Raw genomic sequence first — 288,358 nt, 5'->3', positions numbered from 1 at the left:
GTCAGTTATCGACAAGTGACTAATTAGCTATTTCCCTGTAAAATGTTCCTTCAGTTCCAGTGGGAAGATTGTTAAACATGCATGATCAATACCATGTCTACAGTAATGCCCAGATATAGTCTGTTGGTATTTGTTAAAACTTTTGGACAAGTCACTCAATCATATACTGATAACAAAATGTGTATCTTTATAACTGACTGCACTGTGGTTATAAGCATTTATGTAGGGCTGTGCTAAAAAGATTGTTCAGCAATAGGGCCCCACAAAATCTGTACATGTACATGCAATATCATGCAATGACATTGTTAAATATTTCTATGACGATATCAGTTGTGATAATCAAACAAATGCTCAAATATACAGTGTTAATGTCTTTTCTGATTTGGGTTGAACATTGACGCCAGGCAGTAAATAGCCAATGCATATTATTAACCCTAAGCCAGGCGTAACAAAGCATATCAGTTTCGTCGGACCCAGCTTTTAAGTTTGGATGCCTTCACAACGTTGGCTTCGCAGAGGGCAGGAGCATGGTGTGGAACGTCACAGCTAATATCAAATACATCAATATTGTAAGGATAAACACTATGAGACAGTACAAGGTCAAGGGTGGGACCCTTAAGTGTGTTGCAACCATAACATGTAGTTCCCGTTCAGTCGATTCGGTACAACACATTAGTATGGGATATCACGCCCTCGCGTGGCTGATTGAAGACACATCTATTCACGCCTTAAAAGGCAAATTACCTGTGTCACTGTACCACAGTCATTTCTCAGTTCTTACGCTCTTCACCTCACTAGGAACTAGGGGTGTGCACGTGTACACGTGTAACCGTTTAGTAAATCATAACCGTTTAGGAAAAATCAATAAACGAAAACCGTTTAAAAAAAAATCTTCAAATTTAAAATTTTCTTTTTTTCAAAGTTTTTAAATATGTTCTGGAGATACACATTTATTGATTTTACATCACTAGTAGGCCTAAACTAATTGGGGATGATAAAAGCTAGTCTGCCGAATCGGTCTGTCCCTCGGCGAGTGTGTGAGTGTGTGTATCGGCGCACACACACACACACACACACACACACACACACGGGGAGTCGCCGTGCCGGTGCTCGACTCACAGCCACGGAAGAGTGATGAAAGATAACCTAAAGATTAAAGTTACTCGGTTGACGTGAACTAAGCTCGTAAGTAGCCCGAACTTTATAACACCTGTTCAACCTGCATGAACGTGGACATGTAGAAAGCGATAGGCTATATTAATCAGGAAATGAATGAAGCGCGATAATGACGGCGCACATGTCAGGCGAACGTGTGTGTGTTTGTGTTTGTGCCATGGACCTATTATGCCTCGTTTCCACCGAGTAGAGCGGGTCGGATCGGAGCGGTTCGGTCCGGGTAGTTTGGCTTTTCATTTGCCAAAAGTTGGGTAGGGTACGGTTTAAGCGCACCTAACCGCTCTGAGCCGCTCCCGATCTCAGTACTCCTCCGTAGGGGTACTGGCCGCCTGAAAGCGGGCCGAAACGGCGGAGCCGTCATTTGATTGGTCGAAATAATCATTTCCGCCATGTGTAGTCATCTCGGCAAGAGTGAAGAGAGTCTTGTGTATTGGCGAAAATGTGAGCACAGCAATGTTTATTGTGTGGTGTTTTTCCTCGTCAATAAATTAATCAGTTGGTTACACTGTGTCCCACTAGTCACGTAGCTGCCGCAGCCAGCGCTGTTCTCTCACTGTCTCTATCAGTTGCAACTTGCACCGAGCCGTCTCTGTGTGTTTTCGCCATAGATAGTAAGCTAGTAAATACACGCTCACAACAACACGGGGGGAATAAATAAAGAAACGGCTGGTTTGACCAAGCAAAAACGAGAGATCGCTGGCTTGTGAGCGCGGCACTGTTTATTGTGTGGTGTTTTTCCTCGTCATTAAATGAATCAGTTGGCTACACTGTGTCCCACTGCTACGATGTCACGTAGCTGCCGCAGCCAGCGCTGTTCTCTCACTGTCTCTATCAGTTGCAACTTGCACCGAGCCGTCTCTGTGCTCACAACAACACGGGGGGAATAAATAAAGAAGCGGCTGGTTTGACCAAGCAAAAACGAGAGACCGCTGGCTTGACCACAGTTGTTCCACAGCCCGATAGTTTAACCCACATTCTGGTGGCGGCTATCGCAGTCCAGCCTAAACCCCGCCCCACTAGTAAGGGTAGGGTCCGCGGTGGAAACAACACCGAGATTCTTAAAAGTGAGCTGTCCCGCTCTGAGCCGCTCCGATCCGACCCGCTCTACTCGGTGGAAATGAGGCATTATAAGAGGTGTGTAAACGAGCGTAGTTCATTTCAACTGTGTGTTTACAGGCGAACAAACACGCGCGTGTGTGTGTGTGTGTGTGTGCGCGCGCCTACAGGACGGCGGGCGTGCGAAGACAATGACGTCACGGTTAACCGTGTACACGAAAAAAATTCCGTCGTGTACACGGTTAGACATTTTTGTAAACGTTCACACCCCTACTAGGAACACCTCCTTACTCTACAGAGTCATTCTCAGGCTAGCTAGCTGCTGCTAGTTAGCTCTGTTGTCCTTTAGCACCTTTGAACTAGCTTAACTGCTCCAGTTGGTGTAGCGTTTTGCTGCCCGCGGAGTGCTTGTTTCGGGATGAACACACAACCTAAACCTGCGAGGAAGAAGTCTTATGTTCGCCCCTGTCCTCAGGGGTGCGGCTTCACCTTGCACGACAAGGACCAGCACGAACTGTCTGTCTGGGTATTGTCCACGCCAGGAGAGCGTTGACGGAGCCCGAAGCTTGTGTCTTTTGCCAACTGCTTCGGCACTCAACCCTTGAGAGGCGCGTTTCTTTCGTAGAACGAGTGCTGGGCCAGGCTACTGTCGCTCGGCAAGACCCACTCCTCTCCGAGTTGAGGGACCCAGCTTCGTCTGCGTCCGACTGGGATAAGCCTTTGGCCCACTTCCCTACCGGAGACTGGGCTGAACATATGGAATTTGTCGACGGACTAGCCGAACTTGAACCGGAGCCCTCCGTGAGCGCTAGCCAGTTACCGCTGGAGCTAGCTGCTCCCCATGACGAAGATGACGTACTGGACATCGGCCTAGACGTGCATGGTTTATCGGAGGATGAGTAAGACGCACTTGCGTCGGGTCAATATACCACCGACACTGCGCCGGTTGGCTATGGCGATATTTCTTTCTTTTCCCTGTATCGGCGTGCAGCGGAAAAGTTGGAGGTCGACTGGCCCTCTGCCGCACCGGCTCAGAAACAATCCCGCTTCGCGGGATTCTTCCTTCCCCAGGAACCGACTGCGACCAAAAACCGACTACCAATGTTTCCGGATTTTGTTTCAGAGCGACTTGGCTTGCTGCAAGTCGGCTTGGAGCAAGCCACTTTCTACCCGCGTCACAGTGCCGGGCTATGGGCAATATTTGGACCTGGACGGTGCTGACAAGGCTGGGTTAGTCAACCCCCCACCCATGGAACCATCTCTGGCGGCGTATCTTGCTCCATCGCAGAACCACAACGCTGCCATCCAAGCACTGCAGGTTCTCTGCCGAGCACAGGCAAGTACCGCTTGTGCGCTGAGCTCGGTTTCAGTGCTCCAGACATATCAGGCCATGTGCTTGGCGAAGCTCGCGTCGCTGATGCCCGCCGACAGTCCAACGGTGCCCCATTTAAACAAAGTCCGAATTGCCACGGACTACATTCTTCGTGTTTCCCGCTGTGCAGCGCTCTCCCTCGGCAGAGGAAAGGCTTCAACGGTGGTGGCACCTGTGGCTCACTCTCTCGGACGTGCCGGAGAGGGACAGGGCTGTGTACTTGGATGAACCAGTGTCTGCTGAGGGTTTGTTTGGACATACACTCGACGCCATTCAGGCGAAGTTTGAGACGAGGAAGAAGCAAACAGAGGCTCTGCGCAGCATCATCCCCAGACGTGACGCGAAGCCCAGGCCATCAGGCAGTGTTCGTAGGCCTGCAGCGCCACAGCCGCCTCCCCCCAAGAATCCGGCGCCGCCTGCGAGCTCAAGCTTCCATTCCGTGAAGCAGCATCAGCCTCCGGGTCAAACTCCACGCCAGTCGGCTTGGAACAAAGGGCCGCCGCCGAGCTTCCGTAAAGACTCAGCGATGCGAAGGAGAAAGCCACAAGACTCCTAGCTTTGGGAGTAAACAGGGCAGAGCAGCATGAAGACACTGCCAGCCCTCATCTGTTGCCGCCAAAGAGGCGCCCTTCAAGTTACGTTCAAGGGCCCAGCCCCAAAAGGTGTTGTTCTCCCTTAACACAGTCTCCCAAGCACTCACCCCCCATACACAAAAGTGCATGTTCATTTGCAAATGTTTCTGTGTCCAGTGCCCCAATAAAGGTGCCCCATGTTCAAGGTGTAAACATTCCCATGTTGAAACCAATAAAGGCTGCATTTTGTGTGAAAGATATTGCCTGTCAAAATACAAGTCAAATAAAACACAGCAGGCTGTTAATGCCGTCCCCTCCCGGCCCACTGGAGGGCGACATACTACCGCCTACAGTACAAGAGGTCAGTCGGCTGTCAGCACAACTTCCCCAGTGGCGCGCATGCGCAGTCTGCCCATGGGTGGAAAGAACTGTCGCTATGGGTTACCGGTTACAGTTTTGCGCCCGGCCACCTCGCTTCCTCTCTGTAGTAAACACAGTTGTAACGAGCGAAGCAGCAGCCGTGCTGAGGGAAGAAATACACACTTTGCTGAGCAAAAAAGCAATACGAGTGGTCCCGAGTTCGGAGGCGAACAGAGGTTGGTACAGCCGTTATTTTGTTGTCCCGAAGAAAGGGGGGGGGGGGGGGGGGACTACGTCCGATTCTAGACCTGCGTGTATTAAACAAATACCTCCGGTCTTACAGGTTCAAAATGCTAACACTCAGACAGCTACTGAACGCTGTCGGTACGGGAGATTGGTTTGCAACGATCGATCTAACAGATGCATACTTCCATGCAGCGATCCACCCACACCACAGACAGTTTCTCAGGTTTGTGTTCGAAGAGACGGCATACGAATACCTGGTGCTACTGTTCGGCCTGTCGCTAGCCCCCCGCACCTTTTCGAAATGTGTCGAGGCGGCGTTAGCTCCTCTTCGAGAGAAGGGCGTTCGCATCCTAGACTACCTAGACGATTGGGCTTTGGTGGCAAGCTCCAAGGAGCAAGCAGCAGTGCAACTGTCGCTAGTTCTGTCTCACATTCAAGCGCTAGGGTTTTCAGTGAACGAACGAAAAAGCTCGCTGTACCCGAGTCAGAAGTTTTCCTTTCTCAGACTCGAAATATGCTCCGTTTCAGGCCGAGCATGTCTTTCAGAGCACAGAGTGGCTGCATTTCTCCGCTGCCTTGCTCAATTTCAGTTGGGACACAAACTGTGTTTTAGGACAGTTTTGAAGCTGTTGGGCATGATGGCATCTATGATTGCTGTAGTGCCGCTCGGGCTGTTGAAGATGCGAGCGTTTCAACGATGGACTCTGTCTCATCGGCTGTGCACGCGGCGTCATCTCCGAAGAATGCTGCCGATAACCCCGTCTTGTATGTCAGCTCTCCTCCCATGGAGGGATCACGCTCTACTGAGTCAAGGTTCCGCGATAGGGAGGGTGACTTTTCGCAAGGTGCTGTCCACGGATGCCTCCCTCAAAGGGTGGGGGGCTCTGTGCGACAGTGCCGCGGTGAGAGGGGTTTGGTCGCCGGCTCAAAGCCAGCTTCACATCAACCACTTGGAAATGCTAGCAGTGTTTTTAGCCCTAAAGCATTTCTGTCCAGCTTTGACAGGCCAGCATGTCCTGATCAGGACAGACAACACAACTGTGGTTTCATATATAAACAGGCAGGGAGGGACCCGCTCACTTCCCCTGTTAAAACTGTCTCGCTCTCTGTTACTATGGTGCAGTGTGCATTTTCTGTCTCTCAGAGCCACCCATATCCCAGGTCATTTGAACCTAGGGGCAGACCTTCTTTCCAGGGGAGGGCCTCTAGTGAGGGAATGGAGATTGCGTCCAGCAGTGGTGGTTCTGATATGGGAGCGCTTCGGCAGGGCGGAAGTAGACCTCTTTGCCTCCAGGTCGAACACCCACTGCCCCTTATTCTTTTCCATGACGGATCGAAACGAGCCTCTGGGAATGGATGCGCTAGCTCATCAATGGCCGAACACTCTCCTATATGCGTTTCCTCCTGTGGAGATGATATCGCCTATTCTTGAGAGGGTGCGCCAGCAGGGGCTGTCCCTAATACTGGTGGCGCCGCAGCGGCCAGCGAAGTCATGGTATGCAGAGTTGATCAACCTGTTGATGGAGAGGCCGTGGCCGTGATAGGTAAGGGTCTGCCTCCGAGTGTCGTGGAAACGATCCAAAGCGCAAGAGCATCTTCCACCAGAGGCTTATATGCCTATAAATGGCGGGCATTCGAGCAGTGGTGTGAAGACCAGAATGTTCTCCCTTTTCAGTGCTCTATTGTGGACGTTTTAACGTTCCTTCAGGGGCTTTTGGATAAACGGCTTTCCTTTTCCACAAATATGGTCTATTTGGCGGCTATATCGGCCTGTCATATCGGCTTTGATGGTGTGACACCAGGTGCTCATCCTTTAGCCGTGCGATTCTTAAATGGAGTTTGCCGGTTGAGGCCCGTTGTTAAATCCAGCGTTCCCTCATGGGATTTGGTCTTAGTACTCAAGGCTCTTTGTGGTCCTCCTTTTCAGCCTATTGAGTCTGTTGATATGAAATTTGTTTCATACAAGACTGCACTACTCCTCGCTTTGACCTCTGCAAAGCGGGTTGGCGACCTTCATGCGTTATCTGTGCATTCCTCTTGTACCCAGTTCACCTCGGATGGCTCCAAGGTGACTTTGCATCCGAATGCGGCATATTCATTCCTGCGGCTTATAACTCTATGACATTTGAGCTCTCAAGCTTTTGTCCTCCTCCTTTTGCCTCTGAAGAGCTGAGGAGGCTACATTGCCTGTGTCCTGTGCGTATGTTGCGCACCTACATTGACCGCACCCAGGGTGTGAGGCTTTGTGACCAGTTGTATGTTTGCTTCGCTAATCCGGCAAGGGGAAAGGCCCTTTCTAAACAGCGACTTTCCCACTGGATTGTGGAAGCGATCTCCCTGGCTTATAGCAGCGGAGGCCTTCCCTTACCCCAAGGGGTGAGGGCACATTCAACTAGGGGCATGGCAACGTCATGGGCGTTGTTTAGAGGGGTATCAGTGAGTGATATCTGTGCTGCAGCTAGTTGGTCTTCACCGCACACTTTTGTCCGGTTTTATCGATTGGATGTGACAGCCCCTTCGGTGGCTCATTCTTTCCTTTCTGCTGGGTCTGTAATGCACTAGAGTGCATGGTTTTATGACCCTTGTTCGGTGGCTGCTCTGGGGGCGTGATTATATGTCCCATACTAATGGGTTGTACCGAGTGAATCGACTGAAAGGGAACGATATGTTATGAATATAACTTTGGTTCCCTGAAGGAGGGGAACGAGGTACAACACACGGTTGCCCCACTCCGCAGCTGGGCTCGGTGAAGAGCGGTTACTGAACTGAGAAATGACTGTGGTGACCGGTGTTTTATGTGCGGGCGGGGCCTCACATACGTCACCACAGGTCATTTGCATTTTAAGGCGTGAATAGAGGTGTCTTTAATCAGCCACGCGAGGGTGTGATATCCCATACTAATGTGTTGTACCTCGTTCCTCTCGTTCAGGGAACCAAAGTTATATTCATAACATATCGTTCAAGATTAAAAGACTCAGAGAGGTTAATTAAATCAACAGCAGAAGCAGAAAAGGTGGGGCAGCAAACAAGTATATTTAAATCACCAAGGATAAAAACTGTTGTATTTGGTCATAATAAATGAAAGTAGCACAGAGAATTCTTACAACCGGACAAGCCTAGTGACTGAAAGCGAGGCACTAAGCTAAAATTAGCAGCAAGATGCCCCCTTCTTATAGCCTGGAAATCCAGACCCTGATATCTTGAACGATAGAGGGTCTGGCGACAATCAATAGTAATTTCCAACTCAAGGGGCGGCTCCTACTCGTGCATTTCAAATGCCACTGCACGCAGTTGGATAGCACTACAACCAATCAGAGCGATGCACAAGGCGACGTAAGCCCCTTTCGTTTAGCGAACAGCTGTTAAACTGTTAAATTAAACGTTTGCCGTTGTCGGTCGGCAAAATAGAACATTCCACTTACTTGCTAATGAAAGATTTGAGTGCCGTCTTCTAAATCGTTAAGGGTCGAGGCCAAAGCAGTCTCAAACTCACACAACATATCCGCAGCCATCTCTGATGTTTACTATCACGGCTTCGACGTCGCATGCACGTCACTGTCGTCATCCGGTTACGTCCTCCCCAGAGTACCATATAAGGGGCTCTGGTGCGCCCGCCAGATTTCTGGTTTTCTTGATAAGCTTCAACGGAGCGTGTCCAGACCAACACGCGCAGCAAATTTAATTTGCCAGCGCCTAGTGGCAGGTCTGGGAATGCAAGGCTACCCTTCTTAAACAAAGACTATCAAAAACACCTACAGAAGTAAGTGTGACGCAAATGTGACAAATTAACCAGGGTCAGATGTAGGCTACGTTGTTCAAGAGGTACATCATTTGGGTCTTTGTTGTGTTTTACTTGTATCTTGCACGGCTTTGCAGTGTTTACAATAAACTTTGTCATATTTATGTTCTTAAGCTGTCCGATGCAAAACTTCCCCTTGACAACTTCATGTTTATGTTTTGGGTAACACTTTACAATAAGGGTACATTAATTGATGGTTAGTTAATGCTTAATAAGGGTTAACTAAACATTAGTTAACTGTTAACTAATGTGTGTAGTATGCATTTACTAATGGTGTTCATGTTAACTAAGGTATTAATTAATACATTATTTAATGTTTATAAATATCCTATATTAACCTTAGTTAATATATTAATTAAGCAAGTTGATCAATATAATAATAAGTATTAAGTGACACTTAATACATGCACATCAGTGCTGAATAGGCATTACTGAAGTATAATTAACCTTAATAGGCATTACTTAAAGGCCTACTTCACCGGTTTGAATATGAAGGTGTATTGAATTCTGAGATCCTATCTAGTATAAATGTGCAAAAAAAATTAAATACGGTTCATCCTAGCCTGAGAAAAGGCAGAAAGAGTGTTTTTTAACCCTATATTTCTCTTTCTCGTGACATCACAGAAAGAGAAATATAGGGTTAAAAAAAACATACTTTGTAAATATTACTGTGATGTCACAGTAAAAGACATCACAGTAATATTTACAAAGAAAGTCTTTTTTAACCCTATATTTCTCTTTCTGTGATGTCACGAGAAAGAGAAAAATAGGGTTAAAAAAAACACTCTGCCTTTTCTCAGGCTAGGATGAACCGATTTAAAAAAAAATCGCACATTTATACTACATAGGATCTCAGAATTCAATACACCTTCATATTCAAACCGGTGAAGTAGGCCTTTAAGTGTAATTAACCATTTATTAATGGGCTTTGTGACCCTTATTGTAAAGTGGGAACCATTTTCATGAATTAACACTTAATAAAGGCATACTAGTGCTGATTGAGCATCACTTAAGCATAATTAACCATTTCTTAATGCTATTTGTGACCCTTATTGTAAAGTGGGAACCATTTATCACTTGTTACACTTAATAAATGCAAAATAGTGCTGAATAAGGATTACCTAAATACAATCTATCAATCAACAATGCTCTTTGTGACCCGTGTACATTCTCTATAATAACAATATTAAACATACTGAAAATACTAAAATATTCCCAACTGGAAATCAATTCATGACAACATTCTGTTATCAACACAATTCAGTCACAATTTAAAAAAGAAAGAAAATGTTATTTTATTTAGAATCTTTAGTTTTATTTGGAAACATGGCTCTCACATTTGACATGAATACCGTCAAAGAACTCCAAAATAGTTTCTTCAACAAATTATATCCAATTTAATGATTTTCTCTGAAAGGAACAAACAGGAGGAAATGGATCACTAACATCAATGGTGAGACAAGACACACTGACTCAGCAGTTAGGTTTAACAGGTAAATGTAAAATATATATATTTTCTACTCTCTTCCTTGAAATGCATATCATTATTGCAACATAAACAAAAATAAAATACATTAAGAACACAACAGTTCCATTTTTAATCATGGACTGAAGATACAACTAAATAATGATCACTCTATTGTGACTAAACACTAGTATTATCTCAATGAACACATACTGTATGTATTTAATTTAACCTTTATTTATACTTGAAAGATCAGTTGAGGGGTGACCCTCATTTATAATCTCTCGCTCTCTTTAGTTCCAATTCTTGGGTTTGCTGGCCACTCCAGGCCAGGTGCTCGTCTCCAAATGAAGCAGCTGGAATCCAAGACTCTTGTCTAATCACCCAGTTGATGTATGGGGAAAAAATGAAAATAATCAGTGTAGGAGCCATATTCTGTTTATTCATATCTTGTGTGCAATATTTGTTTTTTGGCGACCTCTACAGGTCTTGAGTGCCTATAGGTAGGCCTATATAAGCCAGATGGGCAGATGCCAGGTGTGGCTGATTAGACCAGCAAAAAGTTTTCTACAAGAAAGAAAGAAAGAAAGAAAGAAAGAAAGAAAGAAAGAAAGAAATAAGAAGAATGTCTTAGTCCACATCCTGCTCTTTTGTTTGTTAGTTTTCTTTGATTTTTGTACAAAATAAAACCAATACTTTTTTGCCAACTCAACAATACCTCTGGACATTATATTTTTTGGATTAAATCTTGTCAGAATCTAGTCTGCAGTCAGTCACCAGTGATGTTTATTGGAACCAACAAAACTAGAAGAAATGTCACTACAAAGGTAGAAAACTTTGCCACTAAATGGATTAATGGAAACCTGGACATGGAGAAAGGAACAAAGGATCTCTGCTCCATGAGGAACCAGCATGAGGCCCAGTAGCCAAGGAGTGGTATGTAGAACAAAGGATTGAAAGGAAGGACTATTCTGCTCATTTAAACTGTGGAATTGGAAAATGTAACTGTGCATTGGAAAGCATAATGGAAACTTCAGGATTGAAAGTCTGCTATTGGAGTGGAGCCTTTTGAAATGGATGAAGTTGACTGGAACAAACAAAGGAATGTTAAATGAGTAAGGACCTTAATTCTTTGATTTCTAGCCTTGTGTTCCTGTGAAAAAAGAAGAGTCACTTATGTTATATGTTAAACATGGCTGAAGAATCTGACAAAATGGCTTCTCAGCCAGAGGATGATGTCCAAAAGGATGTCCTTGGATCTTTTGAAAAAGGCCCATTAGAATTAGTAGCTTCCAAACTACTTACAAGAAGAAAGTCTAAACTGTGCCAAGTTACAAGACGAATGAACATTATACATGAATTGATGACAGACATTTCAAACCTAGAAGAGGTCACTGAAAATATGACAAAATATGGACAACTTGTTGAAGAGTTTAATAACACTCATACAGCGTACCAGCTTCTATTGTCAAGGGAAGAATGCAAAGTGGATACTGAGAAGTGGTATGTGTTAAAAGTGGCTGATATGACCGCATTCATGGCATCTGTGACACAATGGAAAAATGCTATCAGCCAAGGTGAAATTGATCAAGACAGTATTGGACTAAATGTTGATAATGTGGCACCCGAGGACAGTATCTCTGCAGTGTTAAGTTGCAGGTCAAGTCGCTCAGCCACATCCTCCACATCATCAGCTAGGATTAGAGCTGAAGCTGAAAAGGCAGCTATTCAAACAAGAATTCAAGCACTGAAGCAAAAGCATGCTCTGGAGGAAAAGGAGGAAGCATTGAATGCGCAAAAGGAAGCATTGAATGCGCAAAAGGAACAATTAAGGAAACGAAGAGAGACACTTGAGTTGCACACAGAATTAGCAGCTACAACAGCAAAGCTCACTGTGTTTAAATCTGCAGGGGAACAAATGGACTCAACTTCAATGGATGGCATGAATGCTTATTATGACGGCATGGTTGACAGGTATGGACCCAAAGGAATGGACCTTCTTGCGAGTGACACAGTGCAAGAGCCCATTGATGAAATGCCAAGTGTGCGTCCAAAGCCAGGAGTTAAATTCCAACCTCCCATCCTGCTCAGTAGACCTCATATCTCAACTCAAACAGCTGGTTGGGACTATGAGATAACTCCAACACAAAATATGAGCCCTGTAACCCAAGTACTTTCCTCTCCCCAACAAACCCAAGGTATACAGACCTCCTCTCCCCAACAAACCCAAAGTATGCAGACTACAACACAATCACAGGATGGCGAAAGTAATGTATGCAGTATTCTCCAAAGGCAAAATGATATAACCAGTGTTCTTGTTAGACAGCAACAACTCTCCTTATTGCCCCAAAAAGACATTGCTATTTTTGATGGTGACGTATTACAGTTCCAGTCTTTTATACTGTCATTCGAACATGCTATTGAGTCTAAAACTGATAACAACAGAGACAGGCTGCATTTCCTCCAACAGTACACTAAAGGTCCGGCACAAGACCTTGTGAGAAGTTGCCAACTTATGAGTGAACAGAGGGGATATCCTAAAGCAAAAAGTCTGCTGCATGAACATTATGGTAATGAGTACAAAGTTGCCAGTGCTTATATTGACAAGGCGCTCTCATGGTCTAACATCAAGTCTGAAGACCCAAAGGCATTGCAAACATTCACTTTATTCCTCAGAAGTTGCTGCAATGTCATGGAAGAAATGAACTTCATGGAAGAACTGAATCTTGGCTCAAATATAAAAGCAATAATCATGAAACTTCCGTACAAAATGCGGGAAAGATGGAGAAGCATAGTCTGTGAGCTACAGGAGAAGCGGAGCAGTAGAGCAACACTAGTGGATCTGGTCAAATTCCTGGAAAAGCAAGTCAGAATATCCACTGATCCAGTATTTGGCAACATTCAAGATCAAACCACCGACAGAGCTAAAGGCAAAGTAAAACCCCCCTTGAAATTAAAAGCAACAGGTAGTTTTGCAACACATACTGACACCATTGAACCAAAATTCACCTCCAAAATTCCCAACCAGTCACAAGGCCTTTGTCTCTTTTGTAACCGAAGTGGCCACACATTAGAATCATGCTATGCTCTGAAGAAAAGGCCACACAGAGACAAAATTGGCTTCTTAAAGGAAAAAGGAATATGTTTTGGCTGTCTTATAAAAGGACATATGAGTAAAGACTGCAAGAGGCGTTTAATCTGTAATGTATGTGACAAAAACCACCCTGGACTCCTCCACATTACAAGAGAAGAAAATGGCAAACCAAGGGAGCAGTCGTCAGAGGAAATAGTGAGCTCTCTTCAGGCATGTGGTCACATTGGGGCCGGTAGTGATGAGTGCAAACTATCTATTGTGCCAGTCAAAATTAAAAGTAACACAAGTGACAAGACCATAGAGACATATGCCTTCCTTGACAATGGAAGTACTGCCACATTTTGTACCGAAGGGTTAATGGAACAACTCAACATCAATGGCAAGAGGACTCGCATTCTACTTCGCACCATGGGCCAAGATAAGTGTGTTTCATCCCATATCATAACAGGACTAGAGGTCTCAGGACTTGAACAAGACACATTCATCCCCCTGCCAAAAGTATTCACACAGAAATCTATACCAGTGACAAAGAATAACATTCCAAATCAGGAGGACTTGGCAAAATGGCCTCACTTGGATAAAGTGCATATTCCAGCTATTGAGGCCAAAGTGGAGCTGCTGATTGGGACCAATGTTCCAAAGGCTATGGAACCCTGGGAAGTGATCCATAGCTCTGAAGAGGGACCCTATGCTGTGAAAACCATGTTGGGCTGGGTAATTAATGGTCCACTAGGTGTCAGCGACAACAGCGACAAGGACAGCTGCCCCACTGCCACTGTAAATAGAATATCTCTCATAGATGTTAATGAAATGTTAATTGATCAATACAATCATGATTTCAAAGAAATATCAGCAGATGACAAGCTAGAGATGTCAATAGAAGATAAAAGATTTATGAAAATTGCAAATGAATCAATTGTACTGAAAAATGGCCATTACCAACTAGACTTACCGTTTAGAAAGGAAAACACTGTCATGCCAAATAACAAAGTGATCGCAGAACAGCGTCTGGTGAATCTGAAAAGAAAATTCAAAAGGAATGGACACTTTCAAAGTGAGTACACTGATTTCCTTTCAGATGTAATTGATAATGGATATGCTGAAGTGGTGCCACAAGAGCAACTGGAAAGGAAAGATGGAAGAGTGTGGTATATCCCACACCATGGGGTTTATCACCCACAAAAGAAATCCCTAAGAGTTGTGTTTGACTGCAGCGCAACTTACCAGGGCATGTCATTAAACACGGAACTGCTACAAGGACCGGACCTGACAAATAGACTTGTCGGTGTGATTTCCAGATTCCGTGAGGAGCCAGTCGCAGTCATGACTGATATAAAGGCAATGTTTCACCAAGTAAGAGTGTCCCCAAATGATGTAGATTTTCTTAGGTTCTTATGGTGGCCTAAAGGTGATGTCAACCAGAAACCAGTTGAACATCGTATGCTTGTGCACCTGTTTGGAGCCACTTCCTCCCCCAGTTGTGCAAGTTTTGCATTAAAAAGAGTTGCAGAGGACAACAAGAATAGTTTCACCCTTGCAATAACTGACACTGTCAAAAGGAATTTCTATGTAGATGACTGCCTAAAAGCCCTACCCTCTGATCAGGAGGCCATACAGCTTGTCACTGACCTCTCAACTATTTGCCACAAGGGAGGATTTCACCTCACCAAATGGATGAGCAACAGCCGAGCAGTGCTCTCTGTTATACCAGAACAAAACAGGGCAAAAGGAGTAAAACAACTGGATTTAGACAAAGACAAACTCCCCATAGAAAGAGCACTTGGTTTGCAGTGGTGTGTGGAAAATGATGCATTCAAGTTTAACATCAAAGTCAAAGAAAAGCCACAAACCCGAAGAGGAATGCTATCCGTAGTGAGCTCAATCTACGACCCTCTTGGGTTCTTGGCCCCCTTAACACTGCCCGCTAAATGTCTCCTCCAGGAACTTTGTAAACAAAATCATGGCTGGGATCAACTCATACCTAAAGCAACATCTGAAAAATGGCTCAAATGGACTTCTGATCTTGTCAAGCTGGCAGACTTTAAAATAGAACGCTGCATTAAGCCAATAAACTTTGGAAAACCAGTTCATGCCCAAATACATAATTTTTCAGATGCAAGTGACTACGGCTATGGTACAGTAAGCTACCTTCGATTAACCAACAACAGAGGAGAGGTCTGTCTGGCCTTTATGATGGGAAGAGCCAGAGTTGCACCGCTGAAAAATATCACCATCCCAAGAATGGAATTGACAGCTGCTATGTTGTCAGTCAAGGTGGACAAAATGCTCAGAGCAGAATTGCAGTTGCAACTGGAAAATTCAGTTTTCTGGACTGATAGTCAAGCAGTAATCAAGTACATTGCAAACGAGCATACCCGATTCCATACTTTCATTGCAAATCGAGTGTCAACAATCAGAGACAACACAAATGTATCACAATGGAAGTATGTGGAGACAAAGTTAAATCCAGCCGACGATGCATCCAGAGGACTAAGTGCTGGAAGATTTGTGCAAGGAAAAAGATGGATACAGGGACCAACTTTCCTGTTAAGGCCAATGAGTGAATGGCCAAATGCACCCATGAAGTCCCATGGACTTAATCCAGATGACCCTGAAGTCAAAGTCAGGTTGGTTGTGCATAATATTGTTTTGAAGGAAACAGATAACCCTACCAACCAACTGCTTTCTTATTTCTCCTGCTGGCTGAAGTTAAGAAAGGCTGTGGCATGGATATTAAAGTTAAAAAGTGTCTTGCAATCTCTAGCAAAACAGAGAAAAGAAAAGGAATCCTGTGTCAACCGCCCATACACACGATCACAAAGTAAAGTGACTCACTCACAGCAGATGGGAAAGAAGGCTATAAGTGAACAAAACATAACTATTGATGATCTTGAAATGGCAGAACAATCAATCATCTGTTTCTGCCAAAAACAAACGTTCCCAGAAGAGATGACCAGATTAGAAATGGCGCCATCTGGTGTCAAAAGGTCAAGTTCCCTTTACAAGTTGGACCCAGTGTTGGAGGATGGGATTTTGAGAGTGGGAGGTAGACTTGACAGATCAGCTATGCCTCAACAAAGCAAACATCCTATTATTCTGTCAAAGAACATGCATATTTCCTCTCTTATCCTTCGCCAAATCCATGAAAATGTTGGTCATAATGGAAGGAACCATGTTCTCTCGCAGCTCCGCCAGAAATACTGGATTACAGGTGCAAATGCTGCTGTAAGAAAGATCCTCTCCAAATGTGTTGTATGCAGGCGCGTAAGAGGAAGACCAGGAGAACAGAAAATGGCAGGTTTACCTGTTGAAAGGCTAATACCAGATAACCCTCCATTTACAAATGTTGGGCTTGATTATTTTGGGCCCATCGAGGTAAAGAAAGCAAGGAGCCTCGTTAAAAGATACGGCGTCATATTCACCTGCATGTCAAGCAGAGCAGTGCATTTGGAGGTCGCTCACTCACTTGATACAGACTCCTGTTTAAATGCAATACGGAGATTTATCTGCAGAAGAGGAAAAGTGGAACATCTAAGATCGGATAATGGAACCAATCTGGTTGGAGCGGAAAGAGAGTTAAAGAAAGCTCTTTTAACACTGAATCAACACCAAGTCCAAGATTCCCTACTACAGCATGGAGTGAAGTGGAGTTTCAACCCCCCCGCTGCCTCTCATCACGGTGGAGTGTGGGAGCGACTTATCAGAATGGTGAGATCCATACTCTGTTCAGTTTTGCATCAACAAACTCTCGATGATGAAGGCCTTTGTACTGTGTTCTGCGAAGTGGAGGCAATTCTTAACAGTCGGCCTATAACAACTGTATCAGCTGATCGACACGATCTTGAAGCCCTGACACCTAATCACATTCTCCTCCTGAACACCAAGCCTGCTTTGCCCCCAGGACTCTTTCAAAAATCAGACCTCTATGCTCGACGTCGCTGGAAGCAGATCCAGTACATAGCAGAACTGTTTTGGAAGCGCTGGACGAAAGAGTACCTGCCCTTACTGCAGGAAAGACAAAAGTGGTGTACAGTAAGAAGGAACTTTGAAGTTGGAGATGTGGTGATAATAGTGGATTCAACAGCACCCCGTGGCTCTTGGTTGCTTGCCAGGATAAAGGAAACCATTGCTGACTCAAATGGTTTTGTTCGCTCTGTCAAACTACAGACGAGGACAAGTGTTCTTGAGCGACCTATAACCAAGATTTGCCTGCTGTTGGAGACAGAAGATTGAAATGAACTTGAATTAATGTATTATTTTAGATGTATTTCAGCACACATATAGTAGCTCCTTCTTATTTTGATTTATATAATTGTAATTGTTACACACCTATACAATTAGGGGCCGGTGTGTAGGAGCCATATTCTGTTTATTCATATCTTGTGTGCAATATTTGTTTTTTGGCGACCTCTACAGGTCTTGAGTGCCTATAGGTAGGCCTATATAAGCCAGATGGGCAGATGCCAGGTGTGGCTGATTAGACCAGCAAAAAGTTTTCTACAAGAAAGAAAGAAAGAAAGAAAGAAAGAAAGAAAGAAAGAAATAAGAAGAATGTCTTAGTCCACATCCTGCTCTTTTGTTAGTTTTCTTTGATTTTTGTACAAAATAAAACCAATACTTTTTTGCCAACTCAACAATACCTCTGGACATTATATTTTTTGGATTAAATCTTGTCAGAATCTAGTCTGCAGTCAGTCACCAGTGATGTTTATTGGAACCAACAAAACTAGAAGAAATGTCACTACAATCAGTAAACAGTTCAAATGCATTTTTGTTTCCTTTATCTAAATCATTATAGCATAGCATTACGGTTACACATTCTGTATTATTATTATTATTACAACATAATGCCCTGCATTGCTTAGCTGAAATATCTTTGGTACCTTAATCAAATAAAATTCTCACTGAACTTTTAACAAATTGACACAATTTTTTCATTAAAAAAACATGTAATCTCTATGACCATTCTACACAGCACATTCTTCGCTTTAGCTCATTTTAGCATGAAATAGCAACATGCACTTTGAATATGGAATAATGCAAACATTATTCACAAACTGTTTGGTGTCCATGAACACACACTTTATACACTTTATTTAGACACCGCTACAATTAATGCTAAAAGTTACCTGTGAAGCTAACCAGTGCAAGCCTCTTGCTAACGCTGCTCATATAGTAGTGTGCTAGCTGCGACGCTAATGCTAACCTTGCTATGCTAACGGGAGGCTGCGTCGCTAATATATTTCACAGTATTCTTACATACACACAACTATATCATCTCAATAACACCTTAGTTAACTCACCAATAATTTTGTTTGGCTAATGGCAGCATAATTGTAACCACCACAGGTCTTTTGTGTGAGAATAATGGGTCGATCAAGCTGGTTAAGCACTTAGCTGCTGCTTTTACTGACCAGGCACACATCCGTCTTTCTATCCTCCCAGTGGCCAGGATCCAGTAAAAAACGAGATCTATAAGTGATTAATATGATCAATAAAAGGCTATTGATAATCAACAATGGCTGTAGAGGGAACATGTATGCAATGTATTTTCAACTTTGGGAAGGTGAAAATATGTTTGGAGACTTTACTGTAGAAAAATATTTATTTTCAAACCTTATTGACATTATGATTACCCACGTTTTTCAAGCACTTGAACTCGCCCAGCGATCAGCCAGGCCAGCAAGAAAGACGGACATGATGTGTCTGGACTTCATTATACTATCTATGTTCTGGACAGTAAAGCAGCAGCTATGTGCTAAGAGTACTTGCCAGCTTGATCGACCCATTATTCTCACAAAAGACCCATGGTGGTTAAATGTATGCTGCCATTAGCCCAACAAAATTATTGGTGAGTTAACCAAGGGTTTCGTGAGATGACATAGTGGTGTGTATGTAAGAAATGAATAATGTGAAATATATTAGCGACACAGCCTCCCGCTAGCATAACAACGTTAGCATTAGCATCGCAGCTAGCTTGCTAACTATATGAGCACTGTAAGCATGAGGCTTGCACTGGCTAGCTTCACAGGTACGTTTTAGCAGTAATTGTAGCGGTGGCTAAATAAAGTCTGTGTTTATAGACACCAAACCACATGCGAATACATGTTAGCATTTTCTATATTCAAAGTGCACGTTGCTATTCCAGGCTAAAATGGGCTAAAGCTGAGCATGTGTTGAATGGTCATAGAGATTAGGGCCACATGTTTTTTTTTATTAAAAAATAGTGTCAACTTGTTAAAAGTTCAGTGAGAATTTAATTTGATTAAGGAACCAAAGATATTTCAGCTAAGCAATGCAGGGCATTATGTTGTAATAATAATAATACAGAATGAGTAACCGTAATGCTATGCTATAATGATTTAGATAAAGGAAACAAAAATGCATTTGAACTGTTTACTGATTATTTTCATTTTTTTCCCATACATCAACTGGGTGATTAGACAAGATTCTTGGATTCCAGCTGCTTCATTTGGAGACGAGCACCAGGCCTGGAGTGGCCAGCAAACCCAAGAATTGGAACTAAAGAGAGCGAGAGATTATAAATGAGGGTCACCCCTCAACTGATCTTTCAAGTATAAATAAAGGTTAAATGAAATACATATGCGCTCATTGAAATAACAGTGATAGGGCCAGGTTAAACTAGTGTTTAGTCACAATAGACATATATAGAGTGATCATTATTTTGTTTTATCTTCAGTCCATATGTATTTTATTTTCGTTTATGTTGCAACACTTCATGGAAGAGAGTAGAAAATAAATATATTTTACATTTACCTGTTAAACCTAACTGCTGAGTCAGTGTGTCTTGTTTCACCATTGCTGTTAGTAATCCATTTCCTCCTGTTTGTTCCTTTCAGAGAAAATCATTAAACTGGATATAATTTGTTGAAGAAACTATTTTGGAGTTCTTTGACGGTATTCATGTCAAATGTGAGAGCCGTGTGTCCAAATAAAACTAAAGATTCTAAATAAAATAACATTTTCTTTCTTTTTTAAATTGTGACTGAATTGTGTTGATAACAGAATGTTGTCATGAATTGATTTCCAGTTGGGAATATTTTTGTATTTTCAGTATGTTTAATATTGTTATTATAGAGAATGTACACGGGTCACAAAGAGCATTGTTGATTGATAGATTGTATTTAGGTAATCCTTATTCAGCACTATTTTGCATTTATTAAGTGTAACAAGTGATAAATGGTTCCCACTTTACAATAAGGGTCACAAATAGCATTAAGAAATGGTTAATTATGCTTAAGTGATGCTCAATCAGCACTAGTATGCCTTTATTAAGTGTTAATTCATGAAAATGGTTCCCACTTTACAATAAGGGTCACAAAGCCCATTAATAAATGGTTAATTACACTTAAAGGCCTACTTCACCGGTTTGAATATGAAGGTGTATTGAATTCTGAGATCCTATGTAGTATAAATGTGCGATTTTTTTTTAAATCGGTTCATCCTAGCCTGAGAAAAGGCAGAGTGTTTTTTTTAACCCTATTTTTCTCTTTCTCGTGACATCACAGAAAGAGAAATATAGGGTTAAAAAAGACTTTCTTTGTAAATATTACTGTGATGTCTTTTACTGTGACATCACAGTAATATTTACAAAGTATGTTTTTTTTAACCCTATATTTCTCTTTCTGTGATGTCACGAGAAAGAGAAATGTAGGGTTAAAAAATGATTTCCAGCTGGGAATATTTTAGTATTTTCCGTTTAATATTGTTATTATAGAGAATGTACATTGTTGATTGATAGATTGTATTTAGGTAATCCTTATTCAGCACTATTTTGCATTTATTAATTGTAACAAGTGATAAATGGTTCCCACTTCACATTAAGGGTCACAAATAACATTAAGAAATGGTTAATTATGCTTATGTGACGCTTGATCAGCACTAGTATGCCTTTATTAAGTGTTAATTCATGAGAAATGGTTCCCACTTTACAATAAGGGTCACAAAGTCCATTAATAAATGGTTAATTACACTTAAGTAATGCCTATTAAGCACTGATGTCCATTTATTAAGTGTCACTTAATGGATAAATTGTTCTCACTTTAAAATAAGGGTCACAAAGACCATTAATAAATGGTTAATTATGCTTAAGTAATGTTACAAAAATGACATTTGTTAACAGTTAATTAATGCTTATTATTATATTAATCAACTTTTGGTTCATGCTTAATTAATGTAAGGTTAATATAGGATATTTATAAACATTAAATAATGTATTAATTAATACCTTAGTTAACATGAACACCATTAGTAAATGCTTACTACACACATTAGTTAACAGTTAACTAATGGTTAGTTAACCCTTATTAAGCATTAACTAACCATTTATTAATGTACCCTTATTGTAAAGTGTTACCATGTTTGGACATCTATGCCAGCTTGTAGGCAGCTGAGGCTGTTCTGTTTTCTCTGTCTCTTAAAACTAGTTCAGTATCCCCCCTGCTGGTAAGATGTCTCAGGACAGCAATGGAATGTTATATGAGATAATATAGCTTTTAAATTACTACTATTACAACTCAAACCTAACTAGCTACAAGCTAAATAAGAAAAGACAGAAATTCTATGCAAGTGCCATGTTATCTCATTTTACATCACATCGTGTGCCAACTCTGTTTATTCCAGCAAAACTGTTAGGCCTTTAACCCAGATGAATTATGAAGTGACTACAAGACTCTTAATTACCCAATGCACTGCATCTGAATAATGCAATATTTTGTTTCAACCATGTTGGTACGCATTGCATGCAATAGTTAACATAACTGCTTAACACAGCCCTGGGCTCTCATGAACTGGTGTGTATTTCAGGATTAAACTCATTAGTGAAGTGTCTGCATATGTGAGTATGCAGATTTGTGTGCTTCAATTGACTATGGCATGTGGCACATGCTAAATGCAGCCATTCAGGAAAGAGACATGTGGCCCTGGACATGTTTACCCCCTGGCACTTGTCTGTGGTTCATCAGGCGTGAGAGAACAGGGGCCTTTGGAAGCATCTGCTGGTAAGAGTGGATAGGAGTGGAGTGCAGTGAGGCAAAAGGCATACACAAATGCATTGACACATGCATTTACTTGCACAGAAACAACTGCCACCATGAATAAGAAAATGTAATTCCGCTATCAGGACAGTGACTTGATCTGCTGTGCAATGATAGACATGAGACAATGGTAGGTTCACAGAGCTTGACCTTTATGTTGACATGGGAAAGTCTTTCAGAGCTGCTTCATGCACACGCAGATGCAGATCTGCTTGGTGTACAGCAAGCTGAACGCTGCAGTAAAAATGCTAAGTAGCATTGGAAACAAGTGAGAAGTGAAGTTGAAGATGGCTCTGCTCAACTGCTCAAGTTCAAGTTAAGGTTCATTATTAGTCAAGCACTGGAGCAGTCGTCCGTGGTGATTCTGCTGGTGCTGTACCATCTAGGTGTAAAGGTCCTCCATGGCTGGCAGCTTCATCAAAGTGATGTGCGGTGCAGTTTTCACAGTGCTCTGTAAAGTCTCATGGATGATGGCGGAACAACTGCCTTACCAGGCGGTGTTGCGGCCAGTCAGGATACTCTCGATTGTGCAACTGTCCAAAAAATATTGTGTCAAAGTTTTTATCTGTGCATTTGCCTTGCTACAGCATTTTTCTTGTTGATAGATAGCACCTGGACAGGAGTATTTTGCAGTCAGAAAAGGGTACATGAAGATGAGAGTGTTTAGCTACATCAGCTCGCATCAATGAAATGGAAGGTGTGGAAAGTGATGGAATCCAACCTGTGCTACTTCTACAATGTCCAGGTACACTGTCCAGATGTTTATCTGGCCTGCCATCCATGTCTTGGTGTCTCTACCAGCACTCCAGTGACTATTTCAGTCTACTTTTCTCTCTCTTTTACAGCATCTATGTGCTGTCCGACCACTCAATGGAGGTTATTAGTTCTGCTGATGTTAAGCCACAGCTTCCTTCTTTGACTATTGGATAGCACTCTTCATCACCTGGGAAAGACCTCTAAGTTAAAGTTAAGAAACATAATGAGTGCCTTGAAAAAACAAATCATGAATGCAGTGTTGGGAAGACTAGGAATGGCCAGATTCAGCAAACACGCAGTGAAACATTCCTATACAAAACTATAAATTATTTAACTGCCTGCCAGGTGAATACATACTTACACTCTTCCAAAAACAACATCCTCTCCTGAAATAACACGCAGATACAGGCATGCAAACTGATAAAGCCATGTAAAAGGTGAGATGTCTGAAAACCAACCCCTGTAGGGGGGTCTGGCGGCATCCCACCCCCCGTAAGATTTCTTTTGTGATTTGAACAACAGCAATTTGGTGTATTCTGGTGAAGAGAATTAAGGACAAAGAAAACTTTTATTTTATCAGATGAAAAAATCAGATGAGTAAAATGAGCAAAACAAGTTAGTCAGCCAACCTGCTTGACTTTTCCCATTCAAAGTGTGTAGGTATTTATCAAGAAAAACTTTAAAAACAGCTTAGAAAAACGGTAAAAAATTCTGGCAAAAACCAGCATTAAATAAGACAGAAAATAACATGGAGCCTCAAATCAATCCCACTGTTCCCTTACAATAAACTATTTATATCGTGGCAAACAGGATTTGCATTATCTTTGCTACACAACCATCAAACAAACACATAAAATTACACTCTCTCTCGTGTTCACGCTCACATACGTGCACGCACACACACACCTGAGTCGCGGAAGGCTGGAACATAACGGTGCAAAATATGACAATGGTGGAGGAAACAGGTGAGTGTGTTGTATCGGCGCTGATCTGCTATGAGCACTACATTCATCTCAGGTGTGTCGGTCAGAACACCATGCACCATTAAAAAAACTTGAAAACAGCAATAGCCAAAAGCACATTAATAGCGTCGTTCGACTAGGAGCCATCTTGCTCAGACCTGCGCAACTATGACACGCGTCTTGCTGAGCGCACAACAAAAATGCTGCAAAAATGCAGCAAGCCGCGCGTCATAATTGCGCAGGTCTGAGCAAGACGGCTCCAAGTCAAACGAGGCTACTAACTTGAGGTGACACGTTAATCTACAGTGACAATCCGCAAATTGCGGCCATTAATCAGCGCGCGCATACATCAATGCAAACGGCCGAAAATCAACGGTTGGCAAACTCATTATTTATTTATAAAAGTGATTCACATATACTGAGTGGGCACATTAACACGGTAAAATAATTATACTACGGCTACTTGAACCATGACTTGGACGCTACTCGGAGAGCAAAAAAAGTAGGCTAAACTTCCCTGCAGACGCTCTAGCTGACTGACACCGCCCCTCAGTGACAAATACTGGATCTGATTGGCCAAATGACCGTCAAAGCTCACATGATAGGAGTTACCATCCGTCAATCATAGTTAGTCACTATGGTCACTCCACTTTCTTAATAGGTCCCTGCTCCACACACGCACACACATGCTGGCCATCAGACCTTCCGCTGAAAGGTGACTAGTTTGCATGCCAGAGATAGCATTTCAGTTTTCTCACAACCAAAATTGAGAGTTGACATAAGTGGAATAACAGCAATTATCATTAAATAGAGAGAGCACATTTTTTAACACCATTTGCTTTTTCATAGGCTGGCTCCATTATTTATGGATGTTCTGTATTTATGGATAGACCCATTTGCGTCGCTGTGATTTCAGATGCTGTTGCCCAGAATGCTAAAACCTTCATGCTAGGGGAACAAGATTGCCACTTTTATGGGAACATCTTGTGCTGAAATAAATCTTCACCTACTAATGTGTGCTGAGGGGTCAAGGGGTGCAATGAATGTGAAGAGAGCTCACAGTGAGGGTAGCAATGTAGCCTTGCCTCTCTTTTATGCCTTTCTTTGATAACACAATCACTCGGTACCATAATTTGTACAATATGATCCAGTGCTGCATGGGTGCTCTAAAATTCAAGTATATAGGATTATTATGATGCATGATAATCAACAACAACATCACAATGGTGCCTTATACTTTCATCAAATACACGCTTCATCAAATACACGATAATGATGCTGAACATGATTTCAAAGATTTGATATACAGTACTACACCTTTGCTTTCAGGTGCAACTCAGGATGTGTCACTTACTATATAATAACTAGGGCTGTCAAAATTAACGCGTTAACTCAGGGTGATTAATTTCTGGAATTAATGCGTTAATTTTTTTTAACGCATTTAACGCATGTGCAGAATGATCCGCCCCGTGCATCCCACCGGCTCTGTACTACAGCCACTCTAAGTTGTGGCTGACCCAGGATCAGTAGCTGCGCGCAGCCAAACATAACAGCACGCTAGCCCATGCCGTGTTTTAAACTGCTAACGGTCACGTCTGTGTCGGGGGCATAAATAGTTTATAAAATCAACTGCCGCGGGTGACGTCGGGAGCAACAGGAGGAGAAACATTGTCCGCTCTATTCAGAGCGCGCGAGGACACAAACGTCTGCAGTTTTCAGAGGTGTGTGTGAGTAGACAACATAACGTCGGCTTCCTGGTACAAATGAACAGTCCCCTAGGACATGTTCGCGCGTACAAACATATGTACAAACATATGTACACACACACACACACACACACACACACACACACACACACACACACACACACACACACACACACACACACACACACACACACACACACACACACACACACACCGCGGACTGTAATCAAGTTGTATTCAAGAATGCACAACCTATAGATTCACAAAATAAATGCCATTATATAGCCTATATTTGCCCAAAGACATAGTAAAGAGACAGACCAATTGAATTATGGTGTGGTAGGTATATATTTTAGTTAGATTTAAATTAATTTTCAGTATTAAAACCATCATTTGGATTTTTAATTAATACCAATACTAATTTAAATGTACATATCCACCTTCTGTCCTTTATCTTTCCGTTCATACAACAATATATAGAGAACATTTGAATTTTTCAAGCATATTTCGAATGGTAAAATTAATCGTGATTAATCCACTGAATCCTGTGATTAATCTGATTAAAAATTTTAATCGTTTGACAGCCCTAATAATAACTTATAACTTAACACAGCAATATGGCTGTCCTTGCTGGCTCACTTGACATTGAGGAAATCTACATTTGCTAATATTCACTGCAGGTTTTCCTGCAGTGATGCATCCAAAACAGAGGCCTTGTGTCACTGGGGCCCAAGATGGCATAGAACACTTCTCCTCATATATTAAGTATTTTATAGAATGGGCAAATACAGTACACATTTAAGTTCTCAGCTGAGATGTAATGTGTAGATGATGCAATTTTTTAGTTTTCAATTTCAGTTCCCTACATTTGTTTTTACAAGGGACACTCTGACATTCATAACTTTGGAGTGCCTTGCCCTGTTTTTGTTCTTTTTTTAAGTGTGCAGCCTTCAGCCATCTTTTCAGGTGGAACAAAAGGTAGGTCTTTCTGCCCATTATTGATTAACATGACAGTCACAAACTTCTGAATTGTGTGTATTGTGAAATTAGACTGAACATGTTTAACAAAATGTGAAATAAAAACAGTATGAAACACATTCAGTAGCTGAGTTTAAGTTTATTCAAACATATGAACCATCTAAAATAAAGGACGTCACAAAAACAGTTGTATCTATAGTTCCCACTACATATGCTTGTAAGATGAAAAAATAAAGGATTTTATACATTCAGTCATTTAACAGAATAAGAACAGTGGCCGATCGTGGTAGCGGATCATGTGAAAATATTCACTGATTGACAATAATCGTTTCGACAACAGTATTCTCCATAAACACTAAATCCAACTTTAACAATACACTGTGAACCACAGTTAACCATAGAAACAACTGTTTCTATTGATGCCATTCAATAATACAGTATAACCACAGCATCTTGTGCCAGTGAGTGGAATAATCAAGGTACCTCGCCTTGATACAGGAGGCATATCTGTGGTGGTTTATACATTGGCTGCAGAGAGAAAACAATGGGAAAATAGTTCCAGTAATACCTGCATGCACTAAAGCATTTACCAATTCAGAGTATGGTTTTATGTTATCCTATGCTCTGGTTTGACATGGAAACAAAGCTCTTCTTTGAATGGCAACAGTTGTCTTTATTTCTCAAATGTGTTTATATGATTTCTATGACTAGACATGTTTTTAACCTGTGTCACTTTTTTATAAGAAACTGGGTTCTAACTGATATAATGACAATTATGTTTTAGTTTGAGATTATGTTCTTTATAATGTGAAATGACACAAATATGGAAAATCCATTTTAGGACACACTGAACACATCTTTTTTTTCTGTTAAGAATATTTTACATCAAAATGTATCTTAAAGGTTATCTATGCAACATTTTCATTAAAAATTTAATTAGTCACTTTTGCCAAACTAGAATGTGTCGTGGTGGGTTTATCTGCACAGTTCCCCCCCCCCCCCCCCCCACTGGCTGTATTTGCTTTGATCGTGTTTCTTTTGTTACATCAGGATGTTTATAGGCGTCAATCAATTGAGCAGAGGACGTGGAACCCTCAACCAATAACATCTGGAGTGTTGAACTGTCAACCAATAACATTGCGAGGGCGCTCAGGTCGCTGCCATGGTGCTGCACGCAGCAGCCGCATGACTAGACGGAGCAGCTCCCCCTCCTCCTGGAAGTGAATGCTCGTGCGGGCAGAGCGTCACAACTATGTTTACAAAACAATGCCAACAAATGCTAATATGGAAAATACAGCCAGAGAGGTCAGAACTGTGCAGAAACACACCGCCACATACTATAGTGGCGCAGAAGTGATCATTGAGAGGGATTATTTTTGTGTGACTATAATTATTTTTTTCATTAAAATGTTACAGTATGCCTTTAACATATGTTTGAAATTATTAGATCTACTCCTTCTTTGGATACTTGCTGTTTTAGGCAATTCTTATTGCCATACTTTTGTCATTAATACTTTGATAAAGCGTACAGTACATGACATCAGAGCCAGAAATAAACATATGCACACATAAAGTAACTGCAAGCATTTGTACACACAAACAAAACATAGACAAACAAATACATGTACAAACCTAAAGCTCTTTTTTGCTTCTTCACTGTCAACTTCAACTAATATGGTTCTGAAAGTAACATTTTAACTAAAATTCAAACTGAAAATATATAAGTGTAGGTTTTGAAGAACCCTTTTCATTTAACCAGTGATTTATCTGAAGCAGGTTTATTTAGCTTTACCTTATACAAGTCAAAAATGGGTGTATTTTTTAAATAACTTTGGTGTTTGAGGTAATTTATTAATTTCTGATTCTATATTTATTTTGTACTTAAAGTTCTTAATTCTCATTGTGCACAGGTTTGGCAGCATAAGGCATTTTTTCTTAATTCTTCTTGTTCCATCCAACTTGTTTCATGCATCCTAAAATATAGAATGTTTATTAAATGGACAGGTCTACTTACAGTCCCTAGAGTTAGGACTAAACAAGGAGAAGCAGTTTTTAGTTATTATGCACCAAAAATCTGGAACAAACTCCCAGAAAACTTGAGGTCTGCTGCAACTCTCAGTTCTTTTAAATCGAGTCTGAAGACTCTTTGGTTTCCATTTTAACCTGCAATTTTTATTTTATTTGCTTCTTTTATTCGCTTTTAAATGTTTTATAATGTGTTTTATGTATTCTAATCTTGCCTCTGTAAAGTAATTTGAGTGGCCTTGTGTCTGAATTGTGCTATATAAATAAACTTGCCTTGCCTTGCCTTAAATATGGCCTTTAATTTGAAATGTGCATGTTATTTCTATATTTATTTAAAACGTTTTAATTTAAATTTTTCTTCTTCTTCAATTAATAATTGGACAGAAGAGATGATAATGATTAAACTCATTATAACCCAAGAAAATCAAGTACAATATGTTACTTCAGTTCACATACACAAATTAATATCAGGAGCACAGATTGTGTAGTCATAACAATCTCAATGTGAAATTTCTGATGCATATTCATTGAGTCTTCAAGTATCAATATTCGCTATTTAAATGTGTCAGTCATTAGACAAAAAGAAAAGTCTTTGCGGTCTATTAAATTGAATGTTAATTCAAGAAAGATATTGCTCGCATGAATACCATGCATACAGAAAATTTATCTCAGCAATTTCACTGTGATACACAAGGAAGAATGTATGATCTCATTAAGAAAGACCGAAGCTGGAATAAGCACAACCAACCACGGTCAAGTGTGAGAGAAAGAACTACAGCCAATATGTGAAAAATAGAACAATGCACAGGGTATTCAGTACCAGTATCTCCAAGCCATTAGTCCATTTTTCTTACCCTAATCCAAAGTCTGGACAAAGCGACAGCAAAAGTGGCACACTCATTTAAGGATGAGTGTGTCTGTGTGCATGTGTTGTAGACACATCATGCAGTCTTACATAATGCAATCTCCTTTGTCCCTTCTGCTTCCTATAGGTACATGTGTGCCCTTACACACACACATACACACACACACACTCTACACACATCTGCTACACAATCCCTGTCCAACAAGGAGGGAACAGATGTCCCCTCAAGCACAGGGGGAAGCGTACACGCTTGGTGTGTTTTTGTGCAATAGGGTGATCTTGGCAGACACCTTTCTAGGAACACAAGCTCGGCAATGTCCAGGTGTGAGGAAACGTAGAATGAGTACAGTCCGGCTTCCAGCACAGAGGCAGTTGATTCACAATATGACGACATGAAGTCTGGAATTGATGTGAGGTCAGGCCCTGAAGATGAATTCAGATAAACAAACACGTTTTTGAACATTCATGTCCTCAATAAATCGGAGTGCAGTGGTAGAATCCTTTTCTGCAACACAGTCTCCTGTGGCTTTTTTGCTCCAGAACAATGTAGAATTATCTCTTCAGCCATTAGCCTCACATTATCTTTGCAAAGCAGACCAAACATCACAAACGAGTCATAATAGAATAATTGCAGCAAACAGAATCCTGCTGGGGACTGAGAAGCCCAAACAACTGGTGTGCAAGTTATACCTCACATCAGAATGTGCCTGGTCCAAGTCTCCCTGGATATAGCCTGGATGCTCTGTGCTGGGCGGAGTGGTGGCCTCACAGGGTACTGGTGGAGACTGACTGGAGCGCATACAAGCATGCCTTGAGATACAGCCTCTCTCTCCTTCTGTGTTTCTCTCTCCTCTCCATCCCACCAAGCATTCAGCTGCCTTCATCCAACTGACTCATGAAGAAATCCTCCAGAAGAGGAAAAACCCTGCCAGCTCCAATGACGGGAAAAAATTCTCATAAGCGGGCATCAAAGAAAATGGAAAGAGCGCAGAACCAACACGCTCACAACAAGCAGAAAAGAAAAGTCAAAAATCACTGTCGCTCCGCCTAGTCAAATCTCCTTCCTTTGTTATTTTGTCTCTCATTTTATTGAGTTTCGCAGTTTTTTCAGAGAATTAACATCTGCTACTGAGCCTTTGTAGAAGGATTTCTGTGCCCCTCTACACATTTCTTCCATACCACCCGTCCACGCCCCCTGCCTGCCTCCTTATCCCTCATCAGCCTGCCAGACAAGTTTTCCCACCCAGTCACAGTACCCAGCCAGCAACCCCTTTTTGAGGGTGTACTTGTTTAGTGTGGGTCTGGTCTGTGAGTGTGGTGCCAGCTTGGATAGGAGGAGAGGGGAGGAAAAAAAAAGTCTTTGTAAGTTATGGGAACACTATGAGACAGACGCAGGCGCTCATAAATTATACGGCTCATTTGCATATGCCTGGCATAAGACATTATGCAAATACTGGTCAATTTGCATAATGGATTCCTTGTGTTGCCTCAATTGCCTAGTAGCTGCTTTTTATTTTAAAAAATTAAAAATAAACAAAGTATGGGACAAGAATGAACAGCACATTTGCGCCAGATAAAGATGCCATTGCTTGCCTGAAACACCAGACAATTTTTGTGTTCAGATTTAACTTTGGTTCAGCTTTAATTATACAGCCATTGTACTGTCAAACATAGAATGTTTAGAGTACATAAATAGACAATAGAAAGAAAATCTCAATAGAAATAGATAGAGATATTTTTTTAATTGAATAAGAGAGAAACTATTTTGAGAATATTTGATATAGAAATTGCATGAAGAATGTCACAAAGTATTTGCGAGCGTTCGTAAATTTCTCTCTTAATTTGTCCGTTCTAATTCGATTATTAAACCAAGCCACAGCGCTGCTAATTAACAGTAGTGTGCATACCCTCTTCAGAGGGAGGGGGATTTTATTAAATAATTATACCATTTTTGTGTCTTGCTTTAACCTAATCGCCGTACCAAACGACTAGAATAAAAATCTACGAAAGAGAAAAAGCAGATGTGGCCAGGATAATTATTTAATCGAAAATGCGCTATTGATGAACAGCTCATGAGAAGAGAGAAAAGATAAATACCACGCATAGAAACCGAGCTTTAACAAAACGGTCCAATAGAAATTTGTTTACAACCCGTTGGTTACGCTTCTTACATTTGTCCCTTGAAACTAACGTCAAAGCAGGTGGTCACAAATGCAGCTTTAAAGAAAGATAAGTGATCGCGATACAATTAGACAGAATTACAAATAGAGACAGTGAGAGGGTGAACGGAGGAGTGTGTAGAGCTGAAACAGATGTAAGGAGGGTAAATGGCAGAAATAAATACAAAGGTTGTAGAAGGTGGACTTTAATCTTTTTTTTTTTTCTTTTTTTGATGTTTGGACAATATTGTGCGGAGGGATCAGCAGGCAAAACGTCATTTTCAGCCAGCTCGTCGGATAAGCAGCTTGTGATTCTTCACTGTGTATTGCACATACACAGCTCACCCTGGTGTTGTGGCACTACAGTAGAGCTGCTGTTTGTGGAATGAGGCGTTCTCTTTCTCCATCCAGGACCAATGAAGAGGAAGGGCAAAGCAGAGGCACAGCTAATGCCAGGCACCAAGGTTACACAGCAGGGCGTACAACCGCTAGCCACAAGGCTCACGAGGACAGCCAGACGAAATCATCTTCAACTTTAAGAAACGATTAACCTAAATGTTAATTATTGTCAATCCCAAAGAAGAAGAAAAAAAGGAGATGGAAGGCGGGTATAATGGGCATGTGGAAGGAGAAGGAGAGGAGGAGGGTGGGTAAGAGAGGACTGAGTGAGAAAGGGGATGGGCAAATAAGGGAAACAAGGAGCGAATGCGGTTGTTGGCAGAGGGAAGTTGGCACAGTGCCATCCATTCATTGGTAGCACCAAGGCGGACTTCTGTTTCTTCTTTGGGTAGGTGGTTAGATGTAACATGGGAGACAGAAGGGTACTGTCATCATTAAGGTAGCTTTACATGAGTTTTTCTTTCCTATTTTTTTTTTGGCGGATGGGGAAGGATGGGATCTTTGAAATATACACAACCTCATCCTTACTTACTTACCTTCTTGGAAGACAAGTAAACATCTGCTGATGAAGACTGCAAGATGTGACCTACACCTGAACTAATTTTGGGAGCTGCCATTCAGATAGATGAGCTGTCGATGCAAAATTATAGAAATACAAGAGTGGATGTCCAGCACCCTAAAATACAGCTAAACTCCATATCGCAGAAGATGTGTGACAGGAAGTAAACCTACAATGATATTCGGCACATTTGCAAGTGCGGGAAATGGAGGCGTCATCACATTGGATTAATGAAGGAGATGGACATTTTGAAACAAAAACAACAGAAACTTGGGGCTGATTTGTTGTTTTAGTGATGACTGGGGGTGTGGCGGTGGCACAAAAAGAAGCTCCTCCCACAAACTCCTTCCTGCTCTCTCTCTAACTATCGGAGGCACAGCTCTCTGTGCCAGGCAGCCAGCCAGCCATCTGGGCAGGAGACGCCATGCCTACTCATTCGTAAGCAGTGAAGGACATTCCATTGGAAGATACAGGCGATGACTTTCGCAATTTTCATCCCGCATTGACATTTATGGACTTGGTCAAAAGTAATTGGTTTGGAAGATGTCCAAGGAGCAATACCTAGGTACCTGTGGGTCTCAAGGGTTCCAACAGGATGGCATCACATGGGACGAAAACGAGGGAGATAGACCACAATTAAGCCGAATCGACATAATCGGATAGCAGTCACGTATCGGTTGCCAAAAACAAAAGAGAAAAGAACAAATAGAGACGTTACAGCACCAGATATGACTAATTAGAGCTTGGTTAATTAGGGAGAAATTCAATCAAAGGAATGGCTTGAATTATCAACAAAATAATCAATTATCGGAATAAAACAAAAACCACAATCTAGATGAAGCAAGACAAAAGCGGCGTTTAACTATTAGTAGAGGGTGTGAAGCGAGTGCCTCTTTTTGTGCCAACTCCCTTCCCCCTTTACCCCAAATTTTCCCCAGTCAAAACTGTTATTTCTTATTGCACTGGCTGGCAGCCACATTGGAAAATTCACCATAGGCAATGCTGCAACAGACGCTGCCAATCTGCCAATCAGTTGCATGCCTGCCTACAAAAGAAGGAGGGGGAAGGGGGGTGGACCTCAGGGACTGTGCCTGAAGCTTAATAGCAGCTTTAACAATGTCACAGACATAGAAGAGAGAAAAAAAATGCAAACATGAGGATGCATACTAATGAACAGGCAAACAAATTGTAATTAGTGGACAGGCAGGAATTAATCTACTTTTTTTCCTCTGTTTAAACTTGATCAAAATGAATCACACATCCTGTTTTTCTCTAGAATATGTTTCTTCGGTGATAGGGTAAACTTCTCGAAGTAGATTTTTTTTTTTAACTTACAAAAATATCACAAATGTCTACATGCAGCTAGCCAGGTAATAGTTAATAGGATACATCTTTGTTTCACAGCAATCGTCATGGACATGAATTTCTATATGCTTTTCAATATAGCATCCAGCAGCATGAGAGCCAAGTAAGAGAGATGGCACGGACACAACAAAAACTCTGGAATTGGCACAGAAGGAATAGGAAAAAGGAGGCATCCTGAGTTCAAGAAACCGAGGGGGAGGTGCTGGCCTGCCTGCAACCAAAATGGGGGTGGTGAGGCCGTGGGAACTCATTACAACCTCCACACCCACACCCCATATTTCCACGACATTTTTGCCCCTTCTTGCCAACCATCCAAAAGAAATGAACAAACTCCACCCTTTCAGGATTTTTCCTCCTGCGCAAAACTATCATAAACAGATGCAACGTAGACTTACCAACTGGTTTGAGATGCGGCTCGGGGAATTCTCTGGGTCCTGAGGAACGGTTCTTTGGTTCTGTCGAGGTCTGCTGGCATCGGGCACGGAGCCAAAGATGGGCATCGCTGCAAAGTCACACAACGGAGGCGTTCATTAAGTTCGTTTTCATTGATAATATGCACAGTCGGAATTAAAACAGTAATTAGCAACGCAAGGATATGCTTCCAGTGGCATCCAACAATTATAGTTTTATTTTTTGGACAAGAGGCATGGTTGTGTAATATGAATAACTAAGGAAGCCATCCAAAGGGAGGGATTATAACATCGTTGTGTTGCTACCCAACCTTGGCACTACCAAGATGTCTGAATCTGGTTGTACCACCACTGAGGAGGGACCGCTTGAAATCTGGCATATTTTCGAGCATCTTATATGTGATAATCGTGATCGCAACAAACACGATTAACACTTTAATTGTAATTGGTGCCGTATTTTCCATATTCATCGCGCGGAAATGTGGATATTCTAATCTTTCGGAGCTAATGAATTTTGGATAATCACCCTTTTATGTAATTCCATGGGGGATGTTAATTGTGCAGCGTCTTCATTACAAAAATGGATTACAAAAAAAAGAGGGCTTGCACAAGAGAGCAAAATGGAATGGGGGGTGGAGTGTGTGTGTGTGGGGGTGTGTGAGTGAGAGAGAGAGGGAAAGCAAGAACGGGGATATTTTTCTTCCTTCGTTATATGCCAGTAGTCATATAATGCCACAGTACTCACAAACAAGCAGAGAAAAGCTCCTGCATTGCCAGTGATGTTCAGGGGCTCCCTCTTTGAAAACCTGCTCAATTTGCTCTCTGCCTGCTCTCTAGGGCACCCACTCTGAAGACATCTGCCTTTACTGGTTCTGGATCTTACAAAACTGGAGCGAGAAGAAACCTTCCTGGAATTTAATTTTTCTCAAATTGGATATTATTTGTGTTATTCGAGTGATTAGTGCATTAGCAGCATAGATCTTTATTAAAGTGGTGTTGTTGGCGCCTGGCCGAAGCGGAATGCAGAGGAGACAACTGACACTGTGGCGGGCACTGGCTAATGTCCCCTGTGCTTAATCATCCTACAGCAGAATGGTTTTATGCATATTTAATTTGCATATCATTAAATCGCTAATGCATATGGGCAAATGGCAGCAGAGAGTGAGGGACTGGAAACAGAAAAGCATAAAATATAAAGAGAAAAAGAAGCGCGACTCATTATGCGATAACAATCTTCAAAGCTGTGTGCCCTGGTTTCTGGCAACCTGCCAATTTGTTTAATTCAACATTAATTAAAAAAGTCAGTCGCTCAACCTTTCCGACACAGATTAATTGAGCACCTTACAGTCTGTGCAAGGAGCAACTTAACAACCAGTGAATTTTTTCACTTACAACTAATTGATGTTTGCTGGTTGTGAATGGAACAGAAATTAGATCATTATTGCGATTTCATGTTTCATGAAATTTTTGCATGTGATCAGCTAAGTCATGAATACAGAAAACTTTGTTTGGATGAAAAATTCCACATCAATTAATGTTGTGAGGGCAGAGCATTGCAGGTATGAACCAGGCTGAATACAGGCTCAGGACGAATCTTCTTTCTTGATTTCTAATAACTTAAGCTCTTCTGTTTTACATCATCCCATGCTCTTTCTATGTAGGACAACACAAACTTCTACAAGTTATAACTCACGTGCACATATCCCAAAATAAACGCATCTATCAAACCCAAACCGCTTAAGGGCAAGGCCCATTTTTTAAAATAAATTATAAATTGATCCCCCCTTCCACACACACACACACAACATAATGTGAGTTTCAACAATTTACACATTTTATGAACATGGAAAAGAACACAAAATGTAGCATACAGTAGGATGTACGTAGTTAATGAAGAGGTAAAATACTGAGTCACTGTAGCACTTAAGAGTGGTACAATGGAAACTCTTAAATCAAGCAAATCATGATTTAAGAGTATTAAAAAGAGACTCCGAAATGCTTCTCTCAAGACATTTTCAAAAACATTCATTTAGATTACTATTGCTTTTAGCCAATAAGTTAAGAGTTAACGAATCCAGCAGAATGGTTCTAAATTAAACAAAATTAATTCTCATACAAAACAATTCCCCGGTGTGGTACAACATTAACAGAAAACAATAATTCTATGGTAAAAAAAATTCTCCAGAGACCTGCGTGTCTAATTGCGGGAATTCCCTTTTCATGACACCCTTGCTTAATTCTTTCCCTATACGCAAGGCGAATCCCCCCAAGCTAGAATATTCAAATGAAGTGAGCTTCACGCCTCACACAATTAGCCATGTTTAGTAATTTGAAAAATTATTGCCTCAGGTTCAGGGAGGGGCAATACAGACGGGGAGCAGGCTGGCAGGAGAAGCCCAATGAAATGGGTGGGTATGAGCCTAGCGCTTTGTAACCGTGGCACATGCAGATGTCGCTGTAGTTCTTCCTAAAGCTTCTACCAACCGAGTGGGAGGGAGGTAACGAGGAACTCGTTTGGCATCGCACACCTCCACCATGTGTTTCTAAGGAGGAGTGTTAGTGTGCAAGACTGGTGTAGTGTGAGAGAAAGACTGGCAGCAGGGCCAGTGGAGCTGATGTGGTTGAAGTCAGGGTTAGGGGAGATCCCTCCCTGTACAAGGGAATGTGGATGCAAATAACCATGGTGACACATTGGTAAGGTTAATCAAGACCAGTGATGTGTCTATGTATTTTCTGAGCCTGTCATAAGATGTTGACATAATGCAGAGTGGTGATACAGTATTAATATGCAAGCAGTCCCTCTTTATTATGTAGCTCAGCATGAGGTCATATTGCTGGGCTGTTCTGCCATGATTTGTTTACTGTCCAAAAATGATATCTCTTTCTGAACAAACACAGCCTTTATATCTTCACCATCCAATCAAAATGTTAAATATCCATCATATCCACAGATGTCAATTTAAACAAAGAATCTCAGGTGACCCACCATTGAAATGGAGTAAAAACTGTTAATAAGATGATATGGTCCATATTCAAAATGTCATTATATGGCTACTTTAAACCAAAGCATCATTAATGCAGATACATTTTCTATTTGTGGAAACGTCAATATCCTTATTAAATTCTGTAACAGTTTTTACATCTAATGAAGGTTTAATGATCTTGAAAACTCAAACCAAGATGCTGAGTATATAAAAATGTATAACTTTTTGTATTACAGTGCCAAAATATTTAGCCTAACAGTCCAAAACTTTAGAAATTTAAAAGGATGTTAAGACTGTAACACTATAAAACTATGTCCATCAAGTTACAATGGTTACATGAATTTGATTCTGCACACAGTCAGGTGCATACATTTAACAAAACTTTTTATTTTTTTAAACAGATCACTCTATGGGGTACATTAACAAATTCATAGTCCCCACAATTTGTTCACAAACATTCTTCATCAGACAATATCAGCAGATGCCTCCATAAAAAATAGTACATTTATGCTATGATGGGTTTTATTTTCCACGTCATTTCTTGCACTAATTAATCAGCTGTATACCAGTCTGGTTTAGTTTAACCTCACCTAAGCATTTGCACAGCCATGTCACCTTTTGGTCAAACAGTGACATTCATGCTCTTATGAGCATAGACTGCCTTGGTCAAGAAAATCGTACACATGCTAACAATCGCACAGAATCTCACAAGAGCATGACGGATTGGACATTTAGTGACTATATCAGCCAAGCTGGGAAGCGGCATTATCTCTTAAACCACTGCCTTGTCTGGGGTCTGCAGATTAATTGGTTCCTGGTAATTCTATCAGATTAGTATTAATACGCTTTCACTAAGGCAATTGAGGTGACCTACTGTATCTAGCTGGCCCTCCATAAACTAGTGTGAAGGTCAACTGTCAATCAACCAACACAATATGATAATCAGTCTCTAAAGTCAGCATGAGGATGCCATTAGCACCTTCAGTAATGGCTGATGAAATAATTGTTATAAAGGTGAGCCTCGAGGGATGAATGCTGATAGATTGACTGTCAGCAGAGGGGAAGAGGAGATGGAGGAAACTCAGCCATAGAGTGAATGTGCAATTTGTGAAATCCTGACTTTTTGACTACATGTGTGACTATGGCACTGCACATAAGCAATATATTTTACTAACAACACTTTATCACTAGCTAGGGAATATTTAATTGTGTCTTTTCATTGTCTTTGCCAATATCACAATTAAGTGTCAAAGCTGCATACTCTTCTTTTTTGAAAAGAGTAAAATGACCTTGCACTTGAAGGACATGTCCAATAGGAAGTTGAATGTGAACCTACCGGTACTCCTTTAAAAGAGCTTTAATATAAAACATGCTATGGCTGTCAGAGAGATAAAGATGTACCATCAGAGTGTGACTTCTCTGTATTGTCTATTGAGAAGCTGCTGCCTGTTTGCCTGTTTCAGTGAGGGTAGACTGCCCATGAGAGATACCCAATGTATACTGAATGGAATTAGCCATCCTATGGGATATGGACACTAACTGCCCCTCCTGAGTCTTGCATGCTCAGTGAAATTCAGTATGTGTGTATGGGATTGTTGGCATGTGTACGACTTAGACGATTCACTGTTTGTGCAGTAGAAAGAGACAAAATATATGAGAGGCCTGCCATGGTCTCTGTTCAGTTCAGAGTTTAACAAAGAGAGGGAGGGAGAGAGAGAGATTGAGAGAGATGAGACAGTGTGAAAGAAATGGTGTCTGTGCTGTGTCCCACAGGGCCTGAACTGGGCGGCTGGCGAGGGAGCCATTACATGCGTGTCTCTGACAGCTCACTCTCTTATTACGCCAGCAGACAGTTAACACCACCACTCTTACATCCAAGCTGTAATACAGTCTACAGTATGTCATCACTAACCAGTACCACACACTGAAGTAGTTTTAGTGGCTGCTTTGATCCACTATGTTAAAAGAGAAACGTATTAAGCATGCAACTATACATTTGAGTTCTATAGAGCCTAGGATTCAATAATAAGGATTGCCCAATGTCCAAGAGCCAGTAAAGAGTTATGTTGGGCCAGTAAATACAATAAGCCTGCTGCCCGATTGGGCCAGTGTGTATACCATCTACAGGTGAAACTCGAAAAATTAGAATATCGTGCAAAAGTTCATTTATTTCAGTAATTCAACTTTATAGGTGAAAATAATATCTTATACAGACTCATTACATGCAAAGTGAGATATGTGAAGCCTTTAACTTTTACAATTGTGATTATTATGGCTTACAGTTTATAAAAACCTCAAATTCAAAATCTCAGAAAATTAGAATATTACATAAAATCAATAAAAAAAAAGGTTTTAAATACAGAAATGTCGGCCCTCTAGAAAGTATAATCATGCATATGTACTAAGTACTTGGTTTGGGCCCCTTTTGCATGAATTATTGCCTAAATGCGGCGTGGCATGGATGCTATCAGCCTGTGGCACTGCTGAGGTGTTATGGAAGCCCAGGTTGCTTTGATGTAGCCTTCAGCTCATCTGTATTGTTGGGTCTGGTGTGTATCATCTTCCTCTTGACAATAGTCCATAGTTTCTCTATGGAGTTCAGGTTAGGAGAGTTGTCTGGCCATTCATGCACAGTAATACCATGGTCAGTCAACCAGTTACCAGTGGCTTATGGTACTGTGGGCAGGTGCCAAGTCTAGCTGGAAATGGAAATTGTCATCTCCATAAAGCTTGTCAACAGACAGAAGCATGAAGTGCTCTAAAATCTTCTGGTAGATGGCTGTGGTGACTTTGGACTTGATAACACAGTGGACTAACAGCAGCAGATGACATGACACCTCAAATCATCACTGATCCAAATTAAATGTTGCGTTTCATTTGGAAATCAAGGTCCCAGAGTCTAGAGGAAGAGTGGAGGGGCACAAAATCCAAGGGGCTTGAAGACCACTGTCAAGTTTCAACAGTCAGTGATGATCTTAGGCACCATGTCATCTGATGGTGTTGGTCCACTGTGTTATCAAGTCCAAAGTCACCACAGCTGTCTACCAGGAGATTTTAGAGCACTTAATGCTCCTGTCTGTAGACAAGCTTTATGGAGATGCTGAATTACTTTTTCCAGCAAGACTTGACACCTGTCCACAGTGCCAAAACCACAAGTAACTGGTTGACTGACCATGGTATTACTGTGTTGATTGGCCAGACAACTCTCCTGACCTGAACCCAATAGAGAAACTACGGACTATTGTCAAGAGGAAGATGATACACACCAGACCCAACAATACAGACGAGCTGAAGGCCACTATCAAAGCAACCTGGGCTTCCATAACACCTCAGCAGTGTCACAGACTGATAGCATCCATGCCACGCCGCATTTAGGCAATAATTCGTGCAAAAGGGGCCCAAACCAAGTACTTAGTACATATGCATGATTATACTTTCTAGAGGGCCGACATTTCTGTATTTAAAATCCTTTTTTTATTGATTTTATGTAATATTCTAATTTTCTGAGATTTTGAATTTGGGGTTTTCATAAGCTGTGAGCCATAATAATCACAATTATAACAAATAAAGGCTTGAAATATCTCACTTTGAATGTATTGAGTCTATATAATATATTAGTTTCGCCATTTAGGTTGAATTATTGAAATAAATGAACTTTTGCACGATATTCTAATTTTTCGAGTTTCACCTGTACTCTACTAGCTGAAACTTCACTCTCCTCTGTGTCTGTCTTTGCGCTATACTCAGTCTAGTCCAGAATATTATATGTTGTATGCTGTATGTAAAGTAACAAAAAATGAGAATGTGAGCAGAGTGCAAAGAGGGATAAAGCCAAGCTTGTTTAATTTCATAGACAAAATCATGTTAACAAGTTGAATTGGAAAAGAGAACATTAATTGCGTCTTAGAGTAAAATAAAAAACTGGGTTAAGAATGATGACATGATACATTTGGTAGGGTTTTTCAAAGGTACCCAACAAATTGTGATAGGTCCGAGTTGTTATTAAAATGGAACATCATCAGAAACAGTCACTTAAACGCCCACAATCTGCCCCATTTTAGCACCGTAACCCTAACCCACCACAAAGGAATTGGAACTATGCCAAGCCAACAAAGTTTCACCCAGCTGGACATTGGAGGCCCTAGTGGAAAACACTGGGAAATGTTTTATATGTTTGGCTGCCCAACGTGTGTATGTCTGTACAATGGTCAGTTGCACTGTGTTTTTGGTAATAAAACCTAACCTTTAAGCGCCTTTAAATATGCATACACTGTACAGTTTATTTAGTTTGGAACAGTTCCTTAGAATCCAGTTCTAGTGTTTATCACTTTGTCATTAGCGACCTTAGCCTTCCTCCACATTGCCTCCTATTTAAGCCCAGTTTTCTTCTATCCATTAATCTGTCTGTAATAGAATATTCTAATTTTACTTGGGGGGTACAGTTTTGTCACTTCCGCATTGGATGCTGGTAGAACTCGCTGTGGTTGGGGCTTGGATGCAACATTGTCCACCTGCAGCCTGTTACAGGTGTTTGTGTTGACCTGACTAACTGGCCTAGCAGCAGAGCTAACGTTAGCATCATCGTCACCAGTGCTGGATTCACATGGCTCCATTTATTATTTACTCGTTGGCTTTGGACTTTCTAGCACTTTAACGTCACGCATGTAGTTCTCCTCTGCTCTGTCTATATGTCTGTGTGTGTGTGTGTGTGTGCGTCTTTGCGTGCGTCGGCCGCAGAGCCCCACCTTCCGCGACACGGAGCAGAGGAGAGAGCCGACCCCCCAAAGACAATGGTAGGGGTAACACTGCATACTGATCTAATAATATTAAAAGGTGCTGTAAGCGGAATGGTTCTTTTAGCTAACTTCCTGTCAGTTACTGCAGTTAGCAGTCCCCTCGCTCGTCCCTACGTCACCACATTAATGCACTGCGGTCAGAGCCGGCCCGAGGCATAAGCGAACTAAGCGGGCGCTTAGGGCCCCCGACCACCAGGGGGGCCCCCTCAAAAAAAAAATAAAAAAATAAAAAAAAAAAATTTTTTAGTTTGTGTGTTTGATATTAACATCATATTATGCAAATGTGAGTTGTCATACAAGAAAAGGAATAAAATGTTCTGGTCTAGATAATTAATAGCCTAAAATTTGAATCAGTTCATCTGGGAGGTAATCCGAAATTATCTGATCATGTCACGTTCACATCCATGCACAGTGAGTTTAGTTTTAACAATTGGAAATGGGGCGGCCCTCAGTTGCCCATGTACTGTGTATAGTCTATAGCCTATTTCAGCCTCGTCTGTGGAAAAAAGATATAGTAGCTGGACAACAGAGTTCTGCTTAGTTCTGCATTTAAATGCATTCATTATATTACAGAGAAATATTTCCCGTAAAAGAAAAAGAGCCCCAAGCCCATCCCAGAGGACCCTGCATAATATTTTATTTTATATTAATATTTTTATGGAAAATCCATGTGTCCTTCTTCAATAGCTTCTAATTCATCTGACCCAGTGTCTCCAAATGATTTGTTCACACAACATTTCTCAGATTTAGCTTCTTAATTTTCCTCTTTAAGTGCACCAGATTCATGCATTTCACTTTAAAAAGGTTAAAAAAATCTCCCGGGGGGGCATACCCCCGGACACCCCTAGGAGGGTCTGAATCTCGGCTGTCTAATATTTTTTCGCACATGCTGCACAGTGGAGGCACTACCGGAAAACACTGGGTGTGTGGATGATATTTAACAAAGATCTATAGTTTCAGCAGCGCTAACATTGGAGGGGGGCCCCCTAATTATATTTCGCTTAGGGCCCCCTGAAAGCTTGGGCCGGCTCTGACTGCGGTCTTCAAGCAGCGAGTTATCTAGCATAATCTCAGATCCATAAGTGTGATAAAACATGATAAAAACCATCAAAACAGACATTGGGAAGGATGTTTACCTGCTCCGCCATTGTAGGCGCAAAACATTCAAACATGTGTCGCTCTGGCGTGCACCGGCAGTAAGACCATGAGTGAGACGGGTTTCGGTTTGTAGCGTTCTCTCTTGTGATTGGATATTGATTTCGGGATCCCCCGAAAAGTTTATTTGCCAATTACATGCAGAGCAGCTGACTGAGAGATCGGCTTTATGAAACGCACACATTATGTAAGTGATCACTCTATGAATATAGAGCGATTTAACACTTATATTAACATAAATAAACGGCTTACTTCACCTTTAAAGTCCTGCTGAAACAATATGAGCCTGTGACACTGTGAACCTCTAGAAAATAAATGTTACTCACAATTTACAGTACTGTCAGGTTGAAATGTCCCTGTCCCACCCACTCAAAAGGAGCTGAGGCTGTGAACGTGATGAGAAGAAGACAAGAAGCACTCGTAAGTAAAGAGCTAGGAAGCACACAAGCACCTGACCTCTGCTGTGGAAAAATTCAGCTGCATCCACATTTAACTGTTAAAGGGCAATGACAGAATAAATTGGACTGAAAAAGACATTTCTTATATCGTTTTGGCAAATCCTCCTGCTAAGGTTGTAAGAGCTTCTCAAAAGGAGCCAACTTCAAATCCTTGAAAAAAAAAAAAAAAGTAAATCCTCACAAATGTTGTAATGATCTGTGACAATGCAATAACACACCATGCTGCAGTAACTTTGCAAAAGTCTGCTGCCTGTTGTCTACTGTAGTGTCTGAAAAGTATTTATTTTTGTTGACGAGTTGGCACAAGAATTGTAAATATGTTTATCTGTTCGGTCTTAAGTTCACAAAAATCTGTCTGATCTGTAACTCACCAATCCTCGTCAGCGGTGTTTGACTTTAGCTTAATGCCTGTTTGTCACATGTCTATTTTATTAAGTCCCAAAGGAAGGATAGTGGAAACAGAAATACAGTCATATGAAAAAGTTTGGGAACCCCTCTCAGCCGGCATTATAATTGACTCTGCTTTCACACAAAAAAGATAAAAGTGGTATGTCTTTCATTTACCAGGAACAGCTAAGTACTGGGATGTTTTCCAAACAAAGATTTTTTGAAAAGCAGTATTTAGTTTTATGAAATTAAATAAAATGTGAAAAACTGGCTGTGCAAAAATATGGGAACCCTTGTGGTCTTGCTGATTTTAATGCATGGAACAGCATGTAAAACTGAGGACTTTAAACACAAAATTGGTTGGATTATGTTGTTAAGCCTTGAACCTCATATAAAGGTCTGTTTAATCATGATAAAAGGTATTTTAGGTGCCTAAATGCAAATTCCACTTCTCTTTGACTCTCTGCAGAAGTGAGACAGAATGCGATTATCAAAACAGCTCCCAAAAGATCTTAAAAACAAAGATTATTCATTGTCATGGTTTAGCGGAAGGCTACAAGAAGCTTTCCCAAAGGTTTCAATTGTCAATTTCTACTGTAAGGAACGTTGTCAGGGAATGGAAGGACACAGGCACAGTTGCAGTTAAACCCAGGTCTAGCAGACCAAGAAAAGTACAAGAGCGGCATATGCGGCGGATTGTGAGAATGGTTGCACACAACCCAAAGATCACCTCCAAAGACCTGCAAGAACATCTGGCTGCAGATTGTGTATCTGTACATGGTTCTACAATTCAGTGCAATTTGCACCAAAACATCTGTATGGCTCGGTGATGAGAAGGAAGCCCTTTCTGCGCCCACGCCACAGATACAGTTGCATGGAGTATGCAAAAGCTCATTTAGACAAGCCAGCTTTATTGGAAGAAAATGCTTTGGACTGATGATCCAAAAATTAAGTTATTTGGTCTTTATAAAAAGCAGATGTTTTGGTGCAAATTGCGCTGAATTGTTGAACAATGTACAGATACACAATCTGCAGCCAGATGTTCTTGCAGGCCTTTGGAGGTGATCTGTGGGTTGTGTGCAACCATTCTCACAATCCTCCACCTATGCCGCTCCTGTTTTTTTCTTGGTCTGCCATGCCTGGGTTTAACTGCCACTATGCCTGTGTCCTTCCATTTCCTGACAACGTTCCCTACAGTCGAAATTGACAATTGAAACCTTTGGGAAAGCTTCTTGTAGCCTTCCCCTAAACCATGACAATGAACAATCTTTGTTTTTCAGATCTTTTGGGAGCTGTTTTGATGATCCCATTCTGTCTCACTTCAGCAGAGAGTCAAAGAGAAGTGCAACTTGCATTTAGGCACCTAAAATACATTTTCTCATGATTAAACAGACATTTCTATGAGGTTCAAGGCTTAACAACATAATCCAACCAACTTTCTGTTTAAAGTCATCAGTTTTACATGCTGTTACAGGCATTAAAATCAACAAAACCACAAGGGTTCCTATATTTTTGCACAGCCAGTTTTTCACATTTTATTTTATTTCATACAACCAAATACTGCTTTTCAAAAAATCTTTGTTTGGAAAAAATCCCAGTACTTAGCTGTTCCTGGTAAATTAAAGACATACCACTTTTATATTTTTTTGTGAAAGCAGAGTCAATTATAATGCCGGCTGAGAGGGGTTCCCAAACTTTTTCATATGACTGTATACTGTACATGAAGGCCTTATTTGAAAAAGATTGACATGAAAGGTTTGTAATAAAGGACCTTGACATTAAGCAGTGTTTTCAGTGCAAATCGGCTGAATCAACTTGATCACAGCGGGAAAAAATTAGGAAATGTTCTTTTGTAGAGCAAACAGACATTTATGCATTTTACTTCTTAGAAGTTCTTATAGATTTGCCTTATTTTTGCTTCCTTACATTTCACGATTTGAAAATATTGTAATGACCACAGGCGAGGCAGTGAATGAAGTATTGCTTAAAGCTCACATATTATACACTTTTCTGTCAATAGTATATGGTCTTAGAGGTCCCTAATACATTTTTCTTTAGTTGTTTGCTGAAAAAACCGTTCAGATCATTTATTGTAGTATGCCTCTATACCCTGATGTTCAGCTAATATTACGATGACCTATTTTTTTAAACCGAGCTGCAGCTCCCCTCGTAAATATACAATCTTTGAGCTGCCCCCGCCCCTCTCTGGAAGCGACGGGTCCATAGCCTGTAGTAGTAGCCTGTCCACAGTGCCTGTACTGAATTAGTTAGCACGGAAGCTAACGGCTAAAAATATCACAAAAATCAGTGAAAAAAATTAGCTTCAAAGTTAAACTTAAACTATATTGCCTTCCTATGCTTTGTCTGGCTAAAAACGAGGCATTTTCAGACTGCTGTGGAGAATATAAAGAGCTTGTTATGGCCAAAATATCAATGCTTTTTCCGAAGCTAGCTCGGAAGCTAACGGCTAAAAATATCACGAAAATCAGTGAAGAAATTAGCTTCAAAGCTAGACTTCGACTCTATTACCTTCCTATGCTTTGTCTTGCTAAAAACGAGGCTTTGTCAGACTGCTGTGGGGAATATAAACAGCGTGTTATGAGCAAAAGCTGGTTGCTTGTCCCAAAGCTAATAGCTATACACCAGGCAGTCAAAAATACCAATAAAAACAATTATTTTAGTTTCACCGTTTAAAAAAAAGCACAAGTAGCTTCCTATCCGTTGTGTTATTAAAAACGAGGCATTAATAGACTGCTGTGGTTAAGATAAATTAGTGGAGTATGAGCAAAAGCATTCTGTGTTGGTGTATGTAACATTCAGGCTGTACTATGGGCATCTTGTTGCTTAGCGGGGAAAGCAACATGGCTGTCGCTCAGAAAATTTTCGGGGCCGTGGACCAATAAGAAATGGGGGGGTGGGGTTATCATACGGTGGACGTTTCTGGTTACCTTTAACAGCGGGTTTTTAATATCATCCTTTACTTGAACATGTAGGTCACAGCTTGACCGGAAACACAACAACAACCCCCGCAAAGAAGAAATCACACTTAGAACCCCCTCTGAGATGACCCGCCCCTATCTCCCAACCCTGTGACGCTACATTACCCCCCCTTCACAAAGTTCCTCGCCCCGAGGAATCCACAGAAAAACGGCACTCAGAATAACATAACTGTCCTTTAACATAATGAGCTTCAACCCCCAATATAACAACAGGCACAACACTGTAAAACATTACTTTTCTTTTCCTACAGATAGCAGACAAAGTCTTTTAAGTGCCCTGGTGGCCTCCTTGGCCGTCGAGGACCCCCGCCCCAGGACTCAGGTGTACAGGGTATGGGGCTATCAGCCCCTGGGAGGGGAAGGGGGGACTGGGGGCCAAGGGTATCGGATACAGGGGAGGGTTGGTAACCCCCGGTAGCTGGGGGAAGGGAGCCAGTCTGTGGTGTGGCCGGGGGGGTGGGCTGCGGGGAGGCAGGGCGACAGCGAGGAGACGCTAGACCCCCCTGGGCCAGAGGGGCAGCACCCCGTCTATATGGAGCCAGTCTGTCTCTGTGAAGTCCCACCCTTCTTCCTTTAGGTGGTCAGTGCAACCGGTACACCACCTCACCCAGCCTCTCCAGAACTCGACAGGGACCCACCCAAGGACTGTCCAATTTAGGGCATCTTCCCTTCTTCCTTTGAGGATTGAACACCCAAACTAGTTCTCCCGCCTGGAAATGCTTGCCTTTGCTTTTCACATCATAGTTCCTTTTCTGCCTCACCACTGCCCTCTGCTGCTGCTCCTGGGCAAATAGGTGGGCCGACTCCAGGCGATCTTGGAGTCTCCTGGCATACTCGGGGCCCGGGGAACAGTCTGGGGCATCAGGTGGTCGACCAAACGCCAGCTCTGCTGGGGTACGTAGCTCCCTTCCCAGCATGAGATGGGACGGCGTGCATGCCGTAGACTACTGCACAGCGGTGCGGCAAGACATGAGAACCAGGGGCAGGTGGTTATCCCAGTCTCTCTGGTGCTGGGAGGTGAGGATGGCCAGCTGTTGGCCCATAGTGCGGTGGAATCGCTCCACCAGTCCATCACTCTGCAGCCTCTGGGGAGTGGTGCGGGTCTTATGAATGCCCAGGCGCTCACACATAGCGGCAAACACCCGATACTCAAAGTTTCTCCCCTGGTCGCTATGCAAAGTCTCAGGCACCCCAAAACGGCTGAACATGCCTTCCAACAGGGCGTCTGCCACGGTCTCCGCTTCCTGATCGGGGATGGCATAGGCTTCCGGCCACTTGGTGAAGTAGTTAATGGCCGTGAGAACATAGCGGTTGCCTCTGTCCGAGCGGGGCAGCAGACCCACTGCATCTACCGCCACCCTCTCCATAGGTGCGCCCACCAGAAAATGCTGAAGGGGAGCATGTGAGCGCCCGATGGGACCTTTTAGTGTGGTGCAGGGGTCACACCGCCGGCAAAAGTCCTCGACATCCCTCCGGGACCGGCCCCAGTAAAAACCCTGCCGTAGGCGTCGGAGTGTCTCAGCAACCCCAAAGTGCCCTGACCCTGCGGCTCCATGCATGGCCTCGAGCACTGCCCCCAGTAGGCCTTTGGGGACCACAACCTGCCACCTCTCCTCGCCTGTGGCCGGCTCCTTCCAGGCCTGCTGCAGCACGCCCTGGCAGAGACGCAGGACCCCAAACTTGGCCCACAGTCCCTTGACCACTCTGGAGAGGGCGGCCACCTCTTCCCATTGTGGTTTTCGCTGAGCCTCCACCCACTGCAATACCAGCCGAAGGTCGGTATCTTGTTCATGATGCTTTCTCCAATCGCCTCCCTCTATGGTCTCCAGCTCTCGGCAGACGACCTCCACCTGCTGCACCGCGGCGCAGCCTTCCTCCTCTGCCCGCAGTTCTCTCTCGCGGGCCTCCTTCCTCTCGCAGCAGCGACACCCCTCTGCAGCGCAGGGTCGCCGAGAGAGCGCGTTGGTGTGTCGGGCTCCAGCCCGGTGTTTCACTCTGAAGACGTAGGCCTGGAGTTCCTCCAACCACATGGCCACCTGCCCTTCTGGCTTTTTGAAGGTCATGAGCCACTGGAGAGCTGCGTGGTCTGTCCTCACTGTAAAAGGCAGGCCGCAGAGGTAGTACTTGAAGTGACGGATGGAGAGCACTACGGCCAAGAGCTCTCTGCGGGTAACGCAGTAGCGCCGCTCCGCCTTGTTAAAGGCCCGGCTAAAGTACGCCACCACTCTCTCTCCATCAGGCCCCACTTGGGAGAGCACCCCTCCCACCCCGACGCCGCTAGCATCGGTGTCCAGCATGAAGGGCAGTGTGGGTCGGCTGGGGCCAGCACGGGGGACTCGCTCAGGGCACGCTGAAGGCTGGTGAACGCCCCATGGCACTGCTCAGTCCACACAAAGTCACTGTCCTTTTGCAGCAGCCCATAAAGAGGAGCAGCCAAGCATGAAAAACCCAGTACAAACTTCCTGTAATAGGAAGCCAGGCCCAGGAAGCTCTTTAGCTGCTTCTGATTAGCAGGGGTGGGCCAGTCTGCCACCGCCTGCACTTTCGCCTCCATTGTGCTGATGCCCTCCCCCCCCCCAAGTGTGTCCCAAGAACTGTCCCTCTTTGCGCATAAAGTGACACTTCTCTGGGTGTAGCTTCAGGCGTGCTGCTCGAATTCGTTCCAGCACCTGGCGCAGGGACTCGAGGGCGGAGTCAAAGGAGCTGCCGTGCGCCAGGATATCGTCAAGGTATACCAGGCACTGCTGGCGGGGGATGCCTGACAGAACCCGTTACATCAGCCGGGCGAAGGTGGCTGGGGCGTTACACAGTCCGAAACTAAGGACTTTGAACTGCCACAAACCCCGGCCTGTGCAGAAAGCCGTCTTGGGTCTTGCTTCTGGGGAGAGGGGCACCTGGTAGTACCCGCTGCGGAGGTCCAAGGCAGAGAACGATCCTGAGACCAAGTCCAGAGACTCGTTAATGCACGGCAGGGGGTACGAGTCTTTTCTGGTCACCCCGTTCACCGGCCTGTAGTCTGGGCAGAGCCGCCAGGTACTGTTCTTTTTGGGGACCATGACGACAGCGGACGCCCAGGGACTGTCACAAGGCTCAATTACGCCTGACTGCAGCATGTCCTCCACCGCTTGGTCACACGCCTCCTGACGTGCCAAAGGGAGACGCCGTGGGCGACACTTGATAGGCCTGGCATGTCCATCTTGGTGCTGTCGATTTCGTGCAGCACCAAGTGCGTCTGGGCCACCTCATCCTCTTTCATAGCAAAACTGTCCTGGAACTCAAGCAGCAACTGCCACAACTGTTCCTGCTGCTGGTCGTCCAGCCCCTCCCGGTTCTTTATCCATATCTCTCTCACGGTCGGCGGGGACCCCTCCCCCTCTAGCTGTCGTGACTGGGCCGGGGCTGCTTGGGGCACATACATCCTGGGAATGGGTACAGACGCCACAGGCAGGGGATTGCTGACTTCGGGCTCCACTGCACACACCGCTGGCGAGATGGGCCCCACAGGCGGCCCTGAACCGGAGCCAACGGGCACCAAAGCGATCACAGGCCCCCCTCGGAAGCTCACTGTGCCCTCGTCCAGATCGAGTCGACAGCCTGTGGCCTTCAAAAAGTCAAAGCCCAGAATACATGGGTCCTGCACCGCTGCTACCCACACTGGGTGACGTACGTCCTTTCCCCCCAGAGTCGCTGTAAGCAGCCCTCTACCTTTCATCGGAGCCAGTCCCCCTGTGGCCCAGTGGGCTCCAACTGAATCCACTCCGGGCACACGTCTGGTCTGAGCACAGTCACTGATGACCCTGCATCCACCAGGGCTGAACACGGCACCCCCTCGACGGCTACGGGGACATAGCAAGAATCCCCGCCACCGAGTCGACCCACCACCACCGCCGTCCTTGAAGCTTTGATGTTGTCTGCTTCTGGGGGGAGTGGGGCTTGGCTCCCCCTGCTGTGATGACTTGGCCCCTCCATATCTGGTACAGCTGGTGCGGGAGGAGTGGGGGAAGAACTGTTCAAGGTCCGCACATCCCCCCCGGTGCGGGCCCTGTGGCGTTTCCCCTTTGGGGCAGAGAGAGTTGTAAGCATGGTATCTGCACATTTTTAAAGTTCAAATTTAAAGACATTTAAGACCTTTTTAAGACCTCTAAAATGAAAAAATAATACCAATACCGCGGTAACAGAAATCCACAAACTACACTATACTCCGTAAAGGGTTACATTAAATCTGACTACCAAATATTCAATGCACTTTAGCTAACAACTGCTGTCTAATTACAGAAAATAAAAAAATAAAAGGTCCAACTAGCTGATCTTTTGAGGGAACTATTAGTATCTTTAAAGATGAGCTAGTTGGACCTTTTCGGGTTGAAGATGGCCTCAAAATCCACTCCCAAACCTGCTGCCAGTTTCTAGAAGATACTTTCTTCAGTGGTACAGTAAAAGGTCTGCATCTTTCAAGAAGACCATGATTTTTATGCAGGACAATGCTCCATCACATGCATCGAAGTACTCAATTGCATGGCTAGCCAGTAAAGGCCTTAAGGATGAAAAAATAATGACATAACCCCCTTCCTCACCTGACCTAAACCCTATTGAGAACCTGTGGGCCCTGCTTAAACGGGATATTTACAGTGAAGGAAATCAGTACACCTCTCGGAACAGTGTCTGGGAGGCTGTGGTTGCTGCTGCACAAAAAGTTGATCGTCAACAGATCAAGAAACTGACAGACTCCATGAATGGAAGGCTTGTGACAGTTATTGAAAAGAAGGGTGGCTATATTGGTCACTGATTTATTGCTATATTGGTCACTGATTATTATTTTTTTTTTATATGTCGGACATTTTTATTTGTAAATGTTGAGTTGTTTTATTATTCTCACTGTAACAGATGAAAATAAACAAGTGAGATGGGAACATTTTAGTTTTTTATTTAGTTGCAGAATAATTCTGCATATTAATAGTTGCCTAATAATAGCAAAACATATATATATTCTTGTAAGAAAGACAAAATCTCACCTTTACTTTCGTAAACATTCAGGTTTAGGTTCTTTAACATTTTGGATTGACCGAGAGCACTGTAGTTGTTCAATAATACAATTAATCCTCAAAAATACAACTTGCCTAAAAAATTTGCACACAGTGTAAGAGATCACTGTAAAGGCAACCTGAAAACCAATCATTACCACCTTTTCAACCAATTACAGAACTGTATCAATTGGTTTACATTTAGCCTACTGATTAATCGAGTAACAAGAACAGTTTAATCAATTTAGAAAATATGTGTTAGGTGCAGCATACAATATTTTAATTAAGCTAAATTAAAAATTGGATATTGTGGGGGAAGAATAATCCGAATGTTCTTCATATTTTAATTCCTTATTCAATAAATAACAAACTTAGTCCATTAACTTTATTTTTCAGAACCTATGGCAGAAACTATTTAAAAATTGGTTCCACAGGTCAAGGGAGGTTTTTGCAATTTCAAAATCGTATGTTGGCCAACTGTAGATGTACATCCATGCTCACGAGACCTGCGGTAATTTGCGCAAAGTAATTTGTTCTTCATACAGTATTGTTGCAGGCGAGTTGTACCGATTGGCAAAGGAAACGTAGGCTACTATCTGCGATTGATGGGAGGATCGGCAATAGTTTTTATCTAGCTGTCAGAAAGGGAGTGCAGAGTGGAGAGAAAGAAAGTGACAGAAAGAGACCCGCGTCTCACTCCATGACCTCACGCCAAGTCAACGCGACCTGAATGAGCTGAATGAACGTCTGATGAGCAGCTATTTATAAATATAGATACATAAACATTGTTTACTAAACACAATCAACGTGTTGTGTGATTTGCGACAGTAGCCTACCTATATCAGCGGACGGGTGGTTGCGCACTTACAAGCAGCGGCAGTGTGTGGTCGCGGGGTGAAAAAAGCCAGCCAGTCGTCCTCCCTCCACCTCTCACCGAATTTATAATAGCTGGGCATGCATTTCGCTGGGACGTTCTCTCCTTTTTTGCTCTACCGCGGCCGACTTCAAATTCGAAAGCAGGGAACACACATTCTTCTTCTACGTTTTAAATGCGGTACTCAGCCTCACACGGCCGTACTGCCTCTAGCGTATGTGTCGGACTTGCCGGATATCTTTGAAGTATAGGCTATAAAACACCGATAAAATAAAAACATAGAAATCTAACAATTAAACTAGAAAACTAGAATGAAACAAATAAGGCAAGCTCATTAATTCTGCCCCCGATTAAATTTAATGCCGCCCACCCAATAATTCCAGACTTTTTAAGACATTTAAGGCCTTGAATATTGAAACTTAAATTTAATGACTTTTAATGCTTTTTAAGATCCGCGGCAACCCTGGTTGTAAGGATGGACTTAAGTGTTATCTCATTGAAAAACAAAAACTTTGTCAAAGGGAGGAGAGAGCAGCATTAAAAATTGTGCCACACAAGAGTGATGTAGACTTGGACACTAAAGAGACATATGTACCAGGATCTACTGTAATTGAAGTTGCTGTGAGGAGAGAATGAGAGAAATTAACAAGACTAACATCCAGAAAATAGAGACAAGGGCTGAGATAAGAAAGAGTAAACAGATACATCTTAACACTCATGAAATAAACTATCTGTCTTCTAGTTGGGGAGAAATGGCTCACTGATGTGCAGCAGAAAAGGCCGAAAAGTCTGGTTACTTTCAAAGGACATTTGTGTTGGAATATAAACTGGGAAATGATATAATGTACTTACATGATATGTATGGCTTCATTTCAATACACAATGACAATCTTAATCATTAAACAAAGAATATAGAGGCTTTTCCGTTCACCAAATATTCCTGAGCAGCTAAAGCACCACCACACAACTCATTGATACAAATCAGTCTTGGTAGGGAAAGGTATCCTGATTAAATTTACATTGGGAGTCTGGAGTCTAAAGTAAATGGAAATATATATATTTTTAGGGCTGTCAAGCGATTAAAAAAATGTATCTAATTAATTACAGGCTCTGTGATTAATTAATCTAAATTAATCGCATACTTATATGACACTTGTATGCCTGTTTATAAACAGCTGTATGGCCAACAGTCTCTCTCTCTCTCTCTCTCTCTCTCTCTCTCTCTCTCTCTCTCTCTCTCTCTCTCCCTTCCTCCCTCCCTCCCCCCCTCAGCCAGGTTATAGCCAAAAATATTGACAGACACAAACACACAAACGCACTCAAACACAAACACACACACACAAAAGAGGAAAAAAGGCAGGCTGCTATATGCTAGGAAGAGTCACGTCCGTTTATGCGTTAAGCTAGCAAACAAAAGTGAGACGGAAGATACTGAGAGTGTTGAACCTACATTGTTAATTAGGCACCCACTAAATCAACAATGCACAGACACTGCGGAGAATAACATAAGATAACTTCCTACCTTCATGCTTATTTGCCCGAAGCTTCCCATAAAACGTCCATAGAGCCCCCTCTCTATGCCTCTTAGCACGGGACTACAGGTGCAGCTGCGCTATCGTCTCACCCCTTTTGCACCGGGTCAAAGGGCACTATAGAAGTGTGATTAATCTGCTTTAATTTTTTTAATCGCGTTCATTTTTCTGTAATTAAGTAATCGAAATTAACGCGTTAATTTGACAGCCCTAATATTTTTATATAATACACAAAGTAATAATTTGTCAGTGGTTTCCAGAAGATATGGTAAGGCCCCCTTCAGTTAAAGCTTTCAAGAACAGGATTTTGTTTATCAGGGGACGTCATGTACAACTATTGGTGGTGCAACGGATCACGGCTGATCCTTGGTCCCTACGGGCCAACCCTCAAGGTTCTGCAGCACGTGAACCGGAGAGTGTGTGAATATGGCAACACGTGATCTGCGCATGTGTAATATTTAAAAGTTAGTGGCAAGTGGAGCGAACAGTGTGGGCTACTGTAGGCTACTGACGCAAATAACACAACCAATTAATTCCGTTTAGTAACAAAATGTATTCATTTATATTTAGCATTTATATCTGGCTGCCCAGCCAGGTCAGGATAGTTAAGTTAAGTTTCAGTTTCATTTTTAGTCTCCGTGTCAAACCGCTCGGCTCGAGCCGAACAGCTGATCCAATTTTTTTGTAATTCATATTTTGTTGTTGTTGATCCGAAAACTATACGATCTGACTCAAAAACCATGATACGATACGTGAGTTTTTTGAAACGTTGCACCCCTAACAACTATAAAGCTTCATGTAATTTATTAATTCATGAAATGTATGTAAATTATTCCTACTGATGAAATTGATGTGAAGTGATTTCAAAGTTGTGTATTATTAATTAGGGCTCGAGCACCGAAACGGTGTGAAGCTCTATTGAAACCGTGAGGATTTTGAGTTTTGGGCCAAGGCCAACCGGAAGTCCGCATTTTGGGATTTAGTGCCTATTTTCGGTGTTTTTCAGATGTTTCATATTTTCAAACAAGGATCCTACAGATTTCTCCCCGATCGACGTCAAACGACTTCTAAAATAGTCTTACCCGATGCCTGAGTTTTCGCCTACAATCAAGAGTATCTACGAGGGGTCAAAGTTGAAAAAGGGCACGTCAATTAATTAAAATTGTAATCATAACTCAGGCTGTGTTGAACTTAGGTGCACAAAATTTGATAAACAAATGAAGCATCCCAGGACACACAAAAAAGCCTCATGATGCCCGCCCCAAAATCAACAGGAAGTCCTTTATTTTAAAATAACACATTTTTACAGGTGATGTTAAAAAAAATGAAACTCATGCTATGTTAGACGTAGACGCACAACATTTTATAGGCAAATGTATGTTCCCTGGATGCACCAAAAACCCCTTTGTGGCCACGCCCTACGACCAACAGCGTCCAAACGGCCACCCAATCTTCGAAAAAACGCAGGAAGTTTGTATAACTCCACTATACTCTGTCAGATCTTCTCAAAATGTGATATGGTTAAAGAAACTCAAGGCCTGAGGAAGCCCACACACTAATATTCAGAAATAGTGAGAGCGCCACCTGCTGGGTAAATGAAATTTTGCATGTAAGTAATTTACCTACAACTCCTACAAACTTGATCAAATCAACCTCAAAGCTGCACTGGCAGGCCTTTAGACAGCCACGATGATAACATGGGAAGCTCGTTTGATTGGCTCATTCGGCTTCGCCGTAGCTTGGCGTCATTGCCACAAAACAGGAAGTCGCTATAAATCCACTATATTCTGTCTGATCATCTCAAAATTTTATATGGTTAATGAGAGCCAAGATCTAAGGAAGCCCACAAACTAATATTCAGAAATAGTGAGAGCGCCACCTGCTGGATAAAGTAAATATTGCATGTTAGTTATTTACCTACAAGTCCTACAAACTTGATCAAATCAACCTTTAAGCTGCTCAGAGAGGTCTAAAGACAGCAACAATGATAACATAGGAAGTTCGTTAAATTGGCTCAAACGCCTTTGCTGTAGCTTGGCGTCATTCGCCGAAATACAGGAAGTTGGTTTAACTCCACTATACTCTGCCTGATTTTTACCAAAATTCATATGGTTAATAAGACTCAACGCCTGTGGAATCCCACATACTAATATTCAGAAATAGTGAGAGCGCAAACTGCTGGGTAAAGTAACTATTGCATGTTAGTTATTTATCAACAATTCCTACAAACTTGATCAAATCAACCTCAAAGCTGCTCAGGGATGTGTAAAGACAGCCACAATGAGAACACGGCAAGCTAATTCACTTGTTTCAATCACCTTCGCCGTAGCTTGGTGTCCTCCCTCTGTCTGTCTTTCTCTCTCGACTGCACACTCAGCCACTACTATTTATGCTTTAAGGAAGCAGGATTATAACCTCATTTAGCACTTTATTTGGTTTCTGAATATGTTAAGATTTTATTTCAAATAGAATCAGAATCAGAAAGGGTTTTATTGCCAAGAAGGGTTTTACACCAACAAGGAATTTGTCTTGGTGAATAAGGTGCATACAGTTAGACAATAAACAATGAACGAACAGTGACTGTAACAGGCTAGTTTGTAATTTAATGTGGCTTTTTGAAAAATAAAATGCAAAAGTAATTGAAAGCAAAGCCATATTTGTCTTTTTATCTTTGCCTTTTGTATTGTTGTTGATTCGAAAATGATCCGATCCGTGACTCAAAAACCTAGCCTGGAAATCCAGACCCTGATATCTTGAACGATAGAGGGTCTGGCAACTATCAATAGTAATTTCCAACTCAAGGGGCGGCTCCTACTCGTGCATTTCAAATGCCACTGCACGCAGTTGGATAGCACTACAACCAATCAGAGCGATGCACAAGGCGACGTAAGCCCCTTTCGTTTAGCGAACAGCTGTTAAACTGTTAAATTAAACGTTTGCCGTTGTCGGTCGGCAAAATAGAACATTCCACTTACTTGCTAATGAAATATTTGAGTGCCGTCTTCCAAATCGTTAAGGGTCGAGGCCAAAGCAGTCTCAAACTCACACAACATATCCGCAGCCATCTCTGATGTTTACTATCACGGCTTCGACGTCGCATGCACGTCACTGTCGTCATCCGGTTACGTCCTCCCCAGAGTACCATATAAGGGGCTCTGGCGCGCCCGCCAGATTTCTGGCTTTCTTGATAAACTTCAACGGAGCGTGTCCAGACCAACACGCGCAGCAAATTTAATTTGCCAGCGCCTAGTGGCAGGTCTGGGAATGCCAGGCTATCAAAAACCATGACACGATCCGAAACCATGAGTTTTGTGATCCATTGCAACTAGGGCTGTAACGATATGTGTATCGAACCGAGAACCGAAAAAAAAAAGTATTTATAATACAGAAATGTATAACACTTAAGTATAGGGTCTAAATAATTGTCTGGCGAGGGAAGACAACCAACTATGCATTTACGGGTAGCAACTAGATGATTTGTTAAAGCAAATGAGACCCATTATCACATGGCACTTTACATCAATATTGGCCCCACTACAAATATTAAAGCACAACAAGAGCCTTTGATACAGAACTCTTCTTTACAGTGGCGGGCCGTGCCTTTTACACCTAGGCCTTCAGAGCCATCATCCCGAAAATCAAACGGCTAAATAAATAAATAAATAACTTCACGATGACGTCACGGCTATTGTCATTGGATTAACCACCCGATTGCAGCAGTTACAGTAACCTTTAACGAGTGTAATACAATGACATTACACTAATGACACAAACATGTTGACTAAACCATCAAGAGCACAGGCCAACTAATATTACATACTACACAGCTTGACAAGATGCTGCATCACAAAAAGACCCCACACAGTCTAAATCATGACATGAGCAAATAATCAAGAACCAATTCAAAACAGCCACAAGTCACTAGCAACTACCGGTCAAGGCAAATGTCAAACACGCACACACACACACACAGACCCTGCACCAGGATGAAATCTACCTGTCAGATCTTCTGTCTATCATTTTAGTTTACATTTTTAGAGCTCTTCTTTCTGTTCAGCTAAATATCCCCATAGAGCAGCGCTGCCTTAATTATCGCCACTAGTTCAGTGTCAGCTTGCTTCTGCTCGTTTACTGTCCCGCGTGCAAGCCATACTCACGTGCGGCGCGGTCACGCGCGCAAAGCCGCAGACACACACAGAGCAGCAGATAGTCTGAGCAGAGAGAAACGCTTGGAGACACATTTATTTACCGCAAATCGCGGCCTTTCGCACAGTTATGACTATGCACAAGCACACATCACTCTTGCTAGTGACTGCAGTTAGTATGTTCGTCCCCACGTCACCACATTAATGCACTGCGGTCTTCAGTTATCTAGCATCATCTTAGATCCATAAGTGTAATAAAACATGATAAAAACCATCAAAACAGACATTCGGGGCGGCAGTGGCGAAGTGGGTAGGGAGGTCGCCTCTGGTGTGCAGGGTCGGAGGTTCGATCCCCCGTCTCCCCGCCACATGACGAAGTGTCCCTGGGCAAGACACTGAACCCCGAATTGCTTCCGATAGTTAGCTTAGTTAGCTTAGCACCCTAGTGCTAAGCCTAACCTGCGTGGTAGCTGCTGCTATCGGTGTATGAATGTATGTGTGACTGGGTGAATGTGTACAAAAACAATGTAAAGCGCTTTGAGTCTGTGATAAACGGAGATATAGCGCTATACAAGTCCATTTACCATTTACCATACATTGTAGCATTCTCTCTTCTGATTGGTTATCAGTAGTGGGATCCCCGAAAAGTTTATTTGCCGATTCTTAAGTTGTCCGTCGATTTCGACGATGACGTCACACGTTATAAAAATTTGCCGATTACATGCAGAGCGAATGACAGAGATCGGCTTTATAAAACGTGCACACTATATTAGTGATCACTGTATGAATAAAGAGCGATTTAACACTTATAGTAACATAAATATATCGCTTACTTCACCTTAAACAGGATTTATTATTCGATTCGATCAATGAACTTGTGTAACTGTTTCGCAATGTTTTGAATATATTCTGTATGAATGCATCAAGTCAAAAGCAGTCTTCACTCCACCCCCTTATATACCTTAGTCCCAAAACCTGACATCTATTTGTAAGGGGATGGCATGTTTGCAGGCAGTTTGTGTACCATTTCTCTAACGAACCGAGTGTCTTGAATTTTCTGTCTAAACATACAGTGGAGGAAATAAGTATTTGATCCCTCACTGATTTTGTAAGTTTGCCCACTTACAATTAAATGAACGGTCAATAATTTTAATGCTAGGTTTATTTTAACAGTGATAGACAGAATATCAAAAAGAAAACCCAGAAAATCACATAAAAAAAAAGATATAACTTATTTTGCATTTCATAGAGTGAAATAAATATTTGATCCCCTACCAACGTTAAAGAGGACCTATGATACTTTTCGACTTTTATGACCTATAAACGTTGTTATAATGATTTATAGTCATGTTTAACCATACTAGAGTATCAAATAATTACGTACATGCATTTCGACGTATTCCCTGCTGACCGTCTGGGGTGGCTGTGCAGAGCACTAAAAACTATGGCAGCCTGTCGAGCCGAACTTGTTCAAATTTCCGGGTAGTTTCTGTCACGCTCGTGTAGTTTCTGTCATGTTTCCATGTATGGTAATGCTGCTCAGTAGGGTTGCTGAAATTTCCCGAAATGGCCCCTTTTCAAATCCCGGGATTTCAGAGCTCCTCACGGGATTTCCCGGGATTTCCCGTTGAAACCATTATTGCCCTTTAATACTACTTTAATGGGACTAAATCAATGCCAATAGATAAATAAATGCAGCAGAACAAGGCTATATTACTTCACGTTTTATTTCTACTTAAATAACATGAAGAAAAGCCATTCAAATTAGGCAAAATATTTTCCAGAAGTTAAATAGGCCTATTGAAAACGGTGTTTTTATGAAGAAAATACGAAAAATGTTTCACAGAGGTTCAATATCAAAACATGGCCAAAAAACGGTGTTTGGCGAACAAATGTATTTCAAACAATCTATTTTTATTTCTATGAACGAAATCAGTTTAAATTGAATATTTTCCAAAGGATAGGCAAATAACAAAAAATGCACTACCGATTGCTCTTAACGTGTGAAATAAGACATGACAGAACTAACAGCCTATTCAAACTGACACGCTAAGCAAGATTACTTTCCAGCTTTCCTTTCTTTTACTTTCATGAAGTGTGACTTCAAGAAACACTGCTCAGCCTGTTTCTGAGCTTTGTCACGAACTGACACCGAGAACGCTCTTTCTTCCACGGACGTCGGCTGTATGGTGGAAAGTGCAGAGTAGAGCTGCTGCAGGTGTTTGGGTCGCTCTTTGGTTGCCTCGAAGAGCGCAAACTCGTTTGAAATTATTTTGTGGAGGTCATTCCCATACCTCTGGTCTGGCTCGGGACATTGCATGCAGTCATTAGCCTCGTTCGACTTGGAGCCGTCTTGCTCAGACCTGCGCAACTATGAAGCCCGTCTTGCTGAGCGCACAACAAAAAAGCTGTGCGCTCAGCAAGCCGAGCGTCATAATTGCGCAGGTCTGAGCAAGACGGCGACATCTCTAACGAGGCTAATGACTGCCTGCTGCAGATGTGCAGTAAGGCTCTGGGTCATCGTCTGCTCGCTTGGCTCTGGCTGATACGCATATTCTTGGGTATCATCAGACTCTTCCTCGGACACAGCACTTTCAGTAGGCCTATTGTAGAGGCGCTGGTATTTCGTATGCCTGCCTGTCTAAAAAATACATTTCACACAAAATATTGTGTAGTCTTTGTTTTATTCATTTTAGCTTATTAAAAAAAATATCCCCCCTCAAAAAAAACGAAAAAAAAAAAAAAAAACGGGAGGACGGGTCCCGCGGCCAATTTCCGGTACTCCCGGACTGACTCATTTCACGGGAATCCCGAAATCCCGGGACCCGTCCAGCAACCCTACTGCTCAGGCAAGCTCCGGCTGCATGCCCCCACCTTCCTGAAAATTTCCCGCTGCTGGAAGGAAGGTAACCAATCACAACGGAGTGGGGTTTGCAGCAGGGGGGGGAGGGGCGGAGAAGCTCAAAACAGTGTGTAGAGAGAGACTGCTGTGCTCGCTAGGGTAAGAGGAAGAGAGTCCCGAAAAGCTACATAGTTTTTTGTGATGTGATTCGTGTCAGGTTGCTCTATAGCAGTTTTTAACAAGAAATTAAGACCAGAAAAGTAGTATAATAGGATCTCTTTAAAGAATTCTGGCTCCCACAGATTAGTCCTTGTGCTTTAAAATGTATTCCTAATCTCAACTAGTTTCATGTATAAAACACACCAGTCTCAACTTGTTACCTGTATAAAATACATCTGTCCACAGAGTCAATAAATCAAACTCCAACATCTCCATCATGGGCAAGACCAAAGAGCTGTCTAAGGACATCAGGGACAAGACTGTAGAGCTGCACAAGGCTGGAATAGACTACAAGACCATTGGCGAGAAGCTGGGTGAGAAGGAGACAACTGTTGGTGCAATTATTCGAAAATGAAAGAAACACAAAATGACCCTCAATCTCCCTCGGTCTGGGGCTCCATGCAAGATCTCACCTCGTGGGGTATCAATGATCATGAGAAAGGTGAGGGATCAGCCCAGATCTACACGGGAGGAGCTTGTTTATGATCCCAAAGAAGCTGGGACCACAGTCACCAAGAAAACCATTGGTAACACACTGTGCCGTAATGGATTGAAATCCTGTAGTGCCCGTAAGATTCCCCTGCTCAAGAAGGGACATGTGCAGAACCGTCTGAAGTTTGCCAATGAGCACCTGGATGATTCAGAGAATGCTTGGGAGAAGGTGAAGTGGTCAGATTAGAACAAAATCAAGTTATTTGGTATCATAGTCACTCGTCAAGCTTGGAGGAAGAAGAATTCTGACTATGACCCCAAGAACACCATCCCCACAGTCAAGCATGGAGGTTGAAGCATTATGCTTTGGGGGTGTTTCTCTTCTAAGGGGACAGGTGGACTTCACTGCATCGAGGGAACTATGGATGGGGCCATGTACCATGAAATACTGGGTGACAACCTCTTTCTCTCAGCCAGGTCTGTAAAAATGGGTCGTGGATGGGTCTTCCAGCATGTCAATGACCCTAAAAATACAGCAAAGGCAACAAAGGGGTGGCTTAAGAAGAAGCACATTAAGGTCATGGAGTGGCCTAGCCAGTCTCCGGACCTTAATCCAATAGATCTGTGGAGGGAGCTGAAGCTCAAGCGACAGCCTTGAAACCTTAAAGATTAGGAGAGGATCTGCAAAGAGGAGTGGTCCAAATATCCTGCTGAGGTGTTTGCAAACCTGGTCATCAACTACAAGACAAGTCTGACCTCTGTACTTGCAAACAAGGGTTAAGCAATGTTTTGATAGGGGATCAAATACTTATTTCACTCAATGAAATGCAAAATAATTTCTATCTTTTTTTTTAATGTGATTTTCTGGATTTTGTTTTTGATATTCTGTCTATCACTGTTAAAATAAACATAATTAAAATTATAGACCGCTCATTTCCTTGTAAGTGGGCAAACTTACAAAATCAGTGAGGGATCAAATACTTATTTCCTCCACTGTAGAAGGTTCAAATGATAAGTTGGTATAAAAAGTAGGAATAATTTACTTATATAGTAATGAATTCTAAGATAGCAATGTGTATGCGTCTGCATGATGAATATCATGTCACACAGGACAAGGAGATGGACACCATGCTTTGGATGGGCCCCCCAGGAACAGGAGGTTATGTACTATCAGTATGTTGCAGCTAAGTGTTGCAATTAGGCCGGCCTTTTTCATGCAAATCAATCTGACAGCACAACAATCAATTGGTTATACTAGCTCCTGCTTTCTAACACTTCGCTCCCTTGCCCTCTCTCTCTCCCTTCTACCTAATTTTCCCTGGCATTTGCAGAAGCTGCTTCATTTGCATTATTTATCATATAAGGTTATAATATGCACCACTCAAAGCAAGAGACTATAGTTATTAGCACAGTATCACAAATGTTAAATACACAATACAGTCATTTGCCGCACTCATTCTCCCGTGCATCCCCAAAATATAACAGAAAGAATCATACTGAACTTTAGCTATTCAAATCCGGGAATGATGTAGGAGACACATGTCTATGGCTAATGTTAAAAATATATCTGCCAAGTAAACAGTCCTTTGGTAAGTACTATAGTTTTCTTAGTTTACATATTGAATTGCATCCTTCTCTGTGTGTGGAGCCCTGGTCCAAGCAATCAATTTACTAAAAATATGTAGGCAGCAACCATACTACACTTGAAAGGTGGCACTACAGTGGCCTTTACAGGATCTCAGCCTAACAAAATTCAAACAAACACAAACCTACACTGCATGACGACTATCATAGATGTAAACGTTAAAGGCTACTCCAGCAGCAGGTTCCTCATATATTATGATGCATGCGCTGTTGGAAGGTTGGTCATTGAGAATATTAATAGATACCATTTGTTCATAGGAGGAGTCCCATCAAAGGCCTGCATGGACTTGTGCTAGAATGATGGATAGATGTGGCTTTATTACCATTAAAAAGTAATTTAGAAGACGAATAGGGACAAGCTTTTTGAATTATGGTTACTTTATAACACACTGGAACTGGAGACAATACTACAAATAAGCTGTTGGTTTGCAGTTGTGACAAGTACTAATTACCACAGATTTAATTCAGCACCAGCTTGTTTGAGTAGCGAATGGCAAAAGTGAACTTTGTGTTGTGAACATACAGTAAGTACGCACATGTCAATATGACCGTAGCTCAGTTTTACATACAATATATACAGTATTTTGTATGTGTGTGAGTGTGTGTGTGTGTGTGTGACCAGAGGGCCTTTTACTCTTACAGTGGTGGTGTCTCATTAATGTGCCAGCCTGCTATAAAAACTATCTAAATTCATCTCTTCATCAAAGTCCTTAGTTAAGTACAGAAACAAGATGGGGAGACATCCAGGCAAAATCTGAAGGAAATAACTGCATGTGATCTTTTTTTCTGAGGGTCAAATAAATTTAATCTGACAGCAAAAAAATAGGGAGAATTTAAAAGAGATGAAAAAAGCAGTGGCTGAGGTTTGAGAGAGAGAGGGGGGAGGGACACAGAAGAAATGCTGCAGGATAGTCTATGTGCCTTTAAACTGAAGTCTCAATCTCACATAGTTTTGTTCCTTAAAAGGAAATCAGAGGGCTTAGCTGAGGCATTGCCTTGAAAGTCATGAATAAACATCAGATTGCCTTTCTGTGCATACATCATACATCACAAGATGACACAACCTAATGGAGGAGGATTCCTCGCCCTCCGACACATGAAAAGGCAGTGAAATTACCTACCAAACCATGCAGCTGCATGGTTCTAAAATGGACCTCTGAGGGAGAGAAAGGGAGGGGCTAAGGGGGAGGAAGCAGGAGTATAGAATAAAGGAATCTCTTAGTTAAATGGATCCCTGTGATAACCACATTACTGTCTCTGCTTTGGCAATCATGTGTCCAGTAAAAAAAAAAAAAATACAGTATATACATATATATATATATATATATATATATATATATTAGGGATGTGAACAATGTGTCGATTCTCGGCTCGATTTTCAACTCGTGCCCAAGGCGACTCTAAAAATAGAAATCGGTAAATCGGGTGTTTTACTTTATTAGATGTTTTGGGGACATGTGAGACGTCCGTGATGCGAGTTCACGTGTGGTCACGAGTGCGCTGCAGGTGCTTCATTTTTGCAATGTGCGCGCATTAAATGTCCTGTGTGGGTCAACAGTGCAGTGCAACATATGCAGCGCAACATATGCAGCATAAAGTTATAGCATTCATCTACGGCCGTGATGTTAAATCACCGTCACACAAAGCCTCCGCCCGGGCAAAGCAGCGAGTAGCACTGTGACGGTGACAATCGCCAGGAGACCTCGCAAGTAGCCTATGAGTGAATGAGCCGCCGTGCAGAAAAACTCTGTGGTTTGTTGAATAAAATGATAACCGGGGCTATGCTGCCCGCTAACGTTGTCTATGGGAACGGCTTCCGCGATCTGTTTGTATAGTACACAGAGCCATTTCGGCAAGCTGACAGTGCGATTGAAGGGACTGTAGTTTCTGTTTTCAGCCGAGTTCACCTCCGACGCATGGACAGCGTTTTTAAAATTAAAGCCTCTCATTTTATTATCAAAAAGGCTTTGATGCAGATGAAGTCTGAACACACACAGCGAGCGGCACCTGTGTTGTTTAAAGGAAAGCGCAGTTTATCAGCACCACAACTACGTGCTGCTGCCGCAAAAAAATGCACATTGCCTTTTTTTTTCTTTTTTCTAATGGCATAGTAAATCGATCGATTTGTCGATTCATGCCTCCGACACGTCGACACGCAAATAATGAATCGTTTAACATCCCTAATATATATATATATATATATATACAGTATATATATATATATACAGTATATACATATATATATATATATATATCCATATATACATATATATATACATATATACATATACATATATATATACAGTCAAAACCGAAATTATTCATACCCCTGGCAAATTTCGACTTAAAGTTACTTTTATGAAACCAGCAAGCTTTTTCTTGATTGGAAATGACACAGGCTTCTCCCAAAAGATAATAAGACGATGTATAAGAGGCATCATTGTGGAAAAAAAAATATTTTATCAGCTTTTATTATTATTATTATTTATTGGCATGTCCAAAATTATTCATACCCTTCTCAATAGTCAATAGAAAAGCCTTTATTGGCTATTACAGCAATCAAACGCTTCCTATAATTGCTGGCCAGCAACAACAAAAAAATAATATATATATATATATAGGCTATATATATATACTTTAAGTAATGGTTTCTATGTCAGCTCAGACATTTAGAAAACATAAAAGAGTCATTATTCCTGGATTTATAGGAAATAAATTGCAGGTAACGCTTTATATTAAGGTTCTTGTTATAAGCCTTAGTAAATAGGTAATAAGGACCTTATTAGATGCTTATTAACATTAATTGTTGAGTTAATAAGACTATATACAAGTGTTAATAATAACATAATAAACATGTTGACAGTGTGATTATAAGACTTTTATAAGCACTTATAAGACACTTCTTAACTATTAATTGATTGCTTAATAGCATTAATAAAAGTCTTATGAGTTTCTGATAGCTGTTAATAAAAGCATTACAAACCTATTTATTGAGTCTTACTAACTTACCTATTATGTCATTGTTAAACCTTTACTAAGCATTGTTTGTTGCTTTATGAAGGTAACCACATCTTTATTAATCAATTAATAACAGTTAACTATGCTCTATGAACAATGCTTATTAAGGTTAATAAGTCCTTTATTAAACACTTAATAACAGTTGATAAGTACTATATCTTGTCAAGGAGGATACAATGAGAATTAGAAAAACGACATGTAAATACAATGTTAGAGCGGTGAAGGTATTTGATTAGCTTTAATGTTTTTCTTGTTGAAGTACCTTCAAAAATTAGTTTTCTGAGTTTGGTTTGCAGCGCCATATCTTAGTTGGCTAAAGTCACTGATTTTCATCCCTCTTTCCAAAATGTTGTCTTTTGGCATCTAGCATAATGAGTGCATAATATATTTGTTTTTGCTCTGAAGTGATTCTTTCACCTCTATGTGTGCGCACACATGTTGAGTGAGTGTTAAAATGAGATGCCCCGAGAACGTAGTATATTTTTCACAATCTATGATGAATATGACTCGTATGATCGGTTTTGTGCCTCAAATCAGATCCTTAAAGGGCTTTTATTTTGAAGGTAGTTGTAAAACCGGAAGTTCCGTGTATGCAAGTCGCTGATGGCTTGACGCCAGCTTGACGGCCATGCTTGACCAAGTGTTTCACGAAAGTAAGGAGAACATGTCGGAGTCGTTAGCACGGTCAGCACCCCAAACCAGGTCTCTGAAAAATAAGAGGGTGAGGTCCGAACTGGAGGATGACTCTTCTGGTAAGTTTAAGAATGTAATGCTATAGTAACGTTAGCTGGTTCTAGCTTGCTAGTTGTTTGCATAGCTTACATTACTTTCTTTCAGAAGCTTTGGTGAGCTTCTTTTTTGAGCTAACGTTTAGCTTAGACTATCATAAAAACTGCAACCAAACGTATCTATTAACAGTTGTGTCATGCTAGCTTGTCAGGAAGGGGCAAAGTAATGCTGAATGGTTATTTCTGTGCTGACCCAGATGCTGCCCAAATTGTCCTAACTGCCAAACAGGGTCTACAGAAATATAAACATGAGCTGGCCAGGTATAAATTAGAATGCCAGGATGTAAAAATAAAAGACCTGACAACGGAGAGAGATTTCTTGAAGGGACAACTATCTGTATGAAAGAAAATATTTACTTTTTTCCAACAATTGTCACCATTACAGACTAAATTTACTTTGATACTGCACCCCTTTTTGCAGATTCCATGTCCAAATCGCTTAAATGCTTAGTATAACCTGTCTGCTATCTGTCTAATTGTGATCAATGTTTCTTTGTGTTGTCTTTATACAGTAACAAGAAAGACCAGCCTGACTCAACCTTCCCCTGGGGCTCAAGTCCGTTGTCGTCTGACTCCTCTGACTCCTCCTCAGACGATGGGAAGAGGAAGAGGAAGTATAACAGAAGTCAGCATTATACTGTTGCAGAGGGGGCCAGCAGAAGAAGGCTTTTTTTTTAAATGATCTATTTTTGAATTGTATTACTTGATTTTATTTCAATAAATTTTAAACTTTTAAGACTGACCAATTTTCTTACTATTTTGTTGACACAATCGGGGAACGGTGGGACTTGAAAATATTCCCACCTCCAAAGTGGGGAATGACAAAACAAGTTTGAGAACCACTGGGTTAGCATCTATATAGTTGTATGTGGTTTTCTGCTTGTCCTATCTGCAACAGTATAATGCTGACTTCTGATACAGCAACGTCTCACCCAAATTCCTCTAGTGAGGATTGCCATCTCCATAAGGTTACAGATTCAATATGCAGAAGCAACTCATACAACCCTACGTCGTTTTATATTGTTTTACCTACAACAGAGTTTTTTTTTTATTATTGTTTTGATGGAAGTTTTTTTTGCTCTACTCGTTTAATTGTTTTGTTGTTCTTCATTTAATATTTTAAGTTAATAGTCTTAATCATTGGACACTTGAATTGATGTCAGGCAGCATTTTTATTTTACAAAGGTATTTTTTTTTTTACATTTAGTGAAATGTTGTTCATGGAAGTTCTGGGAAACAAACAAACATGTTTACAATTGCACAGTTGTTAAAGCGGCAACGAGTAACTTTTAAATATCTTTTAAACAGCCTCATGTTTCCTCTCATAATCATAAATTACCTTTAACAGCAAACAAGTCCATCAGTGCAAAGAAAGACGTTTTTATATAGTTTTTATTACTGCATTTGATCTGGTCGCACACCCAGTCCGATTTTCGGTTCACGCGTGCATGCTCTATGGTCACATATCCGCATTGGTCGCAGATTTCAGTGTGGCGCAGGAACGCGATTTGAGAAGCCTATGGCTCCAGGTGAGGGAAGGGGATAGGGAGACCAGATCCCAATTCACCAGATGTGGGACAAAGACTACGTTTGTGCGGGACAAAGTGCCGTTTTCTTTAGCAAAATAAACTCGTGTCACCACCAGTAATGCCAGAGACACGGCTTTCTATATTAAAAAACACTATCTTTAGATCAGCGCGCAGCAGTTAAGTTAGCTACTGTTAAACAAATAGAGTTAAGGCTGCGGCTTCACATTAAAAGCATTTCACTGGCTTCACATAAGCATTTCACTTGACAAACGTGAGTTGGCTTTTATTTTGAAGTAACAGAAAGGAAATGCCGAAGCAGGCAGCACCTTCACAGAGCCACTGAGCCCAGCAGCCCCCCGACAGTGCGATACACACACACAGAGACAAACGGAGAGACGCACACTCACAGACTGCTGTCTCCACACAGCTATCGGATATATAGGCTACCAGATTATAAAACACGCATTTAAAAAGGGGGGCTCACTTTCAATAACAATGCGGGACAACGTCTCAATTTGCGGGACGTGTGAAAAGTAATGGAAATGCGATCTGGTCACCCTAGAAGGGGAGCGGGAGCCTTGTTTGAGACAGTTATTTGTCGTCATAATTGATAACGGGGCTGAACCATCAAAGCAAAAAAAGAAAATGCAATGAAGAAAAGCAAAACAGGGAGAGTGATAGGCGGGTGGGAGGGCGTTGCCAAGCAACGTATAGGCCTACACAATTTCACGGAGTGAACCTAGACTGCAGTGTTTACTCCTAAATGAATGAGCGGTAGCCTACTAAAGACTCGTTCAGCTCCGTGAGAGGTGACAATGCATCAACTCATTGCAATCAGGAGTGTTTAGCACTTACTGGCATTAGTAGATGCTGTGTCACCACCACTCTCACCGAGCCGAAATGAGTCCACACACGGACACGCACCATATTGCTTCCTGATTATTTGAATCTTGCAGCCCTGCACGAGCAAGCAAACAGCTTCACGACAGCTGGCGTCGTAATAATACTACCGCTTTTGTTCAAAGGTGTCGCCAACGTGCCGACTTACTCGTAGTGCCTTTAAGTGTTTTTTTTTCTTTAAAAGTAAGTTTTTGTGCTTCACCTCTGTAACATTGTATTTACATGTAGTTTTTTTTAATTCACATTGTATCCACCTTGACAAGATACTTATTAACTGTTAAAAAGTGTATGTTAAAGGATTTATTAACCTTAATAAGCATTGTTCTCGCTTTAGATCCAGTACCTTCAAAATGCATTATTACCTGTTTAATAAAGGACTTATTGGCCTTAATAAGCATTGTTCTCGCTTTAGATCAGGTACCTTCAAAATGCATTATTACCTGTTTAATAAAGGACTTATTGGCCTTAATAAGCATTGTTCTCGCTTTAGATCAGGTACCTTCAAAATGAATTATTACCTGTTTAATAAAGGACTTATTAACCTTAATAAGCATTGTTCTTAGAGCATAGAAATGCATTATTACCTGTTTAATAAAGGACTTATTAACCTTAATAAGCATCGTTCTTAGAACATAGTTAACTGCTAATAAACAAATAATAAAGGTGTGTTCACCTTCATAAAGCAACAAACAATCCTTAGTAAAGGTTTAACTATGACATAATAGGTAAGTTAGTAAGACTCAATAAATAGGTTTGTAATGCTTTTATTAACAGCTATCAGAAACTCATAAGACTTTTATTAATGATATTAAGCAATCAATAAATAGTTAAGAAGTTTCTCATAAGTGCTTATAAAAGTCTTATAATCACACAGTAAACATGTTTATTGTGTTATTATTAACACTTAAATATAGTCTTATTAACACAAACTGATGTTAATAAGCATCTTATAAGGTCCTTATTACCTATTAACTAAGGCTTATAACAAGAACCTTGATATAAAGCGTTACCCATTTCACCTGCTAGCCAATATATATGGCCCTCTGATAAGAGCAGCTAACTGGCTGACACAGTGTGTCATCTCCCTGACTGGACCTGCGGCCATGGTGCTGCACCTGGTGAAGAGGGCAGAGGGTGACAGATGCACAATCTGGAGAAAGACCATACACAAACAGGGACAGGGGGCAACTGACCTGTGACATGAAAAGGACAGTTCAGCATTGTTGGATGCAGTGTAACGGGGTAGATAGATATCCAACATCATGTTAAGAATAAATTGAGTCGACCATGATTCTACTGCAAATGTTCACCACAATGCTAATTGTAGAAATAGTAGTTTTAAAGCAGACTGAGATTCCTAAAGACCCAAGTTTGAGGCATTACCACCTCAAACATGTCAAATGAAATGCAATGAACTAACTGATATAATTCTTTATTAAAACAAGAGACTACTGAAGAAAGGGTCTGTTAAATATTCAATTGGAAAACACTTGTAATAATATGTCCATAAATAATTTCTGGTAGCGGTATTGAGAACACACTTTCCCTTTTAGCTCACACATGTCCTCCATTTCCTATCTGCAAGCGTGGGTGCATCATCTGCAGAGAGCCTAAGGCACAGGACATTTACACATAGGTTCACTTGGAAAATATCCATCAGAGGGAGATACTAATTAGTGCAAGTCCATGTATGCACATGTGTATGATTGCCTGTGTGTGTCTGATTGCCTGTGTGTGTGTGTGTGTGTGTGTGTGTGTGTGTGTGTGTGTGTGTGTGTGTGTGTGTGTGTTGGGGCAGAGGGATGAACACCTAGCCAGGCGTGAGAGCAGTGTTGTGCAGCAGAGTGCAGTAATTTCTTTGATCATTTTTAATGGCCATTCTTTCATGTGAGGCTGTAGCTCGCACACAGCTCCCTGCAGGTGTCATCTCATTCCTTCAGTTGTGGGATTAGTATGCGGCAGGCAATAAAAAGCCAGGCCATTACACTGTGCAGCACACATACATAATCTCAACACAGTGGGATCATTACCCTTTCAAAGGATGATATCAGCTCACAGTCTGCAGAGAGACACAAAGAAGGCGATAGAAGATGAGCAAAAGAGGAAAAGGAACCAAAAGGAGACAGAACTAAAGAGGCAGCAAAACACAGTTGCAGTGTGGAAAGGAGAGGGTCGAAAAAATTGCTATCGATCAGCATTGCAAATATGGCAGACAAACATGTAGGCATTGGATGATGGTTCAGTTCCCTCCAAAAACTGGCACGATATGGACACAGTGGTACCGGTTGTATTCTGAAATAAAGTAAAATCATTCTCAGCCCTACCATTTTATAGTCCTCAGATAAATTATTTAGCCATGTTAGCCTCTAATTTACAATATGTAATCTGACATTGTGACCAAAAAAAAGTCCAGGTGCCAAGCCAATGTTAAAATTCTAGAACAGTCCATCACGGAGAAAAGAACACTAACCCAACCAACCCTGGGTGGGTCTGTGCCATTTGCATGTATTTAAATGGGGGAATATTCATAATCCAGCACAAAATTGCTCCCTTCCTCCGCAAATAAGCCTTGTTGCAAATAGCACCTTATTGCCAAAGGCCAGCGCTAATTGCAACAGGCCATTTTAGTGGTGCAATTACTGCATCCGAAAGGCGTGTACTAAAGCGGCGCTGTTTCTCTATACTCCCCTTCTCTCTGTCTCTCTGTCTCTCTGTCTCTCTTCAACACTTGTGAGCTTTAAATTATATTTAATTGATATTGAGTTTAATTATGGGGGAAATCTACAGCCAGGGGTGAACAGTTATGATGGAGCTCAGGTTTTTATTGAATAAGGGCTGCTTTATTAAAAACAATGTCACAGTATTAACCTGTTACATCACCATTACATCCTGGCCGATTGTATTTATGAACCATCCGCGGACCTGTGCGTAAAGGCGTAAAAGCGCACGGTGCTGCCTGTAACGGTCATGCCTGGGAAGAGATCTGCAAACTGCAAACTGCGCCCAGCTGCAAAAACTTGTTGGGGTGTTATATGCAGTATGCAGTACTGTTTTTTTGTTGTTTCTTTGATATATATACAGTCAAGCCCGAAATGATTCATTCCCCCGGCAAATTTTCAAAGAAGGTTGGGAACCCCTGCTTTATTAGATCTAACCCTTAGTTTGTAAAAAAGGTGTAGCTTGCTGTAAGGGGTGTTAATCTTTTGGAATCCAACGATTCGATTCGATTCCAATTCTTGGGGTCACGATTCGATTCAAAATAGGTTCTCGATTCAGTTCAAAAGAGGATAAAAAAAAATACGAATCGATTATAATCTCAGAAGATAGGAATTGCGATGTTTAAATGAATAATTTTCACCGCGCCTAGTTGCTGTTATACTGCGCAAAATTATACAGCTATACAAAAAAGGGCCTCTACAATCTTTTTTAAACTGCTGATGATAGCATGAGGTATTGGCAAGGCCACTGCTCCAGGAGCTTTGTTAATCTAGCATTTTTCAGTATTTTAACTTCCTCACCAGTGTCCCTGCCTCCTAAGTGTAAACATGCAACAGTCAGCATCTGCAATCACTTGCTAAAATGTTTCTAGCCCTATACAAATCATCAGAGCCGGCCCGAGGCATAAGCGAACTAAGCGGCCGCTTAGGGCCCCCGACTGCCCTGGGGGGCCCCCTCCAAAAAAATATATATATATATTATATATATATATATATATATTTTTTTTTTGTTTGTTTGTGCGTTTGATATTAACATCATATTATGCAAATGTCAGTTATCATACAAAAAAAGGAATAAAATGTTTTGGTCTAGATCAGGGGTTCTCAACCTTCTGCAAGCTGGGCCCCCCCAAAGCTGGGTCATTGCAGTTGGGCCCCCCCACCGACCCTGACAACCCCCCCCCCCCCCCCCCCACACACACACACACACACCACCCTACATAGATAGATAGATAGATAGATAGATAGATAGATAGATAGATAGATAGATAGATAGATAGATAGATAGATAGATAGATAGATAGATAGATAGATAGATAGATAGATAGATAGATAGATAGATAGATAGATAGATAGATAGATAGATAGATAGATAGATAATCTATTATTGTTATTATCACAAGGGCTAGGCCAGTGGCGCACCTTTGAGTTGAACATTGGGTTTAGGGTTGGGGTCCGGAAATTTCTTATATTTTAACGTTAAATTCTGGTGCACTTTAAAAGCTAATTATGAGATTGTATCAATGAGACACTGAGGAAATGTTTTTTTTTTAAAATCTCCTTAGAAGAGAAGAAAATAGTAGCCTAAATAGAACATACACAGAATAAATTCTACAATAGGTATACCTGTTATGAAAAAGCTTCACAAAACAAAGTCTATGATCAATGGGAAACACTGCTGTCTGACAACCCAGTTCAGAGAATGTTTCAACTATTGAGTCTTGGATTTGGAAAGTGGCCAGATTTAGCTCAAAATGCTACCTGCGATTAATGTGCTGTGCAGCCTGAACGCGGAGTTGTGTGTGTCTCAGTGGCGATTCCAGGAAATTTTGACTGGGGGTGGCCAAGGTGGGCCACAGAGCTAGAGTGGGGTGGCCATCGCACCCCTGAATGAATAGCATGTGATATGCTGTACAACCAATTCAAAGATGATTTATAATCCCAAATGCCCAAATCATGTTAGTATCCATTGTAATGTTTGTCAGAAAACTAAACCCCTGAAGGGGGGTCTGGGGGCATCCCCCCCAGAAGATTTTTTTGTGTTTTTAACATGTAATCTAAGCATTCTGGTGCATTCTGGCGAAGATAATAAAGGAAAAAGTCAATATTTATTTCAGTTCAGATGAATAGTAAAATTAGCAAGACAACATAACTTGCTAGCAGCCAGATGCCTAACAACTGGACAGAGGGACGGATGACCACTAGCTTTTGACCAAATATCTTGCTAAAAAAATAAACCTTTATTTATGAAATTCTGCCCTTGCTAAGAACATGTTACACTTGCTAACTACAAACTTAATTTTTTTATTCAGATTTCAAAAATCAGCTGGGACACGTGCCCATACACATGCATGGGTGGCACGCATGTCACACGCACACTTATGCTGTTTTCAAGACCTTTGCTGACCAGAGACCAGTTCTAGTGGCCACAGTCCTACCATTAATTCAGTACTTGAAAATTGCAAACTGATCTCATATCAGTGGATTGGAGTGTTTGTGTGATGAACTTGGCAACTACCTATCAAAAAAAGTTAAGAAAGAAAAAAAATACATATCATCTCTGAACTAGGCTACATATCAGGAAAAAAATTGAAATTACAAAAAAAAAAAAAAAAAAAAAAAATTAAGATTTTTTTTTTTTTTTTTTTTTTCCATCCCCCTCGCGCCCCCCCGGCAGAGTGTCCGCGCCCCCCCGGGGGGGCGCGCCCCACCGGTTGAGAACCACTGGTCTAGATAATTAATAGCCTAAAAATGTAATCAGGTCTCCATAATGTTTTATTTTATATTAATATATTTATGGAAAATCCATGTGACCTTCTTCAATAGCTTCTAATTCATCCGACCCAATGTCTCCAAATTATTTGTTCACACAAAATTTCTCAGATTTAGCCTCTTAATTTTCCTCTCAAAGTGCACCAGATTCATGCATTTCACTTTGAAAAGGTTAAAAAAAATCACCCTAGGAGGGTCTGAATCTCGGCTGTCTAATACTTTCGCACAGCCGCACAGTGGAGGCACTAGCGGAAAACACTGGGTGTGTGAATGATATTTAACAAACATCTATAGTTTCAGCAGTGCTAACATTGGAGGGGGGCCCCCTAATCATGTTTCGCTTAGGGCCCCCTGAAGGCTTGGGCCGGCTCTGCAAATCATTATTTGGTCTGATGCTGTGACTTAAAGCTGGGGTATGCGATTCCTGATTGGTCAAAGTTAACATGAGCTGTACACTTTGACCAATCAGAGCGAGGCTCCGATTCTCTGTTCTTATTGGCTGTTGGGACTGTCCATTCACTTTGGCACGACGTTGTTGGTGTAGAGCGTGTCAGGGAGGGACCAAAGAGAACAAGTATAGCGGTTGAGGTATTTGGATTTGAATCTCTATTCCAACTGCCATTTTCTCCCCAAATCCTCCACCCCAGCTTTAAGTGTTACTTTAACATGAGCAATGTTAATAACCATTGTTATATACCACTAGAAATGTAAACTTTTAGGAACTACAGAAGTTATAATCATGTTTGACTTTGTTTGAAGATGAATGCGTCTTCCCATTTTCCATCCCTCTAGTCCATACTCCACAGCAAGTCTAACTCAACACAGTAATTAGTTGAATCCAGGTGGATACGCAATATGGATATACCACTGTGTCCATCAGCTTTGCATTGAGGTGAAGCTGCTAAGCCCTGATATTCTTTAGTAAGCCAATTAATCACCAAGACTCTGATAATATCAATTATTGCAGTGAACAAGGAAGTCTAGATCAAGCCCTTGCTCCTCACTCAATCCCTGCATTAAATCACCACAGATGGATCTAGCAGCTAATTGGAGTAAAATGGAGCTTTGAGTGAGATAATTGAGGATTTCTATACGGTGTGTAGTTTTCTATGTAAAAAAATGTTTCATGGTGCTTTTTCAATATACAGTCTGGTCATACATGAACACTGCCAGGGTTTGAAAGACATCCCATCCCACTATAATACTATAATACTACTACTATCATTGGCGGCATTTGTATTTGTGTGTGTGTTTTGGGAGGTTTTGCAAAAGGCACCACTGCATCCCATGCTTCCAGACTTTGTCAAAATACTCTCTAGGGGTCCGGACTAGGGGTGTGCACGACGTGTACATGTGTAACCATTTAGTAAATCATTACCGTTTAGGAAAAATCGATAAACCAAAACTGTTGTTAATTTTTTTTCTTCAAATTTTTTATTTTCTTTTTTTCAAAGTTTTTAAATATGTTCTGGAGACACGCATTTATTGATTTTACATCACTAATAAACTAATTGGGGAGGATAAAAGCTAGTCTGCCGAATCTGTCTGTCCCTCGGCATGTGTGTGTGAGTGTGTGTATCGGCGTGTGCACACACACACACACGGGGAGTCGCCGTGCTCGGGCTCGAGTCACAGCCACGGACGAGTGATGAAAGATAACCTAAAGATTAAAGTTACCCGGTTGACGTGAACTACGCGCGTAAGTAGCCCAAACTTTATAACACCTGTTCAACCTGCATAAACGTGGACATGTAGAAAGCGATAGGCTATATTAATCAGGAAATTAATGAAGGGCGATAATGAAGGGCGATAATGACGGCGAACACATGACAGGCGAACGAGTGTGTGTGTGTGTGTGTGTGTGTGTGTGTGTGTACCATGGACCTATTATAAGAGGTGTGTAAACGAGAGTAGTTCATGTCAACTGTGTGTTTACAGGCGAACAAACGCGTATGTGTGCGCGCGCCTACAAGACGGCGGGCGCACGAGGAGTCGAGGACAATGACGTCACACGAAAAAAATTCCGTCGTGTACACGGTTAGACATTTTTGTAAACGTTCACACCCCTAGTCCGGACAGGTTTTGGCTAGGGTTGTCAGGATAGTACAATTTCCAACTCGATACCGATACTCAGAAAAATATTCGATACTGAGGAGGATTTTTCTTAAACAGCCTGTCATAAGCCAAGGTGAGTCAGGTGACAAATGTACAGGACATGTATTTGTAAAAAAAAAATAATAATAATAAAAAATATCTATTGTAAAATAATGTTATAAAAAGAAATTGTTTTGAAAGCAACTTCTGTATAAAATCACATACATTTTACATATTTTGTTGTGTTTACGATTGTAATTCACTATAAGAAAGTTCCTCCCCCTCACAACTTCCATCCAACCCACCTCCCTCCGTGATGCCCGGGCCTGGCCAGTGCTGAGTGATAGACTAATCGATGTGCAGCCTAATCAGCCAGCTTAACTCTAATACCCTGGACAGGTCCACATCATTATCATATCAGCCTCCACACATTTCGAGGTTACATGGAAAACACAAAAGATTTAAGACAATCCTGTAAAGAGAATGCACAATTTTTAATATGTTGACCAACCAAAATAGGCCTCTGGAAACTGGCAGCAGCAAGAAGAGGCTTAAGAGTGACCAGAGTGGCCATGTTTAAGCTGCCAGTTGCTGTGCTTGGCGACCATCATGCAAAAGGTTGTGCTACTGAATACATGAAAAGGTCAGAAAATAAATACCCAATATTGACATTTTTGATGATGTGATAAAAAAGCAAACACCGTGTGTACTTCTAAAAAAGTAAATGACAGTAAAGAGAGAGAAAAATAAAGAAGAGCCGCACGCACTTGTAAACAACTAAATGACAATAAGGAGAGATTTAGTTCAGTTTAAAAAGAGGTACAAAAGTGATCAAGACAAAAATAAAAATTTCCGAGGCTGATATTGTGGAAACGTCGAAACAGTATTGTGATCAAAGCAAAAACAGTAACCATTACTGTGACCTCCGTTGCCTCGTGTCATATTCAATGTTATACTGAGCTCTCTGCAGCGCACCTTTTGCAACCTGCAGCTTCCCACCTGCCGCGCCGCTCCTCATCCAAATTAAAGAGGCTATTTCCAAACATAGGCCTGCATGAACACATCACACGTACAATCAGCTGATGTTTGCATCACATCACTCAACGTCAGTGTTGGGTGATTGCATTTCAAATGTTTCATAAACCAACTTACTGTCACAAAGTTTGCATTTCCGTCTGGTCTCTGAAATGTTCTCCAAGTGAGACATCGATTTTCTTTTTTCTTTGCCTGGCCTGGGACTTTCTCTGTATGCCTTTTACTGTGCAGCACGTAAGGATGCTTTGCTGAACAGCTGTGCCCCCCAAAATCGTACAGAGATACATGTTACTTTCTTTCAGCAGTCGGTTATAGGCCTAATGTAGGCTATTTGAGGGGGGCTCAAATATGGCAAAATAAAAATATTTTATTTAAAGGCACTACGAGTAAGATGGCACGTTGGCGTCCCCTTTGGACAAAAGCGGTAGTATTTTTACGACGCCCGCTGTCGCAAATGCTCGTGCCAGGCGCGTGAGCGTGGACTGAGAAGGGCGCAATATAGTGCATGTTCGTGTGTTGAAAGTGTGAGGACTCTTTTCGGCTCCGTGAGAGTGGTTTTGACACTGCATCAACTAATGCCAGTCAGTACACACACCTGCTTGCAATGAGTTGATTCAGCAGCGTCACCTAACTACTCTCTCTCTCACGGAGCTGTGTCCTCACAGAAAGCGAATGAATGAGAGACGGCAGTTAGTAGACTATGGATCACGATGAGGTAATGTGTTTGTGTTGTTGATGTAAATAATGACTATTTCAGATAATGGTTATCTGATGATGGTGAAGCAAAGCAAACTTTGTGTTAGTACCAACCGCTCATTCATTTAGCAGTCTAGTTTCGCTCTCGTGAAATTGTATACACGTTGCTTGGCAACGTCCTCCCGCCCGCCTATCACTCACTCTCCCTTTTCGCTTTTCTTCATTGCATTCTCTTTTTTTTCTTTGATGGTTCAGCCCCGTTATCAGTCATTTATGACGACAAATAACTGTCTCAAACAAGGCTCCCGCTCCCCTTCCCTCACCTGGAGGGATAGGCTTCTCAAATCGCGTTGCAGCGCCACACTGAAATCTGCAACCAATACGGATATGTGACCATAGAGCCTGCACGAGCGAACCGAAAATCGGACTGGGTGTGCGACCAGACCAAAAGCAGTAATAAAAACTATATAAAAACGTCTTTCTTTGCACTGATGGTCTCGTTTGCTGTTAAAGGTAATTTATGATTATCAGAGGAAACATGAGGTTGTTTAAAAGATATTTAAATGTTACTCGTATCCGCTTTAACTAATTTTCACTTATATTCTGCTTTGTTGCCTTCTGCTGGAATGTTAAATGTGCTGTGTTAAATACATATTTTTAAATTGTAGTTTTGTAATTGATTTTCTCTTTGAAAAGCAAGGCAAAAAATTAAAAAGCACATTTACACTTTTAATTGATGAAAATTGCAAATAATTTGAAAACCGCAAAAGCCACATTGAGTGTTCAGCCTTCGGCCAATCGTTTCATTGTTTTTACGGTTTCGGCCAAGAATTTTCATTTCGGTGTATCTCTAGACCCAATGCAACCACTTTTAGAGGCACTGTTCCATGCAGCCAGGCAGCCCATTACTGCATGTCTATTAAAAGGGAAGAGTTTGTATATAACATATTAGGAACATATTTAGGAAAACTGATCTATAAAGTGCTTAACAAAAACTGTTTACAAGCAGTAAATGATGCACAAAACAAGAAACATGTTTGGGGTTGATGCTTGGAGCTCGGCATGTGGTAAGAGTCTACACACCTAACACAATTATGTTTACACAGACAGACATACCATATGATTTAGTGTTGCTTAGCAAGGGTATGACTAGAAATCCACGCTCCCCAAATGCTACAAAAATATTAAAGCTGTCAAAAGCACAGTCACTTTTCAAACACAAACCCAAACATTTCAATGTTTATACTCAAAAAAGTGTAATCTCAGCAATCGTCTTTGTAATGTGTAACTTGTCTCCTGTTAGAATAATGCCTAAATTAAGCAAGCTAATGCATGCATGATCAATGTAGTCTTATTGTATAGATGTTATCTACGGGTCAAAACTCTATGTGTGTGTGTTCTTGCATTTTGAGCATAGACAAATAATGATTAATGAGCAGAATGATGCTAATGCTTACTAAAATTTATAGAATATCATTCAGTTAGCTGTAATAAGATTTCCAGAAAAGTTTACTTCTTAAAATCCTTTAAGGACTTTGGGTGGTTACGAGTTTTTATACACGTCAGCCCTCAGCTAAAATGTATATTTACAATATTTAAATGTTGCTCCTAAGCAGGTGATCAAAGAAAACAAGAGATGGCACATTCACAAAATATTTTCAGTCATCATAGAACATTAGGACTGGTTTGCTGTTTAGTGATCAAACTTTTTCTGTGTTTCACCTCATTTAAAGTGGTGCTATGCTTTGAAATGAATTTCTCTCTCACTTAGTCAGGGCAGGGTATAACTCTAAGCAACAGCCCCCCATCATCATTAATGTTTAAGATGGCTTACAACTGTGCTGTCAACAGCTTCCAAGATAATCGACATGTCAATCAATGACGGGCGTGAGGCCGGCTTTTAGAGGGTCCCTGAGGTGGCTGCTTAGAGCACGCTCAGTTTAACACAGTGGCAACGGTAGAGTGTAAACAGAGAAGAATATAGACTCCAGGATTGACTGGCTGATCAATGCCATTGATCATTTAGCCCAAAGTGCCTCCAATACTTTACATGGGGTGCTCATTTTTCCTTCAGTCATCCCACTCTCAGACTTCAAGCTCTGGATCACAACAACCTTATAAGTCACTAACTAGCAGCCTGCACACTAGAGGGAGACAGAGAGGGGGGCCAGGACAAACCTTACATCTTATTAATGTATCCTCGCAAAGACACGATTAAAAATCAAGCATTATATATTCACACACACACATTATAAACTGCTTGCTTAGTTGATCGTATTAAAAGTTTGAATGTTTTTAGAATCCGTTTTTTTTTATTTATTTTTTTTTTATACCGACAGTCATGTGTAGACTAGACGTAGTATGTGTTTCTTATATCTAATATATACTGTATATGCTCTATAATATATATAAAAAAGCTTTTCATCATTTGATGGCAAGAATGTGGCAGTGAGGATTCAAATGGCGTTTTTGTGCTGGCTCGGCTTGGCTCGGCCCGTCAGCCCAGAGCGGAAGGGTTTTGCTTTTTCATAACAGCAGGGCTACTCGTCTCTGGGTGTGCCCACCCCACCCTCTGGTGTTTATGTGTGTGATTGTATTTGAACATTGTCTGATCACTGAACAATGATTTTGATTTTTCAGCCCCCTTGGAGGCGTGGTCAGTGCACAAGAAGGTCCATCCCGGAAGCGGCTTGGTGCAGTAAAAGTTGTTATGGAAAACAAAATCAGCCCAGCGCGGACAAAAGTGCAGATGGAAAAATGTCAAGAGTAGGGGTGGGAAAAATAATCGATTTTCCGATTTATCGCGATTTTCTCTCGAACGATTCCAAATCGATTCATAAAAGTTAATAATCAATTTATTATAATTTTTATTAATTTTATTTTTTACTAGTACCGTACTTTTCGGCCTACAAGCCGCGACTTTTTCCCCGTTTTTCGACCCTGTTATTACACAGCACAGTATATATTCTGTAGCTACTGGGGATGGGCGTTAGTAATCGAGTACTCCTCGTTTCAAATGATCTCGATTGGTGGATGAGGAAAATCGTTTTTTGTTTTTTTTAATGTTTGTAGCCTTTAGGCCGGCCGGCGGGCCGCCCCTATTTTAAAATGTTATATACGTGTACAAAACGGCACAAAACGGATATAAAGTTTAACAAAATTAAATATTTTGATCCAAGTTAAATAAACTAAGCGCTGTGTCAAACAGAAACCGCAAATAACTGCCACCTCCGTGCAGCGCAGCCAGTGTGTGGTCTCCACAGCACCGCGGAGCTGAATGCGGTGCTGGAAAACTTGGAAAGTCACGTATAAGCCAGGCTGACTTCGGGCACATTCGAGCAAACGACATTTAAGAAGCCTTTATTATGGAATATAGGATTGAGATTCAAAAGCCGACGGTGTAACGTTCCGTTAACGAGGAATTAGTCGCGGTAATTAGTCACGGACAGGAGTGGATGTAGCCTACTACTTCTACTGCTTTGGTGAGTTATTTAGCCTATCTATGTGTTTAAACTGTAGGACAATAATTTTATTGTATTTGCTGCCCTTCTTATTTTGAATGTTAGCCAACTACAGCCCATGCTTTTTTTCTCTCTCTTTTTTCTCTCTCCACCGCAGACCTACTCGATCGGTTTAAATTGTGGCCCGCTTATTTAATTACTTTCAGTTAGGAAAATGTGTTTTAAACTTGTGGAAAATAAATCCTTAATATCATATGGCAACTGTGACTGTTTGACATAAGCATTGAGCGCTTTATTGCGGTCAACCGTTGTTCTGTAGACAGATGCGTTGCGTCCTAAAAATAGAAAAAAGTTTAACGAGAAATCGATTGATCCTCGAGGAATGCAAGCGATCACACGAGTAGCGAAAACACTCGTGCCCATCCCTAATAGCTACTATTGCACAAAATGGTAACACTTACGTACGTTATGCAAATATGCAACTTGTTTGTTGAAATGTGGGAGCTTCCTCAAGCAGCCATCTCTTTCCCGACAATCCCCTCTGTGCACGAACTCTTACATATGGTAATTAAACATTATAACACCTGCGGCTTATTGTCCAGTGCGGCATATAGTACGGAAAGTACGGTATTTAATATTAGTATTTCCTGCGCCACTGCGCATTCACACCACACAAGTGCGAGTTGTTAAAAGTGGCGACAAAAGGGCAGAGAGCAGCAAACCCATATGACCTGCACTGGCTTTGTGTCTGTTTACGTTTTTGTATGAGAGCTGAATTCCAAGCCATACTTTTTGCACTATGTGTTGAAATGACATAGAAAATAATAGAATAGAAATCCTATAGAAACATGATTCACAAGAGTAGAAAGAAAATTAAACCGAATCGGTTTAGTTTTTACATACTTCCATATTGTGTTGAAAGCTGCATTGATTATTGCACTGGTCATAGAAAGTCATATTTGTGACAAGAAAAGCTTTTCTCTAATACAATATTACAGAAGGCAATTCATCTGTTGATTGTATTTAATGATCATCACAAAAGTAGGAAGTGGTTAGCAAACTCTGAGTAGCAAACTCAGATGTGTATATAAATATATTTTTGAAAATCACACATAGTACGTAAAAAAAAAATTGCATTGAGATGCATTGATAATCGATTTTGAATCGATTCGTTGGCCTCGGAATCTGAATCGAATCGAATCGTGAGGTGTCAAGAGATTCCCACCCCTAGTCAAGAGTGACAGCCGGAGCATATTATCGGTAAGACCTTTTTAAATACTCCAGTCCCCCTGTGAACAATTTTTTTTTAAATTGTGGCCAACATAAAATTACCGCAAACCAAATAAGATAATATTCATAATCCAATTACATACACCTATAACTAGCCAATAGGGATGTAACGATGCATCGGGAGGCAGTTAAAAATCTATTTATTTTTGTAAAGATTTAAATCTATGAGATGAGAAATGAATCGCGATGCTCTTTTAAACAGCAGAGGGCGTAATATACTTTGCTTGTTCAACGTCCTGTCACCTGTGCGCTCACTGCGCTGCAGAGAGGAGAGCAGAGGATATCAAATTACAGTGGGGGATAAGGGGGAGATGCACTGTTTGGTGCACGGCCAAGGTCAATGTTTGTACCATTAGCTTTGGTGAGCTTAAAGATTTGGCAGGTAACAAGCGGTAACAAGTGGAACTGAACTACAACTTTGTTGTAACAACCTACCATACAATGCTTGGTCTATACAGCAATATATCCACTAGATATAGATGCTGGAACATAGGTAATGGACCTGCACCAACTCATTACAAAGCAAAAAGTAGCGGAGGCATGTAGCCTAGTCTAGCAGCAGGAACAGGTTTTTCTTCTCCAACACAACTGACAAAAAAACAGGGGCCTCCTAGTGGCTCCACATTTAACCGACTGGCTGTTACATGTTTAAATGTCATGTGTTTTGGGCTCTGGTGTAAAGAGGAGACATGCAGTTCTAAATTAAATAGGCCTAATTTAAGTACTTAATTATATAGGCTATGCAATTAATATGCTCATGCCTATCACTTGCATAGTTTGTCTTTTGCAGTTATAACCTTTTGTACTTGAAATTCTCATAAAAACAATTCAGTCATAGATTCTAATCTTATTCTGTATAGAAAATCGGGAGAAAATCATAGTGTGAACCAAGAATCGTGAATTGTATCAAATTGTGAGTTGAGTGAATCGTCCCTACTAGCCAATCAACTAGATCCAGGACAGTGGGTATCACTATTTGCACACAGTTCCATCAATTCAATGCATTTTCTTTCTTGCTCTTTTGTCAAAGCATCCTTTTCAGAAGAAATGAAAAAGTAATATTTCAGCAATAAAGCTTGATTTACATCCCTTCGCTGTCCCCCCTCTTTCCCTTTTTATTTGATCATTTAGCCAGGATCATATAACTGTATATCAGACACAAATGAAATCAGGTCCCATGCCCATTAAGGCCATGTCTTTCTACAGCTAACCTCCCCCCAACCCAACCACCCAGCTCAACGGCAAGCCAAGGGCAGAGTCCCATTCATTTTCAGGCCCATTTCCTCCTATGATTAGGCGATCAATCAATCCCAGCATTCAATCTCATCAAGCAGACGGGATTATCTGCCCATCTTCCCCGCTGCCTCTTTCAACTCACTCCCTCCCACACACACAGCAGCACATTAACATCAGATCAAGTATCACCCAACACAAGCAGTCTGCCACATCCTCTGACCACAAACAGACAGCTTCTCATATTGGCCATCTCTCACTCATCCATTCCATCTCCTCCAACTGGCTGTCTTCACAAATACAGACACACACACACACACACGGACGAAAATACGGACATAATGTGATTTCTAACTATCTATCTTTTGTATGGGTGCAAATATTTCCGACATCCTGCCTTATGATTAAGAAATGACTGACGCCACTTTGGGATACCATATTCATTTACAGTATAAATTAAGAAATGGTACTTTCACAATTTTTTTTGTCTTTTCACAACCTGCTTTTTACAACCACATATTTTTTTAACAAAATGTATGTCCATTAGTCACATATATTGCTTATGAGAGGCTGTTTTGAGCACTTTTCCAGGAATATACTTTCAAGCAGTTTCCACTGCCTCCTGTTATGTGAAGTCAGACACCTCTGGTCCAGTTATTAAGATCTACATTCAGGCTGATCTAGCAGCAGAGCTAACGTTCACGTTTGGTGTGTTTAAAAACGCAGATATTTTATAATACAATAGCACCTGTTCAATATGAAAAGAGGCCCGTCCCCCAAGACAATGATAGGGGAAACACTTTTATAATAAGTCACAAGTCACAGTGAATACAACACCAAATCCTATCGGTAAATCCCGATATCATACACAGAGTGAGAAAGGCGAGGGATCTGCTCCTCCTCATAATTTCTGTTACTCTCCAGTATAGATGATTATTATAAAACATCATATTGTGAAATGTTAGGAGGGAAAAATGAATTACTAATAAACTAGAAGAGACTAAGAGCCCACACAGGAGAATGAAATTACTTATGATGCTGTCAGTAATATTTAATATTTCTAGCTTTTCAGATAACACTTAGTAAAAGGGTCATTTTCCTTACAACTAAAAATATTTAATGAATTCTCCTCTATGGCAAAAAGCTTTTTGATGTAGAAATGCCAAATTTAGAAAACCAACACTGACGAAACTGTCGTGCTTTCAAGACACCCTACTTTTTAGTGACCATGTGCCAGGTTAATAAAGTGTCACGTGAGAAAGGAATCACGTCCTTCTATGGTCACACCCCCATGGAGGTAGGTAGCAATGCCCCAGAAAAAAACACTCTGCAACAAAAGCAGTTTCCCATTGACTTTGAACAGCACTGGTCGGACACAGCATCGCAAACAATACAAAAAGTGCACATGGCTTCTTTTATACCTACAACTTCTTCACGTCACTTTAACCTATATTTTACATTACTTTTTAAAGTATTTGGTGGTAGCTGCTAGTGGCTGTGAAGACTTATTCCCATGTATATTCACTACTGGTACATTCCCTTAATGCTGCATTAGTTTTATCTTCTCCCTTATCAACAACAGAGAAAATGTGCAGTGAGGCTTCTGTGAGGTTACCTGATTAGCATCCATGTGGTTATTGCATAAAGGTCAACGTGTTAAAGGCCCTCCTGGCAGACCATCTGGTGCTCTTCTAGATGTTTCACATCTTTTCTGGTCAGTAAGTGACTGTTGGGGTATCACTTATGTCCTATCAATGCAAACAAAGCAACATGAGCATTCCACACATTTGAGGATCAAGACAAACAAACAAATACACAAATAAAATCCCAAAGCAAAACTGATAAACCACATGAATAAATGCCTATTACAAAATGAATAGCAGCAACATTGCGAGACTTACAATAACATTCAATGCTTAAGATCTCTCTGTGGGCACTCATGACTGTGTGGAGAACTGAATCCACTACAAGAAGTGGCTTTTATAACGCACCTGAATCCTCCTCAGCCTTTGTTCCATACGTCATTGTATTTAATTATGTGTATAAGAGCTGTTTACTCCAAGATGCAAGTCTTGATGTGTCCGTAATACCAGCAACAATTAATCTTAAGTATGTGGCACAGTTTATCTTCAGACCATAAACACATCCAGAAACCTACAAAGTGATAGTCAACCAATGAATATAGGTCTGCTTATAGGCATTTCTCACTGTGTGGGTATTAGGCTGTCTACACATGATAAGCAGTCTGATCTGCAGTGGCTGCTGGATTAGCTAGAGAGAGTGTAAAGTTGTTTATCAACAGCTAAATAACTACTTAGCAATGAATAACTGCTTTGATGTCTTCCAGTCAGGTTTTCGACAACACCACAGCACTGAGACCGCTCTGGTTAAGGTCCTCAATGACATCCACTTAAACACAGACAGTGGCAAAAGTTCTGTCTTAGTTTTACTGGATCTCAGTGCTGCTTTCGACACAGTTGACCACAACATATTACTAGATCGCCTTGCAAACTGGGTTGGACTTTCTGGAACTGTGCTAAGCTGGTTTGAATCCTACTTAAAGGACAGAGAATACTATGTGTCAATAGGCAATTTCACATCCAAGCGAACAAATATTGAATGTGGGGTTCCCCAAGGTTCCATTCTTGGGCCTCTTCTGTTTAACATCTACATGCTCCCACTAGCTCAGATTATGAATAAAAACAAATTATGCTACCACAATTATGCAGACGACACATACATTTACATAACCATATCACCAGGTGACTATAGTCCAATTCAAACACTAAGTAAGTGCATTGAACAAATCAATGATTGGATGTGCCAAAATGTTCTTCAATTAAACAACGACAAAACTGAAGTAATTGTCTTTGGTGCCAAAGATGAACAATTAAAAGTCAGTGCAGAGCTTAAATCTGTTATGCTAGAAACCACACACCAAGCCAGACATCTTGGTGTTGTCATAGACTCAGGCTTGAATTTCAAAAAACACATTAAATCAATTAATAAATCAGCCTATTACCACCTTAAAAACATATCAAGAATTAAAGGGCTTATGTCTCAGCAAGATTTAGAAAAACTTGTCCAAGCATTTATCTTTAGTAGACTTGACTACTGTAACAGTGTCCTTGCTGGCCTTCCAAAAAAATCTATCAGACAGCTTCAGCTAATTCAGAACGCTGCTGCTCGAGTCCTCACTAGGACCAAAAAAGTGGATCACATTACCCCAGTTCTGAGGTCCTTACACTGGCTTCCTGTCACTCAAAGAATTGATTTAAAAAAAACTTGAGGTCTGCTGCAACTCTCAGCTCTTTTAAATCAAGTCTGAAGACTTTTCTGTTTCCATTTTAACCTGTAATTTTTAAATGTTATTCATTCGCTTTTCTAATGTGTATTGTGTATTTTAATCTTGCCCCTGTAAAGCACTTTGAATGGCCTTGTGTCTGAATTGTGCTATATAAATAAACTTGCCTTGCCTTACCTCAGCACCGATGCATCATTATACCTGTCCTTTTTTAAACAATAACTGCTTGAATATGAATAGTATATCAGCTCAGAGATGTGTTCTCCATGTTAAAGCACAATTGTCAGCTTAATTCCTCTGACAGGATATGCTTTATAAGGTCAGCGGTCAACTTTTAGCACTGTGAAATGCAAAATCAGAGGTGCCAAACCGCAAGGACCGGCATCATTGATCACTCCACAAGGAAACAATAGCTCAAACCTGCCTAAAATACAATCTGCAGTTTATGATTTGGGTGGGGTGGGTGTGTTTTCCCTCTCACTGTGGGTGGCTGGTGATAACTCTGGGGTTAAAGGAAAGAGTAAGGGGGAAAAAATCTGATTGGCTACATCACGTCTCTTGCAGAATAGCCTTGACCTGCTGGATGATCTTGATTGAGCTTCCGTCAATTTAATTCATATGGATACACTAACATCACCAAGTATGCCTTATCTCAGTGAGGACCAAGTAATATATTTTAGATTGGATTAGAGTGATCCCACTGAGAGACAGAGCCTAGTACTGAAAGACAGACAGGAAGGTGTGCAGACCAGCAGAATAGGTGCTATCGACAGCATATCAGATTATAACAGTAAAAAAATTTCAAACTTTCATCCGTTCTCATTTTGTGATATGAATAAAAATCTATGCATTTTAAATACAAAGCTGTAATGACAAAGTCGGGTTAGCACCGGCCACTTTATTAGGTACACCAGTTCAATGGCTTGTAAAAAAAATAGCTAATCAGCCTATCACATTGCAGCAATTTAATACATTTAGGCATGTAGACGTGGTCAAGACAATGTGCTGAAGTTCAAATTGAGCATCAGAATGCAAAGAAAGGGGGTTTAAGTGACTTTGAACGTGGCATGGTTGATGGTGCACGGCAGGATGGATCCATGCTTTCATGTTGAATTACGCCAAATTCTGAACCTGCCATCTGAACTTCGCAACTGAAATCGAGACTCATTAGACCAGCCAAGATTATGAATTGTAGCCTCAGTTTCCTGTTCTTAGCTGACAGGAGTGGCACCCGGTGGGATCTTCTGTTGCTGTAGCCCATCTGCTTCAAGTTTGGACGTGTTGTGGGTTCAGAGATGTTATTCTGCATACCTTGGTTGTAACGAGTGGTCATTTGAGTTACTGTTCCCTTTCTATCATCTCGAACCAGTATGACCATCCTCCTTTGACCTCTGACATCAACAAGGCATTTTTCGTTCACACCACTGCCGCTCACTGGATTATTATTTTTTTTTTTTCAGGCCAATCTCTGTAAACCCTAGAGATGATTGTGAGTGAAAATCCCAGTAGCTCAGCAGTTTCTGAAATACTCAGACCAACCTATCTGACATCATCAACATTGCCATGTTCAAAGTCACTTCCCCATTCTGTTGCTCTGTTTTAACTTCAACAAGTTGTCCTGTCCAGGTCTACATGCCTAAATGCATTGAGTGGCTGCCATGTGATTGGCTGATAAATTATATGTGTTTACAAGAAATTGAACCGCTGTACAAAAGTGGCCTGTGCTGTGACATTATACAAATATTTTATTTCCCACCCAGTGCAACTTTATGTTCTGACTTAAAAATCTAAGATAATCTAAATAACATGCTGCTTACTCACATTAGGAAAAGCAGAATGGTAAATAATAATGTTGAATTCCATTTAGCTTGCTGTGGTTTCATGGCCCTGGTATTTAACTTTTTAAACCATACACCTTCATCATAGAGAAATCACAGGTGAAACAAATAAATGCTAATTTTTCATATTAATAATTAGCCTACACCTGTGCTTTTTCTTGCAACAATTCAATGGCAGTGAATTGTTAGGCTATAGCAGGGCTGCCAATAGCCTGGCTCCGCCCGCCTACCTACTTCCGCCCAAATTTCATTTTCCCTTCAGTAGTCAGTCTGGTGGTGGGGCGTATTAGTGAGATTTTTCCGAACAGATTTCTGAGTATCCAATCAGCGATCAGAGGAAGTGGCAGAGAACGACGGGTCGAAGTCGCGCTCCAGTTTCAGTTGAATGCTGCGTTCCCTTACGCTCGGAACTCGGAAATTTCCGACTTGTTAGTTCCCGAGTTCCGACCTGTCTGTGTTCCAGTGCATCTGCTCGGGAAAGTATGGACGCCTACAACCTTTCTCATCCAAATAACTAAACGTTAGGCTCTAACAAGTTACCGTTGCCAGGTACCGGTAGATCCATCGACTACAATATGTAGTGAAGTCGGAAATTTCCGAGTTCCCTGAACGCACCGTCAGAAGCCGGCTCACGACCAAACGTTATGCGATTGGTTGGCTAATCCAGAGTGGCACTGAGCAGATCCAATAGTTTTAAACTTCAACAGACACCCGCCTCCAAGTGAGTTAACGTTTGCCAATTACAGCACTTCCAGACCTTCTGTACAAATGAAATGAAGTACGATGGTCTGGTAGCGCAAGGCTAGGCTGCCAAGTTTCACCAAAAGTTTGGAGTGAGATTTTTTGTCCGAGGGACCCAAAACCGTGTCCTCTCTCCCACCCACTCATTTTTGCTAGTGTCCTGCAAGTTTATATATTGTTCATAATAAATCAGAAATAAAGACAATTGGAAAATGTGATAAAACATACAAAATCTTACTAAAATAAACAAATTCATGAATTGCAAAGTCGTAGGACAGGTTTTAATTAAACATTGGGTGTGGAGACATTATAAGTGGGGGTCCCCCCCCCCAGAAAATTGAGCATTATACACTTAATTTCCTGCATTCTGGTGAATTTTTATGAAGCAATGTGTGCCTTTTCTGCATTAATTTTTATGTATTGAGTTTATTTAAAAACAATTGGAAATGGGGCTGCCCTCAGTTGCCCATGCACTGTGTATAGTCTATAGCCTATGTCAGCCTTGTCTGTGGAAAAAAAGATACAGTAGCTGGATAACAGAGTTCTTCTGCTTCGTTTCTCACTGCATTTAAATGCATTCACTATATTACAGAGAAATATGTCCCGTAAAAGAAAAAGAGCTCCAAGCCCAACCCATAATATTTTATTTTATATTAATATTTTTATGGAAAATCCATGTGTCCTTCTTCAATAGCTTCTAATTCATCTGACCCAGTGTCTCCAAATTATTTGTTCACACAAGATTTCTCAGATTTAGCCTCTTAATTTTCCTCTCAAAGTGCACCAGATTCATGCATTTCACTTTAAAAAGGTTAAAAAAATCTCCCGGGGGGGCATACCCCCGGACCTGTCTAATATTTTCGCACAGCCGCACAGTGGAGGCACTAGCGGAAAACACTGGGTGTGTGAATGATATTTAACAAAGATCTATAGTTTCAGCAGCGCTAACATTGGAGAGGGGCCCCCTAATCATATTTCGCTTAGGGCCCCCTGAAGGCTTGGGCCGGCTCTGCATCTGGGTTACTTGGTCCCTCCTCTTAGGCTACCTTGATTTGTGTTATGAAAAGTGCTATAAATGTGCAATAGGCTACAGTTCATTACACACAAGAATAAAAGCATTTTTATTGGCGGATGAGCCATTTGTTACTTTACAAACCTAATTTTCAAACTAAATTACCAAAAACAATATACAAAACGATCCAAAGATCTTCTGAATTTACTTGAGTGAAATTGAAGGGTTAATAGGTTTGATGCACGCTCGCTCACCGGCCGGCGGGGACACAGTTCTTATCAGCGGTAACTTGGCAGGCTATGAACCTATTATTTACCATCTATGCTATGAACACACACCTCGGAAGAGAAGATGCAGGTAGGGGGCTCGCCTCCCGCTTCGTGCACAGTGCACATCAAAGCATAACGTTAATGCGCGTTCAGAAAGAGGAAGTCACGGCACTCATGTCTGTTAGCTTTTCAAAATAAGAATTTTAAAATAAAAGTCCCGCAAAACAAATGTTATTTTGGGGATTAATTTCTCCGCGTGAGAAATTTGAGGTGTGGCGTGTGAGTGTGAACGGGTTGATTTGCGTGTGTCTCACGGCCAAAGAGTGATACTTGGCAGTAGGGTTGCAAAATTCCGGGAATTTTCAAAGTTGGAAACTTTCCATGGGAATTAACGGGAATTTATGGGAATTAACAGGAATTTTGGGAATTAACGGGAATTTACTAAATTTAAAGGAAACCAAATGCACTAAATCCTTCTAACTATGTTATTTCAGTCCAGGCAAACGTTCTAGACAGTAAAAAGCAGTTTTTTCAACTAAGTTTTATTATATTTATGAACATTTAATTTCAAATCAGATTTTTTTTTAAGTTTATTGAGACACCCAACTTGATATCATATACTGATTTTTACTAAACCAGGTTTACAGAGGCTTAAACAGTGATTTTAAATATAGTTGGGGACAATATATTTTAGCATAATCTTGACTAAAACAACCAGATGTATGCAAGTACAAATTGCACATAGCACACATCCTACTGCAGGGGTACTGAGGCCACGCCCCCTACATGCACTGTGCATTCCTCCATCACATGGGGGGCATTTGACTTTATTTATTGAATGGGTTGGGTCAGACAGATGAGTTATATTTTACTCAACATTCATATTTTTGTTGTTCAGTGAAATTATTGATTGTTCATAAAATAATCAAAACTTGATAAAGTTCTACTTACAAATAAATCTATTCAAATGTAATGTTTTTTGATTGTATTATTTTGCATGTCTGTCTGCCTATGACCAAACATAGTGTTTATATGTTTAGAATTATGTTTGTTTATGAAAAGAAAATCATTTAAATTACCGCCATTTAGTTAATTCCTATAATTTCCAATTTTGAATATTCACAAAATTCCCGAGCGAAAGTTCCCGTGGAAAGTTTCCGGTACCCCTTTGCAACCCTACTTGGCAGCTATGGCTATAGTGAAAGCTGGCATGCTGTCACTTCCACTCTAACATATCTACTTGTACTTCCCATTCCAGGGGCAGTTGGCTTTCACGTGTTACAATGCACAGCCACAATGCATACGTTTGTTGGAGGATAATTTCTCCAGGCTGCAGGGAGAGGCTAGCTAAAAGCTAGCCTGAAGCTTGTGAGATCAGGCTGATACTCTAATATGAACAACTACAACTCGACACAAACTTACCACAAATTATCTGTGAAACAGACATTTAGATAATAAGTACCTTTTTTGCTGCGCATATTGCTGTTCTTACGTCTATTGTAGTCAAGCCCCGTTGCTACTGTACGCTGAAGACGTGAATAGTTCCGTTTGTTGTCGAATCACCGTCAATCACGGTCATGGACATATAAAGAAATGGACACCGTATTGAAACATGGCGCCCATTCATTCCTATGAAAGCTGCTCATAGGCGCAGAGAAGCAACAAGGAAGTACAATCCGGAAATTCCATACGGCCCAAAGCATGACGTAGCATCGACGTAGCTGCATTATGGACCTATCAAGAAAGAGGGCGGCAAGCGTAGCGGACTGGAGGCGGGAGTAGAATCATTCTCGTTCTGTAGCATCTAGCCTGGCGAAAACAAACTGAAAGCCGTTAAAAGCCGTTGGGCTAATAAAACGCTTGAGGTGGCGTTTTGAAATGAGAAAACTTCAGTTTTAATAGTATATGGTCTAAAGATAAGTATGAGCCTATGATTGATATCCAGAAAAATTTTGCAGAGACACAATCTTGTTCGCCGCTTGTACTGTGTGGACAGGGAAATCTGCCTACGGGCCGTATGAAAATAAGCTCCACCCCTCACCATGCAATACTAATGGGTTGGCCACATGTCCATGCTGGTTGCTCGGAGAAGGCACAGTCCTGGGGGCCTGATCACGGTCCCGAGACGTGCTGCGCGCGGATGCTGCGCATGCGCATATTCTAAAACTTGCACTTCCTACCGCCCTATGTAACTGGTAGCCTATGCTACCCTGCTGCCTGAGAGACATTTGAGAGGCTTCAGATCTTGTAAATCATTGTGTCCTTTGATCGCCTGTTTTTTAGTAGGCTAAACATCTAATGTAAAATTTTAATTTTAGAGACATAGGCCTAGTGAACAACGATAGAGCCTAAAATGGGTAGCCTACTTATTAAACTAGCTTCCTGCAGGCCTAACTTACTGAACATTCGAGGCATTTTGTGATAGGGGATAGACCTACTGGGCTTCCGAAATATCTTCCTCACAGTCTTACAGATTACATAGCCTAAGTAGCCCTGTTTATTATGAAATAAATCAAAAAATAGGCTACATTTCTCAATACTGTGAGAGTTGATATGCCTGCATATGCCTATGGACCACACTCCCCCTGTGACCATGCTTGTTTTATGTTGTTACTGTATTCCTGTGTTGTAGGCTATGTTGTACAGACTATGGTGGCAAACCAGTTTCCCCATTGGGGATCAATAAAGTAAATCCTATCCTATCCTATCACAGGTGTTTATGGGAGAGTAGCAGTTGTGTTTATTAATTAATTTATTATTATTCACCTATTTTGTATCCACTGTTCATGCATTTCCTTCGCTAGCATGTGTAACGTTAACAGTTTGTGGCAGTCTCATGTTGTTACCAAAGCTAATAGCCCTACGTGCTGACATGGGAGCGTGTCTATGTTCCCACAGCCCGATAGTCCCACAGCCTTGAGACCGATGTTCCCACACAAGTAAGGACATTTGGTCGTGTATTTCTTTATTGTCACAATGCTTCTTGGAAATAAACCTTATACCGTTGGAAAGCCTGTTTATTTCCCTTTTAAATGGTGCCACTTTGTAAGGAAAATGCATTTGTGAGATGAGCAGCAGTGTTGTAGCTAGATCCACATCTGGAACAATATAGGGTCTGGCCACGATCAATATACCTTCCCAACTCAAGGGGCGGCACCTACGTGTGCATTTTAAATACCACTGCAGCAGCCATCTTTGTTGTTTACTATCACAGCTTCGACGGCGCGTGCCCAGCACAGTCGTCATCTGGTTACTTCCGCCCCTGAGCCCCATACATAGGGCTCTGGCCCGCCCATAGATCGAACGATTTGATTGGCAGGTCAGGATTTACCGACATAGTTATCAAGCTCCAATGGATCGTGTCCAGAGCAAATTGAAATTTGCCAGCGGCAGGTCTGGATTTCCAGGCTAGCAGAGTTGAGGTTGCGCCCATGAAAAATGTGCCAAATATTCTCTGCCAATGCCAAATAGCTTATTCTGCTATTGACTCTTGTTTGGTGTCATTTATTGGATTGGATGATGAAAGTCTGAAAAACATAATATAACAATGTTAACTAACAGCACGCCCAAGCTGATCCCATAAGTGTTCAATGCTGGGGTTGAGGTCAGGACTTCAGGCGGGCCCTTCCATCCTCTCCACTCCCAAATTCTGGAGGTATGGTTAGTCTCTGATGAACCCCGCTCCGGGGGCGAGTGTTGTCATCTTGGAGGATTGCCAATGGTTGCACAATCTCAACTCGACATCTCTCTGCATTGATATTGCCTCCAATGATGACAAGCTTGGTTTTTCCAGTGAGGGAGATGCCGCCTCACACCATCAACTAGTCTTCTTCCACCAAAAGCTGTTACCCCATCAAAAAAACAAAAACTCAATAGCCTATACCAAAAGTGGGCACTTTGTGGTATGGCTGTTTGTTTGTGTTAAGACTAAGCCTACCTAAACACGTTGTTTGGGGGAGGGGAAGCTGGTCAATCAGTCCCTTTCTTTGACTTATATAATATACATTGGAACTCATGAAACTTTATGAATTGACTTTAAAGCACAACTCTGAAAACAAAGGATAAAGGGGAATTATAGTATGACATGACAATGATAACGACAGTTTAATTTAAATTCCTTGTGTTTCTTGATTTATATTAATGCTGATGGGTGAAATGACATCATCAGTGTGAATTATCTGGCCAGTAAACTGTGCAACTCCTTATACCATCAGCTCAGGCCATTTTCTCCTTAAGCCTTTAATTAAATTTTAATTATTAGGGTTGTACAGAACAGTCAACAGCTTCATAACTGCATTATGCCTGAAGACAGATGACTTATTATTATTATAAAAATGTTTCTACATACTCACAGCTCACTTGAATGCTTGTTGGTCTTCACAATGATGACATGTATAACTGTCTGTATTCAACTTTTTGTCTCTGTACTTTTCCATTCGTGTGTATATTTAGGATGGGTTTCTAAGTCAGATCACCAAAAAAAAATTGTGATAATACCAGGGCTGTACGCTTATTTTTTTAGGTGGTAGCACTGGTGCTAGCAAGCCAAAAAAAATCAGTAGCACAAAAATAAATTCAGTAGCACACAAAGTATGATCGAAAACTTGCATAACCTTAACCCATGCATTTCGCTCTAATTACCTGTTAGCCTGTCATCTTGGTCTCATTTGAAATTCTCAATTAATATCATATCCTAGTGTGTGCAGTAATAATTGTAGAAAAATGAATATGGGTAGACTGCAATTTAGCAATTTGCTGATTCAGAATTATTTCTCCCCATGAAATTAATATCTATATATTTTTGTATATACATATAATTATTATATTAATAATAATTAAAACATTTGGTAAATGTCCTTCTGTTAATTAAAACCAAAATTGTTCTTCAGTGGCTTATCCCAAACTTTGTTTAAATAGACTACTGTTGACTGCTCTCTGCAGCTGAAGCAGTTGATTTTCAAGCTAGCGCACTGCAGGGCTGTGATGCACAAACTTCCTGTTCTTACCGGCTTCAAAATAAAAGTCAACTCACGTTTGGCTAGTACTAGGCTTTTAATGTGAAGGCGCACAGGAAATATTCTGTTTGCACACACGCTAACTTAACTGCGTGCCGTCTCCTTCCGATTATTACCGTTGGTGAAGTGACGCTAAAATCGCGCACAAGCACAGGTCCCGAGCTCACATCTTTCACCAGCCAAAGTGAAGGGTGGACTCAATAACTTACTTGTCTAAGACCGCATTTGGAGAGTGTTAATGTAGAGCCCTCTAAGCAGTGTTGTGCAGCGCTCCTCTGTGTCTCAAAGAGACAGCCTCTCCTCATTAGCACTAGTGCGAGTGGACTTGTATTCATCATCGCACGTGATCAATTTCAGTAGCAAATGCAATCAAAACTGTCGCACTGTACAGCCCTGGATAATACAATTATGTTAATTTATTATGACATGGATTAGAAGAGAAATGCTAAATGGACAGCATTTATATTGTGCTTTTTCCAAAGCGTCAGACTCAAAGCACTTCAAAACTTTTGCCGCTTGTTAACCCATTCACACACACACTCCCATACTTATGAACCAATTATAGCTGTCTACCACGCAGGGTGCTGGCAAAAAATCAAGCTCAATTTCGGTGTCTCAACCAGAGACACTACAATATTTGGGCAGCAGGTGGGGATCAACCCACCAACCCTGATCAGTGGATGACTGCCCTACCTTTAACATCAGCCTTTCAACTCCACTGCCCTGTTAAAGTAAAGGGATATCACATAGGACCAAGTTTGATTGTTCTTCTCTGAGCTTCCCTCTGACTCTCATTTTAAGCCGAACATTTTCACAAGTGTCTAGTCTAGATTAATATATTGTCATTCATTGGATACAAACACAATGAGGCACAGGTTTGCTTTCATTCCACTTTGGTTGTTCATTGTAAATACATATTTATAATTATTAACATATAAAAGTTACCTACCAATCTTATTTTAAAATGAAGCATGTCCATGGCCCCAGGAAGAAGTAGAATGTCATAATGCACTTTGTTCTTGGCACCAACTTGCTCTTAAGGCCCGGACGCACCGGCCCGATAATCGCCGTCGGAGAGTCAGGAGGGGGCGGGGACACGAATCTGTTTGGGGTGTGCCGTGAAATCGGTCGTCGTAGATGTCGTCGGGCTTCTTTTGGGCAGTCTTTCAGTTTGAGGAGCAATTTGATTGGTGGAGGGCTAGCGAATCAGTGAAGCCCGGAAGTGAGGCGGGTAGCACAAACAGCTAACAACAGCTAGCCATTGTTTTAATGTGTTTGTTTGTACTCACATGCATCAGCCCTTGTTGACTGCTCGACACCATGCTCGACACTCTCTGCTAAAAATGGTGCTCTTTATGGTCCATAAATATAAATACGTATTTCTATCTATGTTTATGGTCTAGAGAATTTTCCCATCATTTCCGGCTTCCGTACTTTTTTGGGCCACAATACAGATTAGTATTGTGGCCTGCTGTTATGGAGACATTACGTCCCACGCAAGCGCAGAGCGTACGGAAAGTCAGCAGTCGACTCGGTGTGTTCCTGGCACTTTTTTGGCCGCGACGGGAAGACTGGAGCTGCCTAAATCGGCAGTCTCCATTTTCGGGTAGTCGGACCGGTGTGTCCTGGCCTTTAGGGTGTATTCACACATTCCTTGTTTAGTTCGGTTGAAACAAACTCAGATGCACTTCCGCCTTCGGTGCCATCTTTCAGACATGTGTGAATACAGCAATCACACTCGGGGGCGGACCAAACAAGCGGTCCGAGACCCAGCTGAAGAGGTGGTCTCGATGCGCTTCCATACGCACTCTGCTGCAGTTCGTTTGTGGTGTGAATTTGTCCGGACTCGATCCGACCCAATTGCAGGAAGCACTGTGCCTTTTCTTTTTTAATAAATCGCCGTCAGGTTCACATTATGGGAAAGTGTTGTTGTCGCCATTATTAGGAAGATTAGTTGTGGTTTTACCGGGAGGCCCGAGCGAATGTATTACATTTGATAGACAGGATGCGTAAACATGCTGATGTGTTCAGCGATCAGATGAAGGAGAGGGGAGCGTCTCCCGCACAGTGACAACAGGTTCACGCTGCGCTTTGTATGAAGTGCGTGTTTTTATTTTGCTTCCCATGTTACGGGACCGCCAATAGCCTACTATCCCCGTGTCAGTTTGGAGCTGAGCCGCGCCAAACTCACACCCAGCTGACACATGGTTAAATCAGCTGAGTGTCAGTTTGAGCCTATTCCTCGCGAGCCGCGTGTCCAGCAGCAAAAATACAGTAAATATTATGTTTCACATCGTAGGCTACAAGCCACACATTGACACAGGCCTACATATTATAACCATATAAAACAACAATAATTGTATGTTTTTTTAGTTTATTTATAGGCTAGATGTATAGGCCTATTTATTTATTTATTATTTTTAACCCCATATCGTATCAGTTATATATTTCGCAGTTTTCACTTCGTGCTTCCTGCTTCTTTCCACCCCAGAATGTCTGTCCAATGAATGAATGACCTCAGATCACGTGTGGTTTTACTTCTTAATGCTGGTTCACTTGCAAAAGGGGCAATTTGAAAGTGGACCACACCAAAAAAAAAAAATCTAAACTCTATTTGGTCTGGACCAAAGCAAGTGAACTAGCGGACTTTCCCAGTGTGAATACACCCTTAATGGATCTTTACACTGGAAAATGCAGTCATTGTGCCATTAGTCAAGTGGATAGGCATGCTGAAAGCACGCGATGTCAAGGTAACATTTGAAGGGTTGTTCTTTAATCCTTTCGTGGTTTTGAGAGCAGCAAATGAAAGCATTGGGGAAAACATCACAGATGAAAAGTGTACACAATTTGACATACAATTTAATTACAGAGTGTCATTGGGAAAAGTAACAATACAGAAATCAAATGGTGACTAACATCGGTTATGGGGATACCACTAAATAATCTAACTGCCAGTTTGAATCTAAATTCCAGTTAGATTCAGAGGTATCTGGATGTGTGTTTTTTCCAGATGAAGGTAGTCCTACATTAGATTAGTCATCATAGGGAAGATAAATCTGACTGGGGTTTTTAAACACAAGTTTTCAGAAAGGTTGAGGTGGGGAAGAAGAGAGAGCGTTGTTTTTCTCATACTTTGGGAGCCTGTAGATACACCGGAGACCCAAATTAATGTTGAAAAACCATGAAAAAGTGCATTTTGCATAATGGGTGACCTTTAAAGAAAACACTCTAACCTGTGGAGAGTATAGTGGATGGTGCCGTTGTGAGGATCCTTGAAACACCCAACAACCTTTATCATTCTCAACACTGCTGGAAATGATCTGTAATCTCGATGCCCTGCAACCGGACAGAAAAACAGACTTCATCATAAAAAAGGCCAAGCAGATGATGCATTCCCTTGCCAGCTGTATTCTGTCACAGGGGTGTACAGTAGCATTTACCATCCTGAACCAAATAGGACAAGGGCAAGTTACAGCAGCAAATCAGGACGGTCCACACACTCCCCAAGCCTTGCACACCTTTTGAATTAAGGCAGAGAAAATCATCACACACTTCTCATATCCAGGCCACAAATGAACTGTCCTTCTCACTCTGGCAGGCTATACAGCAGGCCAAAAATAACTATGAACAGTTACTCAGAAAATGCAAAAGTCTGAAGTTAAATCACTAATTTAAAAAAAAATACAATTACTGTGTTGTGTTTTTGCAAAAGATAATATTTGGTCACATATTGATGCATTTGTACGACTTTTAGTCTCTTTTATATGTTTGCTTTGGCAAGTTTGGCAGTTACAAATTTGACAAAGTAACTGACAACTTCACAGTTTAACTGATTGGATGTGTAAACATAATAGGCCACTATATACTGATTTAGATTTTTCAATTTCTTAATGAAAGAATGGACAAAAACATCCCAGGTTTGTGTCATTGATGATGATGATGAGGAGTCAAATGGTTTTCGCCGGTGGCTGGACAACAAAAAAGAATATGGAATAAGGTGGGTGACTTTGTTTGTCAACGTCGATTGCAGATGTGTGAAACCTAAGGTCTCGTTTGATACCTAATTTTGGTCACACAACTCCATACAGCAGCGGTCTGTAACTGTACTCATTTAGTGCCCACTGCCCTGTTGAAACACTGTTTATCCACCACTTGCTTTGTTTACATGGTGAGTTATTGGTTTGAAGATTGTTTTGAACATCTCTTTTCATTGACCACAATCATTTAAAAATACAGTTGTCTTCCATCCACCTCCTTGGTATTTTGGTAAGTGGAAAGTGTCAAATGACACAACCATTGTATCCATCCACAGCCGGCAAAGAAGGCTGAGAATTTTATACAGTGTTTTGAAGGAACAACATTGGCTCTATTAATAATGGTTATAGCAGGAAAACACAGGTGAATGTAGCTGCCATGTTGGCAGTATCTCAGCATTTACATAGAAGTACAAACCTCAGAAAATATCGGTTAAAGCATTGGTGACATAGGTTTCTCTGGGTGTTTAGATTTGGATGATTTCTTTCTCAGGTTAAAAGAGTAGGCACATTGCAACTGATGGATGAAATGGGATGAGAAGTCCCTGCAAACAAGCAAACACCCCCCAAAACATAGCCCTGTTTAATCTCTGATATCTCACTGACACAAGGAGTGAAATCAGGATTAATCCTAATTTCTCAAGGAAAAATTTCAGATTTTCTTTTCCATTTTTCATTTACATTCTAACACACTCAGTGGAACTGCAACTTAAGGCACATTTGCATTGGCTTTAACACTCAGCTGTGGCGGTTGGTGCTGCTTTGGCTGCCAATGTATCTGTACAGGCAGGACTTGTACATGCTGCTCATGAGAAAGATCCCACTGGGGTGGCAACAGCTGTAGTTGCGGCTTCAGCTGTTACCAATTTGAATGTGGCTGCAACTGTCATAGCCATAGATCTGGAATTTTATGATTGGGATGTGGACTTCACGGACAGTTTAATTAGGAAAGAGATGAGAATAAAGCTGATTTGAAAATGCATTTCATAGCATTCATAGATATAATAATGCCCCATGTCTCTTTGGACATTTTGTGCTGGCAATGCAAAATGGAGGCTTAAATCAGGTGGGAATAAGACAAACGCTTCTGTTGACTTGTGATAGCTATCGTCTCCATCTGCGATTTAGCTCAAATTTACAGATTGTAGGACTGTGTATTTTAGTGTGTGAAAGAACCATGGATTATCAATCTGCTTTATATTTGAAAGTAATTAGAATTCTTCATTTCTCTTTGAAGCCCTGCAGAAAGACGCAAGGGTGGTAGTGGGGGTGACAGGTTAATTGAGGAATAATACCCTTCAGAATGATGGATTTTGGTGACTTGAGATGTCATAATCCATTATAGGAAAATTTAAATTTGCAATTAAAGTGGGAGGTTGGGTGCAGAATTCTTTCATTTTAATTCCTGCTTGCTTCCACCCCTGTTATTATTAATGTTCTGAATTAAATGTCCAGGCCCCCTGTTCTCTGCTTTGGCACTGGTCCACCATCTAACACAATTTGCCAAAATGAGGCTTAATTAATGAACTCATGGATACAGTAAATACATACAGTAAATCAAACTGGGATAAGAGATCCTGGACCAGAAAGACATTTCATGAGGTAATTAAAAATATATACGCTTCATCAGGTTGAACAAATATCAGAAAAAGCAACATATCAGATTTCTGATTAACTGCAGTGATATTTTACAATTATTATTACTTTATATATTTGATATTTATTCTTATTCAATACAAATTTGTGTGCCAAAATCACTTTCAAGCGATATATTTCACTAGTTAAGGACATGGACTGTAATGTGATGCCAATATGCAGTTGTGTAATTGATTTATGCAACACTTCACCTGTTTAGCAACTATCCAAGGAATTTTTAGTTCATGTCAACCCTTGTGTCAATAAATTACTAAGGTCAAACCTATGCCACCTGCCACAGACCAAATAGCTGTTACATGTCATGTCTTCTCCACAAATTACATTTCCCATTCATATTGTTCAGTGTACACGTCTAGGTGTTGTTATGCACAACTTTATTTTTAAACACTGCATAGAAATCATAGCAAGATGTTGATAAACTTGATAAATTTGTTAAAAGCATCTTTATCAAGAAGATGGTTTTGATTAAGCAAATGTTTTTCAGTACTACATAAGAAGCTTTTCTCTTTGATTTAATTTCCTTTCATTACAATCTAATGCATGAACTAAAAGTGTTATCAAATGTTCCTAAAACCCTTCAATTTATACTATTTGTACTATATTATATTAGATAAAAAGAAGCTGCAATATCAAGTTGTAATAGGATGACAAATGATGTGGAATACAGAAAGTTATTGTTATGAAAGTTTCTATAAAGTCAATTATATCAAATAAAAATCAACACATGGAATCTAACACTAGTTTAATTAAACAAAATATTTTAAATATTATTTACGTTATGGATATGATTTTATATAAACATATTATGTACAGATTACATCAATATTTTTCCACATGTTAACAATAAGGCATTACATTAACCTGAGCAAGAGGTATCGTCTTTGTGCTTTAATAACCAGAAAGGAGTGGTTTACGATATTTGGAAACTATTGTCAAAATCGAGGTTTGGGTGAATAAATTTAGCATCTCTGTTTCCCAGTGTGTGAGGACTATCTGCAGCAGCAGCAGCACATTAATGCTACTATCAGCTACTATATCACCAGTCAAAGTGACAAATGGCTGACAAGCGCCTCTGAAATATTCAGGGAGGGTGGAGGAGTGCAGGGGTGGTAATGGGTGACAGTGTTTTTCTCAATTTGGCAGGAGGACTTGATGTAAAAATGTGGGAATCGAAAAGGACTGGGGTAAAATGAGAAAAAAGCAGTGCTTAGCGTCCATATTTTGCATGACTGCATGACAAACATCTACATGCTTAAATGTGGAGAACAAATTATTGTCTTATTGTCCTTTTTCTGCACTCCCCTTTCTCCCCCCTCATCTCCCCCATCTTTCGGACAGCTGGAAACAGAATTCATCCGATTCGTTCTGCTGCTTTTCTCTCTCCCAACTGCCCCATTCCCCCCACCATTCCCCCGTCCCCCTCACTGTCGTAATAGGATCTGCAGGAATCATTCAAAGGCTAGATATAATTTACTGCTTGCCGTGCACAATAACCCCTCCCACTTGCATCCCCTCTCTCAATCGCACAAGGTGCCCTGCGGATGAACTAATCATACTTGAAATATTATTTCTGCTTCTTATTCCACCATTTTATGAACAGCTCCTTTTTATGGTGCAATGGATTTAACCCCTGCCTGGTCACACTCAAACCAGTCTGTGCAGGAAGAAAGAGACGGGGTGGGTGGTGTGGGAGGAGAGGGAAAGACAGGGACGCCTCTTGTTTTTATATTTCTTTCTTTCATTCCTTTTTCTTACTTCCTTTCCTTCCTCCTTTTTTTATACATTTCTGTCTTCAGTTTTTTTGATAGATTAAAAACCTTGATTTCCCAAGGTGACGACTCCATCTTACAAAAAGCATTACTTAGGGATCGTAGTAACTCAGCTAAGAGCTTCACCAACAAAACCACAACATCAATTCCACAGGGCTCTTTTAACCATAATCCCCTGCTCTTTTTATGCATTCCACATATTTGGACAAGTAACTTTTCCTCATTCATAAAATACACACCACAGTAAATGCTTTCGTGCATAACAGCAGGTATAAGCATATGTGATGGGCTGCTCTTAAAAAGAATAAGACATTAAAAAAACACATAATTAAAAAAATAAATAAATGCATCTTCATGCTTTGATTGAGCAAATAGCAAGACTGTCTTGCTTTTAGAAAAAAATATCACAGGTTTAATATGCATACGTTAAGTTTGGTAGTTTATGGTTGAATATTAATATAGAGAGACAAATTATGGGACAGCATAATTTTGTGAACTGAAAACAAAGACTTATATGCATTTCTATTGATGTGACACTTTGTCCATTGATCTTTTATCGGACAAGTGTTGTGGATTAGGATTCATTTCCTTTAAATCTGTTTGGGACCTGACTTTATGAAAGAATCGCCCAAGCTGTTTTTTCCTTCTTTCTTCAGAATGGGTTAATTGACTTAGGCAGAATTTATTAATGCCAGGTACATATAACACTGAGAAAACTTAACACCAGCATGCAAATTCATTATGCCTTCTCAAGGGGTTAAAAATGGGAGCCAAAGCTGCATAGTCTATGTCAAGCCAGCTTTAAAAAATATATATATTATTTTTACATTTGTTTGGGGTCAACATTATTCTGCAATGCCAACCCTGTCTCATCAAAATTACGTTCCCAGAGAACTATTCAGCATTCTCAATTACGTTTGGCTGACAAACGTATTTTGTCCGTGATTACGTTTTAATGAACATATCGCAAGTTTTTTCTCAACCTACTTTTTGTCATTTATTTAGGCCTGCCTGTCGGATTATGTTTGGTTGAAACCTATCCCAAATATGTTAAATGTCAACATTGTTACGGTTACGATGCTGGACCCAAGAGCAGACAGAGGCGAAGTAGGATTTAAATAAAAAGGTGTATTTAACGAGGTGGGGAGCAGGTGGTGAATGGGGAAGCCAGGGGTAGTGCAGCAGGTAGGTAGACTGGAGGTAGTGATCCGGGTAACTGCAGGCAGAGGAAAACACAAGTTAAGAAGGATCACAAAAACTACACGAGAAACTAGAAAGAGCGAGTTACTATCAACTGGAGCCAGGCGTGAATAGTTACCACGGTAGGGAATGATAACGATCTGGCGACGACAGCAGGGAAACCGTAGTAGATGTAGGTGAGTTGATTGGTGATGAGAACCAGGTGTGGAGACAGACAGGGGGGAGTGGCAGAAGGAGGAGGAGGAGGAGGAACAACACGCACAGCAGCCAGCTGTGATCACGACAAACATATAACACATTATTGTCATTAAGGCATATTTACCTCTCGGGAAACTTTTGATTGTATGTTAAAGGCCTACATCACCAGTGATGATTGATGAATGAATGATTGATCCCTTCTCTGTGGACACACTGTTTTGGACGTTGTGAGAAGATAACAAGTGTCATATATTTGACATAATAATGATAAAATTACATTTAAACCTGCAGTGTGTAGAATTTTGGGTTTTATTTCCTAGCAGATTTTGTAGAAAATAATTAGAATATCCATAAGTACGTTTAATTTAGTGCATAATAGCTGATTTTTTCTTTTAGAATTATTATTTTTTCATATATGTCCATATTTCTCCATACTTTGGACCGAGGCCTTGTCACCGCCATTTTGGAAGTGTCATAGTTGGAATGTCATCAGGTGCATTGTTTAAAATTTAGAATTGTTCTTGTCCTTGAAGGCCACTGTAGCTTCAGTTATTATTCGAGAGGGGTGGGGTTACCCAGGGAGCGTTGCGTTCTATAACTCTCTAGAACTTACTTGATGATGTCATATTACACACTGCACCTTTAAGGATACTTGTGCTCCAGATATTCTATTCTTAATCCCTAATAACTGTCATGACTCACGGCTCGGCAGTCTCTCCTCCTCCTCTTCTTTGTGTTTTCCCTCGTCTGTCTCTCTTTTTTTTGTTGTTCCATGTGTCGGCCTCCCTGTTGGCATGTGGGCGTGGTGGCACTCCAGGGCAGGCTGTTTCCAGTTGTGGATCGTTGGGCTAATCAGGGCTCTCTATTTAAAGCTATCATAACAATAACATCTACAATTTTAAATATGTTTACTTTTAAACATAACAACAGTTAACATTGGAAGATGGCCTTTTGTCCCGCTTCTCAAGAATCACTGATATGTCAAGTTATGCTATCTAAGGTATACATGCATTTTGAATTGCTGGTAGCTTAAATACACAGTTGTGTGCCTGTTGCATAGCCAAAGTATTCAATCTTCCTTTGAACATAGTTGCATCAGGTTGTTAGCCCCAGTCAGTTCAGAAGTAGCCAATACACCATGATGATTTCAGATATAATGAAGAAGCTGGACAAGTGGATGATGTTTAACTTTATGCAGGAAGCTATCAGGAGAATTTTATGATATCTTATGTTCATTTCTGATATTTTTTTTATTTTTGTTTTACTTTTATTTTAGTGGTTTTATAATTTACATATGGACAAAAAAAACAGAATAAGTAAACACGTACAATACATACACAACACCCAACCCCCTCTCCCCTCCCCCTCCCCCCTCCCTCACATAAACAGACAAGGAATACAGAAAAAAAAGTGAAATAAATTACTAAGACAAAATTATTAAGAAAATAAGCTATAAATACACAAGAAACAAAACAAAGCTAAAACAAAAACAAAACTGGGGCAAACCTCACACCTTTTGGTTCCCTAAGTGCCGCAGCACTGGGCCCCATATAGCGGGGAATTTATGGGGGTGACCTGACAGCTCATGTCGTAGCCTTTCCATATGTAGAATGCCCACCATTTCCCTCAGCCAGGTGTCAAATTGGGGTGCCAAGTCGGACTTCCACAGCCTCAGGATACATCTTTTGGCAATAACCATGCCATAAACCATGATTATGCGTGCATTGTGGTCCAATTTTTCCAGGGCTGTGGAATGTCCGAACAGGGCGGTTTCCGGATCTGGGGTTAAAGACACATTTAAAATATTAGAATACCATTGAAATACAAGACACCAAAAGTTGTAAAGATTTGGACATTCTCAAAAGTGGCGAAAGATCTGGGAAAATGTTATGCAGTTTAACCTTAGAATAGTGCAATCTAAGTGTGACCTTAAATTGAATTAACTGAAGCCTCGAGTTTGTAGAGCAGGATTTTATACTTTTCAGCGCTCCCTCCCAGACATCGTCAGCTATTCCAATGTTTAAGTCTTTTTCCCAGGCTTGCTTTATTTTTAAAGTAGATTTGTCCTGCCGGTCTAAAAATATTCCCACAAAAGATGAAATCAGGTTTTTAGCTTCTGGTGAGCCCAGTAAAACTTTGGATAATGAATCATCTGCGGGGCAGAGATTCAAAGGATGGTATATTCTGTCTGACATAATTCCTTAACTGTAGATACTTGAAGAATTGAGCTTTCGACAGTGAAAACTTTGATACTAGCTGATCAAATGAAGCAAAGTGACCATTTATATAAAGGTCCTCAACTGTTACTATTCCCTTCCGACTCCAATCTCTGAATGCTGAATCTGTGAATGATGGGGGGAAGGCATGGTTATGCCAGATTGGGGCATGTATGGTCGTGCTCGATAGTTCTCTGATCATATTTTCTAATATTTAATTTTTTTTTTTCACATTTGTGCACATTACCGCCACCAACTGCCAATGGTCTCATGTGCACATGGTGTTAAGAACATATTCCACATGGTATCATCAAGTACTAATTTATTTGGTTTCATACTGTATATAATCCTTGACGATGAAATTGTCACTGTTGAGTGATAATTGGTGTCATTCGATGGCTGTAGTAATTCATCTGTCCATTGTGGATTATACTGTATAATCGGTCAAAAACAATAACTGGCTTTGAGCTGAGCTGCATCTTGTTGTCTTTTATGTTAATTATGAGCTGTTTACAATTAACCTGCTTGGTTAAATCATGTCTCTTAAAGGTAAGAATAACCTTATATTATTGATTTATATTTATTTTACCTGGCATTTTCCCTAAGAACAGACAAAAGTATTAAATTGTCTCCCATCCTTAATTTTTTATGTACAAACTTGTTTATAATCGCAAAAACATTCAATGCAGTATTTTTATGTTGGCCATGGCTATGTACATATTGGTTAAGCAGATGAAGAATTAGATATTGAGTGAAAGAACAGAAATAAGGTGGAAAGGAAAGTAGAGAGGTAAAAGAGAGTAAAAGAGGAATAGAAAGACAAAGAGAAAGAATGCAGCTATCAGCTGTTCACTTGTACTTAGGGAGCACATTTACTTTCCATTGATTTCCAATGCTTTAGTCAATTTCCTGTCACTTTCCATTGCAAGTACATGTGATCTCAGTTTAGCCGCTTGCAGGAAAAAGGAGAAAGTCCAAAATGGACATTTTAGAGAGTCTATAACAAAACTGCTTCAGGCTCTATGTTTCTTGTCTGCAAAATCTAATGTTACTCTTGGCAGGTGTTTATCTAGAAAAAAAGGCATTAAGCAACAATGTATTATTATTTAGAAGGCGGCTTTATAAAAAAGGTTTTTTGTGTGACCAGCAAAATGTTCCCAGGAGGGAAATAAATACACTCAAGGAAAAAAAACATACTAAAAACGTATTTTAGCAGATCATACCAGATGCAGCTCGTATATCACCATACAGAAACTGACCAGTCATCAGACAGCTCACTAACAGAGGTGGTGTCTGGACCAGCAGTCACCATGAATCACTTAATTTTTTTTTCTCCCTGTAAACGGTTTCTGTTGTCACTATTTCCCTTGCACAAGGCATACAGGTTTGATCTGTATTCCATTTTTTATTTTACTCTCCTGCATCTTTCACTGTTTTTCACTAATGCAAATACTAACGCGCAACTCCAAACCAAGGGCATTTATTTCCGAGCACATCTGCTTGCAAGGGAGACAGACCTTAACACCTGGAAGTAATAACACTGAGAGAGAAAATAAGGTAGGATTATTGTTCTGTGTGAGGAAGAGATTATGTTCAGAGAAAAGACAGTGAGGCGTACGGCTCCACTTTCACCTCAAACAATGGGGCTAGAAAGCAGCTAGTGATTAAAACTGAAATGAGGCGAAAAATAACATCTGAAAATGAAGTAAACTTTAATACCGAGACAACAAGCAGAGAGCTTTATCTTAAATGAAAATAAAATAGCCAAGAATATTCCAAAGCTCCTGCAGTATACTATTACTCAGTTGCAAAGTCATTATCTTACCACAGCTTAAAAGGACACAAGCTAAGGGAAAATTACATTCCCAATTTTGATGAGACCCATTTGTTGCAATTTCCCTTTTCTATGTTTTGTATTGAAGATGTTGTTTTTTTCCAGCTTTCTTTTCCTTAAACCAAATCACCCTGTGAATTCAGAAAACACAAAGCACTGATGTTATCTTACTTTCCATCAAAACTGTCATAATTGACTTCCCCTGAGACAGAAATGTACTATTAACACGTTGCTAAAGATGAACAATCCCCAGTATGTTTTTTAAAGCACAGCCAAATGAATCCAGAATATGGAATGTGCATTTCTAATGTCTGAGAGCCAAGACCATGAGACAGGACAAAACAAGTACGAGGAATGAGGACAGGTAATTATTCCGTGACATTCACACACCTATTTCCATTTACGGTCCAACATCAAAGCATCGGGGATGCGAGCAACATAACTGTGCCTGTCCCCAGCTAGATGACCTAACAATGCCCCATGGACATAGTATGATGTCCGATACCATCCAGTGCAATCCAAATAACACACACACACACACACACACACACATACAAACACACAAAAAAAACATTCTAACAGGACTAAGGGATCTTACACAGTTTCTCCCTTTCTCATCGCTCTCCCTTATGTTGACTGGAATGACATTAGATGCCAGTACTTGTTTGTGCTTTAATGACAAGTAAGAGGGGACTGCTGTCTCCATGGCAACAGCCAGGGCTCAATACATCATACCTCGTTACAGTAGTCAAGCGGGACGTTTGGTCAGAAATTAATATATCAAGGGAGTGGGAGAGGAAAAAGAGTGTGTTGTGGGAAGATTGCCCAGCGTTTGTTATACGCGTTTGATAACTGTAGCATTTAAATGGTGGCCTTATTCATTTCAAGCTGCAGCAGTAGGCAACCATTTGAAATGGATGTTCAGTGACCTTGGCATGATATGCTGAGAGTGTCACGTCTATATGAGGAAGACAGCAAGAAGGATTCAGACACAGACCAAAGGATAGGGTGTGTGTGCATTAGTGTGAGTGAGTGTGTCTCGGGGGTAGGGCTGGGCTGGAGGCGTCATGCTGCAGATGAATTGTGTATGATTCACAATTTTAGCAAAAACAGATGCAAAGTCAAACTGCTCAGACTTATTCCTAGTTGTTTGTTTGTAGGACACCTGTAACACAAGCTACACAGTTATAGGTTGTGTAACATGAAATTGTATTTATGCTTCGGAGAATGTAGAGGGGTCAAAAGGAAGAGTTAATGTGTTTCCCATGAGCCTTTTCTTTAAAGGTATTCGTCAAAATAAAGGTGGTCGGACAGACAGACCCAGCTGAGGCATGTATCAGCTGTAACACAGAGGGAAGGGACACAAGGACACATTTTGGGCCTCCAGCCTCCCCTTAACCAAGATAAAGCATTTAATTTCACATAATTTGAATAATATATAATCAGTGCAGTGACTCTGGAGGAATTAACTCATATTAAATATCAGCAGTATATCCTGCAAGTAGGCAGATTTTTCATCTGAAAGCAACCACTTCACAAAATAAAATGGTGTGTTTTCAATCCCTTTGAGCAGGCCTTTATGCTTCCCCTAAAATTATCTGGTAAATATAATGCCTGATTGATTTACACAATATGAAAGGCTAGCTTCCGAATTGTGAAACCACGTTTTGGCTCCCAAGATAAGCCATCCTGAGTGACAGCCCTTTTTACAGCCCAACAGAGTAAATCAAATATGAATCTGCTATTCTCATATCCGTGTGGATTGACTACCTTAGTTTGAATGCTTGTTCATATGGCAGCCATTGTGTGATTGCCACTTATTCATGTGGGAATAATTAGTAATTCACTCACTTGAAAAAAAGGTCTCAGTAGGACCCTGTTAGATTTAATTATACGATAATCTCAGAAAGACAATAGTCGGTGATGATAAGAAAGTCATTCCTATTTGTATGTAATCAATGTTTAATATTTATCATTTACCATGCTCTTATGGAGAAGGCTTTAATGAGGACTTATCTTCACTTGAGCCCCTCTTCAAAAATGTTCAGCTCTTGCTGCAATTGACATTTACTGACCTCCTGTCGAAGGCAGAAGTGGGGCTGACTGTTTCTCCCAAAGGATCTGCTAGAATCTTTTGAAATAAATCCTTAAAGGGTTCACGTAAAGGGTTAAATTGTTGATGTTAAATGGAATGTTGGATTCTGTTCCCTGCCTGCTAATTAGATTTTAATTACAGCAGAGCTTTGCCAGCCTGTCTGTTCCAATTAGAAACACTTTGGCAGCCAGTCTGCCTGACCTTTCTCTTAAAACTTCTGTACTTGAGATTAAGGACAGATAAAATGGATAAACGCTCCAATAAAATCAAAAGTTGTTCTGAATGGTCAGATTATCATGTCTATGAATGCCGCAGAGAAACATGTACACATTACTCAAGAAAAAAAATATTGATTTTCAGCTCTCACTCTGTAAATACAGGCTACAATGTTGTTTTAATGAGGGGGGAAAAGGCACCACAGAGCCATTTCAAATACAGGTGCAATACTTGGTATGTATCCAACTCCCCCAAATTAAACATATATACTTAAGTATTTTTGTTACATTTATATTAAACATATGTGTGTGCATGATATGGAGTGAGGAATTGGCCTGTGGCCCAGTCAGTTTTCAGCAGTGGTAGTGTGCCCTCCCTCTCACTGAGAGGAGCTCTCAGACTGACGGAGGAGTGTCTCAGGCATCCACAGCACACCTGGTCTCCATTATCTCTCCATTTCACAGGCTTGCACCCCCTAACAGGGCAGCCTGGGAATGGGCCTGGCTCTTTCATCTTCCCATCATTATAGCAGCCAGCCCAGGGTCAGGGCCTAGTCTGACAGGCATTCCAGCAGCAATACACTACAACTGATTTTGGTTAAGGTTTCAAAAATACAAAACCAAAGTCTGAGAAATATTAATAAGAACAAGTCCCAAAGCAATTATTGTATTAAGAATTCTTCTCAGAGTTGACATTCTCCCCAAAGCTATGTGAAATATGACGCTGCACCTCAAAGCTGTGCCTCCCGCTTCCACAACAGCATCTCCTTCCCTCACCCATGCCTTAACCCCGAGCCTGCTTTATGCACTCTCTCACTGGGACATGCACAGATACACAGTCATTGTACAGTCGCCTGACCCTCTCACAGAAAAAACGCATTCTTTCATATAAAGCATCCCAAATAAAAGTCGTAGTATAAGTTTATTCTGTTGGTTTATCACTCTTAAATCTTATCCACTGAGGGGCATTTGAAGACAGATCAAGGAAAAGCCAAATTCCTTCCCCTTCAGCTTTTAAACTGTGAAAGGGATTTAACAGACCTCTTTAGACAATCTGTGAAACACATTTATGGAGAAAGGATACACCACCTGATGGTTCAGGTTTGACATAGTCCACCCATTATCATTTTGCATAAGAGAACGAAACGAGGTGTGATAATTGATCTCTCATGTACTTTCGGCTCACTCTCCCACGACACTAGCAGCACAGCTTCATTTAAAAGGCGAAAACAGTCTCAGGCCGAGCTCACCAAAGCATTTTCAATGCATCATCACATTGGGGTTACAGAAATGACACCATAAGAAGCACTTTGAAGTGAAGTAAAATTATCCCATTTCTGCCCCCACAAATGATTTATTGGGGGAAAGCTAAAAGAAAAAGGGCAGATGAAGGATGGAAAAGACAAACGCATTCCCAGCACATATTCTCTTCATTACCATTTTTGGGGGGTGAGGGGGGATCATTCAATTACTGACTGCCGTCAGAGGCTAATATTCCTACCTGTCAGGGTCGATTTTGGCTCAGTTTTGGTCAGAGTCCTTCTGATGGACTTCATTTCCTGTTAAACAGAACCAGAAGGTGCTGTGAAAATGGCGACACCTGATCCTGTGTTCAGGAGAGAGACGGGAAATGCTTCAGCAATGCCCAGAGCCTGCCAAGACACCCTCCAACTCTTCTCCAGCATGAATCCAATGTGGGTTGGAAGCCAGTGAGGGTAAAGACAATTAATGAGCATAGGTTTTGGTTTGCTGGGAATACTGTATGAAGTGACATGAAGATGAACCCTTCTTGAATTTGGAAACTTTAGGCTATAATTCAAAAGAAAGTGAGTTTTCCCTGTTAATTTTTTCATCCCATTCTCTGATCCTCACTCACCCTTCATTTTATGTGACGGATTAGATTGAATTATTTTGACCCATCCTCAAGGCCAGAGCATAATTTGCCTTTGACATTGATAGGGGAGGGTTAGACTATGCGGTGAGGGAAAGAGATATATGTGGGGGTGGAAAACAAGGAAGAGGGGCAGGTCTGTGATGTGGAGGAAGGGCGAAATAGCTTTCAGGATTAGCGAAGAAATTCCTGATCTTCACGGTCATCTACGTTGTTTCACCAGACTGTCTGTCAGGGGTTAACCCTTGACAGTGGCAGTGTAAGCCGCTGATGTGTCAAGCAGCCCAGCTTAGCAAGTTATTTTACTGTCTTAGTCAAAATTGTATACACAGCATCAGATGGTGACATACTCCAATTTGGTACATCAATACAGTTCAGAACAATTTGCACACAGTTTTACATTAACATTTTTGCTAAAGCCGTCTACTATTAGGAATATCTTTCAGCTTTAGGTCTACATAATTTTGCTATTCCTCATCAAATTGTTGCTCATAATGTTGATGCTTCATTGCATTACAGTTTGGGTGTGTTTGAACACCACAGAACGTGACATTTTGGTAGGGGTGACTCCTCTTTCTTGGATGAGAAGCAGTATGCTCTGACCATGGCAGTGTTGAATTGGATGCTGGGATGTGTGGTGGTGTGGTTTCCCTCACAGCTTCTGCCCCTCATTTTATGCCTTTGTGGTGTCAAGTGGTAATAAGCCAACCTACCAGAGAGATATGTTTCTTATATGGGACAAGGACCAAGATGAAATAGCACTATTCCAGCTTTTGGCATGAATCATCCAGTATTTGTACCATGTATTCCACACAAAAGGTTAAAAGCTGATACTAAAGAGAGCTTTGGAAAAACCCCAACATGCCATTATTCCAGCAACGCAATAACTTAGACCTCAGCATGGTAACACCACCCAGCCCGGGTGGTCAGAGTGTACCAACAGAGTCTGTGATATTCTATCCAACAGAGCTGTGCTTGTCTTTGGCACTATAAGAGAACATTCTGTGGAATGTCAGGGTCTATTTGGGGCTTTATGTGTAAAAGGTTGACTGGTCTAAAGAGACAAATGACTATAGGAAGCTGTCAGCTACAATGCTGACTGAAATGACTGAGTTAGTGAGGTGCACTGAGGATGATAATTAAATATGGCAACAAAGATTGACATGGTGGGCCCTGTACCTTTAGGCCAAGGGAGAATGGGTTTGGGAGCTCACATTGCCCAGGGCCTATGTTAGACCCAGGCACTAACCCAATTTCACACTATGTGACTGGGCCTGGCCTGTTTCAATGCAGCATCTGAGTGTGAGTGCCATCTGGTCCAGGCCTGTGAAGGAAATGGCCTTGCTTTTCACACTGATCGGATTAGGGTGTTTTTAATTCATTCGGGATGTGCCCTTGCGTGTTAATTGGCTCAACATGGCCAATGAATCTTGCCTGTTGCTTGACACAGGATGGCCTATTCCTTAAACTCTCTTCAGAGGTTATATGTTCCTCAGATTTCAGCTCTTTTCATATTTTCTTACAAAACCGCATCTGATGATGTTTATGAGAATTGAATGTTTGGAAAAATTAAGCGATTTGGCCACTTCAAAGATACAATTGCAATAGTTTTGATTCACTCATTTAGGAGATGTGTAAAATGAACGTGTCAGTATATACAGTATCTACAAAAAACTTGCCTGGTCTTATAAAGAGAATGTATTTTAATAATGTGTTTTGTGTTTGTGTTTTAAAAATAAAATTTATTTGAGAATTTGCATTCAGATAAACACCAACTTTATTGCTAAATGTATATAGACGCCCTACCAACTAAGCTAAGGGCGCCCCTGTTATGAGTTACACTTTTCCTTGTCAGGGCTTCTGATTACATTAGCTGCACACAGCCATATCCATTTATGAAGAAGTTCACAGTTGTTGCTTAATATGTATCAATTATGCTAGGGCACTAACTATAACACATTGATAGACAGAATTTCTGCATACTAATTACAAGCCATGAAGCCATAATACATTTTTTTAAAATAGAAAATTTAAAGGGACAAGCAATCATTTCTTACTGGCTCCACCAATTAATCATTACAAATCAGTGTGGGCTCCCAAGTGTTTCTGATCAATGCCAGGACCTCTGTTACTATACCTCAATGTGTGCTGAAAATTAAGTTTTGCTTAAGAGGCAGAGCTGGACCAGCTCTGTTTTCATTGGTTATGGTCCAAACTCCCAGTCCTCCTAAACTAGCAGCTGCCTACTGTGCACTTTGTATCGCTTTTCCAGAGCAGCATTTGAAAGGCAAAGGGAGATGCACATTATATTTTTTAAAAGAGCTGGACACTGAATTTCTCACACAGGTAAACAACCTGATGTAGAGAATGTGTGAGCCACTATGGCAAAATGTGGTTGTTCATGTGACAGAGCATATACAGCAACTGAATAAACTCTGAATATGAGATATAACTGTCTTTTTTACTCGCAGCAAGAAAAGTTTGGCTCCATGTTTGAAAGAGGGTATACAAGCAATGAACAATAAAGTGGCTTGGCAGAGAAATTACTTAGACAATGTTGCAGCATTGGTCTTATTTCTTAGGTTCAGCATCAGTTACAAGTTGCAAGCTTGAAATGTGTACATGAGCCGGCCACTAGGTGTTTTTCTCTTTTCTAATATCTCTTCTCTTTTTTAGAAGTTGTGCCAGATTGACTTGACATCTTATCATTCGATCTGTTTTATCATGTTTTCCTTGTAAAGGCACGGTCAGTGATGTTAACAAAGTTATAAACAGAGATTGAATGTGTTATCATTCTTAAATCGAAATACATAAAAAAGTAATATAATTATGTAAACTGACTTTTTTACCTGTTGACTGCTGTAATTAAGTATAAAAAAGTACAGGTTATTATAAGTATTAAGTATAAAAACAGGAGAAAATGGCTGTTGAGTCTATTGACAGCAAGTGATCAAATCCCACAACATTTAGAAATGAGTCCAAACCAGTGCAATTTATGCTCATACTTTTTAATGTATCACAATGAGCAAGAAACATACTTGATGAAATATTTTCAAAGGAGTATATTCAATTACCATCTACAATCAACTTAACTAGGACAACAAGGTTTTGTGACAAAAGTTTCTTTAAAAGTCTGAAGTTCCATGTGGTTGTATGTATGTTAGTTTCCATGTAATTTGGTACAGTTTGGAAATCTTCATCATATAATTACAGTAACAAAAAAGCTAACAAGACTACAGTATAGAAAAGACATCAAGAACAACATTTTTGGTTTAACTTGCTCTTTTTTGTACATTGCAAGGCTGTTTTTTTCTACCCTCGGATGGGCTGCCTGGAGCCACAGAGCCATGCTTATGAGGCTCGAAGGAGGAGTAATTCAAGGAAACAAAATGAAAAAGAAAAACCCATAAAAAAACATTGTGGCACCAGAAGTCACAAAGGGAACAGAGAGCTCCAAGTAACAGTTCATCTTTGAAGTTGGAGCAAATGGTTGTTTGGTTGTTAGTTTGGTTGTTAATTTTGGTTAATACGCTTTTTTAGTGTAACTGCCTCCTTAAGAATGACAGCTTTGAGAACCTGTCCCCTCTCTCTGTTATTAATTTCTCTTTTCAGATGATGTAATCAACAGAGAGAGAGGTGAGCCGCCATTTGACTGGAGAGCTTAACTTGTCAACCAGAGACAAGCACAAGGAAATGAAATGGGTAGCAACATGAACTAGGAGAAATGAAGCAAGCATCTCTGTCCATCCTGTCCTGAAATTTGGAAAATGTCCATCAAAGAGCAGAAGCAGAGGCAGAGCTGGAGAAAGAAAGAGACAGACAGAAAGGGGAAAGAGGCAGCTGGAGCCACTTAAGTTCAGTTTCGTTTAAGGACATTTCTCTCCGTGTCACACATGTCCATTGGTTCCAGAGTCCATTCCCATTACAGAGTTGTCAGTAATCAAATAAGGAGGTGGTTTTAAAGCTGTTTTGAGCCTGCCTTTGGCTCCCATGCCCAGTTTTGGTGTGCCTACAGCCTCTCATGTCCCCATAAAGAGATCTACAAACCTTCCCAGAGTCCATTTTTTTCTTCATCATCTCAAAAAAAAGTCTTGTTTAAATATATCTATATCTGTATACAGGTACACGTTCGTTTTCACAGTGGGCAAAAGATGACCTCTACAGCAAAACCTTGTCTTTATCTCTCTCTTTGTAAATGTCCATTAAAATCAAGTATCCCAATGTAAGTCAGTGGATCCAATTATCCACTGTCGCGTTTTGTGCCACAATAAAATATACACTTATCTGGGGCACAACTTGTAATGTTTTTCTTTTTGTTGTAACTGCATAAAGCTTTGGCCACATTCATATATTCAATCACGTAAAAACTGCTCAGTGCTTCGGTTTAAATTTTTCTAATTTTGGATTATTATTTTTAGATTTTCTCAATTTCAGTAATTCATATTCCAGCGTTGTGGTTCAGTTTGTGTTGTTGAGTAACTTATACAAAAGTAAAAGGCAATCCAGAAAAAAAATGTTTATGCTGGCTCGTATGACTGACACACACACACACACACACACACATATATACACAAACTCTCATACAGTCCATGCTGGCTGAATCTGATGTTGAGACCTCAACTTTGTCTTCCACTAAAGAGCCCACAATATTACACTTTGGAAATAGGAGCAAACCGTATCATTGAGACAATGAACATAAAGAACATCATCATACCATAAAGTGGGCAGGTCATGTTTTTGTTTCTTAATTTCAGCAATCCAAATTAAAGCTAGTATTAATTCATGATAAACAGTAATATAAAGAAATTAAAATAAAATACAAATACTTAGAATAAAAAATAATAATGTCTGACATGATCTGAAAATTAAAACAGCAAACATATTTGAGAAAAACTGTACAGACGGATTTTCCAAAAAAAGAAGGTACATATGAACAGTATTTCAGGGAACTGGACTTGAGAGAAATAGCAAGCCTGCAGACCAAATCTCCCAACTCTGCACAGCATGCTGTGGTATTAACACCAAATCACATTGCAAGACGAAGCATTTTAAACACACTTCTGAGATTGTGCCGTGTATTCATTGGGGCTAATATATTGGCTATACAATAGTGGCCAAAAAGTAGTTATTCACAAATTTAAATATGTCTTGGTTTTGGTTTTAAAAATAAAACTTTTAGTTCATCAGATCATCAGTGAGAGGGTGGGAGTAACCTTTTTACATCCATTTTCCATGGCAATACAATGAATTGGGAGACTTCTTTGGACATGAAAGCATCTTAGAAATCAAGGGGCATCTTCAAAAAACCTCCTTCTTTTTCCAGAAATAATGCTTTGGAATGAAGATGTCCCTTAAAAACCTGTAATCTATGCATGAAAGTGGCACCCTGCAGACACATGGGACAAGTCACTGGTGGATTTCCCAGGAAGGGGGCAACAACACCTCAGTAAAACAGCCGTCATTTCCTTCTGAGACTAGTAATATGTTGACTGGCATAAATGTTACTAAACCTATGAGACGCATCAGTACCAGATGTATTATATACATTTTTTGGTAACCACTATTACTTGCTTAACAAGTAATCAACAACCTTGACTGGATGGAGGGATTTTCAGCAATGTTCCATGCCAGCACAAAATGACACACAGAGGTCACTTTGTTCAGCAAACAATGATGCAAAATTTACACAACAGTTTACAGTCACTTTTAAAATGAGGGAGAAAAAAATAGATTGTGACAATTTAAAGCAATTATATGAAATAGGATCAGTCCTTGCTTTAGAAAAAAAAAACATTGTGATATTTGGAATGCACTGTTCTTTACAAACGTTATAGATCATTGGCTTTAAACATTGGTCTGTTCAAAAAGAAAATCGGCAAAATGTCCTTTGGAACATATATTCACAGTCTTCAAAGTTCCGTTTTTGCAACAAGAAAAAAATGGTGTTGCAGAGGCAAGAAATTGGTTTATTGTTTGTTTAAAGCTTAGCCAAAAGCAAAATGAGCATGCATCTAGGTACTTTTTTTTCTTTCAAAATTCTACATTAGCAGCAAAACGTATGTCCTTGAAGACCAGACCTTATACATTTTCTTAAAAAAATGGACATTTGAATGTGACAAAAAAATCAAACAAAGATTAATAACCTCTATCTTACAAACTGCAATGGCTCTGTAACGGTGCTACTCCACAATGTAAGGACAAGGGCCCTTTTTGGTTTTTGGTATTTACGTAAAAAAGCCACCTGTTTGCTTGCAAAGAAGCAAAAACGGCAACTCTGATGCGTACTCCTTTATCTTTTAAAACTTTGTTTTCTTTCCTCTAAAAACAGCAACAAATTTCTCAAGTATAAAGAAGCCTCTTTTCTCATATTTATGCACCAATGGTGAAAGTGTTTAGTCTTTGGATTTTCCTTTTGTCTTAAAGCGTGAGAATTATTAGTATTCTTTTTTTCATTTTCATTCATGACAACAAAAATGTCAAAATGAAAATAAAGACTGTAGCCACACTACATGAAGAAGAAAACACCTGCTTTGTAGTGTACATATCTACAAACACAGGAGGGCAGAGAAAATAAGTGCGACGAGGGGAACAATTAGAGTGAGAGAAATAGGAGTCAGACAGTGATAAGTGCACAAAGGTAACACAAAAATTTAATTAAATAGATTCTCAATATTTCACCCAGGATCGTTGTTGTTTTGGTTAGTGCAAACCATAACATTTAAATAATTCTAAAAGAAGATCCTGCCTTGTCAGGAGGGGCATTTGGGTGAATGTTTTCCAAGAAGTTAGAAATAAGACAGAAACAAAGTTGAGATAAATTACCTGTCCATAATCTAGTCTATCGGAATGACCAAGACAACATCAAATGAAGCGTCTTAAAGTTGGACAATACAAAAGCTTAATGTACACAAAGTTTTTTTTCAACCTACCATACTGTTTAAATTCATTTCCAATGCAACAATCTACTTAACACCAAAAATGTTCATATCTATCATAAATACAGAAGGTTGTTTTTTTTTTAATCAAAACTCTTTTTATCGCCAGTTATTATGTCTGCAATGCTCTCCTTATCTGGGTATAATGGGATTGTGACCCCTCCCCCCCTTTAAAAGGATTTCTAATGTTAAAATCACCAAGTCATTTAACCTTTCTGAATGCCCAAAACTTTCAGTTTTTAAATTTGTCTGAAAGAAAAAAAGATATCCTGTTGGAAACAAAGGGAGTAAAACATGGATTTCTGTAACGGAAAAACATCTGTGAGCTGTTGACCTGAGAATAAAATAGACATTACATTATTCTTTTACTTTTGCAAGCCATTGGTATCTGAATGCTTAAATAGCAAGAAAACTGATAGACTATTCTCCCATACAGTACATACTGGCTTTGTGTGACTGTGCTATTAAGTAAAAATTATTACAAAACAAAGGGCCATTTGTCAACTTTGAGGCAGTCCATTACCATACAGTACAGCATTTGCTCTACCATTACCCAAAACATAACTGCAGCGATCCTTTCTATTCTCATATATTAGTATGTATTTCAGTTGAGTGAAAAAAAAAATAATAATAAAAACAAAACAAAACGAAAACCAGCATGTTGATATGGGAAAACAATCCACTAACATTTAAATTTTTGGTTACAAGCTTTGGAATTGCAGTTAGTCTTTACACATCTTTTTCTGAAATTGGTTTGTATACTTTTAATGTATTTTTAACATTGCTGCTTTTTGTGATTTTTTTTGTGATTTTTTTTTGTCTTTTTGTCTTTTTTAAATATTGTCCATCACTGAAAGCTCTTTTACAATCTCATGGAGTCTGTTCCTACACTAGCAAGATTACTACTACAACTACTACTGTCTTTGACAAAGCCAGGCTGCTGCGGCTCCTCTGCCGTCCTGCCTTGCCTGTCTGCTGACTTCTGACTGCTGTCAGAGTCAGACTCGTCAGTAAAGACGTCTGTTGGTATCGAGGTCTGAACTCCTGAGGTGCTCAATGAACTTGAGGTAACCGTTGAAGGTGAGGACATTGGAGGAAAAGAGGAGGAAGAAGAGGAGGGACTGGCATTGGACTTCCCAGCTAAAGCTCTGGAGAAAGGGGCCTGGGGCCATGGTTTGCCGGCAGCTGTGGTGTTGAGAAGGGTAGTAGAGGAGGAGCACAGGGAAGAGGAGACAGCAGAGGATGGCATGGTGGCTGATGTTGTTGGCGGGGGAGGGGGGCTGCTGATGGGATGAGTGGCAGACTGCGAGGTAGATGCGGTGTTAGGATTGGGGAAGCAGGCTGAAGAGTGAGGTAATAAACTAGTAGCGTGCTCTTTGGCATTTCTGGCTGATCGCTTGATTGTTCTGTGTTTGTGCAATGCCGATTCCAGGTGTTGACTGAGTGCTTTCTCCCCATCCAACGTAGTGTCACAAGCAAGGCAGTCATAGAGACTTCCAGCCCCTGCACCTACGCCACCAGGGACACGCAGCAACATCTCTTGCAGGTTTGCCACAGACTGACCGAAAAAACAGTTTGATTTAAGGTGGGTAATTGCCGCTTCTTCCTTGGTGAAAACTGCTTGACACTTCCGGCATGCCAGTTTATACTGCACCTTCGGGACGATGTACTGGTCTAGATGGGGGTCCACAGCTTTGCCATCCCTCTCGTTCTGCTCAGATGATACTTTTTTATAAGAGGAAGAGGAGGTGGAGGAAGAGGAGGATGAGGTGGGGGGTTCATTATGGTGGTTGCCCTTTTGCTCCTCTATTTTCACTGGATCTTTGGCAGAGTCTTTGCGATCCCCCAAGGTTTGAGGGGGAACTGGAGTTTGGCTTGGTTTGGGTTGCTGGATCTGCTGAAGCTGCTGCTGCTGCTGTTGTAGTGCATCCTGCAAGCTCTGCTGATATTGCTGGTAATGCTGTAGCAGGGACCCTGGAGACAGGCCCATCAGCGCCTGTGACAAAGCTGGGTTGTAAGGGAAGAGACTTTCCATACCATACATAGGTTGCAGATAGCCCCCTTGGAGAGCCCCAGGGATCTGTGGGCTGTAATAGGGTGAAAAGCCAGGCATGAAGTAGGGCAGGAACTGGTTTGTGAGGAGAGCGGTGGGGTCTGATGCCAAAGCAGCCTGTAGGGCCTGGAGCTGGGCAGGGTCTACCACATACTCCATGCCTGGTGTTGGCATAGAGGTGGCAGGTACCGCTGTGTCAGGTTTCTCCTTCTTGGCGCTAGCAGCCGAAGTTGAAGGGGCAGGGGTGCTTCCAGTTGACGATGGGGTTGGGGGCTTCTCCGTCTTTTCCTTGGGCTTCTCCTTCTCTCTTATCCTCTCAGCATCACGTTCTTTGGGGGGTTCAGGCCTGGAACCTGACAGGGTGGTTGTGGAAGTGGAGTTGGATGTGGGGCTTGACTGGGAAGCAGACGTGTTGGGCTGGGCTGGGCTGGATGCGGCAAGAGACGATGAGGAGGGAGGCTTGTTGGGCAATCCGGATGTGGGGAGGCTTGGTGATGGAACACTGGCACCAGGCATGTTCAGGAGGTTCGAAGGTTTTGGAGGAGTTAAAGCTGGGAATTTTTTAAAAACACAGAAAAAATTTAAGAATTACTACAGTAGGTATATTTTTTGATGGATACAGAAATATATTCATTAAAGGTTATTCAACTATAACTAAAAACTAAGTTGCTTCATAAAATCAAGTGTTGGCAGTTCGATTATGTATTTAGTGGCACATGTCCAAAATGGAAAAAGGCCACTACATTATTTTACACATTCTACAGTATGATGTGTCAGTGTAAATGAGTACTGGTAAGTGATTGATGGGGGGAAAATTATTTTAAGAAAAGTAGAAATATTGTGTTCTAGTGCTGTCTGCTATAACAAGGTGTAATAGTTAAAGGCCTACTTCACCGGTTTGAATATGAAGATGTATTGAATTCTGAGATCCTATGTAGTATAAATGTGCAAAAAAAATTAAAATCGGTTCATCCTAGCCTGAGAAAAGGCAGAAAGAGTGTTTTTATTAACCCTATATTTCTCTTTCTCGTGACATCACAGAAAGAGAAATATAGGGTTAAAAAAAAATGTACTTTGTAAATATTACTGTGATGTCACAGTAAAAGACATCACAGTAATATTTACAAAGTAAGTTTTTTTTAACCCTATATTTCTCTTTCTGTGATGTCACGAGAAAGAGAAATATAGGGTTAAAAAAAACACTCTTTCTGCCTTTTCTCAGGCTAGGATGAACCGATTTCAATTTTTTTCGCACATTTATACTACATAGGATCTCAGAATTCAATACACATTCATATTCAAACCGGTGAAGTAGGCCTTTAAGTACAGTATGTAAACAATTTAGCTTGTTGGTTTCAGTTCAGTTGTTAATCCAATCTACAACTCTGCACCACACATTTTTAGCTGTATATCAGTGAATTAATGCCAATAAGGATGACGTACCTGAATTAGATGAGTTAAAGCTGGGGAGAGAGGGGCTGCCAACTCCTGGCAAAAGGACAGGTGGGATGCCTTGCAGATTTTGATAGGCTGATTGGAGATTCAGAGCCTGCATTGCAGGGTTATCAAACATCCCCTGCTGTTGCATGGCCTGCTGCTGTGCCAATCCTAACACTTCATTGGCTTTTTTAATGCGATCCATCTCTTGCTGGGCCATAAGTTGGCGGACAGTGGCTGGGTCAAAGTATTCTTTTTCTTTATCCATCTGGCTGCCAATTGTATCCTTCACCTTATTGATGTGTTGCTGGGAGAAAATGTGATCTCGAACAGAGAGCCGGGCACTGTACTTGACACTACACAAAGTGCATTCAGTCTTCGGCCCCTCATAGGATGTATGATTTATTCCGAAGTGCTTGGCCATGTTGAGCTTTGCCTTTTTCTCCTTGGCACGGGCATTTTGAAACCACACCTGAACCACTCTCTTTGGAAGTCCAACGTCATTGCCAAGTACCTCACATTCCAGCATAGTAGGAGTCCTGTAGTCGTTAAAACAGGATTTCAACAATTTAAGCTGTAGGTTACTCATCTGGGTTCGGAAGCGCTTTTGGCCAGGTCGATCTCCGCTGTCAATGCTCCTGGTACCTGAAGCTCCAGGACTTGGTGAACACGGGTCAGCCATGCTAGATGTCTCACTGTGATCAATAATATGTTCGTCATAGTCCTTAGCGTAATAGCTTGTTGCAGGGCTTACCAGCCCAGAGGACATCTGGTCATAATTTTCAAGGATGGGGACTGAGCCCATAGACTTAGACAGGTAATCACCACTATTTTGGCTATGCTTTGCATCAGCACTGTCATTATCAGCATTGGCCTCATCACCTGTTGTTGTGTCTGTGATGGCTGTATTCACAGAAGAACAGTCGTCATTATCCAGCTTGCTTGGATCAAAGCTGAGGTTCACAGAGGACATGGCTGCACTCTCAAAGTCTTCCATACCCTCAACTTTAATGGATGAAGGGCTCAGCAGAGCCCTGGGAGACAAATCCATGCCTTTGTTCACTGGTGACATGGATGAGCTTTGTCCATCACTGTTTGATGGAGCCAGTTGAGAGTAACTTGATGTCTCTAGAGCATCCATTTTTATTTGCAAACCCTCCTGCTCAGATAACATGCCAGCGAGAGCTAAATTATATCCAGCACGTTTGGCTTCATGCCAGTGTCGAGAGCGAATGTGTGCTTCAAGGGCAGTTTTTGCTTTAAAAAGAGCTCGACAAAAAGGGCACCTACGATGAGCTTGAGCTGGCCCTACTGCTCTAAATTGGCCTTTTCTCTCTCTGGCCCTGGTATTTTGGAACCAGACTTGCACTACTCTCTTTTTTAATCCTACCTCATGCGCAATGTGGTCAAGCATTTTTCTTGTAGGATTTGAATCTAATAAATACTTCTGATAGAGGACCTCTAGTTGTTCAGGTGTTATGGTGGTTCTGAGTCGCTTGTCTCTTTGAGGCTCTTCTCCACTATTTGTGCTGTCGTTCTCTCCCGGGCTAGTGCCAGCTTTCTCTTCTAACTTCCTCTTCAGGGAGTTCATAGTGGAGGTGGGGGTGGAAGGAGAGGTAGCAGAGCTGCTAGGAATCTGTGGCATTGCCCCAGAGAGTAACTGACTTGCCAGGAGAGGATTGCTGGGATCAAATAGCATGAAAGACATATCAATTGGACGGTCAAGGAACTGGGGGTGGATGAATTGATTTTGCACAGAGAGGAAGTGTAATTGCTGGTGTTCTTGCCAGTGCTCAAAGGAGGGGAAGCCGATCTTGCACTGCTCACACTGGTATGATATCATCTGTTGTGCCAATTGTTGTGTGGCAGAGGTCATGTGTGCATTAAGGCTCAAGTGAGAGCTTTGCGATGAGGTCTGGCTAGTCTGAGAGGCTGAGGGACCACATTGCTGTTGTTGCTGAGAGAAGGAAGGAGATGAATGTTTGATGGGCTTGGAAATTGTTTGAACCTTCTCTTCTCTTTGAGGTCTATGGTGCTGTGTCTCAGACTGGGGTTGATGCACAATTTCTTGTTTAATAGATGTTTGGTTTTCTCGTGGATCGGCAGACATTTCTGGTAACTGCTTGGGCTTCTCATCATATTGGTTTGAGGTGGTTGCTGGTGATGCCTCCTCTTTCTCAGTAGATGGGAGGTGTGAGAATGCTGAAGTGGATGGTGGAAGTGGGCAAAGGCTTGAAGAGGAGGGCATTGGGGTGTGACAGGAAGATCCAGAGGGAGTATAACACTCGTTGGAAAAATCCAGTGAATCCTCATTTTGGCTGTCATACTGTCCATCCTCATCTTCATCTTTGTAACACAGCTTCTTTTGGTGTTTTATTAGATCAAAGATACGCTGGAAAACCAGACTGCATTTCTTGCACTGGTAGTTTAGATTCGAGGTGCGAATATAGCGATCGTTTGACAATTCTCGTCTGTCACCTTCTTTCACTCCGTCACCCTGGTTTTCATAATTCTTCCTTGCCTTCTGGCGAGCATTTTGAAACCACACAACAATAACTCGAGTGGGGAGGTTCAGGAGGTTGGAGAGCTGTTCAAATTCATCATCTTTAGGATAAGCATTGGCATCAAAGAAGTCTTGTAGCACTCTTAGCTGGTAGTCAGTAAACCGAGTCCTGGATGATCTTTTACTTCCATAGTATTCGTGTTTCTGAGGTTCAGGGGAAGGAGGCTTGGAGTCAACTTTTGGTTCTTCAAGTGTTGTAGTTGGAGGATTATTAAAATTGTATGGTGAATCTTTGTTGCGCTGTCGCTCTTTGAAAAGGGTGTTTCTGAACCAGTGCTTTATGACCTTTTGTGGCAGACCTGACTTATCTGCCATCTCTTTAATCTGCTCCTCATTTGGTGAATTGTTGATATCAAAGTACTGTCGTAGGACCCTAAGCTGGTCATCTGTGATGCGTGTCCGTGGCCTCTTGTTCTGCTGCTGCTGTAGCATGGCTGGTGTAAGCTGTTGTTGGTAGAGCTGGGCCAGGTCAGAGGCCAGGCTTTGCTCAACCGATGATAACTGGGGAGGCAAGGACTGTAGAGCCATGGACTGCATCATGAGCGGCGAAAAGAGTTGCATATCCATTTGCATGGGAATGTGTGCCATTGAGACGGATGGTTGTGGAGTAGATACAGTTGGGGGTGTCAGTGAGGCAGCAGAGACAGGAATATTTGGCGTGGGAGCTCTTTGGGGTGGAGGGGGAGGTGGAGGTGGAGGAGGAGGCGGTGGAGGAGCTGGAGCAGCCTCTGGTGTAGGGGGCCTCAGTGGATAGAGTTTATCATAATGCTCTCTGTATTCTTTGGCAAATCTCTCAAGGGATCGAAATGGAAAGAAAGCCTGGTGGATATGCTCCTGGTGACTCTTTAGAATCAGTATGTTTGAAAACAGCTTGCCACAGGCTTCACATTCCAGTTTCTCTAATCCCACAATGGGGTCCACCACTCTTGTTATCCCACCTGGACCACTTGATCCTGTAGTTCCAGCTGTCTTTTTCTGAGCTTTTTGTTTATTTTCATTGTACTGAATTACTAACTCAAACCCAAAATTTTCCAGCAGGGCTTTAGTTGCGTTTCCTCGAGCATCTGAGGCTATCCTTGGTGGGGGCAAGCCAGTGTCATGGTTTATGTTTATCGAAATATGCGGAATGTCCTTCTTTTCTTTTGACTTGCTGTCTGTAGAATCTTTGTGAACATACTCTTCATTTTTTTCATTTGTGTCCTTCTCTCTTTGTAAGATCTCTCTGTCTTTCTCATTCTGATTAGAGGGAGGTCTCTGCTTTTTCTCAGAATGCAGGAGGAGGGATGCACTTTGCTGCAGCAAGGCCATCTGCCCCTGAGCCTGTAATAGAGACTGCTGCTGTTGATGCTGCTGTTGTTGCTGATGCTGCTGCTGCTGCTGCTGCTGTTGCTGTTGCTGTTGCTGCTGTTGCTGTTGTTGCTGTTGCTGTTGCTGTTGTTGATGTTGCTGTTGTTGATGTTGCTGCTGAAGGTGGTGGTGCATCAATTGCTGCTGCAAACAACCCTGCTGTGCGGAATTTTTTAGATCTTCCAGCAGTGAGGAGGTGGAGGATCCTGCTAGACCAAGTGCTGCGTTACTGAACTCCGGGTTCAGCTGAAATTCTGCTCCAGGGATGTAGAAAGGGAATAGCAACTGCTGCTGCTGTAGGGGGAGAAGTGCATCGGTAGTCATTGGGAAGTGCTGCAGAAGTGCTGGGTTGAATAGCTGTGCTTGTAAAATGGCAGCCTGCTGTTGGAGCTCTTGCTGAAGCTGGGCTTGAGCTTGTGCTTGAGCCTGAGCCAATTGCTGTTGTTGCTGGAGCTGTTGTCGTTGCCCCCTAGCAGACAGCATTTCTGCAAATTTAGACTTTTTTACTTCATGGTTCTCAGATGGTGAGGAATGGCAGTTTGCCGATGTATTCCCCAGACTTTCAATGCTATGGGTCTGGCTTACATGGTTTCCTCCAAGAATACTCTGAGTTGTTTTAGACCCAGCAGAACTGTGGTTGGTAGAGCTAGTAGTTGAGTTGCTAGCTGGACTCGGACTAGATGTTGAAGTGCTGATGCTAGGCCCACTACCACTTGTACCAGTAGCACTTGCAGAGCTTGTGATCCCTCCTGCTGCTTCAAGTTTGGCTGCCCTAGCTTTGGTCTGGTGTAGAACAGAGCGCATGTGTATCTCTAGAGTAGAGCTCTGGCTATATGCCACATTACAAGTGCTGCACTTGAATGGTTTGTTGTCAGGGCTGCTGGTAGGCTCAGGCTGGCCAGTAGTGGATTCCTGAAGAGCCCGCTTCACCTTGTGCAGGTGGGACACAGAATTATAGTGAACCAGAAGAATGTTCTTCTGTGTAAAAGACTCTTTGCATACAGTGCACTTGAAAGGACGAGATGGATCCAAGAACTTCTCCATAGTAAAGTTAGGGCCCTTTCTGAATGGCAAAGCTCGTTTAGGTTCAGATCCAGAATCCTCCTGCAGTGAGCCAGAGTCGCTGCCTGTTGGGCTTTGTTTTTCCTCAGGGTCACTTTCATCTCCATCTTTGTCATCTTCTCCCAGACTTCCATGCTCCTCACCAAGGGATGGGTCGCCCAATACCATAATGTCACCATTCATCAATAAGCCCCCATACAGCTGCTGGATATCAGCTTCACTTAGCTCCAGGTGGCTTGTTTCTAAATGTTTCTTCAAGGCCTGTAGTGTCCTGAAACTTCGCTGGCAGAGGCAGCACATAGTGGCTGCCCTGATCACATGATACTGGGAATGAAGCTGTAGTTTCTCTACAGTTTTGAAGGCCAGGCTACATTGGTTACAGCGGTACTTGTAGACATGGCGATCTGAAACAGGCAACTGGGGCCTTTTGTTGTGAACTTCATTGAAGTGCATCTGGAGGGAGTTGGAGGACTTGAACACTTGATTACAGCCTTTCTTCCAGCATAGGAATCCTGTGGAATCATCCCTCTCTGGTTGTTGATCTTCTAGAGGTGACTTGCGAGCTTCAGCTAGTGTAGTTAGTGACAATCCCTTCTCAGGATCAGTGTCTGATGCATCTGTGAAGAAATTAACCAAAAGAAAAGCAATTCATTAGAGGCCTACATTTAAAAAGTAAAATGTTTCCATAGTCAATATAAGACATTAAAGAACTGATTTTTTTAAGTACTTGTGAAAAAAAAATTATTACAAGACATGTACAGTCTATGATGATAACAACGTAATTACATATTGTCTTATTGTTAAAGGCCTACTTCACCGGTTTGAATATGAAGGTGTATAGAATTCTGAGATCCTATGTAGTATAAATGTGCGAAAAAAATTGAAATCGGTTCATCCTAGCCTGAGAAAAGGCAGAAAGAGTGTTTTTTTTAACCCTATATTTCTCTTTCTCGTGACATCACAGAAAGAGAAATATAGGGTTAAAAAAAAACGTACTTTGTAAATATTACTGTGATGTCTTTTACTGTGACATCACAGTAATATTTACAAAGTACGTTTTTTTTAACCCTATATTTCTCTTTCTGTGATGTCACGAGAAAGAGAAATATAGGGTTAAAAAAACACTCTTTCTGCCTTTTCTCAGGCTAGGATGAACCGATTTTAATTTTTTTTGCACATTTATACTACATAGGATCTCAGAATTCAATACACCTTCATATTCAAACCGGTGAAGTAGGCCTTTAATCAAGACCTTAGGTTCGAATAGACTCAAATACTAACCAGCTTGCTTCTTCGTATCTTCAGAGTTAAAGTTGGCTGGGGCACAAGGGGTGCTCTGTGACTCCCTGTCTGGACTAGGTACAGGTATGAACATGCTTGCTGGCAGAACTTCACTTGCTGTTACCTGGAAAAAACAAAGCACAGAGGAATATTTAGTGTGAATAATGTTGCTGAGTGATTATATCATTTCATAGTTTAGGTTAAATTATTAAAGGAAAACTACAGACACAAACAAGATAATACACACAATTATTATCAAGAAGGGGCTTAGACAAATCAATAATAATATATAGTCTACTGAGGACCATTATTAAATATTAAGATGTTGAGACTCAATGCTTAGATCTTCACATATTTGTACATTACAATTTTCATATGAAGCACTCAAAAAGCAAATATGATCCTGCATAGACACAATCAAAACTACATTAGCTATATTATTTATTTTATTTGCAATTCACATAATGTAATTTTCAAAGTCTTGTGTTTTGGCATTGGACATCATGTCATAGAGTATCTCAGCCAGCTATAAGCTTTAATAAGGGGATAAATAGTACAGGACTAATGAAAAATGACAACTGTAATTAAGAGGGAAAGCACGTGAACTACTTTGTCACGTCTCTTTACTCTGCTCTTTCTTTTTCTGTCAGTCTTCACAGTAAATACTCTCATAAAGAAGCAAGAAAACATAAACAAGTAAATTATAGTTATTGTACATACAGTACAGAAGCATATTCATTTCCTAATGATCAGCCATTATGAGAATGGGTCAAATTGGAATAAAGATCAGATGGAACTTGTATTAAAAGTAAGAGGTGCATCACATCTGATGGTTGATGCTTTGGCTAATTTACCATATTGTACCATATGCTTTATAATTGCTCTTCTAATAGGCACAGTGAGAACACAGCTGAACGCACTGTAGCGTGTTACATAGCCTATAGCTCCTATCAGCTAACCCTAACCCTAATCATCCTTAAGCAACAGGAGTTCCCAGGTTAAGCACAGCCGTTAACACTTTCCTTTAGAAAGTATGGCACTATATGGTCAGTACAATAGGTTTAGCAGAAAAAAATCCAGCCATGGCTTCCTTTTTTATGTGACATCTCCATCACTTTTGAATGAGGAGTAGAAAATAAATGTGACCAGCATCAAAATTCACAAAACAAAAAAATCAATCATTTACATTACAAGTGGACCGTTTCTAGACAACTGCTTCATTAGGGGATTAGTGGAAAGGGCAGAGTATCCCAAGGTCACTTTTAATTCGGACCGCCTAATTGGCAAACATATCCAGCTAGAATTAATGAAGCACAATTATTTTCATTACCCCTATCTTACATAGACAGAAAATTAGACATAGAGTTAAAGAGGGAGGACTAGAGGAGGGTGTGATGTTCGATACTATACATATACTGCACTGTATACATGTACTGTATATGTGACAGGGAGACACAAGAGTCTTGGAGTGAAAGGAAAGGAGGGCGGAGGGAAAGCAAAAAGATAGGTGGATGAAAGGCTGAAGAGTGGGAGGGTGAATGCATCATTATGCGCTCTTGGCAAGAAATAAAAGTCACCTTTTTCAGAATTAATTAGGCTTCTTCTAAGACATGTGAAGGGATAAAGTACCTTTCCATCTGCATTCGCCAGTTATAAAAAGGTGCTAGCTTAATGCGTGTTATATTACCTCTGTTCTATCCCAGTCCTCTTGTAATGGTTTAGTACATTACTACCCCTATAAAAGAAATAAATATTGCTGTCTACCTTACTAATGTGCTTGCCATTTACTTTCTAGATGGGGGATGAAGATGGCTAGGCAGCAGACAGAATAATGTTTTACTAGTTGAATGTCCAGAAAGCCATTTAGCTTCAAAGGATTGAACAGAACAAAGATTTGCTCTGTGACTTATGAGAAAACAGGTAAAATAAAATGTTATTTCCCCTTGATGAGCATTAAAGGAAGCAAATAAAGTATTCTCTCTCGGTAGAAAAAGGGTGCACCAGTGCATTGCATATTAATATATTATATATTTCGAGCAAATCTCACATGACTCAACCTACAAAGGCTAGAAATGTTGTATACTTTTTGTAGTTAATAATAACATTTCTATTGCTTGTACTTGAATTTCATGAAGCGGGGAAGGCAGCTGTTAATAAAATTTTGATTAGTCCGTGTCACAATTATTTTTAACATATTCATAATGGAATGCTTTGTTTTGACTCGCACACAGGTGATCATGGACGTGTCAAGAATGTCAATGAAGTAATAAATGAAATGGGAGCTAAGAGACCTGCTCATCTTAAAATCATTAAAAAAAAGAAAAAATGATTATGAGTTACCCTCCCCAAATGACTGTGATTAGACAAGAGCTAGAGAAAGAGGCAATCTGGTGATGGGCGCATTAAGGCAATGAAAAAAGAGGAGAAAAATATGCATCTTAAAAAGGCCCAATCATATCCAATGAGCCAATGGGATTGCCTGCAGCCATTTCACAATTAACAACATTCTTTGTGTTTGATAAAGGACATGGATGTTGGCAATTTAGAGGAGGGAAGACAGGCATTGACAATTGTTCTCACAGCTAGGCAGCCACAGGGTAAGGGATGGATTAAGAGCAGGGTAAGGTACATTGGTCCTTGACATGACCCAGAGATATAAACAGGCACAATATGTGATATGTGATAGAGTAGATAGAAAACTTTGATTGGTGATATATAGCTTAACCAGGTGGCAGCAATATGTTTGTTCATCCTTAGTGAATTCCCTGATGTACGTAAATCTTGGGAGAAGCCTAACCTTACTTCTTCCAAGCTAACAAATACCAATCTAAAAAAAACACAAGCCAACTGCAAGTATCCTTAAATGTGCAGTTTTGTAAAGAAAGAAATTGAAAAGTATAGCTGGCTGAGAAATATGAAAATTAAACGTGTCAACGTCCCATTCACCTGGTATCAATTCACACTCAAACTTACCGAGGCAATGAGCTTTTCAACACAGTCAGGAGCCACACTGTGAAGGTGTGTGAGATGGAACTGCAGGTGGATCTTGTTGTTGAGCGTGTCCTGGCATAATGGGCAGCGTAACATGGGCTGGACAGAGTGCTGCGTCATCACGTGCATTCTGAGACGATTCAGGTCTGTGTTGGTGAACTTGCAGTAGGGGCACTGGTACATCTGTGTGGAGAGAGAGAGATAGAGAAAAAGAGAGAGAAAGAGAGAGAGGAGGGGAAAAACAGATCCACAGTGGATTAATGGGGTGAAATGGGTGCCGTGAGCACACCCGTTCCGTCAAGCAGGCACGTCCATCTAATCACAGACAACTGTGTAATACCGAGCACAACTGAGTCTTGGCACCCACTTCAAAGTGCTCTCCTCTGTCAAATACTATATTGATTTTCTACCTTATTCACAATTAGCAGTGCAACTGCAGCAGAAAGGTTAAAATAATTTTGAGTAGATTTGAAAAAGAGACCTGCATAATTTAAAAAAGGTTCAGTGAGATAACTGACTGAATAACTTACTAAAAATTATAAGAACTATATTTTTAATTTCTTCTTTAAATAGATGTGCAAGTTTCAAGCTTATAATGAGGGCTAGATAATTGAGGATGAGGTGACCTTAAGCATGAATCCCGTAATTCAAAGAATTTCAAAAACAGAAGAATTTTAGGAACATCCAAAGACATTGATGTTATCAGGAATGTTTGGTTTGTAACTCTCACCTGCTCCGCAGCACTCTTCTCAGCTGTCCTGGGACGCTTGGAGGAGAGTGGGCTCTCTGAGTGCTCAGACCGTGAAGAGGGCCTTTTGGAGGGGATCGGGGAATCTGACTGGTGCCGTTCCAGGTGGCTGGACCCTGCACATTCACACAGACGCACACAAACACAGAGGGATAAAGAGAGGAGAGCGGAGATGTGAAGACAAGGTAAGGAATATGTACGTAGAATGGGAGTAGGTCAATCAATAAGAGTGTGGATAAAATACTTCGGAATGTCTTTCTTAAATATGTGATATAACTGCATTTAATGGGAATTGGGGAGAGGAAGTCTTGTGAAGAAGGTGCAACTCAATGTTCCCCATAAAAATACCACATGCTTTTTACTCATCTTTCCATGCTGCTGTAGAGAAATGCACAGCCAACGTGCCAACATGGGCTCTCTCTTTCAATGTTGGCCTGTCAAGATATCATACAACACCATAAACAGCTAATGTAAATATTAATTTGCCACAGGGTGCAACTTTAGGTTTCAGACGAGACCACCCATATTTTCAATCCACGTGAGTTTATAAACATGAGACAAGGTACACATGTTGTACTCATACAATGAGGAGGGTAAAGGGATCCATGATTGGTCTAAGAGTCAACTTTAAACAAAGGTTGTTTCTGTATTTCAGTGTCAGTGAACTCTATGTTTCACTTGCACTTGTCAAAGCAGCTACGCCTTATCCAGTATCTTTAGTTCTGTACAAGTGGACTGTGAGAAAGAAAACAAAAACTTGAGGAAAACTTGATTAGAAAACCTCTTTTCAAATCTCTGTATTTCCTCAAAGCTAGGTTTCACTTAATTTAAATACATACAAACCTGCCATTGGGCTCAAAGATTGCATAAGTCTGATGATTAGTCATACCCAGGCATATTCACATGATACAGCCATGCTCTGGTTCTTAGTCTGTAGAAATGCAAAACAAGATCAGATCTTTCTCTACTTTTCATTAGCTAAAAAATCACTACTTATAAGATCATCCTTTTGATGCAAACACCAATATCAGTAAAATATCATGTATTTTTCTTTCCACATCTGCGGAGCAAGCCTCACATTAGACCCCCTGCAAGCCACTTCAAAACTACTCCACTTTATGAAGAAAAAGAGAAACTACAGGTGGCACACAGAGCAGCATCACAGTTGAGCCCTCAGTTAAGCACAGAGCTCACCGAAGAGCCACATCCAAATGGAGCCAGCATGGGGCAGCTGCAGTAGCACTACGCTTTAGTGGTACTGGAAAGAGTTCATTGTGAAACTTAAGGAGGTGTCTTGCCAAACTCTTACAAACCCATAAAGAGTTGAATTTAGCTTGATTTGTACAGTGCTGGAGGGGCAAATTGAGAACAGAGGGCATTGGTTAGGGAGGGGTGGTTTGGTGGGGGGTCAGGTTAAGCAGGGCTGACCACACTCCTGCTCCAGACATTAAAATGTCAGCTCCAATCAGGACAAGGGCAGTTGAGGTGATTACCCAGTGGGGGACCTTGCTTTGGACAGAGCAGCCTGCGGGATCTCCCAGAGACATAGGGATCAGCTAGGGAGGCCCTATTAGGGTCCAGTCACAGCCAATCCTATTAAACACATCCACCAATAAACAAAGGGAATGTTAAACAAAAGGAACCTCCCATTCCCTGACATTAACCTCTCAGTCATGGTACTGTCCTTGCAAAATTCCTCCTCCCGCTTAACCCCACTCCAGTCTACTCTTACTTCCCCTGAACCCATCTCTCTCTCTGAGAAAGCAACGGTGGTCATCTATGGTCACCTTCCCATTTCAACAATCTGGTTGAGCTAGTAGCCTAAACCCAACAGCATCTATTAAAACTATTAATCACAGCTAATTCATTTCATTTCCATTTATTCAATTATATATTTTAATTGTAGCCTTAAATTTCATTTTGTTAAGCATTAAAGCAGGTATAGAGGGATTGTGCCGCAGCTAAAGAGTGCATACATACAGTACAGAAAGTTAGCATGGATAAAGTAGACATGAGTATCGTCTCAGCCTCGTGATTAAGAGGATAAACATAATTGATAATAAGTATATCCTACTCTCGCAATTGCTCAATCAGCACCAGAGAGGTGAAACAAGTGACTGTTTATGCTAAGTCACTGTAGAGCCACTGTAGAGGGGCCCAAACTGGCTTTCTAGCTCAGGCTTTTGTTATTATCAGAGTAAGTGAGTGAGGCAAAGATAGATAGATAGATAGATAGATAGATAGATAGATAGATAGATAGATAGATAGATAGATAGATAGATAGATAGATAGATAGATAGATAGATAGATAGATAGATAGATAGATAGATAGATAGATAGATAGATAGATAGATAGATAGATAGATAGATAGATAGATAGATAGATAGATAGAGAGAGAGAGAGAGAGAGAGAGAGATAGAGATAGAGATAGAGATAGAGATAGAGAGAGAGAGAGAGAGAGAGAGAGAGAGACATATGGAGGGCCAGGGAGGCATACTCAGATGTAGTCTTTCTCGTCACGGCCAATTAGGACTCCATAAATCTGACCAATCGCCTTTCTCTTGAGAATCCTAGACCATGAGACCATCACGGGCTCCATGACTAACATACAACTACTGCATCCTGTTTCCCTATGTCAGGGGTTATGGAGAAAATGACTGCAACATTGAAAAGCGAGGGGGTAAAATAGAGATAAAAAAATATTTTTTTCATTGCGTACAGTTTAACGGGGCAATTTGGACACTTGTATCCGAGCATTGGTACACACAAGTTGATCCCCAAAAATGAGCCGGTAATCAAGACCAATGACCAAAACACTGGGTATAGGGACCCAACGAGCAGAGTATAGTTCTATCACAGGAACAAATGTCCTGCCATGGATGTCAAAAATAGTGGACAACAACTGGAGGTGAGGGCGAGGTTAAGGCTTTTTTTGTCTGATGCTATACAGAAAATACAATCACAGAAAGTAGTGAAAATAAGTAATAAAAATGTATAATAATTCAAACAAAAAAATCCTATAGTTAGTGAAGCTACATTCTCAACACGAGGCCCAGTATGACCTGATGCAGAACTTTCAGGAGCGACCTGAGTGATAATGCTATAAAAGGACATACATGCAGATAAAAACTACCGTACATAACTGTATTTAAACCTTGGTGGCTGGTTAGATTACCAACGCTTGTCCCATGCACAATCAGTCCTCCACAGAGACCACTACTGCCCCATCTGTCAGTGACCTTAATGTCTGTCAGGAGGTCTGTTACCTTGACCTCTTCTGCCTGGTCATTAGACACAGAGCCCCCCCATCCACACCAAACCTCCTCTGACAGATACACAGGGTGGGCTTTTGCTTGAGAGCACAAAAGGCAGAGCAGGAGTGGAGAAACGAACCAGCGAGTCAATTAGGTGATTATTTATTCATGCCCCTTTTCCGTAAACCAGAGGCTTTTGTGCTGTCGAGTCCCGTAAGTGAATTGGACTTTGGCACCTTGTCTCACCTCCAATAGCTGGACTGTATTATTCAAGCAGCAGAGGGGCCTGTCAGCGGTCTCTGGAGCAATCACTGCCATGTTGTGCTTTTAAAAGGGGAGGAAAAAAAGATGGACGCTGGACAGAGTGACTGACACAGCACAGACCGAATTAACCACAACAACAGGTCATCTGCCATTGAAATCTTCTAAGAGTGCAATCACAGCTGCCATTAATCTGCTTTGTCCTTGGGAGAGGTTATCTATATATTTTAAAAAGCGAGTTACAGTAAACATAATACTGTAAGGAAGTGGAGGATGGGAAAGGGTGCATGGCTCTTTAGAGGGGAATACCCCACCTACTGACTGACATGGGGTCCTTATCATCTCCCGAGCCTCTGTCCCCCTCATTACCACCAGTTCCTGTCTTGCCGTGGCAGCTTCAGGCCTCGGGTTGTAAAAAATGTTGCTGTCGCTTTGCCCAGAAGAGCCAAAGTCTGCCAATCACTTTAAACTTAAGCTCGGTGCCCACAATGCCTTTGAATCCTGAAACTCAGGCGTCCTCAGTGGTATAGGCTACTATCTGAAAAGTGTGTCCTCTGATCCCCAACCCCCTAAAACAGTCCACCTTCACGCTGTAGAGGGCATCTGACGCCCCTCTGATCATTGCACTGTAGAACATACTAACTCTATTCCCTCTAGAAGTTAGCTATTATTATGGGGATGATTCAACTCCCCCAGCGCTACACGTCATTCTCTTTCAATGCTATTCTAACAATACCTGAGTGTTTTCCTTTTCTTTTTCTTATTTATATTTCTATCCAGGTTTTTAATCAACAGCCCTTATCACTGCTATTCTGCATTCATTTAAAAAAAGAATATGGAAACCTTGAAGAAAAAATCGTATATTTGAGCTAAATATAAAATAATTTCCAGTTATGTTCTACTCATATTTCCTCTTCCTATTGCAAGTCCAAATCTGCATTTAGAGGATGTAATGCAGCGTAATGACACAATTGCAAGAAAGGCAAATCCAGGATGAAGAAATTGAGAGGAGATATTAATTAGCGCAGACGTTATTAATCTTCAGGCCGCTGAACAACAGGATGACATGGCGTTCACCTTTACAGGACGCTCAGAGACACAGCACTGCTGCTTAGCCATTAGACACCCCGTGGTAAAACTCATAAACACTGAGCTTTCAGGGAGTTGGCTCACAAACAAGGACAATTTATGGCCTATTATCTTCAGAGACAAAAGGAATTACAATTTGAGGGATGACAAGCACTCAAACGACGTGATATGAATATGTAAACATTTTTACTGCTCTGTCTCCTGATTTCTCATACTACTTAGGCTTTAAAAGCAATAACAAATCACCCTTGCACTGAATGTCTCCCACTTTAGAGTAAAAATAACATAAACTTGAATAATTTGATTGTGACTAACCATAAGCATGCAATTTGGACTCTAACCACAGCTAATATTAAATCTACATATCTGCACTTTTATATGGAGAACAATCCATAGCATGTGGTTTGTCTGCTCCTGAATGAGCAATGCCAGAATACTAACTGCAAAATATAGGGCACAATAAAAAAGGAGCAAACTGCAATGCCACGGTGCTGGGTCTAGGGGATGCTAATCATCTTGTTCATTATACAGACAAAATGCAGGATCGACAGTGTACCACAAAACATCTGCCCCCCAGCCCCACCTCCACACACACACACACACACACACACACACACACACACACACACACACACACACACACACACACACACACACACACACACACACACACACACACACACACACACACACACACACACACACACACACACACACACGCACACACGCACACACGCACACACCTGATTGTGTGTGCATGCGCAGGCTGAATCAATTTCATACAAACACACTGGTGAACAATAACACATTTACACAGAAATATATTTGTATAAGCACAGCCAGCTGAAAGTAGAATTATTTAGCTGGTCTGTATTGATACCTACTTCAACAGCCCCGGATGAAATAGACACACAGTATAGGTTTGGAACACTTGCTCGGTACTATCTCATCGCAAGCAATTAAAAATTATTCTTCAAAGTCCACAGTGAATGCTTTAAACTTCACCATGATAATAAAAACAACACTACTGCTGTGGGTGTTCTGTCTAAAATGCACACAGGTTTAATTAGGTATAAATAGCTAATAGATATTTTGATTTTATTTATCAAGCCCAATATGTGAAAGGTCAAACGAATGTTTACTAATGTTTGTACACAGGCAGTGTAACAAAAACAGAGTGCAGAAAATAATCTAATGCTAAATGTGAAATAAACTTGGAATTTACGCTGCACATTAATTTGGTACTACACAAAACTGGCAAAATACTCCTACACACTTCTGCCTTGACAACACCAACATTTAAGCCCAGGCTAACACAGACAATGAGCATGGAGTGTGGAAAGTCATTCTACAAAGAGATATACTGCAAACAATTACGTTACTCTAAGTATTGGATCAAGTGAGAATTTTCTTAAAAAACACAACAATTTACATGAGAATTATAAGTTAAATGATTTTTCTTCCTAATTTCCTAAAATAAAACACCAGTCATACCAAAATAAAAGTTATTCCTGCTCAAGTAATGTGACCTTATCAAACCAGAATCTTGTTCTCTGTTCTGCTGACTAGCTTTAAGTAACTTGCATTGTTTGATTATTTTGTTGGCTGACGAGATTTTTGAGAAAAAAACGTGACCCTGCTAAATACAGACTTGCTAAATGACAAATAACTTTATGGACTCTGTACTTAACATGGTCAACAAAGCACATGTTTGAGTGAAATATAAAAAAATATAAAAAATGTGAATATTATTATCATTATTAAATAATTATATTATCGAAAGTCGACTAAGATTTTCCAATGGTTGTGCTACAGAATCAGTGACATTCAGAAAATGTATCACTGTATGTTGCATACCAATATGTTTTCAGCTTAATCTGTTATTGTCTACTGCCTGATCTCAAAAGGATTTTACTGCTCTCATGAATGTGGATGACCCAGACAGGAAAGTCATTTTTCACCCACCTTGCTCCAGCTCCCATAAATGTAAGGAATAGAGGTATGAAAATAATTATTCATCAAGCTCAAGGGGAGGACTACCATTCCCAGCCCCAGAATGATGAGATTATTACTCTCTTTCTCTCTCTCTCTTACGCAGCTCGCTACATAGCCCCCCAAACTTTCAGTGCAACCTTTTCCCATACATTTACGTTAAATATGTCCAATCATATTGTGTCCCAGTTTGCGTGCTACGAGTATTAACATTTCCCTCTATAGCTTCCTCCTCTTTCTGCTCCTTTCACCTTCCTATCTCCCCTATGCTTGCATCCCTGCCGGTCTCCTTGGTGCATCCCAATACGTTCAGCTGCTGCATAAATACACCACCTGCTTTAATGAAGGCAAGGATCCCGTTCCTACGCAGAAGCACTTTCCCCCTTTGCCAATGCTGTCTCAGCTTGGTAAAGAAGGTGTGAAGAGAAAAGGAAGGCAGAGGCTCATGGCTATCCATTGCATATTTCATATCTAGCATTAAAAATGACCCTTTGAATTACTAATCATGCGGGATGATTAAATTGCAGCTATGGCCAAAATGAAAATCATTGTCCAACATTGAGCTTTGAGTATTCCCTTATACTTACTTTCACCGTTAATTTTCTCTTCTTTCAAGATATATATTTATGATCATCAAAATAATGTTGCTCCACATATCGCCAGCAGTGTTGGCAGCATATGACGTTTACATATGTCTGAATGCCTGCACATGTACATATATATTATCTTTGAGATAAATAAAACAACAACAGAATAATGAAGGCATCTTTCAAGAGATGACAAGCTGATTACATATGCATTTTACAAAGGCTTCTGATGTAACTCTAAATGATTTTAATGAATACTGAGGAGCTGTGGAACAAGAAAGAGAAAATAAGATTGACAGCGGCTTTAAAAAAGAAGGAGGAAGCCTTTTTTCTACGTTCGCTAATGCTATCTGTCTGACAGTGACTGTCATTTGTAAGGGAACAATGTTGTGCTCTGTTCCAACAGCAACATGACAACCATGAGAAGAAATACTTCAGTAGTTCTAATGATGGACCTTGGAAACAGCTCAGTCTCAGACAGTGGGAGACTGAGCACCTTTCAGAGAAATAACAGGTTGGCCAATATGATCATACACCATATTCTAACATACACATCATCTGTGTGCCTACTCCACACACATCTTCAGACAATCACCAACCAACAAGTGCCCCTCTGTTGACCAAATGCATTGTGTCTTCCTGTTTTCCCCCCTACAGGATAGGTTTTCTGCACTTGCTCTGAATGGGCATTGTACTCATCAGTCAGGGGAAGTTTGAAGTATTAAAAGGAACCCTTCCATTAAACTACAGCTGTCTACCTTTCGCTGACAACACAGTCTTGAACCCACCACTCCAACCTCCCCACCCACCTTTTTCACTGACATCAAACAGAACCTCAGACCTGGTTCCCTAATGCACATGCTATTTTTAACTAAGCGTTTCTAATAAGCTGCTGGGAAGCTGTACATTTTTCATATGCAAGCACATATTTCCTTTGTGAAAACACAGAAACACACTTATTTGGTGATTAGCGACTGACAGAGGGGAGGAAAGGAACTGAATATGCTTGTATCAAATTGCATGCCTTTCAAAAAGGAGGAATCCTAATGCGAGGAGTCGTCTTCCTGTGCACCACAGGTATGAGTGAATTATTAATCGGCCGGCTCATTTTAATGCTTTTTAAAGTGCTTTATTTTGATGTGCTAAAACATACTTTTAGCCATATTCAGTCAGGCATGCATATCATTATTTCCTCCATCAAAGAAGAGTGTCGCCCTTTCAAAGAGCACAAACAACTCAGCCTCATTTAAAATAGAAGTTCGAATATCAAAGACTTTTTACAAAGGCTGGGCTTCAAACACTGTGATGAAGTTTTTTTTTCTTTTTCGCTACACTTTATGAGAAAAAACTTAGGCATGCAAAAGGTCTGAATTGTTTTCCATCTTTTAACCTGACTAGTGTAAATCAAAACATCCTGCAGTAACACAAGGAGTTCGTCGAGTGAGAGGCATCTATCCAGGTCTGTTACTGTTCAGTGTCATTATTATCAGAAAGCTCTTCTATTGAATAACAGATGTCTTGACTGCCAACATTGTTTTTGTAACACTGGTGTACTAAGTACACTGTGCATAAAAGAAGAACCATTTAACTTTACTTGATGCACATAAACTGTACAGTATGTGCGGAGGTTTTGGACTCTTGCTTTCCGATAATACCATGTTCATTCAAGTCAAGGTGACAAAGCACATATTAAGAGGTGGAAACAGTGTCTGTGCTCAAAGCACTGTACGTGTTAACATCTATGACATGTTTGACAATCTATGGAAAAACTCTATTTTTAAACCATTGGCATTGGCAGTATCAGTGTTAACAAATTACCACATATACTGGCTATACTAAAAACAATAAAATGATAAATTATGAATACTAGTACAAAAACTGTTGTTGACTAAAAGGTGGGGTAAGCGATTCTGGAGAATGTCTGTTGACAAAGTGGGCCGCTTTGTTTAAATTCCCTTTGTTTACATACCAGTTTACAGAGCCTAGGCTCTGATTAACACTAGAGCCTAGGCTCTGTATTAACACTAGATTGATTTTCAGCACACACACAGCACGGACAGATAGCAGATTGTGAGGAGATATTAACTGATTCTGACAAAAAGGGATTTGTCAACAAACATTCTCCAGAATCGCTTACCCCACCTTTAAATATTTAATTTAGCTAATGTACCACCAACAAAACAATCACAATTCATATGAGAACCTCCACTGGTTGTGTACTTCTACTATCATCTGGGCTGTCTTTCATGGTAAACAGTCCTCCTTTTAAAAATATGCCCAATCATACCAAACTCAAACATTACTCACTGCTATTTAGGGTTCAATGTTTGAAAATGTTAATTTTACACCATGTGGTGTATAGTGACCTTTAGAACTGCCCAGGACATGCCCAACAGTTAATGAAAATTCAGTATTTTCAAGATGATTTGACAATATATCAATCCTGAATCATTCAAACTGGAAAAGTCACCTAATTTGATAAAAACATATTAATATTTGTTTTAGAATTACAACCTAAAACTCATCCAGAAATGATCAACCTGCTTTTTGTTGAAATGTAGTCAAGATAGAACAGAGATTGTTTAGGCCTAAATAGCCTCCTCCCACCATAAGCCCAACCCCCTGTTTAGGGGCCCAATTAAATGGCCCACAGATAAAAAAATAAATAAAAAAACATCCTAATCTGATTACATTAAATTTTTTGTCTGTTTTCTTGTGTCAGTACAGCATATTTGAGAAGGAGGCAGACAGTGCTATACCATGTGTGTTCATACATGGCTCAGCTGCAAATACAACGCCCTCTCTTCACATCAACTATTGAGCAAAGGCAAAACATTGGTCACATGTCACCTGAACATATTATCTAAATTGACCGTTTATCCAAACTGTATCTGATAGTATTTAATGCCTGGAAACAGGGAGCATGAAAGTGCAACCTTTGAAAACAAACACAGTTGATTTAGGGAGTTTTGAGATAAAGTATTTAATGCTAAAAAAGGCTCTCAATTTTGTGTGAAAATGTTTAAATTTGATTTAACAAAAGGCCTGTAGACCAGCAACCATTCAGGTGCAGTGCCACATGTTACCTGTGAGTAGTATTCCCTAAATGTGTGTGGTGTCAATATTGGCCTTACCTGTCCCTTTGGTGAGCTCCTTCTCCCCCCCACTTTCTCTGTCTTTGGTTTGGTCCTCCTGGTCTGTGGTGGTCTCACTAGCAGCCTCCACATCCTCACTCAGCTCTCCTGAAGGGGGAGGGAGGATGGGATATGTAAATTACCACGCCATCAGAATTGGTGGAAGCACTTAAAGGGCCGGCAGCGTTTTTTTTCTATAGGAGCTTGCAACAATTACATATGCTGACACACAGTTGCAAGGCTAGCAGACAAAGAGGGCAGAATCTGCTTTCTGTCCAGTGCCGTCAGATCATCACTGTGATATTTTTTTATTTTTTATTTCTTAACAAGAATTACAAAATTAAATTTGAATTATAGGAGAAGAGGAAATGCTAATATTTTATTATCATTATTCTTTTGTATTTTAGTACTAGTAGTATATTTGTATTGTATATCGTTTTGAGAGTTAATTTATTATATTTCAACATGTTCAGGACCATGTCCAACGTTGAAGTAAAACTGCGGAAAAAAAGCACACACGTAAACTGGGCAGATGGAAAAATAATTGTGTGAGCAGTATCTTCGACGAGAAAGACTTTACACTACACAAGCCCCCATTGTCTTCCACTCACAAACACGAGAAAACAAACACACACACACACACACACACACACACACACACACACACACACACACACACACACACACACACACACACACACACACACACACACACACACACACACACACATACATTACTGTCCTCTTCTGCAATCTGCTGGGTTACTTACCAATACCAGCCTCATATCACCTCTCCTATCCTACTATTGCTAAAACAAAAAAAATCATAAATATTTAAAACTTTTCTGAGCCACAATTCATTTTATTTTTATGCCAAGTCAAAGGCAGAAATCCCCTGTAACCACCTTAAAAGCCTCAGCTCGATATATCAGGCCATTTAGGCGCATCGAAGTCCAAACAATGGATATCCGATAGCGCCATTTGTAAGTAACACACAGAGGAAAAGATAGCAAAAACAGATAATAAAAAGGGCATCAATCTTGTTTATTTCCCCCCAGTGCCCCCTGAACATCCCCTTTGGCTGTTAAGTTTGTTTAAAAGTAGTGAGACTTGCATGCAATAGCATTGATTTGACAACAGTAAACTAGGCCGCAGTCAATAGACCCTATCAGCTATTACACAAGTCAGCTAATTCTCAGCAAATGTACTTAAATGCTTTTTTTGAAAATGCTTTCATGCTCAGGTCTCTACTATATGAGCTATTGATATATTGACAATGCAACAACCGCTACTGAAATATCCTGTTCAAGTATTCAGCCCTGCAGTCATCACACATCCAATCTTAGCTAACCACATGACTACCCACAGCCAAAACCACTTTTATGATGCTACATAATTATCCCCAACACTCCCTGTTTATCCTGTCAGTTATCAAACATTGAATACAATCTGCATAGAGTCGACATCATGTCCTCAAACTGTGGTATCTGCCATTATCACAGACACACTTTGAACACATCTCTGGACTGCATGGCTATCCAGTCTCTTTCCTGATGACAGGTCTCACTTCTGGTTAGAATACTCTGAAACACCTCGCTTCGCCTTCCGTGATGCCGTATGTCATGTTTATAAGGGAAAAATACATTAAGGTAAATAATATATTTTTTTAGATGGGACATTTCATTCTCTGCTGTGTACGTGAAAGTACAACAACTCTGTAGGCTACAAATAAGTTTGGATATTTGGAGTATGACTTTTGATATTTGTTTAAATCACATATGGAACAGTGTCGACCAAATCTGTTACCTCTGTAACAATTGCTGTAATATTATAGACACACTCATGGCTTATACGTATGGGTTTTTTCAGTTTGGAAAACACCTACTGGCAGGGCAGAAGCAATATCTTCCATTTCCTGCTTGCTGATACAAATGCTGTAGGAAACAGCTGTCTGAGCACAGAGACTGGTGTGTGGACTGTGTTGTTACACAGTATTGCTAAAAGCTGATCCCGTGATCTAATGATCCTGTGTTAAAATAAAGATATTTAAAAAGAGATGACTGACTCCTAGTAATACAAGAATATTTAGGGTTCAAATGATCCCACACACATACATAAATAGTATTATTTTATTTTTAAACCATGACTATTATGTTTCCAAGGTAACAAATGAATTCCATCCCATCCTGGTTAGGCGGATCCCAAACATTCTCAGAAAACCAGAGAAATCTCCTGCCGAGTTCCAAAATCCCATTCAACTCCTGCCTGCGTAAATCTCCTCAACTCTGCAAGAATTAGGATACTGTACAGCTGCATAGGTGCTCAGATTACAAAATAATCCCCAGGTAAAAAATGTCACTTTTAAAAACGGGGTAAGGCGTCATTACTGAGCTACCCACCTACACATGTATGCTTGAACATTACTATGATAGGCAGCCAACATTCTAATGCTATTCAGCTTCCATGTACCCACCCCCAACTTTCTGCTCACATACTGTACATGCTCACACGTGCACTAATATTCAGATTTTTTTCCTCATCTTTTCAATATTTCCGTTTTTAGCTGTTTAATCAACGTACATGACACTTTCAGCACACATACAACACACAGCCCCGGCCATAATTTATGCAGAAATGCAGACATTTAATTCCAGGAGCGGCGTTACATCTTTAAGTGGCAAATGGCTTTGCCTATTCCTCGTCTCATCTCCAACGGTATTACAGAATGATTAAAGCCAGGCCGACCATAATTAATGAAAGGTCATGAGTGGCCTAAGAGTAGGATGCAAATGGAAGAGACACTAAAACTGTAGCCGTAGATTAGCTCTGAAAATAAATGAGGAGAAACACTCAAAGCTATGGCAGCAGGCCATTTCTAACCCAAATCTGAGAGATGTAAGGGACAATAGCCTGAAGGTTGTCTTTTAATTAATTGTCTTCATTAACCATCCTAATACAATGATATGAAACAGTTCCATTAATCTAATCATGCAAGCTGAATAAACCCATTGCCGACACAGAGATTACACACATTTGTTCAGAGCATGGAAATATCAGCTTTCCTCTGCCAGTCACTCAGTGGGGACAGTCCATGGGCTCTCTGTTCCAGCATCTCACAGACAGACAGACATGCACACACGTACGCACACAGTCGCTTAGCAGTCTTCCCCCTCTTGAGCTCTGCCAGTGAGTGCAGAGGCTTAATCAGGCCCATAGGTGTCACTCTATACAAGCCGGGAGAGAGCAACTTGCTCACACACATTAATGAGGTGCAGGGGGAGGGGGAGGAGGAGGAGAAGGAGGAGGGGGCCTGAGCAGCAACAGACAGAAACACACTGGGAAGGGGGAAAAGGGAAGAAATATGTGGAGATGACAAAAGCAGATGCTATATGCAAGAGGCGTCCGGTGAAGATGAGACACTGAAAACGGCAAGATTACCTTCAGATGAGAGAGAGCAGCCTTCCTTTTCCCCCTGAAGAGCAGTGATTACACTAATGCTAATCAGACTGACAAGCACAAACGGCCCTAATAAATAATTGATGGTAACCACTGCACTTTCCAGTATTCCTTCCCAGACTGTAGAAGAAGAGCAGCGGCAAGTAATAATAGTCACTCTAGATATCTTTCACTAGGTCAGGCTCCTCCTCCATCCTCGGCCTCAGCAGAGTACAGTGCTATGATGATAACTGCCTTTTCTTAAAGTACAGAATTTTTTCCAGTCCTACCTGAGAAATGGCTCCAGTCTTCCTCAAACAGCGGTGACAGCTTGCTCTTTTTTTCCCCCCACCTTCTCGCACATACAGTATCTCAGTCAAACAACACTGTCCTGTCTATCTCTCTCTCTGGGCTATTCTTCGTATATATGTCCCGGTAGAACCAGCGCGGGGGCTGTGATGAGCTTCTTCTGCTCCCCAGCTCTGAAGTACTGGGGGCGAGGGTTTGAGCTCTGCCTCTCTCCAAGGCTCTTGTGTGGAGCTGTGTGTCTAAGCTCTCATTACTCTCATTATGATTATTGAGGCCGTTGTTATCATTTTAACCAGGTGTCACAGGATCATATACTGTAAATCAGAGAGGTGTGCTTCCCCCCATGCTTTATCCGGGGCCCGGACAGCTTCCTTTTCTTTTTAACGCTGCGCTGTCGGATAAAAAGCAATCTTATTTCACACTTCACAGACTCTATCTTTCTCCCCTACGTTTTCTTTTAAAAATCCCCCTCTTGCTCCCCCCCATCATCCCTTGCACCCCTTCCCTATATCAAAGTTTGCCTGACTCCGGACAGAGGGTGCAAAATGAAAGTGACAGGAGGGTACCATGGGACAATGAGACACAGGACCCATGCTGAGGGCTTTCATGCATTGTCCGCTCCTCATATCAGCACCTCTGTGCCCCCATGCACAAGACCCCCCTTTTAAAGCACAACACAGGAAAACAATCCTGCACCGTTGTAACCCCCCGTCCAACACACGCACACGCACACACACACACACACACACACACACACACACACACACACACACACACACACACAGGCTCCCTCCTTACGTACTCACAAGCTACCGCTCATAAAACCACAACAAGGCAAAACACACCCACAATCTAGCAAGAGACAAGAGGGTCTTTTGCTTATGAACAAGCAATAAACCGCAACATGGTGTTATCAGTAAACATACTGACCACTGCACTATAAGACGTAGAGCAGAGTTCAAATGTGGACATGAGTTATGTTGTGCAAAAAAATAATTCTAAATTACTTGCAAAACATTTATGCTAATCACATGTACTGTATGTTGTATTTATTTATACTGACATCAGCTTCAGATCAAAATGCAAACAGCCGTTTTTAAAATAAATAAAAGCTTAATAAAACACCCAGAAATGTGTAGTAAAATGTCAGGAAATGCCCACAACGCTAGAGCTGCCAAACATACACGCTGAAAGTGCATCTATCTCTGGACTCTTCTTTTCTCACTCGTGCTCTCACCCCCTCTCCCACTCCCTCTCTCTCCCACACACTTTCACATTTCAAACAGGAAAGAAGAGAGAGCTACCTCAGCGCTGCTGGTCGGAGTTACGTGTTAGATTCCTGACCTGTCTATGGGGGGATTCGCCCGGCCTCTCCCTGCTGGCCCTGCTGTGACCTCAGGATCTAAATGTGAATGAATACTTTGTGTCTCCATGGGGGTGAGGGCAAGAGGGGCAGCAGAGGAGGAGGATGTGCAGGAGACGGAGGAGGGGTACGGGGTTAAAGAAGCTAATAACTGAAAAAACCTAAAACAGCAAGTTAATCACAAACAGCAGTTATAGCTCACACTGCCTTAGAAAAATATGGTGGCGACGCCTCCTCCACCGCTCCACTACTCTCCCAGCGGTGCCTGCTCATCAGAGCAGCCCCATACGTCTTCCACGCAACACTTAATTTGATCCCCCTGGCCTTTCAAAGTCACTGGCCATTTTAAAGGACACTCAGTGCATCTAGGTCACAAAGAGTCACACATAGAAATCATAATTTTCAATGGTAATTTCTAACGGAAATAAAACACAGTAAATGTGACTAATTTGACTCCTATTTGTGCTCTTGGTTAGTCAGTTAGGAACTGTTGAGAAACATGGAATGTATTAAATATTTTCCCCAAAGTGTGATCTCATGGGAAATGATACAAATTAAAATTCTTCTCGTGATAATGACATGTTTAGATACATTACTAATAAAGTGGATAAAGTGAGTGCCGCTCCAGTTCTTTTCTCTTTGTGTTTTACTTGTGTGATGAAGGAGAGGAAGATCTAGGTTAATGTGGCTACACACAGGGAGTGAGCATTCAGGGACTGCTCACTCTTCTGCCCCAGCACACACTACCACACACACACAACCAGAAAAACACACACACACACACACACACACACACACACACACACACACACACACACACACACACACACACACACACACACACACACACACACACACACACACACACACACACACACACACACACACACACACACACACACACTGACTTCCTTGAATGTCCAAGATGATGGCCACTCACTCACACATATTACGTCCACAATGGAAGATGCAGACTGTACTTTTCCCTGCTAGGATGATGGACTAAAAGCCCGGATAGGGGGCAAAAACATCACTGGGCAGTGCTCTTCCATCTACTCTGCCTGAGGGACATTGTCCCGCACAAAGAGTCACTCTGCCACCCCCCGCCCTTGCATTTATGCTTGTCGTCCTCCACTGCAGCCTCCTCTTAAATCAACCTCCTTTTATTAATGCATCTTTTCTCTTTTTCCTGTAGCTCACACAACAATGCTTTCACCTATTTGCGGCTATTCAAAGGGACCAAACAGATTGAGGGTCGGTTGACAGAGTGTGGGGGTGGCTAAAGGGGTGTCTGAAAAAAAAGGATTGAAAAAAAAAGCATCAACGCTGTCATGAAGGGCAATCACATCAACTCTGAAATATTCACCAGTGGGTTGGAAAATGCGATGGAACAGTTATGACAGACGAACAGGCGACTCCCCCCGCTCAAAGCCCACAGGCCCCCGCCCCTCTCTCCATCGGGGCGGAAGCATGGTGGACACTCTGAATATGTATAACCCGGAAAATGTATTGATTTTTCATTTGGCAAAAAAGGGACACACAAAATCACATAACCTGAAACTGTCACAGCTCTTTTGTTCATAGCTCATCTCTCCTGATGTTTGGCTTTTGCCACAAACTTTCTTTAATTACCAGGTAGAGCGAGCTTCAGAGCCTCTTTTCCACAGAGACACAGCCACATACAGCCTGCTGGGCTTAACAAGACAGCCCATATCTATTATATATGACATACACCCAGCAGCTTTTGTTTTATATCTGACTAATAAGCCCACTGAATATAACTGCTTGTTTTGATATAAACAATATATGGTGCAAAAAGCTTTCTTTAAAGAAACCTTAAAACTATAAAGATAGTATGCCACATTGAAAATAGCACTTTCATAATAAAACCTAATGCTGAAATTCTATTATCGATCAAAGTTTTCCCAGGTAACAGGCAGGTGCTTGTATGTTTGTCTGAGTGTGCACACACTTGCACAGTGCGTGTGTGTCCATTAACAGGTACTTATCTGTTTATCTCTCCTTTTAGGCAGTGCAGACCAGTACAGTGGACTGTCTGAAAAAGATCTCTGCCTGTCGATTTATCGAATGCACCATTTGCATATCTTTGTAGTGCATCCATCTGCCTGTGGACTGTTCTGTGGAGGTATTAGCTCAGAAAATCAATGTTGCCATGGTTGGATGTATGTAGCGCCTACCTCGGCGCGTGTTAGGAGTCCGACTCACAGCTCCCACATGGGTTCTATTTGCATGAGTCCTGCCGGCAGAGGCTTTCCTGCCGGTCCTTCAATCTTAGTAAACTTAAAGTACACAAACACATTTCACAGCAAGCCCCTCCAGAAAGGGTTGGTTTGCCATCCTCCTTGATGGTCATCCTGCCTCCCTGTCTCCATCCACAGCCCAGGGCCTGGCTGGCTGTTTGTTTATGAAAGCGTACGCCAAGATAAAACAGAATCCAACAAGGTTATGAATACCAATTTTGCTAATCAATTTTATTTAAAACATAGGGTATCATTGATGTGTTGCTCTCAAAGGTTTGATGGCCCGCTAAGTTCAGATGTTTCAGGATAGTTCAGAGAGGAGAGGAGAGGTGGATGATGTGTATTTTATATTATTTATTTATTACACATATTTATATTTATTACATCAGACAGGCGTACAGATATACATGAAGAGCGGTTGAGTGTGTGGGGACCTTACTATGGATATATCATTTTCTAGTAGACACTGTAGTGGATACACCAGGCACATTTTCTTCTAACAACCACCCCGGCTGGTTGCTTATACTGTAGCTAATTGCTAAGGAAATCCAATGATTACACTGCACAGGCACTTTAAAACATCCAAGTGCTACCACTTATTGAAAAAAAGAACAACTGGTGCTACCTCCATCCATTCAGTTTCTAATACAAATAAAACACAGAGAGCTTTCTTTCACCATTTGCCTTTCTTTCTGTTCCTCTTTGCATACATAGCCAATCCATTACTTTCACATGAAATATGAAAAGGCAATATCCTCTCCGTGTTTGTACTGAAGCGTAATGCAATTGTGTTGTCATTTATAGGAAATAATCGCAAACCTCTCTTTCATTTTCCAGTTCAAATAACCATGAAAAATTAGCCTTCAATGTCAGGGAGGACAACAAAGGGATGCACACAGACTATTGCTTCACCACCGCGCTTGACATTTCCCCTTAATAGGAAAACGGGTGTTTTTTTTCTATCTCTCCTTTTCAATCTTTTCCTTTTCCTAACCTCGTTTTTTTCCCTAATTAAAAAGTTCTGCACTCAGATCTTTGTATATGTGGCGTGCGTCTTTATTCATTGTGGAGGGTCTATGTGTGGACAAGGGTAGGAGGGGTTCGAAAACTATGGTCCCGTGCATACTGCACCCTGCTCATTAGCACCGCTACCTCTTTCTGCTAATGGCTACTGTTGGAGGGAGATGTCACCAGACAATCACTACGGGGCCTAGGTCGCTGTGACTACCGTCCAGCAGCCTGATAGATAAATAATTCAAGAGCTATCAGACTCCCTGGCAGCAGAGCAGTCCCAAAAACACACACTTAGGACACAGATTGTAAAGGCCTTCCAAACTGATCAGCATTTAGCTTTTACAAATGATGTACAACCAGATGTCTGTACAAGACCCCGCACAATTAGCCTAAGCCGTAGTCAGAGCATCCTTTTCATTTAGAGAAATCTTTATTTTCAGTGTGAGCGGCAAAGTAATGGTAATTGCTTTCTGTATTACTGCCATTACAGTCTTAATAGGCAGGTTGTTTTCAACTGTAATTATGTACAAAATAATCAACCAACTTTGCAGTGCAATTATTGGAGATGCATTTAACCAAGTTTATGTTTTGCAAGCAACAATATGTGTGGAGAAAGCGAACAAAACTGAACATCAATACTGAAAGATGTATGGTAAGTATGTAAGAAAAAAAGAAAGAAATCCAAATATGACTTCCTATTAATATTATTACTGCTATTTCTGGTCTGTGATCAGAAATAGCAGAATAGGCCAACATTTGTTTTGAAAGTTTATAAACACGAGTTGTATCCATTTGTGATTTTCAAGGAAGATATGTATTTATTTAAGTGAGGTTATGTCTAAACTTTTCCCTGGGTTAAGAGGTGTTTTTCTTTATTCAATGTTGTCCTCTTTTTACTGTGATTCTTTGGAGGGACACAGGTTTGAATGAAAACAACATCCAAACTAGATAACTGAATCACAACCCAATGTCTATTGTAAAGCAGTGTTACTACACTTATGACTTTCCTAGCATGATCATTTATTCTTATTTGCATACTTTTAAAACTCATCTGGCAGTATGGCTTGTGATGCATAAAATGAAAATTCCTCTCAAAAGGCTAATGAAAAAGACTCATCTCATGCAATTAGCTGCTCCTTTATTATGTTCTTGTAATATATTAATTTATTATCACATCATTCCGGCAGCTTTATTTATTTTTTTGATTACGCGCACACCTTACAGCCTTAATTACAAAATAGACTCAGAGCCAGATGATGGGATGCAGTGGACCAACTCAACAATCATTTAAACTAGTTATCCTTCTAATCTCAGTGGTATATCCAGCCTCTATTAATCTGTGCCTAATCAGTATGCTTAATTGCTTAAGGCTTTCAATCTTACCTGAGATTTAAAAATAATACCTCAGAATGACACTTGTCAAAGCAAGCCTACACAGTTGACTCGGCATGTGGGCTCCTTTGTTTGCTGTAAACTTTATTGTTTGTGTAACTTCAATGACTCTCTTCCATTTGTTCAGTTGAGCCTATCTTCTCAGAGTGGGTCATATGTTCTCTCATTCTGACCACAATTTGATTATTAATGATTACCTAAAGATTATACAGATCTGTCAAAAAAATACAGCTATATGGTTTGTGTGTGTGTGTGTGTGTGTGTGTGTGCCGGTGCAATACACATATGCCAGCAAACTTTGCTTTGTCTGATTCTTCATGAACGTGTCATAATACTGTGAAAGTGGGCTGAAAGCTCCTAAAGGGGTGGAACCGCGCTGCCCGCTGCCGCGCTGCTCTCCAGAGAAAGAGACTTGGAGTGATTACAGTCAAACGCTGCTACTCAGTTATCTTTGGCTCAGCCGCAGGAGAGGGAGAGGAAGACACAGGCATGGGGGGAAAAATGGAACTGATGATGTGGCGAAAAACATGGGCCAGCTGTTCTAAAATGACCAAAATGACTAGTATGTCTGATACTGTCCTTGTAACACTAACCCTAATGCTAAAATAAATGCTTAAAAAAAAGAAAGACAAAAAACCCCAACAGCCCAGCGGCAGTCACCGAGGCCAAAAGATCTTAAGGATGAGCAACAAGACTGTCTGAAATGTGCTGGCTAAAAGACCGCTTACAACAAAGCACATTCCTATCAAACACCGTCATGAACAGTTCTGTAGGGGAAGAGACATTAATAAAAAGACATTTCAAATGCCCTTGGATTCTGAAGTGGAGGCCAATTAAAAGGGCTTTGCAGCATCCATTTTGTGCCAAGTGAACAGGTATGAGCAGGAAGGGGAAGGGAAGGATTGGATGGCGGAATGGGAGAAGAGGGGAGTCAATCAGCAGCCTCCACTAAAATAGATGTATAATGTATGCACAGTTGTAGAACATTATGATGACACAACACCCCATAATTTAAGGTAACTTTTACCATTACAGGAACCTGTTATGTTAATGGTCTAAAGATCACATTGGCAACATTTGTAAAACGTAGGGTTTTTTTTCTAGCCGCCGCCTCCTTGGTTTAGTGCTGACTGTGCATAAACGCAGGCATGGAAATGAGCAGGTCCGTCGGTGATGTTCAGTCCCTTGCTTGCCTCTCTAAGGCATGGTTCGGGGATTAACAACCCCCTGACCTACGGAGACCAAACCTGCTGCTAAATTGGGGCAGCGCTATCCCACATTTCTATTGTATGCATGACTGTGGCAGTTGTTTTTTTAATGGGTGCCGTTATTGCTGCAATAGACTCTTCTCACTCATTATCCAGAGGTTGGGCGAGTTAGGGGTGAGAGCCATATAAGGTACAAAATTAATTATTCATCGCAGTGGTTGGCGTTTGGGTGCTGCCTAAAGCAGGGACTCTAACTAGCAGAAGTCTGCCTCTGGAGGACTGCTGGAATAAACAATTGAAAAAAAAAATTTATGCCGTGGGTGTCAGTTACTAGGAGAAAGCAAACACTAATCACCAAACTAATCATTAAAACAAGCTGCCTACAATAATCTCTGTGGATCTCTCTGTGGATTCCACGGTTCCTCCCCTGAGTACTGATCCAACATCCTATGCTCCATCATGTCCTCAGTCTACTATACAGCCTGCTTCTGGCTCATGAATGGTGCCTGGCTACAGCCCCCTCCTCTCTTTTCAGCCCTGGCCCTATGTTGGCTCCAGCCAGGACCAGTGGCCTCCCGAGAAGGCTGTGATAAGAATTCATTTCTCCCTATTATGTGCTCTTGTCCACTGCCTCAGTTCATCAGTTCAGTGCAACCAAGTCAATGAAAGGGCCTGTAATGAAGCAATCAGATGCAGCCGGGTTCTCTGGGCCGGGCACTCCATTTCTCGGCTACCAGACCCTAGCTCCCAGTGCAGGTTGTGCGTTGGGGTGGGAGTGGTGGTGCGGTGGTGGCGAGGGGGGATGGACTGTCTGCGCAGGGGCATTAATTCAAGACCTTGCCTTTCATAGACTGGAGGATAAGCTGCTCTCACATGTGCTTCACACCAGGTCTGCTGCTGTCTCCCGAGGGTTCAGAGAATCATCCAGTTTTTAAGAGAGCCCCATTAATTTAACCAGGCTTCGACATTGCAGCTCAACCAGCCGTTCAGCCTTCTCTGGGTATTCTGTGCTCAGTTTACTGGTTACAGTGGTTTGATGGAGCTCTCTTTTCCTCAACTCTCTCTATGCTGCATCTGAACTTTTCGTTCCATTGCCTCCGCTGCCACCCCTTCTCTCCTCCTGCCTGTACACCTATTACTTCTCTTCAACATGTCGAAACTATGGGGAGTTTGGCAGAAGAATGTATGTGTTGAATCTTAATATGTGCCTCAAAGTAGAGGATTCTTGCTTTCCATTTAATGCTGTGAAAGTTTAATTTCAAATTATAAGGGCCCTTTTGATCTACTGAATATTGTTTTTCTCTCCCTTCAGGGTCTGGAAATTGTTGGCATTAACTTCAGCATACTTCCTTATCCTCTATTATACACATATACTATACATATAGACACATCTGGTTTGGTCATTCTTGGCCTGTGTTATGGAGTGGACAAGGTTTAATGCAAGGCTTCCAAAGCCAGAGTATGTCAAAGTATGAATAACAAAGTAATAGAAGAAGGTAAAAACTAAGGTTGATAAAGAGCTGCTTACAAGTCACTAACACACCGAATGCAGAGATAAAGTTCACTGTATGTTGCTTATAAAACACAAGGGGTTCCCAAATAAAATATTTCCCCTTCATCCGCGCCTTCTGTACCTCCTTTTCCACTGTCCACAGTTCACCTGCTGCCAGCACTGGCAGAAAGACCCTGCGGCTGGATTCTACCTGACAAGAGCTCCTTAACAAGCAGCAGTCATTAACCTCAGGAGCAGGCAGCTGCCATGTGATGTAGTGCACTCGGCCTGCTGCAGAAGGGCCCTATTGATCCAAGACATACTTGGTGCCTTCCTGGATGTTTATAATCAATATGCAAATGGGCCGCAGCATTGATTCAATATTAATTTTCAATTAGGGAATTCTCGGGGGGTCCTGAGGGGTCAATACAGAACTATTCAGAGCAAAGGCTTGAGCAAGTTGCAGACATTGACGTTCTTCTACCCAAGACAACTTACTTACTGTTTATTTAGCCTGCCCTGCTGTAGGTCCCGATTAAGGCGTCGGATAATAGGCAGAGAGACAGATGGGCCTTTCTGCACATCTGCAACACCAATAACATGAACTGGATTTTGTTCTTAAGGGCTTGTCCCAACTAATATTATAATAACTAACATTATCTCACACTAAGTTTTGTTTATTTTTTAAAATCTCTTTTTTAAGTCTGTTTAGGTAAGAATACTTTATGTATAAATGAACTTTGCCACTATCATCTTATTGTTTAAGTGTTCATAACAGCTCTTCTCTAATGGTCAAAATAAATGATTATTATATGAATCTGTGCACTATAATTACAGACACAGTGTTGTTCTCACGTTCAGGACTTACTTATTGAATATGCAACAATGAGTAAAAGGTGTGTACTACATGAGAAAGGCATGAAGGGTAGGGCCAGACAAGCAGCATGATTGTCATTCACCTGCACTCTATTGTTTGAAAAGTCAGACTTGCAGTTAATCACCAACCGTCACCAACAGCTGTGCACTGAAAAGCAGAAAACCCAGTTTCATTTGCATCATTTAACAATGTGATGACAGAAAATGTTGTGCAATGTATGAAGTAATGACTTGCAGGTAAGACAATTCTTACTTAACAACACAAAAACAAAAGTATGGATTTGTAAGCCTGCTATTGTTCATGTAGAGACAGTGTGTCTATCATAGATATCTGTGGTTTGTTACTTGGCTCTGACTCTCTGGCTTGCTCTTTGTTGCAACTGTCAAGACAATCAGCTAGTTGTGCCTAAGGACAGACAGTACAGGCTTATTCGTCACCACATAAACTACTCTGCACGCAAGGTTTAATTAGAGGTGTAATAATTACACAGGTATGTAGTCATTGGCAGACAACATTTTTTGTTATAATTCCGTCATCTGTACTATATGTTTGATTTTTTTTTTGGTGTTCCGAATAGTGGTGGAGACTCAAAACTTCACCCTAACTCTGTACCTCTGCATCGGTAGTAAAGATAGTTTTAGAGGAGAAGAGAATGGACGACAACGGCGGACATGGAGACCGACAGAAAAAACGAGAATCCTTATGAGAACAACAGAGTTTCAGCTCTACATGCTTGCTTATATAAAAGGACCAAGATGAATTAGATTAGGTTAGAATATAAAGCCATACTTCAGTTGATTCTATAACTTCAAGGCAGAGGCAACAAATAATGTAGTGTCATTTAGGTAAAATGTTAAGTAGGCTATGTGTCTTTCCAAAATGTACTTTCAATTCATTTGATAACCTGTATAATCACGCCACTTTATATCTTTTTCTTTCTATTGGCTGTGAATAGACGGGGCCAAAGTGAAGCCTTACAGCCATGTTAACTCACAGAGCAGTAAAGAGGCTGCGTGAGAAAATTGCGAAGAGTATAAAAGAGATAACCTGGTTGGACTATTTGCTGGGCTTTCCTGTAGATGCACTGTCTGAGGTAATTGGTTAAGGGATAACATTAATTACCACATTGCTCATTAATGGATGAAGCCTTTATTGGTTCCATTGATCAGCTGGACCTGTTAGACATCATCCTAAGCAATGGTGGATGTAACAAGCTTACATATTGGCATATCAATTAATGCAATCAATTCCTGTCTAACAGATGCCATTCCCCCTGTCTAACGCGCTCTCCTTACAATCGCCCCTTCTTTCTCCTCTATCATGTCTATGGCCGGGACAAAAGGCCCATGTCAAGCCAAAGTTTATAAAGGGATTTCCTAATTGTTCCTTAAGAGTAGGTTGTGGACTGATTAAGAGTATGTAAGAGTGCCGGGGCAAAACTTTCCCTTACATTGACCACAAGTTAGAGTAGTTCAAGGGATTGCGGGACCTGAAATTGCACACAGGAGGTGGAACACACAAGAATACACTATGGGGGAAAAAGAGAGCTGACACATCTGCTGTGATTGTAACTTGATACTTTAACTTCAATTTGGCCCTTTTCTTTAAAGTTAGAAAACCTACACTCACACATAAATGCTTCTCAAGTGATTATGATTCCAAAAAAAAGGGCATCCAGAACATTACAGATATACTGAATATTGTGTTGCTATTTACATTCATATTTGTATCACACATTGTGCCTTTGAGTCTATTTTACTCAGGAGAGGAAACCCTGGTTAGTTTAAAACATCCTCTTTTATATTAAAGCAATGTGCCCTTTAAGGAGTCAATGATTACAACTTTGAATCCTCTCAGTGTCACGCCTGCTCATAAGGAGGCGATTGACTTCAAATACAGGGCTGCCGTGCGTTCCCCTGTATAACATGGTGAAACAAGGTTGAACATTGGGAATGAATGAGGAAACAGGGTGTGTGTGATAACTGAGAGCACACCATGACAAAGTGGAGGGATTTACCGTTGGGCCTGCAGCACTTCATTTGCTTAATAACAGATCATTCTATAAGAAAGTGGCTGCTCTGAGGGAGGATATCGCCCTATGAGGATGTCTCACTTGCAGGAAATCCTATTTGAAGACAACACCTTTTGAGTTCTCATCCTCTTGCACTCTTAAGACGATCAACGCGCATGACAGGCCCTATTAATATGACGCCCTGTGTAACCTTGCTCTTTCTCCCCTCTCATCCAACGGGAACAAAACTGATAGCCAAGGAGGAGGGGCATTGTGTTCTAGCTGAGCATGGAACGGGAGGGGTGGTGTGCGTTTTTTGAAAAGTGTCTTACATATCCTCCTCCGAGCCACCTGCAGCCACTTCTCATGAGGTGAGAGAAGCACGTGGAACAGGGACGGGGCGGTTCACTCACTCACTCCTGACTGCTATCCTACACAATCTGCATCGGTGACGGCTCCCTGGCTATAAGTCATCACACATTACATTTCAGAGCAAACAGACAAGGATAAACCGACATACTGTAGATCGACATACAATTAGGGTCCATCGGAAAAATACTGCAAAAGACGGTAACCATGCAAACAGGCTAAATAGTATTTTTCTTTAAATTGGGCTTCCATATAATCTTTGGAATGAAATGCATGTTTTCTAAGTCGAAGTCTATGCCCACTCCACTTTATCATAGCTACAATTAATTCCTAAATGCATGATATGGAACACGCCTCTGGTGATTCCCCATTGCAATTCTGTGAAGGTCACTGAGATTGGGCAGGAGACAGCATGTTTGTTGGACAGTGTTATGTGTCGTACGACGGACCAAACGTGCAGGCAGTCAGTCGGACACCCCTTTACTCGCTCGATGCGGGACCTCCTGAAGGCCCCCCTCTCCCCTGAGCAACGCACAAGTGGGCTGAGCAATTAACAATTTCATGCTGATTGCCTGAAGCATGTTTTGCTATGCCATAAAGATAATAGCATGAAGGGTGCAGCGGCAGCAGACCCCACTCACCCCCCTCCTTTGCGTGTTCCTCTATTGCTTCCATCTCTCAATTCTCTCCCGTGCAATTCACATGTCGGAATGGCGCTCTGCCTGCTTCCTTTATTAAAGACACTCTCCCTGCTTAGAGGGTGCATTTAAGCAATATATATATATATATATATATATATATATATATATATATATATATATATATATATATATATAAATATATATAAATATATATAAAGATGGCTCCCTGAAGAGTAAACAGGGATGATTATCAAAGGGAAGGAGAAAACTAGAGTCTCGGTCTCCCACTGGCTTCTTGATTTGAAAGTCTAATTTGGCAACTGCACACAACAGGCGTGCAGGTAGACAAAACAAACAGGTTCCATTTCCCTAGACAAAGGGAGCATGCTCAGAATGGCTGCTGGTGACAGCCCTCATCTTCCTCATTCTTTTCCTCACCATGGCATGACAGCAATCCACTCTGACCAGAGAGCTCACCGCTGTGCAACAGGAAAATCTGCGCACCAATAAACCTGCTTTTCGTCTCCAGAGCAGAGCATATACATAGACTGCAAAACACTGCACACTACAACACTACACGGCATGGCAACATCTGATTGTTTTACCCATGATTACAATAGTAGTATTTGTGTACAAATCTAAAATTGTTATGTTGTCTGTGAGTGGAAAATAAGAACTGAATTCTACTCATTTTACAATTGTTAACATGTATTTGTTAAGCAAATACTAGAAAATTATAAAAATTTAAAAAATAATTTGGTGTCTTTTTAGATAATTACTACTAGACCAAAAACTGCACCCACCATTACCAATGTGTGGACAACACTAACTGTGGCACGCTGTCCTTAGCCAGGTGAGTTCATTGCTTCATTTTTGAGCTGAAGTCCTGCCTTGATACCACTAATGATGTTCCCAGGTTAATGAATGCAGAATTTATTAATGCCGTGCCCTTGCGGAATGTATTCGCAATGTGAAAATGTATTATTTTTGACTCTGTAATGATATGACCAGCACATAGGAATTAATGTACTCCATACACTCCAATTAAACAAAGTGTCTTGAAATCATTTGCTACTTCAGGTGTGTAAGTCACAGGGAGATGCTTTCTATTACCCACTATTACTTCAGTTCACTTGGTCACTACTATCACAGTTACAAATGACCCCCAGATACAATGTACATTTCCTTGTATGAATATTTCCAGGGAAAAGTTAAGAGGAGAAAAGTTTATTTTTTTTGTTGATGACTGACTGCAGTAGGTCTGATAGTCTCAGTATTCAGATGGCCACATAATTAACAATGCAGCCCCATTGTCGTTGTTTTTACTATGTGAAAACAAACCCTAAAGACATAAGGAGGAGCTGTGGACAAAGGGTTGCGGTACCAGCCCCCTCTGGCCCACCCTCTCTGACCCCCGCACCTCCCTGGCTTCTGGTTGCCCTTCCACCCCCCCGGCTGTGTGTGAAAGTCCAGCTGGCGCACTGAAAGCCTCGACACCTCAACTGAACATGGCTGCATAACAGGCCCCATATTGTTTATGATATGGAGCCTGTCATTAATTTGCATTTCTAAGTGGCGCGCACACACACACACACACACAGAAACACATTTGCCATGTGATAAGGAAAAACATGTTTTTGCGTTAATTTATACGACACAATGTCAGACCCCGAACCCCAGACACACCAACAACACACACACACACACACACACACACACACACACACACACACACACACACACACACACACACACACACACACACACACACACACACACACACACACACACACACACACACACACACACACACACACACACACACACACACACACTTATAAATTGCAGTCACATCCCCCTGCTAGAAGGGGATGATAATTGCGGACGGCCAATAAATTACTGCTGCCTCCACATCAATTATAAGCATCACGTCTGGCAATGAGGAAAATGAGATCTTGTGACAAATTTCATGAGGCTTGGCTGCCCAGCAGGCTTTCTTAACATGCTACAGATAGCAATCCCTTATCTAGCCTCTGTAATGGGGAGCTACGGATAGAGAGATGGAGCTGCAGCCATTTAATTAAAAAGCTGGGGGTAGGGGGTGGAGAGGTGTAATTCATTGAAAAGGCACAGGAAGGAGACAAAGCCTTTGTCTCCAATACATATTTTGCTCAATATTGTCACTCATCAGAGGCCAAGCTTGTATCTCCACTGACAGCAATTCTGTAGATTTCTCTCCTGTCTTTGTGCTCATCTCTCCACTAGTTTCTCCTCTATTTCTCGCCCTCTTCTTTCCTTGTTTTTTTTTATATTTCCCAGGAGTCCACTGTTTTCTCCACTGGGACAGCTCCACCGTTTTTTACGAATGACTGCGGTGGACAGACAGTGGCACTGAATGAAATGGCCCCTGCACCTAATTGTATTCCCACCTGGGGAAGGCAGGCAAGGGCGGTAGCTTCAAGAGCACAGCAATGAGGATTTATGGCGGACAGGGAGACAGCAAAATAAAACACCGAAAGGGATGGCTCTTAAATCTCATTCCCAGTGCAATATTCATTGTAGTTGCAATAGGGTGTGCTGATAGAGCATTGAAAAAACGACCGCTGTGTTCAAATTATGGCAGTACTCTCTACTAATATTTAACATCATTAGAAAATCATTAGAAAACCATCATAAAACCTGGGAATATGACCAGAGCATTAAACACAATGATTATTCAGTGTGTTCCTTCTCCGCTTTGCCTTGGAAATGAGATTTTCTCCGCTGCGGGTATGTAGGGGGAAAAGTAGGAATATTTTTCATAATTACAGTAACATCTGAAAAACATTGGCTTCCATGAATTACTATACCATTATGCAGTTGTATTTGCCTGCCCACAAGCTAAGTTCTCAATGAGGCTTTGTGTGGGATATTGTTAATTCATTTTCATGGGGGCATCGCCAAGAAGAATGCCAATATTTTATTAAAACCCTAACCTTATTAGATATTACGAGTTGTGTGTGCAGCAGAGACACACTGAATGATAGCATACATATAAAAAAAGGAAATGTAACATGTAAAAAAGTTAATTCCCTTTCTTGCATTTCTGGCTGCATCGTCAAAACCCTCGTGATCGGGCTGCAGTGGCAAAGGTGGTGGGACATTAGAGCGACAGCAACAGCTGTGGTGTGGCGAACCTACAAAGCATTAACTACACTCCAGTAATGGTTATCAGCTTCTCAAGGAAAATGTCCAAAGAAAAGATATATAGGAAATCTGGTTTTAGGAGCGGAAATAAGAGTGTATACGTCTATTGTACTCTGATGTAATACACTGCTTGAAGAAGAGGGAGGACCGGTGTCAGAGTTGAGTCTTTACTTTTTGGGATTTCTCGGCAGCCCCATTATCAAGAGCAGCCATCAGCACAAAGATAAAAGATCCTAATGGAGCTGGCCCTGGTGGAGATGAAAGGTGCAGAGATGGCACACTGTTATGAATCTCTAATGCAGCCTATGTTTCTAAGGTAATGACTCTCAGGCCCCTTTCACATGCTTTCATGCCTGGGGCCCGGGCTCCTATGCCTTGTCACTAAGTAGTAAGGCAGTAACCCCATGGCCCCGGCTCTCACTAGTTCTAGGAAACCATCCTGAGAGAAGGTACACAAAGTTGGAAAACATCATATATCTGTCTACTTTGATTTTGTCAATGGATTATTGAGAAAAGTCAGTTCATAACAGCTGCAAGTTTTAAGTAAATACTTGTTGTCGTCACTGAATATGACTTGTGGCCTTCATTGCACTCCTCAAATGAATAGCAGTCACTTGGATAGCAATGCAATGTGGCATCATTTTGGTGAAGCAATGTTCAAAATAAATATCTCGCTCTTTTTGTATTACACAGAAGACAGTTCATCTTTTTTATTCTCTCAAATGCTGAATATATGCATGTTTTAAAGCAGGTTAAGACTATCAACAACATATTCTTTTGGGGTCAGGAGGAACAGAAAGCTAATGTAAGAGCTTTGAATTAAAGTGACACGCAGGAGGACCAATGTACGCTTGAATGCAACACTTCGCAAATATTCAGGCTTTTGTTCCTTAAACTTTTCCTGCAAAAATGATGCCCTTTGAACAACGGGAAGAGGTTAAAACACATAGCAATAGAAAGAGCAAGTCTTCGCTCCAGTCCCTTTCACAGAACCTAATGGATTGTGAGCACTTAATGCATTAATCAATCAATATCTCTCACTGTACATCAACAACGCGACCAAGTTATGAATGACCTTTGTAACAAAAAAAAGGACACTTTAATGCATACAAGATTGCTCCTAGGTTAGTAACTTCGACCTGGTTTTTATCATGCATGATTACACATTCACAAGGCAGAGGGCCATTAACGTTGCACTAAATATTCGGAGGTTGGTTGTTGTACAATTTGCACATGGATTTGTTGGAGGTAGTCAAGGGCGAACTAGGTCCTATACTAAAGGGTGGCCCCATTTATTAATCTGCTACCGCCTGTTTGTTAAATCATATTCTTCAAAATGCAGGGCATTTACAAATACAGGGGTTTACATCATACCTAGGCCGCACATATATATATATAATATTTAATGCAATATATATTGCATTAAAATCCACAATAAGCAGCTTGCTTGGACAACAAGCAACATAATAATTGCTCTGGCTTGCTCTGAGAGGACATCATGAAAAACAAGTGCTGAGGTACTAATGTTAAGATATTGAACATGAAAAATACTCAGTTGGGAGGCTTCATTGGGGTATACGTCATTTTCAATGTTTCAAAGTTTCCACTGTCAAGGTCTATTCAATAATCAGAGACAGTCCGAATTGCAGCTGTGTTGTATTTACTGATAGTGACTTGTGACAAGAAAAATAACATTACACAATTGCATCATTATCATTTCATGATGCTTGAATATAAGTTTACTTTCTTGACAACAAATCATTCCCTACCCATTTTCAAGACCTTGTGACAAGACTGTGTTTGTGAACTCATTGAGCAATACATTTCAATAATTCTCATTAAATGATTGGATTATTTACAGATAACTGAGCTGATAATAAGAATATAACAATATTCTCTCGCCGGGGCAAAAGTGGACCAGAGACAAAGCAGAAGAGAAACAGTGCCTTTCCTTCTCTATCTTTATCTTTTTAATGGTGTGGATAAGAAAGCAGGACAGGAAAGGATTGAGGATGGTGATGGTGGGATACAGGATAGGAATGGAGTGAGGTTGGGGTAATGGTGACGGGGGGGACATGTTTCTGAGTCCTTCCCTGAGCACTGGAGGAGCGTGGAAGTGAAGCGTGGAGACAGAGTGGAACGGACAGGAGCTGACTGCAGAGAGCCAGAGAAAAGTAGAGCCCAGAACAAGAGCACAAACTAATGCTATTGTGTTCAATGGACAATGGGTCCCTGCCAAGTGACTGCACAGGGCCCTTAAACAAAAAAGGTGTTGCCGTTCACTCTCCCCCACCCAATTAGATTATTTTGGCCCGGTTTAACATAACAAAAACTGAGCCCATTTGTCCTAATTCTGGCTGCCAAACTGGCTCCTGCGCCACTTTAAATGGAGTTAAGCCTTAGAGTGCTGGCCTGTCTGTTTGACTGACAACGACTTGTTACATGGATCCAAACACATCCACTGTGTTCTCCATTCAACATCTCACACACAAATATGTTCTCCATCTCAGCTTTCCCAAGTGCCTGAAATATTCACCATGTACATGAGAGGAACTCATTTCCAGAGATCCCCCAGTCGCCAGGCACCGCTAAGGTTCACCATTTTCAGTTTTTAACAGATTTTCACTACAGAAAATGCCTGGGTATATTTATTTTAAAGAACACCAACCGCGTTGTGTGGACGTATGCAACCAGAAGTTGATGTGTTTCCTGCATGTGGATTACAGTAAATTCAGTCTTCTTGGGACAGTACAGAAAATGGAGGGAAGAGTATGTACAAACACAAATGAGCTGATCATCAGTACCTCAAAGTAATTCAAAAAACAAAATCTAAAAAAACAGCTTAACTACATAACAGTGCAATTTTTATTTTTCTATGTCTTTTTCACCCGATTATTTTTGTTGACCATTATTGATCTCTTTATCCAATGTTTGAGTTTTTTTTTAAACGCTGATAAATGATTGAGCCCCTGGCATTGCGTTCTTATCTTTTAATAGCTATCTTTTAACCACAAAGTGTTTGAAATGCTAGTTAAGATAAAGCAGACCTATGGGGACGTTTTTGACATGTAGTTGATTTCGTACTTTGATGAAAGCTTATAAAAAATGCCACTGCCTTATATGTTTGTTACTCATGTGTTGGGTATTAGCCTGAAACTACTCGCAGTATGTATGAGGTGAGTAGGTTTAACGTGGTCAAGGTTCCGCACAAATTTCCAAACTAATGTATGTTACATGAAATGGATACGCAACTGCTCTATACTGTACACTTGTCTCCTACCATAGAGTATGGGTAAAGATGTGTTGATGCTCTCAAGATGAATGCTTCCTCAACAACCACTAATTACCTACAAACAACTAACAGTATAGTGAATCTTGTTTTCTTTTGAAATGGTTGCTGCACACTCTCATAATTTCAGATTTCACACCTGAGTATGTCTGGATAAACATAAATATACTCCTTTTAAACTGACTATTAAAGTGCACATATATAATTACAACATTGCAGCTTAAAAAAAATCATCTGCCTCCCGAGTGGAAACTTGAACATCTTTTTTAAGCAGCACTTGGTCTAACAAAGCCTACCAACGCAAAAATAAAAGGACCAGAACTGGCATGTCCTTCCCTCTTGACTGTGCAGCGCAGCTGAATTGACTCGATATGCTCTCCTGTATGCTTACTGCGCAAGAAGCATGAAAATTGACCTTTGCCTGCTTTCTAAACAGTGGATTATTCCTCTTAATGCTTCAAATTGGTCTGGGTGTTTTTTTTCTGCAGTTTCCAACGTATTTCCTGCTGCTCCCTTATTACTTTGTACAATATGTTTGTGAAGTTGATATTTTTGTCAAAATAATATTAAGTGATCTACAAAAGAATGTGAAAAATGAATAAACACATTGTAAACTGCAACAGGATATAGAAATCATCATTAATTGTTCAAACTGTAATTGTTCAAAATCATACTGATGCACTAAAACATTTCTCCCCTCTTAATAGGCACGGTGAGACTTTCTCTGTTCAGTATGCATTTACAGTGCAAACGCCTGGCTCCTCATTCCTTTTCCCCTTTCTTGAATATCATCTCTCATTTGCTCCAAATGGAACAGTGGGAAGAACATATCCATAGCCAACTTATAAAACAGCAGAGACAGAGCAGCGTTTCCAGCCAGACAAAGAGAGACTGTGAGACATAGGCCATCAATTGTAGCAGGAGGGACACCATAAATCTGACTGAGTGAAAAAGTAAGAATATCCAAGATTGTCACCAAACAAATGCTATTTTGTCTCAGCTTGTCACTGGGCGGGCGATCCCATCTGGTTACTCGGCTGTAGGCATGACGGCCTCAGAATCCAGACTTCCTTTCTTTAACAAATAGGGCCTTCAGTTCTGGTCAGTCAGTGGCAACCACACAACAAGAGCCACTGTACTGTGTTGTGCTCTGCTCATCAACCACAGTGTCTTACTCATCGCAAGCTATCCACTTTTTGGACATCAGGTATACGAGATAGAAGGCAGAAACAAGCCTGAGATCAATGGGAGCCTACTGAGGCCTGCACTAGTGGTATCACATTCAAAGTGGTGTGAGAATTTCTGTCTGTTACTAATACCCAGATACAAGAGGGCACGGGGGACAATATCTGTGGAAGCTAGACGAATCCAGAATATTTACCCAATATCCATGTGTGGAAAGTTCCCCTTTAATGTCACACACTATTACCACCAACATTCAGCACAGCCTCCCTCCCACTCGTACAGTATTATCCTTTGGTGTTTTACACCAAACTCATCCATTTATCTTCATCCACCCTCCTCTCATCCTCCTCAGGTGGTGTGTAGTGTACTGTCGAGCACAGCGTGAATCAATGGCTGGTGCTCACGCCCACAGGTAAAGGTTAGAAAGGTTCACTATTGAATTATTTCTGCACTTCTCTTATTGCTGCCATCTGCCTGGCTGCTTTTAGCTGATGCGGTCGAGGCACTGGAGGGCACTATTTTTTTGCTAATGGACTCAAAACATGGACGCAAGTGTGTGGATTTCTTGTGTATCTTGTACGTGTCTGTATGTTTTTAGATGGTAGGGATGCTTGCTTCGTCAGATGAAACCGACATTACATAGCCTACATTAAACACATTAAAGAACATACACACACAAACACCCACCCACCCACAACTCCACACACTCTGTTCACTAGTAATGCCTATCTATCAGAGAGTGGATAATGATTGCTCACTTTCAGCAAGTCTTTGTTATTGTCTAATGGAGCCTTTGGTGTGTTAGGGCACCATTCTGCTGGATAGGGCATCCTCAACTCTTTGGTTTTGTTTTTTTCCTGTCAGCGATGCCGGTCGTCTCTGCTGTAAATTGAGCTGCCTAATTCTGACAGCGAGCAGCACCTTTTTGCCCGATACCAAAATATAGGAACAAATGTAGCAAACTACTGTAAGTGTTTAACAATTTATTGGTCCTAGTTCCAAGACTACCTGGCATACACTTGCACTGCGATCAATATCACAGATGAGATGCGCTGGATGTAAGATGATAATGTGTGTGCCTAAGGGGGGAGTTCAAGTAAGGTGTGTTCAGAAAAAGTATAGAAAGATAAAATATTTCAACTACTTCGACATTATACTGTCAGTAAAGAAAAGCCAAACAACAAGAAGTATCTGAGTGCATCGTCTTGCAAACCCCCAAGCATGTTTTACCAACATTTACAATGTAGAAAATATGCTGGGTGTGCAGTCTTTGACTAAGACAATCAACCAAAGTGGGTTTGATAATGAGGGGACGGTCATAACTGGCTCTGTGTAGTTTTAATCACATTAAAAAGAGTCAGTGGTGTCATGTTAGTTATACTGTAGTGTTGACAAAACCCTGCATCATAGCCCGACACGGAACTTAGGACATGAAAGCTAGACTATACCATAGTCCCATGCTCTTTATGACCATTTCATATAAATCAGTCATTAAAGAGTAGAAACTATATCTCATTCCCCTCCGTCTTCAATTTACTTGTTTCTCCTTCAGCTCACCTTCAGCTCATGCACCTGTATGACAGTGACGTGGCTGCTGCTATAATTAAACCCATCACAACCATTATGTCTTTGTCACCTAATCTATTCTCTCCTCCACTGTCTGCGTCTGTCTGCAACCACAGACTTCCCGCCCTCAGCGCTGACTGACAGGCCCTGTGGAGGCTGTGGTCACTCTGTGTGAGTGACACGGGGGGCGGCAAGGCTACTGCATTACCTCCTTCCCCTTCCATTCCAGCTCCTCCTGATCCTATAGGCTCCAGCCCCCCCCCCCCCCCACACACACACACACACACACACACACACCACTGATCACAACTGCCACTGCTCCAATATCCAGCAGCAAAGCCTCAAGGCCCCGAAAATAGAACTCATTAACACGTTTAGTAAGTACAAATGAGATGACTGTCTCCTGTTGGACTGTCTATCTTTTGGATCAGCTTTCAAGGAGAGTGTCTGGTAATGACAAGAGAGAGGGAAACCAATATTATAATGTGCTGCCAGTCTCCTACGAAAATGGGCTTGTTGACAGGGAGAGCCTCTCGCACCCACACACAAGGCCTGGTTCTCAGTGCGGACGGACACCTATGTGCTTCCACATTTATGGGTATGCGAGTTTTGCAAAATAAAATTCTAGCGCATATTAACACCCACATGACATAACTGCCAGTGAAATCACACACGGGGCATAAAACATACAAGGCACACAGTGGGAGCATATCTCCCCAAATACTGCACCAATGTCCTAATTTTCAAAGAATATTGCTTTTGTGGACTCAACTTGTCCACACTAAAATGTAGGTTCTATGTTCTCTTTTATTCAGTATGCAAACACTCATCTTTGACATGTATGCTATCTCGGTTCCCCTTTTGAGCCAGATCTATTGGACAGGTTGGCAGGACCCAGGACTTAAGCCACCTTCCAGTCCGGGAGCAGAGCTAGCCAGTATTTACAGAAAGAGGGTTCAGTCAGCAGTGGTAGTAAAAACTGGACACAAGACATTTTTTATTCACAGCCTATCCCAGAATAGAGTAGTGGCTTTCTGGTCAATTTGCTATTGCAGGATGAGCCAGCAGAGGAATTCATAGCAAAGAGCCGGGGAAACAGGGAAAGAAAAGACTTGCTTGTGTTAGTTAGAGCAGCAGCAGGATCATATGAATGCTGATACACAACTGGAAAATCTATAAAGCCATCATTTTGGCTTTTTAATAAACGTCTGGTCTTTTGTAATATTTTCAAAATGAAAAGTAATGCATTTATGAATTTCCTGGCACGTTCTGCGGACAGCAAACAATTTCCTTAGCTGCCTGGATGCCCTTCGGACAGGGATTAGAAGGCAGGCGACTGACTGAGGCCTGACTGAGCTGTGGGCCCTCTGGGGCCCTACTCATCCAGGCCTGCACAGTCCTCATCCTCATATCCACTCTGCATCACCAGGGCAATAACCGCCTTTATTAAAAGCGCATTGCAGCAGTGTCTGTCTATACAACTTACTTTCAGATTGGCCATAATGTGGCATGTAGAAAGGGTCTGGTGGTTAGGGGCTACAATATCCTGTTTCTGGAAAGGTTTACTTTGCATTTTAACAAGCATGAATAAAGGAGAACATTCCAGAAATGGCTACCGTCTGTTTCGCTTTTGCAAGTGGGGAGCCAAAGCTCAGAATATGGCCCTTGCATGCCATGAGTGCGTGGCCTGGCTCACCTCTGATTTTGCCTGGCTTTAACAGCTTTAGCATAGCCACTGGACATGCAGATAGCTAGAGTAAGATTGCATGGAAGAATACATCCTTGTTAATATATTGCAAGAGGGCAGCTATAAGCAGAGGATGAGACCAAAAGATAGGGGCAGGGTTCAATTTAATGACTGTAGATATTTGGTATAGTAAGTTCGACCGACTCTATGTCGAAACATCCAGTCTGCCATAATTGAATCTCGATGTCAGGTGTTGTGCAAACCCTAAAATAGGAGGGAGTTTTCTGTATTTGCTTTATTTTTCTATGTCCCAGCCCATTTTCCAGCTTTATTCAGAACGTCTCAAGAATTATGCATGAGGCAGAGGGAAGAGAAAATGCTTCTGTTGTCAGGACAGGCCTCATTATTAGGTGTGTGACCCTGAAAGCGAACCCCTTTTAACGAAACAAGCAATGGATCTCTTATTGGATACCACTATTATGCAGTCATTTGAATGCATCCTTCTGTCTTATTTCAATTTAATAATACAAACACAGATCCCCTGCCTGGCTTCTGGAACTGGTCATTAAAAGTAACGCCGATCTTAACCGGAGGCTTAAAGAGCACCTATTATGCTTTTTCAACTTTTATGACCTATAGACGTTGTTATAATGATTTATAGTCATGTTTAACCATACTAAAGTGTCAAATAATGACGTACATGCATTTAGACGTATTCCTTGCTGACCGTCTGGGGTGGTTGTGCAGAGCGCTAAACACTAGCGACGCCGGTCGCAATTCACTTGTTCAAATTTCCGGGATTTATCTGCGTAGAACAATCCAGATTTTCCATGTATGGTAATGCTGCAACATGCTCAGGCACACTCCTGCCACGCCCCGACCTGCCTGGTCAAATTTGCCCGTGCGCCGCTGAAAGTCTTCCGGAAGGTAACCAATCACAACAGAGTGGGGTTGGCAGGAGGGGGCCGAGGGGGCGGAGAAAGACGAAGCCGAGTGTTGACAGAGAATGCTGAGAGCGCCCAGATGAGAGGAAGAGTTTCCCGAAAATCTACATAGTTTTTTGTGCTATGATTCGTGTCAGGTTGCTCTATAGGAGTCATTAATAAGAAATTAAGACCAGAAAAGTATTATAATAGGAGATCTTAAAGTTGCACTTACAAGCACTCATGGTGTGGTGGATGAAACAACTGCAGAGTCAAAGTAAGATAACCCCTCCCCAAGCCAGTCTTCACCCTTGAATACCCAGGCCTCTATGTCCAAACACATACACACACACACACACACACACACACACACACACACGCGAGACAATGACTGGTGGCTGCCCCAACCCAGCCTTCGCCTTCCCAGCTTCCTAGACTCACAGACAGGGATTTCCTCCTGCGATGAGAGCCAAGCCGTCACAGCCCAGCGATCAAGGGCCTGCCATCTGTGACTGAGGCAGATTTATAGCAGGAGCTAATCCACACTGTCAGCCACGTTTGTTCTCCATCTCTGCCTTCTCCATACACATTAACACACACACACACACACACACACACACACACACACACACACACACACACACACACACACACACACACACACACACACACACACACACACACACACACACACACACACACACACACACACACACACACACACACACACACACACACACACACACACACACACGTATGAAAAATAACTAATATTTTAACTGCGCAAAATGTTCCTATCTTTCTCTCGGGCAACAAAGCAAACATGTTCTCGCAGAAGGGCATCCACCCTTCAGTGCAATTTAACTTTGCCCTTTTTAAACGGCATGATCTCATTCCGTTTTCCACTCAAAAAATAACTTTAGTCGATTAAATGTTAAGAAATGAGAAACCTCAATGTGTCACTGAGTTATATGCCCTGGTTAACATCATTCATACGAAATAGGGTCATCGTATGCTCAAGTGTCACACTAGCTCTCACACTCACACTCCCCAAACTTACCCCCCCCCCCATTTCTTTGGCATTTGCTCCTCACTATTCTTGTTTTCTTCACATATCGGTATTTCTCATCCACATACCCTTATGTCAGCAGTCACCATTAACCCCTATATTTGACACCAATATGACACTTGGCTTTACCTTTTCTCGCAAACCACTACACCTAAAATATATTTTGTCCTAATGCTGTCAAACCAACTACCCTCAGAAGTGAATGCTTTATGGGAGTTTTAAAATTTCCCTCTTGCCTTCTCTGTCAAATACACGTCTCTCTTTTCCATTTTTTTTGTGTCTACCTGCCACCTGGTAATGAGTTGCTATCTTTAAAACTAGAGGCTAGAGTGGGTTCAAGTCAGAGCTGGGCTTAATTCAGTGATCTCTTCTGCACACAGGGCAGATGTGTGGGGCTGGGGTCCCTCTGAGGCCCCCTTTGTTCCCCCACTGATAAAGGGTTAAAGAAGACAAATTGAGGCGGGTCCACGGAGCAACATGCCTAAGCAGCACATTTTCAGTATGAGCAAGAATTAAAACAATGCAAGCCCTTTATCCCTGCGTTAGTCTAATTGGAAAGAAGCCGCATTTCTGCTGCCCTTGCTCTACTCCGACATCCAGCCCAGAGGAGACATGTGGCATCGAATCCCTACAGTATTTGTTTTGCTGCATTCTCCATAAAGAGCATACATATGCAAAGCTGTTACATGTAAAAACATACCAGATCATAAAGTAGCAGTTTTCCAATTACTATCATAGAAAGGAATACGTTGACAACACATAGAACAACATGACGCAAATACATTAGTGTCACAGGCTTTAAATGTTTTGGTAAAAAAAAACAGGCAGGCTTCAAGCCCAGCACCTAGCGCCTGCAGAGAACCACTCACAGGATCACAGAACAGCAGCAGGCAAGGGAATTACTGTCTAGGTGACCCAGAAATCCAGGGGCAACTTTGTTTTAACAAGCCAGGGAACGTTCCACCACTTTCAGCAACTATGCCTCGACCTCAAAAAAGGGCTGTGTGCCACAGAAGAGCTAGCGAAGAGGAAATTAAATATTACACTGGGAGGGAATGGTTCAGCAGTGAGCACTAATGCGGAGGGGTGGAGCCTATGAGGTGGACCGGCGCAGCTGATGCTGTCGGACAAGGCATCCGGGGTGTGAAATGGTAGCAGTGAGAGGTGTGTGGACTCAAGCGATTTTAGAGTTAATGATTACAGACGAAGAGGTCATTATTGGGGTAATTTGATCAAGATGCTTTTTTGCTCCCTTTACACACGTCAAATGTGTTGGATGGAAAACAACGACCAAGATATACATATTGGCAGGTTATAATCACCAATATTTGGTCATGTGGTAAGCTGTCTGCAGCTCATTGTAAGAGAGCCCAGAATTAATACTTAGAATTAATAACACAAAAATAATTGCATTATACAGCAGTAAAGCAGTCCCCAAATTACAAGGGGAGAAAAGGCATTAGCGCCAATCCAAATGATCAAGCATCATCATCAGAACACACAAGCAGACTAAAAAGACATTAAATCTAAAGCCCATTGACGACTTCGGTTAAAATGTAATTATTGTAAGATGCTAGTGGTCTGTTCAAGTAAGTGAGGGTTATTGTAATTTGATGAAGAGAGGAAATGCTGTCTATGCGTGTGTGTGTATTTGCAATGATACTGCCCACACACAGTCCCACTGCAGAAATCAATTATCTAACCTAAGCTTGGATCCCTAACCCTGGCACACATATGGGCAACTAGCAAAGTAATGGTTAAAAGAGAAAAAGAGATTGATAAACACAATATCTGCATACAAATTTACAAACAGCACAACAACTACGTCTGTCTCAACAAAAAAAAGAAAATTCCCAACCCCCCCAACTCTTTTAACCTAAATGCCCCTTCCTCTTGCCTTTGCATGTTCGCATGTCCACTGTACTGTAGTCATTAACATATTTGGAGTGCAGCGAGCAGAAAGCTTAATTGTCCCTAATTGCTCAGCTAAAGATGTTCTCTAATGATTTGCTTCAGATCTGTGACTGCCTTTTGCGCAATTTCCCGCCGCTGGCTTCATTATCCCTGCCTCCTTGGAACAAAGCTTCTTCACAGACTGGCCTTTTTTCCCCTCTGCATAACACAGACAGCGTATGTGTGCAAGGGAAGTAATGGTTCCCTCTTGGAGGGACACACAATAGAACCCCTTTGTCAGGGCATGGGAGTTAAAGTGATTGGAAAACCAAATCTCTGCTAAGAAAGAGTGTTAATTGACCACAGCTCACTCTTCCTAATCACTCTATAATAAATGAGCAGTCGTGTCACTTTGTTTCAGCCGTGCTACTGTTGTTGTAGCTATGTCTGTTTTTTGGTGCTCTTTTTGTTGTTGCAGCTGCTGCTGTTGTTCAGCTCCTCCCTCTCTGGCCTTAATGCTCTGTCTCAATATGTCTTTAATGACTGAACAGGACAGCTACCATTAACAGGGACCTTTGCTTTTACTGGTAAAGGCAGGATTCAGAGAAATCATTTGTGCAAATGATATGGACCAAAAATCATATACATGTCAAAAATATATATTAACGAATAAAGTCAATATTTTTTAATCCATAGTTAGTGGTGTAATATACTGTTCTCCCTATTGAAACGTTGTAATGTAGTTGAGTTAATACTTTTCATTTAAATGATGGCTCTTTTTTGAACAAACCCATCAAAACTTTGAAACACGAAACAACACAAAACACTACTAAAAAATGTGCATTTAGTTGTCATTGGAAAACAGATGTTATCCATTGATGTCAATGATAACTCTTTGGGGAGATCAGAGTACAGGAAAGAAAGTTACAGACTGTGGATGCAGTCTGAATATTCTCAACTCTGCCTATGAAGTGCCTCAACGCAGCGGAAAGGACGTGTGTGTGTTTTTGCTTCTGACCTGTATCTGAGGACGAGCATTTGCGAATGGTGAAGATGGAGTTAAGGTCCTCGTCGTCTTCCGGCAGGCCCTTCTGCAGCCGCTGCAGCTTCCTCAGGCTCTCGCTGCGCTGGTGCTTCATGGAGCGCACATGCTGGATCAGGTTGAGCTTGGCCTTGGTCGAGTAGTTACACAGCACACAGTGGTAGTAGCAGGCATCACCCTCCACCGCGTGTTCGTGCTGCTGCAGGTGCTGAGAGAGGGAATGGAGAGAGAGAGAGAGAAAGAGAAAGAAAGAAAGGGAAGGAGAAAGAGGAAAAAAAGAGAGGAAAGAGAGAGAAAGAGGTTATTTTAGATGGCAGATAACTGGCTAGGGCACCACCGACTCACTTTCACTCAAACAGTTGGCAAATGAACAAATCAATTCCCAATCACAGCCCTGTTGTTTAACATCCAGACCTCCTCCTCCACTTCAGGACAACTGTTTGGACTGCGCACTTTGTCTGTGTGAGTGTCTGTATCAGTGGGCTAACAGGACAGGAGAGGCCTGGGAGGCCCGCAAATCTCAGGGGCCCCGAGGCAGGAATCACATCAGCCACCCTTCAGAAGCCGTGGGTCTGCAGCCTCGCAGACGGAAGGGAGCATTGATCCCCTTCACTCAACAGAAGCCTCCCGTCTCTGAAAAGGAAACTCCAAACATCTGCTTGTTTCACGCATGGGATGCTAAATATTGATCACAGCGAGTTAAATCCTCGCTTCTCTCGGAGAGAAAGGGAGGCAAAGTCAGCCGGTATTGGGGTAGGGAGGGGGCTTTAGTGCATTCTGAGAGAAGCTGGAACATTCCACGACAGGAGGACAGCCGTCAGAGGACAGGAAATCAGCACCACTATTGACCCGTCAACCCCAGAACTTCCTCCAAGACTCAACAGCAGCTCACCCTCCACACAGTGTCACAACATGCCTTACTCCCCATAGTGACACCATACCATCACAACCTCTTGTCACAGCACAGGGCTCCAGTCTAATTACCTCCTGCATGGCTCAATCAATGATGCAAGGCCAAACACAATATGGCTGGGCCTGGTGTGAGCAACTGTGTTATTGACCACTATCACTAAAGCATCCCACTGATTGTTTGTGCATGTTAACAATAAAACAGCACCCAGACATTGGTATGGCCACTTGTGTCACGCCTGGCATTTGCTGTTCCTAATATCAAAATCTGGATATCTGTTGCTGAGATCAATTAAAATCAACCAAAGTATTCCTCGCTTTGCTCCAATCTTCTTAGCCCCCATGTTCTAATGTGAGGCATGCTGAGAGAGAACAAACATGTACAATATTGTAATACATATATAACACATCTTGATGATGGCTGAATATAGAGGCTTTAAAAGCTTTTACTGCAAACATGTAAATTGGGATAACAAATGTTGAACTAAGGTCAAAATGAGGATGAAGCACAATTGGAAACATGTAATAATAAATGAATGCCCTATAGCCATAAGTTCTGTTATCTCTAACCCAGTAAAATGCACTGATGAATATTAACCTGTAGTAGGAAGAGCTAATTACTAAAAATGTTAACGATGATGAAAGCTTGTTATTGTAATTGTCTATAGACAGAATTTTCTACCAAGTTTCATTACCATTTCTGCATTAAGAGAGTATGAACATCTCTTCCATTTACCTTATACAATAGTCTTCAACTTTAAAAAAAAGGTAACTGCCCTGCACTGCACTGCACGGTCTGTTTGCTGGCTCAAAAATGTAAATGCAATGGAAACAATAGACATTTAACCACATTACATCTAAATCAGGTGTTGACAGGCTGGTAAAAAAAAAGAGTCATAACAATATTATGCCTCTCCGAAAATGTGCGTGTCCCTTTCTCCTAATGTTTAATTTTCTGGCAATATTGTAATATCGCTATGGGGTTTTTCTGAACTATTGTGTTTCATTCTCTCTGGTTTCATATTTCTCACTTCTACACCTAAAATGTGCATTAAGACACCCCTTCCAGGAAAAAGGAATAAGAGGTTTTTTTCTCTCTCCTTTTTGCGAGCCCCACAGCTCCGCGTAATAGAGTTATTAGGTGATTGTAAAAGGGCTCTGTGTCTCTGTGTGCTCTCCCTTCTCTCCTCGTTTCAAGCCATCCATGATGTCATGAATAGGTGTTGCTGGATATTGTGGGAGCCTTTCCCCTCCTCCTTTTCCTCTGTGCACAAATATTGCATCAGAACAAAGGTAGGGGAAAACCTAAGAGACAGATTCAGTTATAGATAACACCAAATCCATCATACAAACTGCTTTTAGTCAAAGCAGATGTCTTGAATTTAAAAAAAGGAGAGAGAGAGAGAGAGCTCTTGTCGCAAATGACTTAAGGCACCAACAATCTACAAGAAGGCAAGTTTAAAAAAGAAAAATGACAGCACCTGACTGAAACTTCAAAGCTGGTGTCCGGAGGTAGAAAAAAGAAAAAAGTTCTGGGAGTTTTATAGTCCCCCATAAAAAAGCATGGGTTTTATATAGGAGTGAACCTCAGACTGCCTGCCCCAGAATCTGCCGTAATTTACTATTAACCTGACTGGACATGAAGGCGGCCTCAACAGGGCCAAAGCGGGGTGCTTGTAGCTCCGTCTACAATGTCAAACGGTTACACCTGTAAACCACCACTTTCACCATCTCTGCACTGGCCATGACCCAGGCTGTCTAGGGCATTTCAGAGTCAGTGAACGAGGGGAAGAGATCAAACCAATGACTGATCGGTGAGGTGGCCCCTGCTCAGGTGGCCCCCTATCCCAGTGCACCATATTCCAGGGACAAAAAATATACCATGGTGCTTAGGAAAACAGCATATGGCTTCTCCCATGAGAACTAAAACCTATGATCATCACACAGACCTAATTTCTCTAACATGGATTCTCACTGGATTCCGCAGCAATTAAACCATGTGAGAAACTCTTAGGATCACATCTGAGATGGACACAGTACACTCGCAGTCTGTCACCCTCTCCATTTCACACAAATATGCATGCACGCACACTTTAAACGTGAAACATTATAATGCATGAGACAGGGCCCATGTCTGTTTCCTATAAACCCGCAATGAAGCCCCCATATGATAAATCACCTCCAACTGGACTGCAGGAATTTAGCGGCTTAATGAAAAAGTCATGTTGAGCTGGGAGGAGTTGGTCGGCATGGCTCTGGGGTTTCTAAGCGCCCTATTGAGGCCCCAACAGGAGGGGAGCTGTGGAGCAGAATGGGGGGTGGGGGGTGGGGGGGGGGGTCAGTAGTATGGATTCAATACCACTGAACTGTCTGGGAATTTACAGTCGTATAAGGGACTCAAACGTTTGAGCACCTAGAATGCACTGATGAACTCAACTGGGCATTTGATGACATGCTGTGTGAATATGAAGGTTCAAGTATGTGGTCATATTTAACAGTTATGATCTCAATGGCACAATGCCTGTTGGTGCCTATAAATAATGCAGTCATATTGTATTATATACTGTATGTTATATCGCAATCTTTTAAAAGAGACACTCTACTCCTTTGCTGCCTGCTTATGTAAAAGCTGCGGCTGGATAGATTACCCTAAAGCAGGGCTATTCAATTAGTTTTGAATGGGGGCCGGTTGGTGGAAATTATCCAAAATGAGGGGCCAGAAAAAAATGCCTAAAATTGATGAGCATCACATCAATAGCTACATATACTGTAAAACACTACAACGACATAGGAGTGCATATATTGTCTTTATTTTATCAAATAGAGTTCACCAGCTTATCAAAAAAAATCCCTATTTGATTAACATAGGCTGCCTGTTGTTTAAGTGTTTACTTTAAATAAACCTTAAATAAGTAATTGTCTAATGGATTTGTCTTGCATTACAGTTTATGAGATATATAGCAATGCCACAATTCACCCCATGGTATTCTCTGCAACCGCACAACTGACCACACCGGGGGCAAGTTGTGCATCAAGACAACTTTTTTTCCGAAAGCTATATTTCTTCAACAGTTTATTCCAGATCCAAAGTTTTTATTGCCAGGGATGCACAACACCCTGAAATATATGTAAATATTTGAGTTGGAGACTTTACTGTCAAGGCCTTACTTTAAAGTCACTTTGAGTGAAAAGTTGCACAACTTAGGCCACTCTCCCCTATATTTTTTTTTTCTTTTTTGGGGTCGGTCGGTAGTCAATGCGGGGGCCAGCCCGCGGGCCGCCTATTGAATAGCCCTGCCCTAAAGGATACTTAACTACCTTTGTTAGTTTAAAAAAAAATTAAACTATGTTCTTCATTACATTTAACATGATTAATCAATTTGGATGTTTTTACTAAAAGGTCCAGTTCTAAACTTTGCTTTATACAGGGTGGTTTTCACGGTTTAAATATGCAATCATGGTTTTTCAAGCCTCTCTCTTCTCAGTGGAGCACCTTATCTCTTTCTGTGGAGGCTGAAGTAGTGCTCTTTGCTTTTTCAGGTAAAGAGGGACAGGGGCGGTGTGGGCACCACCCCATCCTCTCTCTCACAACTCTGTAGTGCCCCTTGCCCTCTGAGTGGGCAATACGTGCTTGTATCAGTTTCACCACCCACCCAGAGCATACATCTGAATTTCCATCCACTTAAATGCAAAGTAGAAGTGCACCTTTAACACAAAACAGTGTGGTTGCTGAGCGAGTCCAACTTACACAAGATGGAGGTGGGTATTACTGGAAGGATGGAAGGGAGACAGAGAGCCGGTAAATCCAAAGAATGACTCCCAATGGAGCAGTATAATACAGCATGTACACGCAACAAACACATACAGAAGTATAGACAAAAAGAACATTAGGATTGCACACACACACACACACACACACACACACACACACACACACACACACATACGAACTCACACGCACACACACAGTCACGTACCATTATGATCATAGTACCCTAATTTCCACCATTAAATTTGGCAGTGCTGTTAATACAAAATGAATGCATTAAAACAGATGATTATCTGTGAGCTAAATAGCTATCAATTCTAAGAGGGCTGCCAAATTCCCTGTGTGAGTGAGCCAATATCTGCCTGGATTGCTTTGTAACGGTCACCCTTATTCTATGGACTACAAGCTGGTGAACGTGTGTTTTTGTGTGCACAAGCCTATGTGGACTAAATGGGAGCCTTACATAGGTAAGAAACGCACGCCACACACACACACACACACACACACACACACACACACACACACACACACACACACACACACACACACACACACACACACACACACACACACACACACACACACACACACACACACACACACACACACACACACACACACACACACCATGCAATACATAGCAATAGAGAAGACCTCTCTCCACATGCATAAGAAGATTGTATCCTCTGTAATCACAGTGTCAAGTTTTCTTTTTCACATGGGAATAGAATGTACTTCTACTAGTTCCTGGCTTGAGACGTGTTAGAATAAGTCAACCAGCACCTTTGTTGTTAAAACATAGTGATGTCATAGCAGCAATTATAACCAATGAGGTAAGTGTATTTCAGTCTGAAGGGATAAAATGTAATGTGCCTGTTGGGTTGAAAAATGAACCACGGCAAAAAGGAGCAGAAAACACCCCTGTGTGGTTTAAGTGTCACTCTGTGACAACTGTGGCCATCGTGTACTTGTTCTGTGGATTACATTATTACAATCCTGTCCAAATGACTCACGAAAAGAGATCTGAAACACAATGGTTGCCCATTTGCTGTCTATAGGCTTATACATCAGGATCATGTTCAATTGAAAAAACTGATTTTATTTTGACTTTGTACATCCTGTGCTGAGATTTGTTGGGGACTTGATTCTCATACATTTGCGCGCTGGGATTCCCCTGCAACGTAAGCAGGTTATTTAGGAAGGCAAAGCAGAGTGACTGGAGTCAGTGAGTGCTTGCAGTAGTTTGGCCTGTGATTCCTTGTCTGCCAGCAGCATGAACAACAGCTCCAACCACAGAGGCCCCACTAGGTGCCAAATGCAGTGGCTGCTTTGAATTAGCCACTGCAAGCTGCAACCTGCCTAAACGTTAGCTTTTGGCTTATGGGGGACTGTGTATTGCAGGGCCAAACTGCCTACTTACTGCTTCCTGAACCTCATCCCCAGCCTTGTCCTTCTGCTTCCTTCTTCCTAATCTGCACCGCCCCTCCACTGCGACTCGTTCCTCTGTCTCAAAACCCATAACTTGGTGAGTTGATTCCTCTACTGCCTTGCTTTAGAAATGATCCATCACTACAGGTGAATAAAAACAAGCTACATATTTGTCTCTGGGAGGGTAGATAGAAACAAAACGGACCTCTGTGTCGTAAGGGAGGGCAGCAAGGTAAAGATGGATGGCTGTATGTGTCCTTGGAGAGGATGACTTAACACAGGCCTATGAAACAAAGTAGCCTGAGAGGGGTCAGAAGAACACTTTAAGACAATACAGCTACTGGTTCTCCACGCCCACCACTCTTAGTTACTTTAACATTAAATAAAGCAATAATTATTGAATTCTGTTTGAATGAGTAAGATGCTAGAAAGTAAACAATGGGAACATAATTGCAGAGGGAAGGCAATCAATGCAGGCAGTCATTTGGGCCATGTTGATTGTGTAGGCCGCTGTATGAGCTCTATGCGTGAGCAACTGTGTAAGTGTGTGTGCACATTTCTGTAGCCATTGCAAATCTAAGGGGAGCATCTGCTGTGACAAGGAGCTGAGTAATGCACTCTTCCATACACACGCACAAAACAAGAGTTGGGTAATCCCTCCTTCAATAATGACCCAGGGCTCTAAACAATAGCTCTCAATCAGCTGATCAATGTGTCCACATAATTCATGTGCAAGTCACTGTCTATGAAAGGGAGGAGGAGGAGGATAAGCAAGCGGGCGGTCTAGAGATCAATGCCCTGTTTGGTGATAACGAGCCAGGGCCTATGCCCACAGGAGCCCCGCACTTGCGTCCAGGGTCTCTCTCATTAAGAACATTTGGATAAGCACGGCTATACATACATAATGTGCACTTCTAATCATAGCTGGACAAATACATTCCTTATGGAAGTAAATGAGTGTCATCGGATTTTGAAAATAAAAAGCCATTGAATTTTAAGCACTGAATATTTATGCATTGAAATAACGTATGTGAATTTTTTGCAGCATTGAAATAATGTATCTGAATTTTTTGCCGCATTGAAATAATGTATCTGAATTTTTTGCCTCTGAATTTAACTCATTACATTTTAAACAACAAATGTTCACCTTTATTTTACAATGTTCTCAAATTCAAAATCAAATATTCAACGTTAAAAAATTCAACGTGCCGAATTCAACTGCAAAATCCCATGTATGAAATTCAGAGTAAAACTTTGGGGACCCAAGGAAGAGCAATCGATCATAGATGCTAGATCGCGTTCAAACAAAGAGAGCAAGTGGGAATATTAGCTTGTTGCCTTGGATACCCCTGACTGATGCAGGAAGGCAAATCAGGTTTTAGCCATATCAAACGGCAACGCAAGTAACGATGGTGCTTCGGTGAGTACAAACATGTTTCTATATAGGGAAGAATATAATGGCTAGCATATCTAGCGATCTAGCATCTATGATCGATTGCTCTTCCTTGGGTCCCCAAAGTTTTACTCTGAATTTCATACATGGGATTTTGCAGTTGAATTTGGCACGTTGAATTTTTTAACGTTGAATATTTGATTTAGAATTTGAGAACATTGTAAAATAAAGGTGAACATTTGTTGTTTAAAATGTAATGAGTTAAATTCAGAGGCAAAAAATTCAGATACATTATTTCAATGCGGCAAAAAATTCAGATACATTATTTCAATGCTGCAAAAAATTCACATACGTTATTTCAATGCATAAATATTCAGTGCTTAAAATTCAATGGCTTTTTATTTTTATAATCCGATGACTCATTTACTTCCATAATTCCTTCCTTCCTTCCTTTCTAATAAGCTCGGTCCTGCTTTTGTGACACACATCGATGACTCCAAAACAGGCAGGAAATGATGTCAATCCCCAAATAAGAAGACAACAAATACTGTAAAACAAATTAACAGCAAGCTGTTGGCCTCCTCTTTCAGTAGGTAATTAACAGCTTAACCTCTTGGTGCTTTTATTAAAGCCACACTAGGAGATGCTTGCCAAAATTGCAGTACAATAAGTCTGCCTGCAGGAGGCCAGAGCAGGGTGGAGCCATGGGGGTACCCAAACAACTGTTACAGCCACTTGATGACATGTGCTGGCAAGGTACCATCTGGAAGCTGAATGGGGCAAATCAGGACCTGCCCTGGCCCTTGTCTCCATTACCCACAGTACTGTGTCAACATTTCAACCCTCCATTTTGGACAGCGGTGACAATACTTACTTGTACAGGGCACAGGAAGAACATTTATTTTATTTTAATTTCAGCCAGACAGACTAAAACATTCAGAAGTTAAATAATAGTCCACAAGAAAAGGGTTTTGTGTTGTAACAAGTCTAACAGAAGTATAACAGGAAACTGAGATTTTCATAGATAGAAAACAAGCAGGTCTGTGGAAGAAAAAAAAACACACACACCTACTTGCAGCACCAACAGCGCCAACCTAACTAGCAATATTCCCTCCCAGTATGAGCGTAATCTTCGTAAACCGAGAAAGACTGTATCCAGAGGCCACTAATATCACCTTAAAAAACCACTCCCTGTCTTCCGGCTAAGAAATTAGACTGGCATTACTTCTAGTGTGACAAGTCTTGTACGCCTGTGCGTTGCACTATGGATTGAGTATTTATGAAGGTTTTCTTTTTGTTACCTTGTGTGAGAGATTAGTGATTGCAAAGCAAACCACAGCAATACCTGATGTTAGGCCACAAACACCTTAAGCAACCCATCAAAGACATTCCTCTTGTTCATCCAAGACTTCCATGTGATTTCCTCAATCTCAGGAATGTATGAACATCGCCACACTAGTTGGCTGAGCAGAGCTATATAGGGCTAATGGAAGTGTGTGTTTACTAGATAAGAACAAGTTGACAGCCTGATCTGGACATAACTGTACTGTAGGTCACTGATGTGTCATTAGGGTAAAGGCAGACGACGCAGCTCTGCACTAACAGAGCTGAGAAGGGTCTCTCCAACACATTCAATGCCACTAATTTTTCCCCTGCCAGCCAGACAATTGCAGCATGGCCTTCTGGAGCCACTGCAAATGCAGGCAGCAAAAAGGCTTGTTAAATGCAGGATGAAGGATGAAACAGGAGATCCCAGAGTGAGGGAGTTAGGGGGATGTTGGATTAAGATACAGGCAAACACGAATTGTAATGATTAATGCAGTCAGTGAGAATTAAATTCAGAGCAGGAACAATACCCAAACACAATTAGTGCTCGAGAACAAACATCACGCTACGCCGGGAATGCAGATTCATTGCCACAACATTGTGAGGGAGTAGTTATCAGGAGTCCAAGGCACTCTCTGACGTGGCCATCTAGAGAGTCAATGTGCCACCTTATTGGCTACTATGACCCAGAACAAAAACGTTAAATGTGCCCACAGCAGTACGGATGTGTGGCCATGTGCTAAGTCTAAACCTATTGTCACAAACCGAGCTCCTGTTCCACCTTTTCGTTGACGTAGCGGCAGAGAGAAGACACATAATACAGTCTCCTCAGGCTTGTATTATCTAGCTTTCACCTCTGGCGTTCTCAGTTTGGTAGTGTAAATATTTTATTACCACATAATTGGTTGCTGCTTCAGGCTATGCAATCAGGCTGTGATAAATGTAACACTGTATGTTTTTCTGAATATCCTGTATCCTTTTTTTTAATGTTAAATTCATAGAAAAGCGCTTTGGCGAGAGGGTGTGTGAAATCTTGTGAGGGGAAATGTTGAGTTTGCTAGGGAGACCAGCTAATTAAGAACAGTGATGATGTGCTCTGCCAGTGTCAATATTTAACCCAGTCGTACACCGCTATCTTTATTGGCGGCATTGCGATGACAAAAGAAGCAACATGGCCTTTAAGAGGTCCTCTTCTTAAAATCAAAATGAATGGGGTGGAGTAGGGTTGAGTGGAGGTGAGTATTCAGAGTGGGTTTATACGTTGGTTTATTTGCACGGAACATTAAGTACCCTGTTGGAGTGAAACTGCTGCTGAGTGTTCTTCAAGCTATTCATACATCAAACACCCACCGGGTTTCACCTGTCATCATCTCTTCCAAAACCGGGCAATGAAAATGAAATACATTTTAAAAAAATGTGTGAAACCATTGCACTTTTGGCATAGACTAAAACGTAGGAATAACAAGTTAAACAGTTTAAGAGGTATGCAAATTACCTTCAACATCATCTGAACCTTCCTGTTCATCCTACACAACTTCAGAAGTCTTTAAGCCATTATCTTTTTGAATCCAAACGCTGTTATTCAAATGCAGAATAGTCCCAGCTGTTGTCCAGGCACATACGGACCGAATTAGTGTTTTATTTTCTTCATAAGAGCCATCATAGCCTTTGACCTATGCCCACAGGGAGGAAGTGCACTTGTGTTGAAAAATGGTCCTCTCCCCCTCCTTCCCATGAGCATAGCCAACTCTATCACTAATACATATGGGTTTTCTAACACAGATTTCTTTACAGGGTCATTCTGTGCAGCCTGCTCATTAGCAAAGAAAAAAACATAACTGCACTTTCCATAAAAAAGAAACAAAGTGCTCATTGATCAGGGTGATCAATTGAGGATCAATAACCTAAGCCCTCATCATTTCCACTGCAGGATAATTGCAGCTGAGATATAGTTGTCATCACTAAAAATCAAACACAGACCAGACTAATTGGAAGAGGCCTATTGCTTTGGTCATGCTGGCAAAAAGCTTTGCCAAGCATCAAAAAGATGGCCGGTCACTGGAGCTTCCCAAAATAACTGCTCATGCCATTAGCAAGTGTCACCATAGAGGTCATTGTGCTGGCTGCCCATTTGGGGACATTTAATACAGGGCATAGCAAGCTGCAACACAAGAGTGCTTTGTATCCCTTTGTGCACGTAAGTTATAAGATCACATTAGGCCCACATTTTATAGGACAACTTTTAGTTTTAATCGGATGTTTTGGAGGCATGTCAATGACATTTTGTTGCTGACCTCTGTGTTAAGTAGTGGTCAGAAAAAAATATGTCATTTTTCCACTCCAGTAGTTGAGCACAGCAAATACGCTTAAAGAGCTGGTAAAGCAAAGAGGCGTGCCTGATATAATAGATAGTTCACAGGCTGGCATAGCAGCCAGGCTGCGATGGCTACACCGTATACACTGCTCAATCGTGCAAAAAATCTCAAACTATACTTCAAAGCCTAACACTTTCCCCCTTCCTGTTTATTGATTACATAGAGCTCTTGTTCAGTAATTGTGCAGTAAATCAAGCATGGTGAGCACTAATCTCAACCCCGGGAGGAAAGTGTTAAAGGTAAAACCTGCTGAAAAGTGCATAATTACGGAGCTGTGTTCGGCCAGGAGAGAGAATATACTCCTCCCTCTCACATTTCTCATACACTGCCTGCCTGCGCAACCAGAGGCAGCAGGGAGAGGGGTTGGCAGAAGAGCAACGGGAAGTGTATACAGTTTCTAACCACCTCTAACTCCCTCCCTTACTCTTTCAATCCTTCTCCCTCTCAATGCATTCCCAACCAAAGCGCCGGGGGCGCCATGCTTGTAAAGAAACCACAGCCTTTTGAGTGCCTCTTGTATTTACAAACGGAGGCATGTTGGAATCAAAGACATTACCACATGACATAACACATTAAACAGTTGGCAGATTGAGAATTTATAGACTGAATAGATAGTGAGTGGGGTAAACAGGAAAAGTGCCGTTGTTGGATCAGTTTAACTAGCTATACTTGGTACGAGAGCCAAACTTACCGAAACCAGAGTACAGGATAGGAGTCAGCTGCAGCAGCTCCCTCCTTTCCCTTGCTTGCCTTCCCTCTTAACACACAGCTCAGGCTATACTCCAGGTGGAGACAGCTATCACTTTCCCATCAACTTCCTGTTCCTCTTGTCTCTCCGCCCCCCTTTTTCTCTCCGCTCTCTCACTCCCAGCTGCACAACTTGGTTTTCTGTGCTGTGTTTGAAGAAATACAAAGCTGTATCTTTCCCCCCCATCTTCTGACGCACTCAAATCTGCAGTCAAGAGATTTTTTTTTCTCTCTCTCTCTCCTCGTCCCTCCGTCTCTTACCCTCCTCCCCTAACACTTTCCCCATGTTGCTGTTCTGCCTAATCTCACCTCAGTTTTTATTTCACCCTCATCAGCAGGGTTCTAAAAATAAATGATAAATGGAATATGATATTTATATAAAGTCTTATCTCTGATCTGTTCTTAGAGGGGAATAATAGGGTAGTTAATCCTGCAGATCCTACTCAAATTGATTAATCAGCACATGCGGACAATCAAATAAATGATTAATATTCCCCAGTCCTGTGGTCGGACAGTTACCCCTGAAACCATCAGTAATAATTCAGTAACCCTTCCCAGACCACAGGCTGCAGCTAGTCAGCCTCACTCAGCATCAGCCCTCTGATGTTCAGCAGGACTTTGAACTCCCTGCACAGAAACTCACACACAGGCACACCAAGGGTAAGACAATCTGCAGCCTATCTCTCTCTCAAACCCTCCAAGTATGCCTGCCTACCATACCTGATCAAACTAACGGCATACGCAATACACACAACAGAATTTAGGGAGGACAGCAACATATATATAGGACAAGGCGCGCTTCCTCTAACTGCTGTTAAAGATAGCAGCATACCCTTATACTACTGGGGGAGGATAAAGAAACGGATCGGAGTTACATTTCCCAATGTCTGTACAGATGTGCTATACATATAGAAACATGTGCTTTGCTTAGCTATATAAGAAAGATAATAATTATAAATTGTGAATTTACCATGCAGTGTCCAAAATATTGTGTTATGCAAGCGCTAGGGAAAGTGCCTAAAATTGCCACCGTGTTCCCACAGCTAGAGAAGCAGATGTCTCCAGGCACTCACACACAGACGGACTGACAGAGAGACAGGCTGTTTAGCAGCAACTCTCCCAGGCCTCACCACACTGAGCACACCCTGTCCTGCTGGTGGACAAAGGGGAGGGGGAATCTCCATTGAAATAAGAAGGCCTTCTTTTCTCTCCCATTACCCTTGCCATTCTCCCTCCCACTAAGGTCAGCGAACAGCCATCTTCATGGTCCTCCTCTGCATCTGCCAGCTCGGACTGTTATTAATCAGGGGAGAGGGCCAGAGGTTGGGGAGGGCACCTCTTGCTCCCACACATTTGCACCCAAGCCGGGAATTATGGGGGCTGCATGGAGATATATGTGTGTATGTGTATATTTGGGGGAGGGCATGAGGTAAACACAGCTTGCAGGTATGGATTGACTGCTCTGCTTGTAGTAAGCCTAGAGAGCTGAGTGGATGTGTGTGTCTCTCTGTCTCTGCCTTTGACACATGAAGTTATGCAAAGCCAGTACTTTCTACTCCAACAACACACATATATAAATACAGTATGTGCACACTGTCTCACTCAACCCTAATCCCTTCACTCTGCCGTACAGGAGGCTTGGCCTTTGTGTTGCGTCTGGCCAGCTGGTTGCCTGAATCAGCATGTGCAGCTGTCTGCTGTGACGAACATTACTCTACCAGGACACATTGACTCTTCACTGCATTGCTATGTTTTAATATGGCTGCCTCACATTACTACAGCCATTTAAAATCCACCTAAGAAGCCCCTGACCTCAGGGGAGTTTACACAGGCGGAGCGCAGGTTGAGTTTTAGCTATAATACATATTGATGGCCCTTAACTAGTGTTTGAGAACCTTGGAGGGTTGGGCTGTAAGAACTAGACTCACAACTGGAGGAAGGCCGAGCTCTAAAGTGCGAGTGGCCATTCAGTACTCTTGCCAATATGCCCGTGATATATGGCTTTGTCTTTAATAGGTACGAGCGTGGTGTGTAGGGCAGTGTCGTGAAAAAGACCCAGTTTTTATATAAGCGTTACAGTTCACTTTGATCTCTTCTCTTGCTCCACTGTTTATAAATCAGCCACACAAATATTTATGAGCGGAACGAGGAAAATGGCTGGTCTGGTTTGTATCTCTGCCCTCCTTCCCTCCCTCCTGACTGCGTTCCCTCCCTCTCCCTGTGGCTGATGTGTAGATGAGGCCACCGCAGAGGCAGAGCGAGTGCATAGGCCCCAGGCCACATCCATCATATCTGCTCTGTCTCTGGCTATTGTGTGGCCCCACCAGAAGGCTGACCTAACCAAACCAAGTAATGGAAAAGACAGCACATTTAGTATGACTTAAAGAATAGACTATGATGAAAGAAAAAAACAGCAGAGACAGGCATGCATTACTGGTCACTGCATTTAACGTGTGTGAAATGGTATGAAAGGTTGAACTAGTACAATGTGAGTGCATTGTATGTTCACATTCAAGAACAAAGCCATGAACATCAATGCAAGTGTATGCCTGTGTGTATGCACATGCATACATTCACGTGCATTGGTGACCCTGACTAATGCATCCCCAGTTCATCGGTAACAAAGATCAATTAATTAATACGGCCATGTTCAATAATATCTGTTCGCATTCCTTTTAGCTCACCTATCTGTTTCTGCCCACAACACACACAATGGGACAGACCCTGAGCTTCTGGATCCATACGCTTTAATTGCTCCCCCCAGCCCTGACCTCTGATCCAGATCACTCTGATATACAGCATCTCTATTAAATTGGGAAGTAGGTAAATATTCTTCTAATGACCCTCAGTTCTAGCGACACCATTGGAAATGGAGGAAGAAGAAAAAAATCAATCCTGTTTTTTTTCTTCCATTTTGCCCTTCACAGACTCTATTAGTTCCCTTTTTATCTGAGGGTTGCCTCCAAAAATGTGGAGGGAGACCGAGCCGTATGGGGTCTCTACTCTCGTTTTGACATGGCGATGGACTTCACTGAGATGCATTTGGGTAATGAGGAGATTACAAACCTATGCTTAGGAGGAAAGATCTTTTTAACGGCATCTTCAAGTCTGTCCTTCAAGTAGTGCATTGGCCTCACTGAGCCAATATAAAAATGTCAGACAACCTTTATCTGAACCGAACAGAATGTTGATCCTGCAATCTAGACTTCAGATAATTTAAAAGATAACGTGGTTCAAGCGGGACACAGAAAAAAAACTCCACCAAATGTTTACCCATCATGTCAGGCGGTTGCACAAAAAGATAGTGGTTAACGCATGGGTATGTGTATGTGTACGAGTGTGTGTTCACTGTACAGTAAAAACTGATGGGCTGAATGTGTGTGTCTGTGGGCACGGTTGGGTGGGGGTAGAGGGGGGGTAGTGGTGGACTGCCTTGTCGATCGATGCAGTGATTGGCAGTTAATGGCTTTTCCTGTTCTGCCTTGGTAACCCTGGCCTGATGGCTGTTGCTTCTGATCAGAGATGGCAGATGGTGTTTGATTTCCGTATATAAACCCCTGACTTTGTGGAGATGGCTTCATCATGTTTAATGATTTAAAAGTTAAGTTGGATACTGGGAATATTCCAATGCTGGAGCTCTCGTCTTAAAAGCCTGAAGCTCACTTCCAGATGTAAAGTCTGTTCTCTCTTAACTACATGCATATAACATGGTAAGCATTCTGCTATAAGACACTCAGTCCTTCAGCCATAAATTATAAGGATGAAGGAATTCCCAACACATGTGTTTTCTCTATCCTATGTCATCCAGACGTTTCAGTCTCAGGCCTAATTCTACAGGCTACGCAGAAGAAAAAGATTGATATGGCAGTGTGGATAGTTATCACAAAGGCTGCCGTTGAACTCTTCTCAATGTCACCTGTGAAATGATATGCTCCCCGTGAAACAGGAAGTTGCGTCTGAACAAAAGCATTGCTTTGTGTGTGTGTGTTTGTGTGTATGTTTGTGTGTGTTAATGATGATGATAATGACGAGAATGTGTCAGGCATGTGTGTGAGATATTTAGGTCATGCTGGAACTCACAAGTGTAACATTGATCCAAACTCACTCCTTGAACATCCACACATAACATTTGCTAAACAGATCTTATTAAGACTCTCTCTCTCTCTCTCTCTCTCTCTCTCTCATCTCCCCCACACCTTTCAGCATGCAAATTAAAACATTGATCATTTGAATAATAATTTGCATTCCAGATCTCAATTTCATGTTCAAACTTTAACAGCTCCCACAGTTCTCATTTAAACAGTAGCTGCACAGACAGTCCTCATGGTTCAAATTATTTCAACATGACTATTCCAACCTAACAAGCATAAATTAAGGAAATTCCTATCGAGTGACAGAGATAGGCCATCTGTACGAAGGATCCGAGTTTGAATTATTCAAGAGTCTTTAATTTTAGGGCGGGTGTTGATTGAATGTGGTGACAAGGAAGGCAGTGAGGGATGATAGTATATGATCTGGACGCGAGCCGAGCAGTTCAGTGGCTCTGGAGACTTCCTCTGCTGTCTGTGTCCCCTGAAGAGATTTCAGAGGAAAGAAGCCTCTGTAAATCAACATGAGATTGAAACGGACTGTATAAAACACAAATGTGTGAAACTGCTTAAATACAGAACAAAAGCCAATGAGCTAAAGCCCCTCGCTTTCACCAGCCTTGCCTAGTAAAATGAACAGCCCCATCAGACAGCGTGACCCTGAGGTTTGCCACATAAATGAAGCAGGGTGAGGTGAAGGTGAGCGAGGAAAAAGAGATGATATGTTGGGGTGGGGCTTAAAGGCACGGATGGTAGTTAAACTTTTTTTTTAATGCCACTCTGTCTATTCTGGGCATCAGTTTGTCAAGAAGGAATGTAAAGGCCATAAAGTATCGGTGCCCTTGAGAAACTGAAGAGCATTCTTGTCCCCAACTCTTAAAGCTGTCTCTCTCTCTCTTACACTCACTATCACTTTCCCCGGCTCACTCCCCCCGACCCCCCCCCCCCCCTCTCTTATTCCAGCAGTAAGTTTAAAGTAGAACACAGGTGTAGGAGACGGCACCCGTGGGAAAAATAACATTTGGGAACATTCCTCGGGTTGAAAAAGAAGAGAAAAAGTTTTTCTGATATTCTTCATCTGGGGAACTATGTAATTGCCTCGGTTCCATGACTATGCCTTTGTCCCCTTTGTACCTCCGCCCCGCACTCCCTTCTACCTCTTACATCACTACCTAGTCATTTCCATATTACAATTTAAACAAGAGATTCTATTCTCTGCTGCTTTTTTTTCATTTTCATCTTTCCATTTTATCCATCTTTTGTATTGAAGAATAAAAGGCTTAATGAGAAAACAAGGTGCAAAATGATCTTTTCCAGGGCCCCCAATAAAAACTGCATGACACCGTGGGCTGCACCGCTTAATTACAAAAGGACCAAATCTTTTCTTCTACATCTGGAGAAAACATTGTCTGCATAACACTGATAGATTTACAGCTCCCAGTTCTAGCCGTGAACTCCAGCACAGAGCAATTAAGGCAAAACATAGATGGACATCCAGCTCCATGAAGTTCAGGAAGAGATGGCTATTCTCTCTTGGCACTATAGAAAAATGCCTCTGTGGTCCCACTGTTTCAAATAAAAAATCTACCTAGAAAAATGGTCCTCAGGAAACTGGTGGATAGTTATTTTTTTTTTACTTCACACAGAGCACATCATGTCAGAGATGGGCTGCATAACCCATCTATAGGCTGCATCCCAATTAACAAACAGCCAATGAAAAAACAATTTACATAGTTGCAGTGCTGTAAATCAGGCAAACATCTGACTGCCTTCTATCAAACGACAAAGCCAACAGGTTGTGCATTGAAATGAAGAGCTGCCAAATGCACTATACATGTTTGATTTGCTTCAAGACTAAACTTTCACAACTAAAAATACACACTATAAAACAACGTAAAACTACTTATTATATTGTGTTTGGCTTCTCTAACATCCTTTTGGACTTACAAAAGTAGGACTATGAGACTCTGGGAATGTAACAACAGCCAGGACCACATATCCATCATTCTGTAAAATGTATCTGTCCCATGACTCTACTCTATAGGCCAAACCCAAACAGAATAGAGGTCCCTGTGTGCTCATCCTGGTACCTAAGACTTCCTCCCCTCTCTCCATCTGTCTCCCCACCATACCTTGCTTTCATGTACAGCTCCACTGAACACAGACCTCAGAGCTGAGTAGTTTTGTGGCCCTGACCACTCTGAGGCCATTAATCTGGTGGCTTAGCCACTGATGTATTGATGGTGCAGAGCCGGTAAGCCTGCCTGCCTCACTCTCTCCGTCCCCTCAGCTTAGAAGCAACATAGATTCACAGGAGCCTACATCAGGCCTCATCAAAGCAGTTTACCTGCCAATTGCCACTGTTAGTCTTTCAGGTGCTACTGTATAACTAAAAGGTCACCAGATGTATTGAACAGTTGGGGAAAAAAAGACCTGTTAGACAGCCCATTCAAGTCATGACATAGCCACATAATGTGGACTCACTCTAAATACATCCATAACATCCAAGTCAGTGGGCAGATGGTTCTGATTACTAGTATGGAGCATACTCTGCCCATATCTGTACAAAATCCAAACAATTGAATCAAATTAAAAATCAAACAACAACCATAAGCAAGGATCTTCAAATCCCATCTGAAAATGTAACACACTATACGTAACCTTTCTCTAATCCTAATTTTGTTCTGTGTGATGGAGGACAGAGACTGAATCTGTACGTCCACCGACCGGAGACAAATAACCTGGTCTGTAATGATCTGAGACCCTTAAACATGGGAAAAGATAAGGCTCCTCTTTCTCAGCAGCTATTTGGTCCTTCCTTTTTGCTGTCTTTCACTGCCACTTGGTAAATCCCGGGCAATTGCACATAGAGTACAATCAGCAGCAGCAGCAGCAGCAGCAGCTGTGCCACGGGTCAAAGCCCGACCCAATCGCTGGCCTTCTCAAGGGGTGGGAGCTTGAAGAGTTGTGAAATTCTTGCACGCTGCCAAACACTAAGCCCACCCTTTACTTGCCTGACAGCCCCTCTCTCCGCCCTTATGTTGTGTTGTATGCTATTCCTTTTTTGTTCCCCCCACCACTCAGAGTAACTGGGATCTGTTCAACACCCTGCAGGCAACTACTGACACAACAAGGTAACCAGGGTTCAGGCTCATGGCCGTGTTGACTGAGGTGGAGTTACACGGGCCCACAATACTTCCTTGGCTTGATGTCATGCCGTTGATCGTGTGTACATCACCTACTGTTAGAACTTCTCAATGAGCAATTAAAACGATAGATTTGATGAGCTCTATGTTGTCATCTGCTGGCACTTTAGATTACAAGATTGCTGTGTGTGGGTTTGTGTGTGTGTGTGTTTGGGGGTGTGTGTGTCTGTTTCTGTATGCATTCACACGCTTGTGCATGTGAAAGGAGAGAATGGGCTGTCTCCCAGGATGTGCAGCGAGCGCTTTATTAGAGCGGTAGTACCAGTAAATCAGAGCTCAGCTCTTCCTGGAACTGCTGCAACCTTTCCCACTGAGCACTATTACTGAACAATCATAGGCTTGCCATGATAATTAGCAGAGTATCTATCCTTCCAACCCTCCTGTACCCCCCCCCCCCCCCCCCCTCCTCCCTCCTGTCTGTCTGTCTCTCCATCCTCCTCTTCTTAGAAATGTCTGGTGGGTGAGTGGGTAAAGGCCAGGCCCGCTATACGTCATTTTGCCAGAGGACATCTCACGATACATGCTGCAGTTTTTGTCTTGATGTAGGCCAGAGATACAATTTGGCCTCATTCATCTGCCAGAAATGCAAAGACCACCAGCAAATATAAGTAATATCAATAAGTGGGACATCCCATAAATGGATAAGATATTTGGAGGAGGAATTAAACATTATAGTTCCGACAGGCAACGCGATTTGAAAATAATCCTGTCTGAAAAGAAGCCCGAATCAGCCATCCTGACATCTAATGGGCCCTTGGCCTGAGTCTAAATCAGCAAAAATGATCTTCTCCGAGAGTCCAAATGACACTTTATCTTTATTTGATTGCAACTGTAATATTTTCCTTGAGCTGAAATACAACTATAATCTGTTTGTGGTTGTACCCCAACTGAGACCTATTGTAAAGTCCAAGAGGATTGAGGTCAGTCCTGGTTGTTATGGTCTTTAATGGGGAGGGGTCATCATGGCTAGCATTCCTGGGTCTGAGAGGCCAGTGATTCTGCTGAGTAGAATCATCAGTGAAACACCTTAATGCCTTTCAATGTAACCACTAATCCCCACATTTACATTGCTGACTCTTTTCTTCTATTAGGTTTCATTCGGATTATTTGCTTTCTGCAATGTGTAGACATCACTTCTCCTCGGAGTTCACTGATTCTTTTGGATTGCACTGAGGGGAAAATAAGAGCAGTAACTACACCCAAGATACAGATGTATTGTGTTTGTTAATGGGCCGGCAAGGCTGAGCTCCACTATAACACTTAGTGCTGTTAAAAGTGCAGAAAATATAATCAAATGTCCTGTTTCTCATCGGTAAGGAGCATGTTCCTGTGTGTGTATAAGGCAGAGAGATAAAAGTGTACAGTTATGTGTGTACTCAATAGAGCGGGACAAGGACAGGGGGAGGGGTGTCAGGACTTTCTTGGTTAAAGATTCCCCGTCTGATAGTGAAGGTACTTTCTCCCTTTCTTTCTATGGCCAAGCGGCATCTGGAGTGGATTTTGTGCTAGCAGACACCGAGGAACATGATTACATTCGGCTAACTGAGCTCTAAACTGATTATGCATGTGCCAAGCTAATGGACTACATTTGCAAGAGGAAAAATAACATCCAATCAATCTCAATTACCGCCGATTGGAACGGCCCCCGAGACAAGGAAGGTAGCCAGCTAAAGCCCCATGCTCCTCCCCTTTCCCCCAACCCTTGACTGGAAGCTGAGGCCTGTGGCTGGACCTCTTTAGGCCCCACCCATTCTGTCTGGCCAGGGCAGCCTGGGCCTGGGAGCTGGATTAGTACGACTCATCTCACCTCCACACTAACACATACACAAGTCCTGAGGCCTATGCTGCTTGTGGTATGAGGGCTATCATATTCACATAGTATGTACGTGTAGTGTAAAATGAGAACGGAAGCTGGGTTTGTTCGAGCTGAAGAGAGACTCAAGGGACAGCAACATATTCTAAAAACATACAAAGTTCTAACGTTTGTGTCATCGGGATAGTGCAATTAAACCCATCTGTTTGTGTTTATAAAGGGACCATTCTAGGAGCAGATGGGTGACCATCATGCTATCGTCAGGGCTACTAAAAAGCCTGTGGTCCATGGGAAAAAGAGAAGGTGAAAGTTGGCTACAGAGCACAGGCGTGTGTTGGCAGAACACTCTGCACTCAGAATGGGTATCTTTCAGCTGAGAACACAGTATGCAGGGGAAGAGAGGATCACCCCCACTGTGTGGTAGTCAATGTGGTCAAGATGACTCGCTGGATCTTTCTGTGGTCTTTTGGAACATTCCAATACATGGGGTGGTGGGGGTGATATTTTTAGAAAGCCCTAATATGGGCTGCATACCACAGACTCTCAAATTATCCCATCCAGTTTAGCCCTCAGTTTAAACCTTCCTTTTTAATTCCAGTAATTACAGGCTCCAATTTATATGGAGCTGTGCACACAAAGGGCCTGTTTAATGCAAACCAGTTTGATTTTGGGTGAAGTGTCCCAAGCATCTCCCACATCTTACAGACTGTTTATGCTGACTTGATGATTTATTTTCTCCACAAAAAGGTTAAAAATGGTGCTATTTGTATCAGATTTCGTCGGAGAGGCATAAATGAATGGTGATTTTCCCTTTTTCGTCTTTTCAAAATACACCAAGTTGGGTTACAGGCTTGTGGGCCACTGTGAGTTTTCTGCCCGTCAGTATCTCCACCAGGACAGTAAATCTAAAGCGGAACGAAGACTGTCACATTGTCAAGTGGGGAGCCACTGTGGCCAGAATGCCTCACAACCAAGCACTTGTTGTCTGCCAATTACATTTGTGAATCATAAAATATGGTAATAACTCTTGTAAGTCGTGAACATTTCTCCTTTTTAAATTGTGTCTGGGTTGAAGGGAGTTTATGAGGACTACAGTGTTCTTGGGTTGAGAGAGAGAGCAGGTAATTTCTGGACAAATACACACAGTCTTACTCGGAAGATCAATTGGTTTTAGGAAATGTGGAGCCATCCTAAGAGGCTTAAGTCATAAAAAATGATCATGCCTGGATGTGTTGTACATATTTAATCCCCCACAGCCTGAGCAGCAGTATGACATATGTCTTTACTCTTTTTAAAGAACGTGTGCAAAAGAAAAAAAAGAGACTGAGGAGGACAAAATCTGTTTCGCTTTCTGGGATCATAGCAAAGTTGAAAGCACAGAGATAATGTAATATACATTTGACCCTGTTCTGTGAGACAAAGCATGTCTCTCCCTCCAAAGGTGTGAGGAAGGGAAAAAATTATTCCAGAGCCTGTCTATTTTTGGTCTAATGGGAGACTGTCACTGGAATGTTGGCCAGGAAGTTCAGCACAGAGGATGGTAAAACACAAGAAAATCGTATTTTTCTGCTGTCTCACAACTGACTCAACACGTTTACAGATTGCATTGAATGTTTGCATTTGCATCTATCTATAAATACATGTGCCTCTGAAAATAATCCTGTGCTCCTCTCGCTTGTCCCAGGGTTACACAACTTCTACATTGTCTCCCCTCAAAGCCTCCTGTGTCCGGACCCTTCAACGGCGGTACTAGCCTTGCATCACACCTCTACCTTTTACAAAACACTGAAAATTGATTTCTCCCTTTTACTTTTTTTTCCAATAGACAGCCTTTTGGAGGGGGTTTAAATCAAGCACTGGTTTTTAACATGTGTGGAACACATTTGTTCACATACCTTTTAATACCTCCTTTGGACACATCATTTTAAAAAGTGGGCACAATATAATAGTGAGATCCCAATACGAATGCCAAGCAATATAATTATATCAATAGTTTTCCCTGTTTATATTTTAGAGTGTCAAACACTTGGCAATGGAGTGGATTTATTATAAATAAAGGCAACATCTACTAGAGATAGTGCACATTGCAGTGTTGTATGTTAGATTATGTTAGTGTGAATGTAGTGCAGGCTTACAGGGAGTGTTTCTATATGTTTAGTGTGTGTGGATGTGTGTGTGTGTGTGTGTGTGTGTGTGTGTGTGTGTGTGTGTGTGTGTGTGTGTGTGTGTGTGTGTGTGTGTGTGTGTGAGCGTGTGTGGGAGTGCAGCTATGCCAGTTTGGGTTAAGCGCAGAGTGGCCAAAGCCGCAGACACACAGGATAGGTACCTAAGTGGAATCAGGCCCGTTAGATTTATGGCCATTTGTTCGGAGAGTGTTCATCCATTGGCTATTATGGAATGATTAGAGGAGAAGGTGAAGCTCCAAGTCCAGCAAAAATCAATACGGCTGTCGAGAACGATTCAGCCTTTCCCGCTCCGAGGAGTATTAGCACCAAACCTCTGTCTCCTCACACTTCTTCATTCATCTCCATGTGATTCACCCCTTAGCCTCCATACCAGCCTCATGTGCCATGTTCTTCTCATGGCAGCAGTGTGGCCTTGCCTCATGCCTAGGGAGCGTGCTTGTTTAGTGGTGTGGGCAATACTGGAACTTTGTACTGGAATACTGTTTCTCTAAGAGAAGCATCAAGTTAGCATTGGAGAGGATTATGGGAACATTTGGGCCGTTTGTTTTAAACTCATCAAAGTTCAATTGGATAATAAATACTCCCAAAAAATTACACTAACATTCTTCCTCCGTCTGCATATTGCAATGCCTCAAATAGTGCAATAAAACTCTATAGACAGCATGATCATATTAATGGTTGGCTATTGAGCTGCATGGAGAAGTCTGATTATAAACATTTCTGCCACCGATATCCTACATGTTCGCTTCTTTAAGTTATGTATACATTGAGTAATAATGGGAAAAGTGTGATTGACTGGCATGGGAAGGTTGAGTGCAGGGTGCAATAGGAGAGCTTGGGTACTACTAACCTTGTAGAGTTTGAGGCTAGCCTCGTGGCGGGAATTGACAGTGTGCATCCTCAGCTTCTCCAGGCTGTTAGTGTAGTAGTCGCAGGCATTGCACTTCAGGTGCACTGGATTGCCTATGGCCACACATTTCAGGCGCCATTCATTCCCTTTGCCCCCTTCTTTGATGTGGGCGACAAGCTGGTACTTTTGCACGTGCTTGTCTGTCTTGCAGTGCAGCTGGAAGTTGGCCTTGAGCTGAGTGGTGTAGTGGCACAACTTGCACTGGTGAGAGTCGCCCACCACAGCACGCCACTCTTCCTCCGGTAGGCTGCGTTCGGCTCCCATATGCATGCCAAGCACATCCAGGTTGTCAGTGGTAAAGCGGTTGCACACAGCGCACTGAAACAGCTTGAGGGAGGGATCGCTGGTTTGTGATAGACTTTCTCCCAGGGTCATCAGTTCTTCAGACACCAACTGCCCACCGCCCATTCGTACGTCCATAGGGATTTCCCCACCAACTAGAATGGAACAAAAAGAGAGACAAAAAGAAAAGCGAAAAGGGGGTAAAATGGTTAATACATGCAAGTGTCATTATGTCATGTATGTTCAAGCTGGTGCACTTTCATTGCCTGCCTGTAAATAAACCATAAAAAATAAAGTTATTTTATCTATACTGAATAACTAGGTAGTTACCAAACACACAAAACTGTGAATCAAATCCATCAGCCTTGTGCACTTAATAATAATAATTATTTTAAAAAATGTACTTCTCGACTTGGATCCATCTGCTTTTCTTTATCTGCAGATTGCCTCTAAATCAATATGGACACCAAACAGATTAATTCTGTTTGGAACAGAGTCTAAAATAGTGAGAAAAAACTAAAAACATTGCAAACACATATCCTGTGACATGAGCACAGAACTGATTTCTAAAACTTCTGGGAAAGGTAACTCAAGGAATGCTAAAAAAAAATGAGGTAAGAGTAGCCGTTTCTTATGCCTTTGCTTGCTGATCTTTAATCTTTTCAATGCTCAGACTGAGCATGCAGGTTTGACCCCGCCTGGCTTTACACTAAATTAATTCCAGCAGCTCCTTTTTATTTATTGCTGAAGTATGCAGCCCTGCTCTTGGACTATTTCTCCATTACCTGAATTTTTATAGCCAGGAGAGGGAGACCTTTGTGAAGCCCTCTGAAATCGCTCACAGACCCAGCTCCCCAGTCATGGTTCCTTACATGCTATCTCTTACAAATGTACGATACGCAGATACGCAGATTCAATAATTTACCATGGATCTAGATCCTGTTCCTCACTAAATTTTGGTCGAAGACAATTCGATTAGGACATTGATTTGTAGCTTTGCATCTGTTATTACATAAAGTTAATTTATATTGCAACCATAATATTTCAAAAGTATAGTTTATATGTCAACCCATGTCCACATTGTTATACAAAAACAGATTGCTAGTGCTAGATGGATCTACAAACAGCTTGAAAAAGTTAATCTTCACATGCTACAATTTCTTTTTGCCTTTTCACTATCCAAAACATATGTTTTAAACAGCTGTCTGACTAGACATTTGTCCTGTTTCATAGTGTATGATAGACAGATTTGCGCCCAAATAACTAAAAGTTCCATTCCCCAATTTTCTCTTTACTCTCTTGCACTCCCATCAAATATCTTCTTTCCAGTACAATACCTGAGTCATGGGAATGAGGATTACAAGCGAGCTGAGCTAATCTGAGGTCAGAATTTTGTATCTCTTTCTTTGGCAATACACTCAAAAGTCAAACATCTACTGTGAGATCATGAAAGAGCAACTCTCACTTTAGCTGCTTGGTCTGAGATTTCTTTGTAATGGCGGGTTCACTTTTACTGAGCTCGATGGATCACACTGTATAGTTGATATAAGTCAGTGTTTGTGTATGATGGCTTTAGGAGTTCCTTAAAGTGTGAAAGGATAACTGAGGATGCTGCAGTTTATGAGCCCAGACTGTGTCATCATTGCCTCCCTTGTAACATGCTTATTAGAACTCACCCCACATGAAAATGAACCAGATGGCAGAAGAGGGAAAAAAAGAATAAGTTTCAACAATCCATTCTTGTCTGTGTCTTTGAACTGGCGACAGTTGAAGACAGGTCTGTGCAAACTGCAGGGTTATAACTGGCACGCCAAACACTCTGCTATGCTGCTGAATTACCCATGCTGAGCTCTCTAACCTCCCGTCTTTGACCATGATCAAATTTATGGCTGCAATTATGAAGTTGGAAAAAATTGAGAACTCCAGTGTTGAAGTTCAGCAGCAGTTTGGGAATAATGACATAAAAAGGCTAAGGCTGGCTGCCTAAGTGGGAGGGAAAGGAGAAGAGAACATTGAAGTTTTGCCCTCTAACTCACCTCTTGTGAGCGAAATAAGTCAACTTCAGAAATAGGTTGGAATGAGATCAACACAGTGTCACTTACAGAACTGTATAAAAGGACAGTGTGAGATTAAAAACAAATTATGTCAGTGTTTATACATGCTTCTTGGCACATGTACAGCTATATAATGGTTGATGACTGGTCTGGTGCAGTAGAAGGTTTTACTATGGATGTGAGATCACATAGAGAAAAGGCCTACTGTAATCAAGCTGACCATCATACACAATCAGTAAGGAAACATAAAAAAGTTTTTTTCCTAAAACAGGGCTCACCAAGTGCAGGGGCCAAGGCGGCCATGTTGGGATCAAGGTGAAAGCTCCCCATCAGGAATTGGGCCTCAGCTCCAGCTGGGTCTATCTTGAGGCCTGGTGGTAGGCTCATGTTCTGGGCCAGGTAATATTGGTAGAGCTCAGCCTCAGAGGGTGAAGGCATGGCCCCCAATCCAAGTCGACCATGCTGCATCTGAGTCACATTCTGCTGGAGGAGCATCATGTTGTGCATGTGCTTCTCGCTGGTCATGTGGATACGCAGGTTCCTTGCCACGTTGGTCTCGTAGTCACATACCTCACACCGCCAAGTGGGTTTGCTCTTGGGCTTGGTCGGGGAGGGGGCCCCACACGATACAGCCATGTGGGCAGAGGACTGTGTTGGATGGTGGTGGGGAGGGTGATGGGGACTGGCCTGGGTCACTGAGGGGACCGCTACCACTCCTCCTGGGGTATGTCCAAACACCTGCTCCTGCCCAGTGCAAATGGTGCCTCCGTTCTGCAGTGTCTGCATGTTGTTCAGGTGCTTGTCCGACTGCATGTGGATGCTTAGGTTGCCCTTTGTGGTGGTCGAGTAGTTACACACCTACAACATATAGGACATAGTATTTTGAATGTGATACATACATTTTCACATATCAATTTATATCTTGCATAAACATAAAAAGCTAAAAGAAAAACACAACTTTAAGCAACACGTAAAGACAGACATTTCTTCGCTACATACCTCACACCGGAAGGGCTTGTATCCACAGGTATAACTTTCTCCACGAGCAAGACGCGGGTGGCTCTGACCACTGGTGCAGTACGAACATGTGCCTCCAGAGTCTGGGTGCTTCTCTTTCATGTGGGCCTCCAACGTCTGCTGGTACTTGTAATGCCAGTTGCATTTGGGACACTTGAGTGTCTTGCATGAGTTGCGTGAATGCATCATCGTCATGTGACCACCCAAGGAGCGTGAGGAGCCAAGAACTGTGTCACATTTAGGGCATTCAACTCCACTTCCTCCACTGCCACCAGGCCCATGGTTCTGTGAACACTCGCCCATCCCCGTTATGTCACAGGAGCCCCCTGGGAGGGGATGGGAGTGGCCATGAGATGATAGGTGGAGGTGATGAGGATGGTGGTACATGTGGTGATGGTGCAGAAGGGCTCCATTTTCCTCCTCTCCCTCTGCTAGGAAATCATTTGGTTCTGGAGCTGTGGCACTATCTCGATTGGCACTTTCATCAGCAGCAGCATTGGAGGACAGAGGTGGGGAGGAAGTTCCAGCAGTGTCATCGTCGCTCTTTCTGATGGCAGCTGTTGCCATTACCATGGGAACAGTGGGTCCCTGGCAGTTAAAGCTCAGAGGGAGTTCTGGGGTCCTCCCTCCACCGTCGGCAGCTGAACCCTCTCTCTTGACAGAGGAGGAAGTGGAAGCAGGGCCTTTGCTGTTGAGTGTGGAACTGACTGCAGATGTGCAGGCAGAAGGCTGGAGAGCGCTACTAGGCATTAATAAAGGAGATTTGGAAATGCTTTGGTTTGAGACAGCTGGTTCCCCTGCTTCATCCCCGACACTGCTACTGTTACCACCACAGGCCACTGCAGTGCTATTTGCCTCCACCTCATCGTCCTCCTCCCCTAATAAAAGTTCCTCTTCTTCCGACCCCCCCATCTTGCTCGATAGGTGCGCTTGGCTTTCATGTCCGTCAGTGTCCACATCCTCTCCCTTGCATGCCAACTCTTTCCCAGCAGGCTCCTCTGTTCTCCCTCCCTGTATGGGCAGGGCATTGGAGTCTTTGGCAGAGCCTAGGGATGAGGTAAGAGTGGATGGTTTGGGAATGCTCAGCCCTCCAAGAGAGAGGACCGAGCTTAGTGGGGTTTGTTGCTGCTGCTGTTGCTGGAGGTCCGAGTCAGAGTCTTTGTTCAGGAGGGTCTCGCTGCCCCCGCTGCTGCATTCAGGCTCCAAATGGACACCACTAAATGTGCCATAGAAGCTCTGACCAGCGTTAGTGGGAAACAGGGTAGGTGGCAGAGGAGTGCTCTTGGTATTTGGTTCCAGGAAGCTTATGAGGGGCTCTTTGTTCTTCCCAATGCCCTGGATGATGGCAGATGCATGTTTGTCCCCTAGGAGCTGCCGCTCGTCCTCACACAATGTCATGCGATGATCATGGACGGCATGAGTGGCGAAGGAACGTGCATAACCAAAGGAGAGCTTGCAGAGAAAACACATGAGAATGGGTTTACCCTTGCCATATAGGGCTAGCCCATCAAATTTGGAGAAATCCACGTTGTTGGGAACATCTTTGGATACACAGGACTTCTTGGCAGACCCATCGCTGTTCAGGTAATCCTTGTTGCTTTTGTGCCGCACATCAAAGACACGGAAACTGTGCAGGACAGGGCTGAGGCCTGCCATGGTTGAGGTATTGGGGAAACCTTGGTCGGAATTGCCAAACCACTTCCCGAAGGATGAGGCTATGTGGAACGTATTGATGATCTGAGGGTAGACCGAAGATGAAGTCCCAGCAGGTTCCCCCGGTTTTCCACCACTGGTGGGAGAGTTTGTGGGAAGCAGGCCGGGTACCATGCCCCCACCACTTTGGATCAACTGACTGAGGCTCTCTACGATGTAGGCTGAGCCATCTGGCTGGTAGACTATCTCTCCAGCCAGGTTCTCCACATCACTGCTCTCCTCTTCCTCTTCCTCCTCTCCTTCCTCACTGCCACTTTCAGGTGCTCCCTGCAGTGTGGGCTGATGTCGCAGAAGAGTGGGCATACCCCCTCCGCCTGAAGCCATGGGCACCCCAGGAAAGGTTTGAAGACTTGGGAAACAGCTGTCAATCTCCATTTCATCTAAGTCCTCGGATTCCTCCTCTTCACCACAGCTCACTCCCTCTTGATCTTCTTCCTCAAGACCCTCTCCTCTAGGATGCAGCTGGCCTGTGGCAGAGCTATCACGCTGGGTCTGGGGTGATGTCTGTTTTGGCTGCTGCTGCTGCTGCTGGGACTGTGGTTCTCTCACCCTGTCATGAGGAGCACTGGGGTTTTGGGGTTGAGAAGGGTATGGAGCAGAAAGAGACAGGGGGTCAAGGGAAGGGGCCTGGTTGGTGCAAGGGACCTGTGAGCTAGAGTGATCGTTCCAGGGCTGTGGTGGTTGCTGCTGCTGGGAGGAGCCGAGCCCATCGTCTGTCCCAGAAACCACAGGAGACTCACAGCTGTCCATGCTGATGCCTACATGAGGCGTTCATCGCATCCAGGCCTGCAGGGACACAAATGGGTGAGATAAAAGGTTATTGTTGTATTTGGGAGTCTTCAAATACTTATACATAAGCACACAACTCATCATTTACCATGCCAATGTTGGAAAGATAAATGTTTATATTTTCCAAATTATTACTAGGCCTATTAAAAACAGATCAGATACAGAGAGTATATGAGAGACACTACTTATAGGAACCTTAAAAGAAGAAAATCAAACATATGGCGCATTGAGTGAGTCAAACGTCTGAGATATAATTGGAAAAAATGACACCTTGCTCATTACCCTAGATTAGGTACTTAAACACAATGCTTGAGACAAGCACTAATAAGCCATCCATGATTCATCTTCCTGCCATATCAGAAAGGTACAATCTTTTATCTTCACCTTCCAAACAACACCTCTAATCTCATATTCTGCAAATCCTACATCCGTTTTTAATTAACTTGAAGTCAGAAAAAAGGAGAAACAGGCCAACTTAATGGATCAAATAGATTCCTTGTGAGATAATTAGACACTGAGAATTCACCCATCAGCACATAGTAGATTTACATAACTGGAAGAGAAAGGGAAACTTATAAAAAGGTAAACTTAACAGTATCACCATTATCACTCCATATTCAAGAAGTGTACGCCATAAGAAGAATATGATGTGTGTGCATTATTGATGAAGATGTGTTTGAACTCAAACAAGAGCAATATAAGGCGGTATTTTCTATGAGCCCAAAATACATAAGCGGGTTGGGACTTCACTGCAGCTGTGTTTAGATCTTGCATCCAATAACCTCTGCGCTCAGCTTGGTTTCAAACACTCCAGCCATCTTCCGCCTCTGAAATAATAAATGGGAGCTGAGCTTTCGGGAGCTGGCCATGCCCCGAGCATTTGAAAGGCCCAACACAGGCTGCAATTTAGAGCGCAGAAGAGATGAGATGATAGCGCAAGATACTGCTGAGCTAATAATTTTATTAAAGGGATGCAGCCAACATTGATTAAAGGGGGCAATCGGGCTGAAACCAATAACTCTGGGCTGCCCTTTAACCCACCATTACTGAATATTACATGAGCAAAGTTTCCCGGCACCAAGCTCTCTGCCATGTCCTGGTTGATTAGCACATTCACTGCTTGCACTTGATTTATTTACTTATTTACTTAGGGATGCAAATTTCAGCTGTGATCAGAATGGAGTCTACCCCCATCGCCTAACATATTAACCACTTGAGAGATTGATAATGTCTGTCTGCCTTTTCATGAATGTCTGATGAAGTTCACCTCACACCCAACATACACGAGAAATCTCCAGCCTGTCTGCACTTGAACTACAATTATTGGTTTTAAACATGTGCTTTTGCATTTGGACTTCAGAGTACACAATAGCAAGCAAGAGGAGCAAATTGTGGACAAAGTAACAAATAAAGAAAAGTTAAAATTGTTAAAGCCATGGTCTCAAGGCAATTTAAAAAATGACTGAAAATATTATGTAAATGTTATTGTCATAAATACCTGGGGACAGACATTTTCTGTCAGTATGGCCAATCTTGTTGTTTTGTTTACACACTACAGAATCTAACCCTCATGACCCTTGCCTTGCTTTGCATATAAATTGAAAGATATTAGACTGGCTGGCTTATTATCAAGATTGCTTTATACAGCCAGGCATGATTTAGAGATGGCTGCCATATTGAGTGAGGGGATACTACTAGCCATGCTGGTCTGTATTTATTATCTGCTCCATTAATAAGAGGCTATGAGCTCAACAGTCATTTCACACAAACGGGCAGCGAGAATAATGCAAGGGGGGAAAAAATACCACATGTCAAACAGACAGTGATTCTTTAAACGAAAAGCACGTGGATAAACTGCACAAAAGGAAAAGGGGAAAAAACTGCCTTCAAGGAAAAAAGTCCCCATGTGTCCTTTCTGAGCACAGTGTTTCACACCTTGTTCCTGTAATCTAGTCTATCAGCCGCTCCTCCAGATTCCACTGCTTGTCTCAACCAGGCCTGGGAACACTAGGCGCACAGCGTAACTTGTAGTTAAGATTGTTAGTTCTAAATGACCTCTAAAGTTCGCTACTTTCATCTTTGAATAGTCTTGAGTCTGCACAGAGTGGCTACAGTGTACTGTAGTGAGGATATGTACCCATCCATTCCCATTACGGCTGTAAGATACCTGACGCAATTAGCAGTAGACAGGATAACACGATGACTCTTGATCAGTGCTGGAGCTCTGAGCCAGCTTGGCGTGTCCACTGCTTACAGAAAACAGGATTGTCCTTTAAAATCAAGATGGTGTAATTCAATAACCAGCAGTGGTTACTGATGAGCAATGGGATTGTCTGGAGTCGGCAAGTCGCAGATGGGGCGACTGATATAACGCTGTTTGTCTCTAGGAGGTCTGCCTGGCTCAGTGACACCTGTTTAAAGCAGGAAAAGCTTTAATCTCTGGGAGGCACTAAAGGAGTCCAGGAGACAGACAAAGAGAAGCGGTCGAAGGAGAGGGGAAGTGGAGGAGGCCAGCGTCTCTGTGTGCTGACTGTGTTAATAACCACAAATCAAAATGATGAAGCAGGTCTGTAAAGGTGACTACTGCTGAGTGGATTTATGTAAGGTTATATACTGTAATATGTAGAAAAGTTGTAATTTTCTTTGGCATACCACTGCACAGAACAAGTGATCCTGCCATGGCCTGTGCCCTTGTGTTGTATCGTAATTTTGAATCTGGGCCCACTGAGTTGACAATAAGCAAGCTGCATGCAGCCAAAACAAACCTTAGCTGACAATAAGAGATAATCAGAGGGAAGAAAAGGCTAGATTCCTGAGGGAGAGCATGCCGACGCACAGATCCTGACTGTAGAACTCACACTCCTGCTGCCACCTGCCTTCAAAGGCTAATGCCAGGGTCCACCCTGCTCTCTCTTCTATGACAACACAATAAAAAGTCATACTCTACCTCCTCCCACCATACTCACAAAGCAGAAATGTCTGAACCTTGTGAAAATGCTTCAGTTCTAATGAACACTGTCAGACAGTGGGGTCTGGATGTAATTTGCTAGGGATGGAAAATGAGATAAGTTTTAAGTTATGGGTCCTTTCATTAGGTGGGATTTACCAGCCAACTGCAGGTAGAATTAAAGGCTAAGGAACCATCTGATTATAAGCATGCTTGATCACCTGCCTGAAGGCCTAGCCTTGCCTCCAGAGGACCCTGCCCTCGAGGCTTTCCTGAGGGAATTAGCTCTAACTCAGCCCTAACTGTGAATACTGCTGGGCCATAGGCGTGATACAGCCCTGACCCTTAATCCTATCTGCAAACACGTCAGCATTGAGGAAACTCCTCTTTAAAACGGAAAAGGCACTGTTTCTCTATACGCCAAGAAGACCCCAAACAATACACCAGATACGATTTTCAATTGTCCCTCAGTGATGTTGCCTGTTGGTGTCTGGTCTCTGAGCCATCACAGAGCCTGTCCAGCCACCGCAGGGTAAGGGGCGCTTATTGGAAAATCAATGGTGTGAACGCTAAGCAAGTTACAGGAAGATGTGGGAAGGAAGGGTTCTTATTGATAAAGCAGGGGAAGGCCTTTGATGTTGCACTAGGGACATGCTCATTGATGGGGGAAACCATTGTAGTCCTCAGGCAGAGTGAGGCACAGGTTTATCTCCTAGGTTTGTTCCAATTAATCACCAATAAAGGCGTGCATGCATTGCACCTAACATAAGTCCTTTCCTAATGCCCTACAAGGCTTAGTAAATTCTGGTTTTAACACTGTGCCCTTACAGTGAGGAAATTGACATTTCTAACACTGCATTGTCAGTGTCTCTTTCTGCCTTTCTATACTGTATCTTCCCTGGAAAGACTTGAGCCTACACCTAATGCCTCGTTTCCACCGAGTAGAGCGGGTCGGATCGGAGCGGTTCGGTCCGGGTAGTTTGGCTTTTCATTTGGCAAAAGTTGGGTAGGGTACGGTTTAAGCGCACCTAACCGCTCTGAGATGCTCCTAATCTCAGTACTCCTCCGTAGGGGTACTAGCCACCTAAAAGGGTGCCTAAAAGGCGGAGCTACACACTGCCGTCATTTGATTGCTCGAAAGAATAATTTCCGCCATGTGTAGGCCTAGTCATCTCGGCAAGAGTGAAGAGAGTGTTGTGTTTTGGCGAAAATGTGAGCACAGCACTGTTTATTGTGTGGTGTTTTTCCTCGTCAATAAATTAATCAGTTGGTTACACTGTCCCACTGCGTAGCTGCCGCAGCCAGCACTGTTCGCTCACTGTCCCTATGAGTTGCACCGAGCCGTCTCAGTGTGTTTACGCCATAAATAGTAGTAAATACACGCTCACAACAACACAGGGGGCATAAATAAAGAAGCGGCTGGTTTGACCAAGCAAAAACGAGAGACCACTGGCTTGACCAAAGTTGGTCGAAATAATAATTTCCGCCGTGTGTAGTGACCTCGGCTAGAGTGAAGAGAGTCTTGTGTTTTGGCGAAAATGTGAGCGCAGCAATGTTTATTGTGTGGTGTTTTTCCTCGTCATTAAATGAATCAGTTGGCTACACTGTGTCCCACTGCTACGATGTCACGTAGGCTAACTGCCGCAGCCAGCGTTGTTCGCTTACTGTCTCTTTCAGTTGCACCGAGCAGTCTCTGTGCTCACAACAACACGGGGGGAATAAATAAAGAAGCGGCTGGTTAGACCAAGCAAAAACGAGAGACCGCTGGCTTGACCACAGTTGTTGTTCCACAGCCCGATAGTTTGATACAATTACCTGACACTCTACTAAGAAATACACCACACAATATTTTTAATTTATAAAGACTATTTTTTTATCAAATAATAAACACTGAAAATGATTCAAGCTGTCTGAAATGGATTTTTTTTTATTATCTACCAGTGTCCAAGATTCCTATCACAGGGATTCGTCAATGGAGTTGTAAGAAAAAAAGAAAGAAAGTTTGTCAACCATTGCTATGGAAAATAGTCCCCTTTCTCCCTGATGCCAAACACTGTACATCTGACAATTAACCATGTACAGTACGATGTTGTTTATTGGGTGCTGTAAATATCCTGTCTACTATTCTGCTAATGCAGATGTAAGGGTGCTCCAGTATTGCTCCAACTGCGAGGAGGCAAAAAGTCACCTCAGGTCGATGGCACTCAGCCTGTAAACAGGGCTTCCCGTAAAATCAATGATCTTCAGTAGGAGCTATCAGTCTGTGGAACAGAAATAGCCGTGGCTGTGTTGAGTCTGAGGCGGGGAAGAACAGTACCGTGTGTTTACATGAGTGTGTGTGAGTAGAGGGGGCCGGTCACTGGCATGTCTGGGATTATTTCTCAGAGATAGCAGAACTGAGGCATGCCGCTTCTATCATGTTACAGCCAGTGAAAAACCAAGAAGCATTAGGTGTTATGAAGTCAAGACAACAGCTCACAGATTTCTATAACCTTGCTTTGTGTACATACTTGATATATCAAACTAATTTTGAAACTAAAATATCACTGATAGCTAAAATAAATCTAGCTAATCACTTGTTTTCTTTAGTTTACTTTATTAAGGACACAGCTCATGGCGGGTCCCCATAGCAAAATAAAATAAAATAAAATAAAATAAAATAAAATAAAATAAAATAAAATAAAATAAAATAAAATAAAATAAAATAAAATAAAATAAAATAAAATAAAATAAAATAAAATAAAATAAAATAAAATAAAATAAAATAAAATAAAATAAAATAAAATAAAATAAAAATAAAATAAAATAAAATAAAATAAAATAAAATAAAATAAAATAAAATAAAATAAACAAAAGATCACAATATGAGCAAACCCGAAAAACCCAGGAGGGAGACGTGCTGATTGTTTTAGTTTCACAGCACTCAATTTCAGAAACCATGTTGCACTAGTTATAGTGGCCAGAAGAGGCTTAATTGATTTGTTTGTAGTATCAATTGCCTCCTTTGTTAATACACTGGAAATCAAGCCTTGAAATGATTTTACCCTTTATGCAACACCATCAAATTCTGCTAATCCATTCCATGTTGCAGAACGGAAGAAAAGTGATTTAAGACAAAAAGCACCAGTGAAATCACAGTGCAGTAACTGTGTGTTATTCATACACGGGGCAGCCTGATTAAGCCTGATCCGATTGGAGCTCATCTACCTTCCAAACCCTTCCAGAGGGGATTCACACATGGCACTGGAGTGCTTCCTCACTTTTGGAGGGTGTGATAGAAACAGCGTGCTGGTGTAATTAGAAGTAGTTAATTAGCTGTGGGTTAATTACTGCGTTCTGCAGAGTGTTGGTGTAAGACCTGATGGGGTGGCAAAGCAAAGGGAAGCAGCGAACACACAGCAGGAAGCTCCCAGTCTCCCGCCAATTAGCAAACAGCATGGGGGGCTTCCATGGTATACGAGGAGTGCAAATTTGAGAAGGCTCATATCACTTTATTCAAACCTCAGCACAGGGAATGAGGTAAAAGGAGAGGAGACGAAATGTAGTATATTTTAGATTTTTTTTCCTACTGCTGTTTTTGTAAAAAAAAAAAATGGGAAAAGTTGCAATGGATTTGACAATAACAACCAGGTTTCTGAAGAATGCAAAATAAGAAATAAAACAGACCAGCGGCTACTTAATTACTATAAAAGTAACGTCTTATTACAGCGGCTGCACACAAACACAAGCTATCTTTCTACATTAGCAAACCCAACTGAAAGATGGCACTGTATTAATTTCCTGTTATGTCCCATGTGGTTTGTTTAGAAAGCTTGGTAATTTATAAGAGCATTACTTATCTTTGGAATTAAGGTATTGATGTATAATCAGGGAAGGGCTATGGGAGCACAGGCTAACGTTAGCCCCCAAGCAACGCAGTACTCTGAAAACACATGTTATACAGAGTAGTGTGTCAGAAACAGTGCAAGACAGATGGAAAGAGAGAGACAGAGAGATAGCTGTGTCTTTCAAATTCTTATCAGATTAGTTAGATACACAGCCCCCATGTTGCACAATTTTAGACCCACAGACATGGATATTGACGGATTTGCAACAGTTTGACATGGAACCTAACATCCTTTAGCATGCAGTTCCCATAGTGAGGAATGCAGAAAGGCTGGGAGAACATTTGACACTTTGTACCCTGGTCTGTCTGGCACTAATCAATCAGAAAACAACATACTCATCACGATCCTTGGGAATATTTTCTAAATGTTAAACAATTAGAAATCCCATAAATATATATTTTGATATACAGTCTAAACAGATGTGTTTCTGTTCTGATGGCACATTAGCAGGAAAGAGAAAGGGTAGATGGCAATAGCAAGCTTGACATATAAAGCCAGAGAGAATGCAAGAGTGCTTAAGACGAATGGCCAATGAAAGGTCAGGGACAAGGGGGGAAATGTGCTGATCAAAGTATTTGAGCACTAGGACCTTCATTTCTATTAATTATCAAATCTGCACCTATTTATATCTGCGGGAAGCAGACACTCTCTCAAGAGAGGGTGGAAGTGAAATCTGCTAACTACAGTGCTTTCAGAGCTTCTGTTTGCACTCCATTTCATTTGCTCTAACAGGATGAGGGTGGTAGAGAGGGGTTAAGGGAACCGATGACCACAACTTATTTGGGAATGTCATTGTTATGATAGTAGACTACAGTACACGATGTACAGAAGACTAGGGCTGACCAAATGTGAAACATAGAATTATTGTCCTTTTTGGAGGCGAAAAAACACATTTATTTCATTAGGGAAAACGATTCCCTAAAAGGCAAGATCGCATGGTGCCACAAGCACACACCGTTTTGCAGCGCTGCAGTTAAGGCAAGCCAACCACAAACACAACTGTTAAAATGATCAATATCATTGAAACATTAAACCTTAAGAAGCTGCATTATTGATTGGCAGCCCAATGATATAACACTTCATTATCACAATTGTGGACCTTTTATGTAAATGTTTTGGATGGACCATTCACAGTCCAGCAAGGGCTGTGGCTAAACATGACCCCACAACACCACACCCATACCACATACCATGCCTGGACCCCCATAAAAACATGGTCGCTCTGGGATGTGGTCTAGGGATTTCCAGCAGGCATGACAGCAAACTGGAGCACACTGTGGAGCAGGATCCAGGCTCCATGCAGGGATCATGCCCTGACAGACAGACCGAGGACATGGATAACATGTCTATAATCCTAGGCCTTTCTGTGTAATCTGGAAAACAAATACCTTAGTAATGACCCAGTCGTGCACCTGGTAAAACACAGGGTTCACTGGCACCTGGAATTAGACAAGTATCCACTGCAGAGCATTCTTAAAGGGACACACTTCTTTAGTAAAACGCTAAAGGGAGTTTTAGAAGGCACCAACAGATGAATCAATGGTGTATTTTCCAAGAAATAATATATATTAGACTAGCCTATAGAGCAAAAAGGAAACAGCTAATCTATATTTATTTGGTTCAGTGGTTAAACTGGGACATCCTTTGAGGCGCATGTAGTGGTATGAGGGGATGAGTTAAGTCACACAGGCTGAGCAGTGCAGCAGTGAGGCAGTGCCACAAGCCTGAGGGTTAGGACCATGTGTTCAGTTAAGTGTCTAAACCTGAGTAGGGTGATAAGATCCCTTGTGAAGGCCAAATGACCAGGAAACCTGAGTAATGTGGGTGAGAGCTGTCTAGGGTGAGGCGGGAGAGATGTGCAAAATCATACAGTGTTATGGAGGGAAATGGAAACTTACTACCTGTATTACGCACCTCATACTGAGGGGTGGTGTAGTCCCATACACATATGCTACACCCCCACCTCCCCACACACACACACACACACATGCACGCACACACGCACGCACACATAGCAGGGATTAGAGGGTGTCCCAGTGAAACCATTCTGTGGAAAATGATTTCTTCAGCGAAAAAAGGCATGAAAGCCAATGGTGACCTGGCCTATAATTCTAGAGTAGGATATCCTGGATAAATAATTAGAGGGTTCCTTTGAAGACCCTGCACAGCCGAACCATTCACTCCCCACTTCACATTTGCTAAAGTCATTAATGACAAAGATTTAAAAAGAAAAAGCGAAAATCTTCCTGGTATACAAATACTTTTTTTATGAGGCCTGGCCCGGATTCCTCTCTGCTTAGCTGAAGCCCTTATCCTGGGAAAGAACTGCACTCGTTTTAAACAATAAACCTCAAGGGAAAAGTGTTTTCTACTGCCCCTTTCCCCTGCTGAATTATGAAACTTAATAACGTTAAAAGAACAAAGTGCCCTGTGTTTTAAAAGAGGAAGTGAACAAGAAAAGTTTGGAGACACCGAATGTCAAAATACACAGGAAAAACAAAACGGACAATAGTTTCAAAGTCTTAAATAAAGTACTGTTTTATATGTTAGAATGACAAAAGGGTTCTCCTAGCAAGCCTGCTATGAATAATTAAATGACCCCTACTTTTATTGACATGACTGACTTTCCCATGGCTAATCTGGTGCCACAGTGGCATACATCTGCAGTTGGTGTTCACAGTTAATCACGGCATGTGCCACTTCTGCAATGAGCTGTGTGGCTAACCAGGATCATTCACTGGAAAAACACAGAAGGGAATCTGACGGGTGGAATTAGATTTATGAAATAGAGATGACTATCATTCCCAAATAAGTAAAATACAATCTCAAAATGTATTTTATATACCACAGCATATTGTTGGTACATCCACAAAATAGAAATGTTAATGTGCCTAAAGAACACAAGCCACTGAGCGGCAGTTTACAGACCAATGGGATGCCTAGTCTTTACACTGACAGTGAATAAATCAGATCTTTATTCTATCAAGCCTTAAAGGAGAGCTGAGCTTGCCTTACAGTTTACAAGGACAGATTCTCAGGCAAACCTTGGAAGTGGATGCACATTCCTTCTGAGTAAAGCAGTGATGATGAACTGTCAACAGAGGAAAAGGGTAGAAATAAAAAAAAGAAAACAACTTGTTAAGTGTATAACAAGGTGGCCTGGAGGGCAATGCTGAAAGACACCTCAGCACTTGACTCTGAAGTGTGCGCGTAACATCAAACTGCATTTCACTAGCAGCGTTGAGCACTGACAGAGCAGACCACAGTGTTCAGAGAGCCTTTGTGTGAGGAAAACACAACAAGTTTGGCAGGAAATAAAGAGGTAAAATGTGACTAAAAGACAACAGCTCCTTCTGCAGCAGTAATCGTAAGTGATCATATGCATTCAATCTGAGTTCTGTTTTGAGCCACAGACCTCCATGGAGACCTGTCTAACATTAAAAGGAAAGCTGCTGCCTTCACACTACAAAACGGAAAGGGAATCAGCCAATTTTAAAATTCAATTGCAAACAATGAAGCACTTCCAGATATCGCCTACCCCTGAGCTGTGTAGTCAGAAGGTGTCTGTGTTGCACAGAATGAGGTTAGGATTGGTTGGAAAGCAACGCTCTCTGTGAAGAGCCCCACAGAAGAGAAACAAGGGGCAGAGGCAAAGCATCTTCACTACCCAGCAGTGAAGGAAAAATCAAAACCCATGACCATTAAAGCCGTTGGCAGCTCAGGGCTTGCACCCAAACGTGGCACAGTGGTGTTTGCAAGTGTCCAGGCACTTTTATCTGGGTAGGCAGATGCCCAAGGGATGCATTCTGTACGGCTGGGAGGGGGAAAGACAGAGGAAACAGCCAACTGAGAGTTAAGGGAAAAGCATAAAATGGCATGATATTTAAAGAAATGTGGAGCGTGTGAATAACTTTGCCTTCCACTCCTCTGCTGGCCTGGTCTGAGTGTTGTGACAGCTACAGTGGCGTGGCGCTATATTTGAGAAAGACCAGCCTCCTGCCCCTCATCCACACTGCAGCCCTTGTTCATCTGCCTTAATGAAATGGCCACATGCCCCCTCTCATCCCAGAGCAGCTTGCACACTGAAGCACCTGGTAGATATAAATCAGCCCCACTGAGCTGTATTTGGGAAGTGAGGCATTAAGCATGACATGGGCTGTCAAAGTTCAGATCGCACCGACCGCAACATCTAGTTGAACCGCTGCCGAGCAAAACCGAAGAACCAAGGAGCAGGCCTACCCATCGGCCTCTTATCTTCTGCCTCGCAGCTCCACATGACATGGCTGCCACATCTGGGCCCCAGCTGGGCAGCCTGCAGAGCGTAGCACAACTTGTGCTAGGGTGGTGAACACTGGAGCACCCACGCTAACATGGCTTCATGGTAAGACTGCTTTTTTAAGAGGGATCAAAAGCCTCAGAACTGTCAAGATTTTAATGGCTGTTGTTTGTTGCCATTTATCTTTGGGATTTCTTATCTGTCAGCAGTGGGGGTTTGTGGGTATTGTTACAGTTTTCTAAGTGGTGTAGGTTCTATTTCTGAGCAAGGAGATAAAAGAAGCTAAGTGCATGTGTGTTGTTTGAGCATACTGTATGTAGTATGTGTGTGTGTGTGTGTGTGTGTGTGTGTGTGTGTGTGTGTGTGTGTGTGTGTGTGTGTGTGTGTGTGTGTGTGTGTGTGTGTGTGTGTGTGTGTGGATGAATGGAATTTCAGTCATGGGAGCCCAAGGTCTGAAGGTCAAACTCTTGCAAGAAAACTAACACATTCCTCAGAGGACAGGCACACACATCTTTAGTGCATGGACATGTATTAGCATGTGCATTGACTTGGATACATATTAAACTAGCCAAAGCTCCAATTTTCCGCCCCTCCACCGGTCTACCCCTGAGCTTTATTCTTGAATATTAAATATATATTCTCACTGAGCTTTACATGTATGGGATGAGTCCTCTGACAGATACACAAGACACAAAGGCAGGAAGACAGAGAACTCCAAGATAAAAGCCCTGTGAAAAACAGAGCGAAAAGGGACAAAATAAGCTAAAGGGTGAGGATAAAGAATCATCATCTGCTAGGGATTTGGTCGTGGGCTTTTGCAGATGGGGACAGTCTGATGTCTTGCTCTTATTAGCTAAGAGTCACAATGGAGAGCTGAGGTGGAGTGGAGAATTTAGGATGCGAGAAGAAATGGTGCTAAAAGAGATACGAGGAGCAGCGCAATAAACCGAGGTTCAAATCAACCCTACTGTAATTTACATTGCTGGGTAATTGGCTTCAGGATCAGGAGCTCAAGCCAATGACATGTGCCTCTCGCATGGAACAAGGCAGCATGTTAAGAAGACCACAGCATTACTTTTATGACACATAACGCTCATTGATTCAGTCTGTCAGAGAGGCAGCATGTGTCAAGGGCATTCAAAAAAACTGCTATGTGTACTGTGCGCGGAATAGAGGAAAATCAATTCATGGATTTTAGGTTATCTTTGGCTGAGGTAAGTAAAGTAACAAGACCTGGTTCGAAATGTGGGAACGAGCATGAGACCCAACAGCAGACATCTGCTCGCTTGTGTTAAGTGAAGACTCTGTTTGGAATTGGATAACATTGTATACACACACATGTATACACACAAACAAAAAGCTTGCTATTACGTCATAATTCAGGACTTCAGAGGCAGACGGCAGGAGTGACCAAAGAGAGAGTATTAAGAAGGAAGAAGACAGCAAGTGGCATACAAATATTGGTTTAAACCAATTTGCATAATAATAATGCCCTGCATAAAAATAAAACACAAGATGTTTTTCTCACAGGAAAAGAAAGCTCACTCAGTGGCAGACGATTTACAGTAGCACTTCAGCGTGGTCCTTGGGAACTGCACATTTAATACAAATTTAATTAATGATGTCATTGTTTTGACATTGAAATAACATGCCAGCAAACAACATAAACAAGATCTAGCTCTAGGAGGAGTGCTATCTGAATACTAAAGAAAACAGAAAGCTGTGAGATCACAGCCAAAACACTTTGAATCTTAACCCTGGGCCCATGCACAGCTCCATTCAATCCCCCATAGGAGGAGGAGATAGTTTACACACAGCACCAAGCTGCTAGCTCTACACCATGCTGTGTGTGGACATATGGTCATATGCTTGTATGTTAGACTAAATAGCAGCCAGATACAGTGCCATATTGTGAATGAGTTGTCGCTATGGAGCAGTGACTTTCCACTCAAGCTGGGCAAGGGTTTTTACACATGCCAACTACAACTGGGAATGAAGCCACTAGGCTGGGAGGATACACATACACACTGTAAACCTACTCTACAAAACACACACACACACACACACACGCACGCACACGCACGCACACACACACACACACACACACACACACACACACACACACACGCACACACACATCAAATCCAACACATACCACAGATAGTAAAACAAAGCATGACACATTGACAATAATAACAAAATACACTCATTCATGTGTGAGTGAGCAAACTTGCTCATCCACATTTGTGCGCAGCTCCTAGCACATACACACAAAACAAACATGTTATCAAGGAGGTGGGAATTAGAGCAGGGCCAACTGGCTCACCCTGAAAGTTCAAGTTGAGTGCCACTATAAATTACAAATTGACAGCTTAATTATCCCCAGTATGTGTTTCTTACAATGTATGTGCTTGTTGAAGTTTGCAAAGGTAACCGCTCCAGACAGCTGGATGAAATATAAGATGTTTACCTTTCAAACATTATCTCTTGCAAAAAAAAGAACGGTAAATATTTTCCCTCAAGATACACTGAGCGGCAAATGCCACAGACCGGCAACCTTCCTCATGCTGTCAATGAAGGACACTCTGTCCCATCTCTAACAGATGCCCCCATATTGTATCTGTGAGGAGGGAGAGTGATATGGGCAGTGTAAAATGAGAGGGTGACTAATTGGTTCATAACCTGTAATTGGGGAGATGTAATTGGAGTGGACTTGCAGATGCCAGGTGCACCTTCAGGAGGTGGGGAAGCGGTTTGCCCTTTGACTGGCTATAAGGGAGAGTGTGTGTTTGTGTGTGTGAAGGGGCAAGGCAGGATTAGATGTGGGGGAAAACAACACTTGTATAGCGAGGGCCCCCAAAGAATATAGTTTACGTGTGGCGTGTGCCTATTAGGTCCTTGAAACCACATGAGTGCTCATGTACTGAAACCTGTCCTGAGAAAAATTGGGGCAAAACCACGCCCCAATACAAATAGGCATATATCATATATACATATAAATACATATACATATACGATATATACAGTCATATGAAAAAGTTTGGGAACCCCTCTCAGCCGGCATTATAATTGACTCTGCTTTCACAAAAAAAATATAAAAGTGGTATGTCTTTAATTTACCAGGAACAGCTAAGTACTGGGATGTTTTCCAAACAAAGATTTTTTGAAAAGCAGTATTTGGTTGTATGAAATAAAATAAAATGTGAAAAACTGGCTGTGCAAAAATATAGGAACCCTTGTGGTTTTGTTGATTTTAATGCCTGTAACAGCATGTAAAACTGATGACTTTAAACACAAAGTTGGTTGGATTATGTTGTTAAGCCTTGAACCTCATAGAAATGTCTGTTTAATCATGAGAAAATTTATTTTAGGTGCCTAAATGCAAGTTGCACTTCTCTTTGACTCTCTGCTGAAGTGAGACAGAATGGGATCATCAAAACAGCTCCCAAAAGATCTGAAAAACAAAGATTGTTCATTGTCATGGTTTAGGGGAAGGCTGCAAGAAGCTTTCCCAAAGGTTTCAATTGTCAATTTCGACTGTAGGGAACGTTGTCAGGAAATGGAAGGACACAGGCATAGTGGCAGTTAAACCCAGGCATGGCAGACCAAGAAAAAAACAGGAGCGGCATAGGTGGAGGATTGTGAGAATGGTTGCACACAACCCACAGATCACCTCCAAAGACCTGCAAGAACATCTGGCTGCAGATTGTGTATCTGTACATCGTTCAACAATTCAGCGCAATTTGCACCAAAACATCTGCTTTTTATAAAGACCAAATAACTTAATTTTTGTCTCATCAGTCCAAAGCATTTTCTTCCAATATGAAGCTGGCTTGTCTAAATGAGCTTTTGCATACTCCATGCAACTGTATTTGTGGCGTGGGCGCAGAAAGGGCTTCCTTCTCATCACCCGGCCATACAGATGTTTTGGTGCAAATTGCACTGAATTGTAGAACCATATACAGATACACAATCTGCAGCCAGATGTTCTTGCAGGTCTTTGGAGGTGATCTTTGGGTTGTGTGCAACCATTCTCACAATCCGCCGCATATGCCGCTCTTGTACTTTTCTTGGTCTGCTAGACCTGGGTTTAACTGCAACTGTGCCTGTGTCCTTCCATTCCCTGACAACGTTCCTTACAGTAGAAATTGACAATTGAAACCTTTGGGAAAGCTTCTTGCAGCCTTCCCCTAAACCATGACAATGAATAATCTTTGTTTTTAAGATCTTTTGGGAGCTGTTTTGATGATCGCATTCTGTCTCACTTCTGCAGAGAGTCAAAGAGAAGTAGAACTTGCATTTAGGCACCTACAATACCTTTTATCCTGATTAAACAGACCTTTATATGAGGTTAAAGGCTTAACAACATAATCCAACCAATTTTGTGTTTAAAGTCCTCAGTTTTACATGCTGTTACATGCATTAAAATCAGCAAGACCACAAGGGTTCCCATATTTTTGCACAGCCAGTTTTTCACATTTTATTTTATTTCATAAAACTAAATACTGATTTTCAAAAAATCTTTGTTTGGAAAACATCCCAGTACTTAGCTGTTCCTGGTAAATTAAAGACATACCACTTTTATCTTTTTTGTGTGAAAGCAGAGTCAATTATAATGCCGGCTGAGAGGGGTTCCCAAACTTTTTCATATGACTGTATATATATATATATAAATAAATATGTAATGTATTTATGTTATACACACTCAGTCCTCGAACAAGATACAACAGCTGCACGCCCACTGGCAATTTTATTTCAATCTGCTACTGGGAGTAAGATATCTGCAGCTCAACATTTTCTCATGGTTCACATAGTGGGTCAATGTGATCAATGTGTTCATGGCCCACCAAGCCAATACTACACCTCTTCCAATCAATGTAATGGGGGCCGAGTGTTAATTGGGACAGAGTGAGAGGAGGGTGGGTGATGGAGTGGAAGTTTTATTTTTTTTGCAGAAGCATCAGAAATGCTGTGCTTAATGAAAGCTGCTTAATGTTGACAGCGGGCTTGTTTAATTGCTTGGTTAAGAATTTCATACATGTACAACAACAAGAAGCGGATGGTGTGTGTTGACATGGTAGTACAGAGAGGGGGGTATTTGCAGGGACATCTGTTTGTCTTGCCCATCAACATATGATTATTTGTAATTAGCCACAACGCCTGCAGTTCCATGCATTCCCTTCTTTCGGCAGGTATGTAGGGAGCACTGATAAAACCCACTTCCTACCTCTCCTGTCTCCTGCAGCCAGCCCCCTACCATCCTCATGAGTCACACACTAGTAAATGTATCTGACATGTACAAACTAAGAAACTCAGACGGACTACCAAAGAATCACTGCACTTTCATCAGGCTGCGCGTTAAGCTGCTTTATGTTGATACATGACAGCACCATATGTGGAATGGGTATGGAAATCATACACTGACTATGGCCAGTGCTGGCTGTTCATTTGTATGAATGTGGCCTTAGGATTGTGGCCTTAGTTATTGAAAGTAATGTCAAATAGACACTGGACTCAGTCGTGAGGAGATACTCACTCTTACAAAAAGTGGCCTTCACATCCTGCTTTCAACAGGACTACAGATCCACTCCAAACAGAAAGCAAATCAACTACAGCAGCTCAACAGCCATGCCTCCCATGTATGTGCAAAAGATGTCAATGAAATACAAATCTGCATTGTAAATTGGGAAGACATTTTTGCTGTTTATAGGTGGAGTGGCTCTGATGTGATCATCATACATTTTATAAATGTTCAAGCATCCCTTTCAGACCATGCATCTTTTGATGGAAAACTTGGGAATCAAATTACACAAAGACAGTGTGAGAGTTACAAGGAGGAGCATTACATATGTAACTGTTTTCCCAGCGTTTTTAGTACATGGTTGTTTTTTCTGATGAGAAGTTGCAGCTGACATTTTAAAAAAGTACATAGAGCACAGGAAAAACCTGCCTGACAGATATTCTGTCTGTCAGCTAAGTGGAAGTAGGAAGTGATGGTGGGGGAAACAGCCTCTACCAGGGTAAAGGCTGTTTCCCTTGTGTTGCCTGTTGTATCGCCCTGTTTATACAGGGCACAAGGTTAGTCAACGTGGCATCCAGCCCAGACAACTGCTGTATCACACACAACACCGTCCGGTTCCACTTGCTATGGGAAAGTTTCACATGCAGATGATTAAAAAAAATAATCTTGTTTTCTCCTCCATTTAAACAAAAAAATATTAGTAAACTATTAGTAATAAATACATGTTTAGCATTGGCATGCATTTAGAATATCAATCCCCTTCACCATATATCTGAACCATTAGCTGAAAGTGAGGAAATCTGATAGAGATGTATTGATTTCCCACCATTTTGAAGTCATTTGGTGAAGATTAATTAACATTTTCACTGGACCGGCCCATCTCGCTGACACCATGAAGGGAAGGTCTAAAGTCAGGACACAGTCAGGCCAAAAACAAGGTGGCCCCTGCAAGACCCTGGCCTACCCCCCAGCCTCTAAATTACATGGGCTGACACCAGGGATGGAGAGGCATAGGCCCACTTTAGCTGTGTGCTCAGCCCAGTGGCTGAGCAGGTCAAGACCTGCCCATTAGGGAGCAGGTCAAAGCCACATAACTCTTTAGCTAAGGTGAGGGTCACTGTGATGCTCCGTCCAGCCAGGGTCAACCAGATGTCTCTGGCCACTGAGGTTCATGGCAATACAATAAAGTAATCAATCCAGCCGCTAGACCCTGGTCAATAATATACTCCCAGGTTGCATCGGGTCACCACCTGTTCCCTGGCCTCTCCTTGGACTGTCCTGGCCCTCCTGAAATGCTTAGGTCTAAGGTTTCACTGTCCTGAAGTGAAACTGGAAGACCATGGGGGGCCATGATCAAACCCTGGCTCTAGTCAAGTACTCTAGCAATAAACCATGACAGACATTATGCACAGGTTACCAGGGGCCTTATACAGTTACCTTTACTGTCAGGTAATATCCATTTTGTAACAAATCTAGATTTTTTCCATAAGTAGATGACACCTCCATTTACAACGTCTAATGTCTAATATTTTCATTGCTGGTAAATGTGTTAAGACCTTTTCAAAGTGGATCAAATATCCTCTATCAGAGTCCAGTCTAAACAAAGACATATAGATGGGCCATGAAACCCACACTATTCACCATTATGAACTGTATCCTTATAGGAAGTGCCAACCTTCATTTTTTTGTGCAGACAAAATTACCAAAATGCACTTAAATGAGCCCAAGCAGGATACATTATTCTTGATAATGCTAATTCCTCTTTTCTTCCTATTTTTTCCAGGCTTTTGTCTGACACACATTGCCAGCACTGTTTCTTTCCCCTCCCCTCTCTGTTCTTCCTCTCTGCCCTCTCACGCTTGCCATGAATGGAGGCAGACAGCATCCTTTGCGGCTGCCAGGATGAGGCAGCAGTTAATTCTTGGCCGCCCTCCCTCTCTGCTTAAAGGCAGGTATAGAGTTTCCAACAGCTCCAGCTGGCTGGATACAATGGAGATCTCAGTGCAGCGGCAGAGTTCCAAGCAGGTGAACTAACCTCTCCTCCTTCCCCTTACAGCTACCTTATCAGCAGGGCCACTAACACCCCAGCAGCTCAGGCTCCGCTAGAGTTTAACCTTGTTCAGATTCCAGCCGACCCAACCTTACAACGAGTCTCACACCATTTCCTGGTGGACAGACGCCGACCCCTGACTCGTGGAGAAACGTAAAACTACAATGATAAGATCTGAAATAGAACCTGACGAGATAATGAAACAGTGAAGGCTCAGAGGCCTAAAAAAAGTTCAAATTTACAACTACAAAAAACATTTCTAAAATAATTTACAATGTTTATGCCTGAACACATGCATGCTTTGAACTGCTATTTTGACTCATTTTGTCCATTTTATTCACCTCAGTGCTCTACTGCCAACAACATGACATGCCATTACGCAGTATAATCAGCATGCTATTTGCATACATCTGCTTTATTTTATTGATTGCTCTCATTCGTTAAGATTCAGGGAATATAATTAATGACAAACCCCTGGTGCCACACCCTGGGGACAGCTAATTCCACTGCATACTAAGGGGATTTCAGCAGAGGGCACAAGTGGGCTTGTCACAACGGGCACTGGGCCAGTATCAGTCCTGGTCCCCTCCCTGCCTCCGGCTGTCCTTGGTCCCAGCCAGCTCCTCTAACAAGGAGAGCCTTTCCCGGGCTGTGTTAACTAAAAGGACAATTATCTTGAGAACAATGATGCTTTTCACAGGGGCTGTGTTGTCATTAATGCAGTGGATCTGGTTACAGCAGCCAGCTTAAGCTAATTAAGGAACGCTATCTGTGGATTCTCATTGCTTCTTAATTGAGTAAGATTAATTTCAAAATGGGGACACAGTCACTTTTTTGGAAAGGGAGGGGGTTGTTTTACCTTTGAATTGTGATTGAATTTGCTGAACTGTTGTCCTATGAACAATAAAATGGAACAGAAATGTTGTCCTTGGAACATGCCTTATTAAACAGCAGTGTTTGATAATTGTCAGTAATGCCATAAGCGCTGTTGAGGAAGGCTTGCCTGGCTGTGGTCATAAGACACCTTATTCTGTGAAGCCTCAGTCAGTCGAGCTCCTCCTGTCACAAACACTATCTGGACTCCGCTGTCTCACCATCCGTCTCCACCATTAACAGTGTATTGTGATTAGAAATGGCTGACTGACTGACAGACAAACTGAATGCTCTGAGAACAGTTGCTTTCCAAAAAGACAGCTGACTCTTTCTTTCCAAGGAGCCTGCTGACCTTTTACACAGGAGAGGGCTCTTAGTCACCAGTCACTCAACACTGACTGACAACCTGGGGAAAACTGAATGAGAGAGGGAATATTTGTGTGTGTGTGTGTGTGTGTGTGTGTGTGTGTGTGTGTGTGTGTGTGTGTGTGTGTGTGTGTGTGTGTGTGTGTGTGTGTGTGTGTGTGTGTGTGTGTGTGTGTGTTTGTGTGGCATGGAGAGAAAAAGAGAAAGAGAAAGAAAGACAGAGCGAGGGAAAAAAGACGGATTGTTCAAACTGTGAAAGATACCGCAGGATTCTTCGAACCCTTGACTGCTCTCTAAAGATCGACTGACACGTGCAGAAGTTAAGAGGACACATTTAAAGACATTACATATCCTTTCTTATGAGACTTACTTACTGCTGACTCTGGATTCCAAGACAATAGATGTGGTTTACAAACGACAGGCAGCTAGTCAACCAGTCAAGATTTATAAAAGACTGGTTTCCAAGGTTATGTATTTTCAGTATCTAAGGGGTGTGGGGCAGGTTTACGCAGGATAGAGCAAATGTGTAAACACAGACACACATGAGCGCAGGGATCTGGTTTGGCAAGTATATAAGTCCTTACTTGCTGGGTATTGTGAAGGAGGTTACAGCTGTTGATTGTGATTATAATGTAAATAAAAGCCAAGTTCAGAGAAAGGGCGAGCATGTGAGTTTGCGGGTTGATCAACTCTCACAGTCCTCCACACCTACTGAAAAATAGGCAGCCTACCAGGCTGGGCAACATCAGAAACACGTAAAAATCAATGAATCATCAGACTACACTGTACATTTTGACTGGTGTAAAAATGTTGAATGCAAAATGTTCCAGGTTTAGGAAATTAACAATAAAAAAAACCTACAGCTTCTAAGAAAAATAGCAGAGAAAACCGCAAACATTTAAGGGGATCCTCTACAAAGCTCCTTTGAATACATAAAATAAAAATGAGGATTTACCTCCTCCCTCTGGTGCCCATGTCTGGGGTCATCATGCCCCCATCATGACTGCTCTTCGCATCAACAGCAGCGCTACCTCGTCCATTTACCCTGCTTTTAGCCTCTTAACAAGAAGAATGTACTGTTTTAAGTAATCCTTGTTTGTGCTGAACATAATTGATTGGGTAATCCTGGTTTAACATGCACTAAAACCAGTGCTTAAGAATCTATTAGGAGGGCTAGCAGCTTAAAGAGGTAGGATCTATCTCATGTTGACTTCTACAGATCTGTGTTTCGGTGCCTAGAGGTTGGAGGTGTTTGAAGACCCCTTCTACATTGACCCACTTTAAGCCCCATCTCTGTGTCTGTATTCCTCTGTCTGGTGGCACAGCGATACATTCACGTGCCAATGTATTGCCAGTAGGTCTCTTAGAATTCTTCTATCAACACAGTGACACAGTTCTGCTGGCGTTTAGACCAGATTCACCTAGAGCCACCAGCCATCTACACAGACATCATGCCAAAAGTCCCTGTCAAGTCGACATGACACACGCCGTGCCGCACACTCATCACTGTGACAACCCTGTCATAATCAACACAAATCTCTCCGCGTCAGCACGAGGAGCAGAGGTATTATGGAGCTGAAGAAAACGGAGAGGGAGGAGGGCAAAAGGAACGGCAGACACAGTTAAGTACAGGTTGGGGTTACTGTCATCTCTGGCTCTGGGATCAGGCAGCAAGTGTGAATGTGTGACTGTTCACGCAGGACGGTCAGACGGGAGGAAGGCTCATTCCTGCTCCTCCTCCTGCCCTGACTGCTGTGGTTTCTATGTGACGCAGGAGGAGGTGGGGAGGTCTCACACACACATACAGAGAGAAAAAAGAGAAGGAGAATAATCCCCACCAAGACCTCTGCCCTAATGGGGCCCACTACTGTAATTACAAGGCACAGATTTCAGATCAGGCACTTAAGTAGCCAGCTAAGAGTGCCCAGAAAACAAAAAGCTCTGTAATTATCGTCTGCCTCCTCTCTCCCTAGCGCAACTTCAGTTACCTGTCATGCTGCTGTTTTGTCAGGAGTCGGTTGTGTTCCTGGATTCTCCCTAATCCATGGCTGGAAGCAGCCCTGGCAGTGCGCCTGCCTGTGCAAGATGCACATTTCAGCTCGCAGGGGCGAGTGACGACACGGCACACAAAGATAGCAGAAACCTGAGTCCTAGCAGCCCCACAAGCACATGAATGCATTTTTTTTACAAGAGAAGGGAGGAAAAGAAGGAGGGGGAGTGTTCAGTTTGCTCTAGACAAAAGATCCATTGTGCAGTGAAACTTTATATACATATTAGAAACTGGAAACCCATAGCCTCTGCAAGCAGGATTCTTGTAACTGTGAACAAGATAACATTACCTACCATTCTTTCATTCTGTCCACAAAAAAAAGAGAAAGGCCTTCAATCCCACTTTTCTGCAAGGGTATTTTTCTTCATGATGGATTCCTGTTTTTTTGTAGGGTCATCTAATATCAGCGATAAGAGAGCTGTGGTCTCCAGGCAGTTTTGTGGCCCATTAGGTAACACATTCCCCAGGTGGAGCAGAGCAGGAGGCACAGCTTGTCGACAGAGATTTGCACTCAGCATTCTCTTAGCTTGCAGTCACCATCCGCCTAACCTCTCAGGTGTTCCAGGAGGAATGTTACGTCCATTCCTAGACTTGCTCATTCACCCACTTCAGTCTGGAATGCATTGTACATGTACATCTGCTTCCATAATACTACTCTACTGCTTTTCCAAACAAGAGCAACATATATCTTTTATTACTGCCTTCTACTTTTGAAACTCTGTCCTGCATCACCTGTGACAATTCATAAAAGGTCAAGTGGGATATTTTGAGAATAAAATGAGTCACACAGCTAAAATAGCACGTACAGATTTGTTTTCATCCCATACCTCTCAATCCTGGTCAGAGTTGCAATCCTCCTTCTCTATTTTTTCCACATTCAAGTTAAATAACCACACGCACAGTGCAAATAAATTAAATCCGAGACATACATTAAACCTCAGGAGGAAGAGGGATATACAGTAGGTGGAGACGTTTCTGTAGGGAACATGACTAGGACAGTCTGGAAATAATGGCTGCCGTTTAAAACAAAATACAAATAATGTTGACGCACAAAAAGGGAGCATCAAGACCCAATCCAGATCCTCTACAGTAAATCTGTGTCCCTCAGCCTGAGGAAGGTTGACAACATGTGGTGACATCATCAACATCAGACATGTAATTAACCTATTGCAGCTATGCAGTCAGGAGGAAGAAGGGGCAGCCAGGCTCATAATGACAACCTGCACAACTTGTAATTATTTTTTCTCAAGGGACAAACACAAACACAGACGGGCACACGTACGACCTGCAGGAAAAAACGCCTATAAACACGACTACCTGCATTAAAGAGAGGATGTGTAGTAACTAATATGCAACAGGGGTGACATACAAATGTCATAACAAATTGATTATAACACGTTATTGCAACACGTGACATACAGAGAAGAACGAGAGAAGAATTCAATCCAGCGCAGGACAGTATTTTGGTGGTCCAAACACTACAAAACAATGTTATTTCATTATTGAGTTACATTTAGGAAGGTTTTAAGCAAATTGCACAAGTGTACTTCAAACATACATACTAAACTGCCCTGTGGTATTTTTATGGCTTTTTTTCTTATATGTTGCTTGTGCCCAAAGTAAATAGGGGGCTTCTGTAGGCAACACTCATTTGGAAACAGGTTAAGCCAGTACAAAGGGGACACACAAAACAAAGACTGCGAATCTAAACTTTAAAGTTACTTAGGTTAGGGGGATAGTTCGAGGTATGAGAACCATCTGTACAGCTAATAAATCACACAACTCTTCCTGTTATAGCTACAGACAACAAACATGGGAGTGGGGTGACTAATCCTGACGCTTTCCATTTTGGTTCTGGCTCAGTCTTTATATCAAAAAGACATTGTGTCAGTGTTTGGATAAAAGACAGCTTCCATTTTTACAAGTTCTATTAATACATGCTTGAGGTGGATGATTCATTGCGAACCAGACCTGGATTTTGTCAGCCTAACGTGTTCCATGCATACAAAAAGGTTAACTTTTTCCACTCATCTAGATCTTACTAATAACAACAATGGCCAGCAGACGTTCATTTGTTTAAGAAAAACTTTACTGTGCCCCGGTGAATTTAGTGTTCTTTATTCCTTTTGCTTTTTACATGTTGTGCGTGCCAGGAAAAATAAATATAAAAGACAGTCCTAAAAAGAGAAGTAACCACTTGTGTACAATTTGGGGTTTATGCATGAGGCTACATTAGGTGACGTCCAGTCAAATGATGTAACTGGCGCCAAACGTGAGGAAGCCTAGGTAACCCTTTGTTAAGAACCTCCACCATGGAGAGATGATATCAAAGACTGGAAATCACATGGATACTGTGGACTCAAAGTGAACAGTGTCTTTGTCTTAGCTCATTCTTCACACTGGGCTGGGCTAGGGCTGGCTGCACTGTGATTCCCTCGGCCGGGCAGAAGTAAGTAGAAAGCTTGGTTTGGTGTGGTCAACCTAGACCCGGGGAGCCTTGAGAGTAAAGAGGGCTCTAAGTTAGTTTTAATAGGCACATTATTTCTACCACCTAACACTCACACGGGCTCCACTCTGTGCCATTGGCTGTTTGAAGTTGGTAACAGCTGTAGTGTTCCAGTCTCTATTTAGAGGTCAGCACACTGACTTCACTTAAAAGGAGAGTGGGACTAAAGGAGAGAGAGAGAAAGAAAGAAGAGAAGGCAGTGGGAGGAGAAAGAAAGAACAGAGAGGTGAAAGAATGAGTTAAAAAAAGAAAGAGTTACTAGTGCGGCGAGGGATTAGCTGAGGGAGAGGTTAAAAGTTTGTGGAGTTGCATCTGGCCTCCTGCCTGCTCTGTTGTTTATTGCCGCGGGCCTGAAGATCTGGTGCCAACATTAACCGCACCTGAACCACTCTACAGCACGCACGCACGCACACACACACACACACACACACACACACACACACACACACACACACACACACACACACACACACACACACACACACACACACACACACACACACACACACACACACACACACACACACACACACACACACACACACACACACACACACACACACACACACACACACACACACAGACAAAACAGGAAGAGGCATACGCACAGCCTGGGCTTCTCTACAATGCTTTGGCAAGATGCAGTGTGGCAGCCTTTTCTCTTCGTTGTACCAGAAGTGTGTGTGCATGCGTTTGTGTGTGAACTACACTCACAGATGCCAAGTCATGACTTCTCATTTGTTAATACCCCGTTGCTCCTATTACCCTCAGCTTTCGCTTTTCCACCGTTGTGCTCTGTCACTCTGGATGACTGCCTGGCTGCAAAGCCCTAGCTCGCCTCAGCCAAATCTCTCTAACTTTGTCTCCCGAAGCCGGGGTTGACAACAGTTCCAAGTCTTCACAGACCTCCACGATAAGTTCAGTCAATTCAAGGCAGATGGGAGTTCTCATGCTCCATATAGGAGTCTCATGTGCCAATAACATCCATATAACACTGACAGGATCAGAGAATTCACGGGTCACTGTGGGCAGAAATCACACACAAAGAAGAATGCCACCCACTGCAGATCCAAGGGACAGACCCTTCTCTGTTCAACTTCTCTCTTTCACTGGAATTCCCCTTTATAATGTGCCAGCTTACACAGTGTAGCACATACATGCACGTGTGCACACAAGCACACACACACACAGACATGCTAAATTGTGGGGGACACAAGTGGGCCTGGAGAAGAGAAAGGAGGTTTGGAAGAGTATAGTTGGAAGACATTGGGGGGGATGGTGGGTTGAGGGCAGAGTGTTCCTCTTGCCCCAAGCACTAAAGACAAGCCTGGCAGCTAATTAGTGCAAGCTGAAGCCACCCCAACCACCCCCGTCCCCTCACCCCATCCCCTCGGCTCAGCCTTGCCCTGGTCTTCTGAACTTGCTATGGTCAGGGCTGGAATGTTGAAGCAGGTCATGTTCACATGCACATCAAAAGCGATTATGTACAAGCCTCCTGGATTAAGATGAGTCTGTAGACCTTCACATCTTAGGCTAACCTCTCCAAGGCATTTGGCTTCCTCCTGCCACAACAGTATCCAAGTTCACTTTGGCCTGTCACAGGCCCCTCCTTTGCTTGTGGAAGTAATACCAGATTACAGAGCAACTGTTGTCAAATGTTGATATAATGTGTTTTTCTTGTTCTTTTTTCCCTCTCTTTGTTTGCACAGCTGTTCTTTAACAGCAGGACATCTTGGTGTGCTGCTCTTGTATGGGTTACTTTGTGAAAAATTGACAACCTCATTTCAGTTTAATATACATGACACACATTTGCCTTTGAGTTGAAATGATGGGTATGTGCTGCACATGTTTAAATGTAGCACCTAGCTTCTTTCCTTTCTTTCCCTCCTGCCTCATCCCCAGCTGTGCGTGGCTTGGCAGACTCTTCCTAAATAGCAGTGTGAGGGTTAACTAATCCCTCTGTGACTCAGGTACACGGGACATGTCCTGACAGGCGACCCACAACCCGAAACGCACGGCACAGGGATCTGCACCAACCCACAAAAAAGGGGGATTTTCACCACAGCAAGAAGGTCTAGGAAAACAAAAGCAACAGGAAAGATGAACACCTCCTTGACAACATTCTTTTCTTTGTTGAATCAAAGCAGGCGAGAATAAAAGAAACACCCATCAAAACACCCATTCATAAAACATACCACCTCGAGGTTCTTGCGATGAAAGGAGGAGGAGAACAGACAGGGAGATAGGTCCATGGGGAGGTCGAAGGGCACAGCAACATAGGATAGCATATAAATATATAGGATATATATATATAGGGATATACAGAGTAAAGTATACAGTCTATCAACCGAAACCTAGGCTCTACCTCTCTTACTCTACCACCTCATTCCCTCCCTCCCTGTGTGTGAGGACCCAGTGAGCGGGCTGGAAGCTCTCCCAGGGCCCAGATGCTCTCTGTCAACACCGAGATTCCAGAGAGGAAGCAGGGCTTTACAGCAGCAAGCTGCACACACAGCCAGGACCAGCAAAGACCAGGAGCCAGAGGAGAGGACAACCTGCTCCGCATAAACACAGACCTCCCTGTCTCCTGTCTGAGCCACTGCTTGGGCTTCCTGGCTCAGGCAGGCCTTGGGTCAGAGCGAGCTAGTAGCATGCAGTCAAGTCCTGGGAGAGAGTGGGGAATGAGCCACAGAGTTCCTCTTGCCGGGCTGGGCCCCCTCTCTCTCCGCCTGCCATCGTCAAGAGGTAAATAGCTATTGGCTGCTCAATAAGTGGCTTCAGTGCGTTCGAGTGAGGGGCCTTTTCCTCCCCACACTCTACCCAGCCTTGACAAGCATGTATTGACAGAGCAGTTACACACTAGCCCATTGGGGGAAATCCTCCACATTGTGCCTCAGGCAGCTGATAAATGGAACTCATACAGTACCTGTGAGCATGATCTCCTACGCATGGACACGCAAAAGTGCATTTGCGCGTACACACAGCTCAATACTGCCATACTAATGCAGACATACAGTAAGTGATGAGAATAGGGGCTTTAGGATATATAATGCAATACACCGATGAAGCTGAAGAATGCTAAAGAGAGGAAGAAAAGCAGGTTACAGGTAAGTGTGCAGTTTGTTGAAGCTGTAGTGCGCATTTGTCTCACAGCTGACCTTGTGCATTTCTAGCCTTCATCATACAACAAATTAAATCCATAGGCCTTCTGGTGCCTCAGGTGGCTAGAGATAAAGAGTACGGAGCAAGGTCCAGCACCTATAACGGTGATAGAAATTCTTGAATAAAAATGATTGAATTCAATGGATATTGAAGGACCGTCAAGGTACTTTTGCACTACAAAAACATAGAGAAACTAGGAAGAAAAGAGACATACAGAGAAACACAAGTGAGGAACGTCTTGTGCTGTTGCCTTTGCTGACAGAAATATCAGAGAAGTGATCACTGTCAATCGTCCCTCAGCCTCATTCAGTTTACTCCTAGACTCCATGCCACTACACTATGGTCTCTACCGCAGTCCAGAGGAGGAGTCAAGTGACAGGGTAGGCAAAGAGAAGCCAGGGTTTGATCCCCCAACATGGGGGAAAAGTGCTGTCCTGTCTGGTCTCTCCCCCCTCCACCCTTTTTATGTCCGATCCATTGCTGATAAATAGCTAGGGGTGCAGCACTCGCTTTCACTTTGTGATATGATGTCAGTAACCTTCATTGATCTGCGGGCGGGCAGGCAGGCCTTATCGCTGCCTCTCCCTTGTGATATACTGTGATCCAGGGCGCTGACTGCTTTTTAATACACTGCACTTTAGGTAACGGTGTCGCAGGCTAACCACCCTGCCTACTAACACCTGAGGCTGTATTTTACAGCAATGCTGTGATGGCCAGAGAGATTATACAGAAACTAACTCTGGGAGAGCCTGCCAGCAAATTGATAGCACTGGCTATAGTGGGACAGTGGAGTTTTGATATGGGGGCTGCATATCTTACCATGCCCGATTAGATTTTTTGGCAAACATTTTACCTCTTATGAAGGTGCATAGAGCAGGGAAGCAATACAATTGAGAGATTAGAAGAAAATACCGTTTGGGCCCCAAGGCCTCATAAGGGTCATCAAACCCATGCACCTCCCATCCTAAATCTACGAGGGACCTTTCTTGTCTCTTGTCCAAACCGTTTAATAACATGGCTGTGTCAGAGGTACCTGTGTATTTTTAAGCCTAATCAAGCACCTGTGTCAGAACATACAGCTTGTGTTGACGGAGAACAGGGCCCTTAGCAGTGCTGACAGCCACTTCCTCCTACCAGATTTTAAACTCACTCAGAGACAATACCTGAGCTGATTGCTGGGAGTTGGAACCATATCATGAGCTACCTTAACACCAAGAAAATGACCCTCCATTGAACTCTCTGCCAAGACTGGGTAGTGAACAGTTGAACATTTTCAGAGGGGCAAGCATTTGATGGTATTCGTCCAACCTCAGCCATGGTAAAATACAAAACAGCATTTAAGACAAATGTGAGCAACATTGACAAAAAGCAAAGTTATTTGTAATGAGTGTTACTATATAACCTTTACTATACACAGGGGCATGCTCCAGCTAACCACCACCCCCATGTACATGGGTTGAGAAAGGCTGCAGATAAAGGAGACTGGACGACTAGCGGGAGAATTATCCCAACTATTGATTTTAGCTGTTGGGTATTACAGACGGAAACAGCGGGTTTATCAGGCCAGGATCCCTCTGCACTTTCGCTAACTAAACGAGTATTTTCCGGGCTTATCAGGCAAAAAGCCTATTACTGATGGTCTCAGCCTCCCCCACAACAAGACAAAGAGAATGGTTGGCCACCAATATGTAGCCATTGGATGGGTTAGGTTGCATGTATCTTTTGGGGACCTTCAACACTTACCCAGAACTTCACAAAACCAAAATGATGTCCATATATTTACCAACAATATAATAGTCCTCAGGGGTGTTGGACATTTGATTATATTTGTGTATATTTATGATTATCCGCTAATGGACTTATGACCTCCTCAACTGTCTGCTCTCCATCTTCCTCTCTCCCTGTCAATCTCTCTCTCTCTCTCTCTCTCTCTCCCTGGGTCAATGTCATTTCTATGGCTTCTGTATATGAGGACTATAACTGGAGATAATGGGAAGTGCTATAATCCCTGAGAGGCGCCTAATACCAGCTTTAATCACAAGCAAAAAAAGGTATGTTTTAATTAATGACTTAAAGATCCTGACTGATACCTGTGAGGTACGTATCTCAGGATCCTTAGTGAGCGTGTCTTACTTATCTGTGAAACCTGAGGAGAGCCCAGCTCTCAGTATGCATGCTACTCTGTAGCAGCTGGGATGAATTAAAAGGGCTTTCGATATTTTAAGATGAAATTATACTCGAGACATTTTGAATGTATACCCATTTCCCAATATTAATAATGAAGAAGAGTAGAGACAGAGAAAATTTCCCCCAGCAATTACTGTGAAAATCCATACCCTGATCAATGTGCAATTCCAAGGATTGTCTTAATACATATAAAATATAGACAACGTGGCATGTGCATATGAATGTGCATAAATTTATTGTGGCGTAAAATGACCTCAACAAGATGAGAATATTATTGAACAAATAAAAGCTGGGTGTAATGATTTACATATTTCATCACAGGCAGCAATGAAAGCAAGTGATTAAACACAGAGTGAGAAAAAGGAGGGAGAGAAAGAGAAGGGAGAGAGAGTATTGACAAGACTGAACAAGACAAACTGCTAAACAGAACAAAATGATAAAGAAATAAAACGACTTCCCACTTGGGTCAGCCATACTAAAAGTGCATCATGGAACAATAAGACATATTGGATAAATTTGTCCACCAGATGCATTAAATTGTGTTTGTGTGAGCCAGTCTTGTTCTAACTAAAGACTACAAGAAAAGCCTTCATCAATTATGTCAACATGAAAACTCTTCATGGTCTATTCAATGAAAGGCAGTGGAGCCTAGAAGTAGTAGTGAATGGCACCAGAGGATAGAGAATCGTGGACAGAAATGGCACCCACGATGGGGCAGTGCTCATCTGCCCACCGGCCTGCCTCTATGTCTGCAAGTCAGCCCTGTAATTTGTTTGGGGCGGAGATAAATCTTATCTCAGAGACCTGATTAAGTTTTTAATTTACACTCCAATCAATAGCCCAGGTCTATTGGCAATGTGTCTAAAACTCTATTTACCAAAGGATCCCCTGCTATCAATTGATCAAGGACCCGGCAGCCATAAATTATGGGAACATATGTGTGTGTAAGAGAGAGCGAGACACGAGCAAAGGAGAGAACGGGTGAGAAAGTAGTGCAAGAGCGAGAAAGTGAAAGAGCCAAGTTGTATTTGACTGATTTTTAGGATAGAAATGAGACATGAACTGGAGCCAACTGTTCTGCAGGACCTGAGAAGAACACAAACACACGTTTTAAGCTCAGCTCAATGCGCTTCAACAATATTAGTCTCAACAACTGATAAGCAAACAGTTGGTATTTCAGGGATACAGCCAATTCTACCTCCAATGAACCCAATAGCATGGAAAACTGGAATGAAAAACAGGCAACATTGATGCAAACTGCCCCAGCTCAATTACTCCCACATCCTAAAGATTCACACCCCGAGTGAGTGTCCATTCTAAATGTCTGGACAAGTGAGAGACCTCCCACTTCTGGGCCCTTCCTGCATGAGCACCATTATCTGTTTACAGTGTCTACTTTTCCCTAACGGAACTGTAAAAAAAGGACTCAGCTGGGGTCTGGGTTCCCCCACACAGAACTCCTACCAGCCGTTTCTACGTCACACACCACGGCATCCTGCCTGGGAAAACTGAGGGGAAAGGATTGTTCAGGCACTAGTTTACAGCGCTATACGACATCCAGGAAACAGCTATTTTCTGTTGGCTATATTTACAGCAGTTCAGATGTTTGTTTAGGATAATAAATAAATAAAGAAAAAAGATGGGACAGATTAGCCATGCAGCTCTGGATCACAAACAATCCAATTCATCTTAACTGAGACCATTCCTCATCTAATATTTGAGCCTGGTTGGTTCTGTATGAAAAAAAAGGCAGTACCCATTTTGATCCAGAGTATAAGGGCACATGGAGACACATGGATCAGACTCCTCTCTGCTGCTTTTCTCATGCAGAGGAAGTGAAGGGAGGGGGGGGGGCAGCGTTATCACCGTGGAGAAAGTGTCGTCATGGCGGTTCTGCTCTGACCCTGCTGACTCGCCAATTCCTTAACATGAGATCATTTTGGACAGCTGACCTCAATATCACTGTGTGCTCTGAGGACGAAAATGATCCAATGGAGCTTCTTATTCCCCTCCACCCTGCCTTATAAAATATAAGCAGGGCACACGTTCAACAGCCATAAGGAGACAGCTCTTTTGTTTTTTATTCCTGCACCAACATTTACAGGAATTATAGGAATTATAGGAGATAAAATATACAAGACAGTTTCCTCTTTTTTTCTCACTATTTCAAGCGAGACATGGTTAAATCAGAGGAAAGACAAACTGGGCTTCAAAGCATCCAGACATTCTTAAAACAGTGGCAGGGTTTTGCTCTTTTTACACCACTGATTTCTGATTAAGCAGATGATACAGCGTTTGTTGTAAAAAGGAAGACAAAAAATACTCTCCCCAGTGTCTCAACAGGTCAGCCAAAACCGCCACGGCATGTTTTTCCCCTTAGTACTTAGAATTACGACATACGATAATAAAAGGTAGAGAAAATATTGTTGCAACAAATGTTTTGGGGAGGATGTTATGTGCTACTTTGTCATTAGTGGAGAAGCTGTCTGGTAAAATCAGGCATAAACATGTGTCAGAATTATATGTAATTATAGTTGAAAAACTTCCGCATGGGAGTATGAATCACCTCTGCAGCTGGCTGGCGTGGCAGGGAGAGAATACAGCACCCTGCTATCCTCACCTTTGTGACTGCGTGGGGGGAAGGGTAGCGGAACATGGGAGACATGCAGACTTAAAGAAGACAGACAGGCTCATGCTATGTCAGAAAGCCCCCGAGTTGCTGTTCCCTCCGCTGGATTATCTGAAGAACCACCAACGGATATGTGTAATCAGCCCCATCCCCATGTTTCTCTCTCTCTCTCACTCTCTGCCTCCCTGGCTAATGTCTCCGCCTGATTCGATTGAGGCAATTAGGCAGTAATCTATAGAGCTAGGGAGTGATGGAAACATTTCCCACTGTCCTCCTCATGTTTCTCAGAGCTGCTATAATTAGCTAACTTTACTTCTCATTAAACATCAGAGCAGTATTTACATACCCAGATCCAATTTGGCTGTGTAGAGCCCATTCCTTTTAAACTGTCTCGAAACCCTGAAACATTACTGTAAACAAAGGAATGGGGCGAGCGGTAATCTGCAGTTATTTCAGTCAAACATTTATATCTTATATCGGTCAAACACAATGTATCTGGAAGGAACAGATTAAAAACATTGTCAGTGTGTGTACCACACACAGTAGAGGCTCATTCCAGAGCGGTGTGTTGTTTTAGTTGAAAATGAAGCCTAGGGAGGCCTGTTATGGCATGAAGTTTGATCCTAAAAATGGCGGACATCCTCCCACCCCTGGTTTCAATGAGCCATCATGGGAACTGGAATGGTAGGCCCACTTCTATTCCCCTATGGCTCATATTCAGTTGTAATCGTTTTTGCAGGGAACAGGCATTAAACTAAAATGCACATGGACAGATCTGGACTGATCTTCAGAAACTGTGAATCTAAGTTTAACATTCAGTAACTCTGATCTGAAAATCATAATTACAATATTTATGATCATGTTATGTCCTCATGGTAACACTTAATCAAGGTATCGGACAAAATCTTTTTTCCAACATTAATGGAATGTGTGTGTGTGTGTGTGTGTGACATGGTCACTGAAAGTGGATCCCTAGAGGTTACTATATAGACATTGCAGGTAGGTACAAAGCAGACTCCCTGTTTGTTTGTTTTTTGGTTCAGTTGCATTTCTGTAACCCACTGAGAACTGTTTGCAAGTTCAAATCTAATGTTGAGGTAGAAAACAAACACAATTAGCTAATTTAGCTACACAGTTAGAGACTTTTATTTTGTGATGGCTGCCACACATGTTAAAATTGATTTAACACTACTCTGGCTGTGGGCTTATTTTATTGATAAAGTAAATGAAACGCAACTACCATTAAAACTTCAATATGTTCATATTGAGGCCGCATGGCATCAACATAACTTCTGAGATTCTTAAGGGGTAAAGTGTACCAAAAGCGACAAGTAATGCCTTATATTTATATCGTCCAATGCAAATATGAGATAGTTTGCTTGGATTTTATTCCCATCTAAAACATCCTTGTAAAGGCCTGAAACCACAATTTTCCAGGATATATAAACTTAGTTATTGGAATCCAGCAAAAATAGATTACATGGCTGAATTCTGACAGGTCTAACAATCCAAAAGCATTAATAGCTTAATGTTGGGATCGGTGTAAGGCACATAGAAATCCAATTTACTCCTATAGCATAGTGTTGCTTGAATAAATATGCAGGAGTACAGCTAGGACTGAGTGGAAGAGTAATTCAATCAGCAGAACTCAAGCCTCACACCGATTCACTTTGACAGTTCTATCTGTAATTCATCTTTCTGAAAAACAGACCACCATCCCAACAATCATTTCCTTCGACTCCAATACCTGGAAAAACGGGTGGGTGAAAGTGTAATGACATGGTTTTTAATGGCTAACACTGACATATCTCTTCAGATCTCATCCCATCAAGAGTAAGTTTTCTTTACCTGCTGTCCCTGAGAAAGCAAAAAGCTGCTCTATATACAAACTGTATGAACTCACAAATGTGCATTGACGAGTGGTTGAATGCAAACGTAAACAGTGGAGAGGGGGTATAGCAAGTGTGTAAGGGTCCAGATGGGCAGGCAGGGAGGCCTGTCCTGGGAAAGGGCTGTCCCAAAGCCATACACCCCTCCTCACAGCTAGCCTGGCCTGAGCAGCAGAGGGTTAACTGCACTGCCCAGCCACAGGCGTGAAATGAAACAATGAAATAATGGCAGCGAGTGAACGCTCAAAGGCAGGGGGCAGGGTGGGTGTGGGAGGTAGGGGGCTCGCCATAGGCTGCTGCAGATGTTGCAGGGGCTTCGGCGGGTCACACTATCACACGTATTAGCATTCCTGATAGAGGGAGCCCGGATTAGAGAGCTGAATGCCTCTCTCCACTCTGTCAGAGTTTGAACACGCTGGAGATGCAGAGCAGGGCTAGGAGAAATCCCAGACAAGAGTACTACAGGAGAAGAAAAGCGCCCTCAGACAGTGTTGGGAAAATGCCTATAGCTCACAGAGAGAGCAGGCACAATGTGCAGGGGCAGGAGAGAAAGGGAAAGGCAGAGTAAGATTGACACACAAATTGCCAAAATTGACTAAAACAGACAATAAAGAGAAATCAAGCATAGGATAATTTAATGGTTTTGTGAGGTTGGCAGAGGGAGTGTATATGAAACGAAGATTTTCTATTTACGGCTGTATCAGTGAATAAGCATAGACAAAACGGCTTTCTTTCTTCTTTGTATGTTGGGGCGAGCGAGGGAGAGTGAAAGAGAGAGAGAGAGAGAGAGAGAGAGAGAGAGAGAGAGAGAGAGAGAGAGAGAGAGAGAGAGAGAGAGAGCAGAGACAAAAGCTTTTCTGAGTGTGTGCCCTCCTGTCCTTTTTTTCCTTTCCCAGGACAGAGGTCTGGAGAGGCCTCATATTTCTGGCTGCTGTCAGGCTGGGGTGAGAGTCAGAGACAGCAAGGGGCAGCTGTTTTCTACGAGGTACCCCTGGCTCCCTCACACATTAGCCTTTGATCCATTTTGGCTTCCATGGCCGCCCCAAGTATGTATGTATTAGTTAGTGTCAGGGTATGTGTGTTACATGAAAGTGTGTGTGTGTGGGGGGGGGGGGGGGGGGGGGTAATTGGCGTAGTAAAGAGGCACAAGTGGTGGCAAACCATGGAGCCAATTGTGAAACTTAAGTGGTAAAATGAAGTGAGAAGAAGCAACACTAAACCAGGGCTTTTGCTCTGTTCCTCTCTCAAACACAAAACAAATAATTTCACAGGAATGCAGCAGGGCCAGTTAGGTATGGATGAATAGCCTATTCCGTAGAATACAGAGAGGAAAAGTGGATGTAAGACATTCTAATGCACACATTTGCTGGAAAACACAAAGTCTTCTACACATGTAGATTTCATGTATAATATAGAATGGTTGTGGAAGAAAAGCCGAACTAGGGCAAATCACCTGCAGGGGCAAAACAGTATGAAAACTGCAAGATCCAGGTGCATGGGCTTTCAGTCTGAACCTGTCTCTGACCGAACTACTTGATCACAAGACTAGAAAATGCCACTTAAAAGAGTTTTTATCTCTTGCATTATGCAGTAAATCCTTATTTCAATTGTGAAACACTGTGCACACGCCAGGGCTTGGTTGTGATTTAATTACTATAAATAATAAAGGTATTTTTGGCATGAACAAGAAAAAAAACTGTTTCATTCATAGTTTCTAATCCATACAATAAGAAAAATAGAGCTGCCTTTGTATGTGGAGTTCACTACACTTTTATTTAGTCTAAAAGCAGTCCTATTAATGCAGGTTTTGAGTAGGAGCCTGTATATTTGGCACATTTCCATCGCATCCTGCTGTCATTGCGCTTAGATCCCTGACAACAAAGAAAAAATAAATCAGACATCGCCACCGAAAAGCAAGGAAAATCCTTCATATTTCACGGTTAAGGGAGGTGTACCTTTGTCCCCAGCCAATGACTATCAGTGACTCTACAAGTTAATATTTGCTTCTGCCTGCTCATAAATTTGCATTGCATTAGCAACCTGACCTAAATGCATTTTTATCACCCAAAGTAATTAGCTGAGCATTAGTTGTAGGAGGGAGAGAGAGAGAGAGAGAGAGAGAGAGAGAGAGAGTTCTACAAGGCTGAATCCTTCCTGAATGGGTGGAGGCTAGACGAAAAGCTACGGGAGGGATGGCTACGGAGTAAAGCTGAGCTGGGCCACCAGATGAAAGAGGAAGTAAACAGGGCCAGAGTGCTGCCTCTTTATTCTACTACATTAACTCCAGCACCACAAGGGGAGGAGCCAGCATGCAGGCAAAACGACAGAGCCACACAAGAGGGGAGTGTCAATGAGAGGGTAATAAGGAAAGACAATAAGTAAACAAGCAGGGGAAGTCCAGGCCCGGCGTGCTAGAAACTCCCTGCCTCACATTGCCTGGCACACACAATGGCCCTGCTGTAATTAGCCACCCCAATAGGTTGTTTAGCATTTGCATATAAATGCCCTCAGAGGCAAACACTAAACACGCTGACACAAGCCATGCCCAAAACAGACGTTCGCCACACCTCTACCCCTCCAGGAGGTCTCTGGGGTCCACTTATGCTGGGGTACCCCCTCCCTTCGCCTTGTGCTTGTACCCACTACAGGCAAGCTGGCATCCATTACACAAGCACACCATAGACCATCGTGAGGGTATACTCGCTTCTTGTTTTCTGGAGAGATTGTGAAACAGTGTAGCCAGGCTTCCTGTTTGAGACCCACAGAGCCATCTGTCATGTGAAAGTGCATTTTGCCCTGACCACAGTACTGACGTTCAGCGAGACAAAGGCTGCAGGTGTCAATCTGTTGTTTTGTTTAATAGAAACTCTATGTGTAAGACAGGAAAAGAACCCATATAGATATGTCCATGTACGACAGCCTGTGCACATCTGCACAGAGCAGTCCCAAGGAAGCCAGGGGTCTACAGAGTGTGAGAAATGAGTGTTCCATCCTGATCAGGGTCAAAACATACAGGCTTGTTTAATGTACCCTGTCTGGCAGAAAAAAACAAGTGTTGGAAGTTGTAGCAGGGTAGACCAAGCTGGTAGATTACAGACAGAGGTAGACTACATTTACACAAGGTTTACAAAACATTCAATAGCAAACATGCTATCACTTTTATAGTTTCTGCCGTTTTAATTGTTTTAATGTATTATTGTATAACAAAAGTTTTTTTTTTATTGTTTAAACGGGATCTGTGCCGCAGTTCTACACTTCCTCTTCTGTCTCCTGTTGTTATGACAATTGCGATTCATGAAGAAAAAAAGACAACTAAAAACTATAGAAAGGAAGGAAGCGATGAGACTGGTGTCTGTGCCCGCCTCCCCCCATGCTCTGACCATTACCTCTCTCTCTCTCTCTCTCTCTCTCTCTCTCTCTCTCTCTCTCTCTCTTCTCTTCCTCTTTCAAACCTGTATTCGCTCCAGTGTAAACAAAGGCTGTGTCATCCACACACTTGTCCTGCTCCTGGTGCTGCTAGGAGAGAAAGAGTAAGACCACAGAGCTCCTGCACCATACAACAAAGACTTCCTGTGTAAATCCTCAGACCAGAGCGCAATGTTCACCAATCTACTCTGTTTTGCCAGAGTTTTTTTTTTTTGAATGAGCACATGAAAAACCACAGAAAGTGAAGCTATCTGCCAGCATTAATTACTTGGTTCTCACCTGCCATGCTGCCTGTTGTTCACTATCAGGGCATGATCCAACATGAGGAAACACCTACTGCATCTCCAACAAAAAGCAGGCAATAAAGAGGAGCCCATTTCACAGCCCACCATACAGATATATGCACCCTTTTTGAGTTGCAGGGGACACCGAATATACAGTGGAGATGCTGCCCATAATATATGACACCATTCTTTTTGTGTGTGTCGGTCAAATGCACATGATTTAGAAGGACTGTGGGGAAAAAGCCATAGCAAAAAAGATTGCTCTGAAGGAGAGAATGACAGTAGCGGAAGAGAGGAAAAGCATTTCTTTTTCGAAGAATTGACACTTGGCATGTAAGGAGGAGAAAAAACTGTTGTAACAGTCAGTATCTGTTTTAAGCCTATAGCTCTTACTCCGGCTGACTTCCTATATGTGGTCAGGGTGTTTGTTGTAGTTTTACTGCTTCACACAACAATGCTCGCTTGCTATTTGTTACCACCCGAGTAAAAAAACAGAAAAAGTGAAATGTTACGCCCTACTAGAAAAAAAGAGAAGAAAATGTCCCCTTTCCTTAAAACCTAAACTCAACTGAGAGTGACGGACTTATATTACAGACCTATACAGCAGATTGAGCAGGTGATATTATAAATTAGACACACGGTTAATCTCTCCTGTTTCTATTGAGGCCTCGATATGATGATTTCAACCAGAATATCATCAGTAGCTGCATAAACTAATAGCCCGGGCCCCCTATCTTCATTCATTAAACAGTTGGGGAAAATGAAAGCCATGGTGACCAGACGAGGCCTGTGACGTCACAAAGCCGAGGTCACCGGTCTGTCACGGCCGTCTAGCCCTGTGTCAGCCCCATGGGACCTGCCCCCCCTCCCTATTCTCTCTCTCTCTCTCTCTCTCTCTCTCTCTCCAGCCTAGACCAAATCTCTGCTCTGTAGCACTGGAACGTCAGCATGTCAAACCTTCCGCAGAGGGCACTGTGTCCAATATGTATATATACGCCACCGCACTATGGCTGTCATGAGATCAACCGCCGGGCGCCAAACAGCAGGTTAGAGCGTATAGCCTGCCAGAGAGAGAGAGAGAGAGAGGTGGGAGTGTGACGACCAGCAGACAAGAACTGCCTTTACAGTAGATAAATATACCACTTTTTAGTTGCTGTTGTGTTGGTGCATGCGTGTTAGGGAGAAGAACAGAGTACGTCTCCTCCTCCTCAGGTTAAACACACACGCACACACACACACACACACGCACGCACGCACGCACGCACGCACGCACACGCACACACACACACACACAGACACGCGCGAGCTGCACATCTCTAGTTTTCGGTGTTGCTGTGTGGGAGTCTGCTTCTCTCTAATCAATTTATTATGAGGCACCGGGGTCCTCGTGTTTGTTCATTTAACACAGGGAAAATGAGAAAGAGCATTTGTTTTAGGTACAGAGAGACTCTCAGAGGAGAGTGCACGTGTTGTGGTGAGGAGGGGAGCAGTGGAGAAGGGTGAAGCAAAGGCACACAAGACAGAGAACACCCCTCAGAATAATGTCGAGGTGTAATACTGTGGCTTTGAGGAAATGTTGGTTTAATTGCGGTCCGGTGTAACATTTAATGCAGACTGCAATGACACCTGGCATAAATGGTTTACACCCGGGACAGTGGCAATTATAACTCAGCCAATCAGAAATCCTTCATAAATCCACTGACATGCTGACTGCAACGGCCAGATGCTTATTTGACGAGATGAGATGGAAATGGCGACAGAAGCACATGCAGTATATCTTCTTTTTAATTACAATGTCTGCAGAGGTGGGACTCTGCTATAAACAATCATCTGTGCGAGAACACAAAACACCACCAGCACTAAGCATTATAATAATAATACATTATTAAAAATGAAAAATAAAATGATCATGGGCAATATTTGTAGCATTATTGCTAGTAATGCAGCTGAAAAATAGGTAAAATCCTTTTTAAAGCACACAGCTAAAGAACCGAGGTATGTAACTCTGTCATTCATTCAGCAGCTATGAAAGCGGGGCCTCTTCCATGGATTTAATAATGAATATCAGGTGGTGGTGGTCAGATCGGCCTAGATATTTACTGGCATTCATGGAGGCAGACACACACGCTCACAGAGTATAAAAAAACAGAATACCATTATCCTTCTGAACATAAAGCTCTACAAAATACATGTTTCTGATTATCATTAAATATATTAAATGTGAATCTCTGAATGTGCTTTACGTGAACAGTCACATTTTAAGTCCCTTCTTGCACTGAAGGTGATATTAAATCATATACAATCTATTTGCTAATATTATCGTTACATATTCAGATCACGTGTATCTTGTGTTTGTATGCAAAGCAACAACATAGGTCAAACTTAACAATCCCATTATTAGTTTAGTGGAAAAAAAAGAAACTAGGTGAGCTTAGCCTCAAATGATTAAATAATAAAAAGGCTGGCTATAACAACAACAACAACAACAACAACAATAATATTAATAATAATAATAATAATAATAATAATAATGGTTTACTATACGATAATAACACTGTATGTAACACAATAGTATATGTGTGCACACTATACATTGCACTTGCACACAGAGACATGCCCTATGTGAAAACATAGCAGCAGAAGCTGCAAGAGAGCTGACATCAGAGGACTACGGAGGCTACAGCACTTAGAGGCCATTTTATTGCTTTGCTGTGGTCAAGTGAGGTGCACCGAGCTCAATTCCACCACAACAATGGCAAAGAGGGCCGCAGAGACAAAAGAGGGCTATCCCTGCTTCTTAACCCCTTCACTACTCTGCACATCAGTTGCCTGGAGTTCTGTGTGCGAACAACACCGGTCCACCTCAGGAGTTAAGCTAGGGGAGTGACAAATAGGGAGTCGCAAACATATACACCTAGTGTGTGACAACAGCTCACACACACACGTGCTATTACTTGCACGGTAAATAACAACGCATGCACACACAAACCCAGTGAAAACCTATCAATGGGCAGATGGAGTCGGCTGCTTTTTCCTGACCTGGAAGAAGCAGTCGGTAGCTTCACCTCAGCCCTGTGTCTCACACTAAAATACACCGCAGCCTGCTCTCTGTCTTTCCATCTCTGCCCCTCCCTCTCCGTCTCTCTCCCTCTCCTCACTGGGAACATGGACTAGGCTATTAAACATTTGCAAGTGAATTACACTTTTTTGTTGAGATTGTTTTTGTATGTGTGTGTCGGGTTTGTGTGTGTGTGTGTGTGTGTGTGTGTGAATTGTAAAAAAAAAAAAAAAATGGGGAAGAGGGTGTGAGAGGGAAAGGGAGCTCCAGCCAATCGCTCTTCTATTCTTTTCTCTATAATCCTGAGAAGGATAAGCTGTGAAATACACAAAGAGGAAGTGCCATAGACCTGCTGGGGTCCAGCACATCCTAGCAGAACATTCCTACAGCTCAGCTATCAGAAGCACGTATAGACAAATACAGACTAAAACCACATTACTATTGTTTCTCACAGTCACAGGGCGGAGGGGATGCAGTGCACACACATAAATGAAAATAAAATCACGGCGAAAAAACAAAAAAAAAACAAAAAAAATTAGCTTTGACCAAGATTTTGAAAACCGAAAATAAAATAACACTATACTAAACATTTTCTCTCTAACACTATGTGTCTGCGTGCCTCATTGTTAATCATAAGCATGTCTTGGGAGTAGCAGAGGAGAATGAGTGGCACGGAGAAAGGGAGTTATGGAGTCTATAGCGGCATAATGTTCATATCGCTTTCACATAACTCTTTATCTGCTCTTTCAAACCGGCCCCAGGCCACTGACCGACAGAAAAGCTGAGAAGCTGATAGCTAGATTATACAAACACACACACACACACACACACACACACACACTGCATTTGATACTGATACAAGCTATGACGTTACATCATCGGGAGACCAGGCTGTAAATAACAAAAAAAATGTCATGCTGACTGCACTGAAACATGTATTATTTTATGAAAAAAATTAATACAATTATTTTTTAATTATTAACATATAATCTTTTTTATTTAAATTGCATGGCAATATATGTCAAAATATGTAACACAATACAATTAAAATTAAATTAAATAAAAAGGCAGGAGCTATGCAACTGATGCACTGTCAAATATTTTAAAATTTCTCTCTCTCTCACACACACACACACACACACACACACACACGCACAACTAAATTTCGGTTACACAATGCAGATTTCACAGACACAGATAAACATTGCGAGGGCAGTTATCACTCCACGGAGCACAGTAACATAGAGGAAGAGGAAGAGGATGACAAAGAAATAGGGGAGGATAAAAAGACGGCGTGTGTGTCGTCAGAGTCATAGGCCAGAGGGGCCCATGTATTGTTCCAGGGCTCAGTGCGGGGAGAGAAAGGCGACCTGGGCCGCCTCTGTCTAAGCGTCCTCCATGTTTTATGCATTCTGTCCTTTGTGATGATAAGCGCCAGTGCGGAGGGTGGAATGCTGGCCTCCAGGGTCCAAAAAAAGGGGTTGGCTTATGGTGTGGGGGGGGGGGGGGGGGTGCCGGGGTGCAGCTCAGTTCAATTTTTGCAGCCCTCGGAGTGGTCCCTGTCATCCCTGCCTCGCCCGCGTGTAGACATGTGTAGGCTATACTGACACCAAAGCGTTGTTCCTCCCATCCCTGAACACAAGAGCTAGCTGCTGCTGCTGCCCCAAATAGAATGTGTACACACAGTCAGTTGTATAGATGCTACTCTACACACCCACACACACATACACACACTCTCTCGTGGACAGACATGCATCACACAGATCCTCTTCTCACAGTCGACACAGCGACCCAAAAATACTACTGTCTTTATCACAGTTACACAACACATCTATCTAACAAACAGCCTTGTTTGCAGCCATATTATATATTGTACATTTATTCAAGAAGCAAAATTTAAATTCTAGTCAAGGACGCAGATTAACACACACACTGTAACCCCCCTTCCATGACTACAACAGCATCCATTTATTCTTAGAAATTGAACAGAAATTTGGAACACATATTATTAGGCTCTATTTTATGACAGCCGAAAGAGAGAAAGTCAGAATAGAAAACGTAGGCTACTTTGCTTTAAAACATATTAATGAATTGATAGTATTTTTCTTTTCTTTCTGCGTATCTCTATTCTCTGTATGACTGCTGAATAATCAGAACAATGTTGCCTTCTCACAACATAAGACTGCTGAGATTTCTCTGAATTTGAACAGTGGCTATAATCTTTGGAAGCAGTTAGAAGTGATTCAATATTACGATCACGAAAACAAAGGTGTATCATACCACGGCCTTGACGTGGCACAATCAGAATACATCAGATTTTCATAATGCCAGCATACACACAAGACAGAAAGCCGTTCGCACACTCACACACACACATGCAGAGACACATGAGCATCTTCTCAGTCATAAATCTAGTCTACCACAATGATTTAACCAAGATTGTGAACACGATAACATATTGTGAAAGAGCAAACCACAAAATCACCGCCAACTTCTCTTCAAACAGATAAAAGGATGACATTGAGGAAGAAAGGGGATTCTGTGGATAAAGAGGAGTCCTTTTTGGACTCTCGGGTCTGCTGGGAAGAAGGATCCAGTACATCATTCATGCATACCACAAGCATGCACATGCGCGCACACACGCGCACACACACACACGCGCGCACACACACACACACACACACACACACACACACACACACACACACACACACACACCTGAGCGTGACAGTCATCCCTTCCACTCTCCCTTCCCTCTTTCTCTCTCCCCCCCTGTACTGAGCCGAGATCCCCCCCCCCCCCCTCCTGCTCTCCTTTATGATAGCATGACATGGACACTGGCCTCGGCCGCAGGACAACTGGAAGAACTGGTCCTCGCCGCACGACCTTGCGTATTCAAAACCCCCACGTCACATTCAAAGCCGTCATCTGTGTCGACTGGCCTCATTTACACATGTCCATGCAAGCTAATGGCTGAGACAAAGGTAGACCTATTTGTATTTCGAACGCTCAGCCTCTCATAGAACAAATGCTACACCCTTAAAAAGGGAGTCATCTAAACAGACAATTGAAAATGTATTAAATTACAAAAATATATAAAATAATGCAGAAATTAAAAAAATATGTTCACATAAAGACACACACAATATGTTGTCTATAATTTTTGTGTTTTGTTTGCATAGACTAAAGTGTGTTGGCCTTAACCTAGTGGTAACCCGAAGAGGGCTCTCTCTGACCAAGGACATGCAGCCAGCGAGCTCCCCCACGGTGCCAATGCACAAGCAAGGATAGGTGGGAGTAAAGGAGGGAGATATGTAGAGACACACTGAGTAAGAGATAGGAAGAGAGAGAGAGAGAGAGAGACAGAGGGGGAGCTCAGCTAGAGGAGGAGAAGGGGTTATGACAGCCAGAGGCGCTGTCTCCCATTTTTCTGTGTTACCCCCCAAACCATGAAACGAGCCTATCTGTGACGACTGCTGCTCCCTTTATCTCTTTTCCCCCCAACTGGAAGTGCTATTCCTGTTCATACAGTCAAATTACATCTGAATATGCCTGTCATCCAATATGGTAATAGAGGGTGACCAAGTGCAAACAGTGGACAGCCGTTTTGTTGCTGTGCAGGATCTGTGGCAACCGCACACGTCCACACACGTAAAAAACATCACGTCACAGCATTACGACACCAAATATTTTCTTCCGGGAGTGAATAACAATAAGGATAGAAAGGACACACGGAGAGCAGTTGTTGTACCATATACACTCCCATGTTTCATTCTATAACTAGGATCCTGTTCAACCACTAAATGCACAGCACTACCATCAGAAACACACAAACCTGCATTTTTTTGTCATTCTGGTTTTAACAGACAATTCATTTTGTTATACATGACTGTCACAAATTCAAGCAACGTGTTACCAATTTAGCCATTTTTCTATAGCCATCTATGCAATTGTTTAAAACAGGTGCCTGATGTTAAAGAGATACATGAGGCTATCTGAAATAAATAAATACAAATGTAATCAAATGCATTTGAATAGTCAGATGAGATGAAATATTTTCACGTGAGTAATTTTTTCATGTGAACCAAGTGATATACTTTTTTCCAATTTTTCCTTCAGTTATGGCAAATAACCTAAATGTGTTTATTCAAATGAGTACTAACATGTTTATGTTTTTAAATCATTCTAAAAAATACAAATATTGCCTTGATGAATAAACACATGGACAAAAAACCAGGGAGGGAAGAACTCTGCCCACAGTATGTGAGAGCAAAATTTGAAAAATGGCCTATATTTTCAATTATTTAAAAACAATGCTCTCTGTGGTTCAAACCGTCACTCCGGTGGCACTTTTACAGCTCACTCCCCTTGAACGCAGTGCCTCCGATATCCATGGCTGAGCGTGTGAGATAATATAGTTACAGTAAACACACCGTCTGACAAACACATATTTTTGAAATAGAATACATAAGAGAAATAGAGCCAATGACATTCCTATACCTTTGCCAGGAACTGTTGCAATTAAACATAAATATGACAATGAGACAGGACTGGAAAATCAGAGACAGGTGAGACGACAGTAAACATTTGTGCTGTCTTTGTTTTGTAACAGAAGACAGAGAGAGGGAGGAGGAGGAAGGTGAGGAGAGGAGTGTTACTGTCAGACAGGGGAAGAAGGCAGATCTCTTCAGTGTTGGCACAGCAGCCTATAACCTGCCCTAGTATGCACCCTAACACCTTGGAGTTTTTAAAATCAGTGGACTACACACACACACACACACACACACACACACACACACACACACACACACACACACACACACACACACACACACACACACACACACACACACACACACACACACACACACACACACACACAATTTACCATTGCAGGCATTAAAAAAGAACAATAAAACTATTTTTTAAAGAGGAAGGAACTAAATATGAATATTATCACCAAATTAAAATAATCGGCATGAAAGCCGGTTTCCCCTCTCTCTCTCTCCCAGTGCTAATCTCTTTCCGTCTGCTCCTCTCCAGTCTGAAAGGTATAGGGATCTGTTTATCTGACCTCTTCCCCTGATTCCTGCTCCATGGCCCATGGCAATCTGACCCCTCCACCCAACCCCCCCTACACACTGCTATACCCGCAGACCCCCCCCCCCCCTTTTTTTGCCTTTCTCTCTCTGCCTGACAGCTTTAACGTTTTTTTTCATGTTATCAAACCTGTTAGCGGTCTATTTTTGTTTCACCCATCCTAAACTAAAAGCCAAAGTCTTAATCCTGCAGATGCTGACGACCACAAAGTGCTTTGTGTGGCTCCCAAAACATACCAGCAACTGCCATCACCCCTCTCTCTCTCCCAGCCAGACCCATGTATGCACTCTCTCCCCACCAACCATCCCTCGGTTGTTTGCGCGCGGGGGTTTCCTCTCTTTCTTTTTTATCTCTGCACTCACTCCGTGACCCCTGTTCCCCGTTTCTTGCTGTCTGACCTATACCCCCCCTCCCCCCCACACACACACACACACACACACACACAAACAGCTTCTCACCCCACCTTTTCTGTGTTTCCCCCCAACGGTACACACAAATCCTATGCCTCTCTGCTCTCTCGCTAAACCTATTTTTCCCCCTCTCTATGTCGCGGAAAATATCCAAGACTGACTCCCAATTCTCGCAGCTTTTTCTGTCAGTGTGTGTACATTCCAGCCGAAAAGCTAGTCGTTATTTTTCTACTCGGGTTGCAACTACACCTAAACGACGAGATATCAGTTGCATTTCCGTTTTCTTAATTTTTTTCTCGATCAGATCCTCTTTTTGGGGGGCGAAATTGGTAAAGATGCAGTTATAGGCTACACTATTTATTTTTATTTTTGAAAAGGCCCATTCAGCTTGGATAGACTCTTTTTACGAGCCTCGGGTTTGTTTTCTTCCGAGAGTACAGCATATATTTTGGTTTTGTTGTGGTAGATATCTTGTAGGCTGGTTGAACTTTTTATTATTATTCTACCCTTGTTAACTGGCTAAACGGCTACTGAGTGTAGCCGTGACCTGATAGGTTTAGCTTGGAAAACACTTTAAGTTTCCGGCAGTAACTTTGGAATGTTTATGTCTGCTTAAGGTCAGACTAACAGGGAAATGTTTTGTTTTTATTCCGGACGGCATTTCTCGAGGGAAGAAAATGTTGTCTAGAAAGTCAGATACGGCAGCCAAGTAGCCTGGTTGGAGGCAGCAGTAAACAGCCATGCCTATGTCTTCAACTACACCACAACACGTCTAGTCCTCTGAAACGCAGCGAATACTCCCAGGCTGTCCGGGTATAGACTACAAGGTCCTGCTGATCCGCTCTTGTCATGAAGGAGACCCGGGACTGATCTTTTCTCAACACACCACATTGGCATAACACACACACGATCGCCAAACACGAACCCCTAACGCACGCACGCACACACACACACATACACAGACCTACACATACACACACAAGTCGATCGATCTGCATGTGACTTCGCCAGGGAATGAGCGAGAATCGACTCAAAAACAACGCTTCAAAAGGGGGCAAACAGCCATGAAAAGCAAAAAAGAGAAGATGGACAAAGTGGGGGTAAAGAGGAAAAGTGTAGCTGTAGAGCAACTAAAGGCAGGGCGGAGGGATTGCACGTTTCACAGAGAGAGAGACGTGTCGGAGAAGAACAAAAAATGTGTTTTAACCAGATGAGGATTTTATAAGCATACGACGGTGCTGAAAGACCCACTTGGATGTTGGCAAGTGTCAAATCTGTCAAAAAAATAAGAACGCGAGAGACGTTCCCTTTCGCCGGACGCACACGGACCCACAGGCTGGACTTGGAGCTCCTTTCCTGGGCTGCGCTCGCGTGGAGCTACCGCTGCCCTCCCGTCTGCTCAACACAGCCCCTTTTCTTATCGCATCTGTGCCTTCAAAACACGTTCTCGACACCCATAAGCCCTCTATAACCTTTCCCGATATCACCGAAATGCACACATTTGCTTTAAAACCGTGTTTTTTCACGGTCAACTGCTCTGGAGAGGATCGCTGTCTTTGCCCATTTCTTATCTTCCATTCATGAGGAGGAGAGGACGAACGCAGATGTAAACACAGGTAACGATACGAAAATAAGGAAAATCGAGAATAAAGCAAACTACTTGCATGAAATGAACTTGTGATCGCCGGTCTTTTCTCACAATATAAGAATAGCCAGCTCCGCTACACGTAAAACTATACGAGCAGATAGGGGAAGAGATTCGGATAAGTCGAATGCGAAAAGAATAGGATCGTGGAAAACACAAGAAGAGAAGAAAAAGAGACAAACGCAAAGTTGAAACTTACAATTTCTCGCTGCCGCTTTGTGATCCTCGCTTTTTAATCCAGTATTGAGATGATTTAGCTAAAGATCCCATCAAGGCAGTCCCCTTTTGGTCAGTTTGCGCTTAGGGTGGCAAAAGAAAGATCATTGTTGTTGCGGAGTGTAAAAAAACGAAGTAGGTTCTATTAGTTGGTAAAGGCAATATAAAAATAATTTGGATGCAAAGCAGGCGATGAGTCTTGTGTTAGAGGGAGCGAGGAAGAGGTGAAAGTGAGATCTGATGATTGAAAAGAAAAAACTCTTTGGATCTTTATTCCTGCTAATTAGTTTCCTGCAAAAAATGGCTGTGATTAATTCAGTGCGCATGTGCTTCATTACACAGGCACGAAGGGAAGGGCTAATTAGCCGCCTTCTGGATCAATAAGATTCAGCAAAGGAGAGAGCTGGGGAGAGAGAGGGAGGGAGGGAGGGAGAAAGAGGAGGGAGGGAGGGATGGATGGATAGATACAAGTCGGGAAAAAAGAGGAAAGTAATGATCAGGAATTGAAAATATGGAATTAAGAACAGCGGAGAGTAAGAGTTTGATTAGACGGAAGACAGAGAAAGTTAATACCAGAGCAGGCAGCCGCAGCAGGCACAGCCCGACGCTACAGGCACATAGCTTTTTCCTGCGCTCTTTTTCACTTTTTGAAACGTTTTTTTTTTAGCTTTTTTAAATCAAATAAATGAACATGCTTTGGTCACTATAAGTTAATAAGCGGTCGTACTTTATTTTACTCTGACTCTTTCAACACAATACCTTTTTTTAAAGTCATGTCAAAGCCGCTTACGGGTTTGTTTCTACAGTTAGTTTACAGTTTACGTTTGAACAACTTATTGAAATACATAACTGAGTGACGGCGGCTGTTGTGGCTAAAATGGAAGTTGAATAGTATTCGGCATAGTGTAGCCTACAACTTGTTATAACGCAAACAACTGTCGTCTTTGTAAAATAACAAAAACCAAACGCTTGCCCAGAATGTAAGCATGTTTAAAGCTATTTCTAAATGTAGGCTATGCAAAACTGTAGGCTACTCTACTGTAAAATCAACATATAGGGTGCAACTGTACAGGCTGCTATTGTGATCTGCACTGGACAGAGCTTATCGTAAGTAGCCTACAGTGGCACCTGGATAATATATCAGAGATAATAATGTATTTGTTTGTATTGGTAAATTCAAAGCTTGCTCAGAGGCAGAAGTTGACATTAAATAAGTCCCGCTTTTTAACATTTTGATTTGATTTTATTATCTTTGATAAACATGATCCAGCCTATACACAGCATCAAGCCAAATCCCAGAATACTTTTAGGTTTATATTTCATTAAAAAAAATATTAAATTGAACGATGACAGGTCAAACAATATGAGAACACTAAAGGCTATACTTGAATACAACTTGGAGCAATATGTAATTGTTAACTCGCACATTGGTGTGTGTCTGCATGGACTACATTTAATAAAACAAGGAACATTCAGACTCATTGCAAATTTTTAAAAAGTGAAATTCAGATTCATAAAATAGGCAATAGGAGGAAAGTATACGACGGGGAGGATGTGAAAGACGTGGCGTTTTTGCAGTGACTGTCAGCTCAAAATATCAGTCCAAGTTAAAACTCAGGGTAATACTTTTATATCACCATTGTAACATAAAAAATAAACTAATTGTTTCAATGGTGTGAGGGCATCCATAGCTCAGAGGTTTCAATATTTTTCCAGTGAAATTGGGAAACCCATGGGAGCTGCTGTGTATGGCTACATATGCATAACACGTTTAGCTCTTTATTTAAATTTTTTAAATACATTCTTGAGTAGCCTACTTGTTGAAGCTTTACTGTATTCTATAGGGGTGTGACAATTTATTTAAATTTCACAATATGTGGTTCGAATGTTTAGAGGACAATACTAGGTTTATACTTCTTGCTCAGCACACCTTGCAGTAGCATACCTGTATGTCTAGCTGTAGCACAGAGGGATGATGGGGAAACAGGTTATCGTGACATCTGTACGTGTATAGCTTCTCTTAAATAATAATAACCCTATAAATGTGTGACAAGGGGAACCGACTTTGGTCAGCTCTAACCTGTGTGAATTACATTTTGTTAAATAGATATTCTGATATTATGTAAAGAAAAGAGGAGCAGATGGTCAGTGTCTCGTCTCGTGTAGATGTTTCGTGATCAGGAATTTCAAAAAGCCTTTGTGATCAATACCAATACAAGTGTGTTGCTCTCTCTGCTGGTTTTTCTTCTAAATATTCTTGCCGTTCGACTCTAACTGATGTCATTTACTGTCCACCGAAATCATACGACTGTAATGCTAAACTTTTTTTTTAAATCAACCTTTGAGTCCCTCATTGCTTTTGTTATGATAATGTTATTGTTGATTCTCTGAGGAAATGGACAATCCCTGACTCACAGTAAGCACACTTTCTGTGCAAACAGCTCCGTATAGAGTAGGCCTACTGGTCCACTGACTACAAGTAGCTTTCACCGATCCAACATAACGTGCTATGTTTATTGAAACAATACGGATTTGATAATCTGCGCCTATAGTGAATTCCGACGCAGAGGTAATAGTTAGATGGCACATATACTCGAATCCAAACATTTTCCAAACATGCTATAGCACTTTAAGTAGCCATTATACAATACTGCATTAGAGATAAGCCATAACTGCGAAAATAAAGCAGACATTTAATTTGTTTCTTCTCCATACGTGTATTGGATACAAGTGCTTGGCAAAGATAGATCTAATGTCTGTCTTTTATTTTTCTATGATTGCATACAGCTGACATGTTAAGCAGCCTTCCGTGAGGTTGTAGTGGGGAAGATAGCTGATGAAATATATGGACTATATTTTATATTTTCGAAAGGCCTTTGACTTAAAGGTTAGAGAGGTTATGGAACCCCCTTGGGACGCGGTGTTTCTACAGATCCAATAGCGCATATCGCTGAGAAGAGCCTATGAAAATCAAACTTGGGCTATATTGTAGCCTATATGACCAAGCCCCAACCCCCCCTCTCTCTGTCTCTCTGCCCCTTTTTCTCTTCCTCTCTCTCCCCCTCTCTCGTTTGCTCGCTCTGTCTCTCCCTCACCCCTCTGCTAAAATATATGGGGTGCTGTAACACGGCGATTCCTCAGCACTTGCCTTCCATAGGCCGAGGCAGGCACTACCTGTTTTAGAGCAATGTAGCATCTCAGGTAGCCTGTAGCATGACTCTCGGAGAATAACTAGAACACTGCATCCCCATGTCGAACAGCTCACATTGTTGCAGTGTGAGAGGTAGACTGCAGGAATCTCGAGGATTTGCGCGCGTAACCTACTCTCTCGGCAAGAAGAGATTGTAAAAATGAATAGGTTGAAAATAGCGTGCGAGAGGAGTTGGAAGGGGCTACGAGATGTAAAAGAGGGTGGTGTAATTTGAGGCTTGTAGGAGGCAGCCTTGAGCCAGTCAGTCGCCTTAAGTCTAACAATGCAAACTTCAGTTTACAAATGTATGCAAAGGCCTGATTGACGTTACTCCATCAGTGACCATATTGAGCATGGTGTTGACTAAATCAAAAGAGGAGCAGAGCCAGACGGAGGCCTTGATGCTTTTAGGGCCTGTGTATCACTGAAAGGGAAACAGGGGGAACTGACAGGGTCTGAAGCTTTTGTATTACCAGCGTTCAATTGCGCCTCTCTGTGGGAAGGATAACTGTCCACGTGCCAGTCTCAATAGGCATACATAGATGAGTGGCATTGCAAATTCAACACAACCTGTGGCTATGACAGCCCGTGGATGTGACAAAGAAAGGCAGAGTAGCTTAAAATGCAAAATGCTCCGTAGATGTGAGCCACATGAAAGCCCTTGACCATACCAGAACTGCAAGGAACAAAACCGTGTATTCACACAGAGGGCAAAGCCCAATAATCGTTTAACGTGCTTGAACCGTTACTTCACGTGGTGGGGATTTCGCAGATCCGCGTGCACCTCTTGTCAACTTTTAAAAGTAGGCTATTTGTTTATCTATTCAAATTAAATCAAATTTAACCTCTTGTTATTTAGTTTAGCTATGTATCAGCTACTGTGTGCGCAGATGTGGATAGGCGCGTGCATGCACACTCGCAGACAAAGCACAAAAGGAAACATAGGAAATGAGCAGGGGTGAAAGTATTTAAAGATAAAAGCTACCATCGAGAAATGTCCTCTAACTTTATAAAATGATAATAACCATTATATTCCAAAGGATTTGGGGGATTTAAGATGCTTATAGGCTGCAATATTAACAAGAAAGGCGTCATATGTTCAGAGATGGAAGGGGCATCAGACATTCCTTGTAAATCTAAGTGAGATTATGCCATGAAAGTATTTCTAAATAAAAAAAACTTGGTGTAGGTGGACTGGGAGCTCTAAATACAAAAGAAAAAACAACAGACAAATAAACATAAACAAATACATTGGTCATTTTCTTTAGTGATGATATTATTAAAAACACACCTTGAATATAGCGTATCGCGCAACGTTTTTGCTATGAAGGGTATATCCTTCTTAACTCACGTTAGCCTGTTTTTGTTTGTGAAAACGAGATGTTTCATGTTGAAAAACCCTTTGACTTGTAGGCTATTAATAGCTTAGCAGTATCCCTTATTTTTATATGGGTATAACTTTTTAGTGTAAAAAATGTTAATTTAAATTTCAAGAAAATACTGACTTATTTTCATATTTGTCGTTTATTTGTCTCTTGTATGATCGTCGACTGAATTAATCATGTTAAGGCTGCGCTGTTTACTTCATCAGAGCACATTTGGGAAGAAGGCTGGTGTCCGGCTCTCCATGTGTCTCGGGTGGATAGGGCAGCGCAGCCAGGTGCAATGGGAGCGCCCTCTTATGTTCAGCCTGACCATTGGGATCAAGCAGCGCATAAACTCCTTCACAGGGAGCCATGCGCCTGCGGACCGGCCGGTCTTTGCAGGAGCGCACCTTTTGCCTTTCATTTGAAAATTATACATTAGACTGCCTTGCGTTTAAATGTGGTCAATTAACATGGCTGGGTTATTTCGTGATTAGAGGAGATGGAGACTATCCACGGGCTTGTATCACAATCATTACAGATCAACATTTCACCGAAATAAGTACATTTTTAATGATACAGATTAAAAAAAAGCGGATTCCAAAAAGGATGTAGATGTACAGTGTGTACATCTACATCCTTTTTGGAATCATCACTTGACTTTTGGGTGACAAGAGGCAGAAGCCAACGCAGATCTAACTTGAACTCGGCCTAATTAGCGGAGCAACTTGCAGACATCAAACCGTTAATAGGCCTATATACATCTGTATTCAGAATTTAAAAAACTTAATTTAACTAAACATTTGTATATTCCACAAGTAATGAACTCGTTAGAGTCGTTATAATTCTTCCATGACTGTATATGCAATGTGTTTTACACTCAATAGGTTTCCAACATCATGCTTAAAGTCCCTCGTTGACATGAAACATCAATTTGCAGTCCTTTACTTTTGTGCATTTTATTTCTTTGATTTGACAATTCCTAAAGCAGCATTTGAAAGCCTACATGGCCAAATATTTAACTTAAAAAAAAAATCCTAATGCATGTTTGGCACACGGAGAACGTTATTGCAGTGGATACAACTCAGTGGAGACCTTTTTTTTAGAATTCTGTATCAAACTGAAATAAAACGTTTGTAATGGCATTGCTACTGTGTTACTTATCACATTGCCTGTATTGTATTAAACATTGTGATGTCCATATTGGTGGATATTTTTTTTTTCTCTTAAAAATGCTGTAATGTTGAACGCATGCGTGTTGATGACGGTTTTATTTATTTTGCTTGCTTGTTTGTTTTTTTGTTTTGTTCCAGACGATCTGTATGTCTTATTATGGGAATGTTTTAGTTACCCTGTTTTTTATTTGTTGACTCTATGACTTTCAACTTATTTTTGATGTACATCTTATTTTCGTTTGAATATATATGTGAATACTTTTAAAATAAAATATTACAATTAAAATGTACCTGGTCAAAATTGTATTATCCGACTGTTTTTTTTACATTTAAATATTTTAACACACACTAACATATTTCCAACCCAAATGTGAAACTGTTTTACACATGATCATTTTGGAGGTTTTATGCAAAACAGCATAAGAGGAGCAAACCTGGCATCATATTTCGGAATGCAGTTTGAGGTGAAAAAAAGGAGCTGTTTCCTACTGCTGGCATTGTGGGTTTAGAGTTTGAAAAAAACTGACGAGCGGCCGTCTGGTCAGTCGGCCTCATTTACATGAGAAATAAGAAGGCATATCAATTCCTCTCCTTTATTCATTTACTCATCCTGCCAGTACTAGGCCTACCTTATTAATGATCACATGTATTATTCAAAAAGCAGTTTTGACGTTTGTATTTTTACAAAAATATTTGTGTTAACACACAATCACTCCAAATCTGATGCCTGTCAATATTAGAAAAATGTCGTGAGGCATCCAAAAATGTCAGATGTTTGCTGACTTTACTAGATTGTCCGGATAATTGTATCCTGACCACTGCGATGAAATCGAATTAAAGAACACACATGCACAGACCCCCCCACACACACCAAAAAAATAAAAAATAAATCGGCGAGCGTGACTGTGTCTGTGTGCGCGCGTGCGTGCGTGCATGTGGGATGGTGAGGGAGTGTGTGTGTGTGGTGGATGGTGTGTGTGGGAGGGGGGGGGGGTATCACGGTGTCACAAGATATTTTAGGAAGAGTTAAAATACATTTTGACATGTTTTTGTTATTATTTATTTATTGTTTATTTTTTTAAACAGAATTATGTAGAAATGTCTCCCTGAACCAATGTGAAAGAAGCAGTTAATAGACATTATTATTAGTTCTGTTATATACAAAGAAAAAAACTCCCCGAAAATGATGTGTTTTTCAAAAGAAGATGCCTAACAGTTGACCTGCTGGTGGCCGTAAGATCTGAATATACAAGTTCACCCAGATATAAATCACCAGCAAAAAAACACGCTGCAGTCAAATGCACAAGAACACCTAATAAACACCCTTACTGACAAAAAAAGAAAGAGAAAAAAAACACAAAGGCAAGGCGTTCAAAGTGTTAATTCCGGAATTCAACCAAAGTATTACGATTTATTCAGGTCAAATCGTCAACTGCAAATACGAGGTCGAAATAATTTTGAGATTAAACAAATTAACACTTAAATGAAAATTAATATTGAGTTGTGCTGTGACAGACTCTGGGTGAGAGGCAGGAGGGGTTTTTACGCGCTTTGGAGGCGCACTTTTTGAGGCGCACTGAAAACAGAGAGAGAGAGAGAGAAAGAGAGAGAGAGGGAGAGGGAGAGAGAGAGAGGAAGAGGGAGAGAGAGAGAGAGAGAGAGAGAGAGAGAGAGAGAGAGAGAGAGAGAGATCCCCAAATCAGAGCTATGTGACCACTCCAGGCAGCAGCAGCAGCAGCAACACTGGCTGGTGGTAAAACGAACCCAAACAGAACTCGAGGGCAGAATCACGAACCCATACAAACATATTCAAATGCTACTCCGTGCTCGCTGCATTTGTTCGTGAATTCAACAAACTTACAAAAGCATTATGTTCCTTGATGTCGAGAAGAGCCCCCCCCTCCCTCCCCCCACACACACACACACAAACAACCCGATGAGATGAAAGATGACAGGTGGAAGCGACACAGAAGGCAAATACAGCTCTAGTATTATCGCCAAGGGTCAAATCCATATACCGCGTCACACACAGCCTCAGGATGCCTCAACATCATTTATCTGATGTAGCCTGTAAGGCCTGGGTCAACAAGACAGCAGTAGTTCCAAGTCTGTCTTCTGATCTCTCATAAGAGGGAAACAATGCGGAAAATGCCAAATATGCAGCAATAAAGGGGTTTCATACATTTCAAGCTTATAAACACATCAACTACACACACCCAATCTAAGATTGAAATCCATGACTTTAACGTGTGGACAATAATGCCAAAAATTGTATTAACATATTATGTTGATAATGGACAAATGCAGCCTAAAATGAATACAATGGCAGCTTGTTTTTTTTCTTTACATACTCTGTGGCTTTTCAGCGTTTGACAGTGACAACATGGAGCCAGTTATTACCAACATTCACGGTCTAACAAAGGGAAACTCAGTGGGCTGCATCTCAAACAAGTGAGAGAAGTGAACACAGACATGGGTGGGACCGTGCAGAATTTGTACATGCTTGGAAAACAGCAAGTCATATCACACTGACTATCCCGCACAACGCCCTGCTGATGCAGAGCCAGCATCTAGTTAAGAAGAGACAAACCCAACAAGCTCATCTGAAGCCTGGTATCATCAAAAGCAGCACCCCCTGGACCAACACAAAGAGAAGCCATTTGGAGTTCTGTGGAAGTAAAGTGACAGTGGCAGAAAATGTGAATGTTTAACCCTCTCTCTCCTAAACATTGTGTCTGTGACAGGTGAACCCACTCATATTTGCTGTGGGCTGTGAGCTGGAAGGGTGTGTGTGTGTGTGTGTGTGTGTGTGTGTGTGTGTGTGTGTGTGTGTGTGTGTGTGTGTGTGTGTGTGTGTGCGTGCGTGCGTGTGTGTTGGGGGGGTCATTGAGTCTTTCCTGTCCATCAATTGGTTCGGCCCCTGTGCTTTAGTGGAGGAGAGCTCCCCCCTCTTATAGCCCTAAGTGTTCCTGGAGCCAATAAAAACCAAGTGATTAGTGGAGCTGTTCCCTTTTTTAGGTGTCAGCTTGTTAAGCTGGTTAATAGTGAGGGTGTTTACTTTTGCGTGACAGACCCACAACAGGAGGGGTGGGCTGAGACCCCGAAAACCAGGAGCCCTTCTCCCTGCTCTATTCACCTGTGACTTTTTACTATGGCTGCATGTGTGCAGTCCTAAAAGTGGGCCTATGCAATACTGGAGGTAAAGATGTATCTGGACTAAACATATGGCATGGGGAAAGACACTTATGGGTGACACCTCAATCCCAGCAACCTGCACACACAGCTCACATGGCCTGCTCCACCTGCCAACATCACTTTTCAGCACGTGTGTAACAGTCAGCTGACCTCAAAGTCATTTCTGTGGTAAAAATAACCCTGCACATGTTTAGCTCCATCGGTGGCCTGACTGTCTGTCTATTGTGCACAAGACACATGAGGTTTGGTACTGTAGACCGTGAATTATTGTAGAGGACCTTAGCTGTGTTAACACGCACGCGCGCACGCACACACACACACACACACACACACACACACACACACACACACACACACACACACACGCGCGCATTTTGCAAAAGTGTGACTGACATGTTAGAAAGAGTGTAATATCACTTGTAATTCTGTCAGATCTGTGTAGTTACTGAATAATTTGTAATGTTGTGCATCCTTGTTCTGTATCTGCTTAATCTGAGTCCAGTTAAACAAGTTGTTGTGTGCCGCTTATAAGAGCAAAAAGATGTCAACATGAGAAATCGTCTTTGAATTCCGAAAGGTCACACCCTCCCTGTGGTCAAATGACAGACAGAGATGTGATATTCTCTTTCATAGCTTAGAGGTTAAATGTGTGCATTGGATCACAGACACACATTATTCATTCACTTTACGGCAGCTTGTAAATTTATCTGGCTGGTCTTTTACTCATCTTGAACTTGAAATTGAAATTGGAATTTGCAATGATCTTATGCATGTATTTGCTGTTTATTTCATGCCTATTTTGCATCAGAGCCTTTTAAAATGCCCAAATACCGTTACAGTATGTTCATAAAGCGAGGCTTTTAACATAAAACATTAAAGATTTGCAAATATAACTTCTCCGTCTGAAAGAAAGGGACCAACAAAGATTGTTTCCCCACACGTGTAAATGTCAATTAAAATATATTTCAATTGGATACTTTTCCTTTGTTTGTAGTTATCTGAAGATGTTGTTCCATTTGATAATATAAACCAAACAAATGAACCAGGATGTACAATTTGTAATTGTGAGATTTTGTTGATGTTGTATTTCCTGACTTATATTCATACTGTAGATCAAAAATGGTTATGGCGGATGTGACTTATCTCTCCATATAGCTTTGTTTTTTGTATTGCATGTAACAATACATCTTGACTGTAAGGTGCATTACAAGTAACGCAAATGATTACACATGTAACTGTCAACTAAACCATCAAATGCAAAGATAGGTCATATAGTTACTTATTTTACTCAAATGCATTCACAAGTACACTATACGTATATTGCAGTATGCCAGATCCACTGTATTACTTTGCCTGAGCCACATAGTGATAAAGTGGAATTGTGAGCTATATTTACATTGCTTGTGCATTTTGGACATTCACATGAGATATAAAGCTTGTAACAAGAATGATAACCTGTGTCTTGTGATTTCTCTCTTCTTCTTTTTTTGATCTTATGTTTTTGAATATGTGCAAGTACATTTCTTCAGGAAAGGAAAGGGGGCCTGACAGAGGAAACTGTTTTTAACGTATTCTGTTTAGAATTGTAAATGTATTGCATAGGCCCTGCTGTCCAATTACATATATCTTTCATGTATGAAATCATGCATGTCTCTCTCTCTAAAAGAGGGGAGGGCTGACACAAAGGGAGCAACCCCGACTGCAGCAGAACAGTGTGCAGCCCACATGAAAAATAAGGTCTAGTGTCGGAGCCCTGGAGCCCTGAGCGAGGAATGCAGCTCCATCAGCAGCACACAGGCCAGGGAGGGGAGCTGAGAGGAAAGCAGCTCCTGACTCCTCTTGTATTATTGTTGTCCTATTGTGAGGCAGCTGACCCTTCGTGTCCTCAATCAGACATTATAGCAAAAATATTCCAGATCACGTCCTTAATTAGCTCCACCACAATAAATATAGTTTTTTTTTAGCTTTCAAATGTTTTATTTTTCCCCGTGCTAAAACTAATCTTTAAAGATGCAGGAGAAAGAGAAAAAAAAATTCTGTTTATTTATTTCTTTTTCCGGTCTTTCATTCTCATTTTCAAAAACAATGACTCGCTGCTGGGTACTACATTTCAGTTACCTACATTTTGTAAAATGACTGAACTTTTAACAAAGCCCTTTTAGATCCCTAATGACACAAGTCATCAGTATGTCTCATTCACTGCGTCCTGCTGCTTCCACTGCCATTTTGTATCACAGTATTGTCACTTAACGGTATACTTCCTTTAATTTTAATAATGCCTTCATTCAGAGCTGACTGAAAAAATGTAAATGTACAGCTTAAATGAGCATATGTATGATTGGGTACAATGCCAGGTGCAATGCTTAAGCACAATATCCTCTTATCAGGCGCTGTTTGATTCCAAGTCATTATCTGAAATAATAAAATAAAATCATAAAGATTCCCTTATCAAACAGAATCATTTATACTGTCCGTAAAATCAGGGTCAGATCTTAATCACTAACTGAAATTGTAATGTCAGTCTGCTGCAAAACAACCCTTAAAGTGACATATAGCAAAATCAATTTCAAAGTCACTGAATGGAAATACTCATTTCACAACCATTTGCTATGAAGCCCAAAAATCCATGTATGGACCAGAAATGTGCAAGAATTACACAGTTCTTTCATATGAATACTGATTCAAACACATAATGTATATCTATTCTTAAACACACACACACACACACACACACACACACACACACACAACGTACACCCATCTGTTAACACACACACAGACAACGGTGACATTTTATCAGCTAGAAAATCCCCTTTGTCCGCTTTGTAAACAAAAACAAAAAAACACCCACATCTTGAAACATTCACGTATCCCATTACTGACAGCATTACTGATAACTGTTATAGAAATTGAATAGTCGAGTGTATGTCGTAGATGTGTCATCTGTGTGAAACCATAAAGAAATGCATTTCATATCCGTGTGAAAAAAACATGGTCATTTTTCTTTTGCATGTTTAAATGTCTGCAGGGTGTAAGCGTATGTACAGCCCATGTGTCCACACAGTGTGATATAGATAAAGCAGCCAATGAGAATATGCTCATGTATGTGTGATCCACCTGCGCATGCACACGCCAAGACATGTCACGTTCCTAGCAGATTTGCTCTATAGCTCTGGCTGGTCATTGGCCAAACCTGTAAGGGGCCATGCAGTGAACAACCCAGGGGCGAGCGTCTATCAACTAAAACAACGTCCACATATTCAGAGCCTCTAATCCCAGAGGAACAAACAGTTGAGCAGAGCATGAACGCGGGGATTTATCAGCCAGCCTTTCCTTTACACAAACTCTGAAGGCAAGCTAAATGTGTGTGTGTGTGTGTGTGTGTGTGCGTGCGTGCGTGCGTGTGTGTAGGGAGGACAACGACACAGACTGGGGACAAGTTAGCTTCAAAGCCCTGAAGAAGTTAAAGGGCTTAGGGCCTAGCCAGCAGGAGCATAGGGGGACTTCACAGCCTTACCTGATGGGGTTTTTGGTCTGAGTTGCCTCCACACGGATGTCCTCTCTGACTGCGTTTTTTCTTTTCAAGTGTCTGTTTGAAGTTGGCAGGCAGAAAGGTCACGCCCTCTTGGTCACAGCAGGTTCGTCAAAAGCAATGTTGGATGACCCAGCGGCTATTGCTACGTTCAGACTTTTCGTCCCTTTCTTTGTATACATAAAAAAAATATATATAAAGGAGAATGTAAAGCTATCGATTGGGTGCCTGGGCACCTTAAGAAGGTTTTGGTGATGTACTCCTAGAATTCCAGGTATTTCCAGGGTTTTCCAAAGCTATATGGGTTTGGGATTTAGGGACTCCCGGGTATAATACGAAGAACAACGTCAGGACGACACCATGACCTGGAAAAAGAAAGAAAGAGAAAAGAAAGAAAAACAGAGTCAGAAACATATAACCAGAAAAGAGCTCAAAATCCACCCACACAAGTTCTGTAGCTCATCACTGAAAAATCTGAGCACATAATAAATGTCTTTTCAGGAGTATGATAACATCAAGACTTCAAAATGAATCAGCTGTTTTTTTTAAGAGCCAACAAAATTAATCTCTAATTATTTGTATGCCTCTGCCGCAGGAAAGCCTCTTATGATTTCAAGATTACATTTAATAGCAAATTAACTGCTGTGAGTAATTTCTGCTCTCGTACCACTGAGGACCCTTTCAAATGAAAAAATAAAAATAAAAAGATTTGTGGAGAAACTTAATTTTACCCTGTAACCAGAACAAGAGAACAAGACATATTCCTGTAATGGCATATATAATTGCCTGTTCTGCAGAGGATCTCCCCTATACAACAACAAAGCCTCATAGACAATACATATTTATTCAACTGTCAATTCCAGCGTTGAGAAAAAAAAGAAACATGTAAAGAAAAAAAAAGACTTTGAATTCCACATGGGCCTGGTTTATGAAGCTGGGTAAATATGCTTGTTATATGTTCCAATAGTTCCTCAGCGACCGAGATTTAGTTTGGGGAATACAGGCAGGGAGAAGGGAGACAGCTTGTGAGAACTGAATGGCTCTTTTGAAGCCACTTCCATTTGAAAACCTCTTGCGATTCTTTTTTTTTACCTCTGTGGTTTGACTCGAGTTAGAGCCCATGTTTAATTGTTCCCAAGAGTTCTTTTTGTGGCGTTGATAAGGAGCTTGGGGAGCCACATTTAAAAACTGCAACAAAAATAACTAGACTCCTGCTCATTGGCCACAGGTCTGACAGAGTGACAACAACAGATGATGTGCGCAGCAAAGTAAAAGACAGGTGGAAAAAAGAAGTGAGACAGACAGACACCTCCTGTATGTTGTTTTATCAATGTCTCTTGGTCCTGATTTCAATGTTTGCTCAGCTTTTCACAATCACATCACTTCTTGCTTGAAATAGCAATTTGACTATTGATCCTGTTAAGCTATAGTTAAGAGTATGCAGTACATTACTTGCTAATCAATAGGTTAGTTTTCTTTACGACAATGTTTTGTCAGCCTTTACAAAGCATACAGAAAACAGCACTGTTAATTTGTCGTTCATCTCTCCTCCTCTTTTTTCTCTCGCACTCACTCCGTACGGGGCAGGGACTTCCAGGTTTTGTCAGAAGCGACCTGTGGGAGTGTGTGTGTGTTTGTGTGTCGGATCAATAGCCCACCCACAGCAGAGCCGCGGGCCATCCCTGACCTGTGCTATTGATTAGGGACTGGCTCAGCTGCCAATAGCAATGTGTGCTGGATGCGACACCGGGGCTAAGACAGGAGCTAAAGGAAAGGGGTATCCGGAATTGCCAGTGGCAGCCCCACAGCACACCACAGATAAAAGTCAATTCCACTTAACCAAATCACTGACAACTAAATAGTTAGCAGACAGAAGAATGCCGAGAGTCTCTGATGGCTGCAGCTGGATGGCTTGAGGGATTTCCTCTGCTTCATCCCCCTGACTTGTGTCGGGGGATCACAACAGGCCACGGGAGCAACACCGTGACACGCCAAGGCCTCTGTTAGTGCAGGCAGCGTGTCAAGTCTGTTTGTCTGTTAATCTGGTCACCTGTCACTCCGCAAAGTTACACTTGGCGTCATTAACACATGAGGGACATCTTCTATCGATGGCTCCCTCTATGGTTGATTACCTGTAGGATAATCTCCAATAAATGATCAGGTCTTCAGTCATGTCGTGTTTTGGTGTTCAATGAATTTGTTTACAGTATTTGTAAATATATCTGCAAGTAAGATAATGACATCAATTGGAGGATATCTGAATCACCATTGTAATTATAACATATAGAATAGTGTTCTATATTCTGGCAGTAGATGATCATGATTTTTAAAATGCAGCCATTAAAGCGATGAAGTTTACAGTAGTGTTTCCTGTGCCTGCGTTTGGCCGATATAATGCAGTCGCACCGAAGTCGTCAGCCTCCTTTCGATCCATCTTGCTCCCGGTCATTACCAGTCCATATTAGAGTAGTTTACATGTCACTCTGCCGGGTCCTTTGCCTCGTGAATGTAATTCTGTGGCCACTGCCTCCTTGTGCATTCAGCACCTATCTATGGCTCCATATCTCTCCCAGTAATTGCTGAGTGACAGAAAGGCAATACTGACCACTTCATTATGGGACAGCCAGACTGACTGGACACTGGCCTCTTGGCTTTAGGGTCACTCTGGCCAGACTGACCTTATCTGCCCAGGTCGTCAGGGGTCAGTCACCCAGAATCTATAAGGACTTTACTAGAGTTGCCGAGGGTGCCATACAGCAAGGTCGCCTGACCCTGGTGGACTGCTTATATCAGGTATTGATTGCAGTTTGTCTACTTCAGTTGAGGCTGGACTAATCTCCCAACACTAGGGTCTCAGGGGCAAAGGCTTCGGTGTAAAGTTAAGTATTGGAAGTAACAAGAGTGATGGTGGGGCGAGTGGATACTAGGGACCATAAGAGGGAAACAACAAGAGTTGTGGGACTTTGGGGTTTAAAAAAACAATATGTGTAAGAGCAGTGAGATGTAGTAGCAGGGCTGGAACTATGTACAACTGTCGTTCAAACCTGGAAAAAGGTTCTATTCTTAGGGCGCACCTGGGGAATGAGGCTGTGTGCATGACAATTCTATTGAGTAATGAAATAAAGGATGTGGTAGCAAGATCTATTGAAAAACTGCAGCAGCGTAGTTCAACTGAATGAGGGCCTGCAGACTGAGAATCTGGTCCTTCCTGCTGTCTTGTAACCCAGACGGACACAGACAGGATATCTATCATCAGTGCCCATGAATTCAACATACACTATTATTTACGCTTCTTTTAAATGTTTGGTTTTCCGCTGTTTGCGCTCTTTGGTTGAGCTAAAGCGACAAAAGGAACTGATCAGTATCTGTTGGAGTCATTGATACTAATTCCCTAGAATATTCATTAATCCAGCTGCAAAAATAACGAGCTATATTATTCTTTCTGTCATGGATAGAGAGATATGTGTGATTGTTAGTCTGCAACTAAATGTGTATTTAAGTGTGGGTGTGTGTGCGTCTATACCAGCTGGTGTCTGTGCGAGATCCTTTATGTACATACTAAAGCATCCCTGATGCTCGTTAGATCTTGTCACTCGGCAGCTGCTTGGCACCGTTCATATTAAATCACAATAATGGCAGATGAGCTCTCGCGCTACAGAGACAAGCATCTGTTTGGAACGGCACTTTATTACACTTTGTTCCTTTAATCAAAAAAAAACTACGCCAAAAAATAACGCGGTTTTAAAAATCCCAGATAAACAGCAACGATTGCATCTTTAAATAATAAATGACCCCCTGCCTCTTAGAGACGGGAATATAACTGAAAATAATTGAAGACAACAATGTCCTATAAGAGCACCACTCGAGCGGTGCTGATTCAGAATCCCTCATAACTTCAAACAATCAGTCATAAAGTATGGATAATCTGTAAAAAGAAAGGCATGCGTCTCTTTACAATTTCCTTCTAATTAAGGCTGCAGGATGGGGTCTACCTTTGTTAAAGTTGATGTCTGTTTGTTAGACTTCCTGAGAAACTGTACCCCTGGCAAATTAGGGGTTGGAATACAAAACGAAACAAACAATAACACTCTTATATGATCTGCAGTCAAGAAATAAATATTTCACAATCTGTCTACATTTGACATACTTTCAGCAGAGCACAAAAGGATTCCTAAACAACAAATTGCCCCAAACTTGGTCTTGAGACAATAACCCTTTTCACCTGCATTAAACCAAGAAAATATGGTAGCGATTTCCTCTTCATGACTAAGTATGTAATCTGTCCACAATTTGTTTGGAATATAAGAACACTTTGTTATCTCTTTTTTAAGTCGACTATAAAATCTGTTGGCAGCCGTGGGAGGGAACAGATTGAAACAGATCAAGAAGTTAACGAACAAACAACAAATCCAGAGTAAGCCAAATCAGAACAGCGCACTAAAAAGTTGGCCCCACAACCAATGAATGGGGCAAAATATAACGGTGTGTTACTTTATAACCACTGCTACCAACACTGATAGCCTCTACATTAAGTCTGTGTCAATTGACTGGTCTTAAAACCATGTTCATACCCTTGAGATGATGATACACAACAGCATAGTATTGTATACAAGGCCAATGCTGTGGGTGAACTAGAGAGTATGGAGAATCAGGTGAGCACCGTGCTGATGAAGGTGACGCTTTCTCATTTTCCCTGCGTGAACCATGCCGGCAGTGGGCCTGTGTGTATAAGAGGGATAAGGCCGTGCTTGATGATTAATCACTGGACATAATAAAGCTTCTCACCATGGGCACACAGTCCAGCTGATTCTATGATATGATTGGAGCCGATTAGGAGGGAGAAATAATCATTCCTTACAGTGCATTCACAGCACACTCTAATGGTATCTTCTGATTGGACCTCGCGTAGAAGATAATAAAGGGTCGTCTTCAGAATGGACTCTGAGATTATTTCTTTAACTTCATGAAATGGGGCCACGGGCCTGGATGCTGCAGATTTGAGGATTAAGATAAGCTGACCTTTCACATTAAGTTGCCATGTATAAAAGATGAAGTTTACAGTCCCCTCATCACATTAGACCCTATCAATGGTGTGAGCCTTCTGTGAAGCCCCCTTTGAACATCACAATGCTTTTTTCAGGCTGATATACCACAGGCCTTTACCCCACAGTGTGGGATTACTGTGCTTGTGTGTGTGTGTGTGTGTGTGTGTGTGTGTGTGTGCGTGCGTGTGTGTGTGTGTGTGCTTGTGTGTGTGTGTGTGTGTGTGTGTGTGTGTGTGTGTGTGTGTGTGTGTGTGTGTGTGTGTGTGTGTGCACTGTGTACGTGCATCTTCACTTATTTAGGCAAGTACTGATCTAATGTAAGAACTGTATACCTTTTCTTTTTCATGTTTAAGTGGGACTAGACTACATTTAAAAAACAACTTGACAACCACCTCACAGACAGATTTGGCAGCAATGGACTTTTAGTACAGTATTACTAGTGTATAATCAGTATCCATCAAAAATGTTGTCTTTCGCGCAAGGGCCCTATTTTAACTCCTCTTGTTGTCTGGACAGGTAACTCTGCCCTGCTAGTGAGCCACTCGAAAGGAGAAAAGCAGAGAGATTTTCGTCACAGGTCTGGTATTGAATCTTAACAGCTCAGGTATTCTATGAAAAATATTGGAAAAAGAAACTGTCAAATAGAAGGCAAAGTGTCACTTGTTTTGGAATGCAAACCAGCATGTTTAAAAGCAATGTCTTGGATCAAGTGATATGTTGAATCTAGAGGAGTAAATCCACCTGTCAGTGATATGAATCGTCCCTTTTTTCCGAATCTCAAAAACAAGTGAAACTGTATTTGAAACAAGTCAAACGATCTCACCGCGGTGGAAGATTAGTTGTCTTTGTTCGTAAGTGGATGAAACTAAATTGAACTAAATCACTCGATGTATTACATGTTGTGTGCTCATGGGCTCTGTTAGTTAGTTGACACTTTTGGACCATACACGTGCAGCAGAAGCACATTCTCTGCTGTGAGAGCTATATGCATCAGACTACTGCGGCCAACATCTTCAGGCTTCTTTGATGTGGGAGGCATTGCTTACCCCTATAACTTACAGCCCGGCTCTGAAGGGACTTATTTTTATAACCTCTATTATTTTCTATCATAAATATTCAAATCCAGATCTTAAATCCAGAGCTTAGTGAGGAGAATAGCCAAAAACAACATGCAGCTCTTCAGCTTCCCCCAGCTCTCTCTCCTCTATAGAAAATCATTATGAAGATTAATACAGAAATCAAACAGAATGCTGAGACGAGACTGTGAGACCCAGTCAAAATAATGCACTCATATGAAAGACTTGGGTGTTTTTTTTTTGTTTTTTTTGGTCAAGGATCTTGGGCTTTTTTGTTCTTTATTTGTATTGAGCTTTTTGACACATTCTGCATTTCCTCCTTTTGGCTGCTTGAATTAATATTTGCAGCTTGAATATTAATCCTGATTCAGTAGTGGATTAGTTTGCTATTGTCCCCTCGGTGCTGAGCCCTAAATAAAGGCGCTGACATGGAGAGGAAATCTATACCTCTCTGCCCTACAAACAAAGACCTCTGCACCCAGAGATAACACATGTCCCTGCAACACAGACCCCCCTACCCTACACACATGCTGGATCCACCATCTCACCCTCCATTCTCCCTCAACCCTCCATTCCACATTTCTCCTCACCACTCCTTCCTCATTGTCTCTCTCGCTCAGAAAAAAACTTTGCCATGGTAGATTTGCAAGGCAATTGTGCCCTTAAACCGCGCCTCTGCCTCGGCTTATACCATGCATTTCCAGAGTTTATCAAATAATACAATGGGGTTATGCTTTCACCATTATTCTCCAGGCAAGAACAGTAATTTAAATGCACCAGTACTACTGAGGCAGGGCACAGCACTGCCGTCTCACGATGGAACAGAGAGAGATGAAAATGCGTTACAAAAAACCCGCATTGCATTACTTTGTTGACCTTTCCTGTTCTCATAGTTTACAAACAGCTGTGAAGCTCCTTCCCCTGGGCTCTTTGTACATCAGAGACTAGGACTGATGGAGGCACGCCATGCTTAAATGAAGGGCTTTTTCTAACTTGCCTCCGTTGTGGCTCACAAGCACAACCCAACAAACACACACATTTACTTTATCTCTGCCGCCAAAGTGAGGGAGGAAACGCATAGTGAAACAGATACGATGGCAAGCATATATTTTAACAGTCTGTTCAACTACAAAAGAAACAAAAATTCTAAACAAATGCACACATCAATACAGCCACCCACACACAGAAACAAGTTTAATTTTGTCAGCCACTGTAATAGCATCTGCAAGTATTTTCGAAAAGCTAGTCTGTTTTCATAGTAATAGAAGCAAGAGTTGCACTGCTATTTTGAGGCAACTTCATGTGTAGACCCCAGTTCATCGCAGACTGCTGTCTAAAATGAATTGCAAACTTCTGTCTTCAATGGCACAGCACATACCTGCAATCTAATGTAATGAGATTTCTGCACACACACGCGCACGCACACACACACAAACACTCACACACACACACACACACACACACACACACACACACACACACACACACACACACACACACACACACACACACACACACACACACACACACACACACACACACACACACACACACACACACACACACACACACACACACACACACACACACACACACACACACACACACACACACACACACACGTTTTATCGTTGTATTGTGAGAACAAATAGAAACATGGAGGACTGTGCTTTGGATAGCAGTTCTAAACTTGTGACCTTAGGCCGAATGCCAAGTTAATATTAACAGGGAACTGAGAGGAGGAGGAAGACGCGGAGGACAGAGGATGATGAGGGCAAAAAGTTTTGAAGAGAAAACGATAAAATTAAAGAATAAGGAAGGAAGGAAGGAAGGAAGGAAGGAAGGAAGGAAGGAGGTGAAAGAGAGAGGGGGGAATAAAAAGGGAAGTACGAGAGTTGGGATGGGAGGACTGAAAATCCAGTGAAAAGTCAAATTACAAGAGGAGAGAAAGACGGCAGAAATGACCAGGCAGATGGAGATGGACTGGACCAGGCCAAGTCAGACTGATGAGAATGGGCAGCCATAGTGATGCCATCATGTTGCCAATCAATCCGTTGGTGTCTGCGTGTCTGGGTGGGCAGATACTCCCAGTCTAGAAGGGGTTAATGGAAAATCAATGAGAGGGATGTGCTTATGAGCAGGACATGGGGAAAGAGGGACAAGGGGGAGAGAGTGAAGAGAGATAGAGGGGCGGGGAGGGGGAGATAGGAACATTGTTTCCTGTGATAGCAGCAGACTTCCCAGATGTTATCTGTCATTCAAAGGAGCACTCTGGTGACCAGATGTTTAGGCTCATTGCTGTGGAGTGGGTATACAGCCTACTGGGGGATCAATATAGGTCAAGTGCATGCTAATATTTATCACTACTCTACAAACACAAGACATTGATGTCTCGGCTACACAGATACATGTGCTGAGCAGGAACTATATCAGTGATTCTTGAGAAGTGGGACAAAACAGGGTGCAAACCCTATGTTTAGGCAAATTAAATTCAACATATACTAAGCTACTGAGCTAAGCTTCGACACAACCTCCCAGCCTTTGTCCTTTTTATCAAAATTGGATTTTTACCTTGCCATTCCTTATCAAAATGGGCTTTTTAGCTTGCCATTCCTTATTTTGTGTCAACATTGTCAGACACCAAAAACACAAATTAATTTTCCCTCAATTTATGCTGGACTCATGAGATGTATAGTGATCACAAATATTCACCAAGACTGACAGAGGCCACAAGAAATATTTTCAAAATGTATATGAATATACCTTTTTTTATCATCTGATGGCGTTGACATATTTAACGTTTCTTAAACAGAACAAATAGAGTTTTTCTAGTAGCCATTTGGTTTTTCTGTTGATGATAGGTGCTAGTATGAACTACTTCAGGAAAATAAAATGATCGAAACATTTCAAATAACTTCTTCAGAAATGATAAGTTGGTGTTGATGTATCATGGTTGTGTGTAGGGGAAGGTGGGGTGATTTGTGCATTTTGGAAGTTGCAAAACCCCTTGTTTCTAGAAAACCGTGGAAGAAATTGGAAATGTGACCACATATTTAAGAAGAGCCATCCATTTGACTCATCCTGTAAAGAAGGGAGACACAAGGAATAAGATATAAGCACATTTAAGCTCAAAAAACTGTGTTTTGCCTTTCAAAGTAAAATTTCCATGATCAAGGTTTTTTGATTATTGTGTCTGAACAATTATAGACACGTTTGAAAACATTTGACACATGTTTTAGTGCTTTGGTATGCTACACTTTGAGTCTATATAGTTAGCACAATGTCAACCCTAAATTGCTGCATCATGCCTATTATCCAAAATTCTGGGGATGGGGTGATTTGTGCGCAAGGGCCTGGGTGAGTTATAAGTAAGTAAGTAAGTAAAATGTATTTATAAAAGCACATTTATGACAGTTTGCACTGTCCAAAGTGCTGTACATAGTGCATTCAGTAGGTAAACAATGAAGGTAAAATAACAATAACCAAAATAAAAGACGTAAAGCCCATACATCCACATAAACACAGATAGTAGTGCAGAGGTAAGTAAGTAGTGCAGAGGTTAATGGGGAGGAAACACCAGGGTGTACATATGGGTTTTGAGCCTTGATTTAAAGGCAGAAATGTAGGGGGAATCACATTTGTCAGGTGGCAGTTGGTTCCACAAGCACGGAGCAACTAGTGCAAAGTACATTTCTGAGAGTTGTGCCAGTGGCATGGCTGTATACGCTGGTCACCAAAAGAAAGTGATAGTCTACAGTAGCTCAGGAGAGAGTGACATCTCAATTCCACTTAACGACACCACTGATGAGAGTTCAGATGGCCAGAAAGATGATGATGGTGACTTTGTCATTGTGACACAATGACGCACAAATCACCCCACTACGTGGGGTGATTTGTGCGACAAGACAACTTTTTTTCCGAAAGCTATATTTCTTAAACAGTTTATTCCAGATCCAAAGTTTTTATTGCCAGGGATGCACAACATCCTGAAATATATGTACATATTTGAGTTGGAGACATAACTGTCAAGGCCTCACTTTAAAATCACTTTGAGTAAAAAGTTGCACAAATCACCCCACCTTCCCCTATATATATATATATATATATATATATATATATATATATATATATATACACAGATATATATATATATATATATATATACACAGATATATACCTATACTGTGCATACACACACACACACACATATATACAGTATATATATATATATATATATATATATATATATATATATATATATATATATATATATATATATATATATATATATATATATATATGTATATATATACAGTATCTCACAAAAGTGAGTACACCCCTCACATTTCTTCACATTTTTCTTTATATCTTTCCATGGGACAACACTGAATAAATGACACTTTGATACAATGTAAAGTAGTCAGTGTACAGCTTGTATAACAGTGTAAATGTACTGTCCCCTTAAAATAACTCGACACACAGCCATTAATGTCTAAACTGCTGGCAACAAAAGTGAGTACACCCCTTAGAAAAAATTTACAAATTGGGCCCAAAGTGTAAATATTTTGTGTGGCCACTGGCCACCATTATTTTCCAGCACTGCCTTAACCCTCTTGGGCATGTAGTTCACTAGAGCTTCACAGGTTGCAACTGGAACCCTCTTCCACCCATTTATGACAGCATCACAGAGCTGGTGGATATTAAAGACCTTGCGCTCCTCCACCTTCTGTTTGAGGATGCCCCAAAGATGCTCAATAGGGTTTAGGTCTGAAGACATGCTTGGCCAGGCCATAACCTTTACCCTCAGCTTTTTTAGCAAGCCACTGGTCGTCTTGGAGGTGTGTTTGGGGTCGTTATCATGTTGCAATACCACCCTGCGGCCCAGTTTACGAAGGTTGAGTGCACGTGGTCAGCGTCATACACAGAGGTTGGCTTTGGAAAATAGACGTATGAGTGCTGCCAGCATTGCTGAAGGGCTTGAAGGGGTGGGGGGTCAACATGTCAGTGCTCAGACCATACGCCACACTCTGCATCATACTGGTCTGCATGGCTGTCATCCCAGAAGGAAGCCTATTCTAAAGATGATGCACAAGAAACCCCACAAAAAGTTTGCTGAAGACAAACAGACTACGGACATGGATTACTGCAACCATGTCCTGTGGTCTGATGAGACCAAAATACATTTATTTGGTTCAGATGATGTTAAGAGTGTGGAGCGGCAACCAGGTGAGGAGTACAAAGACAAGTGTGTCTTGCCTAGAGTCAAGCATGGTGGTTGGAGTGTCATGGTCTGGGGCTGCATGAGTGCTGCCAGCACTGGGGATCTACAGTTCATTGAATTCTAACATGTACTGTGACATACTGAAGCAGAGCATGATCCCCTCCCTTCATAAACTGGGCCGCAGGGCAGTACTGCAACATGATAACGACCCCAAACACCCCTCCGAACGACCACTGGCTTGCTAAAGAAGCTGAGGGTAAAGGTTATGGACTGGCCAAGCATATCTCCAGTCTTAAACCCTATTGAGCATCTTTGGGGCATCCTCAAACGGGAGATGGAGGAGCGCAAGGACTCTAATATCCACCAGCTCCTTGATGTCGTCATGAATGGGTAGAAGAGGGTTCCAGTTGCAACCTGTGAAGCTCTAGTGAACTACATGCCCAAGAGGGTTAAGGCAGTGCTAGAAAATAATGATGGCCAAACAAAATATTGACACTTTGGGCCCAATTTGGACATTTTTTCTTAGGGGTGTACTCACTTTTGTTGCCAACAGTTTAGACATTAATGGCTGTGTGTCGAGTTATTTTGAGGGGACAGTAAATTTACACTGTTATACAAGCTGTACACTGACTACTTGACATTGTATCAAAGTGTCATTTATTCAGTGTTGTCGCATGGAAAGATATAATGAAATATTTGAAGAAATGTTAGGGGTGTACTCACTTTTGTGAGATACTGTATATATATATATATATATACAAATAAATCCCAGCATGGATATGCTCATTTATATATATTTGGCATGATGGATTTTTCCCATTATGAATCGCATGTCTGGCCTGCATCAGCAATATGTCCTTCTTACGTTCATTACCGAAAACAAAGGGAAGTGCTGGTTTTGTAAAGAAGAAAAAAAAGTAAAATAAATACAGGGAATATCAGCCGGAGTAGTTTTCTGAAGGCCTGGGGGCATTTGGGGAGGAGGGAGCTGGGTTGGAAAAGGGGAACCAGGAGCAGGTCCCAGTGCAGTAAGGCTCTTTGTAGTTTGAACAGTCTGAACTAGCCAGAGGCTTACTGCTCTAACCCCTACCACTCAGAGAGACTGTTTGGGGAAATTACACCACAGAGTAATAATTAATCAAGTAAACGCTGTACGGCTTTGATTTGGATTACATTAACATATTATCAATAATGTATTAATCAAATATAAATAAACACCTCTGCATAATAGCATACTTAGAAAAAAAGATGGTCTCCCTTAAGCAATGAGAAAACCAAACAGCAAACTGTACTGGAAGCAGCAGCGTTTTTGTGGTTGTGGAAGCAACACCTCGTGGCACTGAACTGTCTCTGTTCATCAACTCCCTTCTTCATCACCACATCACCCAGTTCAAGTGCTTCTACAGAGGGACGAAGACATTACGGATTCATTTATTTATGCTTGACAATGGCAGAATGCATCATGCACAATAAATAAACACACCACTGATGAAGCACCGGGAACACAATGCACGTAATTTGTGCAAAGCTACTAGGGGTTTGATTCGAAAAGTCGCTAAGTGGATTGAGGAAAAGAGTTTGTCACTTTTATCATTTTGCAGAGCAGTCGAATCAGCTATGCTTTTGTATTTTCACTTAAATGCATGTTCTGTTTTTCTCAGATAAGTTGTGTTGTTTAAAAGCATCCGTTCTCGCCTAACGTTTTGTTCATTGGGGGAACTTCATGCCCAGGGATTTTCTAAACACAATTCATCAAAGTGGAACGGCAGCCCTTTTTTTCTGCATTCCTAATCCTTTTTGCTGCAGATGAGAGATTTGCTGTTCAGACTCATTAAGATTAAAGCGTTTTGCCAGAGTTATTTAAGAATGCAAAGTTCCATGTGAGACCTCTCAGAGTTCAGAACAGAAGAAAATCCTATCGACACGCTCGTTGCACTGGGGGCTGATCTTAGCCTATATTTCTATATTTGGTGTCAGTGATTGAGTGATAGCATGTGAAATGGTTTTCCCTGCTGCGTTATGGTTTAGAGTTACAATCACTTTTCCATTCTTGCCATCGGTGGGAGGTTATGGGTGCAATTGTTCTTTTAAGGCTTAACTCGAAAGATTAACCTGTATTCAAAACACAACAATGCTTTTTACTTCCGCTATGAAGTTTTAATGAAACACGTTTGTTTATGGAGTTTTATAACTAAAAGTATAAACTGGCAGACAGATTAGTTTTGATAAAAAAAGAAAACAATACATTATGCTCATCAATTGTAGATGTACAGTTAACTAGGTACTATTTAGCTGTCTCATATTATTTTGGCTGGGGAGATTTTGGCTGGGATAAGGGTATCAGTCATCTGGTTAGACGGACAAAAGTTAATGTTTGGCTGGAGGAGTTTGCAGCCCTTTTAGCTGAAAAATAAATTATCATTGGATCGGATTGAGAGTCTTCTTCCTAAGTATTTTTAATATTAGCTTTTTTGGCCGAAGACTCAGTGGTCTTTTTGGCAGCTCTGAAGCTGGAGAAAGACCCATATCCCATTGTTGGTAGAACACAGTTCCAGTCTCGGCACCTTTCCCAAACTTTCCAACTCCAAGTGTCGCAATCTGGTTCCATTTTACAGCTGGCCTTGAGATTGTAACAGAGCTCCTTTCTCTCCCTCCTCAACCGCATATTTAATCCCTGTGCTTATGTCAAACTTAATTACAGGACCTTGTACGAAAAAATAACAAGTGAGCCTTGTAGGGGTGGGAGAGAGGAAAGGAGAGAATTAACAGAGGGAGAGAAAAAGGAGACATAGGGAGAATGCTGAGGTGTGAGGGGGGGAAAGTAACACAAGAGACATATAATCTGTAGACTCAATATGTTAACTGACCAAACAAAAACCTTTCATCCCCGTTTGAAGCCGCTACTGGACCAAGCTCAATTATTTGTAGAACATCAACAGTGATTTTTATTAATAACTGAATCTACAAGATAAACATTGCTGGCATAAAAACACCACAAATGTGCCCGGTTGCTAAGAAATCTTCCTTGCATCTACTGTAAGGTTAACTTACATTTTCAAATGAGCAGAGGCTGAGAAGGTAAAAAAAAGTATCATTAGAGACCCTACGTCCATATCTTTTAACTTCTAACCCAGCAAATTCTCCTAAACCCCTGTAAACCAAAAATAAATAATCATTCGACTAGGTCAGTCACCCAGTGTGTGTGTGTGTGTGTGTGTGTGTGTGTGTTTGTTAGTGCACATAAAACTATTTACTCTGTAGAAGTGGAACAGCCGTGAGGAGAGGTGTCAGTTTAAAACTATTACCTCAAACTCTAGAAAATGTGAGCTGAGCCTGTCGTGCATCGACATAGGGGAGACAGCACTGTGAAGACAAAACCTTTGAAAAGTCTAAATCAATTATTATTATTTTTTTTGGGGGGATGGGGAGAGTAACATAACAAACCGCTTCGCCGCAGTGAAGGAAAGGGGGATCTCTCTTCTTAAACTGTTTGAAAAGCACATATTCATACAGTCTTCATAAAGGCAAAAACAGCCTACATGCTGCAGTTTACATGAAGTCTTTTGAAAAGGGGAGATGACAGGAAGGGAGGAAAAGTAGAAGACACAGGGATGCTCCGTGAAAAAAATAGCAGACAAAACACACAGGAAGGACCACCGCTGCCATACAGCAGCCCCTCCCAAACCAAAGCCTTCCCAGACTGGACTTGGAGTGGCCGGGCAGTGGACCAGAGGAGGGAGAAAGGTTCCCATGCCACTGGTGCTGGAAGCGGCGCGCCACCCGGAGGTATTTATAGCAGAGCAGCACTAAAGGGCCGGGAGAGAGGGCAATGCTTGTTTTCCTTTCCATTCCCCAGGCACTTTCACCAGGCCTCACATGTGGGTGTTAAATATATACCCAAATACTGGGAGCAACTTTGTGGGGGCAGAGAATATGGGAGGCAGTGGGCTCACTTGGAAATGGGAGTGGGTGGGACAGAGAGAGAGAGATGGAGAGTTGAAAGAGGGAACAGCAGAGTGGAGTGAGCTAGAAAGAAAGAAAGAAAGAAAGAAAGAAAGAAAGAAAGAAAGAAAGAAAGAAAGAAAGAAAGAAAGAAAGAAAGAAAGAAAGAAAGAAAGAAAGAAAGAAAGAAAGAAAGAAAGAAAGAAAGAAAGAAAGAACGGTTAATACATTAAAAAGCCAAATGTGATGAATACATTTGTGTATTTGTGAGCTAGGCCCAGAAAAGGATCAGAGGTTATTGGGCCATGCTGAACCCAGTTCATTTGGATACTCCACTGTATGAGAGTCAGAGGGGAGCTGAGGCAAAACAATGGGGCATTTGCAGAAAGGTATAGTGGAGCAGTCCTGCTGTTGTGGCCGTCTGAACATCAAATGGTATCCTGATTCAAAAAGCAGCCTTGCCTATCTCCAGCTGCTTCCTCTATATATTCTGTGATGTATGTCTCCTTCTCTTTCTCTCTCTCTCTCTGCATGGGAATTCCAGAGTGACATTATTACTATGATGAAAACAGACCCCATAAATACTGAGCACTGTGATGAATATAACAGCGATTATGGGGGCAGCGATAATTAGATCAGGAAAGAAAGAAAGAAAGAAAGAAAGGCTCATTGAAGTTTGCTCTGTTTTTGTGTTTGGGATTTTTTCTTTCAACCTTGTGTCTTAATGTATGAGGAATTACAGAGGCAAGGGTAGTGTGGTAATCATCTAGGTCTCTAGGAGGGCCTCTTGGGGCTGCTTCAGTGATCCTCTCTTCCGTTTCAGCTTTCTCTCACATCTCGGTAAAAGCCACCCTTGCTGCCTGCTTTTTTGGCCAACAAACAATTAATAAACTATATAATAGCCTGTTAAAAAAAATAAAAGCAGGAAGTATGGAGTATTCCCCAAATGGGGCCCATGCAGCAGCTCCTGCTGTCTTTCCATCCAGTTGTGCTGGTCAGGTTTTACCCCTCATCAGGAGCTCCCCTAACCCGCCCAGGTCCGGCTTAGATCTTTAAGTCCAAAGACTAAAGCTTTAGCAACACCCTGACCTGAGCCCCTGTCCAAATCCCAACTGTACAGCAGCCATCCCACTAGCTGATTGCGTCAGAAAGATTCCACAGCCATGGCCTCTGTTTTTTCATACTTGTGGGAAAATAGCAGTTCATGTTTCCTTGGATGCTTCACACATTCCTCACCCTGTCTTCACATCGCGTGGCCCCAGAGACTGGGTAGGGCCAAAGCCACTCGAGGGGAGGCGCTTGGCCGATAGGAGGTGTGGCTAAATGAAGAAAAAAAAGGAAGACCATTTTTTTTATTGTTTATTTAGGAGGGGGTTGCTAGGCGATGTGAACTCAGAAAGGCACTAATTACATTTCCCCGGGTTTGATGAGTATAGCAGAACTTGGACAGAAACTTTCCAGCTCATTTAACTTCTCAGAGCACAGCTGGGAATTATAGATAACAGAACATCTGGAAGTCACAAAAATACTTCTCTAGCGTCTAATCCAAACTAATTCAAAAGTCACCACATCCTGCAATGAACGACATCCCAAAGCTAACTCTGTGACAGCTCCAATATTTCAGGTTTTGTTGTTAAAAAAAAAAAGCAAGAAAGAAAAGAAAAAGTTTTCCAGGTATTTGGGCAAGAGTTTATGCATTCTAGATCACACAGTCATTTGCTCAGATTTCATCATTCAACTAAAATGGAGGCAATGGAAAAGTACCCAAAAAAACACTATAGTCTTACACAAACCAACACATAGCCTACACTTGTGCTACAGTGCGACTTTGTGCTACATATGTTCACACATTCCATTAATCTTTGATGTAATTACATACAGTATGTTCCACCAAATTAACTACTCAACTATTTAAAAACACTACATCTGCTAGATCCCTGGCTGTAGCCTGTAATGCAGTTGCAACACACAGCACACTCACACACACACAGAGGGATACACAACCAGAGCTAATGCTATTTGACCACGTTCAAATTTGGTCTCATCCCAAATTCCTGACCCCAAAATCTCAAGACAAAGGTAATTAGTCTTGATTTATGCATACATCAGCTTTAGGATGAAGGGAGCAGGACACAGTAGCAAAGCAATTAATTTTGATGCTGAAAACATTATTAATGGTAATGTTTAAAACATCAAAGCCCTGGTTGACGGCGGAACACAGCATCTCCACTCTGACAAGATGGAAGAGATGAGCTCACTTGAGTCAGTCAAGGTAAGGAACAGGGGGAAAGTGAATTTGCCTCTCCATTGATTTTCATTGAGACTTCCTGGAGAAGCTGTGGTTTAGAGCAGGATAAAACTCATGTACCTAGTGTCTGTGGTGTAGTAGGACTGGCTACCATAATGAAGGGTCTGTTCTCTGTCACGGGCTTGTGTATTTATCTACATGCCACAGATGCATCATGCTTTTGTTTTTTTTGATTATGAAAAGTATATGTGTAGTTGGGATAGGGAATTTTGAAGGGGTCATTCGATGAATTGATGAAAACAGTCAATGGTGGACATGGGACACAGAGGACAACAGAGGACACACCATCAGTTGGAATGCATGAATCCTTAAGTTCATGATGACTGAGTGGGCCAGTGGAGCAACCCCTCCTCTATCTGTGTGGACTCCACACCATAGCTTTGGGCAAAGGGATAAAGCTTCTCTCACTCCCACATATTCATTTACCCCCCACTATCGCACCAATTGAACCAGGGAGTCTGGGGGGAGCCACATTGATATTCACTACATGTCTTCATCCCCCAGCCACAACCATCCCCACTGGAAACATTATTTCATTACATATATTATGCATTCAGCATAAGGGAGTTGGTGGATGTGCAGTGTGCAAATGTGTGTGTGTGTGTGTGTGTGTGTGTGTGTGTGTGTGTGTGTGTGTGTGTGTGTGTGTGAGAGAGTGTGTGTGTGAGAGAGAGAGAGAGAGAGAGCTTAGATGTTTCATTATATGTATACACATGGCTTTGACAAGCCTGTTGTAAAAGAGTTTTAAAGAGGATGTTAAAAGATATAACGCCTCAGGGGTCTAGTGTTAATGGTACTTGGTTTACTTTGTGAGCGAGAAGACAAAATATTTATTTCGTAGAGTTTTGTGTCAACATTACAAAAGTGATTTTGCAAGTTTAACAATGTATAGAGACAAAGTTTCCTGCAGAGTTTGAAGGAACTTCACTCAGTCTATTTGAGCGTGTGCATCCACATGTGAATGTGTACTGTGTCTCATGCAGAGCGGTAGATCAACAGATAGACAGAGAGAAAAACAACAAAAATGGACCAGAATGAGATGAAGATAGAGACATGGCCCACTGCTCTGGTCCAGATGTCACCAGAACAGCTTTTATTAGTTAATGTCCTAGTTTTAAAAGCCCTCTTTAAAGCGCCTGCCGCCGTTCTTTAAAGTCTTTAAGTGGCTCAACACAAGACACTCTTGTCTGATCTGAACTGGAATCAATTTGGAAAAGAAACCGTTTCACCTCTGATTAAGCGCTGCTCTGTCTCTGCTCTGGCATGCTGACCTTTCCAGAGGTCTGTCTTGTGCTGCTAGGAGGGGCCGGCTAGATGATATGCTGGGCTAATTAGACTGATTGACGTCAGAAGGCAGGGCCTGAGAGTGGCTTGTGTTTGAACCCTCAGCCATTTGTCAGCACACACAGCCCTATCTGTCAGGGGCCTTTAGAGTCTCACAATTCAGATGTAATGCCTGATTTTATTTTATTGTATACATGGTACCACCAGTTTCTTCCATCATCCCTTTCATTTCACATTCTTACACCAGTTAAGTTCCTCTGATAGCAGAGGTATCAAATTTAAATTATTTTCAGTTTTCTAACCAAGGAGGAGTCCCACCACCAGTCATACTGTACATGCCACACTCAGGGCAGTCAGCCCCCGATCAGCCATTTGCCAAATTATGTCTGCCACGGTGTCTTTGAAATGGCTGCATCTTCAGTGACGTGTCTCCTGTCTCTGACTTCAGTCTGCATCTCTCACCCTCTGCTATGGTTATAGCAACATAGCCTGGGTTCAACATGTGTGTGTATCAAGGGCTTGTGTAACACATGAAACATGGAAGCCCCTAGAGCTATAAAATGTTGCAAACCCAGGTTTCTTTGAGATGGAGTTCAGAGGGACGGAGCCCACAAGAGATCAGGCCTCGGTCCAAATTTCAAGCACTTTGCCTTTTACACCCAGAGAAATGTTGCCTAAAGAGAGGCCTGCTAGAGAGAAGCCTCACCTCCAGTTCAAACGGATTCCTCTGCCCTTTTATTTGCTCTCGTTTGGCTGCAGGGGGAACGTGCTCCACTCTGACCCGGGGGCACTCAACCAATCAGCTCGCTATCTGCTGCAAGGGCTTCCATAATAGTGACATTTTTCCACCTCGTCAATAAAGTGGTGAAAGACACCCTCCACCCGCTACTTGACCATTTAACTT

General features: G+C 41.9%; 1 protein-coding gene across 1 annotated transcript; it reads right to left on the bottom strand.

The window, feature by feature from the left end:
* Window positions 1–117,723: 117,723 nt before the first annotated feature.
* On the bottom strand, window positions 117,724–256,318 carry zfhx3b (zinc finger homeobox 3b). Its single transcript, XM_080033941.1, has 11 exons — window positions 256,106–256,318; window positions 205,121–207,637; window positions 204,400–204,979; window positions 201,726–202,222; window positions 177,612–177,843; window positions 145,424–145,531; window positions 135,088–135,221; window positions 134,340–134,540; window positions 131,367–131,490; window positions 125,120–130,702; window positions 117,724–124,227 (listed from the first exon to the last, which is right to left on the bottom strand). The coding sequence occupies exons 2-11, from the start codon at window positions 207,599–207,601 to the stop codon at window positions 122,486–122,488; spliced, it is 11,682 nt and encodes a 3,893-aa protein (XP_079890067.1). The 5' UTR covers window positions 207,602–207,637; window positions 256,106–256,318; the 3' UTR covers window positions 117,724–122,485.
* Between the last annotated feature and the right edge of the window lie 32,040 nt (window positions 256,319–288,358).

The sequence above is a fragment of the Ammodytes marinus genome, assembly GCF_949987685.1.
Source record: "Ammodytes marinus genome assembly, chromosome: 1".
Classification (NCBI taxonomy): domain Eukaryota; kingdom Metazoa; phylum Chordata; class Actinopteri; order Uranoscopiformes; family Ammodytidae; genus Ammodytes; species Ammodytes marinus.
Note: the sequence above shows the minus strand (reverse complement) of the source record. Positions and strands in the feature narration are given on the sequence as shown.

Bases quoted from the DNA above. Each gene is read 5' to 3' on its own strand.
- zfhx3b (XM_080033941.1), bottom strand. From the start codon at position 207,601: ATGGACAGCTGTGAGTCTCCTGTGGTTTCTGGGACAGACGATGGGCTC. The intron at 202,223-204,399 runs GTGAGCCCTGTT...GTTCCATTCTAG, and splicing joins CGCCTTGGCCCCTGCACTTG to TTGGTGGGGAAATCCCTATG. The intron at 134,541-135,087 runs GTGAGAGTTACA...CTCTCCACACAG, and splicing joins AGAAGAGTGCTGCGGAGCAG to ATGTACCAGTGCCCCTACTG.